General features: G+C 44.0%; 4 protein-coding genes across 8 annotated transcripts; 2 read left to right on the top strand and 2 right to left on the bottom strand.

Annotated features, from left to right (window-relative positions):
* Window positions 1–9870: 9870 nt before the first annotated feature.
* On the bottom strand, window positions 9871–10963 carry RPS19 (ribosomal protein S19). The gene is given in 3 exon segments (XM_038130981.1): window positions 9871–10195; window positions 10197–10273; window positions 10931–10963. Coding segments are annotated over 3 exon segments (435 nt in total).
* A 6987-nt stretch (window positions 10964–17950) lies between these two features.
* Window positions 17951–60189, top strand: MAP6 (microtubule associated protein 6). The gene is made up of 3 exons (XM_038146744.1): window positions 17951–18761; window positions 54041–54254; window positions 56098–60189. Exons 1-3 carry the CDS (start codon window positions 18043–18045, stop codon window positions 56296–56298), a joined length of 1134 nt encoding a protein of 377 aa, XP_038002672.1. The 5' UTR covers window positions 17951–18042; the 3' UTR covers window positions 56299–60189.
* Window positions 60190–103760: 43571 nt separating this feature from the next.
* On the bottom strand, window positions 103761–108980 carry LOC119702840 (somatotropin-like). Its single transcript, XM_038141474.1, has 5 exons — window positions 108915–108980; window positions 107876–108039; window positions 107146–107262; window positions 106617–106778; window positions 103761–104059 (listed from the first exon to the last, which is right to left on the bottom strand). Exons 1-5 carry the CDS (start codon window positions 108922–108924, stop codon window positions 103859–103861), a joined length of 654 nt encoding a protein of 217 aa, XP_037997402.1. The 5' UTR covers window positions 108925–108980; the 3' UTR covers window positions 103761–103858.
* Window positions 108981–176571: 67591 nt separating this feature from the next.
* On the top strand, window positions 176572–279447 carry CYYR1 (cysteine and tyrosine rich 1). Of its 5 annotated transcripts, none has more exons than XM_038153997.1 (4): window positions 176572–177262; window positions 179555–179660; window positions 215511–215668; window positions 279283–279447. In XM_038153997.1, the coding sequence occupies exons 1-4, from the start codon at window positions 177202–177204 to the stop codon at window positions 279357–279359; spliced, it is 402 nt and encodes a 133-aa protein (XP_038009925.1). In that variant the 5' UTR covers window positions 176572–177201; the 3' UTR covers window positions 279360–279447. The 5 variants fall into 5 exon arrangements, 4 of the variants coding, with proteins under 4 accessions (XP_038009925.1, XP_038009909.1, XP_038009899.1 ...); XM_038153981.1 differs by lacking the exon at window positions 279283–279447 and adding an exon at window positions 219628–223090 and having other exon boundaries at window positions 179558–179660; XM_038153971.1 differs by lacking the exon at window positions 279283–279447 and adding an exon at window positions 219628–223090.
* Window positions 279448–284039: the final 4592 nt, after the last annotated feature.

Genomic DNA, 284039 nt, shown 5'->3' with positions numbered 1-284039 from the left:
AATAATACTGTGAACAGATTGCACTGAACAATGAGCACTGTGAAAGGTCTGGCCATGTACAAAGGCTTCACTCACATGTCTAAGGGGCATTTCAAATCCCAAGGTCAATGCAGCCAAGAATTACTGACTAAAACTAAAAACAACCTTTGGCAGAAGCAAATCAGAGATGTTAGCTGAAAAATAATCCCTCCCCTTTGTCAGGCCTAGGAGGATGCTGGGCTACAAGGGATCTGTTAGTTTTCCCAAATCACTAGGATTACAAGGCTCTGGTGATACCCCAAGGGATCTCTTCCTAAAGGCAGTGGTTGCTTTAATTGAGCTAAAACTGGTTTAGATTTCATTCAAATCTCTCCCCATCCTTTGTCTTCTACTGCAAATGTCAGGAGCCTAACTGCTTCAAGAAAGCAAAAGAGGTTTTTAATTCTTTCAGCTCTGTTACCTGGAGACAGGATGTTTCGTGATGAGAAACCATCAATGATTTCCAAAATTCTGTGGGGAGATCTGTGGGCCCAGGGCACCTGGTCTTCCTGGACTGTATAACACCAGCATTGTCAGAGAGGTGGATGGTGGGAAAATTCCTTCCCTAAAACAGTTTTCAAGTCCTGGAACATGCTGCCCAGGGCAGTGGTGGAGTCCCCTCCCCTGGAGGGATTTAACACACATGTGGCACTTGGTGGGCTTGGCAGTGCTGGGGTAGTGGTCAGACTTAATGGTCCCAGAGGTCTTTTCCAACTGTAACAATTCTATGACTCTGTGAAAAGTTGTTGCAGGGACATCTCTGGTCCAGTGATGATGTTTCAATGTGTTTTCTATCCAGCATTCTTGTTCTTGCTGGCCACTAGCCATGCCAAAAATTCTTGATTTTCACTAGTTAAAAGAGTCACACCTGTGCCCTGGGAAAACCCAGATATGTGGGAAGCATTTTCTGCGCCCAGAAAATTTCAGCCTAAGCCCTAGAGCAGTTGTATTGCTTAATTCCAAAGCAGTTGTATTGCAGAGCGTGACAGGTCTTTGCTTATTATGACAAGGAAGCCTCATACTCTGGATTTGTGAGCAAGTCAGGTCCTTGGAAGACCTGACCAAGGAGTTAAGCAATGCTCAGCTGGATAATAACTATTTCTGTCCTGCCTTGCTGTGGTTATATCATTTGCTTTTTGTCTTTCTACTTTCTTAAGTAAGGAGAGAAAAAGAAATACTTACAGAGGACTTCGAAAACTTCTGCTTAATTAAGAGAGGAATCACAGATTTCCACTCAGGGGGAACTGAAAGAGACGCATCTCCTTGCTGAGTATAGATAAAATAGAACCTGTGACTCAAAATCTCTGAATCACAGAATAATTTAGGTTGGAAAAGATCTCTGAGGTTGGGGAGTCCTACCATTCCACCGGCACTGCCAAGGCCACCACTAACCCACGTCCCCAAGTGCCACATCCACATGTTTGTTAAAACCCTCAAGTAATGGGGACTATGGGAACCTAGGACATCCCTCTGGGTGCCCTGGATGGCCAGAGCTGCTGGCAGGGGGCTCTGAGACCCTGGCATGCAGCCAAGGACACATGGGGTTTTGATCTTAGCCCGTGGAGCAAATTACCAACTCTCTATGAAGAATTACAAGCCACACACAAGTTTAGGTATTATAGTAGAAGTAGTCACGAAGTGAAAGGAAGGATTTTTGAGTGCTGTACAGGGGGGTTTTAAGCCTTGTACGCAGGGGTCCAAGTTTTGTACATGGGGGTCAGGGGTTCAAAGATGGAGGGATTTGGGTGTGCCCTGTCCTCCTTCTTTCTCCTTCCTAACCTCCATGTCTTTGGTGATGTTGGCACTCACAGATCGGTTTAGAGTAGAAAGTCACTATTCAATACAGATGATAGGCATTGGGGAAAAAGTATAAACACGTAACACATTATGATATAAAAGATGGCACCAGCCCCCTGGGAGGGCAGTGTGCCTTTGTCTGACCTGCTGAACGGGCCACAGCAGTTCAGGAGAAGAATCTTTTAGATAACCAACAATAAACTACCTTGGGACCGGACAACAGAAGATTACTGAGTCTTTCTTCGAAGGCACAGGTTGGAGGAGAGACTTTTCCATCTTTCGGGGTCACCCCAATCCGGGGATGAAACCCAACAGGGACTCTACCACAGCCCTGGGCAGCCTGTTCCAGGGCTTGACAACCTTTTTGGGAAAGAATTTTTTCCTAATTTCCAATTTAAAAATGCCCTGGCACAACTTGAGGCCTTTTCCTCTGATCCTGTCTCTTGTTCCCTGTGAGAAGACTGACCCTCTCCTGGCTCCACTCTCCTGTCCGGAAGTTATATAGAATAAGAAGGTGTCCACCCCCCCCCCCCCCCCCCCCAGCCTCCTCCTTCCTGTTTTAGAGAAGAGCAGAGCTGTGTCTCTGAACTCGCTAACCATTCAGACATGCCCAAACACTGAGCTCTGATCTCTGGATCTTATATCCTGAAACCTTAATCAGTCTTATTTGCACATGTTTGGTCCATGACAAAGTTCCAACTACATTCCCCTTGGCTTTTCCCTTTTCAGTTACATACAGTCATTTGTTCAATCTCCTATGGCTTGCATTTAGTTGGGGAAAATTAAGCTCCTTTAATCTCTCTATAAGTTGTCTTCTGTGATACCTCTGTGGTATTATAGTGGCCATTGTTACTCAGTGGAGCAATGTCCCTCTCAGAGTATGAAGAGGAACCTGTAAGCCCAGAGTCATGGAACTGTGAGTTTTTCAAGTCACCAGGCTTGCCAGTCAGCATGGTAAGTCATGCCCTCGTGACTTGCACATGGACACTGACCAGGATCCAGGATCAGGGCTGGGAAAGCCTAACACAGAGGATCTGCAGGAAGAAATGCAAGGAACAATGCAGTGGCTCATACAGGATGCCCAGATACTGCATAGTTGCCAGGAGGAGATGGCCATGAAGTGGATCAGTGGAGTTCCTTGTTGAAGCCCCATCACATATAGACCCTAGGGAACTTAGTGCTCCAGCAGAAGAGCTATAAGCACTCTTCAGATCACTGCTCCTCTCTTCCAATCATATATAATCCCCTTTTATTTACCCTAAAGCCTCTCAGTCATTCATATGTACTCCTGGAGCTAATTTACCCTCCAGTGGCCAAAATTATCAGAAGGAAACTGAATGTACCATCTTGGTAGTTGCACAGTGGGTTCTTTAAGTCCCATTCCTTTCTGACCCATCACTCCTTCAGTAATAAGTGTTCCTCCCTTAGGAGGCTCTCCTCCTTTCTACCTCCGCAAACTTAGGTGATACCATTTCACCAAGCTTTGTCTTTGTCCCTCTCCAGCTCTGAGTGAGGGCATGGGTGAGAGAGAAGCTGACTTCTGCCTGGTGGGTTTTTGAGTTTGGGGTTTTTTAAATGCAAATTCTTGCAAATTTTACTCCCCCTTCTACCTGTGACAAAATCACTTCTTATTCTGGCTGTGTTATGCCAGTGATTTTCATTAAAGAATTTGATGTCCTTTAGAGCACTTGATCTATTGGTCAAATTTTCTTTTTATGCATTTCAGTTATTCTCTTTATGCAGCACTCTGATACGAATTTGCTTTGGCTCCTGTCCCATTTGGCTTCAAAACACTCTCACAACATACATGACTTATAAGCACATTTGGCAAGGAAAACAAGAACACCCCAGGCTGAACCTTGTGAACCCACCAGGCAGAAGCTGTGCATGATTATGAAATGATTTAAGATGTGAGAGGCCACTAAAAGTCCCCTTTAAATTGTCACCTGCAGTGTTGTCATATTCTCTTGTTCCTGGTGACAGATGTTAGGGATGGGAGGGATTGGTGCCAGGACATCTCCTGCAAAGCAGAGGGAGTGCCTGGAACAGCCAGAGTAAATAGAGCTTTCCTGCATCTCCCTGGGGTAGTGTGGAGCTGAACGCTCTACACAGAGGGAGCTACAAGTGTGGTCTGGCTCTGGCTTTGGAGATGGAGTCTCACCTACCTTTAGCCCAGGGCACCTCCATTCCTGTCATGGAGGAAAAAGGCTCCTAAGAAGATGTGGGGCTCCTACCTGATTTTTTTCTTCATTTTCACTTCATTCCAGCTTTTGTCAGTGATCTCCTGGAGCAATGGGATGAGCTGCCATCCCCTTCCTCTGACTCTTGTCAGTGATTAACAAGAGTTAGGTGCCTGCCTAGTGATGTAGGGTGTGTTTTCCCTAAATAAACCCACGGTCCACTCCTATAAGGTCTTGCCCTGAGCTTTGCCATGCTGTTCTCACAATGCCATAGCATTGTTTCCTAAAAGAATTGGTGGATGTGTGTGTACAGGCTGTGGGGGAGAATGTGTACAGACAGCATGTGATGTGATGTCAGCTGGTGGTCTGAGAAAAGAAGCCAGTAGTCCACCTTTGTCATCAGATCCTGCAGGGATGGAAACATCTGCTCACATCGTCATTGCCAGTCATCTTGCTCTTCATGCCATCACAAAATGCAGGAGAAACTATCAAAAATGTCCCTGGATGGTCTCCAATAGCTTAAGGTTGACCAAAAGGTGCCCTGGCTTCATGTGAGGATGCCAGGAGAAGAAGGTTTATCAGGCACCTTATAAATCAGCTTCCAAAACATCCTGGTTATCATTGCACCAGTGGTGCTTGACAAGGAACCACTGCTTGGGGCTCTACCCAAAGTCAGTGGTGATTTTGGGGGTTGCAAAATACTGGTCTTGCTCTGGTTTGTACCACACCATGGTTTCTTTAGCATAATCATACACTCACAGACTGGTTTGGGTTGACAGAGACCTTAAAGATCCATCCCCTGCCACAGGCAAGGACACCTTCCACTACACTAGGTTGCTCCAAGCCATGTCCAATACATCCAGCGATGGATTAGTCACAGCTTCTGTTGGGAATCTGTGCCAGTGCCTCACCACCCTCAGAGGGAGGAATTTCTTCCTATCTTTTTGGTAGGATTGTGCCCCAGACTGATGCACTCTGATGCTGTATGACACCTGTGTCCTTGGCCACCCCATGTCCTGCAATGCGGCATCACACTTGGCCACACCCTTTTCTCAGAGGAGGCTGGAGAAGGATTTCCTCCTTCCTGCCATGGTGGCTGGCATTTAAAACCAGATTTTAAAAAATTATTTTATTCTCATCCTCTCTCAGAGATGTTTGCAGCCAGCACATCAATTCCGCTAATTAGAGCTAATGGATTTTACTTGATGATGCTTTTCCATAGTCGATTCCTGAACAGGAATTGTATTCGGTTGCAAATGCAAGATGTGGCTGGGGGTGTGTATTCTATTGCCATCTGTTAGACCGGGGGCAGTTCTTCTGTTAACTGGGCCACCTCTTAAAACTAGGTGGGGCAGTGTTCTTTATTTCTTCCACAACCAGTCCTCCTTCTGGGAGATATCTTCTGGTAATGGGCCATTGAGTGTCACTGCATGACTGATAAAAATTACTGCATCCCATTGTGAGATGCTCTGCCCAGGGGGAGGAGCCAAGCATTCCTAACTGGATATTATTAGAGACTTGGAACACCACAGGCAGCCTTTTCCCGCTGCATTTCCAGAGAAGCAGCTGTCTTTTCTGCTGGATTCCCAGAGGAAGACCAGGCCCATCTACACCACCACTGGACCTTCAGAGGAAAATTACACCCTTCTACAGCATCACTGCTCCAACAGAACCACATCTGCCACTCCAGGAGGACTGCAGCCACCATTTCAACTGGACTGCTGCCAACACCCTGACCAACAGGGTGTCAGGTTGTATTCTGACTCTATCAGTGTTGTTTTGTATTACTGTTGTTTATTTTTTTTTCCTAATAAAGAACTGTTTTTCCTGCTGCCATATCTTTGCCTGAGAGCCCCTTAACTTCAAAATTATAATAATTCAGAGGGAGGGGTTTACATTTTCCATTTCAAGAGAGGCTCCTGCCTTCCTTAGCAGACACCTGTCTTTTCAAACCTAGACAAGAATGAGCAGCCATGCTTCAAGATATAGATATAGATACATAGATATATAACCATATAGTTCTCTGAGATGTTAGGTAATTTCTTTTAGTTCTGCAGCTTCTAACACAGGTTATGTCTGCATGGTATCTGCAGAGCAGCAAAGTCTCCTGATTCTGCAAAACCTCACAAGGCAGTTTGTCCATGGTTTTGTTATAAATAAAGATGATTAACGCATGACTGAGTGTTTCCATGGGGCATGAGCCCAGGCTGGCCGCACATGAGGGACTCTCAAAAAGAGGCTCAAAAGCCCTTCGTGCACATGCCAATCCCCAGGCACCAAGTAGGTGCAAGATGCTGTACAAATACCTGTGTGATGGCACTGCTGAATGCAGATTTAGGACATGGATTAGCTCCAGAGTGGGAGCTGTTGCAATGGATTTGTACAGGTTTGCACCCTCCAGAACACACTAATATCTCAGAGTCACAGAAACACAGAATGGTCTGAGCTGAAAGTAACATCAAAGATCATGTTACTCCACTCCCCTGCGATGGGAGGGGACCCCTTCCAGCAGACCAGGTTGCTCCAAGCCTCATCCAACCTGGCCTTGAATACTTCTAGGCATGGGGCAGTAACAGCTTCTCTGGAAAACCTGTGCCAGGGCCTCACCACCCTGACAGCCAAGAATTTCTCCCTGATACCCCTTCTAACCCTGCCCTCTGGCAGTGGGAAGCCATTCCCCTTTGTCCTGTCCCTCCAGGCCCTTGCTCAAGTCCCTCTCCCACTCTTGGAGCCTCTTCAGGGACCGGCAGGGCCTCTAAGGTCTCCTCAGAGTCTTAATGGTCCCCCTGTTATTCAGGAGGAGGTAGTCAGAGCACTGCTGAACCACTTGGATGTTCATAAATCTATGGAACCAGATGGGATCCATCCCAGGGTGATGAGGGAGCTGGCAGATGAGCTTGCAAACCATCACCACTCTACAACATTTATCAACAGTCCTGGCTCACTTGTGAGGTTTCCAGATGACTGAAAGCTGGCCAATATGATGCCTATTCGTAAAAAATGTGGGAAGGAGGATCCTAGTAATTCTAGGCCAGTTAGCCTGACCTCAGTGCCTGGTAAGGTTATGGAACAGTTTGTACTGAGTGTCATCACGCAGCACATACAGGACGGCCCAGGTATCAGACCCAGCCAGCATGGGTTTAGGACTGTGTTTGACCAATCTGGTCTCTTCTTGTGACCCACCTGGTGGATGCAGGAAAGGCTAAAGGCTATGGGTGTTGTCTATTTGGACTTCAGCAAGGCCTTTGACACTGTCTCCCACAGCACACTCCTGGAAAAGCTGGCAGCCCATGGCTTGGACAGGAGCACTCTGTGCTGGGTTAGGAACTGGCTGGATGGCCAGGCCCAGAGAGTGGTGGTGAGTGGTGCTGCATCCATCTGGGGGCCAGTCACCAGTGGTGTCCCTCAGGGGTCTGTGCAGGCCTGTTCTGTTCAATATCTTTATTGATGTCATGGATGAGGGTGTTGAGCCTTTCATTAGTAAATTCGCAGATGACATTAAGCTGGGAGCATGTGCTGATCTGCTGGAAGGTAGGAGGGCTCTGCAAAGAGACCTGGATCGGTTGGATGGATGGGCAGAGTCCAATAAGGTGAAGTTTATTAAGTCCAAGTGCCGAGTCCTGCATTTTGACCACAATAACCACTTGCAATGTGACAGGCTGGGGACAGTGTGGCTAGACAGTGCCCAGGTGGAAAAGGACCTGGGGTTACTGGTTGACAGCTGACTGAACATGAGCCAGCAATGTGCCCTGGTGGCCAAGAAGGCCAATGGCATCCTGGCCTGTGTCAGGAACAGTGTGGCCAGCAGGAGCAGGGAGGTCACTCTTCCCCTGTACTCAGCACTGGTGAGGCCACACCTTGAGTGCTGTGTCCAGTTCTGGGCCCCTCAGTTTGGGAAGGACGTTGAGACGCTTGAGTGCATCCAGAGGAGGCAACAAGGCTGGTGAGGGGCTTGGGACACAAGCCCTGTGAGGAACGACTAAGGGAGCTGGGGTTGTTTAGCCTGGAGAAAAGGAGACTCAGAGGTGACCTTAGCACTCTCTACAACTTCCTGAAGGGAGGTTGTAGCCAGGTGGGGGATTGGTCTCTCTCTCCAGGCAACAACTGACAGAACTAGAGGACACAGTCCTAAGCTGTGCCAATGGAGATACAGGTTGGATATTAGGAACAAGTTTTTTACAGAAAGAGTGATAAAGTACTGGAATGGTCTGCCCAGGGAGGTGGTGGAGTCACCATCCCTGTGACTATGTCACGGTCACCATAGGGTGGTGGAGTCACCATCCCTATGTGTTTAAAAAAAGACTGAATGTGGCACTCAGTGCCATGGTTTAGTTGAGGTGTTAGGGCATGGGTTGGACTTGATAATCTTGAAGGTCTCTTCCAGCCTCATGATTCTGTGATTCTCTGGTCCAGTCGGAACACCCCCAGCTCTCTCAGCCTGTCTCCAGAACAGACGGGCTTCAGCCCTGTGATCATTTTAGTGACCTCCTCTGGACTCATTCCAATAGGTCCACATCCTTCTTCCCACAAAACTTCCCTGTTACATTAAGAACAACTCATTTCACTAACTGCTCTCAGTGCAACAAGTCCTGAAACAGCAACACAGATGCACTTCTGTATGGTGAACACCCCAGTCATTTAAAAATGAGGCAAATTCTTGTGAAGCATATGAAGGACCATTATCAGTTTTAATTTCTTGAGGGACACCTAATGAGGAAAATGCTTGTGAAAAATGCTGACCAACATGCCTAGCTGTTTCTGCTGTATGTACAGAAACAAAAACTGCATTTGAAAATGTGTCAATAGAGACATGGATATCTTTAAGCTTCCCAAAAGAAGGGTACTTTATGACATCTGTTTGCCATTTCTGCAAACTTTCCAACCCTCTAGGGTTGGGGACTCCTGTAGGAGGGATAGGTTGGACAAGCTGGCCGTCAGTGCAAGCTCTTACTATGGCTTGTGCTTGCTCTAGGGAAATGTGAAAATCTCATCTGAATGCCTGTGCGTTTTGGTGAAAAAAGGCATGACTCAGTTTAGCTCGTTCAACAATGTTAGGCAAGGTAGCTGCAGGATGCATCAAAGTGGAATCTTCAATATCTCCTGCAGTTCCCTCATCACGCTGCTGATGCCAGTGCATTCCCTTCTGCCATAAATCCTGGGAGACCAGAGTGAGCTCTAATGTGAGCAACAAAATAAGGATTAGTTCTGTGTAACAAAATTTGATAAAGACAGGTGAGCCAAAGACACAACTTGTCGTTGCTAACATCTTTTAAAACAGACCCTTCAATTCTCTTAACAATGTTAGCAACATATGCTGAATCAGTGACTAGGTTAAAAGGTTTTAAAAAGAGCTGAAATGCTCTTACAACTGCTGCCAATTCAACAATCTGAGAAGAACCTTCGACTTTTTGAACATCTTGATCCCAGGATTTAGTATTTTTATTTTGCCATGTAACTACTGAATTGTCTGTTTGTCCCAACCCATCAGTGAAAAGAGTAGCTGCATCTAAAGGTTCTTCACTGATAAGGGGTTTCTTTTTGTAGCATAATTTAGCTTTGATCAATTTGTGTGCTGGATAATGAATGGAGCACGCACCTCGAAAATCTAACAAGGCATACAGCAAATCTTCTGATTTTTGCATTGCCCAATCAAAATAGGATTTAATCATAGGTAAATAGATGATTGCAAATTTGTGACCTGCTATAGAAAGAAGCCTTGCCCTGCCTTTGATTATAATTTGGGAAATCATGTCTAAGGATGTGAAGATTGTCTTTAGTGACTTGTAAGCAAGAAAAACACATTCACTTAACAACAAAGGATCATTTTGAGAGAAGTCCCACTGAAAAATTAGGCCATACAGTTGCAGCATTTCTCCTAAAACTGCAAGGAAAAAAGGTTTATTTGGAACATAGCAATGTGTTTGTCTCTTTTGCAGAGCATCGGTAATTTTCTGTAAAGCCTTGCTAGCTTCAAGAGTAGATCTGGAGGATGATTTTTTGGCTCCCTGTGGTTCTTGGTGGTGGTGGCAACTTGCTTGGCGATGAGATGCAGATCCCGCTGCCCCTGCGGAGTCAACTTCTGGCCCTCGTCCTGGTCCTTCTCGACTGCCTTGGGCTCCTCGATCGCCTGCAGCACCTGGCGGGTCACGGTGCCCGAGCCGCGGCTGAAGTGGCTGGGCCGGACCCCGCGGTGCTGCCTTGGCCATGGAGCCCACGCCGGCCCCGCCGCACAGGTACACGTGCCGGGCTGTGGAGGCTGCCCTTGTGTAAAACCTGTTCTTTAATTTCGTGAGGCGGGGATGGGATCCCCCGCTCTGAGACTGCCGGGCTGCTGGAAATCTGATCCCTGCGGGGATTCTTCCGAACCAGGAAGCAACGCCGGGGAATTACCAGGGCTGGACATTTCTTTTTGGGTTGGAAGCTATCCTCTAAGGCACGGGGAAGTCCCTGGGGTCATTTTGAAACAAATCTGTTTGTTTTGCGGGGTTTATGAGTCTTGGATTTAAAGGACCAACTTCATCTTCTGAGGTAGAACAGTTTTCCGGTTGGTTTACCTCTGCTGCTGCAGCCGCGGTTGCTGTTTCCTTCTCTCCCTTCCCCCGTCCCCGCGGCAGCAGCGGCTGGGAGAGGCGGCGCGGCTGGAAACGGCGGGGAGGGTTCGGGTGGAATGGGAGGGGGAAAAGTATGCAGCGGCGGGGATTTCGCCGCAAAGATTTCTACAAGCGTGAGGCAAGCGAGGACTAAATCTGCTGCTGCTTTGTCGCGGCGAGAAATAGCATTGCATAATTTGACCAAATCTCAGTGCACGCTAGAAGATTTTTAAGTTCTTTTTTTTTGGTAATTTACTTGGACTGGATTTAATCAAAGATTTTAAATGCTGATACACATCTCTCTGAGTGACAGACCTATTCTGCCCCATTATTCCCGGTGCTCACCTGCTGTCCAGCTCTGCAGCAGGTGCTGCACATTGAGGCTCCGATCCAAGTACTGTCCAGCAGCAACTCCTGTCCGGGCCCCGGTCACCTTCCTTCCAGGTGCCTAATCCTTGTGGCCGCTTCTTTCTGAGCTCACCGGGAGGTCTCTTACTGCCAATAAGTCCGAATTTGCCAACTAAAACGTGGGCGCCATTAGTAAGAGCCTGAATTAAGATGCAGGACTCCAGGTGGCTCTTCAAAATGCAGTTTATTACATCCAAGATGTTACAGCAGTCCAGGGTGGTGGGTGACAGAGCTTGTGCCTACAGCTGTCAGCTCCAGCTGCAGACAAGCCTGAAAACCCTTTAGTTTTGGTTACAATGCATTATATACTTTTCTTTGCTGAGCATCTTAACACAGAAGAGCCAGTCTATACCTTTACTTTTACCTATAGCCTATCATAACTACTATAATTACCATATTCATGTTACTGTTCTCCAGTCACTAAAAGTTACTATGTTACAGTTTAAGCTAGAAGTTATTTTTCAATTTTATTGCAGTGTAAAATTCTGAGACCTTTTTTCTACTTGCAACACCGGCAGTCTTGTTTATCTGTGCTATCTTTCTGCTTGGTAAAAACATCTTTTTGTTTGAGGTGGGTTTATCCTTTGCTCTAAGTCATAAAAACCCTTTCTAACATACCTTTTGTCTTGTTAGTTATCCAGTAAGACTGGCTCAGCAATTCTTTCCTTCTATATCAAAACTTGCTTTCATTTCTATTCCTTCTTCAGATTCTACATTCAAAAATCTTTCTGCCAAGCATACACATCTATGAGACTTTCTTGTCAAACCTACATCCTTCACAACATACTTTGAAAGGTTTTCTGCAAGAAAGTCCACAAACATGTGCAGAGCCTCTGTGGGCAGCAGTTCTCAGAGCAAGACTGGGTTCACACTATCAAAAATCACTATAGCAGCTTTAAAATAAATGAAATTATTGAGACTATTTAAAAATAAACACTGTCTTGAACTTCCCCAGTCAAAAAGTTTGATTCCATTGCAATACTTTGATTGCACATCTTCCTTGCAGACCCTGGGTCACCATGATAAGGTCATTCTTTTCCTAATTTTCCTTGTTCCTGTTTCCATATATATATTAATTTTTTTGTATTACCATAGTCCATTCAATGTGTGAGAAACGATTGCTCACTTCTAAAAATTTCAAAGGTTTATTAAACCTTGACAAATTACAACAAACTACTGAATAAAGAAAAATTACAGCGAGCCAGGACTGCATGACCAACTGCCATGTGCTCCTCTACAAAATGGCTGATCCGCCTTTTATGCCCTGGGGGTTGTGTTAAGCAACCCTGCCCCACCCTAAAGTCTACCAGTTAACTTCTTCTTCGCTGTCCACTGGTCTTGCAACTTGATTGGAGGTCAGGTGTTGTCATGCCATGCCCCCCTAGCAACAAGCCTTCCCCATTCCCAACTGCCCCATGCAAGGGGCTGGGTACATGCCTTCCCTCCACATGTCTTGGACAACCCAGGCTGTCTGGTGGCAACAATACCAGGGGGGAAGGGGACTATGGGGAGGACAGAGGACATCTGAACAACAAACCACAATAACATAACTATACATCAGTAAAGTTTCTCTTAACATACACACAATATTAATTGCATAATTGTGAGAGCCAATCATCCCATTACTCATCTGTAACAAATGCGAAAGCTGTTTGCCATTAACCTGTAGCGTGCATGGAAACACAGAGCTGGGGTCTGACAACAGCAGTTTTCATGATCATTCTGTCATTGGAGCCTCTGCAGCCCCCCAGCAGCTGCTTGAAAACTACCAAGGAGTGCTGGCTGAGAGTAGCTAAACATGATCCTGGGTGTGTCCAGATGGGCAAGAGGACAAGGGCACTTCACCTGAGTCAGCAATGGTGTCCAAAAGTACCAGGGCAGTGACTATCCCACTGTGCTGAGCCCTGCTGAGGCACATCCAGTCCTGGGGCAGTTACTCTTACTTACAGAGCCCCTTACTTACTTACAGAGCCCCTTACTCTGACAAGGACATTGAGGAGTTGGACCATGTAGAGAAGGGAATGGAGCTGGGGAAGGGTCTGGAACATGAGGGGTGGCTAAGGGATATGGGGGGTTCAACCTAGAGAAAAAAAGGCTCCTTTTTGCCTTTCAGCCTGAAGAAAAAGGGGAACCTTCTCACTGTCTTCAACTCCTGGGGCATGACTTCCCCCCTACCACAGTAGAGCTTATCTGCTCTATCCATCAGATGGTGTGATAGCTACAGACATTCTCCCCCGCCCCGTCCTTCCCCTGCATGAATTGATGAGCTAACTCAGGGGCCAGCTTGCCTAGCTAGTAAGTTATTTCTCTCTGTCGGGTTGAATTCCCAATAAACAACTGGCCTCGAGAGCAAGATGTGGGGAGATAAGCTGGAATTCCTGACTGAGAAAGACACTTCACTTTGCAAACTATAAAAGCTACACAAACTTTCACAGAGGCAGAAGCGTCCTACACACACCTTGGAAATGTGTAGGACTTCTCCCCAGAGTTTAGATGCAAATTCTGTGGATACTTTCCCAAAAACTGCGTGAAAGAATTCTATGTGTACTCCCTCATCAATTTGGTGGTAAATGACATTGAATCCTAATCTATACTATTTCTTAGCTAGCTGTAATATAGGTACCTTTTTATTGTGCACTGTATTTTATCTACTAGGAGTTGTTTTTGTTTTTCCAGTGTCGTAAGTAGTCTGTTCAAAGTCTTATGTCTGTTAATTTTGTGTCTCTTCAATAAATAATTCATTTTGTAATAGACATAATCAGCCATTATTAAGGACTTGCAAACAAGAGCAATCTGGGTGCAGGCCACCCCAAACAAAGCAGTGCCAGAAATCTGAGTCAAAGGCAGGATTTACTTAAGCTCATCTCCATTCATAGTAACTCCTTGGAGGGAGGTGGAGCCAGGTGGAGGTTGGGCTCTGCTCCCAGGTAAGGAGCAACAGGACAAGAGGGAATGGTCTCAAGTTGCACAAGGAGAGGTTTAGATATTCTTAATGGACAGGATTGTCAAGCCGTGGCAAAGACTGCACAAGGCAGTGGTGAAGTCCCTATCTCTGGAGGGATTTAAAAGCCATGTAGACGTGGCATTTGGGACATGTTACATGTTATAGATACATATTATAATGTTGGCTTTTCACAAATATTAAAATGGATTTTATAAGTGTTCTGTTGAAGTACCTTTGTCATAAAGATACAGTTTTTATTTCTGTTGTTAATTAAGCTTAGATATAGTAGTGAAATAGCTATGCTTGTGTTAAAATGCCTGACTGGATGGGATAACATCCAGTGAACATAGGATGAGGACACCAGCTACAGATATGTCAACTCTTAGCACTCACCATCTGAAGACAGTGCGGACCAAGGCCCAAAACTGGAGAGGATGATAAAAATGGACCAAAAACACAACCAAGGAATATGCATGCTCTAAAAAGGTGGACCCAAGGAGGTGCCATATAAAAATATGTAAAAATATATAAAAATAGTTTGGGAAAAAGTTTGTTATGCATAAGGATCTATGAATATGCAACAGGCTGATGTAAGGGAAAAGGTATTTAAGGGGTATCTCCAAAGATAACAGTGTGGTTTTGGTTGAGTGTCAAGATGTACCCAGCCATAATAACCTACGGTCCTTGTCTCCTGTTGTCCTTTATTAAACTTTAAAAATTTTCTCAGGAGAGTGAACGTGTTTTTCACAGACATGTTTAGTGATGGCCTTGGCAGTGCTGATGGAATGGTTTGACTCAGTGATCTTAGAGGACTTTTCCAACCTTAATGATGCTGTGATTCTGTTCCAAAGCTCAGCCTAGGCAGAGATGAGCACATCTATCCTGGATGTACAGGATTACACCGCACACTTACAAAGGTGATACACAGTGCATTGATGCCCCAGAGCACAATGGCTTGGGTCCCAACTTGGGAAATACTGAGGAGCTTCCTAAACCTTTAGTTGCAGTCCTCACTTTTAATTGCACTGGCTGTAATAGCAGGAGTGATATAGTTCTGGAAGACAAAGTAATGTCTGTGTAAGGACACCTCCAGTTGATATTTATTTATTCTCTTCCCAAAGGCGGCTCTTTGAGCCATCCATCCCCAGCACTGAGTGCTCCAATACCATCCATAAAATGAGTTTCCACAATTTGCCTACAGGTAAGAATGAAATTAAGCCATTTCAGGCAAAGACAAGTGAAGAAAAAAACCAAACCCAAGCCCAAAATCAAGGCCTAAGAATCAATAAGGGAATACAAAGCATTATAGTAGAGAAACAATCCCCACAGGGATAATCCTGCTTTTCACTGCACTCCCAGCAGCTGCAGTCACTGATGAGTGGGAATTGATTTTTCTCTTTGTAATTCAGCATTTGGGTGTGTGGATTTCACTGGTTTTATTTGAGTTCTGCTCCCAGTGGAAATGCTGGCAGTGCCGCAAGGCTGACAAAGGGTGGAGGGCTTCAAGTGTGGATGTGATTTGGGTGCAAATGGACTTCATTGGCACCAGGGAATAAAGACAAAGATGCAGAGAAGAATGGAGGGGTTGAGGGCATGATGGAGGAACACTGGGAGAATGGGATGGAGGGATGAAGGGATGGAGATAGAGAGGAATGGAGGGATGAATGGAAAGACAGAGGTATGGAGTAATAGAATGATGGAGGAATGAAGTGATGGAGAAACAGAGGGAGGAATGGAGTGAGGGAGGGGTGGAGGGACTGATGGCAGGATGGAGAAACAGAGGAATGGCAGAAGGGTTGGGGGGCTGGCATGATGGATGGGGTGAAGGTGGAGGCAAAGCTAGAAAGGAGGGTGGGATTTGGGGCTGTGAATCCACGCTGGGAATCAGATTTCAGAAGAAGCTGTCAGCAGTAGATGGCTGGGGGGTGTTTTGGTTTGGGTTTGCAACTGCAAAAGAGGCAAAAGGAAATAATAAAATATGTGTGGGTGTGGGTGTGGGTGTGTGTCTGCACATACATGTGCACACAGATGGGCAGCTCCCATATGTGTACACATGTGAGCAAGTATCTGCATGAGTGCATGCACATGAGAGCACACACATGTTGTGTCTATATCTGTCTGCTCATGGGTGCATCTGTTCACGTGTTCACATGTTCACATGCATGTGTACAGCATGGGCACATTTGTGAGACTGGACATGTGTGTGTGTCTGTGTGTATGTGCACATGTGCATACGTGCGCATGCATGTGCACATAGGAATGTGCTTGTGCATACAAATGTGCATATGCAGCATGTGCACATGTGAGTGGACAGATGTCTAGCTCTGTGTGTGTTCATATGTGTGTGCATGTTCATATTTATGTGTGTGTGCATGTATGTGCTTGCACATGTGAATGCAGGTGTGCATACCATTGTGCATGTATGAGCACGGGGGTGCATTTTCAGTTGTTCATGTGCATGTTTGTGCACATGTGAACAGGGGTGAGTGTAGGGAAGGGAAATATAGGTTGGATATTAGGTAAAAGGTTTTCAGGGAAAGAGTGATAAAGTTCTGGAATGGCCGCCTGGGGATGTGGTAGGGTCACCATCCCTGGATATGTTTAAAAAAAGATTGGATATGGCACTCAATACCATGGTTTAGTTAAGGTGTTAGGGCATGGGTTGGACTTGATGATCCTGAAGGTCTCTTCCAACCTAGTAATTCTGTGAATTCGGTGAATTCTGTGCATGTGTACAGGTTTCAGTGTACGTGCATGTGTTTGGATGTGCTTGCATGTGTGTACAGTCATGTGTGTGTACACATGTGTGCACATCTGTGTGTACAAATGTCAGTGTGTACTGCTTATACACTTACATGAGAACCTGCATGTGTGAATGTGATTTGTGTGGTTTTGGATGTCCATGTGACTGTGTGCAAATGTGTTTGTATGTGAGTTGACATGTGTGTGCATATGCATGTATGCCTGTGCAGGTGTGTGCACACAAGAGTGTCTTGCATGTGTGTTTGTATTCCTGTGCATGAGTGTGTGCAGGTGTGAGTGACCATGCATGCATGTGCATGAACACATGGGCGCCTTGCACATAGGTGTGCAGATATGTGACCAAGCATTCGTGTGTCTGCACACATGCATGGGCATTTCTTGCATATTTGTGCTCTGGTGTGTGTCCTTGCAGTTACATGCACAATACATGGGCATGTCTCCACATGTGTGTGCAGCCGTGTGTGACTGGGCAGATGTGTGCACACACATGCATCTCTTATGTATGTGTGCAGGTGTGTGTGACCACATGTGCATGTGCTTGCACACATGGGTGCCTTGCACATTGGTGTGGAGGTGTGTGATCAGTCGTTCAGGTGTGTCCACACGTGTGTATGTGACTTGTCCATATGTGTACAGGTGTGTGATGATGCAGGTGTGCACACACAGAGGAGTGTTTGTTGGGTTTGCCTGTTTGGCGTGTGTGTGCAGGTGTGTGATTGTGCAGGTGTATCTGTCCAGGTGTGTATGAAGTATGCAGGTCTGTGCACACATGGGCCACATAGGTGTGTCTCCTCATGTGTGTGCAGGTGTGCAGCTGTGGAGGTCTGTGGAAGTGCAGCTGTGTGCACACACACACGGGCTTTTTAAAATGTGTATGTGCAGGTTTCTGTGACCCTGCATGCAAGCAAGTGTGCACGAGTGCCTTGTACATGTGTGTGCAGGCCTGTGACCAAGCATGTGTGTGCACACATGTATGGGTGTGTTTCACATGTGTTTGCAGGTGTGTGTGGCTGTGCATGTCTATGCACACACATAGCCAAGTCTCACACGTGTGTGAGCTGTGTGGCTGTGCAAGCGTGTAGCCGTGCAAGTATGGGCACGCACACAGCCGTTCTCACATGTGTGTGAGCTGTGCGGCTGTGCAGCTGTGGGCACACCCGCAGCCACGTATCACACCGCGTGCAGGTGCGTGGATGTGCGGGTGTGTCGCGCGTGTGCGAGCCTCGCCCGTGTGCGTGCAAGCCCCGCCCGCTCTCCCCGCCCCCGGTGCGGGGCGGAGCGCGGAGCTCGGGGCGGAGAGCGGTGCGGGGCTCGGAGCGGTCGCTCCCGGCGCGGGGCCGCCATGGCGTGGCCCTGCATCACCCGTGCCTGCTGCATCGCCCGTTTCTGGAACCAGCTGGACAAGGCGGACATCGCCGTCCCGCTCGTTTTCACCAAATACTCGGAGGCCACCGAGCATCCCGCCGCGCCCCCGCCGCGCCCCGCGGCGCCCATCGAGACCCAGCCGGGCGGCGAGGCGGCTGCGGGGGCCGGAGGAGGTGAGCCGGCTCCCGGTCCCGCCCGGCCCGGCCCGGCCCCGCACGCCTCTCCCCCGGCCGACTCGGTCATGCGGCACGACTACAAGCCTTGGAAGGTGCAGCGGCCGGAGCCGAGCTGCAAGCCCAAGAGCGAGTACCAGCCCTCGGACACTCCCTTTGAGAAGGAGACGCAGTACCAGAAGGATTTCCGTGCCTGGCCTATCCCCAAGCGGGGCGACCATCCCTGGATCCCCAAACCGGGACCTTCCCCCGTCCTGGCCCTGGACCGCGCTCCCCCGGAGAAACCGGCTCAGGAGAAGCGGCGGAAGGTGCACCTCGCTCCCGAGAAGAAGGAGGAACGCCCCGAGGTGGAGGATGAGCATCTCAAAACAGTGCGGCCCGGGGATGGGAGAGAGAAGGGTCGGAAGAAGGCGGAGGAGGCGGGCGGGCAGCCGGTGGAGCCGAGCAGAGGCCGGGCGGCTGCCGATGCTGTCAACAGGCAGATCAAAGAGGAGGTGGCGGCGGGGGTCAGCTCGTCGTACAGGTGAGAAGGCATATCCTCGCCCCCCCCCCCCCCCCCAATCCATCTAGATCCCCAACCTGCCGGCTCCTCGTCAGCTCTTATCCAGTCCCCCTGTGTGCTTCCCTGGAGGAGCATCCCACCCTGCTGTGAGGCTGTGAAACATTCCGGGGGGGGAGCTTGCCGATTTCCTGCCCGGGGGGTGTCCTTAAATTCCCCATCTCTCTGGGAATCGATGATGGGGCAGTAGGTATTGTGCAGGTAGTGAATACATGGACACTTTTTGTTGGTGGTTTGTTGGGTTTGGCAGCAGGTTTGAGTGTCTTTGTGTTCCCTCCCTCCAGTCCATTCCAAAATTAAAAGACGCCCACCACCTTGGATTTCCGTAGGGGTAATGTTTGGGGTCACCTCCATGGAATGTGCAAGTCACCTCTGGCCCTTTCCAAGCACATCCTTTCCAAGCACATCCTTTCCGGGCTGTCAGGCTGCAGCCGACCCAAAGGACCGGCAACCTGACCATATCATCAGGGGCCCATGCACGGATGGGGTGCCCCACACGCAGGAGCGCCCTGGGAAGCATCTCGGGCTGGCCCACGCTCAAGACAAAGCATCCCGGGGATGCGCCAGGATGAGGGACATCCATCCTAGGCCGCTTGGGTGGGGCAGCCTTCAGATGCTGCCATGTTTTAATGCAGCGTAGCAGGGAATGACACATCCTTCTGTCCCCCCCACCACCTCCCCAGCCTACTAGAAATTGATGCCCTTATTTCACTTCAGCAGTAGACCTTGTTTGGGATTCGGAGTGTGAAACTCCTTGCAGTGAGCTGCTGTTGTTGTTTCTCTCCGGGTCAAGGCGTTCGATGTGTTGGGAATGCAAAAACAAGTGATGGGGTGGTTGCCCTGCATATACGTTTGCAAGGAGGGTTTGCTGCAGTTGTGTTTTCCAGCACTTTCTTTGGAAGAGCCCACCTCTGCCGAGACCAGGGTGGAAGTGGCATAGAGCAAAGCTGTGGTGACAAAAGGTGTGATTGCAGCCGTTTTGCTTTTCCCTATAGCTGTGTGAATGCTGAGGTGTTTATGCCTCTGAATGATTTATTTTTCTTCTTGGGGAGATTAGAGGTGACACCTGGCCATCAAACAGGTAATACATTCATGCAGATTTAAGGTGAAGCTGGGACTTGACTCCTCTGTCCCACTGAGCAAAGCTGACAGTCATCTGCTTTCGCCCCTCCCTAAATGGGAAACAGTTCAAGCAGTGAGATCTTGATTTTTGCTGTCGTTTGGCATCAGTTCTTCACTGTCACTGGGTAATGCTGGAGGCTCAGGTGCGTCCAGGTGTGATAGTGGTGCTTGGCTGAGACACAAGAAAGTGGCCAGGGATTTTTGGGGGCTCTGTTTTGCAGGGTTGGAGAGTTTTGGGAAAGGAGTCTCTGGGAGTGACACAGCCCTTAAATCTGCTGTGAATTGAGACTCAGCTTTTTGTCTGCTCACCTTGTAAGGTCGGGGCTCGTGCTGGAGATAGCAGGGCTAAAGCAGAAAGCTCTCCTGGAACTGGACAGCTGATTTGTTGCTTCTCTTCCACTGCTACAAAGGATAATTTGACTTATTTGCATATTTAAATGCAGATTGCTCACCTTCCTATCCCTCCAGTCTGCTCCAGCAAATTCCTAAGGCACTGGGCTAGGATTCCTCCCCAAGGAAAGGGGTTAGATCAGCAGGGATGTTAAAACTAAGAAGATCTAGAAGGATTCAGCTTTCTTTGTGTTGCTTGTTGGCTTTCACAATACTTTTAGTCTCTTTCCACTTGGGAAAGTGTTCTCCCACTTCCATATTTTTCTTCCTTGCTGCATATTGCACAAGTGTTTGCTTTGACGCGCAGCCATAGAACATAAGTGCCTCTTCATTAATGCATAAGTGATATTTTGGCTAACTGTTCTCATTTTCTGTTCAAATTAGGCATCTTCTAAGTGTTGTTTATTGTTTGGGTTCTTATAAAAAACCAAATTCTCCAAATCCTAATTACTACCAAGAACCTGGCTGCTGACACGCTGGGTGGATATTGTATATCTCCAAGGATGGAGACTCACAGCCTATTGGGGCAGCTTTATGGGCCACCTAGCAGCCACAAATCGCCTCCTAATGACCTCTTGCTAGAGAGGAGCAAGGATGGCTCACATGGGACTTTTCTTCCTTGTGCATGGATGAATTCTCCCCATCAGCAGAGAGTGGGGGTGAGATTTCCTTACAGTCCTCTGTCACTGCTGCAACTCAGTGTTTTCAAGGCTGGGAAACAATTCCTTGGTGAAAGCAAAGAGCAGAGCAGCAGTAGTTTTTAAGCTCGCTCTTTCCCACTGGGCTTTATTTCCATATGAGGAATACCTGAGAGCATTGGATAGTCAGCGACTAGCCCAAGGTCATGGGGGAAGTCCATGCTAAAGGGAAGAATTCTCTTTTTTAACCTCTTTGTACCTAGACAGATGACTATCACAGAGACCATGTGCCTGTGACCTCCTCCCAGGTCCACACAGAGGTACAGAGCAGAGGTGGTGCCTGGTGGTGATGTCCATGGAAGATGGAGGTTCCTCCGAGCCAGAGGGATGAGAGATTTGTTTATTATTAGCATTTGAGCCAGAAGCCTTCAGTGAGGCCAGAGTGGCAGGACTGTGGATGTCTGCCAGAGACTGCCTGTGCCCAGGGATCCTACAGAATAAATAGTATTTATTTATTGTATATATTTATATTATTCATAGTATTTACATTATTTATATTTTTGTATTTATATATTCATTAACTATAATTCATTAACTATTCAGTTATATATGGGATTTATTTATGTACTTATTCCCACTGCTCTCACTGGGTGTGCAATGGTCAAGCGAGGTTCCAGCACTGAGGGGATTCTTGCCTCAGTTTCCCTCCCCAGCACATGAGCTGCCCAAGTTTATAGGAAGCCAAGGCAGGTTACATCTCCTTCACTCCCCCCCACCCCTTCTCTTTGGTCCTGCTTCTCAGGGTGGCCTGTGGACCCTGAATTACCAAGGACCAGGAAATCCTTCCATCAGGTCAGTGACAAGCCCCATGGAAAGCCACTGGTGGTGGATGAAGCTGTTTCTTGTTCAATTCTGTGAGAGCTTGATCTGTATTAGATGAGGGGATTTTTCCTCCTGAACTTCTGGATGGGTTGGGCAGAGTATTTCTCCCTGGTGCACCAAAGGATGGAGTGGGCTGGACTTGACTCTGAGGGTTTGGGATCAGAGAGAACAGGCAACAAAATGTGCTCCCAGTGGCACTTGCTGGTGGATGTGAAACAATTAAAAGCACATTTGGCAAAAATAAAAGAAGGAATGAATGAATGTTTTCCATTTTTTATCTGGAATTTATGGGAAAATGACAGAATTAGGTGTTTCTTGGGTGTTTTTTCCCCTTCTTCTTTGTCTTGCACTCTGCTTCTTTTGTTACCTTTATTCCCTGAAGAAAAAAACTGAAAGGAACCATTTACCCCCTCTGTAAGGTATCAAAATGAGTAGTAAGAAAATTAATTTCCCCCTGAGAAGTAATATTGTGAAACCAGATTTAATTTTTTTTTACCAAACCAATTATTTTTCCCTCCCACCAACCTCCTTTCCTAGCAGAGGAAACAAGACAATAAAGGCTTCAATGGAAAATTTTGGACTGCCTCTAGTATTAATGAATTGCCTGTTGCTAATGCTCTGTCATTCATCTGAAACCCTGGAGGTACTAAAGATGTGGAGCAAATGAGAATTTGTAGTAGCTATAGAGATGAATGAGTCAGCACTGGAGACTTGCTGCCTGGTTTTCAGAGATACAGCAGAGATAATTTAGGGAGGGATGTCCACACAGGAAGGCTGGACCAAGATACAAAAGGGCAGGAAATTCATACTCCTCCTTGTTCTGAAGACAGGCTGGGAGAGCTGTTCAGACTGGACAAGAGAAGGTTCTGGGGAGACCTTAGAGCCCCTGCCAGCGCCTAAAGGGGCTCCGAGATCCAGAGAGGGACTTTGAGCAAGGGTCTGGAGGGGCAGAACATGGGGGAATGGCAACCCACTGTCAGAGGCCAGGGTTAGAAGGGATATCAGGGAGAAGTTCTTGGCTGTGAGGGTGCTGTGGCCCTGGCACAGGTTTTCCAGAGAAGCTGTGGTTGCCTCATCCTTGGAAGAGTCCAAGAACAGGTTGGACGAGGCTTGGAGCAACCTGGTCTGCTGGAAGGTGTCCCTGCCAGTGGCAGGGAAGTGGAACACGATAAGCTTTAAGGTCTCTTCCAACCCAAGCCATTCTGTGTTTCTGTGGTTTTATCTAAACTATTCTTGAAAATCTCCAATGGAGGACATCTATCTTGGTGAAAATGCTAATAACACTGCTAATGCTGTAAGATGGGAGATTCTCCATTGCCTTCTGAAATGTCTGATCAGATCCATAGCTATGTCTGTACTAGTAAATTAAAGAGTCCCCAGGACATGTTCCTGGTGTGGAAACATCATGTACACTCCAGTTCCTAGAACTGTCTCTAGCCCTCTTCTCACATTGAGTTTGGTAGTACACACTCCCAAGCCAAGACCTTTTTCTACAATCAGTTTGGATGCAACTATCTTGGTTTTAGAGGTTAAAGAGGTTAAATAGCATGAGTGAGGGCTCTCCCAGACTCCACTGCTGGAGAACGTTCCCGGGCAGATACCATTCTCCAAATCCTTGTTGTTTCAGCTATGAGAGTGTTTATTAAAGTAACCGTGTAGGCAGATGGATCCAGTTTTGTCAGGTGGAAGGGAAGGGGCAGAATGTTTTCTTCCATCCAGAAAAGGCTGTTCAGAGAGGTGTATGGTAGCTCTGGCAAAGGCTGAGCTCTGTCTCGGGTGTCACTTGATACATATGTTTAGTAGCAGGAGGAGACACAATGTCTGCTGATACCACAGGGACGGTTGTATGAGTAACTAATGACTAATGGTCCTAGTGTTTATTAAGACGTGGAGCATGGATGATACAGGCTTTGTTGGTTTTGCATGGCCTGGTTTTTGGTAGTGCAGGGTGGCCACAGAGGTGGCTTCTGTGAGAAGCTGCTGGAAGCTTCCATCATATCTGGCAGAGCCAAGCACTGATGGCTCTGAAGATGGACATGCTGCTGGCCAAGCCTGGGCCAATTGGAGATGTTGGTAATGCCTTTGTGATAACCTATTTAAGAAGAAAATCCAAACAAAGTGGGTACAGTTTTTTTTGTAGCCAGAGAAAAGGAGGAGGTGAGAACATGTGAGGGAAATGGCATGGAGACACCAAGGTCAGTAGAAAAGGAGGGGGAGGAGGTGCTCCAGGTGTCAGAACCAAGATTCCTCTGCAGGCCATGGTGATGTCCATGGTGAAGCAGCTGTTCCCCTGCAGCCCATGGGGATCCACGAGCAATGCAGAGATCTACCCGCAGCCCGTGGGGGAGGTGCCCACATTGGGGTGACTGGATGCCTGGAGGAGGCTGTGATCCACTGAGAGACCTGGTGAAGAGAGGGGCCCCCTGCTCCCAGGCTGGAGCAGCCTGTCCTTGGAAGACTGCACACTGTGGAAGAGTGGCCTATGCTGCAGCAGTTTTAGGAGGAATGTTTGCCCATGGTAGATGCTCACATTGCAGCAGTTTGGGGAGGACTGGTGCTCATGAGATTGGAACCATGCTGGAGAAGTTCACAGAAAACTGTCTCTGTGGGAAGGGACCCCATGACATAGCAGGGGAAGGACTTCTCTCCCTGAGCAGTGGAAGAAAATCTCGGGTGATGAACTGACCAAAACCCTCACCCCCTGTCTCCCTGAGCTGTTGGTGGGAAGGGGGAAGGAGTTGGAGTAAAAGGTGTTTTAAGGGCTCATTTTACTTATCATTATCCTTCTCTGACTTTGTTAGTAATAAATTAATTTTGTACTTCTAAGTTGAGCCTGTTTTGCCCTTGGAGTGTTTTCTCTGAGTCCTTATCTTAACTCATGAACCCTTCATTTAATTTTTTTTCTCTTTTCTGCCCAGTTGTAGTAAGTGAGGTTGAGTGAGTGAGCATGTGTAGTGGTTGCCTGCCATTTGGCCAGTGTCAAACCACAACATGCAGAGAGCTATTCTACCACACTCTTGATCTCCTCTGGATGTAGTCCCATCAGCTGAGAAAGACCAGGGGTGTCTCCAAGCTGGGGACACTTGCAAGTAGGTAGCTCCGAGTTGGAGTATGTGGCAATGTATTCTCTGCTGTCAGTTCAAGGTGGACAACATCCAGCCCCAAAAGCCAACAGGGAGCTGCTCAGCAATGTAGGTGAAACTGAATTTTGCTGCTTTGACTGTGTGCAAACTGGAGCTGGTCTGTGCATGCCTTAGGACATGGTAGAGCAGGAGGAAGAGATGGAGGTGGCATTTAGGTGATGGAGTCAACATGCTTGAGCAACAATTCCTCTGCTGTTGCTCAGCTGGGTCACCTCAAGGAGACCTTTAGGCACATGGAGCTGGATGGGACCCTCTAAACCTTGAAGTCAAATTATCTGGTTTGTTATTTAGCCTTTATGAGTAGCATCCAAGTAGCATCCATTTCTGTCTCAGAAATGCAGAATTTTTTAGTTGCATTATGCCAGCAGGAAGTCTGTGCTGAGTCTCTGATGATCAGTCTCTGATGATTTGTAACTCATTACAAATCATTACTGGTTACAGTCTGGTCCAATGGACAGGTTGTAGTTTGCTGTTCTATTTGCTTTATTTCTCTCTTATATTTCTTCTGTTTTATTGCCATACTTAGTGACTTTCCGCTGTCCAAATGTCACTGCTCAGTGTCTCCAAGTACAGTATCCACATCGTTTGGCTCTGTAGCTAGGATGTAAAAATTTTTACTTCCTGGTACCAACCTTGTCTCTCTAGCCCTTCCTAGATGAAATCTCTTTTTCTTAAACAGAGATGGAAACTATTGCCCTTTGGAGATGAGGTCCCCATTCCTACTGAAGACTCATGAGTCATGTTTGTGGGCATCACGGATTCATTATGAATTATGAATTAATTATGAAATTACTCATTTACTCTTTGATAACAAGGATATCCATACTGTTCTCCTTCTTCTCCTTCTTAGGCAGTTACATCCTGTAGCAAAAAATTCTGGTGATTTGTACCAAGCCTAGAATTAACTACTAATTTTCATTCCATTTTGAACATGGCAGTCAGGGTCAATCCCCTCCTTCCTCAGTGATTTCCCAGTTCTCCTACACATTGGTGCTCCCAATTACATTGTGTCATTAGGAGGTGTCATCAATGTTGCCCTAGTTTTTTAGTGCCAAAGTCAATCTCAAAAATGTTAAACACTGCTAACCTTCTCCCAGGCAGTAGCTCAGCCTTCCAACATTCATCACTGTCATTTCCCTTGCCTAGTTTCCTATTCTGCTGATGTTCATGTTCACTGGCTTAATTAATAATTTCTTACATGGCCCTGGATAAAATGCTTTGCTGAAACCAAATAGATTTTCACATTTCTTTTGTCTGTTAAATGAGTTATTGTATCAAAAGACTTGTCACACACATCTCTCCTCCTCCCCTTCCACACACTTCTGTGTCTGGTGAGACCACCAGCTTCTTTGGGATGCAGGAGCTGATGCTGTAGGGCAGATCCCACTTTTACTTGGTGGCTTCAAGCCACCACTGTAACACAAAGTAAATAAAGAGGAGAGAGATCAACTAATTTAGATTACCCATCTTTTCTTTTTTCAAATAAATCACTAAGACATATAATGTTATAAATGTCTCCCCTTGCATTTAGAGCATGGCCTTTCCTTTTCTTGTCTCCTACCAGCTAAACAAGCTTTCTAAGTACTTCTGCACTCAATCTTGCATCAATCTCACTCCTTTTTGCTCTGAGCTGAATGTATTTATACATACATATATGTGGGTGTGTGTGTGTGTGTATATATTCATATGGTGTCTTTGGCTAAGCCTTGCTCCACTGGGGCAAGAGCAGGGATGCTCTTTTGCTATCATGGTCAGCACCAGCCAGGAGGGAAAGGGCCATTTTAGGAAAGTTTTATAGAATGGAACTTTTATTTCTCTTGATGTATAACTCAATATTCTAGATATATACATATATATATGGTATATGTGTCTGTATATATATAAAGGACATTGGAAGGAAATAGAATTTTTTGTAAGTATAAATTATTTATTTCTATATATTAATATATTTTATATACTAATATTTTATATATTCTGTTTATATCTATGTATACCTATTTCTATATGTTATTAAAATACTATACACACAAATTGAGCTGTTCACCAAGTTCCTCCTTTAGCCTGCAACTCATTTCTTCTCCCTGCATCCAGCATTGCTGGTGTTCTATTGCAAACACATTTTGCTTTCTATTAATAACTGCTTTAATTTGATTAATAGCTCATTATATGGTGTCCTGGATTGCAAGATAAGTGTCTCTTCTATTTCCCATCTCTTAGAGGTGTGGTAGTTATCTTCTGTTAATTGGGCAGTTTCTTTATCTCTTCCACAAGCCAATCCTCCCTTTCGGGAGATATCTGCTGTTAATGGGCCATTGAGTGTCACTGCATGACTGATAAAATTACAGCATCCCATTGTGAGATGCTCCACCCAGGGGGAGGAGCCAAGCATTCCTAACTGGATAGAATCTGAGATTTTGGGACACCAGAGCAGCCCTCTGCACTGGATTCCCAGAGGAGCAGCCCTTTTCCACTGGATTCCCAGAGGAGCAACTTTCTTTTCCACTGGATTCCCAGAGGAAGACCAGGCCCATCTACACCACCACTGGACCTTCAGAGGAAGACTACACCCTTCTACAGGATCACTGCTCCAACAGAACCACATCTGCCACTCCAGGAGGACTGCAGCCACCATTCAATAGGACTCCTACCAACACCTTGACCCACAGGGTGTCAGGTTGTATTCTGATATTCTGACTCTGTCAGTGTTGTTGCCTTTTTTTTTTTTTTTTAATATTTTCTTCCCTAATAAAGAACTGTTATTCCTGTTCCTTTGCCTTTGCCTGAGAGCCCCCTTAATTTCAAAATGATAAGAATTCAGAGGGAGGGGGTTTACATTTTCCATTTCAGGGGAAGTTCCTGCCTTCCTTAGCAGACACCTGTATTTTCAAACCAAGACATATGGCAAACTATTCTTTCAATTAGTAATTTCTTTTTGATCAAAAAGTGCCTCTAACTGAGGGGACCCTGCAGCACTTTGCACACACAGTGGGTATATGGATAGACGGTTGATGCTTTGGTGAGTTGGCTGCAATCTGTGCTGTTAACACTACAAAATAGGAGGGTTTGGTGCTGAGAAGGTGGGGAGACTCTTATTCTTTAAGAAAAAATATGAGTGTTTTAAATGTTAAAAATAAAACTTTACATTTTTAAGAATTACTTTAAAAATATAATTTTTAAAAAATTTTAAACTCCTTTTTTAGTTGTTTAAAGATTTTTGTTTGGGTTTTTTTGTGGTGGGGGTGGGGTTGTTTGGTTTATTTTTTGGGGGGAGCTGTGATTAACCTGGAGAAGAGAATGTTGTGTGGAGACACACAGAATCTTGCAGTGTCTGAACAGGGCCTACAAGGAGCCAGAGGGGCACTGTTCATCAGGAGCAGTAGTGACAAGATAAGTTGGAATGCATTCAAATTGAAGTAGAAGAAATTTAGGTAAGATACTGGTAAGAAATTCCTCCTTGTGAGGGTGGTGAGGCCCTGGCACAGGTTGCCCACAGAAGCTGTGACTGTCCCGTTTCTGGAAGTGTTCAAGGTCAGGTTGGACAGGGCTTGGAGCAACCTGGTCTGGTGGAAGGTGTCTGCCTGTCAGAGGGTCATACCGAGATGATTTTTAAGGTCCCTTTCATTCCAAGACATTCTGGGATTAATTAATTTGATTAGTTAGTATATGGCTTCACTACAGAAGGCCACTGGGTTTTTTAAGACCACCACCTTATGTTTTTTCCCCCTTTCTGAGCAGCAAAGCACCAGCACAGCATCACATATCTTTAACCATTTTAAAACACAAGAAAAAAAGAGCAACAGCCAAGCACCATTAGTCAGGCACCAGCAACCTTGCAAAGTATTCCAGTGAGAAATCTCTGCCTGTTTTCTAATTCAGCATCTGCAAGGTTGGGCAGATGAAGAGAGCTAATTGTGTTTTTGCACTGGATGAATGAGGAAGGGAGAGGTTATCCAGATGAAGAAGGAATTTCTTCAGACCTGATTGCTGAGCTTCAAGCTTCCTCCGAAATTTCACTTTGCCTTTCACCTTGAAGGAAGCTCTTGTGCAGGGAGCTTTGCCTGAAAGGAGTCAGCATCACATGCTGATGGGCTGGAATCACAGGCAGGGATGTGAACCCTGACTGGTCCCATTCCCAGGCTGAGGCAGTAGTGGGGCTGTCGGTTAGGTTATTGGATGAGATTTTAAAGGAAAATCTGCAGATGCCTTCAAGATGCAATTTCACCTCACAGGTGGCTCCTCTCCTTTCTCACATCCATTTTTACTGTGTAGTTCCATGAATGAGCCTCAGCAAGATGTTGAAAGGACCCTGGGTATCTTGCAAACTTTTTTGCAGCCTGAGCCACACTTTTTCCACCAGTGCATCAGAGCAGACTAAACAGTGAAGTTCCTAAAACTAGGGAGGGAATTAGCTGACAAGGTCTAATTATTCCAGTGCGCTGGATTTGTGGACACTAGCATGATGGATTGCAGATCAGGACTTTGACCATGTTTCATGCTCTTGTTATTTGGATATAAATGGATGTGAAGAAAATGTGAGATGAGGAAAGAAAGGTGGGACTGAAGGTTGCCCAAGCAAGATCCTATGAAGATACAAAAGCCCTGGATTGGTTTTGCCATGTCTGTGTGGCAGCCCCTAGCCAGGTATCCCGTGCTTCCAGCTGACAAAGGCATGGGTCTCAGCCAAGCAGCAGAGCTTTGTCACAATGTCAGTCAGTAGCTATGGCAACTCACACGGAAGATTCCCAGAGAGAGATGTGTTGGCAAGCAGCCCAGTGGAGGGAGGACACAGAAACCATGTGTTCCCTTTGGGGAACTGGGATTGGTTTTGGCAGCATCATCATGCAGAGCGCAGGGAAGGTGGCATTGAAAGTTGCAGTGATTGAGCCTCCCTTGGTGGGTAAAAGCTTCTGACAGCACAGTAGCACCGGAACAAAGCTCGGAGCAGGATCACAAAGTCATAGAATGGTTTGGGTAGAAAGGCATCTTTAGGCTCATCCAGTTCCACCTCATGCCGTGGGCAGGGACATCTTGCACTAGACCAAGTTGCTCCGAGCCCTATCCAGCCTGGCCTTGAACACTTCCAGGGATGGGGCAGTCACAACTTGCTTTAAGGGAAGAGTTGATTTCCTGGTGTTACATAGAAATTCTCCCATGGCTCTTGTGTAACCCACAAGGCTGAGAGGGTCTACAGCATATGGCTGGTGTGAATTCTGGGATGACACAGGACAGGTTGTTTCAGCCATTGACTGTCTGTAGCATCTCAAGAAAGCCAGCCAACTTTCTTAGGAGATACAAAGGTCCATTGTTTGATCCTGATCCCAGAGCATGGAATGAATCAAATGTGTTCTTGAGATTCTCCCCAGCCCCATTTCCCAAGATTCTCTTTTATGCTTGTTCTAGGACTACATACCAACATGGCATGCTGATCTCTGTACATAGAGGATTTTCATCTTTTCAAGAGAGATTTCTCTTTTATGACCAGTTGCAATTTTGTCTCCCTGGCTGCTCTGAAAATTGGAAGCACATCCGTTGCCTTAGAGGATGGTTTTCTAGTTGGGTTTCTGCTGGTACCTATAGTCACTGAAGTCTTGGCAGTATTTTTGGTAAGTGTTTGCAAAGCCCAGCTCTTTGAGTTATGTGGTTTGGTAAAGCCCTCAGCTTTCTCTAGAACAAAGATCTTGCAGGGTGATGCAATGTCCAAAGCTGGCAATGTATAGATGCCAGATAGATGTATAGATGCCAGATAGATGCTGGCAGATAGATGTTTCTTGAAATTTAACACACTGTGGTTGTGAGTTGCAGCCAGGTGTATCTGTCCAGCCCTTCCTATCCCAATCTTTGGACTTGCAGTGGGTCTTGATGTCTAGTAGTCCATCAGTGATGACATACATATCATCATCTTTCTCACACCCTCTTGGGCAGTAGGGAAGCTCCAAGGAGTTAGTGCTGGGATCTAGTAACCAGGCTTTGGACTATGTCACACTGATGTTTGATATGGAAATTGGGTGGGAAGTCAAACTGGATGATTGTGTAAAATTGATCTTTTCATGTCAGACTTAGGACATGATGCAAAATAGGAGGAAACAGAGGCTTGCCTTGTAATTATGGCCTGGGAAAAATGAAGATGTGAAGGTGGTGCACTGCTGTATGAGGGGAGCTGTAAGCACTGAAATAGAGGCTGTATTTTGTTTTAAGGTCTTCAAACACCTGCAGATAGTTCCGATTTAACCTGGTCCCCAGTCTGGATTTCAGCAAACACCGCATTCCAGCCTATGGAAGTATTACTGGGTGCTAGAGTCTGGCAGTGTCCAGGTTCAGGGCTATGCCCTTGACATAGAAACTGCATTCATGTGCTATGCAGAAGGGGAAATGAGGGGAATCACCATGACCTGAATTGCTGTGCACACTCCATCCTTCTTTGCTATGTGGAAACATCCTGTGGGAAGCTGCTCTGGTGCTGGAAATGTGTTCAAGCTTCTACAGAAACAAATGATCAAGGATATTCTACTTATGAAATATTATAGGAAATTACTGTATTAAGTTCAGTGTAAGATCTTGTGGAATGAGAAGATACTTATTTATAAAATATATAAAAAACTAGATTTTTCTTCTTTTTCCTTTGATTTCATTCATTTACACTCCCCCTGCAGGTAGAGAGATGTCCATGTTCAGGTGATCTGACAAGGATCACTGGTGGACAGCCTGAGGGACACCAGCTTTCGAGTTCTTATGTCATTCCTTGGGTTTTTCTCAGCTGATGACTACATATTCAGTTTTGCGTGGGTCTTTCATATCACTTAGGGGTTATTTATCTCAGATTCATCCTTGCATAGCCCATCAATAGGACTCTCTGATGCTGAGCACATCCAAGGATGGGGCAGCCACTGCTGCTCTGGGCAACCTGTAGCCAGGAGTATACAAGGAAGAATTTCTTCCCAATATTCCATCTAACCCTGCCCTCTGGCAGTGGGAAGCCACTCTCTCTTGTCCTGTTCCTCCAGACACTTGTCCAAAGAAGCTCTCCAGATCTCTTGGAGCCTCTTTAGGTGTAGGATGCCTTAAATATCCAACAGGCAATTTACATTTGCAGCACTATGTTCCTCCTATAATTCTAACTCGTACTTTGTGTAGTGGTTTTGGTTCACCAATTTCAGATTTCCTCAATTTTGAGATTTTCCCAATTAATGCACTGTTGAGTGTGGTGGGCTTTAGTGCTGGCTAATCACCAGTGCACTCATTTCCTGCTGTGAGACAGGATTAGGAGAAAGGCAAAGCAGGCTCAGAACTTTAAAAGGGTATAAAATAAATTTTATTAAAAGTAACTAAAAGAAAAAAGTAGTAAGGATCAAAATAAACCCTTCAGAACACTTCTCCTCCCCCACAACCTTCTCTTTCCCACTGACAATTTAAAGAAACAAAACCTAAAATTCCAGTCAGTTTACCACCTCTAAAATAATCTTTCTTCACTTCACTTAGGGAGAAAAGTCCCTCTTGTTAATGTTATGGAGACTTCTCCACAAGAGGGAAGAAAACAGTTCTCTCATGGCTCTCAAATTTCTCACAAATAGCAGCTGCCTGGGGAACCCTGCCAGCTTGTTAAGTCCTTCCCTTTTCCACAAGCCTTCCCACAGCTTGTTGATGGGCCATGTTGACTTACAGGGTGTTGTTTTAAAGATGAGCTATTCAAAGGCAAAAGTTCTCATTATCTATTTCTAAAATCATCTTCATCCCTGGGAACAGAGATCTTCTTCTTCTCCTGGAAGCACAGGACTACTCTTCTCTCTCTCTGTTCAAACTTCTCATGGGATCACAGCCATTTCAACATCTGCTTACTTTAACACGGAGGCCTTCACTTGATATCAATTTGGACACTTTCATCTCCCCATACTTCCATGCATTATAGGGAAAAAGAGTCCTTTCTCCATAGCTTACAAGAGAATTTCAGCTCCAAAAATAAGGCATCTCCTCACCCCTCCCATCTGGGACTTAACTTCTTCCTCACTGACCATGATGTCTTCATGTTGTTCCTTTACATGCTTGCATCTTGTTCCTTTCTGTCACTTGAGAGAGTATTGAAGCATTGAAAGGGTTATCTTTGTGTGAAAAATGCCAATCGCTTGTGTTAAAATTTTAGAAGTTTAATTGTAATAAAATAGTTATAAAAATTGGGACAATAAGAATGTGGACAATCAAAGTTAGGACAATAAAAGACAATAAAAACCAAAGAATTACGGACATCCGGGTGCTTTTTGTACTCTGCCACAAAAGCACGCTTCACTAACAAAGGATTAACCCCTAAAAGCAATAGCCTCTTGCATATTCATATATCTCATATATTATTCAAAGATTCTTTTCAAACAAAGGGTGTCTTATGCTTAATTTCTGCTCCCCCCCTCATCTTGTAAATAAATTTCTTGGCTCCTAGAAGTCTGGAAGAAGTCTGGATTGTCCAAATACGGAGACAATAATTCTTCTTTTGGAATTTTGGTGTCTTGTTGCTGTTGCCTTTATGTGAAGAATTTCTTGGTTGTCTCATCCATTCCTTGAGCTAGTTACAAAAAGTATCTGAGATCACATAGTTTCTATTTGATATTATGCTATAGCCTAAAAACTATATTTACCACACTACTTAAAAAGAATAATACAGCACTACTAAAAAAATTACTACAGCATAACTTTCCAACATAACACATATAGTATTCATTTTAATATTTGCAAAGAGCCAATCATATAATATGCATTTTTCACACTTTGTCCCACTTCCCTGAATTGCCTCCCATTCCAAACTATGACACTTTACTACAGGTAAGAGGTTTATAAGGGCAGAATGTGGCATTAGGACCCTACCACTTCAGAGCCTGTCCAGAGTCATATTTCATCCATGTAATCTCGTGCTGAGTCCTTCACTTATGTTTGACTAAATAATTTTTCATGAATTGGCATTCAAAGAGATCTTGACATATTGAAGAAACTGCTTGAAACAAAGAAGTGGCAGTTTAGGAGAGGTAAGGGCAGGGTAGAGGTAGGGATCAGCAGTGGTGCCTAAGCAGAGAAACAATTCTGCAGGGAATTACAAATCACAAGTCAGTAATTGTTACTTCATTTAAAAAAAACAATAAGAACAAAAGCACTCCAAACGAAATACTTGGGGGCAAGTAATGTACTGAGATGCATGGAGAGGATGTAACATCTTTCCACATTAGTCAAGACTTGGGTAGATTTTTTTTTGTTCAGGTTTTGGTTTTGTACTTCAGCAGTCATGGACCAGAGAAGGTTCTGAGGACACCCATTAGAGAGGCCAGGAGTGCAGCAGACATGGTCATTGCAGGAAGCTGGAAAGTATGAAATGGTTTTGGAAGAGAGAAATGGATTTTTATCTTTGCATCTATGAAATGTAATAGTGGGTTAGGATGCTCAAACCTGCTGTTGTCACAGCTAACAGGAGCAAAACTTGGATGTCAAAAGTTAAAAATGTATTAAGTGCATTGCTGGACAAAGTTCAAGGGATATTGTACATCTCTGGAGATGCAAGGAGGATATCTCCACAGTCCCCCTCTCTGAATCTAGAAGAAAGAAAAATCATTATCTCTCATTCTCTGCATTGATTTTTTTGTCTTCAGTGACCTTGGTGCCGCTAGCTTTTCTTTATGCTCCCCAGGGTATAGGCTGGATCAAGCAATTAGAATTTTAATAAAAGCTGCTTGGGTTTATGTGTGGTGACATTTGATTTCTATTATTTTGATGGCTTCTGCTGATCATCAGTCATTGTCCCACTACCCTCTCTCCTCCCTGCCATGCTCTCAGTCTTCCATCCCATGTTGGGGTCCAACTGTTGGAGTCCTACCCCATGTCAGGCCTTTGTATTTTTGCAACCAAGACAAATAACCTGTTAGTGGGCTCAGAGCCTCCTCACACTCATGTTGGCTTGAAATCAAAAGTGTCATTGCTTGACAGCAGAGCTTAATGTGGCACCACTGAACCTACCCTGCCTGACTGGAAAACACTTCATGGTGTTCAGAAAGTGTGTGGATGTGGCACTTGTGGTCATGGGTTAATAGTGGGCCTGGCAGTTCTGGGTTAATGGTTGAACTTGATGATCATAGAAGTATTTTCCAATAGAAATGATTCTATGATTCTGTGGCTCAAGAGCAGGCTTCAGGTAGTTGTTGCAGAGGTCAATGGCAAACCCTATTTAGGGCAGGATCAGGATTTGACCAAACAGGGCCAAGAATGACCCTATTGAATTGCTTTAGCAATGACAGCTTCCAAGCAATCATTTTCCCATACTCCTTTGGGTTGATTTTTTTCTTGGCTAGCATGTTTGGGGTTTCTTTTTGCAATGCAAAATTGAATTATTACTTAATATAAACATTTTATGAACTGCTGTGGGAGGTGAATTATTTATGGGAAGGGAAGGAATGCTTTTTCTGAGCCTTTCTGCTCTGTCAGTTTCAATAAGTATCAATCTAAGAGTGTGCTTAAAGCTTGCATGCTCTGCCTGGGAGACAAGAACTCTGCGTTTTTCCATCATCTCTTCTTTCAATTAAATACCTGCTTAATACATTTGTCCCTAGCATGTTTTAGTTTTTGATAAGTTTGGAGCAACTCCAAAGGAAGAAGTATTTGTAGATTGCCTCATTTTCAAATTAGATAAATAGTTTACCCAGCAGGATACAAATGGCTTGGAGAGGCTGTAAACATCTGCTGTGTGCACAAAAGTGCATTGTAACAACAAATCCTCCTTCTAGTTCTTCACAGAAGACTTATAAAAGTGGTGCTTCTATTTTTTAGTTCTTAAATTTACTGCCTGGGAGTTTTTTTTCTTTAAGAAAGGGATTGCTGTGCACACTTTTGTGTGCTGGCAGCTGGGTTTGGCAGGTAGGTCTGGCATGGGTATTGCATGTGAAGACTGCGCAGTGGAGGAATATTTTTATTCAGTTCTATGTTAATGGTGCCTTTCTTGGGAAGTGGGTTTCTATGATCCAGATGTGTTTTTAAGTCTATTTACACCCACATTACAATGGCACCATCATCTAGTCCAGATGTCTCTGGTCACATGAGCACCAGTGCAGCACTGTCTCTAAGCAAGTCGCCCATTTGCAACCTCCTCCAGATGTTTCAGGCTGGGCCTAGAGGTGCCAAAAGACCCCAGGACATCAAATCCCTGAGCGGTAATACCCCATCAGCTTCGCAAATCATGACAATGCAAGATGCTCCCCAAAATGGGAGAACAGGCTCTGAGTATCTTGAGTGTTTCTGTGGTTTTCTCCCAGCCTGTGCAGCTCTCCAGGCTTTGACTGCTGCACAAAATATTTCTAGAGCATCTTTGCTGGCACAGGCAGCTGTGCACACAGTCAGGATTTTTTTTCTCATGCGTGTGTGAATGGTGTGTCTGCCTGATATTTTTGGTGTGCTCAGCATGATGCTTTTGATGGAGCACAGTGGGGCCCTCTAGACATGAGCACCTTTGATATAAAGATGCAACCCATTTGGTCTGAGCTTTGCTTTCAGAGCTTTACACTCTATGTAAACACTGGAGGAGCCCTTGAAAATAACCAATTAATTATCAAACAACTTTTCCTCCACAACACGCTTTCTCACTGTTTCCCATATAAACCTTTCCTACTGTCATCCCTTTTTTATTACACTGTGACAGCTTTGGTGTGGACAGCGTGGTACCTGCAGAGACCACTAGTTGCTTGGTTCACTCATATCAGTTCTTGTTTTTAAGTAGTTAGGAGGAGATTTCACAATAGAGCCATCTATTCCAGTGTCTTCTGCTGTCTCTTCCTCGTACTCCCCCAAGGCAGCTTTGGTGGTCCCAGTATTTACAGATTTGGTACCATGGGACTAATCAAGTTGTTACAGAGCTGGAGTCAGTGAGTCCTTCCCATTACATTATTGATTTCTAAGTGATCCTGGCAGTTTCCCAAGTTTGGGGTAGAAAAATGCAGAGCATTCTTTCATTTCCTGCAATTCATCTAACTTTTGTGTCTCCCTCTGGTAGGGATAGCTTCTAAAGAAAGATATGTTAACTGAAGTGGAATGAACTGAGTACTACACTGTTAAAACTGATAAACTGTAATGGCCCTTATTCTGCTCCTCATTACACCAACACAGTCCCAGTGACTTGTGCTGGTGCATTGTATGGTTTCCTAAAAAAATGCACGGGCCTCCTAAGTTTTGTGTCTTCCCAAAGAAGCTTTCCCAACTCCTAGTTCTCCCACACTGTTCCCTGAAACTGTTCTGCTTATCCCACTTTAGTCACAGAGTCACAGAAGGGTTTGGGTTGGAAGGGACCTTAAAAGACCACCCAGTTCCACCCCCTGCCATGGACAGGGATACTTTCCACTAGACCAGGTTACTCCAAGCCCCATCCAGCCCAGTCTTGGACACTTCAGGGATGGGGCAGCAACAGCTGCTTTGAGCAGCCTGTGCCAGGGCCTTACCACCCTCACGGGGAGGAATTTCTTCCTAATATCTAATCTAAATCACCCTGCTTTCAGTTTAAACCCCTTCTGCCTTGTCCTAGATTTTCATGGTGCTTTTTAGAATAACCTTCCTCACAGCACCCAGGGCAATTTCAATGGAATAATCCACATTTCCTCTCCAGTAATTCCACAGATGTTTTGCAAACTCTGCACCTTAATGTCTACAGCACAAACCAATTTTATAATTGGATTTTGTAGCCTTTGCAATAACACAGTATGTAAAGGTAAAGATGGGAGGGGAAATCCAACTCAGCCTTTCTCTTATCTCAGTAATCCTTTATCTTAAAATCTTTTCTCAAGTCTCATCTCTCTTCTTTCATCTACTTAGTTCACACCCAGATTGTTATGGTTTTTCCAGTTAAAAAGAATTACAGCCTCTTAATTTCAACTACAGAAACATTCAGTGACAACATTGCACAAGAAGGCATCAACTGACAAGCAGAATTCAGTCAAAGCCAGTGACAGGCTTGTCACTTTTGAATGTTAAAAAATTCTTTAGATTCATTATATATGTAAAATTTTGTAAAGAAATAGGACAACCTCGAATACACACATGTAAGCATGGCAGAGACAGATGATTGGACCAAATGTAGGTTAATCTGCATTCATCCACATCTGTACTGCATTATTCAAGGCTGTGCTGCTGTCATACTACCTATGCTCTGTGTAGCCTTTCTCACTATCCCTGGCATGTGTTACACACTTGGGACATGGCGGGAAGTGGGGAAATGCAGCTCATCAAGCTGCAGAAATGTTTGCTGTGGAATAGTCATCTTGTTGGACCTGGTACCCCAGTGGACAGATTGAAGGGTTTTTTGGAGAGTAGTTCTTGCAAAAAATACCTGCAACAATATTTTATTTCTATGCATTTTATATAGTACCTGTAAATATTTATATAGTATATAAAAATGTTTGTATTTTATTAGTATTATGATTTTTAATTATTATTTTATTGTATAATAAATATAAACAATTACTTGATCTGGGCAAGCTGATCTAGTTGAAAATATCCCTGATCATTTCAGGGAAGGTGGACTATATGATCTTTCCCTTCCAACACAAACTATTCCATGATTCTATGATTTTAAACCTCTGCATAGTGGGACTACCACTAGAAGATATGCCTTGAGGATGGATAAAGCATCATGGATTTGAACTCTCCTTCCATTTCCAAGAATAAGATATTATGCACACAAAGGATATATAAATACAAGAAATTTGGATTATATGTCTGTATTTGACTTTATAAAATGGGATAAAATTGGGTGTCTTTGGACCCTAAACATGTGTGTGTGATTTGCTTTCACAGGAGGTACTTTTGCCTAGGAGGCTCCAAGATGTTAAAACATAAGATCACTTACATGGTACCTGGTTATTACAATAACCCCAGGTTCAGTGATGGAACAGAAAACAAGAGGTTATCTGGGCTACTTGGTCTCTGAGCTGAGCTGCAGGCTTGTCTACTCCATAGGCATCCATTATTGTGAGAGCAGTTGGAGCTGTGACCTCAGATCAGTATCTCCCTCAGCTCTCTGAGGGACCTCAGCTCTCTGAGCTGTGACCTCAGATCAGTGTCTCCCTCAGCTCTGCAGGGTCACTGAAGGTGGATGCAGGGATAATGCCAGGCAACTGCAGAGTTAGCTGATAAATTTACCTTCCACGAGCAGTATGGATAGAAGAAGTAGGTGCTATTCAAAACTCACTTTGCATTGGACTTTCAGCCATGTGTCACTGCTCCAGGTCAGTGCAAGGAAAAACTTAATTACCACAGGGTCAAGGCTCTGGGGAGATCTTGGAACCTCTTCTAGTACTTAAAAGGGCTCCAAGAGAGACAGAGAGGGACATTGGACAAAGAGTGACAGGATGAGGGAGAATTGTTCTACACTGACAGAAGACAGGGTTAGATGGGATATTGGGAAGAAATTCTTGGCTGTGAGGGTGGTGAGGCCCTGGCACAGGTTGCCCTCAGAAGCTGTGGCTGGCCCATGCCTGGAAGTGTTCAAGGTCAGATTAAATGGTGCTTGGAGCAAACTCGTCTAGTTGAAGGTGTCTCTGCCTGTGGCAGGGGGCTGGAACAAGACAGTCTTTAATGTCCCTTCCAATCCAAACCATTCTGCAATTCTGTGATGTGGCGGCGTGGCAGGAGCTGCCAAAGCCACCGCCTTCCTGAGAGTGTCTCCTCGAGAAGGGGATAGCTCAGTGCACCAAGCACACTCAGCACGCGATATTCTTTGAGGGTAGACAGAGAGAAAAGCAGACAGAAGGGGTTCTTTGTATGGTATTCCAGTGGTGTTTATTAAGAGCACACTAAAGGGAACCAGGGACAAAGAACAGAGGGTCCGGAGCTCTATACAGGACAAGGGAGGCAGAGTGTCAGATCTGAGGGCCAATGGATTCAAGGGAACAGGGGCGGTACACAGGCGGGGTTAGAGGGTAGCAACTAACTGGGATTCAGGGGAGGAGCTGCAAGGAATGGGGACCAACAGGGGAAATGGAAGCGGGGAACATTCTAGAACTGGGGAGGGAAAAGGGATGGCATAACTTGGATCATTAACCGTAAGGCACAAGGAACTGTGGGAGAACATCTCTTTGTGTCACCCTAACTTAAAGGGTGTCTCTTCCCAAGGCATCTCTGCATCAGCATCCCTTTCTATGTCTTGGGATGCAATACTGTGATATTCTGGGTATTAACTTTGCCATGGGACTTTGTTTATTGCTTCTTTACTTACTGGTCAAGGTCTTTGTTCCTCAATGTCTCCTCCATGAATGTTCATGGGGATCCCTATCTATAACCTCACTTTTCCTAGCATTTGCCTATTCCCACCTTGGACATGTAAACTATTTGAAACCAGGTGACTAGTTCTTCTGTGAAAGCCCACTGGAATTGCTTTCATATATTAAATGAAACTCAGATTGTGATGTCTCAATTTTGAGGAAAATTTAGGAGAGAACATACTTCTAATGAGTCATCTCCTTTAAAAGAGTTCCAACAATCCCTTTCCACCAATAGGAAATTAATAATAATGGATGAAAGTGAAAAAAACCCAAACCCAACATTTTGTTAACAAAGAGAATGTCCACAAGGCAAGGGGGGAAAACGTAAATAACTGCTAAATATGAAATTATCAGACCTTACCCACACACACACACCGGAACAAAAACCCAAAATGCCAGGGAAAATACCTGCTACAACATGCAGTACAAAATGATGCCAGCTTCTCTCTCAGGATAAAAAACCAAACAAACAGGAGCTTCTCACAGCAGTTTGAGCAACAGATGAAAATCTGGTGACTCTCTGGAGTCAAACTCCTCTCCATAGCAGACAAAGCAGCTGGGCTGCTTTGGTGTGCTATGGAGAAGAGTTTGACTCCAGAGAGTCAAACTCTTGGTGTGCTTTCTCTCCCCGTCTCAGTTTCCCGAAGATCGGGGGCTGGAACGGAGCAACCCATTTCCCGCTGCTGCTGGTCTTGCTTCTCTGGTCTCGGACTAGCAGCTGTTCAGTTCACCTCAAAGGTAGCTAAAAGGTTGCTGCTGCCACTTCTCCAAGGGTAGGGAAGGAAAAAGATTCTTCCCTGAGCCAACAAAACCAAGCTAGCCAAGTAAAACCAAACCACACCAGGTCACAGAATGCCTCTCTAGTAAGGCTTTGAAAAAACTGGCCAAAGAGCCCAAAGCTTCCCCCCCACCCCACCATGTGATCAATTACACTGTCATGCAGACTAGAAATTAAATCTAAGAGAAACACTAAGGAAGAAGGGAAATAATGATTCCCTGCAGGGAGCAGCAAAATACATTAAGTTGGATTATACTGCTGTGACAGTGATGTCCTGACCTTTCTCCAGAAAGACCCATCCTTCTGTACCCATGATTTGGATAATGATTGAAGAAATTCAGACAAAATCTTACTTGTGGTCCAAACCACCACCCATCTCCATCTTTTGCCTCAAGGGCAAACCTCGCAGTTCCCATGCAGTGGACTGCAGTATCACCTATTGGAGAAGGGGCAGAATTTAGGAAACAGGAGCTGGTGATAGGCTCAAGCAGCTTCACAGCAGAGCTCCTCATAAAGTCTGGGAAGAAGGGTTTCCCCAGCAATCCCTGCCCAGCACTATGAGAGTGATTGGACTTAATGAACTCCCCCTAGCAGTGTGAATGCACACTGATGCAGGTTTCCTAGGGAAGCTGTGACTATCCCATTCCTGAAAGTGTTCAAGGCCAAGCTGTGTGGCACTTGGGGTAACCTTGTGTAGTGGAAGGTGTCCCTGCCTATGGCAGTGCGATTGGGGTGATATGAGTTTTAAGGTCCCTTCAACCATTCTATGAATTTGGACCAGAGGTGTTGTCAGCAGTGCTAGTTAGTGAGATGCACTTGTCCTCTATCTCCTTGGGCAGTAGCTCTTCAATTCTTCAACTAACCATCTGCCCTGTCTTTGCTGAAAGTTGATGCCTTTGGCTTCTCTCCTCATCCTGCTGCTGGATCTCCCTCAAGGACTGATAACACTGAGTTTGTAAAATGCAATGGCTTCATTTGACCTTAAAAAGCTTATTTTCCTAGGTGTCCATTAGCACATTTTGCTGCACCAGATTCTCCTCTTACAAGTCACATAATGGATTCACATGGATTCATTCATAGCTTTTGCAGTATGAAGCTCTGATTCAGGAAGTTTTTTATTGTCCATATTTACCTCTATGGAGCAGCTAAGGCCACTATGCATATGCTCAAGTTTTCTGATGGACTGAAATAATGCATTTTTAGTTCATTTGCAATTTGTGTCTTCAGACACTTTAAATGAGGTGCTGAAAACATCTCTCTGCCAAGAATCCCACTAGAACCAAAGGCTCACAAGGCCATCAAATCAGGGTTGTTCAGCCTTGGCACAGGCTGGCCCAGGGCAGTGGTAGAGTCCCCATCCTGGAGGGATTTAACACAGATTTAATAGGGACAGATGGTTATAGCACTTGGAAACACAGGTTAGTGATGGGCTTGGCAGTGCTGGGGGACTGGTTGAACTTGATAATCTTACAGAACTTTTCCATTCTTAAAGATTCAGTGATTCATTGTGCCCTTTTTACATGGGGATGAGCAGAGGCAGGCAGCTGCCAGTTTCTCTGCATCCCACCAGATATTTGAATTACTTCATTGCATTCACCATGAACTGCACTAAAAAATTTTTGCACTTAGAGAAGAATTTCCAATGCTATGTTGTCTTTGCAATTTCTTCCACTTTTCCTAACATGAAGGTTTCTTCTTAAGGGTTTTATTCCTAGGACCCTAATAGATGAGCCTACTTAATTCACATGTCTGTACTTCCGTGCATTTGTGTGTGTTGTCTTGAACAGAAGTCAGCTATGGGATGCTCTTTGGCCCAGCAAACTCTCAATAGAGCACTTTGGCTCTATTATGGATCAAGTGAGAGCGTTAGACAAGCCCTGCCTTAGGTTCAGATGTTTGACAGCAGCTTTACTCAGGTGACCTACAGCTAAATCGCTCTGGCTTGCAAGTTCTTAAGAATGGCCAATCAGGTCTATTATAAAATGAGTTATTTATTGAAAAGACAGAAGCTTAACAGATCAAAGGCCTTAAACGGAGTTACTTACTACACAGGATAAAACAAAAGACTACTACTACTAGATTACATAAAACAGTGCACAATATAAATATATCTATGTTATAGCTAGCAAAGAAGCAGTACGGATTAGGAGTCAATGTAACTTACCACCAGTTGATGATGGGGTACACAAAGTCCGATCACTCAACCCCCAGGGGAGTAACCATCAAAGCTGGCATCCTGACTTCAGGGAGAAGACTCTACACATTCTGAGGAACGTGCAGAAGATTTCTGCTTTGTGAAAATATGGTGTAGCTGTTATAGTTTGTAAAGGGAAGTCAGTCAGAAATTCCAGTTTATCTTCCCACATCTGCTTCCATCTGCTTTACAGCAAGATGTTTACTGTTTACTGTCAGCTGAAAGCATCAATCCTGTGGCACCAAAATACTCAATAAAAGGCAAAACTGTCTTTCACCAAGGCTTATGTGGTGCTTCACTCAGAGCAAGATTCCCTGAGTTATTGCATCAGCTAACAAACAACAGATAAGCTTTCTGGTGGCAGGGGCAGAAGTCCTGCTATGGGCTCTTCTCATGATGTCCTGGTGCCTGCAGCCTATCCAGACCTGCCTGTAGCAACACTTTTCCCAATCCTACAGCACTCTGTCGATAAAGATGCTGTTGCATCAAAGCATCCATGCTGTGAACTGCTTTGTTTGTTTACTGTGTGGCAAATTTTACAGTCATCTGTCCTTATGGAGAACAAGGGGGCTGAGTTGCTGTTCCTAGACCAACCCACTGGAGAACAGACGTACAGGCAATTAAATGGCATATTGGCAGAACTTTGACCTGATCCTGACCCATTTTCCAGGGGTGAACATGACATTTACAGATGGATTATTTCTGCAAGCAAGTTCAGGCTGTGATCACCCAAGGAGCTTTTCCAGCAGGCTGCATGGTCTGTCTTCCTTGGTGACACCAACATTGAGTATCATCTGTACAGGCCTGAGCCTGTATGGAGACAACATGAAAACTACTAAATGGAATGGCCAACATGGTTCTGCTCTGCCAAATGATTTGGTTTCATCCTTTTCAGTACATATTCTTGATCATAACCTCCTTCAGCTAGTGCTAAAGTCACGTTCTTGGAGGCTTGGTGCTTTTCTCCTCTTTTGTGTCAGTGCTGTGCTTGATGGACCCTAACCAGGGATGTTTAGAGATACTGATCCCTCCCCATCCTGCTCACATTCACTCCATTGTCCATTAGCCAAGTTTCAAATTAATTCATTAATAAATTTCACATTGTTTTAGTCTTTGTTCACAACTGGCTTATCCAAACAGACTAGTTCTCTGTACGTGTGTTTGTGTGTGTGCATGTCTTAGAGGTTGATTATTAATGTTTGAGAAAAAAATACTCTTGGCCACCAGGAGCCTCTTGGTACCCTTCACAATCTCACTGAAGCTTTACAGTAAATTATTGTGTTCAAGATAATAGCACAGGGATTAGAGGATAAATCTGTCATTAAGTCTCCATGTAGGAGCTGGAGATGGGCCACTGGATGCAGCAGGCAGTGACAAGGATGTTCTTTTACTTGCAGTGGCAAAATTATATGTTGACAAGACCATTGAAAACAGAAATTGACGTTTTAACTAAAGAAGGCTGGAATTAAATGGCTGAATCACAGAATCAAAGACTGGTTTGGGTTGGAAGTGATATTAAAGATCACCTTGTTACAGCCCCCTGCCATGGGCAGGGACACCTTCAACTAGACCAGGTTGCTCTGAGCCCCATCCAACCTGACTTGAATGCTTTCAGGGATGGGGCAGTCACAGCTTCTGTGGGCAACCTGTGCCAGGGCCTCACCACCATCACAGACAAGAATTTCTTCCCAGTATCCCATGTAACCCTGCCCTCTGTCCATGAGAAGACATTCCCCTTGTCCTGTCACTCCAGTCCCTCATCTTAAGTCCCTCTCCAGCTCACTTGGAGCCTCTTTAGGTACTGGCAGGGTCTCTAAGGTCTCTTGGAGCTTTCTCCAGGTGAAAACCCTCAACTCACCAGCCTATCTCCAGAGCAGAGGGATTCTAGCCCTCACAGCATCTCTGTTGCCTCCTCCGAACTCATTCCAACAGCTCCAGTGTTTTGGGGACATGCAGGGGACATGTTGTGTTGCAGTAAAATGTCAGGCAAAGCAAGAAGTCACTTAGGCCCAGAATTTTAGGTTTATTTCTCCGCGAGGCAAGAGCACATTGCACTGTTTACTATTGCATGAGGGACCTCAGCATGGGGCAGAATTCTTTTGGGGCTGGAAATGGGTTAGGAGGCAGGTTTTGGCTCTTGCAGAGCAGTAACCATTGATCAGACTTGTCTTTAAAATCAGTTGTGTTTGCAGGAGAACGCACCTGCTTATGCTGAGTCCAAATGTATTTCTTTTTGTTCACATTAGAAAAGAGAACAGCTTTAGGATCAAAACACAAGCCTGCTCCTCATCCAAGCAATCCTTTCTGATCAGAATTTGCTTGGAACCCATTTAGGCCAGTATCTTTGGCCAATCACAGCTGAACCAGACAACCAGAGGGGGGTTGGAGGAGATTCCATGGTATCATGGAATAACTCCTGCTTTGGCTTATGGCTTTTCAGGAGCGGTTAAATGCTGAAGACAACTCTGAATACTCTTGATATCCATCTAAACAACCATGACTTAATTAAATCTCATTATATACTGAAGTTCAGTGTCCTCCTCTGGCATTGAGTTCAACCAGCCATTATTATGGATTTTGGGTTTCCCACTACTTTCATTTCACCAAATACCTCTTTTCTGGTTTTAAGAGCAGGAGAATACTTAAGAGTAAGTGACACTGTATTCCAGAAAGGTAAAATAATTTTAAAATCTCAGACATATTTTCTGCTTAGTTTGGCTCAAATGTGTCTTTTTTTGCTGCTGTTTTGGTTAGAGAAACATTAAAGAGAAACCTGATGTTCTGAAATACTCCTTGTGAAGCACTTTGCTTCGTAAGAGGATTCATAGTTTTTGGTGTTATCCTGAGTAGAATAAGGGGGGGAAATGGGATGGGAAAGAATTAAAGAAACTGAAAAAGAAAATTAAAGTTTCATTTTAGAATTAATTAAATGTTTCAGGTCTAACATTTTGTAAAGCTTTCTCTTTTTTTTTTTTTTCAGTGAAAAATCTGAATACTTTTCTTTTTTCACCAAGATGTACTTTTCCAGATTAAGCTAGAAATATCCCTCTTGTGCAGGACTCCAGCATGAGGTCCCCCATCTCCTTTTTCTGCATTATTCATTATTTTGTATGTGTACATCAAGAATAGGGAATTGGCCTGGCTCAGTGCCAGCAGAGCTGCTGTCAGCAGAATACACTGAACACCCTGTGCTGTAGCTGAGCAAATGTAGCCTCTCTTTTAAGTCCTTCAAAGAAGGTGGAAGCTTGAAGTGGTTAAACCTTGCCCTGTTCTGTCCTTGACAAGCATCTCAAGAGACAACTGGGAGCTCATTTTAACCCCAGTGTGCCCTGACTGCGCTGAAAGAGGGTGTTCAGGTCACCTTCATCTTGCTACCAACTTCAGCAATCCTCAGTCAAAGGGAAAATGCAATTAAAACAACCAGAGTGGACAAAGAGTCATCCAAGAAGAGTGTGGTGTTCACTGATACATGTGGAGACCTGGCTAGGCTTTAATGGATATGGATCAGGCCACCACCTCCCCAGGCTACTGTCATCTGATAAGATCTACTGCCTATGCATTTGTAAGGCATCTGCCCTGTCCTGTACAGCCTTATGTTCTCATCAGGTCTGTAGATACATAAACTCTCTTTAACCTCACTGGCAAATTTTTCTGTTGAACATGGCTCGCAAAAGGTCACCTGATACCTGATATACTGTTTTTACTTGAGTTTTATTTCAGGTCAGCACTGGGTTCCCTATTGATTCTAATTATTCTTTGTAAGGCTGGGACCAGAACAAGGCAGAAAACTAGGAGACATGTAATTGGCTGCTATTTCAGTTCAACCCTCCATTTCACACAAAAAGAGCTGTTCTTAAAATCTTCCTCAGCAAAATTAAGAGCATTGAAAATCTCTTTGATAAAGAATTTGAGAGCTGGACTAAGCTGTGCCTGTTGGTTACATCCAGACTGGAGCTGGTCCACAGCTCATACTTGCTACTTGAGCAAAGGTTTAAGTGAGCTGTGAGACCGACCTCTTTTAGGATGGGTTCTAGCACATTCCTTGAATAGTTTAAGAGCTAATTTGGTGTGCAGAATTCTTCAAAGGTCCAGATACCACTATGACCTGCTGTTCTGAAAATAAGGGGAAAGCCACATTTTCAGGGCTTATTTCAGATTGCAGAAGGAATTTGTAACTTTTTGGGTACCTTCCCCACAAATTTGCCTTGGAATGTTGAATAATAATGAGGGAAATTTCAGAATGACAGGATCTTTCTCCAAACCAACATAAGTTTTAGTGCTACAGGAGCAACCAATATGGTACCTTAGAATACAGATATTTTTTATTGTACTCAGCATATTTTTTTAATTACCTCTTAAAGCTACTAATTTTCCTCTCACTTCTTCACTGAATATAAGAGGTATTTAAATGAATAACACAACATCTCTGAGTGACATAAAGATCCTGGAGAATCAGGCCAGAATCACAGAATGGTTTGGATTTGAAAGGACCTTAAAGACCATCCAGTTCCAACTCCCTGCCATGGGCAGGGACACCTTCCACTAGACCAGGTTGCTCCAAGTCCTGTCCAACCTGACCTTGAAGACTTCCAGCAACAGGGCATTGCACAGGAAGTACAGTACAACTGCCTTAAGAGAGTGTAGCTGTGCTATGCACTGTGTGGACAACACAAGGTCATGGTGACATTGAACAGTATCAGACAGACCTCTGATTGAGAGTCATCAGACTTGGAAGGGGGTTTTAGGTTACTTTCCTGAGCCATCCCCTTTACCCCTACAAACAATAGCGATGCAGACCCCAAGCAGGGCACCTGCCTCCTCTTTCATACTTTGCATTAGGAGATTCCCTGTGCCTGACACTCAAACGTGGTGATCCAGGTTGCAAAGTTGCTAACACGCTCTTGGCTGCAATTCTGGTCTGTTGTAACTAATGCTTTTCCAAGCAATTGTTGAGTTGGATTCAGGAGCTGGTATATTCCAAGGGCACTTCCCAACAGACTCTTTTCCCTCACTCATCTGTGGTAGAGATGGAGAGACTTAGAAATTAGTTCTCATTAACCATGCTGAGTTTCTGGGCACTGTGTAATCAGCAGAGTGTGCCTATTCTAGTGTCTTGGTTTGAAAAGATAGGTGTCTGCTTAAGGAAGGTCGGAGCATTCCCTGAAATGGAAAATGTAAACCCCCTCCCTCAGAGTTATTATAATTTTGAAATTAAAAGGCTCTTAGGCAAAGATATGGGAGCAGGAATAACAGTTCTTTACTAGGAAACTAAAAATACAAATGTAACAATACAAACAAAAAAACCCTACTGTCAGAAAACAACCTGACACCCTGTGGGTCAGGGTGCTGGTAGCAGTCCAATTGAATGGTGGCTGCAGTCCTCCTGGAGTGGCAGATGTGGTTCTGTTGGAGCAGTGATGCTGTAGAAGGGTGTAGTTTTCCTCTGAAGGTCTGGTGGTGGTGTAGATGGGCCTGGTCTTCCTCTGGGAATCCAGTGGAAAAGACAGCTGCTCCTCTGGGAATCCAGTGGGAAAAGTCTGCTCTGGTGTCCCAAAATCTCAGATTCTATCCAGTTAGGAATGCTTGGCTCCTCCCCCTGGGTGGAGCATCTCACAATGGGATGATGTAATTTTTATCAGTCATGCAGTGACACTCAATGGCCCATTAGCAGAAGATGTTTCCCAGAGGGAAGGTTGGTTTGTGGAAGAGATAAAGAAAAACTGCCCAATTAACAGAAGATAACTGCCCCACCTCTAACAGATGGCATATAGAATACACCCTTATCTTACAATCCAGAACAGCTTGTAACACTTTATTTAGAGTTTATATGTACCTAAATATCAAAATAGGCTTTGAGACCAGCCTGTTGCACCAGCTGTAGCTGTAATAAATGGTCAGAGATTCGCTCCTCCTTCCACTGTCTCTGCATGCTCTGGATGTCAGATATGGAGAACTGGACACATTGAGTTTTTCAGTGGTCTAGTCAGAACTGCCCCTACTCATGGCAGGGCAGCTGGAATGGCATGAACTTAAAAGTCCCTTTCAAATCAAACCAGTCAGATTCTGTGTATGTGCTAACAGTGGGGAATGGCTGGTCCATCCCAGATGTGGTAGAGCTCCATACAAACGTGGCCCATGCTCTCTCACATACTTGAAGGAACCAGCTGTAGTGTAATAGCTGGTAATGTTTAAAAAATTGCCTGAAAAGGACTTAGATGTGGATTTAGATTTAGAATATAAACACAGAATCACAGAATGGTTTGGGTTTTAAGGGACCTTTAAAGGTGATTTTATTCCAACCCCCCTGCCATGGGCAGGGACAACTTCCAGTAGACCAGGTTGCTCCAAGCCCCATCCAACCTGGTCTCGAATTCTTCCAGGGATGGGGCAGTCACAGCTTCTCTGAGCAACCAGTTATTTCTAAATGTGCACTGAATACATGTGACACACTGGTATTTAGAATTTCTTTGTCAATGAAGCATGGTATTTCTAGATCAGTAGCCTTCTATCCTCGATTTCTAAAGGTTGTGGCTGAGCTATTCCAGAGCTGGTAAACACAGTGCATCAATGTGCTCACACCTAAGAACGGCTCATTTATTATCTGCCTGCAAAGGCTCATCTGGGGAGACATAAAGTAGTCAATGGTGAAGTCCAATCACCAAGAACAGTGGAGCTGAGTACTCACAGAATTGTCACATCTGCATTCAGACCAGCAAAGCAAGGATGGAGACAAGCAGTCTCATTTTTCACAGTCAGACCAAACTGATTGTTGCATTAAGAGCCCAGCTCTGTTGCAGAAATGCGTTCCCTGACAGCCCACGGGGAGTAAAAGGCTTTTCTATGCCTTTTCTGCAGACATCACAGGGGTTTGGGGGGAAAAGCCTGTCACTTCCTGCATGTTTATGTTTGCATAATATATCTGTTAATGAAGTTGCTAGGCACTATGGTAACAAATACAGTCACACAGCTTCAGAGCTCACTTTTATATAAACCAGCATTCTACAAGCAGAAGAATTAATAAATCCTGGTTTGTGTTCCATCTTTAAAATCCACTCCCTACATCCACAGTACAACAGCCTTCATCCTTTGTCTCTGATTCTGCAGACGCAACCTATGCTTGGTCTTGCTGATTGACCTGGTGATCCATGGGGGCTGGTTGTTCAGCTGTCCTGAGAATGAGTGGGAAACATGAACTTTACCTCTTTCCCTCAGCTGCAGAACACCATTTGGATATTCCCCATGTGCCCACTAACTGATCTTGAGGAAAGCTATTGTGATTTTCACCTTTGAGATTTCTGCTTCTGCCACAAATAGAATAGAAAATAGCGAATGGGTTTTGAAGTCGCTACTGTGACAAACGACACTCACTTTTAAAATTTCAAAGGTTTATTAAACCTCAACAAAATATAACAAAACAGTGAATAAGGAAAAATTACAGCACTGGGAGTATGGAACTAAACCACCATGTGCTCGCCCACAAAATGGCTGCTCCACCTTTTATACTTCTGGTGTTGCATCAGGTAACCCCAGCCCCTCCCAAAGTCCATCAGTCAGCTCTTCTTCGCTGTCCATTGGTGGAGACTCCTTTCTAGCAATTTGATTGAAGGTCAGGTGTTGCTGCGCCCCTCCTGGTAACAAGCCTGCCCTCCCCACAAATGCCCTGACTACCAAGGCCATCCCATGACAACAGTAAAATGGGAGGGGAAAGAGGACTATGGGAGAACATATCACAATAATGTAACTATACATCAATAAAACTTCTTAACATATGCATAATATTAATCTCTTAATTGTGAGAGCCAACCATTGCATTACTCATCTATAACACTAGGAAAGAAATCTGAGAGACACATAGATATGGGCAGAGAGAATTAGTTCACCATTTTATTTATTTCCACATATTGAAAATATATAGTCTGCTTTGGAACAAAAGTAGATCCTAGGAAGAAACCTCTTCTAAGGAGTTTAAGATGAACTTTGAGTTTGTCATTCTGGCTTGATTTGAGGCAATTTAAAGGAGAATGCTCTGGAATGAGTTGTCTCGCTTTATAGGTTCTAACAATCCAGTAAGAAACATAGATGAGTAGATAACTGAAAAAGTAACAGTTTACTAACAAGCAGCAACTGGCAAAAATAACAAATAGATTAAAAATTTCTAAATCTCATGGACTGCCCCCCGAACAAAAAGACACCCGAAAATGCCAGCCACACACACACACACACACACACACACACACACGTATCTACATACCTCCACCAAGATGGTGCTCTGCAGTCGAGCGTGTTATTAGAAGGACAAAGGGAAAGGTGGTGTCAGTCTTCCTCCCCCTGCTCTGCCTCCATGACAACTACAGCTGCGACTGGTATTCTCTGGGTCAAGGCACTAGAACTCGAGGAAGGACTTTGCCTTCCTTGCAGCAAGAGACGACAGGCAAGGCAAGGTGGCCAGGCTGGGTTTTCTGTCCTCAGCCTGGACAACAGATGACCTTTTGCAGCCCTAGCATCCCTGCCTGAGCATCCTCTGGTGACATGAACATGTTCATACTTAAGCTTTCCTGATCCTCTGAACTAAATACATCTGCTTATCTTCATAAAAGTAAAACCAAATATCTTCATTCCCATTTGACAAATTTGGTTGAAGCTGATTAAGATGTTCAAAAGTATTACGGGAAGGGATTGACTGGCAGCCCCCTTACAGAGAGTTTATTTCCCTAGTGTTGGGGGTTAGGTTTTCTTTTTTTTTTTTTCTTCAGGGAATTTTCCTCCATTTGTTGTCATAGAGATGGTGAATGGACCTCGATTTAGAAGACAAAAGATGTAGCCAGGGCCTTGGCATATCATTGGAGTGGCTCTGGGGGAGGGGGAAAAGCAGTGTGGTGGCTGGCAGTTTCTTTAGCTGGAAGTGTTTCAGTCTCTGCCGGTTGTGGGTTTTGGTGCTGGAATTCTCCTGCCCAGGGGGACTCTCTGCTACAGCTGAGCCTTCTTTGCCATTGCTTCTTGCCTTTGGTGGGCCACTGCTCTCAGGAGCGACTATTAGACTGGGCCTTTTCAGTACCCGCCGTTGCTGGGAGAAAGACCCTCACCATCTGCCTGGGTGCCTCAGGGGAAAAACCAGGCTCCCATTTCTTCTCTCTTGGGAGAGAGCCCCGGGAGAGAGCACCTCGCAGCCGCTTACTGGAGCGTCGGTGTCTGGGACATGTGAGAGCCAGGGGACAACAGAAACACCCCCCCACCCTCCCCCGCCTCGTTCCTCCCAGGGCCACCATCACCCCTGGGGCGGCTCAGCGCTGCCCCTGCCTCACACTGAGCCAGCAGCGCCCCCTGCAGCCGTGGCGGAGTCACTGCAGCCTCTCTGCCTCCACAGCAGCCATCAGCGCCCCTGCTGGCTGCAATCGCAACTACACCCAAGGGCGAGTGCTGGACGGGCAGGAAAAGGCTATTATTGGGAATTTTTTTCCGGTTTGTTGTTGTTGCTGTTGTCATTGATCTTTGTCTGCCTTGTTTTATATTTTTATATATATAAAGATATGAATGTGTGTATATATATATATATATATATATTTTAGTGAAGAGCTGTTACTCCTTTTCCCTTATTTTTGCCTGAGAGCCCTATAATTTTGAAGTTATAATAGTAAGGAGGGGATCATATTTTCCATTCCAGGAAGGTTCCCGCCTTCCTTGGTAGACACTTGTCTTTTAAACCAGCACACCTAGTAGTACAGGCTGAAAGTGAGTAATACAACCCAGAAGTTGTTAAGTGGTACAGGCAGGAGGTGCAGGGTCTGTAACTTAAAAGGTTTAATACCTTGAAAGTCCTGAAATTAAGACAAGAGCTTGGAGCAACCTGGTCTCTTGGAAGGTGTCTCTGCCCATGGAGGGGGGTTGGAATGAGATGAGGTCCTGGCCAACTCAAACCATTCTGCAGTTCTGTGATTTTCAAGGAAAGTTTACCTCTTTGCAAAGGGCTCATACCAGCACTGGTAGGATAGATCCTGGCTTGCACTGGAGTTTTAATGATCTAAACACTGTCTTGGTCTATCTCTGAGCACAACCTTCCAAGTTAGCAATCCCTTTAGGGTTTCTCCTTCCCCATTCTCAGGTGAATGATGAGTTTTACAGAGAAATTGAAATGTTTTGCTTCAAACATTTGAATGGAATGTTGTTGATGTTGTATTGGGAAGAACTACAAAACGGAAGAGAAGGAGGCTGTGGATGGGAAGCAGAATGTGTCCAGAAGACATTGATCCACACTTTTAACTGTGTTTGGGTTTTTTTCTACTAGAAGTTTCAGTTCTGTCTAAAAGAAATGAAAGATAGTGTTATTTTTTTTTCCCTGTAATTCAGGAATCTACTATCAGTTAATAAAGGGAAGCCGTAGCTCAAAATATAGCTGATAAACTGTATTCCCTGCTCTGCTTGAGTTTACATCTTACTTGGTATTGTGTTAATTAATTATCTGTTAATAGTACCAATAGTACCAATTAATAGTACCAATTATTTATCTGTTAGTATGGAATTAACAAAACTTTTCTGTCTAATAGGTGCAATGTAGGTGGGATCATACCAATTTCTACTTACAGGCATGGCTAAGGGGTGTCCAGGACTGACTGATTTTAATAGACTACATTTCATTTGAATTTCTCATAATGTGTCAAGAGGTTTTGGATGAGGTAAAGAATTGATGTGAGACAGTTTCTATGTAAATCTGATTGGATGGAGGCAAAATTCTTTTCATACAGACTTGGTTGATCAATCCAGGACTCCATTCCCATGTTATCATTGCTCTCCTGTTGATTTAATTCCTGAACCCTTTTCCTTTTTGATCTGTAGAAATGAGTTCAGACCCTGGATAGATGTCAAGCCTGTGAAAGCAATAAAAGCAAAGCCCCAGTACAAGCCACCAGAGGAGAAAATGACCCATGAAACCAGTTACAGTGCTCAGTTCAAGGGGGAAACCAGTAAGCCTTCTCCAGCTGATAACAAATACCTGGAACGCAGAAGGATACGGACTCTCTACTGTGAACCCTACAAAGAACCTCCAAAGGTGAGAAACACGGCAGAAGGGACCTAGGGCCATCGCTGCTCCTGGTGAGACATGTCCAACACAGTAAGGCTGGGCTGAACACTGCTTGCTGTCACTCCCCTTATGTGGTATCCTCATTCCAACCAGGAGGTGCACCTTGGAGATGGTGGTGAATAAAAAGCTAAACATGTCCCAGCCATGTGTGCTACCAACCCAGAAAGCTGTGAGGGTCCTGGGTTGATCCCACAGCATGGACAGGGAGGTCAGGGAGGGGATTCTGCCCCACTGTTCCATTCTGCGCTTCTGCTCTGTGAGATCCCCACCTGCACTGCTGCCTCCAGCTCTGGAGTCCTCAGCATTGGAAGGACATGGATCTGTTGGACTGAGTCCAGAAGAGGCCATGGTGATGCTCCAAGAGATGGAGCACCTCTGTTATGGAGACAGGCTGGGAGAGCTGAGGATGTTTAGCCTGCAGAAGAGAAGGCTCTGGTGAGACTTCAGAGTCCCTCTCAGTGCCTAACAGGACTCCAGGAGAGCTGGAGACGGACTTTGCAGGAGGGTTGGAGGGACAGGACAATGGAGAATGGCTTCACACTGCTAGAGGGCAGGGTTAGAAGGGATATTGGAAAGAAATTCTTGGCTGTGAGGGTGGTAAGGCCCTGTGCCTGCCCCATGCCTGGAAGTGTCCAGTGCCAGGTTTGAAGGAGCTTGGAGCAACCAGGTGTAGTAGAAGGTGTCCCGGCCTATGCAGGGGGTAGGGAATGAGATGTTCTTTAAGGACTCTTCCAACCCAAACTCTTCTATAATTCTATGGGCTTTAGGACAGCTTGAGGCACTTTGGAGACAATAGTGCCCCACGCCAGGTGAGGGTAGGGCTGAGATGAAGAGGTTTTTCTGTTGTCATTTCCTATGTGATTAGCCATGCAGTTTTTTCTTCCTCCCTCCAAAACTTTAGGAGCCCCACATTACATTTTATGCTGGGAGCCAGACATCTGCTGTGAATTCAGAGCATTACACAGATTTTGACAGTATGCACTTCTGGCTTTGATCAGATCAAGAACATGTGTTCGAGAAGGGCCTGAGCTGAAATGTTTTCCAGCGTTGTTTTCTAGGACCAGCAGAGGATCTGCATATTAAAGGAGTCAGTCTGTGAAGTTTTAAACGGAGGACCATAAGTTGTTCCCTAAGTTGATGAGTGCTTAGATCTGTGAGGACTGAGAGGGATTGCAGGGCGAGTGTGTAGGAGATTAAGACTTTTGTTCTCCCTTAATTTTTGTAACAGTCCTTCGTATTTTGGGGGTGTAGAATCAAGACATTTTGGAATTTTCTCATATGTCAATTAGTGTTCTGCACCTCAGGTATCCCAAGGTAATTTCCCTCCATTTTGGGAATCTGTTAAGGACAAACAAACAGAGGAGTCCTCTCCTGTGAGAAAGATGGAGACTTATAGCAGTCTCTTTGTCCTGAGCATAATTTCTCCGCTTCCAGTCCAGAGAGAGACAATCCTCTGTGGGTTTGCAAAACCCCTCCTGAAGTCAGAGAAAGATGCAGAAATTGATAAAATGACTGATTATATTCCCTCTCCTATTCACCCTGCTCTATCCTGATCTGGATACAATGGGCTCTGCGGGCTCCAGGGGCACTGACTTCAGGGCATTCTGAAAGGAACTGGCCATTTGCAGCTCAGCATAAGCTCAGCTGGTCCCCTGCCTTTGTGGCAGGGCTGAGATGAGCAGATAAATAACATTTGTGCTGTTTCAAATCTGAATCCTGTTTTCTGCTTGTCCTTGTGTCTCTCCTTCTCTCTTTCTCTCTCTCTTTCTCCATCTCTATGTTGTTGTTTTGCCTGTTGCCCTCTATGCAGGTGGAAAAGCCTAGCATAAAGCCTTCCAAACCAAAAAAGACCACAACAAGCCATAAACCCCTGAAAAAGGCCAAAGACAAGCAGATTGCATCTGGCCGGGCTGCCAAGAAAAAGAGCGCCGAGACCTCCAACACTGCAAAGCCAGAAGATAAGGAGAAAAGTAAAGAGATGAACAATAAACTGGCTGAGGCAAAAGAGTAAATGTCACTGCACTTTCTTTCTCATTTTTTCCTTTTCTTTCTTTCTTCCTTCCTTTTTTCTTTTTTTTCCATTTGACTAAATAAAGGCCACAAAATTAATTAGAGGCTTCTAATCTGCTTTTTGTTCTGATTGTATTAGAAGCTTTTCTGTTTTATTTCCAAGGAGGATTAGGAAATCCTTGTTTCTGAGGTCAGGTTGTTCTGCTTTGCCTGCACAACATGGCTCTGCACAGAGTGAGGGATGTGTGAATGTATAAGCAGGGTCCTAAGAGATGAAGGTGATGGATCAACAGTGATTACATCCAACAGCTTGTCCCTTTCCTTGGGCTTGGTTCTCCAGTGCTTTGACAGCATGGAAGTGCCCATTGAGCCAAGGAGGGGCTGTGCTCTCATCCCATGAGGCCCTTTTGGGTTGGCCATTGTTGTGTCGTCTCCCACTGTTGTCAACAGGTAAAGGGGTTTGGAGGCAGAGAGGATCAGGTTCATTCAGGGTGCCATGGATATGCTGTAAATACACAAAAATCAATGGTGTGGCCAAGAACAATTTCCCCTTTTGACACTGATGGGAATTCTGCTCCAAGAAGCAACAAGAAAGGAGATCCCATGGAAGTAAAGGGCCAAATCCCCCCCAAGGGTAGCTGGGAGTACATCTAGCTGCATCAAGGCAACTTCACTCATCAATACCACTTGAAGTCCTTGATTTAAAAAAAAAAATGGCGAGGGAAGGTGCAGTGAGCAGTGAAGACTTTCCAATCACATGGCAGGTTAGACAGGTTGTTCTTCCCTATTGTTTCCCCTAAGTTACGGATCTTATTAATTATTCCTGATTTGTTTTGAATCTTGATCTGCTTTCTTCACTTCTGGGATACCAATAGGCAGAGCTAGGTTTCAAAAAGTGGTTTAGTTTGCAGGCGTGACCTTCCAAGGGGTAGAAAGAAATGTGTCACCAAGGTTGGCTAGAGCTGTCAGCCCCCGTTGTGTCTATTCTTCCAACTGTTTATGTTCATGTTGGCTCATGAGCATCTCAAGAGGGCCATAAAAAAGTTTCTGGGATCCCTAGCCTCCCTCCAGACAAGATCTCAAGGTTTCAGTCATATTTACTGTGTTCTTACGCTAGGAAATCCCCAGGACCCGTTTGGAAGCCCTGAACACAGCAGGACCATTTGTCAGCGAGTATGATCTGGCCCAACAGAATGGCATTGCATGCCACAGAATCTGGGTCACTCGATCAGTGGGAGAGTTGTGGTCCCAATCCAAATTTATGTGCCTAACTTCTGGATTGGGTCCTAAATACATAAGGATTATTTTTTATCCCACCAAACTGAGCTATTAGACTCTCTCATAGCAGAGTGGCTGAAAGTTAAGATGCAGGGTTCTCGTTCCTTATTTTTCCAGCTCCCAATTTTCTCTTCTAATATGAAGTCCAGCTTGAAACTTCCAGTGGACAATTGGGAAGCATGAAGACAGAGATGGGAAGTAGAGTGGGGAGGTGGTGTGTTGCTGTAGAAGTGGTGGAATAAGGAAAGTCTTATTTCTAGGGGTATTTTAGAGATGTGAAGCTATCTAGAAGAAAAATGGATGAGTTAGGAGGTTGAGGAATCCCTTTTTAGGGGTTTCATCCCATTAGAATTAGTCTTTTGGAAACATAAATGAGTGGTGGGCTACAAGGTTTAGTGAACGTTTCCAATGAGGAGGAAAGCTCTGTGATATACAGATAGTGATATTTGCTGGCCTTAGTAATGAATAAATGCCAAGTTCAGTGTATCATGTGATGTGTCCTGTTTGCCTTGCGCTAACAGCCTAAACCTTTGAGTATCAGTAAATGTAGTGTTCTGAATTCAGTGGTGTAATTTCAAGCTTAGCTGTATTAGAACTGTGTGCTATGAGCTAATCAGGTTGTGTATGTGGAAAATATATATTCATATATACAAATATATATATATATATTTAAACCTCTGCTGTTAAGGAGGAAACCAGGGAAAATCCTCCAGGAAGTAAAACTGTGGAAATCTTTGTGAATGTAGTGCTTTTTTTTTTTTTTATGTGCATGCCTCATGGAGATGCTGACCTGTCCATATTGATCATTGCTTTTCTGAGAGCTCAGAAGCCCCTGCAGCACTGCTCAGCTCTGTGTCCAGAGCAGCTTGGCACAAGGCTTGTGTTGAGCTCGCCAGGAGGCATGCTGCTCACAGCTCTTCCAACCTGTCACATAAGGGACAGCTGGCCAGAGAAGAGCAGCTCCCAAGACTTGATGTGATTCCTTGGCTTTTAAGATGCTTCATGTATCTTCACACTCCTCAGTCATGTCCTTTCTTACAGGATGTAGCATAAGCTGTGAAGATGATATGTCACAGCAGGCAGAACAACACATCAGGAAGATACTAGACAGTTCAAATAACTCAACACACCAATCTTACGTAAGGACAGACCATGCAAAACAATTCTTCCTATTATTTTTCCCCCCTAAGTTTCACATTTAAAGATACACCACCCTTGTCACAGTTTCACCTGGAATTCAATGAGAATTTAGCCCTTGACTTCAAGGTGAACTGAATTTTGACCAAGGAACATCACTAAGATGCTAAGACCACCTAATCCAAGCATCTCCATGGCTCTGGATGAACTGCTGATTATCCAACTTGGGATGGTTTCTTCTTAATGAAGAGCATCTGTCCCAGTGTTTGAAACATACACAGTGAGTGGTCAAAATATAGCTTTCTGTTTCCATAATACATGAAGTCTTTTGGTGGCAGAGGGCTTGGAACTAGAAGGTCCCTTCCAACTCAAGCCATTCCATGAGCTCACTACAAAGCTAGATATGAAGTGTTAGCCAGTGGTTTTAATTTCCTCTATATTTCCTCTATAAAGGTCCTTGAAGGAACTTTTCAAGGACCATTGAGCTGCCGATTTTTGACACCTGTCTATGGGTGGGATGAATGGTCCTTGAAAGGTTTTCTTTGCAGAAAGAGCCTGGAAGACTGGTAAGGCCTGCTTACCTTCCTCTCACATCAACAAAATAGGAATAGAAATCCTGGCTTGTGTTCCATATGCACCACATCTGCAGCATGCATCCAAGCACCCAGACATCCAAGCACCATGGACTGGCACTGCACTGAATACCAGGAACTACAGCAGAGGCAAGCCTCAGGGTGAAATCCTGCATTGCTGTACCTTCCACAGACTCTATGCCCATCCAACCCACTCAGGTTTATCAGAAAGGAGACCAAATCTCTGCCATTTCTAATTCACTTTGGGCTCTGAACTTGTCAATCCCACTGGGAAACAGTGCTCTGCTGTTCTGTGTTTCCAGCTACCACAATGCTGATTCTGTTCCACTGCTGATTTGTAATTATGTTTTACTTTTCTTGTAAAAAGAAAAAAAGAAATGTTTTGCTTTTTACCCTGTGATAGTTTGTGTGCTATTGCTTGCTTTCACATTTTCACTGTATTGTACTGTTACTCCTTTCTGCAAAATGGTGCTAATTGCTGACTGAGCTCCTGTTTTCTCACTGCTTTGCACACCAATCACTTGCTTCTTCATTTGCAGTGCAGCTGGTGCCAAAACCTGGTGCCCATGCATTCCACAAACTCTTGCCTCTTGGAGGCAGATAGGAAGTGTCTAATTAATATTTTGTGGCCTGGGTTTGGTTGCATATCACAAATTGTCTCTTGTAAACATGTTAAGCACACCTCCTTGTGGTGCTTTTTCATTGTTGATATTCTGATGAAAGTCTCACACACACACAACACACACACACACACACACACACACACACACACACACACACACACACACATTAATGTACCGCCAATTGATTGTGATGTGCTTGTGATCTTTGCTTGCTCAAAGGGTTCTTTTTCCAATGATAAATAAATGCTGAAGACAAATACCTCCTCCTTGATCTTGTTTTCTCAATCAAAAGCACAGTTAAGTGAAAGAAATGTCTGACCAACCAAAATGAGGCTTGTGTTGCTTAGAGTTGCCACTTTCCTGCCTGCTGTAGGGACAGCTGGCCTGGCACAGTCTAACTCCCTTTAGGTGGCTGCTAATCTCAGACCAGTCTGGCATGAGCTGTAAGTGTTTGCAAATGCAAAGATGGACAGTGAAGTCGTGTGGGTGGCGCAAGTTTTCTTTTGCTTTCTATATAAAATATCTTTGACTAGAGAGTCTGTGCAGTGCCTTGCTCATGTCCACCTTGTCCTGCCTCAGGGAACAGAGACCAAATCCCATTGAGAGCTGGAGGGAAGGTAGATTATGTGTATTTACCAATGTTAATTACACTCTTTTCAACTGCCTACATCTTTTTCTCCCTAAACCAAACCTGGAAAATTTGGTCTACTGGAAGGTGTCTCTTCCCATGGTAGGGGGTTTGGAACTAGATGGTCATTATGGTCCCTTCCAATCCAAACTATTCTATGATTCCTTGATTTTGAAACCTCTCCTCCACCTCCTTCTCCTCTCTGTTGACATCCATGGGCCACCAAACCTTTTCTACCTTCCTGTTGCTAAGGGTGCTATTTCGCATCCCTGCCTTGTTTACAAATCACTTTCTGAATTTATTCCATTTGTGACCACATGCTAGTAACAGTGCTGCTTTCTGATGTCCTCTGTATCACCCTGCCTTCCCTTCTCTCTTCCCCACCAGTTTCATCCATTCATGAATCACACCTATCTATAGGATTTTTGGAGTGTTCCAGCTGGGCTGTAGGTTGCAGGATTTACCATTTCACTCTGTACAGCTGGTAGTGGAGAAAATGCTCATTTCTAAAGGATTGGTTATTATTGGGGCTTATCTGTGACAATCCATGATGGGCAACAAAGTGCTTCTCCCATGACACAAAGGCACAGGGTCTTTTCCATGCTGCAGTCTTCATAGGTAATCCTTCTCCTCCCTGCAGCTGCCCAAAATGAATTCTGGAAAACACCATCACTGTCCTGTTGATCTCCAAACTCACTCAGCCTTGCAAAGCCCAAATGCAGAAAGGGGCACAGGATGCATTTCAAGGGAACAATAGGACCCAACCCTGGTCTTTAACCATGATTACCTGAACTCACTGGTACTGATTGACTCCTTAATCTTCACCAAATCACTAGAGACTGGCACTGCCCACCCCTTTCCAAGGGCTGTGCTGGACAGCTTCACTGAAAATGAAATGCTTTGTCATACAAGAGCATTCAGTGTGGAGATGTTGAGGTGCCGGCTGGAGGAGAAATAATCTTATTTGTCAGTGTTAGTGTCTTGGTGAAGTGAAAAATAAACTGAATTTTGAAAGTCGAGTCTCCCTCTCAAATACTTAATAACAGAGTGTTTTAGAGGTCTTTTCCAACCTCAATAATTCTGTGATCTGAGAGTGATCAGAGGCTTTGCAGAGGTGTTGCTTTGACTGCCATGACCAGTCTCATGAGGAGTTTCCTCCCTGCTTCCAATTTTACTGAGCTGCTTTTAACTACATGGCGTCCACTCATCTAGGATTCTTGTGCATGAGTGGATGAAGTTTTTCCTTGACACTCTCCATCGTTCTGTGCCAGCCTGGGCACAGAACTGAGCTCCCTTTGAAAACCTCTGTTACCATTTTTACATCTATGACTGGTAAAAGGATGTTTCATCAGCTGACATATCAGCCATTATACAAATGCAGCCTCTTGTGTCATGATATTCTTTCGATTTAGGGTTTATTTAGAGATGTGCTAGTGCAGGAGAGAAAGAGACTTTTTAAGAAGATGCTTCTGACATAACTTGTACCTCCCAACATCCAAGGAATAAGAATCAACAGTGACATCAAGAAGATCAAGAAGAGGAGCCATACAGGAAGGAGAAATTCCCTAGTATAAACATGATGATACGGATGTGCTCAGCTCTAAGAACAGTATCTTTTTCAGATTTGGAAAATATTGTGGTGTTCAGACACGGGCTTCTGCTCTGCCTTGTTCCAACAGTGTCATGGTAAGTTTGATTCATTTGGGGAATTGGCACCTGACTTCCATTTGCCCTTATTCACCTGAGCTTTCTGGGTCGGGGGCAATTCCACTAATGCCACTGAGTCTACTTCCAAGCTCAGGGGTGTGTGATAAGGGGTTACACAGCTCTGAGTACTTCAGGACTGGTAGTCTGTCACGAACTCTGAATTGCTTGTAAAGATTCTTAATTTCTGTTGCAGGGTGCCTTGGGAACAACTCCCTAATCCTGACTGTCATGGTGGAGAACATGTGAGGCAAGAATAAAACAAAATTCTACTAGTGTATTGAAGGCATCTTTATGCTTTCTAAAATGCCAGCTTGCCCTTCACGGGAAGGAAGTCTACTCCATGGAAGCCAATGACAAGGACCAGCCACCAGAAAAATTATGGATGGTAGTGGCAGATCTTAGTGATATGTGAGAGCCCTGACTGCTTTCGATGTGTTTCAATGTGAGAGATGGGAAGGGGAAAGCATTTCTGAACCTTCCTTGTTGTCCTCTGCCCACCCCAGCCTAGCCTGTGGCATGCAACAACCCCAAGTCCCCAAACAGAGCTGGAGAAACTGGTGTGTCCTCTCTAGCTCTGAAAGAGGTCTGGAGAACTGGGTCACAGCACAGAGTGAGAGGCACCCTGCATGGCACATGGTGGAGGGAATCTTGCCACATGATGGGTGGCAGATGGGTCTGTTCTTGTCAGTTAACAACACCTATAAGCACTCAATGGTTCCAGTACCAGATGGTCAAGGCAGGGAACCCCCCAGTGTACCCTGAATTTAATGAAACAGATAGTGCTTTGGAGCTGCAGGACAGTGAATGTCTTTGCCCTGCTTGCCCCTGCTCTCTTGCCTCTCCCCAAGGTTCATTGTTGATCAGAGATCTCTCCCCGTTGGCTCCTTCCCTTGCAGTCTGCAATGCCCTCACCTCTCCATCTTGACCCCATTTGCCCGCCACACCACCATTCCTTCTTGCCTTCAGAAGAATTTTCCCTCCATCCTCTCTGCCAGTTTTTCTGTGTCTGTCCCACAGCTGCTTCTCCAATCCTTTGCTTTCTCCCACCTCTCTCCCTCCAATACCTTTCCCCTCCACATCACCCCAGATACCCAGATCCACCAAGGACCTTCTCCTTCCCATCCTCCCTCAGATACTGTCTCATGTCCTGTCTCTCTTGGACTGTAAGCCTTTTTATTTGCCTGTACTGTGTGATATCACTCACTGCTTGAATAAATGATACGTCATCTACCAACTGCCCCTTCTCTCTCTCTCCTTTCTTGGTGTGACTTCACTAGATGTGTCTGCAAGTGCCTTGTGTGTCTGTCCTGGTGGCCAGTCAAGTAGTCGGTCTTGCTTCTGCAGATCTGTCTGCTTTTAGGATGACACTGCTCATGCTTTTGTCCTCTGGTACTTTTGTTTCTTTTCTTTTACAGCCACAGGGACAAGCTTTGTTGTCAGTGTAGGAGCCTGGCACTTTCAGAGCTGCAGGATCTTCTGTCCCTTGACATTCTGGTGGACCTGATAAAGAGGTTGGCCTTTCTCCAGCTTCCTGCAGAGATGTCCTGTGCTGCCAGGTGGCTCAACAAAGGCAGCAGCCGAGGAGAATGAAGGAGAAATCTTGTAGCCCAGAGGAGAAGCAGCTGATGGTAAAGGAACAACATTCCCCTGTAACAGGAAGCAGTGGGCAGAGATGTGTCAATGAAAATCATTGCAGATATATCTCTTAGGGGAATCAGCAAAAGCTGGCTTAGCATGTTTCAGAGATGGATGCCCAGGAGGCTTCTTGTGGTTGAGAAGGTGCCCTGGACATCTGCTTCCTTCATCCCAGGCGAGGACTAGACCTGTCCACGGTCCCTTCTACCTGTGAGTACATCAAGGACCCAGTTGTCACTCAGTCTCAGATGGCTCCTTGATGCTTCCTTGTCTTAATTTATTGCCTCAAAGAGCTAGTTTGGTTGGTGCTGGCTGGAGCTATTAGTGTACATGGAGATGGTGCTTCTTCCCAGGTGCTCCTTATAAACATGGAAAGTTGCAGGAGCAGCTCGGTTCCTCTACCCCTACAGTGACCCTCACTGCCTGTAGTGTGACACCAGCCTGCCAGAAAGCAAAGGAGCCTCCTGGTCATGCTGAGTGAGCTCAGAGCATGGTCACAAGCCTGGTTTCATGGGCCATCTGCAGGAGTTAGGTCTGAGGACCTAAAGAGAGGCAAAACTGAAGCAGTTTGGTGGACATGGATGGGAGAGGGATCAAGCAGTGCTCAGTCCCCTGGGCTTCTTTCAGTGCCTGTTCCTGTCCTGTCCTGCCTGCAAGAGCAGACAGAAGAGATGAAATGTGTGGGGACCTCATATACCCAGTGAGAAGCCTGGCAATGCCATCTATGACAAGCAAGACTTGCAGCTGGGTTGTGCCTGACATCTCCGGGCTGAAGGAATTTTGGTGTAGGTGCTGGAAAGAAGCATTGGGAAAGAGGATCGATCCCTTGATGTAGGTGATATCCTGCATCCTTTCCTATGTGCCACCATGACTTACTTCCACCTTCCTTTCTTCCACAGTGGTGCGTCCTCCTCCTCCAAGCTGTAGATTCCACCAGTAAAAAAGCACTGAAAAAAATCTCAGCTGCAGTTTTAGGGTCTGAGTAGTATTTAGGACATGATTCGTCCATGCTGCTCAGGTCCTCATCTCACTTGAAGGTATGCAGAAGTCTTCTAACATCTACATTTCTGCTAGCAGAGCTCTGTGAGAACTTGCCTATCTGCTGCTTTGGTTTGAACTCTGAAGGGCTGAGTTCCTTGTTGTACATCCCAAACCTATATCAGGTCAGATTTCACAACCAGGCACTTTCTTCTTCAGACCTTGCTGGCCCCAAACAGGTGCATGTTTCCAGGTCTCACACCTTTGCAAGGACAGCAACGCCTCTGCTTGCAGAGTTATAGAACAAGGCTAAAATTCTGCACTTCCCTGATACAATTCACAGTGTTATATCTACTGCTTGATGTGCCTTTTCCAAAAAATGCAACTGAGACCAATTATAAAGTACCATGTTAAGACCATTTTTCAGTACAAAAAAAGTTTGTATTTCTGTTGCTGTTTTGTAAAGACAACAACCTTCAGTGCACAAAGGGCAACACAGCATTCAGAAGACAGAAGTGACTTGTACTAACCTACTCATAATCTAACTGGGAATTGCATTTGCCCAGAAATTAATGAGTTTCTATCTTTTGAGGAACATGAACCTGCCAGTGCCCTCCTGGAAAAGGGCACTAACCAAAAGGTGGTTCCTCCACAGACAAGAGCTGTCTCCTCACCTGAATTCTCTGGGAAAGAAAGGACAGACTTCTCATGGGTTTTTTTTCTTTAAAACGTTCCTTCAGCACCAAAGTCCTGTGCCTGAGGCTGTTTGCTGTTTTTGAGCCTCTGATTCAGGTAGAGGATTCCGGCTGCTTCTAGCTCTCTCAAAGGCAACTTTTACTTTTCTGTGGGCCTATACAGATTCGTAACAGCTCCCAAATAGCTAAACTGCTTTAAATTATAGTAATTTTGCAGAAGACAATACAAGTCATTGGCTCATTTTGATATGAGGCCACCAAAACATCAAGATGTGAATTCATAGAGGAACAGGGATGAGATGTGAGCAGGTCCTCCACATATCTGAGGAACAGGATTATATTGCTGGAGCTGTGAGAGGCCAGTTTAGATCCCAAGTCACAAAATCCCAGCTCCCTGTGGTTATACCAGGACCAACAAAGAGGAGATAGCTCTATGTGGGCTCATGGTGGCCCATGAACACCCCTAGTTATTTCCAGACACCTTGTGCTGACTCTGGAAAACAAACCCCTGCTGAATTTCATACTCTTTCTGCACCTCTCTCAGACATAACGAGGAGAAATCTGTCACCTCCAATTCATCTCTTCTATATTTCTCACCTTCTCACATGACAATTTGCCATCAGCAGCCCTCATGAGGGCAAAGATCTTCAAACTCTTTCCTTGCTTGGCTTAGGAGTAATTTATAAATGTTACTGCATGTGTGTTGGGGATTGTTGTGGTTCAGGATCAGGCTTTCCTTTCAACTCTCCTATTTGCACACTGCCAGCTCACTCTTCCCAAGGCTGGTACCTAGAGCTAGACCTTGCTGTGCAGCCCTGCAGGGAACAGCCATGGGTGTTCTCTGCTGTGCATGCTCCGTTGTTTCTGAATACCAGCTCTGGGGGGAAATAATGTAATTACCTACCACTCACACTCCCTCCAGTTTAAAACAGGTTTGGATGGACAATGACACAATTGTCTATATTCATTCAAACATAGGGGAAGCCAGGGGGTGAGATGGGACACAGTCTCTTTCTCCTCCTCAGGCCTGAAATCCATGGCTGAAGGATGCACATGGGAATACTGAACAGTCATGGGAAAAGAGCCAGTAGATTAAAAGGAAGAATACACACTGCAGCCAGCAGCTTTCTGACTGTCTCAACAGGGAGGGACCACCCTAGTGCTGCTGAGATGGAGGAATTTCCCTGGTGATTCTAGCAAGGGCTCAGGAAAATGTTGGTGGATTGAAAACAGTTCATGTTGTTTCATGGAGAGATGATTTTTTACTTTCAAAGCTCTCCTCTGAAAAGCAGGGTAGCAGCAAGAGCAGGGTTGGATACCAAGGAAGAGGTGGGATGGCTCTGGTGTTGACCCACCTGGATCGGGTTGAACCTGGATCATCATGTACACACTGGCACAGGAAAACCTGAGATCATGCCCCATGGTTCCTGCATCCTCCCTCACTAAATGAGATGTGAAGATGTGCTTCAGTATCTGCGGCAGTTACTGATGGCCTTCCAACTGCAAGTGCAGGTGCCATTGGGCACCATTTCCACTGGCAAGGATGTGCAGGCATCTCCAGCCTTCTCCAGAGACCAGGCAATGGGTCCTGTCCAAGCAGATGCCTGTGCATCAGCAGTAAGGACCCGGTCTACCCTGACAGTGGGGCATCTTTCCAAAGAGAAGCTGCTCTGCATTTTCCTTTGATTTATGGTGGTGGGCTCACCTCATTCCCATAGGAACTACTGTGCTGAAAGAACTCAGCAGATTTCCTACCAACCTTTGCCAACAGCTTCTGGCAGCAAATGTCTCTTTGCAGTAAGCAAAAAGGGCAAGGTGAGGGTGAGTATTTGAGAGAGAGGTATCCTGCCAGAGCTCTTCACATGGTCCTGCCCCATGAGCCTCTCACACAGAAATGGTTTTTCTCATGTCTGGGTTGGGTTGATTTCATAGACCAAGAAAATGGTAACCAGCCACTCCACGGTGTCAACCCCTCCTTCCCTCCTCTAACCTGGAACCATTCCCTGAACAAAAATGATGCAAGACTGGGGGATGAATGGGGATCTCTACAGTCCCTTGATGCAACCACCATGTAAAGCTGCCCATTTTAAATCTTAGCAGGTTTCTCATGCATCATCAACTGCTTTCTGCCTTTCTGCATCCTCACAGACCCATTCCCATCCATCCATATCTCTCCTCATCCCCAGAGATCCTCCTCCTCTTTCCTAATGAAGACTGATTCCCTTGCCCCCTACAGGTCTTTCCTTTCCCATCCCTCCCTCTGTGCTTTCTCAAGACCCAGTCTTCCTTCCAACACATGCCCAGAGCTTCTACTGGCAGCATCTACCCTAACTCCAGGGTGCCTTTGTTCTTTTGTGCTGCCATCCAAGACTATCCAGGTACAAAGATGACCCTGCCAGTCATCCAGTACCTTGGTGCCACCATCACCTACTGGTGTCTTCTGGGGGTATTAAAGAGAAAAGGGGTGCTCTCAAATTGGAGCTAGTACATGTTATCTGGGCTTACTTTCCTTTGGTTGTTTTAACAGGTTCCAGGTGCTTCCTGAGTGGCACAAGAGCTAGGCTCCACTGTGAGAGGGCTTTTACCACCCGTCATGAGGGAAACAAACTGCTTCTTTTGTGAGACAATTTTACAGCAAGGTGTTTGTTCGATGCATGTTATAATCAATTGGCAAGTATTTTTTGTAGCTGATGGTGGACATGATCCTGGTCACAGTTATACCAAGGGCTGGTCAAAAAGTCTAGCCCAAGCCCTCACATGTTTTGTGGACATCCATGAGTTTTGGACCAGTTCCTTGCAGGGAGCAGAACCACTTACCAGCCAGCCTGAGGACCTACCAAATGTGTGGTTGCTTGGGGAACACTCTGCAGAGCCATTGGTCATGGGGCAAATTCCACTTCAGAAGTAGCATTTTGTTTTCATGGGTCAGCTGATTGCTCTGATAGCTTTGCAATGATGCTCTTTCTTCTGCTTCCAGGACCCCTGAAAAAAACACTGGTGCTACAGAGCAAGAACCAAGTACCTTAGTGAAGGATGAATTCACATGAAGTCAGGAGCCTTCGTCCGAACATCAGCTGGAGCAAATGTATAGTTCGCATGAAATGTGTATTGTCTGGCTGGCATAAAATAAAGCTGATTATGAGAGCTGAATGACAACTTCTGTTGTCTGTCAAGCACTTTGAAGTTATTGTGTGATGCAGTTAGCATGTCTGTGCCTTGATTTATGTATAGTAAAGTTACAGAAAAAAATGGGTCCAATTCTCCCTTTATTCATAGATGGGAAGCAACACTTATTTTAAAGGTCTCTCTATTTTATGTGGGCAACAGAGAGATAGATTCATATCCATAGCTTGTGGAAGGATCAAACTGGATTTCAGAGATTATGCCAGAAAGAATCCTAGCTGATAGAAACAACAACTCTCTTCATAGGCCCTTGGAAGATTTAATGCATTATAAATTCTTAACCACTGTCAGGAACTTGTGTTTGGATATTGCGAGGTGAGACACACCTTGTGCAACATCTGGCAGATCCCTTTGTCACTGTGCTATAGTCACGAATATTTCAGACCTTCTTCTGAGGCTGTTAATATTCAACTGATTGCCAATTCGGGTATCACTTAAAGCAAATAATAGAATTATTTGCATTGGAAGGGACCTTATTAGATCATCCAGTTCCACTGCCCTGCCATGGGGAAGGACATATTCCACTAGACCAGGTTGCTCCAAGCCCCATCCGACATGGCCTTTAACACTTCCAGGAATGAGGCATATTTGGAAGGATGAAAGTTTGACAAGAAAGTCTCACAGATGTGTATGCTTGGCAGAAAGATTTTTGAATGTAGAACCTGAGAATGAAATAGAGATGGAAGCAAGTTTTGATATAGAAGGAAAGAATTGCTGAGCCAGTCTTACTGGATAACTAAGGCAAAGGGTATCTAGTTAGAAGGGGGTTTTATGACTTAGAGCAAAGGATAAACCCACTTCAAACAAGATGTTTTTACCAAGCAGAAAGATAGCACAGACAAACAAGACTGCCAGTGTTGCAAGTAGAAAAAAAGGTCTCAGAATTTTACACTGCAATAAAACTGAAAAATAACTTCTAGCTTAAACTGTAACATAGTAACTTTTAGTGACTGGATAATATGGTAATTCAGTAACATGAATATGGTAATTATAGTAGTTATGATAGGCTATAGGTAAAAGTAAAGGCATAGATTGGCTCTTTTGTATTAAGATGCTCAGCAAAGAAAAGTATATAATACATTTGTAACCAAAACTAAAGGGTTTTCAGGCTTGCCTGCAGCTGGAGCTGACAGCTGTAGGCACAGGCTCTGTTACCCACGACTCTGGACTGCTGTCACATCTTGGATGTAATAAACAGCATTTTGAAGAGACACCTGGAGTCCCGCATTCCTCATTACGGCTCTTACAGAGGCAGACACAGCTTCTCTGGGCAACCTGTGCCAGGGTCTTGCCACTCTCACAGGGAGGAACTTCTTCCTGATATCCAACCTAAATTTCCCTTCTTTTAGTCTGAACCCTTGTCCTGTCACTAGATTTCCTGATGCAGAGTTCCTCTCTGTCTTCCTTTTGGCTCCTTCAGATACTGGAAGATGTTCTGAGGTATCCAGGTGATGCCTTAAGTTTTAGCTTTCATATTTTTTTGATTCTGTGCATCATATTAAGTGTTGGTAAGCTCTCTTCACAGAGTAGGGAGTCAAAACAATTCCTTTTCTAGTTTGGAACCAAGGACAACCATTACAAGTTTCAGGCCCAAGAGCATAAAAAATGGTAGTCTGAAGAGAGAAAACAAGAAGGATGTGACCTCATAATCTGAAGCTGTAATTGGACAATTAACCCAAATATGCAAATGGATCAGAACTTATAAAAGTGAGAGACCTCATGACCAGTTGTCCATTTCTGTGACCATTTTGGGTTCATCTTGGGTGTAGCCCTGGCTGGGCTCTTGCATTGCCCAAGGTGTATCCATTAAGGCCTTTTAATAAATACCTACTTCAATTCTGTCTAGCCTCTGCTGTAGGTCAGCCTTCTCAAGGAATCAAGGCAACCTTCTTCTTTCCAGGCTGAACAGCACCAACTTTTTCAGCCTGTATTCTTCAGGGAGGTATTCTAGAGTCCTTATCAAATGCTGGACAAGACATCAAGCTGGCAAATTAGTATTTCTTCTCAGCTTATTTTCTAAAAAATGTTTTGCTGAAAAAAGTGTGAGGTTGTTCACAATTGGAAATGTAGGAAAAATTTGGTCAACTCATGGTTGTTCTGTATGTTCATATTTTCTGGGTGAGGTTCTGTATGTTCATAAGATTGGACTTGGGTGATCTTGGAGGTCTTTTCCAACCTTTACGATCCCTATAAGATCCTTATTGCATCTCCATGATGGGAGATGCAATCAAGTTCTACAGCCTGTCCTGTACAGATGGCATGGAGTCCCCAAACTGCAATTCCAGCAAGGCAGTGGCTCAGCACACTGCAATAAATATTTCTAAGTTTAGACATAAGGGTCCTAATGCTTAGAGCTGAGATTAGGTTTACTTTCCTAAAGTGGTAACTTTAGGCAAAAAGCTGCTCTTCCTTCACAAATTAGTTATGCAAAGCAGGTACTTGACTGGAGGTGGGGAGAACTCCATGGAGCATGGCAGCTCCCTCCATAACCCTCCAAATCCAGAGGGTTTGGTTTGCTGGGTCTAGTTCATAAGAAAATTGCATTGGGGTTGGAGAAGTCATTCATGTATTTCAAAGTGAAAATGCAAGACCATGATATACCTCCTCCACCTCCTCCTTGTCCTCATCCTCGTTCTCTTCCTCCTCCTCTTTTTCCTGCTCCTCCTCCTCCTCCTAATGTTCACATTGCAGGGAGTTCTCTCTGGTAGCAGGAAGGTTGGAAAGAACCTCCTTGTTAAAGGGATAAAATACAGAGGAATAATTGTCACAACTGTGTTTCTACAACCTGTTGTAGATCAAGTGAGAGCCTTTAGACCAGCTCTGCCTTAGGTTCAGATTTTTAGCGGCAGCTTTACTCAGACAACCTGGACCTAAAAAGCTCTGGCTTGCAGGTTGTCAGGAATGACCAATCAGGTCTATTATAAAATGAGTTACTGAATGAATAGACAGGAGATTAACAGACAAAAGGCCTTAAACAGAGTTACTACACCGGTTAAAACAAAGAACTACTAAAAGATTTCCATAAAACCGTGCACAACAAAAATGTGCCTATATTATAGCTAGCAAAGAAATAGAATAGATAAGGAGTCAATGTAATTGACACCAATTAATGATGAGTCAATCACACACAGAGTCCTTTCACTCAACCTATGGAAGAGTAACCACAAAGTGTGCTTCTGACTTCAGGGAAAAGCCCCACACATTTCCAGGAAATGTGCAGAAGACTTCTGCTTTATGAAAGTTTTGTGTAGCTTTTACAACTTGTAAAGTGAAGTGTCTGTCAGTCAGAAATTCAAGCTTATCTTCCTTCAATCTCACTCTCAGGGCAAGATGTTTATTGTCAGCTGGGAATGCCACCTCAATGGCACAAGAAATACCTCACTACCAGACAGATGTCCACCTTGAGTTATCTCACCAAATAGCAAATTCATGTGAGGGGGAAGATGCCCTGAGATATCCCACCAGCTGATAGGCAGAACAAATAAGCTGTCCTGTGAAGAGCTACTCTGACAAGAGTAACTAATAGTAATTAATTAAATATTCACTACAAAGAGATGGAGATTACATGCCAGTGAATATTTGCACTGACTGTGCGCCTCACTCAGCAGCTCAAGGATGCTTGTTACATATGATTCAGTAATTAAATGTTCTTGTATAAAATTACCATGATTCCACAATTATTAGAGAGGAGACCAGTCCAAAGGTCGAGTGCCAGATGTTGGTTGACTGCAGGAGGTTTTGCTCTAGTTCCCTGGAGCTGTTGGTGTCCAGCTAGCCAAAGATCTTATCTATACACAATTATGGGTAGTAACCCAGATATCCACAGTGGAAAACTTGAGAAAAAGAGGCTTGTTCTTCCATCAGTATGTGATTTTTGGGAGTGGCTTGGAGAGGCACAAAATCCAACCTAAACACGCACCAGAAGACAGACATTTTGTCTGCCTCTTTCATTCCCTGAAGGTGACAGCAGGAACAAGTGGCCACCAGCTTTCATTTCACCGGTGGGAAATGTAGGGAAATGTGTTTGAAGTAAGAATGTGAAATTTCCCAGAGGTAGGTTTTGAAGAAGAGGAGTTGATTTAAATGCTGACCTAAATCAAGGCAGAAGAAAACATTTGTGTAACATTTGTGTAAATAGTGACATATTTTTCCACCAGACCTGGTACAATATTTCAGACAAACAAAAAAAAATTGAAATTCTTATTTAATTTCATATAGTACTGCAGTGTACTGACTTACCATAGAATCATAGAATGGTTTGGATTGGAAGGGATCTTATAGACCATCTCATTCCACCCCCCTGCAATGAACAAGGACATATTCCACTAGACCAGGTTGCTCTAAGCCCTGTCCAACTTGGCCTTGAACACTTTCAGGCATAGGGTATCCACAGCTTCTCTGGGCAACCTGTGCCAGGGTTTCACTACTCTCACAGCCAAGAATTTCTTCCCAATGTTCCTTCTAACCCTGCCCTCTGGCAGTGGGAAGCCATTCTCCTTTGTCCTGTCCCTCCAGTCCTTTGTCCAAAGTCCCTCTGTGGCTCTCTCAGTCCCTTTAGGGACTGACAGGGGCTCTAAGGTCTCCCCAGAGCCTTCTCTTGTCCAGTCTGAATACTGAGTTCTCTCAGCCTGTCTCCATAACAGAAGTGCTCTGTTCCTTGGAGCATTTCCATGGCCTCCTCTGGACTTGCTCCAGTAGCTCCATGTCATTCTAATGTTGGACAGCAGAGCTGCAGGTAGCACTGCAGGTGGGGAGCTCTTTAACAGGACAGAGTCTCTCCCCTCCTCAGATGCCCACACTGGGGGTATGCAGACCAGCATCACTTCCTTATCACCTTAAAATTTTAAGTTTGCCACAAGCTGGAATATTTACAGTTTATTAAGAAAAAATAATAATTTCTCCATTTCTAGTATTTCTCTCCCCTCCCTCCTCGTGTCAGCTGCTATCCTCAGACACTTGCTTCCTTCCACTTTTTGTTCCATTATGTTTTCTTTCCCTACTTGTTATGTTCTCCTCAGGTTCCTCCTACTCTCAAATATAATCAAGTTGCTAACTGCACTGCCCACCCCATGCATTATAGATGATTTCCTGCCTTGGTTTTCATTTTGGATTGCAAAGTCATTGCAGCTGGGAGTTTCCCTAATTTTGTGACCTGCTCATCTTGATCTTATCCTGAGGTATTACTGCAATACATGTGGTAGTAGAAATTATCCTCCCATGAGCAAGCTTAACTCAATGCTGCTGAATTTTGCATGCCTGCTTATATCTGTGGTGTATGTCGCATGTTCTTCCAGCCCTGGCTGTGGTTTGTGTCAGCAGTGGTGTAAATGTGTAAGGCTGAGGCAAAGGAGGAAATCCCCCAAGCAAAAAAAGCCAAGGCTGAAATAAGAGCAACACAGGAGACCAGAAATTAGAGCAATGAAAGAAAAAGAGTGTTTAAAACTCAGATATTAATGTAATGGAGGCAGATGGAAGCAAGGGGGCAAAGTTTTCTATTCCTCCATCCAGGAGCTGGGTAAGAATACTGGTCCAGCGAGTACATATCCCCTAGAGAAGAGGAGCAGCAGTACTGAAAAACAAAGAAGAAAGTGCTTGGGAGAGTGTTTCAGACTGGATTTCACCCTTTGTAGGCTCCAGGCCTGACAGCTTTGAGGACATTTGCTGATTTTTCAGGGAATAGCATTGCCCAGGGATAAGGAGATGTGTAAAGTTCACACTGGAGATGCTTTAGTCACCAGCAGCACTGGCACCATGAGCAGGGATTAATGCTGCAAAGTTCCTTATTTATGGGCTGGTTCTTTTTAATGAAGCAGTGACTGAAATTGGTCAGTGGCTAAGGAGAGCTCCAGACAGATCCATTGAAGACCAGGGCAGAAGTGAGGGAGGATTCACTTAGGCTTTGAGGCCAACAGCATCTGTGGTGTAAAGTGACCAAAACTGTTGGGATTGTTCAATCTCTCCTTCTGATTTATGGATTATGTCCTTGTTGGGTTCTGCTGTAAGGGAAACCATGGGGTGTTCATTTTAACAGACTTCTCAGATGAAATCAAGCACAAACCAGCCAAGTATTACATGTGAGAACTGTTTATTGACAAAGACGGGTATGCGTCCCGACCAGAGAAGGACAGGAAGTCAAGCAGAGACGGGAAAAGAGAGACACAGAGAGAGAAAGGAGGACAGGGACAGAACGTTACCATCAGGATTCTGGGATGCACCGTCGGCGTTCGATCGGCAGCTGGCGTCTGTGCCTTCCCCGTTCGTACAGCACTCGAGAGAGCCGCGGCTCCGAAGGGCGGCAGACAGCGGCTCTCCCGGATGGACGGGCGGCGGGAGAGCCGCTGAGTCGCCGCTCGGGCTGAGCGGCGGGCAGGACAAGCCGCAGCATCGCAGTGGCGGTCAGAACCCTCGACAGCGTCGCGACAGGCTGCGGCGGGGTCGTGGCGGCGATCAGAACCATGAACAGCGCCGCAGCGGGACAGCGGGCAGCGGCGGGAGCGGCTGCGGCGGGAGCAGGCTGGAGGAGCAGCGGGATGCTCCCGGCGGGGCGGGCAGGTTCCGGGCGCGGCTGCTGCCGGCCGCAGTGTGCGGCTGCTGCGGGGAAGCAGCGGAGCGACGGTGGACGGAACAGGCGCCGACAGGCGAGACAGGCGGGGAAGAAGCGGGACAGCAAGGAGAAGGCGAGCAGAGCTCAAACGAGCCAAACCCCCCCACTGAGAACTTAGATGGCGGAAACTAATTAAGGCGCAGTTAACAGCTTTTGTGTGCTAAGGCTCCTCCTATAGTCCGGTCCTTTGAGGACGACCATTGGCTAGTCAGTGAAATTTTTGCTGGACAGCAGGGTTTTGCCTGCAGGGGAGTGGCTTGCAGCTCAGTGGTGGAAGTTTTCTCTACCCTGATGGCTGTCAGGCGAAGTCACCCCAGAGACAGAGCTTCCACATTGTAAAGGGCTGCCTGCATAGCGACTGTAATGTTGGCAGTCTCCACCCCGATCACACGTGTTAGACATCTTCTACACGTGCCACGTTTTAGGCCATAGCCCATGCAGTAATTTTCTACCTGATGTCAGAAAATGGGTTTATAACTTAAAATCCGTAAAATGTCGAGGCATGGATAATTAAATTGTTTCCTCACGGTCCTGATAAGGTGTAAATACCCATAACTACATTGACTTCTTCCTGATTTACTCGAGTCAAAGTCTGTCCAAATGGTGATTTACAGGAATTGACAGACAAATGGATTGTCTGCAAAAGCACTTTTATTTTAGTTGTTGGGAGAGCAGGGGTCCACACCCCACAAAGTGCTTCTTTAACACTTAAAATTTTCAGTGGGTTTATATAAAAATTTTATCAAAAATACCATACATCCTTACACGTCTAAGGCTTGTATTCGATAAGCAAGCTATTAAAAACACCTTGCATCAGATTCCTATACTTAAGTTAGCATGCTGTCCATGCACAATCTACATAGCCTAAAGCAGCTAGTCTTCCTTATTGCTTCCTTGCACACGGGTGATTCCCTACTTGCCTGTTAGCTACTCTGGTGTACTAAGTCTAAAACTTGTCAAGTCACATTCAAGTCAAGCTAGGTCTCCCAGGCTTTCTTATGCTAACTTAGGCTAAGCAGTTATGTATACTTGTGCTAAGTACTTACTTACTTATGCTAATTTATTCTGCTTGTTTATGTAAAAGAAATTCCTTATTTTGAAAGGGTTGAGGCATTGTGCCTAGGCATTCTTGGGCAAGAATAAGATACACTATAACCAATATAGAAGCTAGATGAAACTTGGCAAGAAATAGGGAACAAAACTTGAAAAAAAAAAAGGAGGGCAAAGCTTGCTAAAACCAGTGAGGAAATCACTGAAACAGCTCACAAGAGACGCACATGCCTAGAGGAGAAGGGTGAAAAGGGCACGGCAAGGAAGACATTCAGCCTTCATTAAAGAACCACCAAGGAAGATGTGGAGCCTTCCTCAGTGCGACCACCAGGGTGCCCTACATCTGCGCTTTATGTATGCTAATGAAATGAGGAGTTCTAAGAAATAGTTTGCCTAACCACACCTTTTCAAAGGAAAACAATGAATATGCATGAATTATAATCATTTATTGTAATTTGCTGTGTACTGGTGTGTGTGTATTAGGGGGACCCATCCCCCGCGTGCCCAGCATGCTGAATAAAGCAAATATCTGCTTCTTGGACTTTGTCTCAGAAATGTCTCTTGGACCAGTTTGGGGCGATTCAATTTCAAGGCACAAAATATCCAATAGCCTTTTTAATGCCATGAATATCATGTTGAGTTTGGTTGGTTCCCTCCCCCCACTAGTGATTCCTAGATGACTTATGGTCCCTTGTTTCCTCAAGACTCTTATAAATCCTAATCTGTATTATTTAACCCCCATTCACTCCCCTTTCCTCCACTGACTTTTATCTTTTGTTCCTTTACCTTGATGTGTTTATTTTCTGTTCTGTCATTCCACTCACTTCATTTCCCCTTCTACCCTTATGCATCTTTCATAATTTACCCCACTTTGCTCTGGCAAGGGGCAGGTTTTCCTACTGGTGGAATCAATTTTTGTGGCATATCTAGGTTACTGTCAGTACTTGTTTCCTGTGTAAAATGTCTTTCATTTTGTATGAATCTGCTTTAATATTTTATTCCACATCAAAGAAGTATAATGAAATCATCATCCTGAAATGGCTTTTCCATGTTGGGGTAAAGGAGCAGAGATGGGCTGGAAGGTATTATTCCCAGATAGTATTTTGGTGCTAAATAGGCACAAAATTCAGGGGAAGGAGAAGGCTGAGAAGATGCTCATGTTTGGGGTCTGGATTAGAAGAGAAAGGAATGGATCCACCTTTACTGTGCCTTATAGTGGAGAACATCAAAAGCCTAAGAACAAAATTATCCCTATCCCAGGCAAAAGCAGGTCAGACGTGAACCACTGAAATACTTTCACTGATGACCTTTGCCTCAGAGCTAAGCAGCACAGAGATGAACTACTTTAAAGAGAAAGACCCAAAATATCTTTGTCATAAAATCTTATTCACACATCTCAGGATTCCAAAACCATTCAGGATTCCATTACCTTTCCTGAGCTGCATATTTCCCCAAGCTGGTCCAAAATGGATCACAAGATGTAAATGAGGCTTATGACCCTCATTCATAGTGATGGGAGACTGCTGTAGTCCTGGTGATCTAGGGATACCTGTGAGGCAAGGTTGGAGTTGTTTTATCTTTTATTGGAAGAGTGTATTTGATCTGGCTGAGATGGAGTTCATTTCTCCACAGCAGCCTTCACAGTGCTGTGTTTTGCATTGGTAGATAAAAAGGTGTTAATAACACAAAAATGTTTTGGCTACTTCTGAGCAGTGCTATCTCTCTAACATTCCCCTTCCCCATTAAGGGCCTGGGAGTGGGCAAGATCCTGGAAGGGGGCAGAACAAGGCCAGCTGATCCAAATTAACCAAAGGGATATTCCACACCGTATGCTATTAGCTCAGATATAAATGCTAAGCAAGGGAGGAAGAACAGTAGGCATTCATTATCCTACAATGTTTGCCTTCCAGAGCAACTGCTATGCGTGCTAAAGTCCTTCTTCTGGGAAAGTCACTGACCATTGGAAGTAGAGATTAAACTTTCTTCCCCTTTGCTTATGCATGCAAAAAATTTGCTTTCTTCTTGCTTTAGTAAACTGCCTTATCTCAACCTACTAGTTGTCTTTTTGTCTTATTTTCCCTCTCCTGTCCCGCTGGGAAGGCGAGTGTTAGAGCGGCTTGCTGAGCACCTGGCATCCAGCCAAAGTCAACCCACTACAAAGAGGAACAAGGGTTTGAGAGGGCATTTTCTGAGGATCAGAACTGCTGCACCAAACTGAATTGAGAATGTTGGTCCAGACCCTTCCAGTGTCCTTGGAAGGGTTGATTAAGTAGTCAAATGCACATATGCATATTTTAATAGGCACAACCTATTAAAAGGCTCAAGCAAAATACTCCTAATTTTCAGGATAGTGAGGCCCGGGCCCAGGCTGCCCACAGAAGCTGTGGTTGCCCCATTCCTGGAAGTGTTCAAGACCAGGTATGATGGGGCTTGGAGCGCCTTGGTCTAGTGAAAGGCATCCCTGCTCATGGCAGGGGTAGGAAGAGGATGATTAAGGTCTCTGCCAACCCAAAGAATTATGTGATTCTATGGTTCTATAATTGTACGCATGAGTAAAGGCAATCAGGAGCTGAAAGCATCACCAGAGCCATATTTTATTCAGATTCTTCTAGGTTTAACACAAATGCCTCTATTGAACTTCACTGGGAATTAGAGTGACTTGGGACATCCTGAAAGGACGTCTGGTCCAGCCTCAGCCTAGAAGGAGGTGGAAAGAGAGGCAGATTTCCCAGCAGGCTCAGGTAGCGACCAAGCAGTGACCTGGGAGACTGGCAGCAGAAGAGAAGGGCAGAAGGTCTGAAATTGCAAGGAGGGATTTATCCAAGTACACAAGTCCACACCACCCATGATGTTCACTCCAGCTTTCTTCACAGCCGAAGGAGAGAAACAAGCACTTCCAGGAAACAACACAACTCATCCTAAGAGAAATGGTAAAAATAGCCTGCATGAATCATGTCCCAGAGAACTGAGCCAGAGATGATAATCTCAAATATTTAAATTTATATTTAGATGTTTGATGTCCAGGGAATTGAATTCCCTAGTGTTGGCATCCTGTGGCCCAGAGAAGCATACACAAAAGTCTGAAAGCATCTTATATGAAGTATGCATTGCATGAGGGATTGCACAAAAAATGGAGGATAAAGCCTTGCTACAATAGCAAAATGTGAATTCTTTGCATCTAAATTTAATACATACACACACCAACCCCAAACAATGACAGGGCTCCATCTGTTTACACAACATTACATCACCTACTCTGATCCTGTAAAACAAGACACTTCTTTTTTCCTGTTTACAAATGGAAAACCAAATCACAAAGAATTTAATTACTTCTATGCATTTGTATAGTATAACTATGAGACACTCCCAGCCTTAGAAATGAGTGAGTATTGGACTTCCTGCTCAAGTTTAGGTACATACAAATTATGCATAATTACTTCAGCAACATTTGCATTTGTCTTAATTTCTGTAACATTGTGTACATGATATGCTGGATTTCCCAGTAAAAAGTGCAAGGAAATGGTTAAACCAAAGGTGTACTACAAGGACATATGGGAAGAACTTGATGATCCTTATCTATCCACCCTCCCCACAGTGCTCACCACTTCTTCCAAACAGACTTTGGAGTCAGAACCTTAGAAAACTTCATAAGTCAAGGAATCAAGGAATCACAGAGATTGTCCAATTCCATCCCCTGCCATGGGCAGGGACATCTTTCACTAAACCAGGTTTCTCCAAGTCCTGTCCAACCTGGCCTTGAACACTACCAGGTATGTGGGAAGCCACAGCTTCTCTGGGAAGCCTGTGCCAGGGCCTCGCTGCCCTCGTAGGGAAGAATTTCCTCTTAATATCCAATGTAACCCTGCCCTCTAGCCTTGGGAAGCCATTCTCCCTTGTCTTGTCACTCCAAGCCCTTGTAAACAGTCCCCTCTATCTTTCCTGGACTCCTTTCAGGTAGTGGAAGGCAACAACTAGGTCATCCCTAAGCCTTCTCCAGACTGAACAATCCCAACTCTCTCTGCCCTTCCTCACAGCAGAGGTGCTCCATCTCTCTGATCAGCTTGGTGGCTTCCTCTAGATTCACCCCAACAGGTCAATGTCTTTCCTGTGTATACCTTTATGGATCTGTAAATAGGTGCTTTTGCTTCAATTAGGGTAGTAATTTCTTCTCAGGATAAGCTATTTTGGTAGTGTTCCTTCCAGACTGTTTTCCCCCCAAAATATCACACATCAAGCATTAAGGACTTTCACCTCCAGCATAACAAAAACCCAGTTCTTCACTGCTGGATTTCTAAGTCTGAAATCTCTTGTGCCCATTACTTGAAAGAAAAATTTGAGGCCAGATTTCCAGTGGGGGAAAATAACAAACCCACTGCTTGTTTATACACGAATTTCCTTATACTTGGCATAAGTAGATGAAGTTTGGATTAAAAGAGTGGAGGAAGAAGACATTTGTTCATATTCCTCTGAATTTCAGTGGAGGCCTGCTTTTCTATGCTTGAAGATCCCATTTGTACACTTCAGATGTTGAAGTCACTTTGTGTTATCCATGGCAGAAGGAATCTCAACAGCTTTCTTATGCAGTGAGACCGTTTCAGATGTGCATACAATGTGAGCAAAGTCATTGGAGAAAAAAATCTTTACAAGCACTTTTGTGCTGTCAGTCAATGTCCAGCCTTGTAGATTCAATTATATCTGCATGTAGACAGTTGTTACTGGCTTGGCCCATGGTTAAGTTGGTGTCTGCATTACTGAATTTGAACCCTGATGTTCTACCTTTCTGCAGACTGTGCCCTCTACAGATTTCTGCTGTAGGACAACCTGGCTGGGAGTGTGGACTTATGTTCCTTCTTAAGAACAGACTGCGTTTGATTATTGAGGACCATGAAATTAAGAAAGGTTCAATGGAGTGAAGTAAACTTCAGATGTTCTTTGAATCTAAGTTCTCACTGTTATTCTGTTTGGGGATGGGTTTTTTCTGTTTTTCCTTGTTACTTGTGGAATTTTTCCCCATCGAGTTTCTAAGAAGCACTGATGGCTGAGTGCTTGAGATGGTGGGGAGGGGAAACTCCTTTGGTTCTTGGGAGTTTTCTCAGAGGCCGGGGGTGGGGAGGGGGGGGGAAAGGGGGGCTGGCAGAGATACCAGGAGAATGGGGGGCAGCAGGTAAAAAGAGACGGGGTTGGGGACAGCCTCTCTCCCGCTGCTGTGCTTCAGAGGAGGATGGTCGGACCTGCTGCTTGAGGAAAGGAATTCACTGCCAGCGGGGAGCCTTTTTTCTGCTGCTGGGCCCTGCATCTCCCTGCCCTGCCAGAACATCAGAACATCCCGCAGGTTCTAGCTATGCCCAATGGGGATGGTTGCAGTCCATAATTCCATGCAAACAGGTATCACCATTGAGCTGATGGGACTGCCTGTGACAGTGGTGTCTCAGACCAACCATTTAGCACAGAATGAAAAACTCAGGTCTTGGTTTCCCCAGCGAAACTGAATTAATATCAGTTTAATTCCTCAGCTAACCTTTCTGGGCTAGTAGCAGCAAAGGTCCTTCATCCTGCCCAATATGTAGTATGAGGTGTGTCTGTCTTTGGTTTGTGTGACAGGTGTTAGTTTTAAGAACAGTTTAATAAGGAGGAAATGTGTGTGCAACTGTGCTTGTGGTTCAGCTTTCTAGTCATGCAGAAATAAGAATAGGCTAGTGGGTTTGCTGAAAGAGGAAGATCCTGCAATCCCCTCCTCATGGCAATGCATAGTCAGATGATTACTCTCTGGACAGGCTCTGTGGCCAAGGCTTTTCCACTCTTCCCAGTTACGTTCTGAACAGGACTCAGAGTTAATCCTTCTCGTCTAGCAGGGCATCTCATCTTGATCTAATATCCCAGGAGATGGGCAAATCACCCCTTACCTCATAAAGCTCTTCTCCCTTGACACTTAAATATGCATTGCTTTATTTTGTCTGATAATAAACAGCCCCACTGAATCTTCATGCACTTCTCTTGATGGCAATGGTTTCCTCTTTCGAAGGATTTCACAAGCCCTTTTTCCCCAGATGATGAGACTTACTGCCTTCTCTTGGTGACCCCCAAAGCCTATTCAGAGCCCTTCTTCCAAGAAACAGGCCACAACCTTCTGCTTTTTCCCAGAGTCGAAGATCTTTTTGGTTTTATTTACATGCATTTTGGCTGTATAGCCCCCAGGGGACCCATGTGACTCATTATAGTTTTTGTGGTCTCTGTTTTATGTGCATTGTATCAGGAAAAATTTTATATTTCTTTTCAGATCACTGAGGAAAACATTGAAGAGCATCAAGCCTGGTAGCAGCTTCTGTGGATCTCTATTCCAAAGTTCCACGAGCAATTAGAGAGTTCAAGTCATGCAGCTGGTATCTGGTAATGGAAACCTGTTGGTCTCTTGTGTCATTGATCAACATTCCTCTTCCTGATGGCATAGAAATATCTTGTCCTTGTCATGCAGGTGAAATACAGCATCCAACATGACTTTCTGAGAGTTTGACTAATTATTTGTGACAACTCCAACCTGTTCCTAGAATTCCTCCATTTCTCTTGCAGCACTTCTCTGCTATCTTCTCCCCAGTCATCATGGGGTTTTTTTTGCAACATCCAGCTTCTCTTCCTCCATTTTCTCTTCTCTTTTGCCACTATACATAATACAAGTATAGGATTTCCTTTTTGCCCTTGAATTCTAGTATTTCTAATTGTGGATACCAGAAAAGGTTTTAATAGTAGGCATACCTCTCTGTGCTGCAAACCAAAATATTTCTGAATTTCATTGGCTCTTTCTGAAAAGCTTCTAGATATCATCCACATTTTCTTAGCCCGAATTTTCCCTCTTGGTTTGTCTTATCTCTGTTGTTTCTCTGTGCAGAAAAAGATGTCTTGAACAGCTCATTGCTAAGCCAGAGAGGAAAAAAAGCAAATTATTTTAATTCAGAAGGATGAATGTTGTATTATTAATGGGCTTAAAAACATATGAGCTGCAATCCTTAACTCTGAGTTCTTCAATCATCTGGTTAGATGTGCTTTGGATTTCATTTTACTGCTTGTGTGAAGCAAGCTAAGAGTGCATCTGTGCAGAAGAAAGCTCCTTTTTGGAAGAGCTCATCGGTTTCTGAGCTGCTTTCAGTAGGGGGATCTGGACAGCACATGGGGATGCAGGTGCTTCAAAAACACCACATGACTTAATGCAGGCTGATCTCTTTGGATAAATTATCCTGACACATTTTAATCATGATGAGCAAACACAGAATGAGGGGGTACCAGCTGGTGTCCTTTCCAATGTGTTCAAGGAGCTCTGTAAACAGTGCACTTGGAAGTGAACCTTTGCCTCAGGCAATATTTTAAACAGACAATGGCCCTACTCATGCCACAAACAATATATCTATTTCAAAATGTGAAATGGTTATTATAACACTCTAAATCACAAGAAATGTTCCTTTGGAGGGTTTTTGTCCCTCTTCTTTCTCTGTGGAGAAAGGCAATTTTGTAGCGAAGATTTATTTTTTGCAAAGATCTGGATTAGAAACAGAGAGGAGGGAAGGCTGGCAAAAAATAAAGTGGAAATGGAGAAGGACCTGGGGGTACTAGTGTACAAAAACTGGACATAGCCCAGCTGTGTGCACTGGCACCCTGAAACCCCTCGTGCTGGGCTGATGCCACAGCATGGGCACCAGGGAAGGGAGGATTCTGTCTGTCTGTGGTGAGACCCCACATGTAGTGCTGCCTCCAGCTCAGGGGTCCAGCATCAGAAGGATGAGGAGCTGTGAGTCCAGAGAAGGCCACAAAGGTACTCTGAGGGCTGGAGCACCTCTGCTCTGGAGACAGGCTGGGAGAGCTGGGGGTATTCAGCCTGGAGAAGAGAAGGCTCCAGGGAGATCTTAGAGCCTCTTCCAGTGCATGTAGGGGCTCCAAAAGAGCTGGAAAGTGACTGTTGACAAGGGCCTGAACAAAGGAAACCCCAAGCTTTTTTACATTCACATCTAAGTGTGAAAGTCTGGGGTCATGGGCTCCTGTTGTATCTCTAGACTGTCCAGTTATCCTGTGCCTTTTGTTTCCCAGGTTCCTGTCCCAGAGCCCAACCTGCAGCTCACACTGCAGCTGCACACCAAGCTACCTACACTGAATGTGTTCCTCAAGAGCCCTCACTTTGTTTTAATTGAGCACCGCTGCTAATATTCTAAAAGGGAAAACGAGAAATTTCAGTACATTTAACCACTGTCCTTCCATACAACTTTATTTCAATTACCAAACATAACACAATTAAGGCTAACAAGATTGCCTTATGAGAGTGGAAATTATTATCAATATAAAATCTGATAGAAATCTCAGAAGTCAGTTACTGATCAACTGCTTGCTCATACTGCTTGTTAAAATACTGCATCTAGCATTCATCTTCATCCAGCTGGGTGCCTCCTAAAGAATCTCTATCCCCAAAGATTACACTGCTAATCAATTATATTTGCTGTCAAATGACACCTCTGGCTGATTCAATTGACTGTGGAGCTCCATATCTAGGTGCAATTTCCTCTAGCAGGGATTTTACTATTCCTCCTGTGTCAGCCCTTCTTGCTGGAAAGGCTTCTGCCCAGCCTGACAGCTATATACTATCACTGGAAAATGCTTGCACTCAGCATAGGAGGCATGTCCCAGAGTCCATTTGCAGTCTCTCAAAAGGGAGGTAGGTCCATGGTTGCCATCCTACCTCTGAGCTCAGTCTCATACTTGAGAACTTCTGGCAAGTTGGGAAGCAGTTTGTGATTCTTTTTGTGGCAACATAAATTCCTGGAGCTATCCATAAGTTTTAATTTGGTTAGCTATTGCCTCTGTCCCTCCAGGGGTTTGACTGTGAAACAGTCTAGCCACAATGAGTGACTAAGTATTTCTTTGGCAGAGTTGGCTTTCCCTCTTTCACTTCCAAAAAGAAAATTGAAGTTAATATAAATAACATTATTTTTTAAAGTAAAAACATGAACAAGAGTGTCGGAACCCGGGACATCTCTCTAGGTGCCCTGGATGGCCTGAGCTGCTGGCAGGGGGCTCTGAGACCCTGGCATGCAGCCAAAGACACGTGGGGTTTTGATCTTAGCCCATGGAGCAAATTACCAACTCTGTAGGAAGAATGACAAGCCACACACACAAGTTTAGGCATTGTAGTAGAAGTAGTCACGAAGTGAAAGGAAGGATTTTTGAGTGCTGTACAGGGGGGTTTTAAGCTTTGTACGCAGGGGTCCAAGTTTTGTACATGGGGGTCAGGGGTTCAAAGATGGAGGGATTTGGGTGTGCCCTGTCCTCTTTCTTTCTCCTTCCTAACCTCCATGTCTTTGGTGATGTTGGCACTCACAGATTGGATTAGTGTAGAAAGTCACTATTCAATATAGATAGTAGGCATTGGGGAAAAAGTATAAACATGTAGTACGTAATATATGATATAAAAGATGGCACCAGCCCCCTGGGAGGGCAGTGTGCCTTTGTGTGACCTGCTGAACGGGCCACAGCAGTTCAGGGAGAAGAATCTTTTAGATAACCAACAATAAACAACCTTGAGAGCGGACAACAGAGGACTACCGAGTCTTTCTTTGAAGGCACGGGTTGGAGCAGAGACTTTTCCATCTTTCGGGGTCACTCCAATCTGGGGCACGAGACCCCACAACTGGTGCCCAACGTGCGGCATGAGACCCCGGCAACTGGCATCTGCTGGGGGGGCTGGAAACCCGACATCTGGCATCCCTTGGGTCGGCCAGCTGGAGCAAAGAGACAAAACCACAAGATGACCTCCAACCCCAATCCGGGAATAAGGCACACTCCGAAGCTCCAGAGATAGGGAGCAGAGAGCCCGAGACAAAACATCCTGACCTTCACCAAGACAAATCGTCTTGAGAGCAGCCTGGAGAGGAGGAAAACCAGAAACGCGCGACTGGGATTCCCCGCCTGAAAACTGCTGGACAGGGACCAGGACCATCTCCGGACCGACCTCCTGCTGATTCAGCTTTTGGTGAGACAAGTCAAAATTAAGAACATGGGGGAAGCTTATTCCCAGGAACAACTCAGGGAGATTAATGGACACCTTTATCATTTAGCAACAGGGAAAGAAAAAAAGGCCTTGAAACTTTTGGCTTCAGAGAGAGTAATGCTGTAGGCAATTTCGCGGAGTGCCGCGGGGGCTACCTGTCATCAGCAGGCAGCAGAAATGATTCCCACCAGTCAGGGGGGAGGGATGCCTTCTTGCCATCCGCAAGAGAGGGAATCGTCTAGCCATCCGCAGACGAGGTTTACTCTTATGAAATTAGGAGGAACAGAAATGACTCTCACCAAAAAGGTGGGGGGGGAATCGTTATCACCTTCAGGACCTACAGGGTCATCAGACACACCTCTTCCAGTCGTGGGAAAGCATGGCTTGGAGGACTGGGATTTCACCTTCTTTGTGGCTTGTTCCCCAGAACTGCAGAGACCAATGCGAAGTGTCACCACAGAGGTGACGGCAGGATGGGGGGCAGAGAGAATCTTAGGACCTGAGAAGGAGCTGCCTCTCGGCGGCTGGCACAGAACCCATGCTGAAGTGGTGCTGGTCAGCCAGCAGCCCGGGGGGCCCGCACAGGCGGCCATTGGGGTTGCGGAGGCTGGCAGGGGGGCCACAGAGGCAGTGGGGGCAGGTGCAGCAGCAGCAGCTGCGGTGGCGGCGAGCGCATGTGTGGTGCCGGCGGCAGCGGCGGCGGTGGGAAGCACGGACGCGGCAGTTGCACATTCCGAGGGTCCTGTGACATGCACCATGACAAGAGCCCGCGCGGCCACGGAGACGGCCACCCGAGAGATACAGGGATGAAGGAACCCGTGGGTTTCGGGCTGTAAATCCCCCCGGCTAGCTTAGGATTTACGCCCGCATGGATCCTACATGGACGAAGTAAAGGACGAGAAGCGCTCTTTCTCCACGTGGTTCTGATGTCCTGTTTATTAGCTGGAAGGGGACATCTGCATCGTAGGGTTTCCAGGTGAAGAAGAGAGCGAAAACTCCAAACTCAAGGGACATTTATACCCGCGGAATGGGAGGCGGAGACGGAAAGCCACACCAGTGGGGAGGGGCGAAGGGAGGGGCTTCAAGGGACAAACCACCTTATCCGAGGGATACACCATCTGAGGAAAGGGGGGAAGCATTTGTATAACACAACACCCAGTGCAGTATCCAAATAACAATCTAGTGCATCACAACACCTTACCCTTTTCTGTTAAAAAAGAAAAAAACAACAAAAACAACAGAATTGACCTAATTATAGAGGTCTACTACCCCGAGAGTCCTCAATTTTTGAACAGTCCAGCAGGATGACAACTTGGAAAGGGTTCATCGCGAGGATAGGTGGGAGGTAGTTTCTCTTCTTCTACAAAGGAAAAAAATACATTTATTTTTCAAGAGTGTCCTTAAGTTCATGGGTCTACCAGAATGCAGCCAGTTCTTTTAGGAAATTTCTTTCTCTTTCCGGCGGCGTCTTCTCTTTGAGGTGACAGCTGCTTGTTTCTCCTCGGTGTCTGCTGGAGCTGGATTTTTAGGAATGAAAGGTTTTACCCACTTTTGGGGTATCCATCGGGGGCCTGAGGGGGTGGACACACATGCGTAACCACGCCCCCAGGTGACGAGCTCATAAGGACCCTTGACTTCCCAGGTTTCTGGGTCCTTAATGAGAACTGGTGGACGCTGTGAAAACTTAAACTGTTATTATTGAAATGACGTACTACTGGAGGATTCATGTTTTCAAATGAACAGTTTAAGAAGTTGATTGTAAAAAGTGCTTTGCAGAGTTTTTGTTGTGGAGTCATCCACACTGCAGAACTGCCCTGCCGAGCCAGGACTTACTTGAGCGTATGGTGGGCACGCTCGATCACAGCTTGACCTGTGGGGGAGTGGGGAATGCCTGTCTTATGCTCCACTCCCCACTGCTGGACAAACTCCAGGAACTCCTTGGAGGCATACGCTGGGCCATTGTCAGTTTTGATCTCCCTGGGGATCCCCAATACTGAAAAGGCTTGCACCAAATGTTGTTTGGCATGCGCAGCCCTTTCCCCTATGTGGGCAGAGGCATAAACCACACCTGAGTATGTGTCTATGCTGACATGTACATATTTCATGCGACCAAAACTGGGAATGTGTGTGATATCAGTCTGCCACACTTCACAGCTCCCACGGCCTCGGGGGTTAACCCCCACACCCAGTGATGGGACTGCCTGAAGCTGGCAATTGGGACAGGTGGCCACAATGGCTCGAGCCTGACTCCATGTTAATTGGAATTGGCGGATTAGACCTGGAACGTTTTGATGATATTGCTGGTGACTTAGCTTTGCCTGTTGAAAGATGTCCGGAAGGCATGCCATTCCTGCTGGAGCTGCAAGGGAATCTGCTTTGCTATTACCTTCTGCGATCTCACCTGGCAGATCGGTGTGTGACCTCACGTGCATCACAAAGAACGGATGCTCCTGCTGAGAAATCAAATAAATTAGTTTTGAGAGCAATCTGAAGAGCTGTTCATTCTCAATGTCTTTGAGAACTGCCTGCTCAGCCCTGGACACTACTCCCGCCACATATGCTGAGTCGGTAACCAAATTAATTGGCTCCGAGAACTTCTCAAAGGCTCTCACAACTGCAGCCAGTTCAGCGATCTGGGGCGACCCTTCCACAAACTCAACATCAGCTTCCCAATGCTGGGTCTGTGGATTTCTCCAAGTCATCACCGACTTGTGGGAGGCCCCGGACACATCCGTGAACACTGTAAGCGCCTTGACAGGCCTGCGACTCCTTATCTCAGGAGCTATGAGGTGGAATTCCTCGTTGAACAGCTTGTGTGACGGGGCATGGACAGATACCTGTCCACTGTAGCTGTCCAGAGACAACTGGAGACTGGCATTGCTCTGGAGCAGGTTCTCGAGCATCTCCTTGGTGAACCTCTCAGGAGAGTTCCTTCCCTCCTTAGAAAGTTTAACTGGAAGGTGAATACACTGAAAGTCACAACCGGCCAGCTCACGCAACCTTACCCTGGCCTTCCGGATCAGCTGAGCTATCAGCTCCTGTGGCTGTGTGATGGTTTTGGATCGCTGAAGGGAGAGAAAAACCCACTCTATGATTAGAAGCGAATCACTCTGCCCCTCAGACCACTGGAATATTAACCCATGTATGTGTGGTAACTTCCCTAAAACAATGAATTTGAAAGGCAGCTCGGGCCGATAACAATGAGCCTGCCTCTCAGCCAAAGCTTTCTGCACCTTTTGGAGAGCGGTTTTTGCCTCTGGGGTCAGTTCCCTGGGAGAAGCTAGGTCTCTCTCCCCTTTCAGTAAATTGAGAAGGGGAGCTAGGTCCTCATTGGTGAGGCCTAGCCAAGGCCTGACCCAGTTCAAAGACCCACACAGGGAATGGAGATCTGCTAGGGTTTTGGGATCATTCATGATTTCCAATTTCTGCGGAACAACAGTCCGCGCAGTGATGTCCAGGCCCAGGTACTTCCAAGGTGGCATCCTCTGAACCTTGCTTTCCTGCAGCTGGAATCCAGCAGAGGTTAAAACATTAACCACTAGGTCAAGTGTGTCTTGGAGTATTATGTCATCAGGGGCACACACAAGCACATCATCCATGTAGCGTAGGATGATTGCCTTCCTTTTTTGAGCGCGCACTGGGGACAGCAATGAAGCCACATACCACTGGCAGATGGAAGGAGAGCATTTCATGCCTTGAGGCAATACTTTCCGGTGGTAGCGCTTCATTGGGGCTTCTCGATTGATGGTAGGAACCGAGAAGGCAAACCGTGGTGCATCTTCCGGGTGTAGGGGAATATGGAAAAAACAGTCCTTTATGTCTATGACAACCAATTTCCAATTTTGGGGGAGCATGGTTGGGGAGGGCATCCCTGGTTGTAGAGACCCCATGTCTTCAATAACCTTGATTATTTCTCTTAGATCATGGAGGAGCCGCCACTTATCCTTCCCCGGCTTTTTTATTACGAATACCGAGGAATTCCATGGGCTAGTTGTCTCTTCAATGCGTCCTTTAGCCAATTGTTCTTTCACAAGCTCCTCGAGCGCCTTCAGCTTTTCCTTACTGAGCGGCCACTGATGTACCCAGACTGGATTATTATCCAGCCATGTTAACTTGTGGGCAGGGTGCTCCACAGTGGCCGCCTCTAAAAATCCTGGGGGCTTTTAGGGATGACTAATTTGACCCCCCATTGCGACATGGTGTCTCTACCCCACAAGGGAGCTTTATAGTCAGTGACAAACGGGCGGACACTGGCCAATCTTCCGTCCGGTCCCTCAATTTGCAAGATGCTTTTTGATATTTTTGCCAATGTGACTCCTCCTACACCTTGGATTCTACCAGCCACGGGCTGCAAATCCCAATGTGACGGCCACAACCTTTCAGGTATGATTGTCACATCTGCCCCTGTGTCTAGCAGCCCTTCCACGTGGAGATGTTCTTCTCCACGCATCAGGTTGCATCCCATAATGGGTTTGTCCTCACCAACCACTTCCGCCCAGTATACACCTGGGGCCTTGTCATCTACTGATATTTCTGCAGGAACAGGAATGGCCTGGGCAATGATTTGCCCCTTGGCCAAATGGAAGGGTGACTGTGTACAGCGCGCTAGAAGAATGAGATTGGGTATGTCCCCCTTGATGGTCATGGGAGCCACCTCAATCTCCATGGGTGTGTGTGCTGTGTCCCCAATAACAAAGTACTCACTGTCCAGTCTCGGGTGATCTTTTGTCAAGCCCGGCAAGCCCTCTGGCAGGTCCACTCCAATGACCGTCCACTGGGTAGACCTAAAAACAAAAGCTTTGGTGGTTACAAGCTTGAAACACTTGTGAGGCTGACAGATTTTATCCTGTACACTGTTATTTAGTTTCCCCGCATCCCGCTTCCCTGTCTCCCCCTTTTCTGCTTTGGGGGAGGTTTTCCTCTCAGGGAAGCCTGCTGCATTTATGTCGTAGCACGGGGCAGGGGTGCCGCGCTAGTGTCCTGGTTTTTTGGAGTAAATGGTGTCTTTTGTTGCTGGTTTTGTGGGCAATTTTGGGCAAAGTGTCCAGGTTTTTTGCATATGAAGCAGATGATGTGTTGAAGCTGCTCTGGTGACATCTGTGTCCTCATGACTTCTGGAGAAACAGGTGCCACAGTCTCTGGGATTGCAGGCTTTGACCACGGCTCTCGTGCAGCAAACAGTTCCGCTTTCCTGGCACATGCTTCAATCATCTCTGCCAGTGTAGGTGGAGGGTTGAGAGGCAGTCCTAGGAGCACCCTGCTGCAGACCTCATTGGCATTCCTCTGTGCCAGCTCTTTCACCATCTCTACTTGTGTCTTGGGGTCCTGAACTTGTCTTTCAACCTGAGCACGAAGTTGGTCAACAAACTGCAAGAAACTTTCTGAAGGAGACTTTTTAATGTCAAGAAAACTACCTTTAGATTCAACGGTTGGTAACTGGTTAAAAGCTTTACCTGCAGCCTTTGAAATCTTACCTAGAATGGATTTTGACAACACCCGAGCTTGATCCTCGGGCTTAGACCAATCCCCCTCGCCACACAGATGTTCAAAGGTGAGGGGATTATTTTCTAAATCTTTGGCATCTTGTGGGTTTTGTTTAAGTTCCTCCAAGAGATCCCTTAAAGATCTCTTCCAGGAGCCTTCCCATAGATCAAACTCTGACTGGGTAAGCAAGCACCGGAAAAGATCTAGGAGATCGGTAGGGACAAATTCAAGGGATGTTAATGTAGCCTTCATCATGCTTTTAAAGATTTCACTATGTCTCCCAAATTCTAATTGGGTTTTACATAGTTCACGTTTTGTCTGGTATGAGAAGGGTTGGTAGGTCCTAGGACTAGCCCTACCACCATTGTATTGGACCGGAGCTACTAAGGGAATCACTTCTTCCCGGGTTTGAATGCCAGGTTTTTTTGTTTCGGCTACACCCTCATGGGGACCAGATGAGGGAGTAACTCTCCCCCCAGCTGCACCGCCCTGGGAAGCAGGCAGGGGTTGACCCCCCACCCCACTCCCTTGGGGACTGGTAGAGGGTACCCCCCCTACCCCTGCCCCACCCACCCCGGCGCCCTGGTAACCGGAAGGAGGGACGTGCCCTCCCCCTGCCCCACCCCCGTGGGGGCCAGGCAGGGCCCCACCCCCCCAGCCCCCGGCCCCACCCCCCCATCCCTCGGCCCCACTGTCTGGGGACCCGGGCAAGGGGGCGTGGGAAACAGGAACAGGGAGGGGGGCGGGGTAACCGTGGGAACCAGAGGCGGGGTTACAGTGTGACATCATGAGGGGCGGGGGCATGGAGGGAGGGGGAGGAGCGTCTGAGGGAAGAAAGGGGTTGTGAGACCGGAAGGGGTTGGGGGAGGGGACAGGTGGGCGAAAGGGATTGTGGGAAGAGGAAGGACAGACTGAAGGCTCAAACACGTGGATGCCGCCATGTTAGGCTTTGACCACGCGGTCGGCAGTATCTGGGATGCCAACGATGTGGTCGTAGCCATTTTGGGGATGGGGGGGGTCAGCCTGCGATATTGGGGTAACAGGAATCAGGTTGGAGGGGTGCGGGGAAGGTGCTCTGTCAGCCTGCGCACAGCTAGCAGAGCCAGGGTACTGAGGGGAGCGAGGGACGCCAGGGGAACAGTGGCAGTGCCAGGTACCCTGTGTTTGCCGGCATGCCTCGCTCGACTCTCTCAGTTCGGGGGCAGAGGGTTTGGGAGGAAGGGTAGGGGAAGCTGCGGGAGGGGAGATTTGCTCGGGCTGTCCTTTCAAATCCCTCTTTAGGATTTCTTTCCGAATTAAGAGGAACACAGGAAAAAACTTAGACACAGTTGTATCACCCTGTTCTGCTTTTACAGTTAACAAGGCTCCTATTTTGTCCCAGGCAGAGATGGAGTCGGTATTTTGCTGGGAAAGTTGAGGGACATGAAAAGAAATCCAGCGAACAAACCGTTTTAAAACTGCTTTTGAAACTTTAACGTTTCTACTACTTAGGGTATCTAAAACTAGGGAATAAATGCCTCTCTGTGTTGCAGAAAGCTTAGCACCCATTTTGATGTTAACTGGCTTTTGCAACACTGTAATCCACCTTCTAAAAAGCAAGCGCTAACAAGAATTGAAAGCACTGAGTCCACAGCCAATCCGAGAAAGAATCCGGGCAGCCTCCCCCCCCCGTTCTCTCCGGGGGAGAGACGAAACTGCTTGCGTGCGAACCGTGCGGGTTTAAAGCCGCGGGCGGCAGCTGCCGGCCGCCCCGCGCCACGTGGCTGCCACGCGGGAGCTCGGAGCCGCCCGCGCCGCTCGCCGGGTCCCCCCGCTGTCTGAGCGTGCTTGCTCACAGCAGAAACACGAGCCGCAGCTACCCTGCCACCGCCCGCGCCGCTGCCGCGCTGAAACCCGCCCGCGCCGCTTCTGGGAACCGCGAAACTAACCCGCCGCTTCTCAGAGCCGCGCACCACGGGGACCCGACCGATGGAAGCACGCAGCTCCCAGGACAACGCACGGACCCTGCCGCAGTGCCGGAGCCGCTCTGCCCGCGAGGAGAGACCCACGGGACACTCACAAACCCCGACTATCGGGGCCGGACCCTTCCCTGCACCGGGAGCTCACCCCCACACTCTGAGGGCTCCCCCGGGGTCCCCCTACAATGCAAGGGGATATACTCACCCCTCCTGGGGACAGTGGATGGCTGGAACAGCTAAAAAGAAGTCTTCGTCGGAAATCGGCTTGTCGTGGGTTGCGACAGGGTCCCGATTTCACCCTCTGACGTCCTTGCCAACAAAAACGTGACGAAGAAAGGCAGAGGAAGGTGAAAGTCCAAAAAGCTAATATAATCCACGCGTGTGAATTACCAGCTCCTGCGTGTCGTCTCTGACCGAAGTGGGAGTCGAAAACACGTTGGGCGCCACCTGAAGGAACGCGTGGGTTTCGGGCTGTAAATCCCCCCGGCTAGCTTAGGATTTACGCCCGCACGGATCCTACATGGACGAAGTAAAGGACGAGAAGCGCTCTTTCTCCACGTGGTTCTGATGTCCTGTTTATTAGCTGGAAGGGGACATCTGCATCGTAGGGTTTCCAGGTGAAGAAGAGAGCGAAAACTCCAAACTCAAGGGACATTTATACCCGCGGAATGGGAGGTGGAGACGGAAAGCCACACCAGTGGGGAGGGGCGAAGGGAGGGGCTTCAAGGGACAAACCACCTTATCCGAGGGATACACCATCTGAGGAAAGGGGGGAAGCATTTGTATAACACAACACCCAGTGCAGTATCCAAATAACAATCTAGTGCATCACAACACAGGGAGACCGCTCCCACACTGCAGCGGTGGTGCTGGCAAGGCAGCCTACTGAGACAGGGCACAGAACCGCGGCAGATGCTTGTCCAGGAGCGGCAGCGCCAGTGTGCGTGCACGTGTTGGTGAAGCGAAACCCGGAGGCCAAGTTGGGAAAGGGCATGACATGAAACGGGCACAGACGGGACGGGAATCGCGCACTCGGGTTGTGGACATTGGCATGGGGCCAGGGGAGGCAGATCCCAGTGGGCAGCAAAGCAGGACAGACACGGCAGACCCCGAGTGGGATCCGGGCAGCGTGGGTGTCAGGCACAGGCAGAGAGGGGCTGTGGTCAGGGTGGAGATGTCCTTCAAGGCACCACTCTGTCAAAGCTGCTAGGCAACCACAGCAGCCAGCACATCGTAGCAATCCAGGCGGGCTTTTGGGGAAAAACAGGTCTGGAAACTTTTCCAAGGGCAGGATGAGAAACTTCTGAGAATTTTCACAATGTTTTATCCAGTTTTTCAACAGGGTCAATTCCAGAAAAAATGCAGCAGATGTTATGTGGGGCAATTAAATTCTTCCACAGGCAGGTTCCACAGAAGTGATGGCAACAGCATTTGCCAGAGGACCATGATTCAGATGCAGAAGACATGGACAATGCTACAAGTGCAGAGCTCCATGCTCCAGTTTTATATGAGTTGAATTTCTAAACGGGTCTTTTCATATCAGTCATTTCTTGGGTTTTTATTACTCTTCTACTGTGAAAAATGCTTCCTAGGGAGACAAAACATCATATAAAGAGTCTGTGGGGTCATCAGCTGATTTCCCAATGGTTCAGAGTTTTAGGGATTGTTGGTATTGAGTTTGTAACCTTTGTTACTTTTAATTTTTATAAGTAATAATGATAAATAATGATGGTTGTTGATGTTATATAATGCTTTAAAAAGGTTGTCTCTTCAAATGCTTCCTATTAATAAGTTGATTCTATAATGAGAATTCCAAGATTTTTGTGATAAGAATTATTATTAAGGCATTGTTATAGTATTTACAGCCAGCTTTCATGTCTTTGTGTGATCATCTTTTACCTCTTTCGTGATCATCTGCAAGACACGTGTCTCTTCAGGATCCTGACTTTTGATTTCTTAACTACTCATATGTTCTTGGGTTTTTCTATCCAGATTGCCAGTCTCATGGCTTTCTTCACTCATTATTACAGAAGTACTTCAGCAGAGAGTTCAGTTGTAACATTAAGTTCTTGGTTTTTCGGATTTCAATTAGGTAGTCAGTCTTTCATTCAGCTGAACTTCTTCCACTCTCAGTGTCCAGATCCAGGTTCACAATCCTGACTGTGACCAAATTCAGATCTCTGAAGAAGAGGTTTGTTGTATTTGAAGAATCCCTATCCTGTTATTTCATGGTGTGAATGGTTTCTAATCCTAAGGTTTTTATTCATAACTGTTGTTTTTAAGGAGTCTTGTTTTAGAATGTGTTGAGTGATACCCACCAATTAGTGTTCAAGCTCTGGCCAAGCTTTAGCTCTACTTGGATGGAGTGATTGACAATCAAGCCAGAAGTTTTCTGCATCAAAGAGTACTCAAGTCCTTTTGACTTGGCAATTTGACCATATATGACAGCTGAGCTTGTTTTCAAAGGGCGCTTGGAGAAACATGAATCCGGACATGATTTCTTCAATCTTCTGTTGTTTTAAGGTTCATCAGCTGTCGCAGACTCTGGGATGACAGTCCAATGTTGTAGTGCTAGATAATTGTGTGATTTCAAATGTGTTATTGAAAATCTGTGTTATTTGGTTGATTTCTAATTACTGTTATATTACATTTCTCTATGCAATTTTGCAAAACAGAACAGATCAAGGTTTCACTTTCACATCAAGACCCATTCTTCACCTCTGGGATTTTGAGAGGATCCTCCAGTCCCTGCGGGGACGTGGATTTGTTTGTGTTTTAACAGGTACAAAGTCCAGGTGGATTTCAGTGAAGAATGTGAAGCTCCATCAAGTGCAAGAAAACGCTGAGCACTTGACAAGCAGAGAAGAAGACACACAGGTGTGGACTGCACAGAGATTCCAAACCTTCTGCTTCACCAGTCCACAGAAGATTGCAGACTTTGGGTTTCTGCATGTGTGTGGGAATCAGAGATATTATAGAACTTTTGTTAGATGATAGTTTTACATTTTGATAGGGCTTGTAATTCTTCTGCTCATTCAGCTATGCATTCTTCAGTGCATGTGGCAGGCCATGAATAAGGCTGCCAAAAATGTGTTTTTGGTGCAAAGAGAAGGGGGAGATGTCGGAACCCGGGACATCCCTCTGGGTGCCCTGGATGGCCTGAGCCGCTGGCAGGGGGCTCTGAGACCCTGGCATGCAGCCAAAGACACGTGGGGTTTTGATCTTAGCCCATGGAGCAAATTACCAACTCTGTAGGAAGAATGACAAGCCACACACACAAGTTTAGGCATTGTAGTAGAAGTAGTCACGAAGTGAAAGGAAGGATTTTTGAGTGCTGTACAGGGGGGTTTTAAGCTTTGTACGCAGGGGTCCAAGTTTTGTACATGGGGGTCAGGGGTTCAAAGATGGAGGGATTTGGGTGTGCCCTGTCCTCTTTCTTTCTCCTTCCTAACCTCCATGTCTTTGGTGATGTTGGCACTCACAGATTGGATTAGTGTAGAAAGTCACTATTCAATATAGATAGTAGGTATTGGGGAAAAAGTATAAACATGTAGTACGTAATATATGATATAAAAGATGGCACCAGCCCCCTGGGAGGGCAGTGTGCCTTTGTGTGACCTGCTGAACGGGCCACAGCAGTTCAGGGAGAAGAATCTTTTAGATAACCAACAATAAACAACCTTGAGAGCGGACAACAGAGGACTACCGAGTCTTTCTTTGAAGGCACGGGTTGGAGGAGAGACTTTTCCATCTTTGGGGTCACCCCAATCCGGGGCACGAGACCCCACACAAGAGCACATAGTAGCAACCCAGAGTAAGCAGTTCCTTCAGTGGAAGTTCATTGTCTCCAGAGACATGGACCATCTGTGCATCAATTGCATATTTGACGATTGCAAAAGAAATTTGAAGATGCCTCACTTTCAAGGCTGTTGTTTTTTAATCACCATACCTTAAAACCCTATCTATCATTCATAGCATGCACAGCCTATCAGAAGATTTTAAATATTTTCCCACTTAATCTTTTCAAATACTTAAACAGTTCCTTTATCAATCTTTTCTCTCAGTTAAGTCCTCACTTCGTAATACTCCCAAAAGGAATGGCAGGTCACGGGCTCTTCACCATGCAGACCTGCCATGGATGTGCTCCCTGCATACCTTACAAGAAGCTCCAAACCAACAAAGCTCCCTTGCAAGCCTTATGGGGGACCCCAGCCCCCTCAATAATTTGCAAGAGACCCCAAAGTCCTGCCTGCCTTATGGGGGGATCCAAGGCCCTGCAGGCCCTGGGAGGGCTTCTTTCTGTTTTACAGTGATCAGGCTGAGCACTCATACTCAGCTCACTCCAGCTATTTCACCCACTGCACCAACAGAGAGACCAAAATCACTAGATAAATATAGTAGCAGACATTTGTAATTCAGATGGAATCAGCTCAGGAAATTTTAACATGGATCCTTTGGCTCCTTCATGCTCCAAAGTTACAAGGTGAACTCATGTGGTTCTGGGAGTCAGGTGTTTAGAGAAGAGACTCCAAAGGTAGTGGCCTAGGGTCCCATCTGAGTCAGCAGACTGTTGAGGAAACTTCCATGTTGGACCATCCTGGACCCACTCTGGCAGTCACTCTCACACCACCTGAGCTGGCACCAAGGCCCCTTGGCAGCTCCACCTTCTACACTCACACAGTCAGACTGGGTTTCCTTACTGGCTCAACTCCTGGTTTCCCACAGCACACTCTCAAACATCTGGATCCTTGAAATAATTTAATTGTGCAAGAAAAAAAAATAACAGATTGGTGTGAGAGCCTTCAAAAGCAAGGAGGAATCCCCAGGAGAAGAAACCCTGGATCTATGGGGTCTGTGAGGCCTATGAGGACTCTGATGGATATGGGGGTTGTTCTCACCAAGCACAGGGAAACCCTAACCCTAACAGAATAATTGGATGCAGGGGGATACATTGTCCCTAAGGATGATGAAAAGGCTGAAATAACTAAGGGTGTGTCCCCAGGACATGGTTGTTCACAGCATCCTCCTTATGGTCCAGTGGAGTGACTGGGCTAAGGCATCTTGTCTTTGGGTGGTGATATACCCTCACTGTTGCTGTTTCCCTGAGTTTCTGTGAAGCAAAAGAAAGGAAGTGACAGTCAAGAAAATAGCATCCAAGGAAAGTCCCAGCACTTCTTATATCAGAACAAGAGCTGGAGAACAAGCATGGGTATTGCTGCCATTACATTTACTTTTCCTTCACTTCTTCAACCTCTTTAATGTCTCCTCCCTGGCTCGTCCCATCATTTATCCTGGATGCTTGACCATTATAGCAAGTAATGAACATTATGTTAATTTCAAGCGAAGGAAATACCCTTGAACATTTTGGGTGAGAACCTTGGAAAGCACCATGATTTCCCTATGCTTTGTGGCTGGAAAACATCTGCAGCATCTGGACAGCATGCCTGGGGAGGGAGAGAGACTTAAAACATGAGCCTTTTCTTGTCAGACTCTGCAAAACAAGGGAAGCCAAAAGGTTCTTCTTCCAACCCACCCTATTCTATACAAGTCTGTGGCAGCCGTTCCAGGAGCCATGTTTTCAGAAAGCCCATCCTCCCTTCCCAATTTACCTACTTTTCCCTGCCTCTGGAATGACCAGAATTCTCAGAGCTCTCCTGTTATCATTGCTGCATGGCTGAAGGCAGGAGAGCAAAGCAGAGATGTGCAGTCAGGACAGATGCCACAACAAGCTCCTTCCAAGCAGGCTGAACCCTACTGAGCTGGGGCTGTGGGTGTTGCCACAAGTTCCAGGGTTAGCAAAACTTCACCCAGAATGTTCACAGGCATCCACAGTTGCAGCCAGGGGCTCTTCAACTGGGCATAATGCTACAAGACTTGACTGACAGCTGTCAAATGAGTAATTGGCTTACATGGGTTACAAACACATCAGAATCAGGCAGCTGAAACACATCATTTTGACCAAAATAGAGAGGTGAAGCTCTGGATTCTTCCAGGAGAAAAAGAAAGAAAATCAGGAGGAAAGAGAAACTTCCTCCTTCCATTGCACATTGTCCAGAAGGACACATTGAGCTGTGCCCAGTATCTCTTCTGCCTCTCCTGCAGGTTCCCTGCCCTTGTCCAAGGCCATGTAATTGAAAATGTTCCCTTGCTGAAGACACTGGTCCACGAGAGCAGAGACTCCCTGGTTTTCTTGCCTCTTGCTGAGCAGCTTTGCAAGCAGCCTAGTCTTCAAGATCATCTTTGCACAGGCCAGGTGAAGTTCAGGCAGGCTGCAGTGCTTCATCAGTACTCTTACCATGTGGGCGATGAACATCCAAAGGGTCTGGCAACAGCAAGTGTAGGTCATGATCAACCATGTCTTCAATGACCTCTTCAACGATCTCTTCTGGAACCAGCATGCCATCTGGGCTGTTGGAGCTACCTGCTTTACTAGGAAGCTAGGACTCTTCCTTTTGTTGCTTCCAGTACACACCCAGGAGAGGAATGCTCTTTTTCAGCAGCGTCCTCTCCCATGTTCCTTGCAGTGTTGCAGGTGTTAAGCAACAGGTTAGAGAGAAAATCCAAGTTTCTGTTTATTGCATGCTTAGCATTGGTTTCTTTTGGTTTGGGCTCTTCTCTATTTTGACATTGCCTAACACCTCATAGGAAAAAGGGTTATGTCTAACCTTATCCCTGGTGTCCCTCCGCTTGAGCTTGTGAATCTGAACATACTTCTGTCTGTGAGCTGGGGCTTCTTTTGCATCTCGATGTCTGAAGGCAGCATCATGGCCAGTGGGGTTTAACCCACCATCTATTTCCCAGGGGCTTGGTACTTGCCAGTTCAAACCAGAGTCATGCTGGTTTTGCTGCCTGCCTCTGGTTGTCTTTTCCTTTAGTGCCAGGACCTTGTGCACCCTCTGACTGGCAGGCAGTAGTTGCTGTGAGACAATGCTTCTCACAGTCACGAGGCTTTGAGTATCACACAGCTTGTTCTTGAGCTCAACTGCTAGCAGCTCTGCTATGAAATAGAGTTTCCTTTTACCTATGTCTCTGGTCTAGCCCATGTTCTGAATGCTGTGCAGCATCACCATCAGTTCCTTTATGGTGTTGCTTTCCTGCCTAGACTGGTGCTTAGAGGAATAAGAATTTGCCCTGGAATCTTTCTGGCTGCTGAGGTCACTGTTGTTACTAGTCCATTTCAAGGCAACTGCAAACATTATGGTTCCATGGTCTCTCAAGCAAGGGCTCTTTAGGTCTGACATTCAACACCATGAGTTTCTTGAGGTTTTTTTTGGAGTTTTCCAGACTATACTGCTTCCCTTATTTTTCCCTATGTCTATGCCAGAGAACCTGTGTGAGCTGTAAAACTCCAAGAGAGCAGATCAGTGACTCAGAGTCTCAAGAACCTTTCTGCCAAAACACAGGGTCTGAGGTTTACCCCAAGCAGCAAGCACATGTCTTTAAGGTGGAGGCTTTAAGTCTGAGCCTTCCCAGGTCTCACCGCAGCTGCCTGCACTGGCCTTTGGGCTGTTTGAAAGGCCTCACACAGATGAAGTTCCTCTAGAGACACTGCCCAGGTTTAGTGTCCCCAGGACTGGGAGCTGCCAGGCTGGACTGATGCCATCAAGGTGGCCCAAGGCTGCCTGGCAACCCCCACAAAAGGGGGTCATGCTGCAGCATCTCCTCAGTCTGGAGGGAACAGGCCAGATTTGAGGTGCACATCACTGTGATCAGGGCACCCACCACACTGGGGAGTGCTGGTGCTGCACAGGTTCTCACAGAGGAGCTGGATGGTCCTGCAAGGGGTTTTGATGGTTTCATGTTCCTTTCAGAGGCAGCAGGACAAATCATTGGGCAGTTTGCTAAAGACAGGAGGCTGCTGGAAATATATTTAGGATAACTGAAAACTGTAGATGAGTCGAGGGGCCAGCTGGGAATATAATTGGGATAGTAGAAGATTGCATATTTTAATTAAGATTTTAAAATTAGTTAAGAAGTTAAGTTAGTAATAATAGGTGGCAAGAATCAAGTACCTTAGTTAAAGCTTAACAAATACATTAGGAAAGAGAAGCTAGGAGTGACAGGGATAGATGTAGCAATTGTGAAGGAGCAGAGACCATCGAAATACCTTGCCTTAAGAATAATCAAACAGGTAGGAGAGACTTGGACTCTCCAGCAGATCAAAAAGTCCTGCCAACTGGCCATGGATGAAGAGTTCACCATGAGGAAGACTGCTTTCTTCCTCCCATACACCCACTCCCTCATTTCAAAATCCCACTGACCCAGTTAAGGGAGTACAGTTGCGCAGCCGTAATGGATATTCAGCTGATAATAATACGAAGTGGGCAGGTAATGATAATGTATTATATGTCCTTGGAAACCGCTTGGATATGTAAAACCTTTTCTGTATAAACAGAGAGCAAGAGTCCGTGCATGCATTTGGAAATTATTCCACGTGTCCAGCATGCTGCAATAAATACCCTTCTTTTCAACTTTTACAAGTTGAAGGGTTGTCTGTCCGTGCATCAAAGACTTTGAGATGCTTAAAGAATCTGAATTTATTGGGCAGTACAAATGCTTATGTACTATTTTAAGAAGGCTAGCGATGCTTTGCTACACGGATTTGGTTAATCATCACATAAACAAACTTATACATTTTACAACATCTCTTGCTTGCAGAGCTTGATGTAATTTTTCTTTTCTGGTAAGCCTGTCTGATTTAATCTTGCAATCTTGAAAACTGTCTGTTCTTGCCAAGGCATTTTGTTTACCAAATCTCTTATGCTAACCAGGTCCAAAGTCCATCATCTGTCTTGTGTATCCCAATAGGCAGGTACTCACAAGATGGTGAGATCCCATCCACTGGTGGCTGAGGGCACAGTGGTTAGGCCAGCATAGCAGCAGTCCAGCAGCTGACACCATGGGGAGACCAGGGGTGCTGGAAGGGCTTCCAGGAGTGCCTTGGGCACGGGTCCACTGCCAGTAGCAAGGCCAGAAGGAGCAGAACACACATGGGACATGTGAGCAGGTCTGAACGACTGCCTGTAGTCACCTGGTAACACAGGAGGCAGAGCTAGGGCATTGCTGTGGTGGTGCTCAGGTCACAGTTTGGAGCAGGACTGGGGCTCTGGGGATGGAATGTCCATCACCAAGAGACATTTCATACTTATAGAACCACAGCATGGAATCCTACAATTGTCTGGCTTAAGAAGAATTGTCCAATTCCACCCCCCTGCCTTGGGAAGGAACACCTTCCACCAGACCAGGTTCCTCCAAGCCCCATCCAATCTGGCTGTGAACACTTCCAGAGATGGGGCAAACACAGCTTCTCTGAGTACCTTTGACAGGTCTTCACCACCTTCACACTGAAAAATAAAGATAAAACACAGCAGGACCTTTTCCCAGAACCTTTTCCAAACAAATGTCTCTGGAAAGCCTTCTTTGGGGATATAAGCCTATTCCACTTTCTCTTGCACTTTATTCTTTATTGCACTCTGTTCCTTTAAGCCTTAAATCCAACCATCAGTACCAGCTCCACATGTTTTGGTCCAACTTTATCCCTTTCAACCCAAAACCCACCTCCCCAAATCTATCCTCAGCACCAAATCCATATCCCAGTTCAAAATCTGCACCCCCTAGTTCCAAATCCATTCTCCTCAGACTCAAATCCACACTTCAGCCCTAAATCTACTCCCGAATTCCTCCCCAGCTCCAAATCTTGCCACAGTCCCAAACCTACTCCCCAGTACAAATCTACCCCTAAACCTGCTTCCCCTATCTCCCCAAGCTCCAAATGTGCTTCTTTAATCCCAAATACACATCCTAAGCCCCAAATCCACCCTGTCCCATTGGCCACTCCTCCCTCCCAGCCCCTCACAGTAGCCTGTCCCACCCCAAAAAGCAGACATGTTGGCAGTAGCAGGTTTATTCTCCAGTTTTCTTTCAGAGGAGTAGGGCAGCCATGGTCAGCAAGAGGCTGGAGCAGGAAGGGAGCTGTCACCGGTGTCAAATGGTGCAGTTCCCCTCTCCATAGCGCCGGCACTTCATCACCTTCAGGTAGGTCTCCACTTTGTGCAGGTCCTTCTTGAAGCAAGAGAGCAAGCCATAGTTCTGCAGTAGTGCGTCCTCACTGCGCAGGTGGATGTCAAATTTCTCATAAGTGGCTTTGAGGATCTGGGGACCCCGGGGGCTTCGGTCCTGCAGCTCCTGCAAGAAGATTGCAAAGTGCTGGGGGAGGTGGTGGGGGCCTGGGAATGACGTGGGTCACAATAACCTCACTCAGGGCCCCAGGCTGGGGCAGAGTGGCTGGGAATGGCCCTGAGAGTATTGGTTGCCAGTGGCTGAACATGAGCCCATGTGTGCCCAGGTGGGCAAGAAGCCAATGGCACCTGGCTTGCATTAGCCATGGTGTTTTCAGCGGGACCAGGGCAGTAAGAGCCCCCTGGTCCTGGGCACTGCTGGAGTACCTCCAGTCCTGGGGGCAGTTATGGGTCCCTCCTGACAAGAAAGACATTGAGGTGCTTAAGCATGTCCAGAGAAGGGAACGGAGCTGGGGAAGGGTTTGGAGCACCAGGAGCCACTGAAGTAGCTGGGGAGGTTCAGACTAGAGAAAAGAAGGCTCTGAGTGGACCTTCTCACTCTCTTATAACTCCCTGATGGGAGCATGGAGTCAGGTGGGGGTCAGGCTCTGTTCCCAGGGAACAAGTGACAGGACAACAGGACACAACCGTGCCAGAGGTGTTTCAGGTTGAACATTAGGAAGAATTTCTTTGCAGAAAGGATTGTTAAACTTTTGAAGGGACTGCTCAGGGAGGTGGTGAAGTCACTGTCCCTGGAGGTGTTCAGGGAATGGCTGGACATGGCACTCAGTCCTCTGGTCTGGCTGACAAGGCAGTGATCAGTCTTGGACTTGGTGATCTTGGAGGTCTTTTTGAACCTCAGTGATTCTACTATCTTCCACAGCCCAGTGCGATAGTTCCTAGTGAACTTTAAATGAGGTCAGGGGTTTCTCCCTCCAGTCTTAAAGAGTATTTCAAACATATTTTTGAGTGTGTTTGCAGAAAGAGCAGTGATGCAGGGGTGATGCTACAGTGAGAAGGGAGCAGGGCACAGGGCTGCAGGGAGGGAGGAGTGTGTCTTTGGGGTCTTAAAATAAAGAGTAAATTGCAGGGTTTCTCTGTACCTCCTCCAGTCAAGGAGACAGAACCAGGCAAATAATTCTCTCTTTTCTCCCCCTTTGCCAGAAAACAAAGCTCTAACCCAGACTCTAGCCATGTACATCTGAAGCTGAGAGCTGCATTCCTCCTGCCCTGCTGTGGTCACCAGCTGCCACAAACAGGAAAGTTTTGCTTAAGGAAAAGGAGCCATAAATGGGTGAAATATGATTGTTTGGCTGGTTTCTGTGTACCATTTCCTAATGCCCAAGCACATACCAAACAGGGACCAAAATCATAGAATCGTGAAACCACAAACTGGTTTGGGTTGGAAGGGACCTTAAAGACCATCTCATTTGAAACCTCCCTGCCATGGGCCAGGACACCTTCCGCTAGACCAGGTTGCTCCAAGCCCCATTTAACCTGGTCTTGAACACTTTTAGGGATAGGCAGCCACAGCTTCTCTGGGCAACCTGTGCTGTGGCCTCACCACCCTCACAGTAAAGAATTTCTCACCCACACAAAAATCTGGATGTGTTACTGATACCTATCCCTACTTTCTTCTGCTGAAGTGACAGGACAGAACTCTCTGTTTACTTTCAGAGTAATTTTAATGCTGGAAGATGTAAACAATATTCCAGACTCATTTCTCACAGCTGCAGGTCTCAGAGCTCTAGCTACAGTGTGAGCCTGCCAGATAAACTTAATTACAGAAAACACATAACTGAAAAGGTGTCCTCGCAGATAATACAAAATTTCATTTAAACCAACAAAGCAAAAAGGAAATTATAAGGGGGACTTAAAGCAAAGGTAGAGAGTGACTTTTTACATGGACAGATAGAGACAGGACAAGGGGGAATGGTTCTCACTAAAAGAGGAGAGATTTAGATTAGGTATTAGGAAGAAATTCTTCCCTATGAGGATGGTGAGGCTCTAAAACAGCTTGTCCAGAGAACCTGTGGCTATCCCATCCCTGGAAGTGTTCAAAGCCAAGTTGGACAGGGCTTGGAGCAATCTGGTCTAGTGCAAGGTGTCCCTGCCCATAGTGTGGGGTTGGAACGAGATAAGCTTTAAGGTGCCTTCCAACCCAGACCATTCTGTGAATCTGTGATTAGTTCTTCCTTGAAGAGGATCACCCCAGAGCTTTCAGCTCTATGGATGCTGTATTGATGTATGAGGGAAACACCAGAGTGCAGATTTCCATCTGCACACAGATGTTTTTATAAAATGTTGTGAATCATCACAAAATTTGCCACATTTCAAAGTATTTTGCATGGAGATGTAGCAAACATTATTTTGCTGTTAGTACAACTGAATATTTTTTTTGTTGCTGGGTTTGGGAAGACTTAGTGTGTGAATTGTTCTGATTCCTGAGCAGTCGCGCTTTGCAATGGGTGTTAACATCTGTTCTGTGTTTTCTTATCCTCCCTAGTGATGAAACCCAATGTGCAGATCAGGATCTCATTATCTAAAGGTAAACAAAGTCCTAAGGATGCCACTGGTCATCAGAGTGGAAGGTGGTGAGATTTCTCAAGGATCTGTGAGAGCTGAGTGCCCTCTGTCTCAGAGATCTCTGCAATTCTATAGTCATGCTACATGCTGCAACTTACCCTCATCAGAGCTTGGATCCCTTCTTCCAGGTCCTTTAGTTTTTCATACACTCTGTCTGAGGTGCCAAAAACCAGATTGTTTGTGAACATCTTGCTTAAGTACTGTACAGGGGTCAGCCAGGACTGGATGAGAACCAGGGAAAACTGAAGAAGCTCCATGTCCTGAAATTAGGACAAGAAAGGGTCAAAGCTGTGCAGGGATAGCATGTTCTGCTCCCTCTGGAACACTTGGAGATGTGCCACCACTCCTAGAGCTTCAGCAGACACAAAGTTTTCTGGCTGAAGAGCACCCACCCAGAACTGTGTCCTGTGCAGACAATAGTTTTTCCTCATGCTTGGGGTGGGAATGTGATTTACAGTGTAGCCCAGAAAAGTATTTCTTTCTTTATGCAGGGTTCAAGTAATCAAAAAGGGAGGAGAGGGATGAAGCACTCAAGTGTTCACATATGAAAACACTCTGTTCCTGCAGTGAAGCACAGCTGGGCTCTTCAGGCAGGTCTGTGCTTGCCCTGAGGGTGGAAAAACTTACTGATTTCTGCTGGGCATCATCCTTCTTCATGGGAGCAGGGATGGTTTCCGAGTAACAAAATGTTACCTGGGAATTCTTGTTTGTGTGTCTTTGGTCCTCTGGAATGTAGGTGCGTTCCTATGGAGACATCCCAAATACACACAGATCTATTGCCCATGTTCTGGAGAAGATCTCAGACACTTCCCAAGCTGTTATGAATGGTTACTCTTTGCAAGAAATAAATGACAAGGTGCCTTTGGACAGGGTTGGCAGGTAGGAATATTGTGTTGGCACAAGAGCTACTGGGCCTAAAGGTCTTCCTAAGCCAAGGTGTTGAGGTGAACAGAAACCACATTTAAACTAGGTTCTCCCAAGGAGTAAATGACCCCAAAGGACAGCTCATGCCAGCTCCTGTCAGCAGAAGAAACTAGATAGTTTTGAGCACTCAGACTCTCCCAGGGCCAGAGGTGACCAACACAGTAAAGTCTTGTCACATATCTGTGCCATGTCCCAGCTGATCCTGTGCAGCCATAGTCCTGAGAAGGGGGAATGAGCAGGATCACAGTAGGGGGGCAGAGGGCTAAGAGGAGGAAACAGGGTCCAGTCTGATGGGATATAACCTGTGTTATCCTGTTTACACCCTCTCTCCTCATCAAAAGAGGACAAAGGAGACACCAATAAGGTGTCTGTTACACAGTCCTGAAGCCATCAAACTAAAGCGGAGGAGATGACCAGAGGCCACACCACTTACAAACTCCTTGTATGTCTCGGCAGCCAGGAGGTGAAGGTGCTGTGCCCTCAGCACAGCGTTGGCAAACAGGCTGGAAAGGGGCATGGTCGGGAAGGCGGCAGCTTGCTGTGACCACTGCAGTCCCAGAGTGATCATGGCAATGGTGAGAGGAGAGAACCATGACCCTGCAGGAAAGCACAGCAGAAGGTGTTAGCCATCCTCAGGAAACTGGATTGAGGAGGGAGTGGCACCAGGGAATTAATTCCCAGTCTCTTCTGTCAATGCTGTCTGAAGGCTCATCTTCCTTGGTGCCTCTTGGCACCAAGAGTAAGCTTAACCTTCTCCAAAATTCTTTGAAACCCTTTCACCAAGACCTGCCCCCACCAAGAGCTTGTGCTTCTCCTAGTGTTACCAGCAGTGTATTCCTGAGTGAAGTCATGGTTGCTCCATGAAAACTAGTATGTGTCCCAATGTTTTTCCCTGATACACTCATGGCTTTCCTTTTCTCATGAGTCCTTGCCCATGGGAAAAGAGCATGGTTCACTCTGGTTACATGAGCAAGCAGGGGATGATGAGTGCCAGGTGAAGGCCTGGGAGCACCTCACTGTAGCCATGGTTTATGCTGTACTGCTGATGGCTGTCTGCCTCACTGGGGTGAGAGATGGTGACATTAACTGTGCTCAGACTGCCTCTCTGGGATATGACTGCAGAATTTGGTGATCTTTGTCAACCTTAAGTACTTTCAGCCTTTGACATCTGACTCACACTAGTGTCTGTCTGCTGCAAAGACCACAAACTTAATCTTGGACAAATACCTCTTGGAGGAGAAATGCCCTGGAGCCTGTAGGACTTGGCCTATTTAGACTAAAGATTAATTCATGAATTAAAGTCACATTGCAGGGAAAGGTATTCTTTTTCATTGGTTTATAAATTGCCATACTTTAAGTTAGGACTGTCACAGAGTGTGTGTATCCCACCACATTCCACCCCATCATCATCTCCTCTCACCCTACACACATGGCAGCACTGACAAATCCTTTAAAACTGTAATAAAAAGTACCTGGAGCCATTTCTGCCTGGTGAGTTGTTCAGGTGTTGCTTGACAGTGAATATTTCCTCCTTTCATCTGTCAAGGGGAACTGTTGAGCCACTCTTTATATAGCAGGGAATCTGTTTAAAATGGATCTGTGTGTCTATGATCACAACAAGTGTGCATCTTCTCCGTGCATAAATGCACAGGTGTTCACAGTGGTGTTGCCTCATTGCAGTAATTTATACACAAATGTACAAGTTGGGAAGGTTGTTTGCCTCAGGATAAAATCAGTACTCAATGATTTTGCCATGTCCTGCTGTTTATCGCAAATGGAAATTTTCTGGTCATTGGAATACCCATCCCAAGTCACATCAATGCTTTTATATGGTGGAACTTGCTTTGTCCCCCTGCTTTTTCCTGTCTGGCTCTGCAGCCTTGGCTCACAGTTCACAGGCCTGACTGACCATTTTGGGAGATTTCTGACTTAAAGCAAATGGCAAGTTGTGCCAGGGGAGGTTCAAGTTGGATATGAGGGAAAATTACTTCCTCAAAAGTGTTGTACAGCCCTGGCAAAGGCTGTCATGGGCAGTGGTGGAGTCCCCATTCCTAGAGAGATTCAGAAGCTTTGTTGATGTGGCACTTGGTAACATAGGTTAGTGGTGGGCTTGCCAGTGTTGGGGGAACAGTATGACTCGATGATCTCAGGGGCTTTTCTAACCTAAATAATTCTGTGATCCTTTGTTTTCCCCTTTATTGTTAGTGGGGATAGAGCTGGATGGATGTTGTCAGATTAATCCTATTTCTTTCAATTTCAACAAAAATATCAAATATTCAGCAAATAGCATTGCTGCGCTGGTTTGCTGTAGGTGTGACAAAGAGCTGTCATGTCTAGGTGCTTATCTGGGTTCCAGCCTACCCACTGCAAATCCAACTGCCAGAGCTCTGGGAGTTTCTCTCATTCTCAGTCTGTGAGAAGACCTGGTTATGAACATCTTCCTGCTCCTAAATAGACTAAGCAGAGGGTTGCTGTGGAAAGGAGGTAGAAGAGATAGGGAAGAAAAGGGGGGAAAGAGAATCACAGAATAGTTTGGGTTGGAAAAGACCTTAAAGCTCATCTCATTCCAAGCCCTTGCCATGGCACAGCCCTCCACTAGACCATGTTGCTCCAAGCCCAGTCCAGCCTGGTCCCTCAGCGCACCTACACTTTCTTTTGAGCAAAATGAAACAGAAGCTCACATGGGCAACTAGAGGGGGGGGGGTCTTAAAGACCTTTTAGTCCTCATAAGGCACTGATTACCCCAAACCACACTGATTTGAACTTTTGTTGGGAGTTCAGGGTCGATTTCTTTCTGGTCAAGTGGTGATTTGTCTTCTCCAGACCCTGTGTTTGCCATGCCTCCCACTGTGGGTCCAGTTTCCAAGAGGCAGCATCATCCCTGGTGCAGCTGGAGCATAGGGTGGAGAGATGGTTAATAAACATGCTGTGGAGAGCATGGCCTGTTCTGAAAAGCCCCTGGGGTGGAGATGTGGTGGTGTCACAAGGTAAATGTCAGTCCTTGGACAAGTGGGAATGGCTATCAGGTATCCTGTCACCCAAAAGCCAGCAACATCTGGTTGTGTTTTTCTACTCCAGATTATGTTTAAATATATCAATATTTGTCAGAGATGAGCAGAGCAGCAGCACCTCAGCACAACCCACGCACTGCTGCCTGTGAATGATGATCATGTACCACTGCAGCACCTTGCACCCATGTTCTGCTGCCTCTTGCTTTCACTGGCTGGCTCTCTAGTGAAATTTTGTTAGTGAAATATTGGTGCTAAGTCAACATTTTTTATGTTGTAGCCAAGCATGGAGATGCTGGGATGATCAGCCTGTGCAATTCCCCTGAGCCTTGGGTTGTCCCCAATAATTTCTGGGCATTAAATGAGAAAGAAGCATTGAGGGGAAGGCGATGTGACTGAAGTGTTGGGCTGGGCACACCACTGGCAAAACTATAGTTGCATAAGCTCTTAAATCTCAACTTAGCATTTTTCTAGATTTCAGACACAGCAACCCAAAGCAGTATCTCTTAAAATCATGTGTCATTTCCAAGTTCCTTTTCCTTTTCAAAAGAGAGAAAAATCCCACTTCTCTTCAGCATGTTCATACATCCACCCACCTTACCCTGAGCATCACCTACTCCAACAAGTTTCACTAAAGAAGTGAAGCAATTCTCCTTGCAGGTTTATGTGCTTCCTGATTCCTAGAAACCCCCCATCTTGGAGTAGCTGTGTGGAGACCTTCTCAGCCTGGCCTTACTTTCCTACCCCAACCTTCCTTAATTGGACCTTCCCAGGTAAGCACAGTTGGTAAGTCCTGACCAAGGAGCCACTGCCAGCCTACAGCCTAGGCTCTGTACATTGGAGGGCAATGACATGACTGACAGAGGATTGAAGTGGCAGTTGATACCTCTTCTAGCTCACTGCTCGGAAGGTAAATTCCTTCTGGAATTTATGGATTTTTTTTACCGGAGGTAGGATTGAACAATTTCATGGAACCCATTTGGAAAGATTTTAGAAACATAAATTCATAGAATGACCAGGATTGAAGGGAACCTTAAAAATTATCTTGTTACAACTCTTTCCACTAGACCAGGTGGCTCCAAGCCCCATCCATTTTAGCCTGGAACACTTCCAAGCTTCTCTGCCAGGAAACCTCTGCCAGGGCCTCACCACCCTCACAGCAAAGAATTTCTTCCCAATATGTCATCTAACTCAGCCCTCTGTGAGTGTAAAACTATTCCCCCTTTTTCTGTCACTACACTACCTTGTAAATAGTCTCTCTCCATCTTTCTGATAGTCTCTTTTAGGCTAAAGTGGTCCAGGACTGCAACTCAGTCTGTGCAAGCCACCCTTGTTCAAGCAGCCCTGATTCCAGTTTCCAACATGTGGAAATGTATTTTATGATTATTTTTTCTTAAAACCCTCCTGTTTTCTGCATCCATAAATGTTGGTTGTTGTTGTGGTGCGCGTTCGGGTCCATTTGTATTGTTCCCCCCATTTGTATTACTTTTCCCCAGTTTATGATATTCCCCCCGGTTTGTAACCCCAAGTTTATGTTGATGGTTCAGCCCTGGTTTCCCCCTCTCCCTGAGTTGGTTCCCTCCAGTTCTGGGCAAGCTGCCAAGCCCTTGTCCCCTCCCCGGTTACCTTGACAACTTCCCTACTGGTTACATTTTCCCCTCCTCCCAGGCCCTGTCCATCTCCCGAAACCACACCCAATCTTCCAGAAAGTTCTCCCTTTCCCTGAGGGTGATTGGACAGGATCCCCGGGCCCCTCCCCAGTCTGTGTTGCATTGGTTTTAGTCCATGTCAGTCTAATGTCACCCCACTCTTTAGTTCTCCCTCATTGGTTGATGGAATGTATCGATGTCTGTGTCCACCCCCTTTATATACCACTGTTTTTCACTCCTCTTGGTCTTCCCTCGTGGATTCCCCTAGAGGTCGTCCTACAATAAACCCTCTGGACTGCATCCTCGTGTGGAGACCCTCTTTTCTACCGCTTCTTCTATTCTCGCCGCTCCCCGCGTGGCTGCTTGTGCTCCTGCCGAAGGCGCTGCCCTGACGCCCCGGTGCATTGGGGTAGTGCCCCCCGCTGCAGGCTGCTGTTTGGTGCTCCCAGCTAGCCGGTGCAGCCTCCTCCCCACTACCGGTGGAGTAGAGGGCGATCGACACAGCAGCGCGGCAGCTTGGCGCCCAACGTGGGGCCCGAGAAGATCACCGGACCCCGCGGCAAGAGTCAACAGCCCCATTGGGAGTTTCGTCTCCCCTCCGTGGACTGTCGGTTGCTCCTTGGACGTTAAGCTACCCCGCTCCGTGAGCAGACCCCGTTCTAGGGGTGGCGCTCCGGACGGGGATCGGATCAACAACTTCGCCACCCAGAAGCTGATCCGGGAGGAAGCCGCGGACCTCGAGGTTTTTCCCCATTCCCCCGCTGGTCAGGGGTGAGTAGCTGCAGCTCCCCACCTTCGTTAGCTTTCCCCCGCCCGATCTCCCGGTTTCGTCCGGTCGAGTCGGAGGTTTCGCCCTGGGCTCGGTGGGATCGGGGCTGGCGGTTGGGGATTTTAGTTCACGTTATTTTCTGTTTCACTTCGAGGTTTCGTTTTCGTGGGGCAGAGATGGGTGTTAGACTCTCTGTCCCCCAGAAAAGAGTTTATTTCCAAGTTGTGGATACCCTTGGGGGGAGGGAAGTTAAAATTGTTAAACGGGAGTTAAAAGATTTAATTTTATGGTTGTTCACTCAATTTCCTGAGATCTCCCCTGATTTAGTCAATGACATAAGATTTTGGAATTCGGTTGGCGAAAAATTAACACAATTGGAAGCTAAGGGGGGATCCAAAAATAAAAAATTAGTGTATTGGAGTTTCCAAATTATGACCGCATTAAGAGAAAAGCAGAAATTGAGGGAACAACCACCCCCCAGTTCGTGTTCTCCCTGCCCCCGAGTCCCAGACCCCCGTTCCACCCCTTCTCTCCCTAAAAATAAAGGGATCCTGAGGGGAGCAGCTCGCGAGGGCACCGCGCCGGTCTCCCACCATCTCCCGGGCTCTCCTCAGGGCTCCCTGACCCCCCGCCTCCGGAGTCCTGGCCAGACTTCGGAGGGCTCTTTCCGATCCCCGGAACCCTTTACCCCCAAGTCCCCAGTTATCAGACCCAAAGTCAGTTTTGCAGTTCCTGAGGGTGGCAGCCCCCAGACCTATCCTCAAAATGGCTCCCGTGGAGCCCAAAATGGTGGCACCCTCATGGTTTTTCCCGCCACCAACCCTTCTTCTCCCCACAACCCCTTTCTTTCTCCCGCCAATCCTTGCCCCACCTCTTCTCATTTTCCTAACCCCGCCCCAAATTATGTTAATCCTTCTCCCAACCCCCCACCCTCTTACACGCCCCTTTCTCCTCCCCTTTCCCAAGCCCCGCCCTTTGTGCACGCCCCTCGGGCGGAGCCAGCTCCACCCTCTCCACCCCAAAGCTCCGCCCCGGTTCCCACACCTGGCCCCTCCCCCTGGCCCTCTGGTTCCCACGCCCCGCCTTCCGGTTCCCACGCTCTGGTTTCCGGGGGTGTGGACCGGGGGGATTCAAAGACTGGAGTGCCGCCCCTAATAACTGCGGCCCCAGTCTCCTATCTGAAGGAAGGTGAAGGACCCACCCGGGCGCAATGGACCCCATTCCCCCACTCCACCATAAAAGAGTTGTGCAAGGCTCAGAGGGAGTTTTCCCGGGAGAGTGAGTACTTCCGGGGGCTCCTTCGGGCCTCTTTATTAGAGACTACAGTTGTACCCGCGGATTTGCGGATGCTTTTTTCATGCCTCCTTAACCCCACTGAGTTTCTAGTTTGGGAGGAAGCATGGAAAAAGGGTATAAGGGATATTCTCCCGGACTTGTGGGAGAATACCCAGACTGCCACAACTCCAAGTGGTGAAGCGGTTTGTACCGACCTACTGGTCGGTCTTGGGAATTGGGCCGACGGGGCGACCCAAGCCAGGGTTACCCCCCGTCAGGCGCTCCGGGAGAGCGCCAAGGTGGCCGAACGGGCCTTCTTGGCGCTCAGGCCAACGACACCGGTCCTCACTTTCTCAAAGATTTACCAAGGGCCAGAAGAACCATTTATTGTTTTTGTTGAGCGCCTCCGCAGGGCCATTGATCAGCAGGTCCAGGCGGAGAGCGCCCGGCTGGAGATCCTCACTGAGGTAGCGAATGCAAATGCCAACAATGCCTGCAAGGCCGCCATCCTCAGTCTCCCGCTCGATCCACCTCCGACCATCCAAAAGATGATCGAGGTCTGCCAGCGGAAGGTACCATCGATCGCCAGGGAGGACCCCGGAGCAAGACCACCAACGCGCCGGGTGTCCTTCGCGGAAACGGCAGACCTCGAGGGAGACGTGATGGCGGCACAACGAACTCCAGCGCCAGCAAGAAGACCGAGCCAGGGACAGTGCCATTTGTGTGGCGACCCGAGCCACTGGATGCCCGACTGCCCCCTGCGAAACCAGTTCCATGAGTTTCGGAGGAGGCAGGCGGCATCCATGGCAGGGAACGATGCACAGCAAAAAAACTAGTTGTCAAGCGCAACCCCTCCTTGCGCGAAGACAAAAATAAGGCGGGAAATAACATCTTATGCGAGGGGAATTTAGGGAGGGGACCCCAAACCCGCACCTTGACTGATATAAATTCACCGGATTTGACAGTTTCACCGATGGAGACGCTTCCGATTTTGACCACATCTTCCTGTTTTCCACCCTACAGGTTGCGACTGGCCGAGTCCATTAACATCCGAGACTCACAGTGCAGGCTCGCGATGGTCGCGCTTCAGGCACCAGGTACTTGGTTTCGAGTCGGATGTAGGTGTGTTGTAGTGGGAGACACAAAGTTCACACCCCCGGAAATCACCATCATTCCGGGAATGCTGCCAGCGAACACAGAGAGGTTTGCCATTGGAATCATTTGTATCCACCCACCTGTGTTCTTGCCGAAGGGCCAGATCATCGCCCAAGCAATTCCAGTTACCCTCTCTGAGTTCTGGCAGTGTGAGCAGGAGGCACACAATAACACCTCGCCTCCCACCCTAGACGTGTGCTGGTCACAGACGCTAGGGCGTGGGAAGCCTCGGCTCACCTGCCAACTCACAAACAAAGGACAATCCACCAGGGTAAATGGAATGTTGGACACAGGGGCAGACGTGACGATCATTCCCGAAAGGGAATGGCCGTCACAATGGGAATTGCAAAGCGCTGCTGGACAAGTCCAGGGCATTGGGGGTGTCCAATTGGCAAAGCAATCGAAGAGCGTGGTTCAAATTATGGGGCCGGATGGGCAATTGGCTTCTATTCGCCCATTCGTTTTAGACTACGCGGAACCCCTGTGGGGGAGAGATGTTTTGGCCCAGTGGGGGGCCACAATTGACTTACCAAAGGCCCCTCAGCTTTTTCAGTAGCGGCCACTGAAGAGCGCCCTACCCAAAAATTGACTTGGAAATCAAATTCGCCTATCTGGGTAGAGCAGTGGCCGCTGAATAAACAAAAATTACAGGCGCTCACGGAGCTCGTGGAAGAGCAGTTAAAAAAGGGTAACATCGTGGAGTCCACGTCACCGTGGAACTCCCCTGTCTTTGTCATCAAGAAACCGAACAAAGACAAATGGCGGCTCCTCCACGACCTCCGCCAAATTAACAATATTATTGAAGATATGGGCTCTCTCCAACCAGGGATGCCGTCCCCAACCATGCTCCCCCAAAATTGGAATTTGGCCGTGTTAGATATAAAGGATTGCTTTTTCCAAATTCCCCTGCACCCGGACGACGCTCCTCGCTTTGCCTTCTCGGTTCCCACCATCAACCGAGAAGCCCCAAGGAAGAGGTACCACTGGCGAGTCCTGCCGCAAGGCATGAAGAACTCCCCCGTGATTTGCCAGCGGTATGTCTCTTCCTTGCTGTCCCCTGTCCGCGAGGCAGCAAGAAAGGCTATCATATTACATTACATCGACGACATATTAGTTTGTGCTCCTGACGACAACATACTTACCCATGCTCTTGCCCTGACAATCGATGCATTGACTTCTGCAGGGTTCGAGCTTCAGGAAGGAAAGATTCAGAGGATGCCACCTTGGAAATACCTTGGCCTGGAAATCACCAAGCGGACCATTGTTCCGCAAAAATTGGCCATCAATACCAAAGTGTCCACTTTAGTGGATGTCCACCAGCTGTGTGGGGCTTTAAATTGGGTAAGACCTTGGCTGGGTATTCCTACGGAAGACCTAGCCCCCCTTTTCAATCTTTTGAAAGGGGGAGAGGAGCTCAGTTCTCCCAGGACCCTTACCCAGGAGGCCGCCACAGCCTTGGAAAAGGTACAAAAGACCATCGCACAGAGACAGGCACACCGTTATAATGCAGACCTGCCTTTCAACTTTATCATTCTGGGAACCCTGCCACACCTCCATGGGTTGATCTTTCAGTGGGATCTATCAGCGAAAACATCCAAGGACCAAGGCTCGAGGGACCCCCTCTTGATTATAGAGTGGGTGTTCCTCAGCCACCACAGGTCCAAAAGAATGACAAGGCCACAAGAGTTGGTGGCGGAGTTGATCCGGAAGGCCCGCTTCCGGATCCGGGAATTGGCAGGTGTCGATTTCACATGCATACATATTCCAATTCAACTTAATTCGGGCCATTTGACAAAGGCCATGCTGGAACACCTCCTCATGGAGAATGAGGCTCTCCAATTTGCTCTAGACTCTTACACCGGTCAAATTTCGATTCATAGACCGGCCCACAAATTATTCAATCAGGATGTTCAATTTAAATTGTCTCTAAAAAAGATTCAGAGCCGGAAGCCTTTAAAGGCACTGACCATTTTTACTGACGCATCCGGAGCATCCCACAAGTCAGTGGCGACTTGGAGGGATCCTCAAACTCAGCAATGGGAGACCGATGTTGTTACAGTTGAGGGATCACCTCAAATTGCTGAGTTGGCCGCAGTCGTCAGGGTCTTTGAGAGGTTCTCCGAGCCTTTCAATTTGGTCACTGATTCGGCTTATGTTGCCGGTGTTGTGTCTAGGGCGGAGAGCGCAGTCCTGCAGGAGGTTCCAAACATGGCTCTCTTTCAATTGCTCTCGAGATTAATAGATCTGGTCTCCCGTCGAGAGCAACCATATTATGTTATGCATGTGAGGTCACACACCGACCTCCCGGGGTTCATCGCGGAGGGCAATCGGCGTGCCGATGCCCTAGCCGCCCCTGTTGAGATGGCCCCACTTCCCGACGCCTTTCAGCAGGCAAAGCTCAGCCACCAACGGTTCCATCAGAATGCGCCCGGCCTGGTCCGTCAATTCCATCTGACGAGGGACCAGGCGAAGGCGATTGTGGCCACATGCCCACAGTGCCAGGCCTTTCAACTTCCCGCCATCAGCGCCGGCGCCAACCCAAGGGGGCTTCACAGTTGTGAAGTGTGGCAGATGGATGTAACCCACATCCCTTGTTTCGGCAGATTTAAATATGTGCATGTCTCTGTGGACACCTTTTCTGGGGCCATCTACGCTTCTGCCCACACAGGGGAGAGGGCAGCAGATGTCAAAAAGCATCTGTTGCATGCCTTCTCCGTGTTGGGCATCCCTAAAGAAATTAAGACGGACAACGGGCCAGGGTACACCTCCAGGGAGTTCCGAAGCTTCCTGCAGGAGTGGGGAGTGAGCCATAAGACCGGCATCCCTTACTCCCCGACAGGGCAGGCCGTGGTTGAGCGGGCCCACCAGAGCCTCAAACGCACCTTAGAACATCAAAAAGGGGCAGTGAAGGTGGAATCCCCTCAGATCCGACTCGCCAGGGCCTTATTTACCATCAATTTCCTAAATTGCAGTTTCGAGTGCCTGAACCCGCCCATCGCGAGGCACTTTAACACCAGCCGCGCAACCCAGTTTAAAGAAAAGCCACCAGTCTTAATTAAGGACCCGGAGACGTGGAGGACTGAAGGGCCCTTTGACCTGGTGACCTGGGGTCGTGGGTACGCTTGCGTATCCACCCCCGCCGGGCTCAAGTGGGTCCCTTCGAAGTGGGTCAAGCCATTCCTCCCCGGGAAGATGTGCAAGCCAAACGCCTCACCGCAGGTCACCCAATCTGCCTTGAGGCGGAAACGGAAAATAGTCTCCACTGCCGGTGCCCCCCAGGCTGAACCATCCCCACCTGAACCCTCAGTTCTAACCTATTTTCTTCGCTTGTTTCAGTTGGACCCCTATTCCTAAGTTTGACTACGCTACTTTGCCTCGTCCACCCATCCAGCACCTGGATCATCCCTCAGCCCAAGGCCAACGTGTGGCGGACCCTGGCACAAGCAATAGGACAAGATCACATCTGTCTTTCCACCGCCTCAGCAGCAGACCCTCTGTCGACCTGCCTCGTGGGAATCCCTTTCAGGGCTGGAGAATTTCCTTCCCCCCTTTTCCCTATCCTAGAACCATTTATTTCACAAGTTGGCCCCCTCAGATTCTGGAATAGCCCTAAGCCCAAAGAGGTTTGGAGAGAACTGCTGGCAGTTCTCAACCAAACCAATGAAGAACCAGCTGAATTTGAGTTGCTCGGCTCCGCACAAGCTTCATTATGTTTTCAGTTCTCCCCCCACCCTGGGTCCAGCTCCTATATGGAGGTAAAACAAAATAACCAACAATATAAAGCCTCCAATTGGTGCCGAAACGACATTGACATCAGCTCCTCATCTACACTCTACGGCCGTCCAAGGATGCTGCCCAGGGGCGTCTTTTTAATTTGCGGAGACTGAGCTTGGGCAGGCATTCCCTCTCGTTTGTCCGGAGGGCCCTGTACTTTTGGGCGGTTGACGCTGCTTTCCCCCAACCACACCCAAATTATGAATTGGAAAGAGAAAAGTGTCACACAAAATTCTAATCGTACTAAGAGAAACACCCAACAAATTGACCCGGATTGTGACTCGGAAATTGTTCATTGGTCCAAGCCAAAAAATATTGCGGTATCGGTATTTTTGCCGTGGGTGGCCGCAGCAAAGGCACTCGGGGAATTGGGTAACCTGGAGTGCTGGGTGGCTAAGCAAGCAAATTTAACCTCAACTGCCCTAGCGGACCTCCTCGCAGACGAGGAAACAACGAGGCAGGCGACCCTCCAAAACAGAGCAGCAATCGATTTTCTGTTGCTGCTCCATCACCATCACTGTGAGGAGTTCGAGGGTCTGTGCTGTATGAATCTGTCATCAAGAGCGGAGGATGCCAGGTCCGCCATACGTAGAATGACAGAAGACGTGGCCAACTTAAAACAACAAACTGAGGGCTGGTTGGAGAGACTGTTTTCCAGGTGGGGAATCTCTGGATGGGTGGGTTCTGTGTTGAAGACTGTCATTCTCATAATTTTTATCATTTTATGTATTGCTTTAAGTTTTTCCATAATATATAAGTTGCTCCTCCGTCTCCTGCCCACCACAACGCCACAAGTCAACTATGTCGCCACTCCCCCCTCCTCGGGTCCAGATGTCCAGATGTCGCCTTACGAGGAGATGAGCCCTGCCGCCGCATCCTCGGACCCACAGTGGTTCTCGGTTCCGGAGACCATCGCCGGCACTGAGAATTCTACACAAGGAACTTTATATCTGGACTCCTCAAATTTAGAAACTGGACTCTAAGGGTCACTTTATTTCGTTTTACAAAACAAAAAAGGGGGAGATGTTGTGGTGTGCGTTCGGGTCCATTTGTATTGTTCCCCCCATTTGTATTACTTTTCCCCAGTTTATGATATTCCCCCCGGTTTGTAACCCCAAGTTTATGTTGATGGTTCAGCCCTGGTTTCCCCCTCTCCCTGAGTTGGTTCCCTCTAGTTCTGGGCAAGCTGCCAAGCCCTTGTCCCCTCCCCGGTTACCTTGACAACTTCCCTACTGGTTACATTTTCCCCTCCTCCCGGGCCCTGTCCATCTCCTGAAACCACACCCAATCTTCCAGAAAGTTCTCCCTTTCCCTGAGGGTGATTGGACAGGATCCCCGGGCCCCTCCCCAGTCTGTGTTGCATTGGTTTTAGTCCATGTCAGTCTAATGTCACCCCACTCTTTAGTTCTCCCTCATTGGTTGATGGAATGTATCGATGTCTGTGTCCACCCCCTTTATATACCACTGTTTTTCACTCCTCTTGGTCTTCCCTCGTGGATTCCCCTAGAGGTCGTCCTACAATAAACCCTCTGGACTGCATCCTCGTGTGGAGACCCTCTTTTCTACCGCTTCTTCTATTCTCGCCGCTCCCCGCGTGGCTGCTTGTGCTCCTGCCGAAGGCGCTGCCCTGACGCCCCGGCGCATTGGGGTAGTGCCCTCCGCTGCAGGCTGCTGTTTGGTGCTCCCAGCTAGCCGGTGCAGCCTCCTCCCCACTACCGGGGGAGTAGAGGGCGATCGACACAGCAGCGCGGCAGGTTGTAGTTTTTAGCCCGCTTCCTTACTAAACCAATTAAAAGATGCTGTTTTTCTGCTTTACCAGTCAGCCTGGAGGTCTACTGCTCATGCTCATTTGCCACATGGACCATTACCGCTCTCCCCTGCTTCTGCAATTGTTTTTCCATAATAATTACCCATAAGAAAAATCATATAGAGAGAGGTGTGCAAAAGCAGTCAGTAAGACTGCTATCTATGAAGTGCAATTTCCATGTGACTGGCTTGGGGCTGCAGCACAAGAACCAGATAAAGGGATTTCAGATCCCAGGAATAATCCACAGCCATGTCCTGGGGAATGTCACAGTCACTGCCCATGCCTCAGTTTCTCCATTAGTAAAATGATGGTCCTGACACTCACTAGCCACACAGCTGGAAAGCAGGTAATGACTGCAGAGACACAGGTAAATTAAAAATAAATCTCATCTCTTCTGCTGAAAACAAAGGAAAGTCAGTCAATTTTGCCCCTTTCCAGTGATTTTTAATAAGTCTTTTAAATTGAAATGCAGCAACCGCAAATTGTCTAGGAACAGGCAGCAGCAGGGAATAAAAACAGACTCTGGGAAGAGTAATTCATTCCCATTTATTTAGTCTCTCTCTTCACCAATGGATCTGACATCATCATGTGTCTCCCAGCATGAGCTGCCACTCAGGAACCATCAGCCTTAACCTTCCTGGGCTGAATTCTTGGTCAGGGCCTCTCCAAATGAATGCACTGTCCTAGGGGATGCCAGTGGGGTGGAGAGGGAAGGTGCTGAGGTCAAATCCCAGCTATAGCAGGGCCACAGTCCCATGGAGATTCCCAAAACAGCTTCTGCTGAAAGGTTTTTTGTAGGGTGTAGAGAGGAGCCATCCCAAGGTGTACAGTATGAGGAGGACTGGAGCACCGCTACTCTGGGGATAGACTGCAGAAGAGAAGGCTCTGGGGACAACTTAGAGGCCCTTCCAGTCCCTAAAGGGGCTCCAAGAGACCTGGCGAAGCACTTTGCACAAAGGCATGGAGTGACAAGACAAGGGGGAATGGAGTCACACTGACAGAAGGCAGGGTTAGATGCGATACTGGGAAGAAATTCCCATCTGTCATGGTGGTGAGGCCCTGGCACAGATTTTCCAGACAACCTGTGGCTGCCCCATCTCTGGAAGTGTTCCACGCCAAACTGGATGGGGCTTGAAGTAATCTCCAATAGTGAAAGGTGTCCCTGCCCATGACAGGGGCCTGGAAGATGATGTCTTTTAAGGTCCTTTCCAACCCAAACCATTCGGTGATTTTATGGCTTAGGGTGTTCAGCACAAGATGTCACAGATCTGCTGATTGCTGGGTGTTCAGTTTTGGCTTGATCTTGGTGGCTTCCATTCCAAAAAAGGCACTTTCTACTCCAGTGTTGCTACTGGGGGTGGTCAGCAAATACAGAGACTGCCGGCATGGTTCAACTGCAATTTTGAAAGTCTGCGAAAGGGCTAACTCAGTTTGTAATTTAATTTTAGGAAAGTCATCTTACTGCCTGCCTCAGTTACCCCATGTATGAAAAGGGGTTTTGAAGAGGAGTCACTTTCAGAAACATTCCTTACTGCTTCAGCTCCCAGCTGGCAGAGTTAGGAAAAACCCTTTTCCTAGGATGCTCAAGAGGTGAATTGGACCAGCCCTGAGATGGAAAAGATGTTGTGTGACCACATACCTGACTTCTGTGCATTTCTCAACCCATTTACAACAACAAGTTCAGAGGTAGTCATATATTACCCATTTATTAAAATGTACATTTTTGGGGAAAATCCAACCAAAGTCAAAGATTTGGTCCTTCAAACTGTGTTCTGGGTAGACTGCTTCTTAGGGCATTAGGGTTGTGACTCCTTTCCTTTTTGTTGTTATGATTTACGAATGCATATTCATGGTCTAATATCTGCTTGGTTTTGTGTTCTGATTTTCTTCTTGCTTCCCTGCATCACTGTTTTCAATCTGACTCCATCTCATCAGACAAATTAAATCTGAAATGCTGGCAAATGTTTTCAAGTGAATGAAAAATTTGATTTATTTGGTGTTTCTGCTGCCTCAAGAAAGGCCATATATTCTCCTGATATTATGGGGAAATTGCTTTGAATTTATGAGAAAGCCAAGCCCAAATTATGGTTATTGAATAATTCCATTAGCAAGACTCTGAAGCTATGAGATTTTTCTTCTTTACTTAGGGAGAAGCTTGAATGAAAACCCTGGGCTGTTTAGAACTTGACATACTCAACATTTGGCCCTTCCTGACTCCTCAGAGTTCTCATGCACCCAGCCAGATCCTGTGTAGGAAGAACTCTTGGTTACTCCTCTCTTAAGGCATTGTTTATTTATTACATTTAAATCCTTAGCCAGAGATTTCCAGGACCTTTAATTGTCTTTATTTTTGCTGTGGGTTTCAACCCAATGTTTAACCCATTCCCCAGGAAGAGGCAAGGAAAACATCCTGTTTTACTGCCTTACACTTCAACCACCGTTTCCTGAGCTGCTTTCTTCTCTCTTCCTTGCACATCAATATTTCAATGTGCAGATCTAATTTCAGTACTAAAATCTTGCAACTACAACCACTAATCTCCACAGGGAAAAGCTATTGGAATTTGCACAACACTGGCAAATTTCTGGGGCAAACCCACAAGATTTACATCAGATATTGGATCTCACAGTAGGGAAACCTGGCTGCTAAATTCTTCTAAGATGCCATCTTTGAGGGAACCATGGAATCACAGAATGGTTTGGGTGAGAAGGGACATTACAGTTCATCTCATTCCAATCCCTGCCATGGACAGGAGCACCTTCCATTAGACCAGGTTGCTCCAGGCACTGACCAACCTGGTCTTGAATACTTCCAGAGATGGGACATGTGCCATGGACATGTCCTACTCCCACCATGAATCCCAAATGCATGGCTCATTTCCTCTGGACATGACAACTAAATTGCCTGGGGACTTCATGCCACCTACTTCTCTCGCCTATTGATCCCTCTTTTAAGTCCCAGCTGTGACACTCAGGCTGGGTGGAAGAAGATGCTTCATTCAAAATGTTCTGTAAAGGCATTAGAGATTTCCCAGATGCTTTTCAATCTTAAGAGCATCCAAGCAATTTGGAGATATATTGCACTTAGTATCTGCTGTTTGGCAATCAATGAAATAGTCTGGATGAATTTGGGGAGAATAGGCAGAATATCTCCCCTTGGTGGAAATACGCTTATTGCTCTAGAAAAGCACAATTATACAGTGATGACTATAAAAAAATTAATTAAATAGGGATAATTGGTACAATTCTACATTAGCTGTCAGATACTGATGATAGTCAGGACCAGCCATTGATGATGTCTCCAGACTTCAGAAATGTATTAATACACAACACACGTGGTTTCTGTTCTATGAAACACTTAATGGTTTTATAGCTCACTAGTGGTCTATTGACCACAGGTTAACACTGGATCAGTGCAGCAGAGCCTGTGCTTTACCACATGAGACACTTCTGCTCACATCTGCTTATTTCTAGGGTAATTTCATTGATGATGTGTCAGAACAGGGTCATTAAGCCATCCAAATGCTATTAAGCACAGCTGACATCTTTACAATGCTTTTTGCAAGTTGATCACTCACAGCTTTAATGACTGAAATGGTCATTGCTTTTATAGTCAGGATTTCCTCTCCCTTTGAGGGACAGTCTGAGTTGCTTCTACCACCACAAGAGAAGGCAGAAGGGAAGCACTGACCCAGCAGAGGCTTAGGGAAAACCAAGAATCTAATACCTAAATTTTTCCAGAAGAAATATATTGATTACATGACAAAGCAGGGTAGGATTTTCCCAAAAGTGAACTTGGCCCTTGGGGCAACCCCAAGTTGGGAGCTGCTGGTGACTTGTTTGTGCATCCAACATCTTGTAAATGTCAGACAGTGAGCAAATGGAAAGGGGATGCCGACACCCAGTGGCTGGAAAGTCAGGGTGAAACTGGGTTGTGCTGTCTAAACATTTCTCCAAAGAGCCTGTATTTACAAGATTTGTCTTTTTACAGTGACAGCCATGAATAACCCTGTTCATTCAGAGTGGAAATTCATGTAACAAGCCCTCTGGTTTGGTTGTGGACCACATGGCCTTTCCATCCCCATCCCCTAATACAAATCTATTCAGATTGTATCAGCTGCTTAAGCATTTGGTCATTTCTGCTGACATAACTGTCTAATTGTCCTCATTTATCATGGCTCTTCTGGATGGGATTGCATTGCAAATTTATAATTCAGTGCATCTGTCAGAGGCTGGGGGGAGATGAGTGTCGGATGGGGAATGGACAGACGTTTTCTCATCCCTCAACCCATAACTGGATGCAAAATGAAGTCGTAATTCATTCCCATTACAGCTTCTCAGCTCCATCTAAGCTGGGAGTCTAGGCAGGCAAAAGATCTAGAAAGATCTGGCTTCTAGTAAAACCTGCCATTCCTCATCAGACAAATTACTTTGTTGGATATAACAATTTAGGTTTCATCTTAAATTAGATATGTTTTTCTAAAGGTATTTTATATAGGGTTTTTAATAACATTTTAGGTGGGGTCTTTTAAATCCCATTTCTTAACTGTGCCATGCTTTATTTTTATCACCTCACAACTTACCTCAGTGAACATTGTCTTTCCATCCCATTTCTTTCATATAATTTCCCACAGAGTTAGTTTCAATGTTTCCCTGGAAATCATGTTTCCCTGGAAATGTTTCCCTGGAAATCATCCCTGCAGGAACACTGTCTGCAGGTAAAGGCACATGCAAGTGAATCATAGAATGGTTTGGGTTGGAAGGGACCTTAAAGACCACCCAGTCCAGACCCATCAGCCTGGATTACCTTGTGATTCCCTGAGAGTGCTGGTCTCTCAGGGTCCCTGCCCAGGAGGGGCTGGATTTTAATCTGGAATTTAGTCCATCCGCATCAGCTCCTTCTAGTGTTTTAGGGAAAATAATAATTTATGTTGCTCTTAGACCAACTAGTGGCATGAGAAACCAAAGCTTCTCTCACTTTTAGTTTCATTTTGCTATCAGAGAGCACTAGCAAACTATCCCCATGTCCTTTACTTGTCCAGAATAAATACATGAGCAACAAAAACTGTCATAAAGAAAGTAAAAGCAAGTGACCTTGAAAACATGCCATCAACAGTCTCTTTTCCCTTGTGTCATTTCTCAGCTTACTCCTGGCTACCAAACATGCTCACAAACATCTCTTCCTCAGTGGGTTTCCCTCTGTAGATGCTTCAGGATTCCCAGGTGTATTTGAGACCAATTCCATTTATCTTCCCCATCATAGTAAAACTGAGAGCAATCTGTACCTGGGATGGGGCTTAAACATTGATGAACCTGTGGGTTAAATAACTACTGGAGGTCATGGCTTGTTCCCTATTTGCTATCTAAACTCATGTTCACACATGAGATACTTGTGGTTGAACCTGGGTACAATTCAAACAGCCTGTGCAAGCTCCAAGATTCATTTAAAAAAAAAAAGAGTAATGCAGTAATTTGGTGGCTGAAAAGACCTTTGTAGAGATGGTCCCAAAATTGCAGTCATGCCCATCATGTGAGGTGGAGGCCGTATGCACTCCCATGCATCCTTGAACCTCTTGGCAACTGTGTGGCTGCATCTTTCCCTCCTCTGCAGAAAAAAACAGCAGAGAGACAGCTTGGTTTCTGCCCAATGTTCTTGATTTCTGCAGGGAATGCTATGGCAAAGGTCTGGGATCCGAACTGGAAAAGTTCTGGAGATTCTTGGTGAAGCAGAGCTGCTGCTGAAGGATGGGAATACCTTCTCAGCTGTGTCAGCACTTGAAGACACCTACCCCAGCCACCCCTATGGGCTCTTTCCTCTCCTTTCTTGTCCCTCTGGTTTGATAGTCACAGAGAAAGGAGCCTTTTAATCTCTATGTCTCACCCTGCCCATTCCCAAAACTAGACTCCAAGTTTTCCTAGGCCATGCTGATGTTCTGCGCCATAACCAGGATGTGTAACAGACCTTCACATGTAGGGTACGTCCTAACTACCACCCCCTGCCATAATTTTTTTCCTCATTCTGTATTTATTACTCCAGAAAATTTTCTATTTAATTTATATGGAGAAGTTAGGGAGATGGAAGGAAATAGATATCAACTCCATAAATAAAGGGATAAAAGACACAGGCACCATGAAGGAAGTGATAATCTGGACAGGAGAGGAGGCAATGCCCTAAGGGGAAACTTATTACAAGGAAAACCAAAGGAGAGCTAGCCAAGGTTAGGAGAAGGACTGTGGAAAGGGTTGTAATGAGATGATCCTGAAGTTCCCCTTCCAACCCAAACCATTCTGAGATTTTGTGAAGAAAAAATAAGTTTTTTGCATTGCAGGAGCTGGCCTGGTTTTGATGTGGTACATGAAGTCCTAGATATTCCATATTGTCATTGCTGGCCAGATGAGTACCACAGAACAAATGATCCACAAAATTATGGCTTTAGCTGGAGGGTGAGCTGTGCTGTGACATCACTGAGGGATGCCTACTGGGTGGGCACAAGATTCACTACAATTATTGTGAAAAGAGAAAGTATTTCCTTAAAGGAATAAAAAGATACCACCTTATTCAGAAAGAGTTAAAAGGTTCTGCTGCTTAAGAAATTTAAATCCCTTCACAGTTGTACAGTTGTCAAAAGTAAAAAAAAAAAAAAAAAAAAAGGATGAAGGCACTCCCTCAGCTGCCTCTCACGTGAATATCTCCTGGATGTGGCCTGTGGGGTTGGGGGTTCCACAGCTGGGCCTGTTTGCATAAGAAAGGATGGGTTCACTGCCCCTCCCAGCAAAGGGGTCTGTGGGCTACTGCTTCCCCCACCCCAAAGCAAGGCAGAGATAATTCTTAGCATGGCTGCTGTGTTTGGCTCACATTCTTTTCCTTGCTTACTTGTTTGTTTCTTCCCAGGCATGAGGTGATTGAAGAATGGGTTTCTCTTTATCTAATCTCAGAAGTTTAACTTACAGTCCAAAGTTTTTTGAGGAGGTTTCTGTGGTTTTAGCTTCTTTATACAGTTTTTGCTATAATGAGCAAAACTTTCTATCAACATTTGAGGCATAGACTATTTCAGTCTCTCACAGCAACTACTACTGCCCTGTATCCAAAATCCCTGCATAGCCCTTGCCCTCACTTACTCCTCACCCCAGTGAGATTCAGCTCACTTGCAACCCCACATCACCCTACCCCTTCAACCAATGTAGAAACCCTATTTTGGATCATATATTTGCACCAGGAATCTCATTTTGTGTGCAAGAATCCAATTCAAACAAATCCTCTCCCAAAGCCTCAAAAATCATAGAAGTGAAACAAATAACAAAAAAGCTCCAGTTTTCTCCTGATTCACAGCCTGCTCTGTAGCAAACCCTACAGATAGAAACAGGTATCTGAAGAAAAGTTACCCTCCCATTCCCTCCCCTCCAGCCCCTTTATCTCTGGTTTGTCCATGGTTAGGAAAACAGAATTCCATGGGCTACAGACCACGAGAGATCTCATGTGATGTGCTCAGCTGTGCTGATGGAGATGGAGATGGATGAGGGTGGATGAGAGGAGAGCTTGAGAGCACTTGCCATGAGCAGATGGCAAGGGGGGGGTGAGGATAGGGGAGAAAGGTCTTTCAGGGAAGTAAATCTAGCTCAGGAAAATGTTTCTTTTCCTCTCTGGCCTAGCTGATTGAATTTAGGTGAAGTGCAATTGGTCTCTCATATGTTAATGCTGTGCTTTTGAAAGGACAGGAGACAGGAGTCAGTCAGTTGAGGTGTAATTGAGGGATGACTGATGGAAAGACCTAATGCAGGTGCTTTTGCTGCATTGCAGTGAAATAATACATGGATGAAGAAACTCCCATCTTTCCTGGTGGCTAGGGTAGGATTTTGAGGACACCCATCTGCACCTCTAGGGATGCAGCTATAGAGGCTGAGGAGAAGCAGGCTGGCACAGCACCAATCAGGATGGGCTGCGACAGCACAGCATGTTCCCCTTGGCATTCTCTGGTAAAACACCTTCCTGAAAATTTGGATCCTGTATTTAGTCCAGAAATCACCTCTTGGCTGCAAGAAACCAACATCTGCTTGCTTTCCTTGCCAGTTCCCCCACATCCTGCCAGGGCATCTTGGTTAGTGAAAGGAAAGACTTGGGCATCACCATTGAAGTACTGAGGGGTTGCAAGGCTCCTGAGATTTTATATGGATGGGAGGTCCATCAGTGCCCAAGATTTGCAGCTTTGGGTCCTTGTGAGGCAGATATCTGCCAGAGTTGGCCCATAGCTGGTCGAACATGGTCTGAGCCAGCTCACAAGAGAAACAAAACATGGTACCTCAGAGGGGAAGGATTCCTGTTGCATTTTTTCATTCAAGGACAAGGACATGCTTTTGTCCAAACCCAGTTGTGTCATTTACTCATTGTCCAGAGTTTGCTCTGTCATTAGCTTTAAGAGAGGACCAGGCAAAAAATGTCCTGTTGTGGAGGAGGCTGGTAACTCAGAGACAACAGGCACAAGGACAAGGTGTGCAGCCTGTGAAAATATCCTCATTAATCATCATTACAAAATCCAGGTAGTCATGGGGTGTGAGGTTTCATGCCCCGGATTGGGGTGACCCCGAAAGATGGAAAAGTCTCTGCTCCAACCCGTGCCTTCGAAGAAAGACTCAGTAGTCTTCTGTTGTCCGGTCTCAAGGTTGTTTATTGTTGGTTATCTAAAAGATTCTTCTCCCTGAACTGCTGTGGCCCGTTCAGCAGGTCACACAAAGGCACACTGCCCTCCCAGGGGGCTGGTGCCATCTTTTATATCATATATTACGTACCACATGTTTATACTTTTTCCCCAATGCCTACTATCTATATTGAATAGTGACTTTCTACTCTAAACCAATCTGTGAGTGCCAACATCACCAAAGACATGGAGGTTAGGAAGGAGAAAGAAGGAGGACAGGGCACACCCAAATCCCTCCATTTTAGAACTCTTGACCCCCATGTACAAAACTTGGATCCCTGCGTACAAGGCTTAAAACCCCCCTGTACAGCACTCAAAAATCCTTCCTTTCACTTTGTGACTACTTCTACTACAATGCCTAAACTTGTGTGTGTGGCTTGTAATTCTTCCTACAGAGTTGGTAATTTGCTCCATGGGCTAAGATCAAAACCCCACGTGTGTCTTTGGCTGCATGCCAGGGTCTCAGAGCCCCCTGCCAGCGGCTCTGGCCATCCAGGGCACCCAGAGGGATGTCCTGGGATCCCACAATGGGGACCATTGCATATGACAGAATAAGAGAAGGAAGGGGAGGGAAGGCAGAAAGTCAAGGAGGATTCTTGCTTCAAGGCTTCCAAACATCCTCAGGCTGGCCTAGTGCTTTTCTAGTAATACTTGGGGAGTTTGAGGTAATACATGCACTGATCTTCCTGGTTCATCTTCCTGTTTCATTTTTCCTTTTTCTGATCACTGTTTCCAGGAAGATGTGCTCAGGGCAGCCTCTCTGTTTGAGCGATGGCACTGGAAGATCCTCATTCTGTTATGGAGCACTTATGAGCTTTCCTTGAAAGCCAAATGGTCAAAGAAATAGAGAAGTGTTCCAACTTTTTTTTTTTTTTTTCCCCAGGAGAGGGAGAAAAAGAGAAATTGTATATGTATTTGAGTATTTCCAACTATCTGCTTCTTACCAGGGACAGTAGTCCAATGCACACCCAGCTGCTCAGCATGCACTGCTTGACCTACCTGCTCAGGGTCCTGGTTCAGCTGTTTCCATGACAAGAAACAGTGAGATGTAATTAGAGGCTTTTCCTTCCCAACTCAGTGGGATGCTGATGAAAACAGATGCAGGTGCCATGTCCTGAGATACCTCCCTGCCTCCCTTTCTGTCCTGTGACCTGTCCCACCTCAACTGTTAGGGGATTCATTATCATGAAACCTCTGTTGTAAACAAACTTGAGGCTTTTTTCAAGAAAGAGGCTCTGTTGAGCTATAGATCCTCTTCTCTGTGAGATGCCTACAAGCTGCTGTGACATTCTCTTTTTTGAAGGTGAGGACCCATCTGTAATGAGGTTGAGAGTTTTGACCAAAGTAAGATTTGTAGAGGAGCTCGATGATGAGCTTCAGTGCTTCTCCTAGGGGACCAAAAGCCACCCTTCCTCCCCTCCATGTACCCATTGTGTTCACTGCTATGTATCTTTAGACAGATGTAACCAGAGGTGAACTTGATTTGGTTTTGGGAAGGAATCTGGACCCATGTTCAATATTTGGGCTGTAATCAAACACCGGGTTTGACCCCTCTTTTTTCCCATAGTACATCCATGCTCTCATTGCATCCATCTGCTACAAAGCAAGGACATAAGTCTGCTTCAAACTTTTCTGCTCAAGGTGCTAAAATGCTATACAGAGAATTCTGTACTGAGAATTCTGTACAGACAGCACAGGGCACCCATAAAGGGTTTTTACATTCACATGTAGACCATTTTCCACCACCCACTAATCTGGATTAAAACAGACTCCAGTGTCTTGGCCCCGCTACTGGTTCTACTTTGGGAAAGCCACCTCTGACCTAAGTTTGTTTAAAACAAACCTCATCTGGGATTAAAAAAAAAAAAAAAAAAAAAAAAGCCCCAAACGCACTCTTTTCCCCAGCAGCCATTTCCAGACTTTTGCTGCCATTACTGTGAGTTTCATCGAATCACAGAATGGTTTGGGTTGGAAGGGACTTTTAAAGATCCCCCAGTTCCAGCCCCCCTGCAATGAGCAGGTTCATCTTTAACTAGTTCAGATTGCTCAGAGCCCCAACCAACTTGACCTGGAATGTTTCCAGGGATGGGACAGCCACAGCTTCTCTGGGCAAACTGTGCCAGTGCCTCAGCACCTTCAGAATGAAAAGGTTTCTTCCTCATATCTAGTCTGAATGTGTCCTTTTACAGTTTAAAACCATTGACACTTGTTCTATTACTGCAGGTCCAATAAAATCTCTGTCTCCATTTCTTACAAGCCTTCTTATTCCCATGCTCCATGCTGTACAAACCCAGACTGCTGGACCACTGCCTGCATTTGCAATTTTAAGGATACCTATAGCAGTAGGGAAAAGAGGACAGCACTCTTTCAAGAAATTCTATTGTAAAGCACCGCAAGAATAGACTGAAATACAGCCTGGATAAAGCTACAGAGTCCAGGACTGGTGGTTTTAAGATGACACCCAATGGTGTGGAGCAAGACTGCAACTAAGGTGTTCTGGCCACCAGGCCTGGAATAACCTTAAGTGTGCAAACTGTTCTTAAAAGATATCAGATTTAACTGGAACATCAAAATAATTTTTTTAAGTGAATGCAGGTGTAATTTCAGCCTATGGTTGGTCTGGAACTGCCTATCCCTTCCATCTTCAGATATGTTCATGGTGGTTTTGTAGTGATTATTTTATTTTATTGTCAGCAGAACATTTAAAAGACCTAGGCAGGGACAATGGTCCTCATACTGTCCAATGGGGATAGATGGTCACCCTCTAGTATAAAATAGGGATTCCTGCTCCAGAAAGGCTATAAGCAAGGAGAGAACAAAATTGTGCATGATTTAGAAAAAAATGTAGTGGAAAAGAATGGACCATTAAAAAACATCAAGAGGGACAATATTTGGGCAACACTCGTCTAGTAGAAGGCGTCCCTGCCCATGGTAGGGAGGTAGAACAAGGTCTTTAAGGTCCCTTTTGACCAAAATCACTTAATCACTCTATAAATACTTCCATCAGGAGCAGCTGCAATATATGAGCCCAGGGAGATTTTTACATGCATGGGAACATCAGCATTCAAAGCTGATTTTCCAGATCAGGGAACAAACTGGACTGAGGCACAGGGGGACCCAAGCAGAGGTTACACCTATAAGGTTACACTTTTGAGTCTTTCTAGGGCTTTCATGGGGTGCTCTTAGTGGCCATCTGGATTCCACAGCCCCCTGCCTGCTGCACAAACATATCATGGACCAAGTAGAGGTTGTCAGCATTTGTGTGGCATATTGAGATGCTTAGATAAATGGATCTTGGAGCTCCTTAGGATTTTTGAGAACTACAGAAAATGTTTTCATTCTGAGGCTATGTGCCTCAGTTTCCTATCTGAGTTGTATTGTGACAAGCTGAAGTAGAATTCTTTTCCCCACATTTTCTTTCTCACAGAGAAATTCCTGACCTCCTCCAAGTCAGAGATGGGACCAATCTTTGAGCTGAGCAGCCAGATTTCACCTGTATCCCCAGGAAGCTATTTGTGTGCTCCCACTCCAGCCAGGCAGGCAATTTCCAATGATGCAGATTTTTACCTTAGAAAACCCCCAGGTCTATTCGACAAAAGGGGAAGTTTAGCATTCAAGTCCACTTTGACAAAGGGAAAGGAATGGAAGGCAAGGCAAGGTTGTGGGAGGCAAGGAAAGCAAGTCAAATGAGAATAAAAAGAGTAAGAAAGTACAGGTGGGAGATAAGTGAGCAAGGCAATGCAAGGCAAAGGAGCGGTAGGAGAGGTGAGGGAAGGATGCCTCAGTTTCAGTAAGGCAATTCAAAGTTGGGGCCAGCAGGTCAAAGGAGGAGCAAGCAAGGCAAGGCAGGGCCAGGCAAAAAGAGGTCGGGAAGTCAAGGTGGGGTCAGGTGAGGAAGCCAACTGGGGGAATGTTAGGCAGTGCAAGGCAAGGAAAAGTGTAAGTATGCAAGGTAAGGGGATGTGCTAGATAAGCAAGGCAGTGAGTGTCCTAAGAGGAAGAGGCAATGCACAGTGAGGCGAGGAAAGAAAGTGGTAGACAAGCCATGGTGGGGGATGCGTGAGCAAGTCAATGCAAAGCAATGGAATACAATGAAAAGCACAGGAAAGACACTGAGGGTTTAGTAAGGGAATGCAGGCTTGGGATAAACAAATCTAGACAAACCTAAGGAGATGCAGGCAAGACGAGGCAAGGCCAGGCAAGAAAGGGCTAGGAAGGTCAAGGTGGTGGAAGGTTTCTTGAAAGATTGAATTTGGCATGTGTTTTCCACTCCTCAGAGGTGGTCTTCTGAAATTCTGGCAGTGCCCTTACTTTGGACAAGGTAAGTATTCTCCATGCTCTGTCCTGGTATGCAGCTGATATAGGCCCGGGTGCAGGGAGAACCGGTAACAAGTGTTCTGTCATATTTGTATGGGATCAGTCCCTGGAGGCTGACTGTTTAGGAGGAGGGTATGCCATTTCTTTTGAGAAGGGCTTTGAGAAGTTCCTCTCTTCGATGGATGCACTTGGATGGGTTCGGTTAAAGTTGTAGATGCCAAGAGCTTTTTCAGTTGACATATTTGTGAGCTTTGTTTTTTGCCCGATATGTTCAAGTTTGTAACTGACCCTCTGAGAGTGAAAAGATTCATTAGCACAAAGGAGTTTGTGTTGCCATTTGAGCATGGTGCAAATATGAGTCTGCACTTGGAAGGAGAAGATCAGCAAAATCTTTTTGTCCTGACAAAGTTGATTGGAGAGCAGTGATATTTTCAACTTGGATCTCCACTTGGTGTGGATTAGAGCTAGGTGAGGTGCATGTCCTTTCTTTAATTTTTTTCTTTTCAAGTTGACAGCATCATCATGGGGTTGTTTTTATAAGCGCTCATGGTGCCCAGGAAAAAGCCAACCATTTTTCTGTCCCATTGGTGTGGGAGCAGTTAGGGTAAGATCTCTGTTGTGGATCTTGGCTCTTTGAGACTGAAAGAATGTGACTGCGTATAGTGCTGGGAAGGAAGACGAATCATTTTATTGTTGGCTGTGCAGCTGCTAGGCTGCAAAAAAAGGGAATTCTAGCTCAGCTCATTTTCGTCTGGGACTTTTTTCTGTGGGACCAGCTGCTGAACATTTCTCCTTTTGTGACTGGACTCTCTGAGACTGAAAGCGCATGAGGGTGCTTAGAGTTGAGCGCACAGGCCTGCGTGCGCTGAACTTTAGCAGAGGCAAGAGGAAAGTGAAGGCCAGAGCTTACTTTTTCGCTCTAGGCACTTTGGTATGGGAGCTGGATGTAGTAAGTTTTGAAGCTGGGCTCTACAAGAGTGAAGGAAAGTGATAGGACATGTAGCTGAGCAGGAAAGTGCATAACTCCAGGGGCTGTGTTGCTTTTCACAGAAGACTAGGTAAATGTGGAGTCAGCAACAGCTTGATGTGCAGGCCCCTTTTATGGCCAATACTGACACTTGATCGAGTAGGTCTAGGTTCAGGAGCACCGCACGATTGAAAGAAAAATGGGATCCTACATTCCGTTTGAAAGAAAAGCTAATAGTCCAAGTTCACATAATGCTGCTATCCTTCGAAGTGACTGTGAAACCTGGTCTAGTGTTTCCAGATGAAAATTGTGGAAATGGAATCAGGGAGGGAGCAAAAACTTAATGGCACATGCAGCTGAAATCAAGAAGCATAATACACGTGTGTTGTGCAGTTCAAAGCGGCATAAGAAAAGTGAGAGCCAGCACTGCCTCTTTTCTTCTAGGAGGTTTTCTTTAAGGCAGCAGATCCTGAAGGTCTCTGGGCAAGTGAGAGTCAACACACCCTCACAAAAAACTTCCCCTTTCCATTTGTAAGCCTTAATTAGCACAACAATCCAAGCACCAGAAGAATTCCCATGCAGGAAAAAAAGAGTTGCTGGATGACCCCATCTCCTTGCAGCTTTTCAGCTACACATCTCAGTGTCAGTCTACACTCATTCCTTTTCAGTTCTTAGTGCGTGTCGTTCAAAGCCCAGCTATGGAATTGAAAAAGTCCAGCTAAAAGTTCATTCACAGTGTCAGCTGAGAATGCTCTTGCTGGTGCGCCATGGAACTCGCAGCTGATGAACTCCTTCACACAGGCCAGGGATATGCACTTTTGTACAACATCAGTGTTGCAGAGTCCAAGTGGCTCTATCTGTGCAGAGAAGCAAGTGTCAAATCAGAAGGCATTCCTAAACTATCCACTTCTCTTAGCAACCGTTAAACTGCATCTACCACACCACAGTTCTGTATTTTCCTTCTCACATATATGTGCCCTCACAGGTCTCATTCTCACAGCTCCCTTGCAAGCGTCCAGCAGCTACTTCCTTAAAAACAGCTCTAGAAGAAAAAGCCAGCACTGGTCTGCACTTTTCCCTTGCCACATGTCACTCACACCAAACCCACTTCTGTGCTATATACTTTCCTTCTCAGCCTCCTCTGCCTTATTTTTTCAATCTTGGCATCTAAAACTAAATGTACATGTTTCCAAACAGGGCTCAGATAGGAAGATGTAGCTGCCTCGGACTTTTGTCCTTACGTTAGCTAACTTTAATTTGGCAAGCAACCGCGTGGCAGCCTTGCTTCTCTTGTAGCTTGTACCCTGCACACACAGGCACGGTGCTCTGTGGCTTCAATCTTTGACTTATGGGAAGAGGAGCGCTTTCATTCTCCTAGAGTGCAAAATGCCCACCCCTTCTCACACAGAACACTATGCCAGCACAGCAGCTGTCCAGCACACTGCTTCTGTGAAAACATGCCCATACCATGCAGTTTCCTTCTCAGCTCTATCACTTTTGTAATGTTACTCAAACCAAAGAAGTTATCGGTGACTGGACAGGAAGATTGCTTGGAGGTTGCCACTTACTCACAGAAAAGTATATTTGCACCCCATTCAAATGGCAGTCCCCTTTCATTCACAGCCTCCAATCACAGTGCTTTCTGCACAGTCCTTCTCAGTTCAAAGTACCACCGCACACACTACAGCCTCGCAAGGACTAAAGATCCCAAAAGATGTCACAGTGCATGCATGCAGCATCCATGCAGAGAAGCAGCAAACCTGAGTGCCATTGCCTGGCTTCCATACTGTGCAGATCACAGAAAACTGAAGCAGCAGAGCACCGGGCTTGTGTACACAGTGTATTGAATTGCAAACCTCCAGCAAAAGTGTGTCAAGAATCAGAGTCAGCAGAGAATACGCTTGCTGCTTGGAAAAGTAACACAGTGCTGTTATACTTCACCCCAAAACGTGAAGATAAACACTTTCTTCCACCTTCACTTTGCAAACTCCTTGCAGCTGGAGATCACCAAGAATGCATCAAAACAGAAGGTGTTCTTGAAGTGCCCCTTCTCCAAGCAGCCTTGAAACTGCTCACAACACACTGGGGTGCTGTACTCTCCTCAAATAGAGAAGTGCAGTCCTGTTTCTCACTCTCACAACTCTCTTGGCAACTTTCAGCAGTTGCTCCCACAGAAAAAAAGCTGTAGAAGTAAAAGCCAGTGCTGGGCTGCGCCTTCCCTCTTCTGCAAGTAATCCACATCAAACACACTGGTACATCTGTTGTAGGGTTCTCTGCATCTCAGAGCCTAAAGGGAAGCGCATTCATTTCCACTGAGAGGACTAGGTAGAAGCACCAGAGAGTTGGCCATGAACTTCCTCCATACAAATGCTAAGGTGAATTTGGCAGGCAGGCAAGGGGCATGCACGCTCCTCTAGCAATCTGAATGCTGTGCACACAAGCCCAGTGCTTTCTGGCTTCGTTCATCGCCTCTTGGAAGCTGCTGTGTTTTCATTCTCCCAGAGGCAACTCATGGTCTACTTCTCGCACGGAACACTGTGTTGGCTGCGAAGTGCTGCAGTGCGCTGCTTCAGCCAAAAGATGCCTGGACCATGCAAATGTTCTCAGCACTGCGTATCCCCACAATCTGCCCTCTTGGCATCTAAATCTAGACAAAAAGCATTTTGACTACGTCTCGCACAGAGAAAATGTGCCATGACAACACATTTGCCTGGAGCTTTGCCCTGAAACTTGTGGAAACTTGTATTTGCACCACATTCAAGGGGCAGTCCTCTTTCCTATACAACCTGCAAAGCACTCTAAGATCGTGGTGCTCTCTGCACAGTCCTCAGTTCAAAGTGTCAGTGTGGACATTACAGCCTCGCAAAGATGAAACATCCCAGGAAATGTCACAGTACAGGCATGCAGCACAGACAGTGAAAAGCACCAAAACTGAATGCCTTCACTGAGCTTCAGTTCTGTGCAGATCACAGAAGATGAAAAATGAAAGGGCACACCAGTGGGATTTTGTGTGCAGTGCACTAATTGCAAAAATCCAGCAACAGCTTGTTCGCAGAGTCAGGTGAGAATATGCTTGTAGCTGTGGGACTTCATCACAAAACGTCGGGATAAGCACTTTCTTACACCTTTACTGATGCAAAGGCTATGCAGCTATAGATAACTGAAAAGCACACGTCAATACAGAAGGTGTTCTCATGTCCCCTTCTTGTCACCCAGCTTGTGGTGCTGTTGAAAGTCTTGGATAGAGAACGACTAATCCAGCTTCTCTTCTGTGCTTCTTTCTCTTCTGGCTTCTTTCGCAATGCAAGAGCTATATGGATAGTTGAGCTTTGAGCTGAGGAAAAACCATGCACAGCATGCAGTGGTTGTTTGCAGTATACGCACTGAAAAGCAGCAAAGCTGAATGCCACCGCTGCACTTCTGTCTGGATCACTAAAAGCAAAGAATGAAGCGGCAGAGCACAGGGCTTGTGTGAGCAGCGTACCGAACTGCAGAAGTCCAGCAACAGCTCATTCACAATTAGAGTCAGCTGAGAATACTCTTGCAGCTGTGGGATCTCATGACAAAATGTGAAGATAAGCATTTTCTTACACCCTCAGTGCTGCAGACTTCTGCAGAACACAAGGTATCCCTAAAGTCGTCCTTCTCCAAGGAGCTTTGAAACAGCACACAACGTGGTGCCTCTATGATATGATTGATGCTCAGCTGAGGCATTCAGCTTTGCCACTTTTCAGCGTCTGTGTTACACTCATGCACTGTGACATCTCTCTGGATCTTTCGTCCTTGGGAGGCTGTAATGTGCACACTGGTACTTTGAGCTGAGAAGGAACAGGCAGAGAGCACCATGATCTGACAGCAGTTTGCAGGTTGTGTAGGAAAGAGGACTGCTCCTTGATTGTGGAGAAATTAAAAGATGCAGGGGCAAGCTCTGGGCAAGTCTGTTGTCCTGGCACAGTTTCTCCTTGTGAGATGTAGTCAAAAAAGCTTTTCTTTAAGACAACAAGAGATGCAGAATATGGGGCTAAGGAGCGCTGAGAAGGTAAGTGCCGGACCCGAGCGTCTTTTGGCAGAACCAGTGCGCTGGAGCCCTTCACTGCTGGCACAGTGCTCATAGCAAGAAGTAGACGCCTATTCACCTCTGGGATAATAAAAATGCTACCGATTACAAGAGGTGAAGAATAAAGCTGCAGATCACAAGGCTGGTGGGTGCAGCGTACGGCTGTAAAAGGAGCGTGGCTGTCACGGGCCTGATGCTTTGTGAAGGCTGACCTAGAACAGAAGCTAGATGGAGTAAAAGAATAAAGCAGGTATTTATTAAAAGGCCTCAGTGGATACAGCTTAGGCAGTACAAGAGCCCAGGCCAGGCAGGGCTACATCCAAGATGAACCTAAAATGGTCACAAAAATGGATGAGCGGTCACAAGGTCTTCACTTCTATAAGTTCTGGTCCATTAGCATATTGGAGTTAATTGTCCAATTATAGCTTTAGGTTATGAAGTCCCATCCTTCTTGTTTTTCCTCTCTTCATTCCATTGTTGTTTATGCTCTTTGGCCTGAGATTTGGATTGTATATCCTTGGTCTCCAGCTAGAGAAAGAATTGTTTTGTCTACCTACACTATGAAGAGAGCTTACTATCCCCTAATACGAAGCTCAGAACTACACACTAAAGCAGTACAGAATCTGAAAAATATAAAAGCTAAACCCAAGGCATCAGGCCTACCATCCAAATTCACCGTGGCAGTTGTAAGGATTAAAATTCAGCAAGAGCTACTTGTGCTGCTACCTATGCCTCTTCCAATCCCTCTGTGGAAACAACTGTGCCTACCTTTAGGTTTCGAGATCCAGAGAACACAATGGTAGATGCAGCGGAGAAGGGAAGGACAGGTGAGTTTGGTGTGGTTTACGTGGGGCATGCGGAAGGTGCAGCCCTGCACTGGCTTTTACTTCTAGAGCCTTTTTCTATTAGAGTAGCTGCTGGACACTTGTTGTGGTGTGTTATTTAATTTGTTCTAATTAAGTTGGTATTTCCCAGTTTTTCCCCCAGTTAGGTCATGGTTCAGCCTGGGGTTTTCCTGCCTTCCCCACTGATTGACTTCCCACCCCCTTCTCTCTAGGTTGTCAATCATATTCCTCCACCCCTGTTGCTATTGTTCTCCACTGATTTATTTTAGTTAACCCCTCCCAGAGTCCCTGTCCATCACCCGGTAGCCCCACCCCCCTTTCCAGAATGTTCCCCCTTCTCTACCAGGTGATTGGATCAGGGGCCAAAGCCCCTCCCCATTCGATTGTCTATTCGCTGACCGGGATATCAGTTATACCCGTACCACCCCTCAAGTTCTCTACCATTGGTCGTGTAATGTATCCACCCCTATGTTCCACCCCCTATATAAGTTACTGTTCCTTTCAACCTGGGTCCTTTGTTCAGCTGGCCTCCCTGGAAGAATAAACTTCTCTGGAGTGCACCCCCGACTTTGGACCATTCTTTTCTTGCCTTGCTTCCCTCTCTGCATCTCCGAGACTCCTGCAGAGACGCTGCCTGGGAGCCAATGGTGATTCACTGAAAGATGCACTGGGTAGTGCCCCCCTTGCCAGTTGAGCTGCGTGTCGGCTCTAATCCTGGCGCAGGTCTCCTCCCAGGAGCTGGGAGTTCGAGAGGTTTTGGACGCAGCGCGGCAGACACTTGCAACAAAGACATGAGAGTGAAAAAATGTGATGGCAGGTCTATCTAAGGAAGAAGATACAGAGCATCGTGCTCAATTTAAAAGCTGTTAAAAATAGGACGTACTTCAAGAGGTCTTCCCTCATGACACTTCCATCTGTGTGACCTCTAGCTGCATGGACATGGTTATAATGAAAGTGTGTGAAAATATTTGCACTGCTAATGTCAGGTTGCACAGGGAAGAGGGTAGATCAGTAAATGCCTTCTGTCCTGGCACATCTGTCAGTCAGAACTGCAGCTGGAAACGCTTTGCTGTAACGACAGACTCCGCCACTTTAGGAGAATGCTGATGCTATATCTATAGTTGAGAAGGAATGTGTGAATCACTAGTGTGTTTCGTTTAGTTCACAGACTGCAAAGAAACTATTATGGCCAGCACTGCCTTTTTTTTGTAGAATTTTTCTATGCAAACAGCTGCTGGGCATTTTGAAAGGGTTTGGGATCTGCAGGAGTTAAGAGTGCAAGATGGCACATAGACCCTGAGGGAAAGTGCATATCTCCAGGGAGCTGGATGCAGTTCAGTGCATGCAAGTTACATGTTCAACAGCTGATGGCACAGAAAAGGTTCTAAAAGGAAGAGGCTGTGCTGCAATTGCCTTTCCTTTTGCAGCCTATAAATTAAATTACTCCTCTTCCTCTCCACTACATGCAGGATCACATTCTGTCAGTGCCCAAGGGCCAGGATCCATATGGGAGCTCTTGCCCGCACTGCTCCCACTTGAATGGCGCTGGGCCAGAAAAGCACTTGTCTTTTTCCTGGGCACTGTCAGCACTCATCAAAATAACCACACTATGGCGCTGTCGACTCACAAAACAAGGACACGCACAGAGCCCAGCTTGAAACCACCCCAGGACACGCCAAGTAAGAAACGTCCCTGCTCTCAAATCAGCTGTGTCAGGACAAGAAGATTTCACTGATCTTCCTCTTCCAAGTGCATACTTTCCTTTGCACCACACTCAAAGGGCAACACCAACTCTTCTGTCCTAAACTTTTTTCACTCTCCTGGAGTCCGGTAACAAAGTTGAAAACATCTGCCAAAAACAGAGCTTGCAAAACTATTGGTGGAGAAAGCTCTTTGCTGCCTACAATTTCAACTGCACCCATCAAACTACAAAGACGCAGCCTGCCATTGCAACTTTCCTTCTCAGCTCTGGGCACCATCGTAAGCCTTCAGTCTCACTGAGTCAGGATCCAAATAGAATGGCACCAGAGACTGCTCACACACTAAAGCTACAAGGACAAAAACTTGGCCTCTGCATTCCCACTGAGAGTTCAACAGCTCTAATCCAGAGAACTGCCTATTGGGAAAAGTCTTTAAATTCATGTTCACCACCCAAAGTGCCCTCCAAACTTGCTTTCTTTGCCAAAGAGCGGAACTAGAAGCCCATCTCAAAAGAAATGGCATTCCCTTCTCTAAAATCCAAAACATCCAGGGCCTGATCCTATACAAAGGTGTCACAACACTGGTATTGGGCATTACCTGCCCAGGGCACTGCACACGAAGACCCAGCGTAGCTGCTTACCTTGTCCAAAAGAAGTGTGCTGGCAGAATTTCAAGAAGGCTACCTCTGAGAAGTGGAAAACACATAAAATACCAAATGGATCCTTTCAAGAGGGTGACCGCCTTCCAAAGAAGGATATTGACTCCATGATTGTAAAAATTGAGTCAGTGCTTCCAAACCAATGCCAGGACAGAAAGTTGCTGCTGCCCTTGAGCTGCATGACACAGCTTATCTGCACCTCCAGCACTGGGGCTAAGTTCTTTCCTTTCCATGAGAAAGCATTGCTGTTCTTGCTCAGTGAGTTAGCAAGCGGAAGTTGCATACCACGTCCAGTACTGACTCTGTCCAACAATGGCTCCTACACAGAAGGGGCCAGGACAGAAATGTCTTGCTTGGCTCTAGCTCCCCATGGTACCTTAACACCTGCCCTACCAACATTGCCACTTTATCTTTTGTGGGGGCTGGAGAACCTTTTGTAGGGGCAAAGAGAAAGCCTCCTGCACTCCCCTGGAGGGCCAACCCCTGAGCTACAACCCTTTCAGTTAGGAAGAGCAAGAAAATTGCCTCAGAGACGTTTGTGACTGTATGTTGATTTCTTCTTCCCCATTGGCCCTTCCCCTTTGCTCTGCCCCTGCAACCTCATCCTATTCACTCCCGTGTTTTTCCCCGCCCCCTGCCTTTCCCATATAAACCCCTGTTTTCCCTGCCTCCTTGGAGCTGATGTCTTTGGCCTCTTTCTTAGAGTGCCCTGCTCATAATAAAGGCTTTATTCTCTGTGGAATGCCATACAATGCTCTCATATCTTCCCTCTGCATTGTCTGGAAGTATTGAACAGCTAGCTGGTGTGAGCAAAGGATGTGCCTGTGCCCTGAGCCGTCCTTCTCAGGACACTTCTTCAGGAAGATTGTGGCACCCTTACCACCGCTCCATCCACCGCGGCAATCTTTTACTTCCCAAGGAAAGGCACTCCGAGCCATTTGGCCATACTTTGCCTTCAGTACTGTACCTAATTTTCCTAGCCTACCCTTGCTTTGTTTGCCTTGCTTATGTCTGCCTTGCCTAGCCGTACAAACTGTTTCCTTTCTTTTCTTTGCCTTGTTTCCTTGCAGGTAAGGCAATGCAAAGCATGTATAGGCAATTGTAGCTAAGTCAAGGAACTGGTTGGCAAGACTGGAGTTGTGAGGGGAAAGCAAATGGTGTGGTAGGCGAGAGAAGGCCCAGAAGTTAGAGGTGTGAGAAACGACTGCTCACTTTAAAAATATTAAAGGGTTTATTCAACCTTAACAAAAATTACAACTAAAAGACTAAATAAGGAGGCCTTGGAGCCTCCCTCATGGCTGCCTACCACATGGCTCATCTTCAAGATGGATGCTAACTTTGCTTTTATTTCTGCTATTAGCAAAAACTGAGACACAGTAGTAGTGGTAGCTGATATAGTTCTGAGTGAACTGTCTGTTTGGTCGGGATAACATCCAGTGAACATGTAATGAGGACCTTGCTATTGATGCGCCAACTATCAGTATCTGCCGTCTGAAGAAAGTATGGTACAAGGCCCAGTCGTGGAAGCGATAAAGAGAAGGAGCCAAAACCACAGCCAAGAAACACACATGCTCCAAAAAGGCAGACCCAAGGAGGGGCCTTGTAAAATAGTTCCTGAAATATGTAAACTAGTTTATGGAAAAATATGGATAGGCATATCTCCCTGTGGGAGACCTGTGGAGAGAGGGTCAGCAGCCTGTCCTTGAAGGACTGTACCCTGTGGAAGAGTGACCCACACTGCAGCAGTTTTGGAAGGGCTGTTGCCTATGGGATGGACTCATGTAGCAGCAGGTGGCAGAGAGGTATGGTTTGTGAGATTGACTCACATTGGAGATGTCAGTGGAGAACCCCATGAATCCATAGGTGATGAACTGACCATAAACCGCTATTCTCTGTCTCCTTGCACTGCCAGGGTAGGGGGTAGAGTTGGAAGGAGGGAGGGGTGGGGGCAAGGTGTTTCTAAGGGTTTAATTTTACTTCTCATTATCCTACTCTGATTTTGTTAAAAAATTCATAAGTTTGTCTGTGACAGTGTTTGATGAATGATCTCTCCTGGTCCTTACCTCCACCCATGAACTCATTGTTATATTTTCTCTCCTCTGTCCAGTTGCGGATTGGAGTGAGTGAGTGACTTTCATGGGTGCCTGAGATTGGGCCAGTATCAACCCACAAAAGCCAGGTTAAACCACATGGACTCTACAGGCATAAACCACTCACTCCATGCTTATGGCTGACACTAAGGGAAGTGCTGGTCTTCATTTCCTGGTTATTGGCCTCCTGAGAAGCAGCTAATGCTGACTCATAGGAATTCTAGTGCCCCATCAAACACTGAGTATTCTCCAGTGAATACTGCAACCTTTGCTTCCACCCTCAGCAACAAGTTTTTCCTTTTTCCTGTCCTCCCAAACCTTCTTCAGTTTTAGTCCCAGACTCCTTCCATGTCAATGTTTCCTCTCCCTCAGCTCTAGCCTCGTTCTCTGTGGGTCATTAGGGTGTGTTGTTGGGACCAGAGAGGGAATCACTGAGAGCACAGAACAAACACTTGTGCAGTCTCCAAGCTGCAGTCAGGGGTGTCATGCTGAAGGAACTACCCTAGGGCATAATCCACAGCAGATGGAATGAACAGAGGTTACTAGCTGCCAGATACTCTGATGAGCAATATGAACACAAGTTTCCAAATACACATATTTTGGCTAAACTTGGGTAAGACTTTGCAGGGCACAACGTGCAGTATATGAATCCTTCTGAACCTCTGCACTTGTAGCTCCAAAAATGCTAGAACTCTCACATGCAGTATCCTATAGGAAAATTTTAGTTTAAACCAGGCAATATCTTTGCTCTGAATTTCTTTAGAAATTTAGAGTGATTCTAAATTATCAAGTGTGGGGTACAAGTGGACAGCACAGTGTGTTTCAGCCCAGGAGGTTTAAATATGCCAATATTGTGGTGCATAATTACCTTATACTTAAAAATATACCTATCTCAAACACCTGGGCTACTGAATTCAAGTGCTTTACTTCATTACAGATTTCATCTACAGAGTCATTATGCAGATAAAAAGCATTAATGCTTAGGAAGCCGATCTACTTATTTGGTGTTCCTTGGGGTGGAATCCATCAGTTTCGTTGTCTGAGAGTTCAGTATTGAATCTCTTAGCCAAGGAACAAATGAGGAGACAGGCATTCATCCTCTAGAAACACCTTAAGTCTCCGCAGCCAGCATCTCTGTCGTGGGGATCAAGTCATCCTTGAGTGGTGTCTCTATCTAACTGACTACAGCAGGAACTTTAGCAGTGGCTGTGGTTAGAATCTAATGTGATGACTATCTGAAGTGAGGAAAGATAAATCTTGACAGAAGTAGCTTTGTATTAACACATCTGAGTTGAAACCATCACTACAATACATTCTTGCTTTTCATCTAAGCTTGTAACACTTGGAATCTCAGTCTCATAACTAAGTGCAATAAACCCCAAAATGGATCCTAAGAAGAGGGTGAGGAAGGCAGACTTTCTTTACCAGAAAGCACCCTGGTACATCTTGTTCAATGATTAAACCAAGCCAAGATCTGTATCACTCCTGCTGGCTTGGTAGGGGAAGGTGAAGGGAGGGTGAAGGGGCCATTTTTCACTCTTCCACTAAAGAAGCTTTTTTGCTTTACCAATAAGGACTGTTACAGCTTTAACCTAATATAGGGTCAAAGCAGATTACCTCTCCTTAGGACAGTGACAAAGAATGAAATTTAGGACTTCCACCCTTACACCTAGAAGATACCACCCTTACCAGACAGTTGTCACTGAGGAAAAGTGTTGGTCTCTAGGACTTCACAAGCAATTGGGATGCTAAGATGAAAAATATTCAGTACATTGGCACATATTCTGGATGAACTACAATATCCTCAAGAGAGTAATTTCTTTTAATTGTTGGGCTTGATTTATTTTTGAAGTTCAAGCCATTATGAAAGAACATTGAGTTCAGAATACTTATGTCTGCAGGAGAGTATATGGGTCATGTTTAAGAGAAGCTCAGTCTCAACCATGACCAAAAAATCAAGCAGTCTCAAACATAATGAAGGGAATATCATCTTACGCCAAGTCTTTTGGACAGATTAATTTTTTTTTTAATATGTAGTGGTTTTTTTTAGTATTTGAACACTCCCAACGATGTGAGGGGTATTACTTGACTTATGGTTTTTTTCATTCAGATTTCAAAAGAGTTTGAGCCCTAAGAGTAATACTTCTATTAAGGTTTGTGTTAGACCCTTCAAAAAATTCACATTTACCTCTTGTATTGTAATAAGCAGTGACTCAGTTAACATTTAGCAGAGCAATTCCTTCCTTTGTATTTATTATCATTTGAGAATTACAGGCTATCAGCCATTGACTGCTCATGTGTGAAAGGCGGAATGTCTTGCTGATGTTAAGTGACAGATAGGATCTTCAAATAGTAGAACATTACGTCAGCATTACTGAGGTTCAGCTGAGTGCTCTGAGCACTTTAACATTGCAGCTAGAATCAAGGGCACACAGTTTTCACTGGAGCAACATCAGTTATGGCTATTCATCTTTCCTAGAGATTTAAATGTTTTAAACCATTTAATAAATTCTAGAATCACAGAATCATTTAAGTTGGAAAAGACTCCAAGACCATCATGTTTCACTGATCACCACCTTGTTGAGTATTATGGTTTGACACTGGCAGAATGCCAGGCACCCATGAAAACTACTCATTTTCCTCTGCTACAGCTGAACAGAGGAGGGGAAAAAAACACAAAGGGCTCATGAGTTGAGATAAGGATTAGGAGAAAACATACTAAAGGCAAAACCTGGCTTAAACGTAAAGGTTTAAAGTAAATTTATTATCAGAGTCATAAGAGGATAACAAGGAATAAAATAAGTCTTTAAAACACCTTCACCCCTCCAGCCCCTCCCTCCCCACCAACAGCTCAGGGAGACAGGGCATAGAGTTTTGGTCAGCTTTTCACTTGAAATCTTTCTTCAGTTCTCTTAGGGAGTGGAGCCTCTTTTTCTAGGCCATAGGGTCCTTCCCACAGGAGACAGTTCTCTGTGAACTCTCCAGTGGGGGTTTTTATTTTCACAAAGAGCAGTCCCATCTGACCTACTGTAACATGAGTCTTCCCAGAACTGTTTCGCATGCGTCATTAGCTCATGGGGTGTAGTCTTTTAAGAATAAGCTGTTCTAGTTTGGAAGCAAGGGTCCTCCTCTATCTCTGGAAGCAAGAGCCTTCTCTCTCTGTTCAGGTGTCCCATGAGATTACAGCTTTTTAGTATCCAGCCGCTCCAGCATGAGCACCATTTCCGACAGGCTGCAAGTGGATTTCTGCATCACCCCATGCCCTTCATGACTCATAGGGAGACAGTTTATTGTATTATAGCCCCCACCACAGCTTATAGAAGAATCTCAGCTCCGATGTTTGGAGCACCTCCTCCCCCTCCTTCTTTTCACTGACCTTGGTGTTGCCATGTTGTTTTTCTCCACATGTCCTCACTTCTTCCTCTTTCTCCAACGAAGAGGGGAAAAAACTATTCCTAAGTACCATTGCCAACAAATTCCATCAGTTCAAAGATTTCTGCAGGACTTTGCAGTGCTGAGAAGTTGATATCTTTCAGGCTCCATGTTGGGGAATTGCTCGCCATGCCCCTCTCTGCTGTCCATGTGGCCCTCGCTGCCACCATATGGGCAGGGCCAGCTGCTGTGGTGCCGAAAAGGAAAAGCCGCTGCTGCCATCCCTGCACTTCTGCCCACAGTACTTCTGCCCAGAGCTGGCTAAAAGTGGCCAAGCAAAGTCCACCACTGGCAGTGCTGAGATGGTGGCAGCCACAGCGCCTCCCCACCCTTAGGAAGAACTGGCCACGGTTTTGATTTCGTAAATATATTCCAGAAGCGTTACCAACTTTCCTAATTGGCTTAGCAGCATGTCTGCTCTTAGAGCCAACCAGGCTCTTGGCTTAGCCAGGCATGGAGGAAGCTTCTAGCAGCTTTTCACAAAAGATCACTTCTGCTGTGTCTGGCTTCTTCCCTCCTCACCGAAAACCAAGCCATGCAAAACCAACACATCAACTAAACTGTAGTATTTAGTACACATCCAATAATTTCTTTTAAATGATGCTTTACATTTTTTATCAAATGCACTGAAAACACGCGTATAAATAATATTGATAAAAATAGTTCCAGTTAAATAGAAATATTGGGTCATGCAACTCTGGTTTTCATAACTATATTTTGTACAATACACAGAAGCCTTTTTCACCTTTAAAGAAATGTTTCCTGATGGTTTGGATCAGAAGATCCAGTATTGTCATTCTGAGATTTTTGTTTTGAAGGCCATAAGCTGTGGTCAGTGTTTTGGGTATATTCTTTGTTGCGCCTTGTAGATATTTTGGATAGAAAGCCAGTATAGATTATGTCCTTGCTGCAGTAGCAATACTAAATAGGGCAGAGGGTCTGGCTGATGTACTGGGGCTGTAGACTATCCACCACTCCCCCAGGGCAGTGAGAATTTCTAAAGGAATATAATATTGGCTATGCTCTAGGAGTTTTACAGAGAGAAAAATCCTCATAGCTCTAATGATTTTTCTCCTGGAGCTCTGAGGAAAATGTTGTAAAGAAGAAGGGCTGCTGTCTTTTCCAACAATCTTCCATACATTCAAGAGGATAATTTAAGTTCTTGTCTGAGAATGAAAGAAATAATAGTAGTAATTAGTTCTTTTATTCTGTCTGTGCATCACTGATTGAGTTTGGGTAGGTTATATTTTATTTATTTTTTTCTTTAACTATGACATCGTAAGGTGTTCCCAATTCCCAGATTCTGCTTCACTTTATTTTGTAGGTCAGACTGGTTCATCTTCTCTCTAGACTGGTTCATCTTCTCTCTGTTGTATTATTGCAGACCATATCTGAATGGATTTTTTTTTTCATTTTGAGCATTATTACACTTACATTAAACTGTATGAACAGAACACTTTATTTTATCATTATTTTACCAGTTTGCAAGGAAATACACAATTTTGAAGACAAGTGGTGCGACTCACAGTCGCACCAGTGTAAGAGAAGAATTACCATGTCCTACATTCACAGCATTGTTTACAGTAATATTGCAGCTAGTTTCCAGTAAGTTAAGTCAGGTTCTGGAAGCAGGCAACCACGATAGTATAGAGGTTCAAAGAGTTTCAGTTTGGCTGTTTTTCTTGAAAAATAGCTAATATGTCTCAACTTTGTGCTGAATCTTACAGACAATTCCTTTGACATCTGAACTCCTTGCCGGACTTCTGCATCTCAGAATCAGACACAGTAAACCTGTGTTTCCTTATAGCTTTAAGAATTTGGTTCTAATCTGTAAAAGCAAGAAAAGGTTGACATATTAATACAAGATAAAGAATATATTAAGAAAGCACTTAGTTAACGTCTTTTTATACAAATTGGCACAGGGATTTTTGTGGTTTGATTGGGGTTTTTTTTGCTTCTCACTTGAATTTTAGAAGTGGTGGGGTAAGAAACTGTGGATTTTTATAGTTTTGCCTTAAAAGAAGAATTACAGAGGAAACTGCTGAAAATAATTAATCCAGAACTCTATGGATTTCATACAGAGTTTCAGAACTGAAAACCAATAGGAGAGAATCCAGACAAGATTATTTAATAGAATGAATTCAAAATAGCATTCTTTTCTCTCTGAATTACAGCTCTAAACCTCAGGATATTAATAGGAAATACATAACAATCTTTAACATTTAAAAATGGATTATGAATTTTTATATCCAGTAAACTGTAAGGCTTCACATTTTAATCTGATTTGCATTTTGGTGAAAGCCTGGAATCTTTTGCAATTTGCCAGATAACGAGGGATTTAGAACAGTCAGTATGCAAGTAATCTTTTGGACCTTTCATCTCCCTTCTTATGACAATTAATGCTTTTATTATACTCCTATTTTTATTCCATCAGGGGATTTGATCATAAAAATGTCTAGTCATTCTTTTCTTGTTCTCAAGCACTCAAAGAGCATTAATCAAAACTATTCAGAAGTTCTTAATCTGCAGCAGTGACAAGCACTATACTGGTAAAGAGTCAGTGGACATCAGCAGATTCCCTATGACAGCACATGGCAGGGTGTTCTGGCAGGACTGATGTTTGAGTGGTTCTAATTCTGTGAAATATAGCATTCTAGAGATGGATAAAAATGGAAACAGATTCTGAACTTTCAATCCAACACATGAAAAAATAATAGGGCCAGTAATTTTCTGTGGAAATTTCTTTAGCCCCAATATTGTGGATGATGATTACTCTCCCCACCTCATTTGGCCAGCTACCAATGCAGACACATGTTACTGCACTTATGGACAGATAACCAGAACAAGTGATTTTTGAACAAAACACCTATCAGGACCTTAGAGTGCTTTTTGCTCCAAATGAATGTTTCAAGGGAGATAGGGAAACAATTCCATTTTAGAGAGTGTGTTGAGAAGACAAGGTTGAAAGTTAAAAATCATTGGTTCTGTTTCTATATATGTTACTGATTTTGCTTATTATCTCAGTCATGTAATATATTTATGTGGTGCTTTTTTTCCCCCTTTTTTTTTGTATGCTTCCTTGAGATTAAAGCATAACACAGAAAACTACTGTAAGGTTAAAATACTTTTGAGATGCCTCGTGCTGAAAAACTTTTAGCTACTGTTAAGGCCCATTGGCCTATTCCTGCTTCATTTCTGAGAAGCTATAAGATTCCCATCTGCATTTTAGTTCTAACGATCTGTTGTTATGGTGGAGATGCAAATTAATAACAACAATTTTTGAATCTGTAGGGACGTATTTACCATTTTGTAGATGCCTTTTCCGTCTCTGAGCCATTAATGTGAAGAAGGAGAAGTATTTACACTGTTTTCAACCCGTGGACCATATACTACTGTCCACATGCTCAGATTCAAACACAAACAATCCTCTCTGGCCTCATCAGGAGGAATTATTTGGATTCAAAATACTAGACTAGTATTTGATTTCCACCAGCACAGCCCATTGGGCAGCTTCTATCATCTGCATTTCAATAGTTAATCCTCCTCTATGTTTACTGTGCAAAGCTCTTCCAGAATTATGGTGTGCCCACTGTCTCACCAGCTGTGATGTTTGCACTAAGTTTCGCACGGAAAGGAGCTGTAGAAAAAGCAAGCCAGGGCAGTGATTTCTGTTGTTCACTTGCAATACCCACAAATAAAAGATATTTAGCCTATTTGAAGGCTAAAAAACAAAATGCCTTAAAAGGATTCAAAAAATCCTAATTCAATACTGCAGTTCAGTGTTCAGGACTAGAGCACATCCCACAGGCAGAGAGAATTAGGGCTGTTTTGTCTGGTGAAGAGAAGGTTGCATGGAGACCTCACAACACCTTCCAGTATCTGAAGGGAAGCAGGAGAGGGACTATGGAGACAGGACAATGGGCAATGGCTTCAAACTGAAAGAGGGCAGGTATAAATTAGATATTAGGAAGAAATTCTTCCCTGTGAGGGTGGTGCAGCACTGGCACAGCTTGCCCAGAGAAGTTATGTACACCACAACCTGGTGTTCTAAGGCCAGGTTGGATGGGGCTCTGAGCAACCTGGACAACTAAAAGGTGACCCTGGCCATTCTATGATTCTGTGGTTCTGCTATGGTAGTGTTCAGGATAAAGCGTGTTCTGCATGTTGGCCATTTCCAATACACCATTGGTTCCAGGCGCCATACACTAGCTTGCTACCTGAAAATTCTGTCAGAATAAAGAACATATATATATATTACATATAATAAGTGAACAAATGGTTTTACACATTTGTGGGTAAATGGGTTTACAAGTTTTTGATGAGATTTTTGCGAAGTTTCTTTTAGTTTTCTTGTTTGCTCATGAGGCCGACTGTCCTTGTGTCAGCTGCCTCCAAGGCAGCTTGTGCCTTCACCTCCCTCTTCACAGGTAACAATTTCTTTACGTCAACAATTTAATGTCATTTTCCCTTTCATACCCAAAAATCCCTGCATGCTTCTGGGTTTTCTTCCTTTTCATACAGATCTTCTTCCATCCTTGACAATCCATACTTTTCATAGGGGCATGTTTGTAGGCATAATTTTAATCCTTATTATAGCTATGGGAATTTAGTTAATATCGTCATGCATTTTCCTAGAAACAGTGGGGAATAAATAACTTGTTCCCTAAAGTACATTAGGAAAAGAATGAAAAATTAATAATGTGGAGTGGAAAAGTTGCTATCTATTTTCTTCTGAGAACTACCCCAGAAGATGCAGGGGGTGATGAAGCCTGGCTAGATGAGCTTCCCTTCTAATGGAAAGAAACTACCATGTGAATAAGGGCTCTGTGCTGAGGTCTCAGAACAATAGGAAAGCATAGGTGTTTGTACAGTGGAATGTCTGTCAGGCACTTCCCTCTTCAAAGCAGCATGTTCCATGCCAAGCATACAACAAATAAACAAAAGATGAGTGTGACTCTGCATTAAAATCATGCAATGTTCCCATAATTTCTCTCTTCTATAGGACTGACTTGTGTGAAGATACACAGTGAAGTGTACCAATCTCCACTTTTCATTTACATGTTTACCCTTTGTCTAATTATAAACTTGACTATAAAAATAATAGTTGCTATCCTCACTCAGACACCTACACTTACTGTGGTCTTAAGCCAGCTGAAGTTACCCATTGAAGTTACCATTTTAAGTCAGCTGAAGTTACAGCATTGACAACAAGTTTGCTATTAGGTCTCTGATTACACAGATGCTTCTCATGCCAGTAACAAACCCATTGCAGTATCAGCTTCTAGACAACACCCCACCCATGCAAAGTCTTCCCTCTTCAACCATTCTACACTTGTTTCATTCGTGGAAAGATTAATACATAGAGCAAGAAATTGCTGTGCTATTGAAATGTGCCCTGTCAATACCTTTTCCTTCTCTCCAAGGAACTATAAATTTGTGGGAAAGGCAAAGTTATTCCAAAAAGGGGTTTGCCTCTACGAAGATTAGTATTCTAATAAGAGGCCACTCTTTGCATAATCATTACTGTTCTGCAGGAGATTTTCCTTTCTTTATGTGTCTCTGCCTGTCGTGGTTTGAGAGGAAGTGAGTTTTTGGGAGGTGGTGGTGGTCAAACCAATAGGTGCCCAGATGTGAATATTGGCGCCTGGTTTGGCCATTGAGGATACGGATATGCCTCTGAGAACACAGGGGTTAAAAGCAAGGAACTCCCAGGAGAACTCTCTCTTGGTTCCGGTGGATGGAGCGGTCAGACCTCCCCTGCCCAGCTTCGGGCTGGGCGGGGGAGGAGAAGCCACGAGGCCGGAGGGAGGTAGGCCGGAGCCTTGGGCAAGGAAGGGAGGTGAAGGCCCCTGGCCCCGGCAGGACAAGAGCGAGTTCCCCACAGATTATGGAAGGGTGGAAGGACTCAGTGAGGCATCGGGCAGCCCCCTTTCTCAGGAGGGAGAGATAGAGAGAGAGAGAGAGAGCTGCCAGTGCTACCTTGAAATTTGATAGCACTGGCCTGGACGAGAAGGAGAAGGGGGGGCGGCGAGAAGAGTGCCCGGCAGAGCCAGTGTGGGAGTTCTGAACGAGTAGAGACTGTGATTTTAACCCTTCTGTGGGATGCTGGAAACCTTGCAAATGCTGATCCTCCGGGAGTTGAAGGAGAAGAGAGACAGGGATAAAGTAAGAGGAAATGCGCAAGTGTGGTGCAAGCTGTGAAGGTGAAGAAGGACTGAGAGAAGTTGAGAAGAATTGTAGGTGGGAGGAGATGATGGAGTGGCTTTTGGCTGGACTTTTCTTGTATGGCCATGGACAGAACCTTTCCTGTAATACAGAGACTGCATTTTAGGGGGAGGCGATGGCTTGGTGCCAAAGGAGTGATGTGAGCGGAGACGACAGGTGATGAAGTGATGGTGCTCTCGAGACCCCTCGGCCCCAGGGGGTGAAATATTGGGGGGGACTAGTGTCCCAAAAAGGTGAGAGGCTGTCGTTTTCTCCTGGAACTGGGCGAAGCATCCTTGAAAAGGGAACCCTAAAAGCAGCTCTGGTCCATGTGCAGTGGTGAGAGCACTGGACATGGAAGGAAGAAGTCACGAAGGTGGTTGCTGAGTGACGGGGAAACACAACTGGACTCGGCTGTGTTTCCAGGGGAAGCCTGTGGCGCAAGAGGGACTCCTCTCTCCTTAATGAAATGAGAGGTGATTGTCGGAAGGGTGGAGATGGACTAAGAGTTGATTATTTGAAGGGTGATGGACTGGATAAAGATCTAAGGTTTTCTTTTATGCTGTGGGAAATTGAGTGGGGGGAGAAAAAATGTTTGAGAGGTTTCCATTTTGTTCTGTGTGTTCATTTTACTATAGGTGTAAGATAATAAAGTGTTTTTTTCCTTTGCTCACAAGTGGAGGCCTGCTTTGCTCTGTTTCTGATCGCATCTCACAGGCGATACCAGGGAGAATAGGTTTTCATGGGGGCACTGGCATTGGGCCAGCGCCAAACCATGACACTGCCTTATTGTCAAAAATTTTTACTGAGGAATACTTTTTATTCTTGGTTTTGGTTGGGGTTGCTGTTACATTGCTCTGCATCAGTGGTTCCAGACTCCACTCTGTGCCATTGGAGTCCCTGGGTTGAAAGACAGGGACCTGCACCTATCACCTTCCAGCCTGGGCTGCAGGTATCTCATTAGTCAGGAGCTGGGCTGTGTGAGGATCAGACCAATGAGCTGTCTAGACCCGGAAGTTTTGAACTCCCTATAAAAGTAAGCTCTGAAAATAAAACAGGCTGTTTGTCACAAGACCTCTGGAGTGTGTGTCATCTCTGTCTCCAACCCACACCCTTCACCATAATCCCACTCTGCTCTCACTGCATGTGTGTGTGAGCACACACATCTCACTGATGACATACAAACTTCGGTCTACATGTTCCATAGCTGGGACATTTGGTTTTTCCTTAGACAGGCAGTGTTTGCAGGATCTACCCAGAAAAAGCCTGCTTAAGAAGACACTGAAAACCAGCCAAGTTGGAATTCCCTGAGAGAGTTTGAAGAGGGACTACTGCTTTTTTTCATATTTACTGTTTCAGCTGCTCAGTGGTGAAGAAAAATTTTTGCAAGCCTTCTGTAACTTGGAAATCTGAGACTCTGACCAAAATTTGCTGTAGATATAGAACTTTTATTCAGGAAGTTTACTCTGGGTCTACATTGTCAGGGTTCAGCCTGGGTCATCAGCTCCCTGGGGATGAAGAGTTCTGGCTCTCAGGGCCCATCCCACTACCCCAACCAGGAGCAGAGCATCCTCTTCTGGATTTGAGTTGGATTGGTTTTAAATGACAGAATTGTGACTGTGATACCTAGTGGTTTTTACATGCAGCACGCAAGACTTGGAATAATTTAGAATAATTTAAAATAATTTGAAAAAATTAGTTCAACTAGTCCAAAAGACTGTTGTAACCAACTTATATTAATTGAACAGACATAATTGCAGCAGTTTTAGCTTGTGGATGTGACAGCCTGGTCAGAGAGTGAGAAAACTAGTTAAGTTTTCCCAGGATCAGCTTGTGAGAATTTGGGGAGTTGCAGAGAAACAATGATAGCTTGTTATTATAAACAATCTGTAAGTGGTGTTTTCCTACTCTCTGTTTTCCTGTTTTTCTCAAGGATTGTTTATAAGAAAGGTGTTTTTGTTAATTAGCCAACCAGGTGAAATGTATTGATTGATTGATCAATCTGGTCTGTCTGTATTGGAACAGTGTATAAAGGAGAGATTTTCCAAGTAAAGCTGCTGCTGTGCAAACCAGCCTTCCGGTGAGTCTGTGCTGTTTCTTACTCAACAGCGACACCAGCTTCTTCTAAACTTTCATCAGAAGGAAGAATCTCTTTCTGATCATTGCAGTATGACTCAGTTTTCTGCGTTTCATGTTCTTTGGAATAATTTTAAAGAGGTTTTATTGCCTCTACAAAAAGAATTATGGAGCTTTCTCCATTTTGTTATTCTCATGATTCTCCTTTAACACATCCTGGCACTGCATTTGATATGACAATAGCTTTGTGGCAAAATAACTTAATAGTAGCCGTAAAATCACATTCCATCAGCATTTTATCACACCTCTCCAGGACCATGCTAAAGTTGTAGTGGGCAGACCTCTCAGATGGAAAAAACTGTTTCAGCACTGCTGGCAGGCAATTACTCAAACTGAAAACTTGATTCTCAAGGTTTAGAAACAACTGAAAATGTCTATCAGGTCTCTTCCTCTGTAGAAAGACATCAATGTCCTGCTCATGTCGGCTGGTACTGACATAAGGTCTCTTATGGCTATGCCCCCTGGATATCCATCTTAGTATTAAAGAAAGGTGACAACAGGCTCTCAGACCTATTAGGAACCAGGTGTTACAAATATGGTATCTTCAACAGGTTTTCTGAACTTGTTTTTGACACTGCAAGAGGAGATTTCTCCTGCTTACCAATCTGCCTGACAAGAGAGAAGCACTATTTGTATCTTGCTTGTCCAACTGGGAAACCAAGGCACAGGGAGATTCAGTGAGGTCCCCAAAGCCTACAGAGATGGGGAAAACCAGATAGGATATCAAGATCTGCACCTAAGACCAGTGGGCCAAGCACTCAGAAACAAAGGAACAGCATTTTGTTACTGTAAGGACTGTGGTTACTTCTTCCTAACCCCTTTTTTAACATTTAAAGAAGAGTCAAGAGAAGAATAATATTGGGATGGCTTTTGAATTATGCCAGGGTGCTCAGAAACTGTAATAAAACAAAACAGAAACTTTGTAGTCAAATAGCTAATTTTGATAGGTAAGGGGGTTCGTGTCTGGCTGCTGTGCTGCCACTATGAGGAAAAGTTTTCACATAGCCTAGTCTGTGACCTATACAATACAAAAAGATAACACATTAGAAAGGAAAATAGCATGCTGTCAGAATTGAACTGACTGTTAAATGTAATTTAGATGTTATCAGTGTACAATTTCTGTGATTAGAAGATATAATGGTAGAAGAAAACCTAAAAAAGGCTTCTCTGGGAACATTAGAAATTCAACTCTAGTCCTTCTACACTCTGTGAATGTCTTGGAACAGCCAAAAGTGTATTTAGCAGTATGTGTTTTCACTGGTACTAAGCAGATCAAATAAAATATACTGAAACTCACTTAGCAACATTTTTCTTGCTTGTTACTGCTTTTTCATTATTAGTCTTTTGCATTACCCAGTGGCTTCTCAGAAAAATTTCTCCCTTGAATCTTGGAATTAGACCTGCCTGTGCAACAGGGACTTGACACTGCCTTTTTTTCAGATGCAGCACTCTCTTTCATCCTTAGAACCAGAGTCTGCACAACTGGATATCAGCAATGGGATCAATTAGAGATGTATCTGAAAACCCCTGCAATGAACAGAGTCCTGTTTACCTTAGTGAGAGCATTTACCCAAGCAGGTAGCTGAAGAGCAGAACCTTCTTGGGGCAGACACCTTTCTTAACACAGTATCAAGTCATTTATTCCATGAAGAGTCCCATTTTTCTACTGAAACAATTACTTCATAGAAAAGAAAAAGATCTGATTGCCAAAGAAAACAGCAGTTAATGGGAAATTCAGGGTGAAAAGAACAAACACCAGGAGAAAACTCATCTCATTTTCATTGTAGAAGGTCCTAATTTTAAAATTATAAAATGCAGTGCATAGCTTTGGGACAATGTAAGACCCATAGTGCATTTGTGTCTGTCTGTTACCATTCTTAGATACTGGAAACTGATTTTATCACTATATTTTCTCTCATAATTGTTGTTTCTGCCATGATGAGTTCTGTCTTTTGAAAATATTTTCATGTTGTAAAAGAAATCAAGCAGCATTAGGAAATTTGCACTCTTGCTGGTTTTGAAATACATGGTGTATAAACTTCAGCAGATAATTTCAGAAGTTTCCTTCAGTTATATCAATTTAGGAGTGAGGGCAGAGACAGAAAAACACAAATGGAAGATTGATGGGTTTTGAGAATTAACCCATTAAGACAGAAAAAACTTTACATCTGTGATAATACTGGTCACTTCTTGCTGGGCAGGCAATGGGTCCTTACTGTCATGTATGTTCAAAACCCAAAGTAGTTCAAATACCATATGCAGTCATACACTTCTACTACTTAGAAGTGGATCCTGATAGCTTTTCTTGCATTGAGTGTGCTATTAATTAGAGAATTCCCCCATGGTAGGGGGGTTGGAACAGTATGATTTTAAGGTCCCTTTCAAACAAAGCCATTCTATGATTCTGTGATTGTGTGATCTGACTTTGAAACTATCCCTGCTTGGAGCAGGCGTTACAAAGCAGAGTAACACAGACTCCCCAGGGAGGTGCAAGAGAGAACTCTATTGCACAAACCAGGCCTCTTAAAGCAGTTAGGCCTTTATCAGTTACATTCCATTTAAGCACAACAAATGTAATTCAACCAACCACCATAAATCACAATTTCAATTCATAAGGGTTATATAACTGGTTTTTCTACCTCTAATTCAGCCGAGTCACTTTCCCATAGTCCTTTTCTACTTAGCCGAATTAACACGCCTGAGCCATGATTTAACAAGGCCCTTATTTTGTAAGGTTTCACCTAAGTGCAATATTGAAACCCTCATTGTTTGTTGTAATAGCTCATTTTCTTCTTGCTCGTGCAGTCATGGTTTTATTGGCTCTTCAGTAAATCATCAAGACCAGCAGGATATGAATCCCTAATGATAGACAGGATGGAATGAAAAACCTAAGCGGCCTAATTATATAGGGCAGCCTAAATTTGGTCCAGCCTTGGAGAGCATCTCAAATATAAATAAAGAATTAAAAGAACTGCAGGAGAATCTTTGCCCTGAAAAGCCAACATCTCTTTCTTCATAGAATAACTCTTAAATATGCAGCTTTATTTTTTTTCCAAAACTTGAACATTGTGAATGCAACATGTGCTTTTGTTGATAATCTCCAAACAACACCACATTTATTTCTCTGGTATCACGTAAAGGAAATTTTCTGGGTCACATATTTGCATGTTGGCTGACTACTAAGCTATCACCTAAATAATTAAAAAGATATTTTGATGTAATTTGTGACAAATTATTACAAGCAAGAGTAGTGTTGGCAGGGAGCTACCATTTTGTAATTCATCACATTTCTGGATTTTCTCTTGCTTTGTCTGCATCTTTCTGCAAGTAGCTGCTATTGTGTTGTTACTGATGACTGATGCATTTTTCACGTATGCTCTGGTCTTGTTGTTTGTTTGCAGCAACAACCATTTCATTTCTGTATTTTCTTCATTGTTTCAGAGGGCAGGAGCCTACAGATTTATATGCTTTTATCTGTTACACAAAGCAGATACATTCACTAGAAAAAAGGTCAGCAGAAAATACTATCTTGTAACTCTTATGTAGGTAAAAGGAGCTAAATTATTCTTTCATTATAGCAGTATTCAAGGATGAGTAGTCTCCATGGCAACCTTATTGACATATGGCATTCATAAAGCTCCAAGTATCCCATAAAACTGGTTTACCTTTTCAATATACTGACAGACAGGGAAAAAGACATTTAAAGGTGTGCTTCAGTAAACATCAATACATAGCAGTGTCCATAAATAACCAAACAAATCTGTGGACTAATTACTAGGGTCTTTTAAATCAGACTTTGCATGTGTGAAACTTTTATTCATGGCAATGCTGTTTAGGACCCACATGAGGAATCCAAGGTCAGCATGTCCTTGCATGAGAAATTGGCTTGGATAACCTTGGATTATCATTGTACTGGAAGAATAAGTATTGTTGGGCCATTGTTGGGCCCTGTCAAACCCTATAGCAGGGAAGATATCTGCTGGGACAGGGAACTTGCCAGAGGTGAGCCAGAGCAGAAAACAAAAGATATCCAATTCCTCTCTCCAGTTTCTTCCAGCAGCATTTGAGTTCTTCTTTTCATACTGTCTTCTGTTCATACTGTAGGCCTCATATCAGTGTGGGGAAAACGGACAGGAGCTGCACTGAACTCCAGATTCATGAGCTCACAGCCAAATCTGACACTGGAAAATATCACAATTATTTGTGGAGGCAGGTCATGCCTCATAAATCTGCATGAGTCCTCTGAAGTGAATTGAGTGGACTGAGCACAGAGACAGGCATCACAGGCTTATGGTCTACTTTATCTTGAGAAGGCTTTCAGCACAATTTCCTCCTTCCCAAGCAGAAAGATTTTCAAGAGCCTCACTTACTAGAGACTAAAAGAAGAAAGTCTTCTTATGGATTAATACTTCACTATAAGGCAGGAAACAAAAAACTAGGAACAAATGACATTTTTGCAAAAAGGAAGAGGTTGCAGAAATTGGTGCCAGGACCTATGCAGTCAAACCTATCCCGGAATGTTCTAAAAATGCGTAGAGAGTGCATAGTCAATGTACAGATAATGCTAAATGTTTCAGGAGAATTGTCAAAATAAATTGAAATTTCTTTTCAAATTTTCAAAATAAATTTTCAAAAGAAAAGAAAAATCTCAAGTGCAGCATGCTGCAGAAGTTCTTAGAAGAATGACGGGTGAATAAAATGGCATGTGAAACTCACTGTGAGGTGATGCACAGGAGGAAAAACAACGCTTGCTTTGCATATAGAACGATGGTCTCTGAATTAGAAATTACTGTTCAGAAAAGAGATCTCAGAATTGTATCAAATAGTTCTGTGAAATGTCAGCTTACAGCTTGGCAGTGGTCAAAAAAAGCTAATAGAACAGAGAACAAAAGCAGAACCATTGCTAGGCTTCTGTATAGACTGAGATGATAGCTGCATCCTCAGCAGGATGCATACCCTTCATCCCCCCAGCTCAAGAGAATACAGTACCATTACTAAAGGTGCAGCACAGATGGTTAAGGTGTGGGGCTTCTGTACAAAAGAGAGTAAGCTGAGTAGAAGCCTTTGAGAAGCCTGTAAGATAAATTATCTTAATGGTATCTATAAATCCACAATAATGCATAGGTAAAAAAGGATAATTATTCACTGCTTCCCAGTATAAGGACAAAGGGATACCAGATAAATTATAAAAGCAACAGGCTAAAGGAAACAGAAGGAGTCACCTTCTTGTGCAATTTCTAGCTTCGATGTGAAATCCCTTACTGCTGGAGAATGTGTGTACCAGAAACTTTAGCAGGGGTTCAAAAAGAAATTCAGATGCATTCTGAAAAGAGTCCTTTTGGGTTATGAATAAAATAACTGTAACATTCAGATTGAAGAAACTTTGCAGTGTGATTTTTTTCTCTTCCATAGCCTATGCAGTGCAGCCCTTTATAGTCACCAGCAGACACATGGTACTAAAACAGACATCCCCCCCGACCTGCACCTTAATGCATTCTTATGTTAAACCATTAGAACTGAGCTAGTAAACATTTAGTAAGTATTCCTCTGGAAAACAAGGACCTATGCTTCCTATAACAGACACTTAAGCCATCTCAGTTCTGTGTATGCTCGCTCTTAAAAGGTATCAGCCTTCCCCTAAAAAGTCTTGATCCTTGAACCACAAATGTAGCCTATTCCCTTCCTGACTGTTGAAGGGTATTCCTGAGCTCTTGGTGCAATTCTTGATCAAAACAACAGAAGAACTCCTTTCATTTGCAAATTCTCAACAGGTCAGATGTTAGTGGAGAAGCCAGTCCTCTATCCATTGCTTCTAACCATCTACTGTCAGTGTTGTACATGCCATTCCATAGCAAACTTTTTGGAAAAAACAGTCAAAAGTCAACTGCAAATATACTCCTTGTATTGTCCAAATGTATCTCAAGACACGGCACAATCTAGATTTAGACCAGATGAAGGATTAAAAAAATCTTAAAAAACTTTATTGTATGCTTTCCTGATGATGATAATGGAGAGTAATTCTACTTGTTCTGAGCTTCTCTGTGGAAACTCACACTCTTGGTCACACAGTGATCAAATGACAGGTGTCCAAAGGTGAGCTCTTCAATAAGGAAATGCATTGAACACATAGCGGGGATAGGCAAGCTGCATTCTGCAGTTATGGATTGCTACAAGGATAATTTCTTTTTCTCTCTTCCCATCCAGTTCCTGTAATGGAATGAGCATGATAAAGTGCAGAAAACATTTATTATTTCTCTGAAAGGATCCTTCAAGAAAGATGGAGAGGTACTATTTATCAGGGGATATAGTAACAGGACAAGGGGGAGTGACTTCAAACCGAAAGAAAGGAGATTTAGGTAAGATAAAAGGAAGAAATTATTTCCTATCAAGGTGGTAAAAAACAGGGGGCCCACAACCTGTGGGCACAGGTTGCCCACAGAAGCTGTGGGTGCCCCATACTTACAAGTGTTCAAGGCCAGGTTGGATGTGGCTTGGAGCAATCTGGTCTAGTGGACCAGGAAGGGTCCCATGGTAAGGGGGTTGGAACAGTATGATTTTAAGGTCCCTTTCAAACAAAGCCATTCTATGATTCTGTGATTGTGTGATCTGACTTTGAAACTATCCCTGCTTGGAGCAGGCGTTACAAAGCAGAGTAACACAGACTCCCCAGGGAGGTGCAAGAGAGAACTCTATTGCACAAACCAGGCCTCTTAAAGCAGTTAGGCCTTTATCAGTTACATTCCATTTAAGCACTGTGGATATTCTCAGTTCAGCCGAAGAAAGAACAGAGATAATTTCTCCCAGGCCGACCCTGGGAAACTCAGAGAAAAGAATTAAAACAATTACTATATCTCTTTCTGCACATGTTGTTTATAGATATGACTTTCCAGAGTGTGCTCTTCTTAGTTCACCAATCAAGTGTCCGCTTAGCGAGTCAGGTTATAAAAGATGCGCTACTTTCTAATAAACCCCTTCTGTTCACCTTCTGAAGACTGGAGCCTTTGTTCCTGTCCCTGACTAACAGTGACAAAGCACAACAAATGTAATTCAACCAACCACCATAAACCACAGTGTGAACACATAATGATTACATAACTTGTTTTTCTACCTTTAATTCAGCTGAGTCACTTTCCCACAGTCCTTTTCTACTTAGCCAAATTAACAGGCCTAAACCATGGATTTACAAGGGTAACAAGGCCCTTTTTTTGTAAAGTTTTACTTATACGCAACTAGCAGGGTTTTGAATTGGACTTAGAGTACTTGGTTGTCCTGGGATGCAAAGGAGTGCTGGGCATTTCTTTAACATATTCAAAGAGAAGTGGGTGCCCCTGCTCACGTTCACATGCTGAACATGTTGCTGTGGAGACGCCTATGGAAGGACTGTCCCCTCAAGGTCTCTCTTGATGTCTACAAAGCTCCACAGAACATAAAGCTGGCACATCTTCTGGTTCTCTGCAGCACAATTTGTCCTGCAGGGAGGAAAATACTGTATGGCTGATAGCATTTTAAAAGTGTAAGGGGAGTTTCCTACTCAGGTGTGGATATTCATTGCTGGAGCACTATTTGGAGAGAGACAAAAAGCATTTCTTTAACATATTATTTTCTGTGAAATTATTTTCATGTAGTTACTCTGCTATGTAACAATACCTTATTTTGCCCTTTTTCTGGTATCATGTTTCTTTTATTTATTACTCTTTCATGTTTGGGTAGAAACCAACAATACGTACCTTTTATTCAGACAGAAGACTAGGAAGTCTCCATGCAAACTTAATAGAGCAAAATTATTCTCACCACAGCTATTAGTATATCAGCTAAATATGTAACTAAAAGCATATTATATTTAGCAGACCAGAATTACAATACAGAAGTTACTCTAGTCTGCCTGGTGAATAGGCAATTATACCTTTTATTAAAATTTTTATTTAGCATTGAAAAGAGTCATTCAAGTTTATTAAATTTGCTGCAGATAGTACTCTTTTTTATCTTTGTACATAACAACATTTCATTTATTCAGCTGAATTAAATGTATAGTTTAAGTTGTTAGTGGGGTGTGCATAAAGAAATATATGTTATCCATCATAGCATATAAGTCTTAATCATAAAAAAATTTGCATCTAGGACATATCACTTACCTTCTGCCTGTTGTTGCCACTCTTGGAACTGCTTCAAGCTTCCCAAACCCCTACCATGAAACCTGAATCGTCATTTTGACACTGATAAGAATCTGCCACAAAAATAATTTGCCTTAATGGGAATGATATATAAGTATATGGTGTTTGCATCCTGACTAATGACAAGATAAATCTACAATAGCAGTACTACTCATACAGCTCATAGTAGTTGGATGTGAAAGCCTTACGCTATAGAAAAAAAAATGCCAGCTTTTCCATTTTTCCATTTGCTATTGGGGCCATTTTATGGAATCTTTTATGAATGAAATTCATTCTTATTCAGCAAATACTTGCACATGTTTTCTTCCTTTGAAGTGAACCAATAACTGACGCAGCCTGCCCAGAGAAGCTGTGGCTGTCCCATTCCTTGAAGTGTTCAAGACCAGGCTGGACAAGTCTTGGAGAAACCTGGTCTAGTGGAGGGTGTCCCTGCCCATGGCCAGGGGGGTGGAACAAGATGATCTTTAAGATTCCTTCCAACCCAAACCGTTCTGGATTCTGTGATTAAGCATGGGTTTAAGAGCTCTGTTTAAGCATGTTCTCAGCATATATCAATTTTGAAAACATCAAAACTAATAAGTGATTTCTTCTGAATAATTTCTAGAGATTTCTAAAATGTTTTAATTATAGTTTTGTGTGCTATGCATGCAATTTAAAAATCCTTTAAAATGCAACTTAAATAGTGTCATTTTCCAAAAAATATCCAGGACCACCATGTAAATCGATTGGTCCCAGAGCAGTGATCCGCAAAAGTACAGTCTATTAAAAGTTCTTACTTTTAGGTTTTGATCCAGAAATTCTTCTATTCACAAGCTTAACTTTGCCACACAACTATTCCCATACTAGATGATGTGATGAGACTATTCACAGAAGTACAAAAAAGGAGTTTTTCATATTTTTAGTTTTGTACAGAAGAGTAAGCCCAAACTGACAAATGCCCAATTCATCATATCCCAGATACCTGTAAATTGCTTACAACAAGTAGTCAAGTCATTTACTGTCAAAAGGAGGAAAAGTAGTTATTTCTGACAAACAAGTAAAATGCTTTAATATTGACCTCTCTCAGCATAACCCAACAGCATTTGTTACAGGTTTTTTTAAAGGCTTTTGTGTAGCACACAATTTAGACAAGAAGCATTTTTGAAACTAGGAGGATGATGGTGGTGATCTTTTTTGTAGAATTTGAAGAAGAACTGAGCAAGAAACCCCAGCCTTATAGAAGGCAACAAAAGAGCAGCTCTTGTGAGAAACAGACCTTTTAAATACGAGCATATTAAAATCCGTAAAATTATCTCAGTTCTGGAAAATGTAAATGATGCTTGTTGGCAACTGGGTTTAAATGCAAAGAAAAACCTAAATATAAAATACATATATTGGTGCCTCGGTGATGAGAAGAAAACACACTGATATAGTGTTATAGTATTGGACTCAGCAGGTGCTGTTTTTGTCTCCATCTCCTCCATTCCCAGGTTAGCCCACTTTCATTTAATCTTGTTACAGATAAACATCATCCTCAAACCCTCTTCTCATTGGTCTGTAGGGCCTCTTGCTAATTTTGTAACACACAAACCTCACAATCTCAAGCATTCCATGCACGTGATTGTTTTCAATCACAATAAGCCACATGGTCACACTCACACAGTGGTGTTTCCACCAAGAAATGAGATTCCACAGCATCCTTCATAAAGCACACAATTTAGCAGGGCCCTTAGGGTTAACATTTTCTTGTTCTAATCTTGGTCAGGACACCAGGTGTTTGGCACTATTCCCACAATACTGATTCTTCTTCTTCCTCCAAATAACAAACAGTCTTGGATACATTCAGCTATGTTCCAGCCTTCAGATGTGGATGCTACCATGAACTGTGCCTTCATGCATAGTGAAGCATAATAGTAAAGACTTCTTATATCCTGGTATAATAATGGGGAAAAAATCAAGGAAAGTTTAAAGAGTTTTTTTTTTCCCACATTCCCTGGTGGGAACTGATTAAGACTTTTCATCAGTGAATTTTGGTTATAATTTTTTTAACATAGCATGATTTTATCAGCAATGTTTGTATTACAAAAAAAAAATCTTTTACCTTCATTGACAAAGCAAAAATATTTAACATTTAGATTTACTACTTTTTCACTTCTTATACCTGTAGAATTCAAACATTACCTTAAGCATAGATTATATAAATTCCCTTCTATTGCAGCTTCTGTTGACGATATTCAATGTAACTCACAAAACAACAGTGAACTGAGCTCTGTGGGGGTAGCTGTAATTGTCCAGTTTAATTTATGGTTTTAATAAACAAGAAATACAAAGGGTAGGAAGCTCACAAAGACAATCCTTGCCACTTCTAAAAATAACTCCCACTTCCTTCTTTCAGCCCACTGTTTCAGTTATTCTTTTTGTTTCTCATTATGGCTTCCAGAAATTAATTGGGATTTGATCATGTGATTCAATACCTTCTCAGTTTATGAGTTTGCATTTATATTTTCATGCAGTTTGCCTCTACAAGCTTTGTGCATAAACATGATGAATCAGATTCTTATTTGCTGCAGACTACTGTAACTGCTCAAATTCCAGTGGCTCGAAAGCAGAGTGTAACAGCAAAGGGCTCTGGTCACAAGTTCCAAACATAAATGGCATGTTTCAAATATCATCTGTTAATTTAGTGTTTGTTTTTAGTCTGAATGCTAGAGCAGGATCTATCTAATCTTCAACAACACAGATTTTTTTTACTGTGTGGGTTTTTTTTTTTTTGGTTTCTGGTCTTTTTGTTTGTTTGTTTTTTCTTTTTTTCCTCATTATCCCAAGAGCCATCATTTTCTGTAAGAATATCTCTGTCAAGCAGGAGTCAGAATATTGCTGTTTCCTGAAGGAATCACTCCTTGACTGCTTGTCATACAGACACAGATAATATATATGTATTGATAATATTGCCTTTAGGAAGGAAAAACAGTATTATTATTGTGAGTTATGGTTATGAACTCACATAACCATATGTGAGTTTTATATATATATATATATATATATATATATATATATGCCAACTTGTTTTTTAATGTTTTAGTAAAACTGGTTGTGGCTAACTGGTGTCAATCAACTAGGCTGGAAAAGTCTTTTGAGATCATTCAATTCAACATATGACCTAAGACCACCTTGCCAACTGGACCATGCACATCCTGTTTTTTCTTAAACACCTCCCTAGGCAGCCCATTCCAATGCCAAATCACTCCTTCTGTGAAGAACTTCTTCCTAATGTCTAGCCTAAACCTGGTGCAGCTTAAGACTGTGTCCTGTCACTGGTTGCTTGGGAGAAGAGACAAACCCCCACCTGGCTACAACCTCCTTTCAGGTAGCTGTAGAGAGTGATAAGGTCACCTCTGAGCCTCCTTTTCTCCAGGCTAAACAACCCCAGCTCCCTCAGCTGTTCTTCATAAGGCCTGTGTTCCAGGCCCTTGTGTTCCAGCCTTGTTGCCCTTTTCTGGACATGCTCAAGTGTCTCAACGTCCTTCCTAAATTGAGGGGCCCAGAACTGGACACAGCACTCAAGGTGTGGCCTCACCAGTGCTGAGTACAGGAGAAGAATGACTTCCCTGCTCCTGCTGGCCACACTGTTCCTGACACAGGCCGGGATGCCATTGGCCTTCTTGGTCACCTGGGCACACTGCTGGCTCATGTTCAGTCAGCTGTCAACCAGTACCCCCAGGTCCCTTTCTGCCTGGGCACTGTCCAGCCACACTGTCCCCAGCCTGTAGTGCTGCAGAGGGTCCTTGTGGCCAAAGTGCAGGACCTGGCACCTGGACTTGTTAAACTTCATGTTGTTAGACTTGGCTTATCTATCCAGCCTGTCCAGGTCCCTCTACAGAGTCTTCCTACCCTCCAGAAGATCGACACATGCTCTCATCTTGGTGTCTTCTGCAAATTGACTATGATGGACTCAATCTCTTCGTCCAGATCATCAGTGAAGATACTAAATAGGACTGGCCCCAGCACTGACCCTGGGGGATACACGACTGACTGGCTGGATGCAGCTGGATGCAGCACCGCTCACCACCACTCTCTGGGTCCAGCTATCCAGCCAGTTCTTAACCCAGCAAAGAGTGCTCCTCTCCAAGCCGTGGGCCGCAGCTTTTCCAGGAGTGCGCTGTGGGAAACAGTGTCAAATGTTTTGCTTAAGTCCAGGTAGACAACATTCACAGCCTTCTCCGCATCTACCAGATGGGTCACCTGGTCACAATAGGAAAGCAGGTTGGTCAGGCATGATCTGCTCCTCCTAAACCCATGCTGGCTGGGTCTGATCCCCCAGACATCCTGCAGGTGCTGTGGGATGGCACTCAATGTGACCTGCTCCATAATCTTGCTGGGCACCAAGATCAGGCTGACAGGCCTGGATCCTCCTTGTGGCCCTTCTTGTGGATGGGTGTAACATTGGCCAGTTTCCAGCCATCTGGGACCGCCTCAGCCAGGACTGAAGGTAAATGATGAAAAGCAGCTTTGCAAACTCATCTGCCAGCTCCCTCCTTGCCCTAGGATGGATCCCATCTGGTCCCATAGATTTGTGAGGATCCAAGTGGCTCAGCAGGTCTCTGACTGCTTCCTCCTGGACTACAGGGGAAACCATTCTGCTCCCTGACACCATCTCCCACAAGAGGACAGTTGTCCTGAGGGTAACCTATCTTTTTGTTGAAAATTAAGGAAAAGAAGGTGTAAAGTAATTCTGCCTTTTCCTCATCTTCAGTTACAAAATTCCCTCCCACATCTAATAGAGAATGGAGGTTGTCCTTGCCCTTCCTTTTGCCATTAACGTATTTATAAAAATATTTTTACTGTACTTCACAGAAGTGGCCAGATTGAGTTCTAACTGGGGTTTTGCCTCTAATTTTTTTTCCCTACATGACCCAACAACTCCCTTAAACATTTCTTGAGATACCTGACCTTCCTTCCAAAGGTGATACACCCTCAATTTTTTTCCTTAGGCCCTTCAAAAGCTCCTTGCCCATCTAGGCTGGTCATTTTTTCGTTGGCTCATCTTTCAGTACATAGGGACAGTCTGTTCCTGTGCCATCAAGATTTATGTTTTAGAGCATGTTCATCCTTCCTGGACTCCTTTGTTTTTAAGGGCTGCTTCCCAATATACTCTCCGAATAAGTCTCTTGAATAGGCCAAAGTCTGCTGTCTGGAAGTCCAGTGTGGAAGTTTTATTTATGTCCCTCCTTGTTTCACCAAATATTGAAAAGTCTATAATTTCATGGTCACTATGCCCCAGACAGCTTTCAATCACCACATCTCCCACCAGCCCATCTCTGTTTGCAAACAGCAGTTCTAGCATAGTCCCTCCCCAGGCAGGCTCGCTCACCAAGAAGTTGTCCTCCATACACTCTAAGAGTCTACTAGACTGCCTCTTCTCTGCTGTGGTGAGTTCCTAGCAGATATCTGGCAGGTTAAAGTTACCTATAAGAACAAGGGCTGGTGATGTTGAAACATCCTCCAGCTGTTTACAGAATAAATCATCCACCTCTTCATCCTGGTTAGGTGATCTATAGCAGACTCCAACCAGGATGTCAGCCTTGTTGGCCTTCCCCCTGATTCTTAGCCATAGGCACTTGCCTTATCATCATTACTCTCAATTTCCATGGCATCGAGCGCTTCCCTATATACAGAGCCACCCCTCCACCTCTTCTCCCTCTCACGTCTTTTCTGAAGAGCTTATAGATATCCACTGCAGCGCTCCAGTTATGTGAGTCATACCACCACATTTCCGTGATGGCGACTACATCACAGATTTCTTTCTGTACCATGGCTTCCAGCTCCTCTTGTTTGTTACCCATGCTGCGTGCATTAATGTACATGCACTTCAACTCGGCTGTTGATTTCACCCCTGACTCTCGCTTAACCACCCTTGGGCTTGTTTCTGGAGAGCCTAGTTGCATCCTCTTCCCCCTCAGAACCTGTAGCAGCACACGTCTGACCGCTGGTGATCTCTGACCCGTCTAGCAGCGGAACGGACGGAGACGGGCTGGAAACAACACCCTGAGGGATCTGCGGGGTGCACGGGGAAATTCTCTGGTCCCAGGAGTTCAACGATGGTGTGGTCGCATGGCATAGGCAACAGGGGAAGGACAGGTACAGCTGAAGTGCTAAAACTGAAGATTTTATTAAATAAATAAGAGGACACAAACGAGAGTGCAAAACAAAACATAAAAAGGCTGCTTCAGAAGACCTCCAAAGTCATGGATGCCAAGACTTTGAAGGCCTCTGTTGTATGAATGTATCAGATCACAGTGAATCAACCTACAAAAGCATTGCAAGCTTGAGAGTTAATCACTTGTACATAAACAAAGGATGGCTGCATGGTCTTTTCAAGGGTTGGGACATCACTGGATGGCTTGGATCTTTGTTGAAGACTGGATTGCTAATTTTGTTAGTGATTGCAATTATTGCTTTGTGTCTCCCCTGCCTGCTTGGATTTTTGCAAAGGGCCCTGCAAAAATCCTTGACAGCTGTGTTTGTAACTCAAATACAAAAAAGGGGAAGTGTGGATGGGCTTAGCAGCTGGTCTGTGGGCCAAACAACTGAGTTAGCAGAAGAGGAAATTGATAAAATATGAGTTTATCCATAGCAAGGAAGAAAACAAGACTGTTCACATGGAAATCAATAAAACAGATATATAAGGGATATGTGCAGTTAGAGGATACGTGCCTTAGTGAGCAGGGTATGTGCCTAAATAATTTGTTGTAAACTCTTGCCAATTAATTATTGACATTAATTGCTTTGTACCAATAAAATAAAATGAGCTATTGCTTCGTCCAATTAATATAATGAGCTGTTTTGATGTAACTAATGACTTAAGATCACACTTTGTTAAGGGTATGAAACTTGAGAACCCCTTGTAATAAAGAAGTTATTGCTGCCTCTGCACATGTGTGTGTGCATGCCCTGTGTCCATCCCAACAGCGACACAAACCATAAAAAGGCTGCTTCAGAAGACTCCAAAGTGGGGCTGACACATACATACATAGTCTCTCATGGAATGTTCTAGAAACCTTCTGACCAATCACAGGCTGTTACACCACCCTGATCTGCATGACTATTCCCAGTTGGTCCCCGAGTCCTTTTCTTCTTGCCATAAGCTGCTTAGATGTCATCGGTTGTGGCTTCTTATCCCTTGAGACTTGATGTTGGTTGCCTGCTGTGTGGCCAATTCATAGCCCGTCCCCTCCAGGACAAGCTCCCTCAAGAACCTAATGAAAAGCCCTCTCAATCAGCCCTGCTAATTCATAGGCAAGAATTCTTTTGTCCTTGATAGACAGATGGAGTCCACCTGCAGGCCAGGTGCCACAAAAGTTGCCCCATGATCAAAGAACCCAAAATTCTGCTGACAGCACCAGCCCTTACACCACTTATTGATAATGTGAGTTCTGCTTCTTTCATCATTTGTCCCTGTCACTGAAGGGACCAAGCAGAACACCACCTGTGCTCCTGCCCCATCAACCAATCGACCCAGAGCCCTGAAGTCCCTTTTAATTGCTCTGGTGCTCTTTTTTCCAGTCTCATCACTGCCAACCTGGAGTATCAGCAGTGGGTAATAATCAGAGGGCTCAATCAGCCCAGGAAGTCTCTCAGTGATATCCTGTACCCAGACCCCAGGGAGGCAGCAGACCTCACTGTGAGATGGGTCCAGTCGACACATGGGGCCCTTCGTTCCCCTCAGAAGGGAGTCACCCACTATGATTGCCCTGCTTTTCTTTTTAATGCTACAGGTACTGATCCGTCTGACAGACCAAGTGTAATTGGGAGGCTCTCCAGCTGAATTATTTTCTTCAATGTTATCTAGATCATCTGGATCTAGGGCCTCATACCTATTCTGAAGTGGCACCTGGGTAGGTGATGGGGGTCATGAGGAATTTTTATTAACTCCCCGCATAGTGTGGGAAGAGATGGAATGAAGTTGAGCTGTGGGCTATGGGATGTGCTTGCAGAAACTCATGGCAGCACAGAGATGCTCGTTTCCACCTGACCTTGGGGGGAGGAGGTGTCCCACTGCACCCACTCCTACAGGAGAGGAGCCTGCTGGAAGCTGACAGACGAGTGAACAGCACGTAATCACCCCGCAGAAGGACATTTAGAAAGCATGTTGCTGATGTAGCAACATGGGATAGGTAATGTAGAGAGAATTACCATGTAAGGAAATACTGCGCCCTTGAAAAGTGTATAAAACCTGTTTGTTTCTTTGAATAAACGATTCAGATTCCCTGCTGGTCTGAGCCCATGTCACAGTCTCTCACAGAGTAGGGACCCATTTTCACTCCCCTTCATCTACTAGGTCTCCTCCTTCTGCCTGATGGTAGGAGACATAGGAGTCCTCTGATGCCTGGTGGGCTTCTCTCAGGGATGGAAGGGTGAAACTGCACCAGTATTTTCCTTTCTATCAGAGTAACTCATACAAGACTTCATTTTCTTCATGGTGGAAAAGGCCTATTCTTTATTCACGTAACTTGTTTTTATACAGTTTTACAGACCTCGTGTGTGACTCCACTTGGTTAGTAGCTTTCTTGCCAATTACTTTATTGGTTAGTAAAAGGTATTTTACTTGTCCATCAAATCTCTCTACTCTTAACTTGTTGACATATTTTCTTCACTGGCTCTCATGGGATAGATTTAATGTTTATGCAGGTGCTAGGTGTTTTTCACCCAGGAATAGACTGTTGTGTTAACAAACTGTTCATACCATGATTGCTTTCACATGGGAACTTGTAAAGTGCTAGCTTGACAAGGCTAGCCATCCATTTAACAGAGCAGGCCTGATTTTATGAGGCTTTTCTTTTATAAATTTTCTACTTTACTGCAACACCTTTCACTTTCCTGAATACTCCTTAGTCTTTCTATTTCCTCCTTAAGCTCGGGCACCAGACAGACCATTCACCTGTTTGCACCTCACAAAGGCGTCATTTGTACCATCCCCTGGTACTACTGACAGGCTCAAACACTCCCTACAGGAAGGAGTCTGGACAGATGCATTCTTCTTGGAGGGTTCTGTTTGAGTTGGTACACTTTTTCTAGCTACAGCTTTTGGAGACCATGTTGAAAAAAACCCCAAAACCAAACGGAAAAACAAACAAAACCCCAACACAAAATAAAAACCCCAATAGCAGGAGGAACCCTGCCTCCTTGCCCTGCCTGTGCAAACTATTGTGCCATGGCCCTGTTTGCCTGCTCTGGGTCACCACGTTCCCTACAGCCTTCTTTAAAATCACCTCTGATGGCCAGAGGAAGCCCCTCCCAGCATCTGAATGGTTAATGACAGGGAATTGTGATTATTATAGTTTGATTTCTTTCTCTTCTCTATCTCACCAACTTCTCATTTACCATTGCTGTCCCTTATATCAATTTATGTAAGAATCTGAGGCCTAGACATAGCTGAAAAGAATTTTGAAAAGCAAGTCACTGAGTCTAGCTAATAGGGGTTGGGTTCTTTATTGTGTGAGTTTAACAAATTAATTTTATCAAATATCACTCTCCTGTTTCAATACATGGAAATAGGATACTGAAGGGAATGACCAGGGCTCATTAGGATATCTGTTGGACTAGTGACATTCCACCACTGTTTCCATGAATAGCGTGTTGAACTGCCATTCTTTTGGATCAGCCAAGTCTATAGACTCCTAGGCTTTAAAAGGAAAAAAATAAACTTTCTCTGATGCAGTGGTTCCTCTTAAGTCATGCAATGCTGAGATTGGGAGCCACATATATTTTGTTGAGGATTAAAAGGATGTTATACAAAAGATGGCCTTTCAAAAAACAGCAAATAACTATCTTTGCCTAGGCAAATATGTAAGAACATAGCACTACAAATGACTACGTGTTTTAACCCTTATAACTACAGACCAGGGACTAAAGAATTAGCAGAATAAGTATTTTCTCCCTCCTAAATATAGAAAAACTATTTCCTCCTTCCTAAATGCTGTTATGGAGTTTTATAAGGGGTCTCGTTGCGGCTAGAACCTTAGCTCCAATCTCTTAATGTTCTTTGCTATGAATTAGTCTTCCTTCAAAACCTTATTCTGAGAAAAAGAAATGGTTTTTGGTCCCAGAAGGACCTCAGCCCAGCAGAACCAGATGACACTGCCCTGACATTGTTCTCCTTCCTACAGAAGTGTACCATGATGCTGGGAACAGTGGAGAGGGGAAGAGTAGGAGACAAGCATATCTTCTTCCAGTAGATTTCTTCATTTTCAGAGCAGACTGTAGAACTGGAATGACAGACAGGCCCACGGCTACACTTCATCTTCTGGGTGTCCTTACCTGGACAGGGAGTAAGAGCAGCCTCTGATAACCTGTCTCTTACTGCTGCTCACCTGTGGGAGTTGGTTAAAGGCTGATAACCCAATGTCAGAGGACAAATTTTGTGATTATCCCTCCCCCCTCCTTCTCTCTTCAAAGAAAAATCCACAGAAGGAAGAAAGTAAGACCTTGGATTGAAAGCTTCTTGTGGATTGTTTTCAACATTAAGATGTATTTCTCTTTGTCAGCTGGACCTTTCAGCCTTTTGTCCAAGGGACAGTACTTGGAAAGTAATAATTAGGATTGAGGAGTGTTAGAAAGGTTCAATTAACTTGTCCCCTGTGGACAGAAAAAAAAGAACTACAGAATGTCAATTAAGTTGTTAAGTGCAAATTAGTATGGAATTCAAGCATGCTGGCTTAAAATTCTGGGTCAATTTTACTCATATTTTTGGGAAATACTGAAATGTGACTTGCCAAGACATATGGGAAGGGGAGGAGATTGCAAGGGAAGGAATCAACAACAAAACCTGGAGAACAAAAATACGAACAAAAGGCTTGTCTAGAGACAGGCTTGCATGGTGATCAAACATGATTAAAATTAAAAGGCTGGAGATGTCAGAATTTCTCGGAGTTGTCTCCAGATCTTAGTCTCCTTTATCTGCTATTTTCTGTTCCTTTACTACCAATACTATCTATTGGCAAAACTGTATTTTTTCAACCCTTTTTTCAGACACAGATGTGGCCTGTGACCGGATTAAGACACAGGAAGCAGACGCAAATCCAGTGAAATTAAGTTACCTACCTGGTCTCAGCTTTACTCTGAGCAGCTACATATAACTGAAATTCCCTTTGTTATAAATAAGAAGCTTGACTAGGCCAATAGTCAAGCAGCAATCAATTTATTAATTAAGGTGGTAAAGTATGAGCAAAACAGCGCTGGGTACAGTGGGGGAAGTTTTCCCTCCAGCTGCACACCGATGGTTGGGGTGTACAGATATTTATAGGGGTACACATAAGCTTTTTTCAGCAATTTCTATTCCCAATTTTCATGTCACAATTCTATACACTATTGTGAGTTAGTTTTTCTCAGGATGTACCCCAGAAAGGAGTATTCCCAGATGGTGGGGTCCGACTTCCAAAAGAAGAAAGAGGTCTTCCAGCTGGTGTGGTCCAGACTCCAGATGTGGGCCCACCTTTTAATTGCAAAGACTATAAATCTCGTAACAGTAATGTCCAGCTTCCCTTGGTCAAAACTATCAATCCTTGGGTTGATGTTCATCTTCCTTTCTCAAGCTGCTTTTTACTGTTTTGCTAAGGTGTTGAGATAAGCATATTTCCTTTACATATATTCTAAACTTATATTTTCAAAGCTCCTTACTACAAGCAATATTCTAAAATTATACTTCAAAAGGTTATTATTGCAAAGCTGTTTAATGCTTAGCTACGTGCAGAAAGTTCCTGTCCAGCAGCAACATCCTTAAAGCTTTAATTCAGATGCTATAAAAGTTAATTGCAAACAAAGGATAAGTTCAAAGGCCTTCTTCCATGCTTTACTCCCTCAGTTATTTTTTAGGATTCATCCTTTAATTGTCCCATGATCAGTTTCTACACATATCACAATCACAAGCACACATGCTGCCTGTATGTATCTGACATGAAACACAGCTTTGTATCTCACACCTCTTAGAGGTTTCATTTGGGCTGTTGTATAGACTGAGGTACACACCACAGGGTAGTTAAAAACATCTACAGTTGCTTTTTCTTTGTTAACAGACAGGTTATGGCATACATTTGGGGAAAAAAAAAACAGTTGTGTGTTGATAAAAAATAAAACCACCAGCTTTCAAGTGATTTGGTGAGGTGGTTTGGGTTTTGTTGTTGTCATCGTAGAATAGGTGAATCCAGAAAAAAGTAATTCATTGTATGTTTCTGTGTAAGCCTTCCCCTCAGAGCAGCCAACAGCAGGAAACCTTTTATGAGCGAAAAAACCTGTGGATGCTTTTCATTTTTTGTGTTCATATTTCAGCCTTCCAAAGCACATTCTTCGACCTGCAGCTCTTCAAGCAAAGTCAGAGCTAAGTCTTCTGCTTTGTGAGACCACAAAGCAAATATTTTGGCCTCTGGGCCCCATCTGTGGAAATTTTTACACGGGGTGAGTTATGAGCATTTAAATAGTTATCAAAAATCATTCCTGAAGAACATTTAAGAGCATTGTTCTGGCCTGGTCACGGAACATATTCATTGCTGGGCATACGGACGAGCCCGTCTGAGGTCTGGGAACACGCCGCGGCCCCACGGCAGCCGAGTGCTCCCACCCGGGCTGGCAGCACGTCCCACCAGCACGAACCCAGCCGGGCACCGCCGCTCGCCTGCGTTTACAAACAGGCCATGCCTCTGACCTCAGTTTACAAACAACCACAGTTTCAATCCCACTTTAAAGACAATCTCGACTTTAAGCAGGGCAGGAGCCCCCTCGAAGACCGCATGACCAAGGCGTCGCAAACAACACCGGCGCTGCCGTTCACACCCCTCCGGACTACCCCGGGGCTGCCGAGCAGGACAGAGGCGGCGGGAATCGAGCAAAAGAAAAGACCGGAATAAGACACAGGCCGCCGCCACTCCAGGAGCTGCGGGCCCCGATCGGGGGCGGTCGCACGGGACACCGGGCCCCGCCCGGCTCCCGCCTGCCCTCCTCCCCACTCTGGCCCGCCCCGCTATGAGGCGGACGGTGGCTCCGTGCTGCAGCCGGCATGGAGCGACTGGGGTGACGCGGCCGGATGGAGAGGTACCCCGCCTGGGGGGTATTGTTTGCACCTTCCCTGCTCCTCTTTCTGGCAGGTCAGCGGGACCGGCGTGGGGCGGGGGACGGGTGCGAAGCTGCGGGCAGCGGGTGTGAGCGGAGCTGGCGGTTTAGGGCAGATGTGGAAGCTTTTCCTCGTCGGTGATTGAATGGGCATACGGAGTTGGAAGGGGCTCCCCGGGGTGTCCCAGCAGAGCGCTCCCGGGCAGGGTGTGGTGTGCGGGAGCCCCTCTCTGGCTGCAGGGAGAGTAAACCTCGAGAAGACAGGACTGAGAGAGGACCTCATTCACGTGTATAAATATCTGAAGGAGGTGTGCCAAGAGGATGGAGCAGAGGCTCGGTAGTATTGAGCAGTGGAGCGGGGGCGGGGGTCAGCGTGCAGAAGTTGATGCACAGGAAGTTACACCTGATCATGAGGAAGAATTTTACTATGAGGATGTCCACACATCTGGAACAGATGGCCCAGAGTGGTTGTGGAGTCTCCCTGAATAGAGATACTCAGGAACCGTCTGGATGCAATCCCGTGCCACATGTGCTCCAGGATGATTCAGCTTGAGCAGTCAGGTTGGACCAGATGATCACTGTGGTCCCTTCCCACCTGACCCATTCTCTGATTCTGTGATTCTGTGAGCCCACCCGCAGAGGATACATCTGTGATGTGCAGGGTGAAGGCACCTTGGTGCTATCCCGCCAGGGCAGAGCCTGGAGGTGTCCTGGCATGGCACAGCTGGAGCCATGAGTACCTATGCCAAAAAAGAGGTGACATTGCGAAAGCCTGGAGCTGCTGGTACAGGGGTGTGCTAAAGCCTTGGTATGGGGTGTCCTGTGTGGCAGTTGTCCTGCATTGCTGCTTCCTATAGAAGTGCTTGTACTACCCATGCCTGCTGTTCTCCTTCTGGAGATGGGTGTCCTGCTGGCTGCCCTGATTCACTTGTTGGTGGGGCTGGTTGGCAGAATGATGGGTGGATTGTTCTGTTTTTCTCATGTGTTTCTTTAATCCAGGGGTCATCTCACAGGGTTAGGGCGTGTCTGCCTGGGCTGACCCACGTGCTGTGTTGCACAGCCCTCTCCAGCCCTCGCTTGGTGCTCATTTTCAAGCGGAGACCAAGTGTGAGCAGGTTCAGAGAGCTGACCTGCTAAAATCCTGTGAGCAGTCAGGCTGAGAGTTGGGTCAGCAGCATGAGTCAGTGAGCAAAGGAGTCTCAGTGCAAGGTGGGAACATTCACCTCCTTGGGGCAGGAATGGGAGCGTGGCAGAAGCTGAGATGAAGTAGGGTTGCCTGAATCCCAGCACACCAACCAAAAGGGTCAGCACAGATGAAAGGCAGTAATGGCAGTGGGAGAATTAGAACCTCTCAGGTGAGTTGCAGCCTGGGAAAGAGGAGCTACAGTGCATTGGGAATGCAGAAGCATGGTTTGCCATCTTTGATTTCAAGTGTCTGCCTCTGCAGAATGTGATCAAATAGGTCACCAAGGGTGATGGTGTATGGGACACAGAGTCTCTCTGAATTTATCCAGGCTGCAGCTGAAACCTTGACATTGGGGACGATGATCTCCAAAAATGTTTTTACAGTGCAGTGGCAGTACGGCGTTATCTTCGTGGGGGAACCTGACTTAGAGCTTTGAAAACACTAAATGTCACGACAGCACACGAGGTAGATACTGTTAAAATAGCTTTTCATAGGAATAAAAAGATATATATGCTCTTCCGTGTTTCTTAATTGTAAAGAGCTCTCTTATTGTTGTTTCACAGATTGCTTTGTCCAGCAGAGCATTGTGGCTGGGAGTACTTGTGCCTCAAGTGCCCTCAGCAGGGCAGAGAGGGCACTGCTGGCCCTGTGCCTGGCACTGCCATGCCACACTGGCCATGGTGTTGGAGCACAGTGAGGGGAGCTGCTGCCAGATGGCAAGGGATAAGGGAGCCCCAGGCTGGGACTGGGCAGGGACTGCGAGGAATAGCCTGTTCTCAGACAACTTCCTTCTCTCCTGCCACCCTCCAGATCAACAAGACAGGCAGCCCAGACTCTGGTTTCTTCTGGACTCCTTGCTGGGATGGAAAAAGTTGGCCTATGGTGTCTTGACATTGTTCTTTTTCACTTTAAAGGATTAAGTATAAGGAGGAACTGATATGGCCATCTACAGAATACCCATGTGGAAAACACCGAAGTCTGAAATGCAGAATGAGTGGGAATGGGCTGCCATTAGGATTAGAGTCAGATCACACCTCAAGGGCAGTGCTGTGACTGTATGAAACTGTTAGACTGCATTTTCTTCAAAGCTGTGCTGTACAAGATTTTGATGTTTGACATCATGAGTGTTATTTTTATTCAGCAGAAGATTGTTTGGCTCAGTGTGATAATGACTGCAAGGCTTACTGCTGTGATGGGACTACTCCCTACTGCTGTTCATATTATGCCTACATTGGGAATGTCTTTTCGTGAGTATATTTGCACTTAAAAAAAAAAGGTGTGCTGTGTTTATGAAGTCAGTGTAAATTTGCTGTGGCAAAACAATGTTTTGGCAATAAACTGAGGCAGGGTTTGGGTTTTTTGGTTTCAGTTTGGTTTCTTTCCTTGCTGGTAACAATCTTTGGTATTCCTTTGAGGTCTCGTGTTACATGAATTTTTGAAACATACCAGAAAGCTTGCTAAAATTGTGGGTTCTGTCCTTAGTTTGTGTACAATAATATAATTTCTGGAGCTAAGTTTTAGAGATAGTGAAAACTTCATTTCAAGCTTGAGCTGAAAAGATCTGTGTATAGAAATCTTGTGTGTTTTGTTGAAACGGTTTCTCACACTGAGTCGATAGTGATTGAATAGTAATTCAAATTACTTGGATTTTAAATTCATATTGCTTTGAGAACTTTTTTTTTTCATTTTCACTTCTATTTACTTGTTTGTTTTTGTTAAATAGTGTTTTGGCTGTTGCTGGAATTTATTGAACAGATTCTAGGTGAGAATAATGTGACCCTTTAACAGTGTTCTATGAATAGCATGTTTCACAGTGCTTTAAAAAACAGGGCAGATGAAATGAAGTGTTTACAAATATTTTCTGTCTAGGGAGAAATACAAGAATAAACTGTTGATTAAAAAACATAGGCTCTAGTGCAGCTGTTTGTCTTTGCATCGATGAGGAAGAAGGGAAGCTTGCCTGCTAATGGACCTGACTCTGGCCTTAACTAAAGTCACAATTCACAAGTTGTACATTCATGTGCAAGGGCAAACCTAAATGAAGCATAAAATGTGGTTCTTCGTGATAGGGCATCTTGTTTTCTGTTGCATCAATTACACTAGTAATTTCCTTAGCCTTTAGCATACAGTCTGTGACTTATTTTTGGTTTATGAGAAATGGCTACTCACTTTTAATAATTTTAGAAAGGCTTATTAAACCTTATCAAAAAATACAACAGAAGACTGAATAGAGAAAATGTTATGGCGCTGGGAGCAAAGGATTTTCTCCACCATGTGCTCATCCACACAATGGAGGTTTTGCCTTTTAACCCTTTAACCCCTCCCAAGGTTCTGTCCATTGACTCCCTCTTCACTATCCAGTGGTGGAGTTTCCTTCCTCAAATCCTGATTGGAGGTCAGATGTTGCCATAGTGACAAGCTGACCCTCTCAGATGTCCCAACCCCAGCTGTCTCTTGATAACAACATGAGGAGGTTAAACTTAACTATAAGTCTATAAAACTTTTCTTAACCTATATACATGATATTTGTCTGTTAATTGTGAGAGTCAATCATTGCATTACTCATCTGTCACAGGTTTATATTCTTGACTAAATCAGAGAAGATAAAAATGACATGGCATATGGACTGCCTGATACTTGGGGAAGACTGAGTGGGAAGGTGGTAGTGGCTTTTTTTTAGAAAGACTCCTCTGATGCATGTTTTGTTTCAGCCATGGTACCTGGGGAATATTCCAGTGTTCCCATCAGTATAATTTATAGCACTTTGAAGGAGTAGGCAGAGTGATGGTATTTTAATACAGAATTGATCCACAGTTTTTGAAACAGATCACATGCTTCCTGGGCTTAAGTAAATAAAATTATGGTAGAACACAAGAATCCTTCATTCATCTGGAAATGACAAAGCATGTGTTTAAGCTGGATGTTGTAGAATGACAAGTGATTTTTTTTCCTGATTACCGAGTGAATGTTTGCTTTGATTTGTTTTTCTACTTTTTCATTTCAAAATTGTTTTTCCATTTACAAGCATCAAAGGAGTTTCTGAATACCTTGTTCCAGATCATGTGTGGTTAGGAATGATGGACACGAGAGCATAGGACATCACATAATAATTATGAAGGAGGCTTCCTGTAGAAAAAGTGGATTTAATCTCTCACTTTGGTGACTGCATAGCTAGCATTTGTCTAGCCTAATGTCAGGGCTGTGCTTTGTGAAGGCATTGACCAGGGGGTTCTTTAGAATGACTCTTGAAAGGCTGAAACCATGCCTTCAGCACCAAGTTGACACCTTGTCTTTGGTGTGTTTCTTTTACAAATATAAATAGGTATTGAATTAGAGCTGAGTGTGAGTGGCTCTGACACATTTGGAAGGATTTGTGTATGTCTGGGTGGATTTGAACACTAGAGGAGGCTCTTGCAAGTGGTGTTTGCCACAGCTCATCTTGAAGAAGGCATTTGATCCTTCTCATTTTTTATGGTTAAATACTCCAATGCATAGGCTTGAAAATCAGTCAGCAGTTGTTATACTCCTTTGACCTGAAATTTTGCATGATTAAGTCAGAGGTTTTCTTTTTTTTCCTAAAAGCAGGTCAGGACATGTCTTCTTTAAACATGTAATCTCATTTCGAAAACTTCAAACATTAATGAGTTGACCATCTGTCTTGGTAAACTGTTCTATGGTTCATTTACTAACACCACTGGGAAATTTTACAGGGGAGTGAAGGTTGAAATTCCTGCTGTCAGCTCTTAACTTATGTGCAAGTTTGAAATGTGGCCTTAAATAGTCATATGACAGCTCTCAACCATATTGCTGAGCTGGGCGAACTCTGTCAGCCTCCCATGTAAGATTTACTTTGTTTTGTTTTGCCCAGCTCAGGGATCAAATCTTTGGCCTTCTTTTGAACTCAGTCTCATGTATTCACTTCCTTCTTTAAGTGTGGCTGGCAGGGCTGCACACAGGGTTTGACAGAATCCTTGCTGGGACTATTTTACCTGTATCTCTCTTTGCATACCTGTTTTGAAGCTGCTATCTCTGATGATCACAGAAGACGTAAATGAATTCAGCAATTTGTTCCCTCTCTAAATCTGTAAGTCATGGCCTTCACAGCATGTCTGCTGCTTTGAGCCTGCAAACTGTTATTTGCTCAGGCTAGTACCTTGGATTTAGTTGCATTGCAAAAGATTTTATTGTGGCTTTAGCTATGCTCCATAAGAATAACCTTCCCTTTTCACTATGGGCACTATATTGGTCTTTTTTGAATTATAAGGAAGAAGTTTCATGTTGCCTTACTCTCAAATAACAAGCTGATAAAATTGTGTTAGAATTTGGAAATGGTCACTAGTGTCCTTTCTGCTTGTGTCTTTCTGTTGACAACTCTGTATTGAAATCTTTAAAAGAACTGAATTTAATCCAAGTCACTCTGTGTCTTGTTCTTTTAATATCCTTGATGTCTTTCAACATAAAAATTTTTGATCCTGCTTTCTGCACCAAACAATGGACATGATCTGCATGGTTGCTTCCATAGGTGCCTTTTTACTGCATGAAACACGATATGGTGTTGTCTTGTCTCTGCTTCTTTAGAAGTTCCTTATGTTTCCTTATTTGCTTACCACTAGTTTCCATGCTCTCTCTATTCTTTATAAATCTGCATGTCTTTTTAGTGTTTCTGCTCTTTATCTTCTTTGGGATGGTTTTCAGTTTGCTTTTTCACAAGCATAACTCTCTCTTAGTTTTAGAAAATCCTTTTGGCATGCAATAGGTACCTTTTAAACAATTCTCTGTTTTGTTTCCTGCCTCTCACTCTTCTCCTTTTCTTTTTAGGCCCATGTGCCAGCAGTTGTACAGACTATAAACACCAGGCAATAATGTATATACTGATAGTGAAACAAAATCGTGATCATCAATACTTAGGTTGTACCTTTTAAGTGATCAGTTGACTCTTTTCACTCATTAAAACAAGTTTCAACATTGAGATATTACATGTAGGGTTTTAGAATTTTCTATTTTAAGAAATCATCATCATTTTAGAATACCAAGGATGTTTTTTAAGTTAGAAGATATTTTCAGCAAACATCCTTCAGGCTGTGTGCATCTGTGTCGAAGTTCCTCTACTCCCCCAGCAATGGGGAGGAGGCGGCACCGGCTAGCTGGGAGCACAACAGCAGCTAGCAGCGGGGGGCACTACCCCAATGCGCCGGGGCGTCAGGGCAGCGCCTTCGACAGGAGGATGCAGCGGAGCGGGGAGCGGCAAAGAGTGGAAGAAGCTGTGAGAAAAGACGGTCTCCACACGTGAATGCAGTCCAGAGGTTTTATTGTCCCTGGGGGAGTTCACGAGGGAAGACCAGGAGGCGCGAAGAACACCAGTATATAAAGGGGGTGGACACAGACATTGATACGTTACACCAACCAATGGGAGAGAACTAAAGAGTGGGGTGACATTAGACTGACACAGACTAAAACCAATGAGACATGGACTGGGGAGGGGCCCGGGGTTCCTGTCCAATCACCCTTAGGGAAAGGGAGAAGTTTCTGGAAGAATGGGTGGGATTTCGGGAGATGGACAGGGCCCGGGAAGAGGGGAAAATGTAACCAGTGGGGTAGTTGTCAAGGGAACTGGGGTGGGGACAAGGGCTTGGCAGCTTGCCCAGAACTGGAGGGAACCAACTCAGGGAGAGGGGGAAACCAGGGCTGAACCATCAACATAGGTTTGGGATTACAAACCGGGGAGAATATCATAAACTGGGGAGAAGTAATACAAATGGGGGGAACAATACAAATGGAACTGAACGCACACCACAACAGTGAAACAAAATCGTGATCATCAATACTTAGGTTGTACCTTTTAAGTGATCAGTTGACTCTTTTCACTCATTAAAACAAGTTTCAACATTGAGATATTACATGTAGGGTTTTAGAATTTTCTATTTTAAGAAATCATCATCATTTTAGAATACCAAGGATGTTTTTTAAGTTAGAAGATATTTTCAGCAAACATCCTTCAGGCTGTGTGCATCTCTGATAAGGGTGTTTTAATTTCTATGTATGAAGAACAGATGCATATTTATCAGCTCACTCTAGTTTCTGGGGTTTCAGGGCCTCTATGAGTAAGACCAACTCTATTTGGACTACAGGTATAATCTGTAAGCAAACAAAGTCTGTGATTGAGTCACCTGTAATCTCATGAGCATCTCTAATGTAAAATAATACATTCCTTCTCCTCTCCCCCTTCATGATACCCTTTCAGAGCAAGTTGTTACAGTATTAGTGTTGCAGCTATATTTCCCTTCCCATGAGTTTGCAATAGCTACAGCCTGTCAGTATTTCCTGATACATATGCGTTTCCTCCTGTTTGTTTGTTTGGCATCTTGTGCTTAGTAGTTAGCTCTTCTAAACTTTTTTTTTCCTTGGGAAGATTACAGATTTATATTTGGACTTGTGCAACATTACAGGGCTGTGTCTGGGGGATGAAGGAAAAGGCACAGGGATGCTTGAGTGCTCAGGCTGTTTCTCCTGGCCATCTTTCCACTCCCTACTAGAAACACAAGCTTGGAGACATCCTTCCTGGCCTTTGGCATCATCCCAGCACTTGAAGTCAAGAAATTCAAGCTGTTCTTCTTCTCAGAAGCTAGTTTCTAAGTTATTGAATGGCTTCTGTCTGACCTTTTATTGGTTTTTCTGTGCTGCTGCATTTTGCTACTAGGCTGAGGACTAAGGTGACTTAGCTGCATGTTTCCTCTGTGACGGGTACTCCAGGTTTGCCCACAACAGAGTTACTGCATTCTGCCTTTGTTCTCTCAGAGATGTTGGAAACATCTGGTTATTACTTCCAGCCTCAGATCCCAGAGCTCCTCAGAGATGGGTGTCAGGACAAAAGGGGTTTCTTCTGCAGGACCCAGTTTTGAGTGTGTTTTTGACAGTGCTTTTTGTATTTGCTTTCAAGAGGCTTTAAATTGTCTGGCCCTTATGTTTATCCTAGTGGATTTTCTGAGGGCTAATTTCCAGCTGATTTTTTTCCACCACATTGTGCCTTGTGTTTGTCTTGGCACACAGGTAGCTTTTGAGCCACAACTAGCTCTTTGGGCAGGGAAGTCAGTAGTAGGATGTCAGATGCCTTCTCGCTGGTCCTAAAATCACAAGCCAGACCCAGGGTGATAAAAAGGAGTTACCTGTGTAAGGATTCTTAGGTGCACAATTCGCCAGATGGGAAATGCCGAAGATGCACACACAGCATAATGCATATACAATTTTTATAGGTTTTGCAAATTAGCATATCTAACAAGAATCACTAATTAGAATTATAATTGGTGAGGTAATTCCCCCAGTTAATTTCTTTCTCAAATCCTCCCTTCTCTACATAGAGAATTAACTGTGTTTATATGTCTGGAAGAGGTAGTCTCAGCCTTGGTTGCCAGGAAGAACCAAGATAGGATAGGAGCCTTGGACCCCAGCTTGAAGTCTTTTGGAATGTGTTTTGGCTTTCTGCCTATTGGGTAGGGTAAGGTGAAGTACTGGAGCTAGGCTATGAATACAATATTAGAGCTACAAATATATGTGTAAAGAATGCACAGAATGTTTAAAAGAAACAAGGCAAAAATCAGTTCAGCATCAGCATGCTTTCGGGGGTGGTTCTGGGTGCTGCCTTTGCTCTTCCACAATACTTCATGGCCAGCAGCTCTGAGCTGGTGTGAAAGAATCCCAAATTTTAGATAAATAATGGAGTAAAGAGGACGAATAGTCTACCTGTTCTTTCAAACAAATACTGCTGGGCCAGCTGAATGTTCAGTGGCAATGAGAGGACTTATATACGGATTTGGCCCACCAGATTTAAGAAAATCTGTTGATAAAATATTCAGCCCATGTGATTGGTCGGTATTTCCCCGGGTAAGTCTTTGAGGGCAGTAAACTGGGGCATAAGCAGAAGAAAGCTGCCATGCTACATTACAAAGTTTCTTCATAAACTTTATCTTCAGAAATGTCTTACTCTAAGGCAGCTTTTATTTAGAAAAACAACACAAAAGGAAACAAAACATCTGATTGCAAGAACTTCAAAAATATCTTGAAGAAAAAGTAAAAAAATACTTGAGAGAACTGTAATCTCATTACATATAGTGAGATGGTGGTTTGTGAGAGGGTAGGGGGAAAAATCTTACTAGTGACACTAAGGATGCAACAGCCTTTTTAATTACCCTTGAATTAAGATGTGTTATCTGCATGAACCTAATGTATGTTGGAGGAGGTGAGTTTTTTGGTGGGTTTTGGGCCGTTTTTTTTTTTTTACGTCTAGAGGATGTACAATGCAGCCAGGAAGGAAGGCAGACAGAGAGAATGGGAGGAAAAGAGGCAGAGAACACATTTAGCATAAAACTTTTGTGCATATCTTGGCCTGCAAAACTGAGGAAAAAGGTGTGTGTAGCGTGTCTTGAGTGTGGCATTTGACATGGAGTATTTTATGTCCAATAGTACTTTGAGAAAAGCAGCTGACTGCTATTCCTGACAGGAACAATATTCCTTAAGCTGATTAATTTGATATGGCAATATTGAGAGTGGGTATGGAGGAGGAGTGCCCCAAAGGATACAATTGACATTTTAAGAGTTAGGAATATAGACATGTAGCCTCTGGAGTTCATAGTGAATAAAAGAAATTCAGGAAGCTTGGTATTCACTGAAGATTTCAAATAATTAAAATTCAACACTTTTAGGCATCCCACAGTAAATATGTATAGCAGCAAATGGGTTGAGGATAGTTCTGTGTCTGCATGACAGTTGTATGGGGCTCTGCTTAAAATAAAATTGCTTTTCTCTTCCTTAATGGTAATGTTCAAAATTTCCCATGATTAAAGCACTTTGGGACAGTATGTAAAACTACAATTTACCTGGCAGTTCACATTTCATGCCTCTGGCTCTGGGACTTTGATTACCATGCCAGAGGTCTGCCGAAGGCCCAATTCAGTAATTATTTTTTCCATTTGGCTTGACTTCTGATTAGAAGAGTCTTCCTGAATGAGCACGTGGAACAAAGCCTGGATGGCTGTAAATGTGTCATTGGAAAGGCTGAAACTCTGATAGGCAAAATAGGCTTGACTAGGAGAAAATTTATTCAATTTATTGCCAACTAGATATAGAGTCGGAGGGTGAGTAACAAAGACTAAAACTTTCCCCTTCCCTCCCCTCCTCCCTCAGGCTTTATCCCAGGCTCAATTTCACTCCTCCATCCCCAGCTCCTCTTCTTCCCCACTCTGAGTGGCACAGGGAGAGGGGAATGTGGGTATAGTCAGTCCATCACAGCCCATCTGTGCTGCTGCTCACACTTTTCCTTGGTTCAGTCTGTGCTGGGTTGCAGTGTGGTTATCTCCTTGGTACAGTGCTGTAGGAGTTGGAGAAATTGTCTTCTCTGACTTACCATAGTTTTACATGGACAAAATACAGTAAGTGTCATTTGAATGCTATGGAGAGATTGTTTTGAGACTCTCTAAGGGAGATCCTTGGCTGGTGTTGGGTCTTCTGCCCACCCAGGGACGCCAGATGTTGGGTTTCTAGCCCCCGGATTGTGGTGACCCCAAAAGATGGAAAAGTCCCTCCTCCAACCCGTGCCTTCGAAGAAAGACTCAGTAGTCTTCTGTTGTCCGGTCTCAAGGTTGTTTATTGTTGGTTATCTAAAAGATTCTTCTCCCTGAACTGCTGTGGCCCGCTCAGCAGCTCAGACAAAGGCACACTGCCCTCCCAGGGGGCTGGTGCTATCTTTTATATCATATATTACGTACTACATGTTTATACCTTTTCCCCAATACTTACTATCTATATTGAATGGTGACTTTCTACTCTAGACTAATCTGTGAGTGCCAACATCATCAAAGACATGGAGGCTAGGAAGGAGAAAGAAAGAGGACAGGGCACACCCAAATCCCTCCATCTTAGATCTCCTTACCCCCATGTATAAAACTTGGACCCCTGCGTACAAGGCTTAAAACCCCCCTGTACAGCACTCAAAAATCCTTCTTTTCACTTCGTGATTACCTCTACTATGCTATCTAAACTTTTGTGTGTGGCTTGTAATTCTTCATACAGAGTTAGTAACTTGCTCCATGGGCTAAGATCAAAACCCCAAGAGTGTCTTTGGCTGCATGCCAGGGTCTCAGATGCTTTTGACCCGGGTCTGGAACATCCAAGAATGTCTGTGGGACATTCTGAGTTCCGACTTCTCCCCCTTCTCTTTGCACTAAAAGCACGTCTTTGGCAGCCTTATTCATGGCCTGCCACACACACTGAAGAATGCATGGCTGAATGAGCAGAAGAATTACAAGCCTTATCAAAATGTAAAAGCTATCATCTAACAAATTTTCTACAATATCACTGATTCCCACACCCATGCAGAAACCCAAAGTCTGCAATCATCTGTGGACTGGCGAAGCACAGTGGTTGGAATCTCTGTGCAGTCCACATCTGTGTGTCTTCTTCTCCGCTTGTCTTGCTCAGCGTTTTCTTGCACTTGATACACTTTTCTTCACTGAAATCCACCTGGACTTTGTGCCTGTTAAAACACAAACAAATCCACGTCCCCGCAGGGACTGGAGTATCGTCTCAAAATCCTAGAGATGAAGAATGGGTCTTGATGTGAAAATGAAACCTTGATCTGTTCTGTTTTGCAAAATTGCATAGAGAAATGTAATATAACAGTAATTAGAAATCAACCAAATAACACAGATTTTCAATAACACATTTGAAATCACACAATTATCTAGCACTACAACATTGGACTGTCATCCCAGAGTCTGCGACAGCTGATGAACCTTAAAACAACCGAAGATTGAAGAAATCATTTCCGGATTCATGTTTCTCCAAGCTTCCTTTGAAAACCAGCTCAGCTGTCATATATGGTCAAATTGCCAAGTCAAAAGGACTTGAATACTCTTTGATGCAGAAAACTTCTGGCTTGATTGTCAATCACTCCATCCAAGTAGAGCTAAAGCTTGGCCACAGCCCGAACTCTAATTGGTGAGTATCACTCAACAGATTCTAAAACAAGACTCTTAAAAACAATAGTTATGATTAAGAAACCTTAGGATTAGAAACTATTCACACCATGAAATAACATGATAGGGATTCTTCAAATACAACAAACTTCTTCTTTAGAGATCTGAATTTGGTCACAGTCAGGATTGTGACCCTGGATCTGGACACTGAGAATGGAAGAAGTGCAGATGAATGAAAGACTGACTACCTAATACAAAATTAAAACCGAAAAAACCAAGAACTTAATGTTACAACTGAATTCTTTGCTGAAGTACTTCTGTAATAATGAGTGAAGAAAGCCATGAGACTGGCAATCTGGACAAAAAAAAAAAACCCCAAAAACATGAGTAGTTAAGAAATCAAAAGTCAGGATCCTGAAGAGACATGTGTCTTGCAGATGATCACAAAAGAGATAAAAGATGATCACACAAAGACATGAAAGCCGGCTGTAAATACTACAACAATACCTTAATAATTCTTAACACAAGATAATCTTTTTAAAGCACTCATGTAACGTCAACAACCATCATTATTTATCATTATTACTTATAGAAATTAAAAATAACAAAGGTTACAAACAATACCAACAATCCCTAAAACTCTGAACCATTGGGAAATCAGCTGATGACCCCACAGACTATTTACATGATGTTTTGTCTCCCTAGGAAGCATTTTTCACAGTAGAAAAGCAATAAAAACCCAAGAAATGACTGATATGAAAATACTCGTTTAGAAATTCAACTCATATAAAACTTTGTTTGACTGGAACATAGAGCTCTGCACTTGTAGCATTGTCCATGTCTTCTGCATCTGAATCATGGTCCTCTGGCAAATGCTGTTGCCATCACTTCTGTGGAACCTGCCTGTGGAAGAACTGAACCAATTGCCCAAAATAACATTTGCTGCATTTTTTCTGGAGTTGACCCTGTTGAAAAACTGGATAAAGCACTGTGAATATTCTCAGAAGTTTCTCATCCTGCCCTTGGAAAAGTTTCCAGACCTGCTTTTCCCCAAAAGCCTGCCTGGAGTTCTGGCTGCTGTGGTTGCCTAGCAACTGTGATAGATTGCTGCCTTGAAGGACATCTCCGCCCTGACCTTGCCCCGTCTCTGCCTGTGCTTGACACCCACGCTGCCCGGATCCCACTCGGGGTCCGCCGTGCCTGCCCTGCCTTGCTGTCCACTGGGATTTGCCTCCCCTGGCTCTGTGCCAACATCCACAACTCGAACGTGCGATTCTCGTCCCGTCTGTGCCCGTTTCGCGTCTGCAACATGCGAGGTGCCCCTCCCCGACCAGGTAGGGTTTCGCTCCACCGACACGCGCGCGCGCACTGGCACTACCGCTCCTGGACGAGCATCTCCCACAGTTCTCTGCTCTGTCTCAGTCGGCTGCTCTGCCAGCGCCGCCGCTGCAGTGTGGGAGCAGTCCGCCTCTGCCTGCCGGGCGGCCATCTCCGCGGCCGCACGGGCTCTCAGCATGGAGCGCGTGACGGCACCCTCGGAACGCGCAACCGCCGTGTCCGTGCTTCCCGCCGCCGCTGCCTCTCCTGCTGCCAGCACTGCACATGCGCGCACCGCCGCCGCCGCCGCCACCGTGGCTGCAGCTGCCGCTGCCGCACCTGCCCCCGCTGCCTCTGTGGCCCCCCCACCAGCCTCCGCAACCCCCATGGCTGCCTGTGCAGGCCCCCCGGGCTGCCGGCTGACCGGTGCCCCTTCGGCATGGGTTCTGTGCCAGCCGCCGAAAAGCAGCTCCTTCTCCGGTCCTGCAATTCTCTCTGCCCCCCATCCTGCCATCGCCTCTGTGGTGACACTTCGCATTAGTCTCTGCGATTCTGGGGAACAAGCCACAAAGAAGGCAAAATCCCAGTCCTCCAAGCCGCGTTTTCCCACGACTGGAAGAGGTGTGCCTGAGCACCCTGTAGGTCCTGAAGGTGATAACGATTCCCCTCCGACCTTTTTGGTGAGAGTCATTTCTGTTCCTCCTAATTTCATAAGAGTAAACTGTCATGGTTTGGCGCTGGCCCAATGCCAGTGCCCCCATGAAAACATATTTTCCCTGGTGTCTGCTGTGAGATGCGATCAGAAACAGAGCAAAGCAGGCCTCCACTTGTAAAATAAGAGGAAAAAAACTTTATTATTATAGAACTATGTTAAAATGAACACAGAGAGAGCAAGATGGAAACCTTTCAAACATTTCTCCTCCCCCCACTCAATTTCCCACAGCATGAAACAAAACCTTAGATCTTTACCAGTCCATCACCCTTCAAATAATCAATTCAGTCCATCTCCACTCTTCCGACAATCACCTCTCATTTCATCAAGGAGAGAAGAGTCCCTCTTGCACCACAGGCAATTTCCCCTGGAAACACAGCCGAATTCAGTTGTGTTTCCCCGTCACTCAGCAACCACCGTCGTTACTTCTTCCTTCCATGTTCAGTGCTCTCACCACTGCACATGGACCAGAGCTGCTTTTAGGGTTCCCTTTTCAAGGATGCTTCGCCCAGTTCCAGGAGAAAACGACAGCCTCTCACCTTTTTGGGACACTAGTCCCCCCCAATATTTCACCCCCTGGGGCCGAGGGGTCTCGAGAGCACCATCACCTCATCACCTGTCGTCTCCGCTCACATCACTCCTTTGGCACCAAGCCATCGCCTCCCCCTAAAATGCAGTCTCTGTATTACAGGAAAGGTTCTGTCCATGGCCATACAAGAAAAGTCCAGCCAAAAGCCACTCCATCATCTCCTCCCATCTAGAATTCTTCTCAACTTCTCTCAGTCCTTCGTCACCTTCACAGCTCGCATCACGCTTACACATTTCCTCTTATTTTATCCCTGTCTCTCTTCTCCTTCAACTCCTGGAGGATCAGCATTTGCAAGGTTTCCATCATCCCACAGAAGGGTTAAAATCACAGTCTCTACTTGTCCCGAACTCCCACGCTGGCTCTGCCGGGCACTCTTCTTGCCCCCCCTCTTCTCCTTCTCGGCCAGGCCAGTGCTATCAAATTTCAAGGTAGCACTGGCAGCTCTCTCTCTCTCTCTCCCTCCTGAGGAAGGGGGGCTGCCCGATGCCTCTCAGAGTTCTTCCACCCTTCCATAATCTGTGGGGAACTCGCTCTTGTCCTGCCGGGGCCAGGGGCCTTCACCTCCCTTCCTTGCCCAAGGCTCCGGCCTACCTCCCTCCGGCCTCGTGGCTTCTCCTCCCCCGCCCAGCCCGAAGCTGGGCAGGGGAGGTCTGACCGCTCCATCCACCGGAACCAAGAGAGAGTTCTCCTGGGAGTTCCTTGCTTTTAACCCCTGTGTTCTCAGAGGCGTATCCATATCCTCAATGGCCAAACCAGGTGCCAATATTCACATCTGAGCACCTATTGGTTTGACCACCACCACCTCCCAAAAACTCACTTCCTCTCAAACCACAACATAAACCCCGTCTGCGGATGGCTAGACGATTCCCTCTCTTGCAGATGGCAAGAAGACATCCCTCCCCCCGACTGGTGGGAGTCATTTCTGCTGCCTGCTGATGACAGGTAGCCCCCACGGCACTCCGCGAAATTGCCTACAGCATTACTCTCTCTGGAGCCAAAAGTTTCAAGGCCTTGTTTTTTTCCCTGTTGCTAAATGATAAAGGTGTCCATTAATCTCCCTGAGTTGTTCCTGGGAATATGCTTCCCCCATGTTCTTAATTTCAGCCGTTCTCACCAAAAGCTGAATCAGCGCGAGGTCGGTCTGGAGATGGTCCTGGTCCCTGTCCAGCAGTTTTCAGGCGAGGAAATCCAGCCACGCGTTTCTGGTTTCCCTCCTCTCCGGGCTGCTCTCGAGGTGATTTGTCTTGGTGAAGGTCACGATGTTTTGTCTCGGACTCCCTGCTCCTTCTCCCTGGAGCTTCGGAGTGTGCCTTATTCCCAGATTGGGGTTGGAGGTCGTCTGATGGTTTTATCTCTTTGCTTCAGTCGTGCCCACCCAGGGACACCAGATGTCGGGTCTTCTGCCCACCCAGGGACGCCAGATGTTGGATTTCTAGCCCCCGGATTGTGGTGACCCCAAAAGATGGAAAAGTCCCTCCTCCAACCCGTGCCTTCGAAGAAAGACTCAGTAGTCTTCTGTTGTCCGTTCTCAAGGTTGTTTATTGTTGGTTATCTAAAAGATTCTTCTCCCTGAACTGCTGTGGCCCGCTCAGCAGCTCAGACAAAGGCACTCTGCCCTCCCAGGGGGCTGGTGCTATCTTTTATATCATATATTACGTACTACATGTTTATACCTTTTCCCCAATACTTACTATCTATATTGAATGGTGACTTTCTACTCTAGACTAATCTGTGAGTGCCAACATCATCAAAGACATGGAGGCTAGGAAGGAGAAAGAAAGAGGACAGGGCACACCCAAATCCCTCCATCTTAGAACCCCTGACCCCCATGTACAAAACTTGGACCCCTGCGTACAAGGCTTAAAACCCCCCTGTACAGCACTCAAAAATCCTTCTTTTCACTTCGTGATTACCTCTACTATGCTATCTAAACTTTTGTGTGTGGCTTGTAATTCTTCATACAGAGTTAGTAACTTGCTCCATGGGCTAAGATCAAAACCCCAAGAGTGTCTTTGGCTGCATGCCAGGGTCTCAGATGCTTTTGACCCGGGTCTGGAACATCCAAGAATGTCTGTGAGACATTCTGAGTTCCGACAGGCTGGTAAATATCTGGGTTAATAATTGTCAACTTTCATAGACTTAGATTCTCTCAAGCCAGCTGGGGATCCAGAACAACTTTTTGTCCTCTGGGAAGAAAGAAGAAGCTGTTTTCTGTATTGTGAATGTTGTCACACATGTGTGGTGTTGATTAATTAAAACAATGTGAAGCTCTTTAGAAATCTGAGAAAGAGATAATCTCTTTCTCTGCCCATGTCCACTGAGGCTGAGCAGAAGCACGGTGCAGAATTCCAGTCAAAGGCAATCCAAAAGGCAGTCTTGTTGTTCCTCTGTGGAATTCCAGCACAGCTATAAGGCTAGGAAAAGCAGATTATGTGATCATGACTTCTGTGTTGGGTATGAATTTAAACTCAGACTTAACTGCTTGCCAGTAGTCTGAGCTGTCACAGCTCGAGCAGGATTTACATTTTGATTTTGTTGAGTGTGATTCTATAAGGAACTAAATATACTAAATGATACAGCTCTCTGTGCAATTAATAAATGCAGAAAAGGCAAAATTAAAACATGCCTGTTCCCTTTGACAGTTAAATAGGAACAAAGGAACTCTACTTTAAATCTATGAGCTTTCTGCTAAGATGCCCATTACTAATGAAAACCTTTTCATCTGAAATCTCCTGAACCTTGTTTTTGAAGGGAGAAAAATAGGAAAAAGAACTTCATTAAATTGCTCTTTTGAAATGGAAGGATTTCATTTATCTATTTCTCTGCATCTCAAAAGTTGTTGTTTACAACAGGGTCTTTCTTCATACAACATGTAATCTGGTAATGAGTTTAGCATAACCTTCAGTTTCTAAACAGATGTTTGTTGTTTGAAATTAAGGGCTTAGAAAACTTGAAGGCATGTATGTTATTTTATCCACATGAGTTCTCTGATCAGAAAAAGAGAAGTAGTATATCTCTTTAATTATCTATGTGATAAAGGAGGGTAGAAATAGAATGCGAAAAAAAGGATTATTAAATAACTCCTAAGCAAAACCCAGCTATAGAAACATTGCAATAATTAAGTAACTAGAAGATCACATACTTCATTACTCACAAGCTGGCAAGTCCTAAGAAAAGTGCAAGAGCCTTTTTATGATAGGAAATACATCCATTAAATTGCTCCATTAATCCATCTACACCAGTCATTGTATTCTCTTCCTCTATGGGTTTTGTATCAACTTTACCTTCTATTCAGTGCTGTAGACAAGAGGGTGCCATTGGAAACAGGTAAAAATGCCTTTCCATGACTGCTAAATCATGGGTTTTTTGTTCAGACAGACAAACGTAGCTGAAGTATGTAATAGCAAAACTGAAAAAAAAGCCACTCAGAGTGTAGGCTGTCCATTGGATCCAATTGTCCAAGAAGTCTAGTTTCTTCATTATACACAGTAATGTTTTGCTTTCCTCTGTTCTTTTGAAGTCCTAATTTGTTTCTAGTGTTTCTAGTGGTACTTTGCTCTTGTACAATGATTATAATTCCTCATATATGCAAGTGACTTATTTGCTAATTAATACAGCTGACACTTTACTCAGCTGGTGTTCCTACTCTCCATCAGTCTTTTTTCAGGCTGTGCCTGGATGTGTCTTTGTCATGTGGCCAAAATATAGTGGCTTTCCATAATGGGATCTCATTCTGTGGTGGGACTATGTGTGTGCCAGGTGATAAAACCGTGGCATTCATAATACTCTTGTGTCAGGTGTCTGGAACTGACTCCTATCATCCTCACATTGCTGTCCTATTCCTAAAGTGTGCCTGTCCCAAATTTCCAGTCTGTTTGGAATGTTCACTGTTGTCCTAGGGTGACTTTATGATGCTCGCATCCCAATTTGTCTGCCCAGAAATAAATTTTGCACTTTTGTCTGTTTAGCCCAGAAATAAGTTTTGCATGGTTCCGAGAGCCAAGGGGGAAAGAGAAGAAGTGCAGTTAGTTATCAGAAACTGCACTTGCTCCCCTACATCCTTTGCCTGGACTGTGTTGTCTGCAGCACAGACAGCTAGAGAGAGGTCTCCTTTTTTTAGTTAGTTTTTAGCTAGCTGAGGCAGAGAAGTTCCCTACACTGTGGTTTTTCTTTTTCTTGGAACTGTTTAAACTTGCTTTGCACTGAACACCCATGTAAGAGATGGTCCAAAGTTTCCCTCACTTGCCTCATGACTGTTGTCAAGGATGGAGATTGAAGCACCCCCCAAGGACTGAGACTGAGACCCTTAAAATTATAACATGGGGGCGCTGGGCTGGCTGAAGTGCGATGTTTGCCAAGTGTTGCCTGCAGATGTGTTTGCTGGACCAAGACTGGTTTCCCATAGAAACCAGTCCTGAAAAAATGGTTCCTGCTCACTGCTGAGACTGGTTTGTCCTATTTCAGAGCTGGACTGTCTGTACTTGTTCTCAATGGACTTATTCTCCAGTGTCCTGTACCTGTTCCCCTCCCAGCAGAGGACTATAAAAGACCCCTGAGTTAACCAAAGACTTTGAGATTCTCCCTGATGTGATAGGACAGATCTATTGGCTGGACCATGAGGATTTCATCTCTCCTTTGGTAGCTATATTACCCCCCCTCTTTGTCTCTCTCTCTCTCTCTAGCCTTTATCTCCTTTCTAATCCTTCTATCACATTTGCTGTGGGCACTCAATAAAAGGTGCATTTGTTTTGATTAATACTGAAATCCCCTCTGTGTTGTTTTTGCACTCTGAGATCAATTAACGAACCATCACGACCCCTGTGGTGTTACATTTTAGTTAAATGGTATGCTCTGTCTCACCCCTCAGAAATGTACAGTTTATTCCAAGCTGTGATCCTCCCCTGCAGTATCATGTATCTGTAATCCCATTGGCTCAAGTCTTATTCTGCGCCCACTTTGAATCTCCCTCTTAAGCTGTGTGAGGAAGATGAGATTTTCTCTAGGCCCCTTTTCTCCCTAGGCTCTCCCTCTCTCCCCTTCCCCCCCTTCCCCCTCAGAAACCATGCTGCTCCCTGGGGTGGGACCCCCAATAAACCCTCATCAAATTAACACCCTCAGAAGCGGTGTGGAGTCTCCTTGTCTGCCTGCTGCTACCAGAGAACATACAGCTTAGGAGGCCCCTGGGGACTCCCCAGCCCCCCCCCCCAAATGAACTGCATCATACCCCCACTCGTACGAGCGGATGGTGACCTTACAATCCAGAAGAGCACTCAGCCTGCCCAGCTCACACCTGTGGCCCGCTGGGCTGGGCCTGGGCTGTGGCATTTCCAGCGCTGGAGGGACTGATAAGAGCCTGGGTGAGCTGAGCTTCAGCCCACGAAGGGACTTTCTGAGTTTGTCATCTCTTTTGGAGCGGCAAGAGGTTTTACTGTTTAATGTTGTTCATTTTTTGTGCTTGTGAATGCTTTGCCTGTTAAATAAACAGTTTTTTCCACTTTTCTCCAAGGAAATATTTATCCCGGACCAGCTGGGGGAGGGACCACTTGAATTTACTTTCTAGAGGAAACCCCTTTAGAGGTTTTCCCCCACATTGGCCCTAAACCAGGACAACTGTTCATATAAAGGATGAGAAACAGTGAGGCTATCGCTTGAAAAGTCAGGCACAATCAAGAGGTGGGGCAGCACTGCTCATAAAACTCTGATTGATAGATAGAGACATCAGTGAGCTCATTAGCTTGACTTCAGGATTAGACCTGATTGTGTCATCTAGACTGTTGGTTCCTAAAATCCTGTTGATTCTCGCCTCTCTCCCTGACTCCTTTTTCAGGTTATGTCACATATCAGAGTCAGGTTGTTCTGCTGCTTCTGCCAGGTCCAACATACTACCACTAATTTTTCTTTTTCTGCTTTCCTTGTTCCCCTTAAGTGCTTGTCTCAGTTTAGAGACAAGTTTAGGAGAAAATCACTCTAGAATGAGGTGTTTCCTCTTGTATTGGTTTTGCATGGCCTGGTTTTTGGTAGTGGAATGGCCACAGAGGTGACTTCTGTGAGAAGGTGTTGAATGCTTCTACCATGTCCAGCAGAGGCAAGTCCTGATGGCTCTGAAGATGGACATGCTGCTGGCCAAAACTGGGCCAATTAGAGAGGTTGGTAATGGCTCTGTGATAACATATATAAGCAGAAAATCAAAGCAGAGGTATTGTTCCCTCTGGCCTTGGACCAAAACAGACTGAACAGTTCAGGTAAAAGAAACAAAAAGACCACGGAATGATTGCTGCCATAGTCTCCGAGGCCAGGGAAAGGGAGAAAAGCCCAACTTCTTGCCAAAGGTAACAAAACCCCAAGCAAGCTAAGCAACAAAATAACCACCATCCTCACTGCTCCCTGCCTGGGGAGTGAGGCTTTGAAAAAGCCTGCACGAGTGCCCCAAGGCTTCCTTCTTCCCCTGGACCAAGCTTAAAGCTACAACAACCATTTTTGGGCATAGAGCAGATGGTAAGGGAATAGAAAAGCACCCCAAGACAGTGCTGGAGACCCCATGCCACATTTAAACATGTTCTTAGTGATGAAGTGTTTTGTTGAATCAGGACATTTGCATTCAGCTTGGCTTTTGGGTGTGAATAGACTTTGAAGTTTGAGAAGCACAAGGAGAAATCTTCAGCAGCACAGAGAGGACCAATTAATTCTTTCTTATATTAGCCTCTTTGGTTCATCAGTGTACTTGCTCACAGATTCCCCTTTTTTGCTTTCTTTGCCTTATTGTACCATTTGCCTTTTTGCTTCACATCACTCTATTCTTTCATTTACCACTTGCCTTCCCCAGAGTGGAAAAGCATAATTTTACTTTGTACGTCAGAAAATTTGCTGTACAGTCCAATTCATCTCATTGAGTTGGCAGTTCAGACTGCCTGATCTGTGACACGCTTCTGGTACCACCAAGAATGCCACTCCTATGCCATGAGGCCAGTCTAAGGGTACTATCTCATCTCCATTGGTCCTGATGGGACAAAAATATCTGTACTGGAGTACATATTTGCTTACAACAAGAGTGTTCCTATGTTTTCTATGGGACTAAGTGATTAATGCAGTTGCTCTAAAAAAAAAACTTTAAAAAAAATTTATATTTACAGAAGTTTGGAATGGAGGCTGCTAATCCCTCTTGCAATCTGTGAGCCCAGATGCAACATGTGAGACATGGTCCCCATATGTGGTGTGTCTGGAAGCATTTATTAAAAGTGTACATAGCTTTTATAATATTTTTACTATCAGGCTAGAATAGCATCAGTCTGGATAGCCAATAGTATAAATGTTCTGATGACTGCTAACCAATAATATACACGATCGATTTCCTAAGAGCAACATCAGGTTTTTTTCCGTAAGACGAGCACTTGTATAACAATTTCTTCTGCAAAAATACTATGCTTCTCCTACTTGTTACATTTTAGAAACCTTGTTACATCTCTCCTGCGTTGACTGTGTAGTCCTTTCTTTTCTTACTAGAAGCTCTTTGTTTCCTTTCCCCACACCCAGAGCTTTCCCAGAGCTTCCCAGAGTGACTTAGCACTGACTCAGAGAGACGCGAGTCCTTTTGATGTTTGTGTATTGAATTCAGAGCTTTTGCTTGCGTTGCACTGGTAGGTCAGTGCAACCAGGCTCCCACTATCACAGGCAGCCCATAAATGTGCCAAACTCAATGTTCGCTGTTCTTAGTAGCTCACCCCTGCTGCATCTACTGAAAAGCTATTCCAGAGCCATATTTTTCTGATCATCAAGAATCTTTTCCTTCACAAGCTTTTTCTACAAGTCTGCTAATTCTTGTAATATTTTTTAATTGATCATTTATTTTGATATGAAATTGTGAAATAACTTTTTTCATCCCTTCTCTAAGTGATGGATTGTGGACTGTGTTTGTTTCGGGGAGCTGCTATATGGCAGAGTATACATCCATTGTACATATCACATGTGATTCTTGGGGTGTCCTGTGCAGGGCCAGGAGTTGGACTTGATGATCCTGATGGATCCCTTCCAACTCATCACATTCTGTGATGCTGCGATTCCCATCCACTGTATTAGTTAGCTGTGTACATTTAAGTATATTTCTTGATTCAAAAGTATAGCTCCTGTTTAGTCAGTGGGGTATGTGGTTTGCATATACATAGAAGGAAAAGAATTGCCTGCTTTCCTGAGTAAATATTTCTTTGGGATACTTGACTGTGCTGTTGATCAACCTGTCTGCTCTTTCCAACATTTGCACATTTTTCTGAAGTGACTATAATGGACTGTGATCCTTGGGGGGAAAAACTGGACATCTTGAGCATATGTCTTAATGAAAACGGTATTAATATGTTGTTTAGTGGTTGTGAATGCTTTTGATGTTTTGAACATTTTGCAAGCCATGTAACAGCATTCAGTCACTTCCTTCATGCTGTTGCAAAATGGCATCAAGTTTACATTAGTAACAGGTTGTGACATAACAGCAGGATTTACCTCAAGGGAAATTTCACAAAACGTTATGTCTATAGATCATTCTGTCAAAATAGCTCAGATTGTCACTCCATCTGGTTTTGCTACCAGAGATATTTTCATGGATAGGTCTTCTGGCTGGTGGATCCTATTGTTTCTTCCCATGAGAAACACCAGCTCTGGTAAAGTGCATGGACTTACTAGAGCACATGGGATGGCACAGGACAGGTGAAGGTTGGTTGCACTTTGGTGTTCCTGGTTGTGTTTAACTACTGTCAGATGTGATAATCACAGCATGGAAGAGCTTTCTGCCAGGCTTCCTTGTGCTTCACCAAGGAGGGAGCAAAGCATTTCTGTTTTGCTTTATCTCATTAGCATAAAAGCAAGGTAACGTGTAACATAGAACTGTGAGGAAGGAACCAGGGTGCAGGGGGTGTCTCTTCTGCGCAGCTCCACAGAAATAAGAAGTGTCCCATCTCCTGGGGAAGGGGAGGAAGGGACTGGATCCTCTGTTACCCCACTGTGTGGGGTTTCTCTATCCTCCACCTGGACCATGCAGGTAGATGAGCCAGGATGTCATGTATTTGCAAGGGAAGTTATTGCTGACTCATCAGTAACTGGCTCTTCCCCAGGCCGCAGTGATCAGCTGAGGTGGAGGAGGTCAAGCCTAGCTCAACATTACTTAGTGTGTGTGTGCGTGTCCTTACTGTGTAGTGACTTCTGCATCCTCAGCATAGCTGCATTCAGATAAAGCAACTTTCATCATTTTATGGAACCTGTAAGAGCCACAGCATGATTCTGTAACTATAGTTTAATTTTCAGGGTTTTTTAGTTTTCTGACTCATAGTCCTCTTCTCCAGAAACATAAAATGATTCATATAACCAAGCACTTAACACCTTCTCCATTTGTAAATGGCATTTCATGCATGCTTAATGAGGATATTCCAAACCACTAAAACCATAATTTGCTTATGCTTCATAATAAGGTTTGAATCCTGCAAAGACTTATGTTAATACTTTCAAGTTCATTGTAGGTTTTTGCAAATGGTGGTATAGAATCAGAATGTTCCTTGGCTTAGTCTCAGTGGGTCTTTGTGCCCCTTATAAGCTCTGACACAGCATCTGGGAAGAAAGAATGGGGAAGAAAAACGGAATTGGTGCTGTAAATCTGACAGAAAGAAAAGAATGCAGAAGAGGCTCTTTTATTGCTTTCACAGGGGTAAGATTTAAGTATTAAAGTATATTAGAAAAAGAAAAGATGAAAAACATTTTTTCATATAATCAGCTTTAGAATTTCTAAAATTAAACTCTCAGTGTCATATTATTTTCATATGAAGATATGAAGGAAAAATCCCTTTGCTGGGTAATTCAAAGCTCAGATAGTTTTATTTAGACTCAAAATATACGTTTCTAGCTAGCACTGCAGTTTTAAAATGTTCTTGCATGGTTGCTCAAGCAATGCACATATTTTATAATTTTAAAATGGAATAAAATAATTTCTGATGTTAGGTTTTTAGTGTCCTAATTCAGACTTTTTCTGCCAGATCATCCAAGAACCACTCCAGATTATTCAATGTAAAAAAAAACCCCTAAATATTTTTCATTTGTCTAACACATAGAATTCTAAAAGCAGTAAAATCTTGTAATCTGAGTTGAAATTTAATAAATGCGTTCAATTAATGCATTTTTGAGGAAAAGTTTATATTCTCAGAATCAGATTTATGAAAAGGTCAAAAGGCATTTTTTTCTGGTCCTTAATGTAGTGTTATTTGTTTGTATTCAGATATTTTTTACTTTGTTTTATTCAATGTTATTTTCACTTTATTGTTGTGAAAAGGATTTTTGGTTACAATTTTTCTCTCCTTTGTTGCATTAAATGGCAAAATCCTCTCCTCTGTCTTTCCTCATTCTTCAGTAATGTTAAAAAAAAAAAGGAAGAAAAGTCAATAAGCTTCTGCTTCAGGAGTGATTTATCACTCATTAATGTCAATGAAAGAGTCCAACTGAAACAATGCTAAGGTTAGGAAAGGACCATGAATTCCAGTTCCTGCAAAGCTCAATGCATGCCATGTGTGTTTAGCTTTGTAGAATTGGAAATAGCTTGGCACCTTGCAGTCAAAGCTGTTTTCCATGTGCAGGTGTTGCCACCAGGGAACTGGAAAGAGCCCTGACACTACTTCAGCAAGTGGGTCCCTATGGTCCCTCCCTCACCATGCTGGTCTCCACACAACATTCCATTAAAATGAACAGGAGCATTGCTGGTCTTTCCAGAGGGTGCAAGATGAGCTAAAGCCTCCAATTTGTTTATACTCCTTGAATGCTTTTCCAGTGAGGGCAGTGCAGAAGCCTCACAGAGGCTATAAGGCCAGCCTCAGGTTTTTATAAAAAATTACAAACGGGACGGGATTGCTGTGGAACGCACCTCAAGCTATTTATTTTCCAGCATCAGTCTCATTACATGGTTAGGACAATGGGAAGATGCCAGCAGCTCATGTCCTCGGCAGCAGCCAAAGAACTCAATGTTACAACTTACTTGAAAAGTTTTTAATCAATCATACAAAGCAAAAGCATACTGACAGTAGATTTATCCAACTACTAAAAGCACACATACCTCCAGTTAAAACAATGCTTGCTTATTTCGAATACAATACCTGCTTGTAAGCCTTAAAATACAATTTTACCTCTGATTTTAAGGATTCCCACAGCCTACACCCAAGATGGACGACAGTCACGAGATTTTCAGGCAGATATAAGTTTGGTCTGTTTTCATATCAGGGGTTAATTGTCCAGTTACAGCTTCGGGTCATTAAGTCACATCCCTCCAGTTGACTCTCCCCAATTTACTTTTGTTTATACTTTTCAAGCCTGAGGCTGTGATGATAACCTTGGTTCTCAGGCCTGGAAGGATTGTTTTGTCTCACCAAACTATGATGAGAGCTGACTAACTGTGACATCTACAGCCGGTCCGCAGCTGCCCAGACAAATAATCCATAACAGACACCAACTCGACCAGCCTAGCCCAGTAAAGAATAGAAGTAAACAAGTCCCTGGATATGATAATGATAGGATGGATTCAAACTCAAACAGGGGACCTCAGCCAATCCCATTGAATCCTGAACGCAGACGTGTCATTGGCCAGTGAGCTGGGCAGTGCTAAGACTCCAACCAATCAGATGTTTAAGCGCAGGAAGTTTGAAGCCCCAATGAAAGGGGGCGCCCGAAGATAAACCTCAGCTGTTGCTGCATGAACTCGGTGTGTGCTTGTCGCGTGCCTGTCTCCAAAACTGTGACAACTAACACTCTGTGTGAAGTTCAGAGTTAGACACTAATGCAGTACAGCATCTGAAAAATATAAAAGGTAAAAACTTAAGTGCTGCGCTGTGTCCTTCTGCTCCTGACCGGAGGAGCAGGATTAACGGCGGCTAGCTCCGACAAAGCCAGCACTGGGGGGCACTCTCCAGAAACTCTGTGGTATCCATAGCATGCCTAGCTGAAAAGGCTGAGGCAGCAGCAGCAAGGAAATGAAGAGAGCAACTCAGTCCGGGGGCACAGTCCAGGGTTTATTAACTCCAGGGGAGCCAACCAGGCGAAGCACCGAAACAAGGATTGCAGGGGTTTATAAAGGGGGAGGAGAACTGGGGCGGAGCTAACACAGGATCCAATGGGAAAGCGGGGGGGGGGGGGGGTGGGAATATGAAAGATTGACGTCAGGACAAACCAATACGTTCAACTAGGAGGAGGGACCCTGGCCCCTGACCCAATCACTCAATGGCAAAGGTGGAAACTTCCAGAAGGAAGGGAGGGCCCATTGAGAGATGGATAGAGGTCCGGGGAGGGATTAAAGGAATGACTCGGCAGAAATGCATGGTAACTGGGGAGGATAAATGAGGATTGACAGGTCCTGGGTGGGAAGGGAAAACCAGGGCAGAACCATGTAACCAGGGGTGTACAGAAGCATACCAACTTGAACAATAGAACCAAAAACCACACCACAACACTTAAGGCGTCACTGTGCTTTTGAGCCCCCTGGCCTCTGCTCTGCTAACACAGGCCCTTCTGTGAAATGCCTGGAGGATGCCCTGTCTGGGGGTTAGGTCCCAGCTCTAAACAGCCAAATAAGGTCTAAATTTTTTCACTCTGCCCCCTAAATGAAATGGAGAGGAGAGTAGTGCTGCCTTTTTTTTTTTCTTTTTTTTAGTGTTATTTTTCAGAAACTGCAATAAATAGGTATGATTATCATGTTAGGAGCTGTAGGGTTTTCTGCAAACTACCATTCAATTCTATTTCATTGGCTAAGGAACCAATGAAACAAAGATGTTCCAGGTGAAGGAAATATGGCAGCAGAGGATGGTTAACTCTCAGCACTGCCAGTGAAACAAACCTAGAAATGAAACAACACACTTTCAAGATAATATCAGAAGAGGAGGTGATATGAAGGTTGGTCTTTACTAGAGGCCTGCAGAGGCAGATATGGAAAGTTTCCACAAAATGCCCACCCCCAAAATGGAGTGAATACAGTTTTGTAAGTTTAGCAAATTAGCATAATTGACAAAAAATCACCAATTAGAGACATAAGTGCTGATGCAATTTCCCCCAGTTCAACCTTCTCCGAATCCTCCCCCCTCAGATGGAAACTAAATTTTGTTCATGAAAATGTGTCTTGAAGATCTGGTTTTCAGCCTTAGTTCCCAGAAAGAACCAAGATAGAATATGGGGCCTTTTACCCCCTGGGGCTTGGAGCTCTGAAATATGTTTTGTCTTTCTGTCTAGGGAAAAGGTAGATAAAATTACTGGGAAAACTAGCCACGGACACAACAATAGGCTACAGATCTACAAATACATGTGTAAAGAATACAGAGAATATATAAAAGGAAAAGGCAAAAGTTATGTGGCATCACCTGCACCAACAGCTCATGCCGCAATGCTTGCAGTAATGGCTGGATGGCAAAAGGCTGTCAAGGAAATGGTTTTATGTTGAGAAAAGGAAATACAAGAAGGACCAGTCTTTGTTATGCAAAACTTTGCAACTGAAGTTGATTGGAATGGTTAGAGAGCTGTGAAACAATGAAGACAAGATAGCTTGCTTGTTGAAACAGCAAGATAATAAAGGGCATCTCTGAAGATGCCCTGGAGCATGGGAGAGTTCTCATTGGTTTCCATATCTAGCATTTACTTGTATAGCCCATTGACTTGGAAATCTTGAGGAATTGCTACTTTTTATTACAGCAATTGCAGTTCTTCCTTTTTAAAAAATTAGTTAATTTGTGCATCACTTGCATCCTGCCTTGGTGAAAGTGTTAAAAGCCTCATCTCTTGACCCTTTCCCATAATGTCTGCACAGTTGTCTCACTGTCTCACTGTGTCTTTATGCAGAATGTCCCCTGGCACATCAAAATCACGTCATGTGTGGCTGTTTTGGGGATTTGTTACAGGCATAAGGCAAGCAGCAGATATGCCAAAAGGTGCTGAGCTATCATTCTTTCTGGCAATTGTGACTTTATAGGTTTGGCTTCAGGCTGGGCAAAAATACCATCTAAGATACACTCCTGGGTGAAATAATGCAGGTTTGACTGTCAATAGGTCAGCGATTTCAGGATCTAACTAAGATAAGGTAAGATGTCCAGAAGTCAGAATAGTAACTTAGGCTGCTCCAGCAAGAGCTCCCCAGAAGGGGAGCTGCTGGATTCACCTGCATTGAGCTCATGGAGTTTGTAGAAGATACTATAATTAAAATCAGTGTTAGAAAGAATTAAGAATTACTAGAAATACCATTACCCTGTGATTCTCCTAGGTGTCTATACTCAGTAACCCAGCTGCCAAAAGTGATCTGTAACTGGGATCTAATAACTTTTTGGAAGCCTACTTTGTCATCCTGACTTCTCTTGTGCTTTGATTCTTAGAGGAGTGAAAGTTGAGCAGTAATTTCAGACTGTCCTGTTGCCATTGATTCAGAGAGTATTTTATATGGAAGGGTCAGCCAGCAATTCTAACTGCAATCATAAAAAATAAAAATCCCAAAATTAAAGGAAATAGTTGAGCCATACTTTCAAATTTTTATATAGTTGAGCCATATTTTTCTATTTAGGTAAACATCATGTTGGACCTTGAATTTATGAACACAACAAGGAATGTTTTGGAAAGTGAGAATTGTGTTATGGCTTCTATTTTCTTTGCAGGGAAGCATGTAAAGCACATTTAAGAGCAAGGGGAGGTCATGACTGCAGGAAACAGGATGTCTGAGAGGGAAAGGTGGGGCAACAAGTGCTGCTGCAACAAGTAGACAGAGGAGAGCATGAGGGTGAAAAGTGTTAACTGGAAATCTTGCAATATCCTAATCAGAATTCTTTCACATAAAAGGTAAAAAAGGGAAGTTTTCTTCTTCATTACCTTTGAATTTCTGCCTTTTTTAATCTCTTGCTTTAGCTCAAATTTTTGGCTTGTTTTTTTTCCCCATTCCAGCAATATTCTGAAATTTTTGAAGTGCCAAGACAGATAGATTCTGTGTTTCAAAGACAGCATCGGAATGTGTGCACATGTTGGTCTGATAAAAATGCTGGACAGGGTGGGCTGATTAAAATGTATTTGCTTAACCATGTTCAGTGAAGAACATTGCTGTATAGTAAGTGTTGTGCCTGCTGTACTGCATCATGCTCTTCCCAAGTATGTCCCATGCATCATTCTCTCTATCCATAAAATTATTTCTGGGCCAGGCCTGCATTGAGTTGTAAGCAGGGTGGAAGCAATGGCATCCCTCCCTCTAACCCTGCTGTCTGGGGGTGCAGGAAGATCTCGGGCAGGGGAAGCAGCTTGGGAGCCTAGAGGAAGTTTCTACTCCCTTTACTGTGGCAGCTACCATGGCTTTTCCAGAGCCGCTTATTTGCAGCGCTGCTGGCAAGCAGCACATCTGGCAGTGTGTTGGAGAGAAGAGCATATGCTTTGACATAAAGCAAGTAAGCATAAAATGTCTACATATATTGCAAAAGGCAAATTTTCTGAAAAATCTGTCTGATGATGGCCCAAACCAGAACAAGCTGTAAATACATATCCTTTTGGTTTACAGATTATCTGATTTTTCTGTTTATTTTTGCAAGTGTGCCACAGTTACACTTCAGTCACTCAGCAGCCTTTTAACAAGCTGTAGAAGTTGCTCAGGTCTGGCAGTACTGGTAGGCAGTATGTCTTTTAACCCTTTGTAAGATTATGTAGCTTATGGAGCAATCTCAGGGTGGTGATCTGTCCACATGAAGCTGGAGGAGAAAGGTGAGGAACTGAGGTGATTGCCCATTATCTTTTCATTGTACAGCTCCTGCTGAGGGTATTTTGGTGCTTGAGTCCAGCAAATATAGCATGGTACAGAAGGAATGGCATGGAGGAAAATATCTGGAAAGAATTAAACATTAACAACACACTTTAAATATAAGAAGGAGTGAAAGAAGGGAAACAGTGTTCAAGTACACTCTATACCCAGTTTTAACATAGGCATACAGGATTTGTTTACGGAAGCAGACAATCATCGCCTTCCACCCTGCAGTAAAAAGTGTATTTAAAAGAAGTACTAGATGGAATTTTGTGTAAATACACCTTGCAAATCCTCAAAGTCAGACCTGGTCCATTTGTGGTGCCTCTCTGTAAATTAATTTTTTAATTTAAAAGAAGAAGTAGCTGGCTTGACTACTTAAATGATTTCCAAGTTGGATGTTTTTTCAGTCTATGTTACCCTGGTGTATCCCTTTTTCCAGGGCTGTAAAACTCTGCTGAGAAGGCTGCTGGCTCAGCCATGGAGAACCCCAGCTGATTCAGTCTCTCCTCCACCAGCTTTTGCTATGAGGTTTTCAAGGTACCCCAGCCAAAATACACTGGACAGCGAAACCAGTCTCTTAGAGGATCACTACTCACTGTGTGGTTTTGTCCCTATGAAAATAAAGGGAGTGGGGAGGGGCAGATGCCCCAGAACAGATCTGTCTGCTCTGGTGGAGGTCAGAGAAAATGGCATGTGATGCTGCTGCAGTTCTGTTATTAGTCCAAGTAACCAAGGGGTTTGCCAACCAAATTGGATAAATAGTCCAACACTGCCTCCCTCTGAATGACATTGAGTCGGATTAAGGAGTCCAAAGAGTATTTTTTTCCAAACGAGAATATCTGGATCAAAGTACCAAAGATCATTGATTTTTTTTTTTCTGTTTTATTTTATCTTAGAGAGTGAGTTTTAAAAAATGACTTATCAGCTTTGTCACAGTTAGACACTGGCACAATGGCTCTTTTCAAATGCCTTGACGGGTGAGAAATTAAAGGGCATTTATTAATATTAGCAGTAGCTTTTCAAAGTGTATTGCATGCACTGTTACTAATATTATTCTAGAGATGCAGTGTCAACACATCATAAATACAGAGAGTTGGCAATAAATTGGAGAACTAATAAAGTACTGGAATTAGTAAAGATGATGAGATGGGAGAGATCAGCTGAGCAAAGTCTGAGAATGGCACATCTTTCTTGCAGTAGCATGGTAATGAATATTGTGAATACAGAGTGGGAATACTGATCCTCACATGTTTTTAACAACATGCCATACTTGATCAAATTGTCTTAAAATTGCTAACGTTAGCAATTACAGGATGAAAATACCTTTATGCCAATATAAATGCATCTCTGGTGCAGAGCACTGTCCCTTCTACAATGAGAGTTTCTAAATTGATATGGTATTATGAAGTGAGCTGGGCTTTGGCAAAACTGGTGGCTCAAGCTCACCTGTGCTTTAGCCTGTGTCCTGCAGCAGAGGACAGGAGTTCAGGCACTGAGGCAGAAAATTCAGGGCCCATACATACTATGTGGTACATCCAGGTGGAAACAGCCCAAGCTCCCAGAGGACTTGGTGGGCTCTGGACTGGCATTACTCTCAGAAATGAGACTTGGTACTATGGTAAATAGTGCCAAAAAGCCTTAGTTCCTGACTGTTTAACAGCAAGAAAAAACAAATCTAATACCATGCTCTCAGAAAACAACAAAAGAGGTTGAGAAAAAATGCAGTGAGGAGGGGCCAGGGCTTCAAGGCATGAAGCAGTCCTGGTAGGCAGAAAAGCCAAGAAGGACCAGGTTTCTGCAGGGTAAGAGTTGGCTGGCAGGTCTGATTCTCAATGTCTGTAAAATCACATGCAGTGCAGAAGGAAGGGGTAGCTGGTAAGTTGTGGGGTCTCACCATGGAAAAGTCTCTCCTCCAACCTGTGCCTTCAAAGAAAGACTCAGTAGTCTTCTGTTGCCTGTTCTTAAGGTTGTTTATTGTTGGTTATCTAAAAGATTCTTTTCCTGAACTGCTGTGGCCCGTTCAGCAGGTCAGACAAAGGCACACTGCTCTCCCAGGGGGCTGGTGCCATCTTTTATATCATATATTACGTACTATATGTTTATACTTTTCCCCCAATGCCTACTATCTATATTGAATAGTGACTTTCTACACTAATCCAATCTGTGAGTGCCAACATCACCAAAGACATGGAGGTTAGGAAGGAGAAAGAAGGAGGACAGGGCACACCCAAATCCCTCCATCTTAGAACCCCTGACCCCCATGTACAAAACTTGGACCCCTGCGTACAAGGGTTAAAACTCCCCTGTACAGCACTCAAAAATCCTTCCTTTCACTTTGTGATTATCTCTACTATGCTATCTAAACTTGCATGTGTGGCTTGTAATTCTTCATACAGAGTTAGTAACTTGCTCTACGGGCTAAGATCAAAACCCCACGTGTGTCTTTGGCTGCATGCCAGGGTCTCAGAGCCCCCTGCCAGCGGCTCTGACTATCCAGGGCACCCAGAGAGATGTCCTGGGTTCCCACAGTAGGTGAGGAGCTGAGGGCTAGGATCCCCAGAGAAAACTGTTGGGTATTCAGTTAAGAATAGTCACAGAGGGGACAGTTTGTAAGACACATAATGGTTTTAAACTGACAGAAGGCAGGTTTAGATTATAGGTTAGGGAAAAATTCTTTACTGAGAGGGTGGCAAAGTAATGCAACAAGTTGTCCAGAGAAGTCCCATCCCTGAAGGTGTTCAAGACCAACTTGGATGGGCTTGGAGCTACCTGGTCTAGTAAAAGACATCCCTACCAATGGCAGGGAGGTTGGAAGTAGATGGTCTTTCAGGTCCGTTCCAGCATAAACCATTCTGTGACTATATGACTCTTTTATAGTTAAGCTGGGAAATTCTTTGCCACCTGAGGCTGTGGGTCCTAAAATTTACCTGAGCTTAGGTCGAGGCTGGACAGGTTTGCAGAAAAGAAATCCATCAAGTGATACAGTAAAAAATTAACCAACCTGTCTGGGCCAGAAATGTTAAGCTGAGAATGAGATTTATATTATTTCCAGTGGGATGTTGCTAAAAACAGGAAGAAAGCTTCTTCTTTAAATAGCTGATTTTTATCTTGACAGTGTCTCTTGACATTGCTACAGCTTTAAAATTACTTTTCCCCTCTCAGTCTTTACTTTCCCATGCATTATTTTTCTGTGGCAGTCCACTTCATTGGCTTTGTTTCTGTGAAGGACTTTGTAGGCACACAGTTTGTCGAAATTGTGAGCGGGGCTGCAGCCAAGCCTCATTCCTAATGGGCTACAACTGTGTAGGACAGGTGAACAGTATTAAAGGTCATGAGACATGAGTGCCAAGGTGCACTGACCAATCACCAAAGGGTACAGAGGCCATACAGGTAATGCATGTAAGATGAAGGGTATAAAGGGTTGCACTGAAGACCAATAAAGAGCTGATGCTTGAAGTTTTCTTCACTGTATGTTGTACTTTCCCTGTCAGGACTTTGCATAATGTTTTCCTTACATTTCAGAGTGTTGCCTTTTTAAAAAACTTCCTTGTTGCTCTGTAACTCTGTTATGTAGTTTCCAAGTCTTCTTTTGCAAAGTGTTGCTTTTCTCTTGGGTGCTTTCCCTTGAACAGCTCTGAACCCCACTGTATCCCTCTGTATCTCTGTACAGAAATCTAAAATATCAATGAGAGAAAGAGGGACAAGGCAAGCAGGCTTTAATAATAAGGCATATTTGCTTATAGGATATTTATTTTCAAAAATTCTGTAACAGGGCAAAAAGAAGTCTTAACATTTCAGAAAAAAATACATGTTTATTTTTCTTCATATATGTGAGAATTGGAGTTGTAAAGGATTCTGAAAACCTGACTGAAAGCTCACACAGTCTTGTACATTTGTATGCAAACTCTGAGATAAGGATGTGCTGACTTAAAAAGGCCATGGAATAGAAATGACATTGTTAGAGAGAGATTGAACTAGAAACAAGTTTCAAACAATGGCCTTGCAAAAAGACCAGGTATTTTGGAGAATTAGAACTGTTAAAGATGCATTGTAGCAAGACCTTATGGGGTAAATAATAGGTGATTGGTGTTAGAAGTACTAGCAACATTGTGTGGCAAAAGCTAATCGGCTGAAAATTATTTATAAGGTATTGTAACCAGGGAATAGGATGGCTTCTGGTAGAATGGCGTTGAGTTTTACATCTTATATCTTATCCTTCAATGAGACTGATATTGGAATAAAATCTTTTAAAATGCCGCTCAGTTGCCCTGTTTCTGTAAAACTGGGATTTTCCAACACATAGATTCTAGTCATGGGCTTTCCACAAAAAGAACAAACATTTCTTTTTGTGCTGTGTGCCCAGAAAAGCTGCTACATGACCACTGTCTTGCCAGGATTTGATGCTGAGAAGATGCAGCCTGATAAGTGGAGGCAGTGTGCTCCTGGTTTCACTGGGGCCATTGTGAGGGGCTTTAAGGGCAGGTCTCTGAGTCAGAGTGAGTTTACATTCTGACTCACCATTAGCTAGTGGTATGGAGTTACCTGTATTCTATTACTTACATTTGAAAGAGTAAATCTCCTAAAGTCCTCTCAATCAGTATAGTTCTGCTTAGGTTCAGAGGCCTTTTCCAACAGTGGACTTCAGCTCTTTTTGAGTTTCAGGTGAAGGCAGATGCAGGGGGGCTTTCTACAGCTGTGTCTTGCCAATGAAGAGTGCAACCCATTTCTCAGCACAAATGGAGTATGGAATCTGGCTGAACACTTCTGGAGTAAATGGGATGCCTTTGCCTTTGAAAACAGTGGAAGCAAACTATTTAAACTGTGTTATACAATGAGCTTTATTAATACAGGGATTTTAATTTAACACTGGAAGGTAACCTGTGCCATGTGTTAGATGCTCTTAGGATGAAGGTAGAGTTTTCCTCAGGGTGCAGCTTGGTTGGAAGCACAAGAAACTCTTGTGGTTTCTGGGGTTTGAGCAGATCAGCCAGGGTGTACCAGGGATGCCGGAGCCGGGCAGCAGTGGACCATGAGCAAAGCAATGCAGGACTGGAGGGCAGTGGTCAACAGTGACCCGTTCTGCTGCTGGGAATCCAGCTGGGAGAGGGATTATTTCTGCATAAGGGAGTTCCCTGCAACTCTGATGCAGTGCTCACAGTGCTTCATCCACTAAATGAATGTAGCAAAAGCAGTAGTAAATCACTTGTTTGTAAAAAGGGTACCATAGTTTTTAAATTGTGATTATATTCTCTTCAATCCAGAAGATTCTCTAATAATAGTTTTAAAGCATCTTCTGAATCAAACTATTGTCTCCTATGACAGATTCTCTCAAGGTAGTTATAATGTTGGTCACATCTTCCAAGAGCATCTTTGAAAGGAAAAGACTTCTTTTTTCTTAGATGCCAGTTATGGTGGTCGTGTTTCTCAGTTACTCATGGTGGTTAATACAAAGCACTTGATCTCATCGGCATTTTGAGCTACTGATTTTCCAGCCAGGTGTTTGCTGTCATGAGTTAGGCTTTTGTTAATTAGGTCTTCATATATTCTGCAAAGCATTAACAGATTTTTTTTTTCCCCGCGCACTCTTCATTCATTGCTACAAAACAGCAGAAAACAATTTAGCTCTCTGGCAGTGTATTTATTACAACACCATATGTTCTGTGTTTACTTATGCTGTACAATTAAGTGATTGTACTGTAAATCACGGCCAAATTCCTGAATAGCTGGGGCCTAAAAATAAGCTCTTAAATTCATATTTAGGTTCCCAAATAGAAGGTCTCATTTTCAAGTGTTGAGTCCATCCTGACTCTTGCTGAGTTTTTTGAAGCAAGCAGACTATCAGCATTTTGAAAAACAGACCTGCTATGTTTTCCCATGCTTCTGTGGGGAATCTAAACTGTGGTTTAGACTTGTCTTTGTCGGAATCCAGGACATCTCTCTGGGTGCCCTGGATAGTCAGAGCCGCTGGCAGGGGGCTCTGAGACCCTGGCATGCAGCCAAAGACACACGTGGGGTTTTGATCTTAGCCCGTAGAGCAAGTTACTAACTCTGTATGAAGAATTACAAGCCACACATGCAAGTTTAGATAGCATAGTAGAGATAATCACAAAGTGAAAGGAAGGATTTTTGAGTGCTGTACAGGGGAGTTTTAACCCTTGTACGCAGGGGTCCAAGTTTTGTACATGGGGGTCAGGGGTTCTAAGATGGAGGGATTTGGGTGTGCCCTGTCCTCCTTCTTTCTCCTTCCTAACCTCCATGTCTTTGGTGATGTTGGCACTCACAGATTGGATTAGTGTAGAAAGTCACTATTCAATATAGATAGTAGGCATTGGGGGAAAAGTATAAACATATAGTACGTAATATATGATATAAAAGATGGCACCAGCCCCCTGGGAGAGCAGTGTGCCTTTGTCTGACCTGCTGAACGGGCCACAGCAGTTCAGGAAAAGAATCTTTTAGATAACCAACAATAAACAACCTTAAGAACAGGCAACAGAAGACTACTGAGTCTTTCTTTGAAGGCACAGGTTGGAGGAGAGACTTTTCCATCTTTTGGGGTCACCACAATCCGGGGGCTAGAAACCCCACATCTGGCGTCCCTGGGTGGGCAGGAGACCCGACATCTAGCGTCCCTGGGTGAGCAGGAAACCCAACAGTCTTAATATTTGTGGTATTGCAGTGCCTGTTGTATTCTCTGCATTGCAATAATTCCTAGTGAGGCTTATTTATGCTGACAAACTTTCTATTTGGATTGATTATAATACTGAGTAGAAAGGTTGCAATTTGAAGTCTGCTGAAAGATGAAGAGATGCACAGAGTAAGAATATTTCTGTCAAATCATAGGGCTTTTTTCATGAAAGGGTAGGCTATAAATACCATCTTTCATATAACATGCTTAACTGCCTGTAGCTGACAACTAACCTGAGTGAAGTAGGGTTCATCAAAAAGGCTGATTTTGCTCTCAGTGTTATTGGAAGCTCTTCAGTGTCTCTTAGTGAGGTTTTTTTTTGAGGTTTTTCAAGGTTTTTCTCCAAATGTGTGAGTGCAATAAGGCTTTCTTTCTTTTCTCTATATTAAAATTTCAAGGAAATTCTCATTCATTATTTCAGGACCTGAGTTAAATTTTTTCCTCTGGATCACTTTAAAAGAAATTGTTTAAGCCTCAAATATGTGTGCTGGCTGAAGAAGCAGATGTGTGAAAGGGTGGTGTTGGTTTGCTTTATGCTGCTTATCCTTGAGAAGAGGATGCTGTCCTTAATCTGTAGGCTCAGAAGCACAGCAGAAGGACTTTTTGACCTAGAATAAAACAATCACAATATTCTGTGGAAGTATATCATGCACATGGATGCTTCTGAAATACAGTGCTGGAGATAACTTAGGCTTTCTTTTCAAAATAAAGTCATACCAATGCCTTTCAGAAAAAAATCTTATGAGGGGAAAAGGAAGGAATTATTCCTCATAATGTTTAAAAGTAGATAAATTTAGATGGCCCTAGAATGAGAGGATTTTAATATATCATAAATCAGCAGAGTGATCTGGCACAATTGCAAAGGTAACTTTGAAAGAATTTCTCATTTTCTTTTCAGATGTCTTTTTTTTTTGTATTTATGTGCCTTGATGGATCAAAATTTGAGGTATTTTCAGTAAATATTATGCATTTCTTCTCACATAGAGGCTGCTCTTGAGAAAATATTTTTTTGTAAACATTACTTGTCTGAGTCTGACTGCGTGTTTCCATTCCCGTTGCAGAGGCACAGCGATAGCTGGAATTGTTTTCGGCATCGTATTTATAATGGGAGTGATTGCTGGGATTGCCATCTGTATCTGCATGTGCATGAAAAGCAACCGTGAGACTCGAGTAGGGGTCATCCGAACAACACACATCAACACCATCAACACATACCCAGGTAAGGAAGCAAAGTGACAGCCCTGCAAGAGTGCCTGTGGTCCTGGTAGGAGTGTTATCCTTGGATAGTTACAGCTCCACAGTCATGATCTGATTATTAAAATTCTTAGAAATGCCTCTGCCCAGGTTAAGATGCAAACAAGACCATATTGCAGTGACAATAGTATGGGTTTTGTCTGATGTGAGAGAGAGAGAAATAGAAAATAGGTGGGGGGACAGAAAGGTAGGTGGCAGAGACAGAATAAAGAAAATATCACCACTCTGTGGATCCCAACGATGTTCCCGTGATCCTCTCCACCTGGTCTTCTTGGTGGTGATGGTCCCCTGAAAAGTGTAGAATACGACAGGTTAATGTGGCTCAGGCTGGGTAGGAAAACCCAGGCACATCCCTGGGGCAGGGGGGAGTCTGCTATTGTCCCTTACAATGGACTCTCAGTTCGTTGCATCATGCGCAGTCCTGTGGTGCAAGGCTTCAGGAATGACTCTGGGGGGCATGTTGGGGGGGGGGGGGGGGTGGGGGGTGGTTCCTTGATGGATTATGACACTCCCTCAGCTGCCTCTCACATGAATGTCCCATGGATTTCACCTGTGGGGTTGGGGGTTCCTCAGCTTAGCCAGTTTGTGTAAGGGAAGATGGGCGTTCACTGCCTCTGACCAGAGGTTACACCCAAATCCTCCTGCCCCTCCTCATTTTGGTGGGGACGAAACCTGGCTTCTGTGGGCTGTGGTCTCCCCGACACCAAACTCAGCTGGGGAAGAATCTCTGCTGGGTTTGGCTTTCTTGTGGATACATTCCCTCAGCCTTGTTTGTTTTTCCCTAGGCCTGAGATGATTGAACAATAGCATTTTATCTAGGTGGTTTAACTTACAGTCTGAAGTGTCAGTCAGGTATTTTCAGGGAGGCTTCTTTGGTTACAGCTTCTTTATACAGTTTTTGTTCTAATGGACAAAACTCTTTGATATCAATGTTTGAGGCATGAACTATTTCAGTCTCTGACACAAAGTAAATGGGGAATGTGATTACAGCAGGAGGCTCTTCTCAGTCTGTAGGAGAACAGCACAGCTCCTGCTGAGAAAGGCAGGACAGCTCAGTATGCAGTGTCTGGCAGCACAGCTCTGTCTGGGAGGGTTTATTCAGCTGCTAAGTGGGCTAAGGGGATCTGGCCAGGTGACACACTTCACAGATGAGTGGCTCATGGTGCCTGCAGGAGTGTGTCAAGTCCTTGCTCAGGGCATTGCTGCATTTTATAGGATAAACTGTCTCCCTGTGCCAGAGGCTTTCTGGCAATAGATTAGTTGTTCTTCTTTAGTGTTCTGCTTTTTGTATTTGTTCTTGTTCATGTGCAGCTGGCTCCTTCATGTTGTCCAATGTAATGGAGGCCAGGCATATCACAGAAGGGGGAAAACCTGGACAATAAGGTCTGTGGGCCATACTGCAAAGGCTTTGAGTGGTGATGTCGAGTCTAATGCAACTTGAGCTGTCTGGTTTTTGCCCAGAGCTCACAAGCACTGCTGGGTGCTGCAGGATCCCAGGTGACTTCTACAAAAGCACATGGGCATCTCTGCAGGGTGTTCTGTACTGCATGTCCCAGGAGGGACTGCTGGCTAGGATGCAGTGCTTAATCTCTGCATCCATCTGGCATCATGCCTGAACTGGAATTTGAAACACAAATTTGGACAATGGTTATAAAATGCCTTGGGTTGGGGTGGACCTTAGAGATCACCTAGTTGTACCCATCCCCCCCCCCCCCCCCCATCCCAGTCCCAGGTGGGGATGTGGTGCTGAGGTACCTGTTTGTGTCTTAGTCAAAGTTAGCTGAGTGTTGGACATGCTCAGTGCAGGCTTCTCTGTGAGTTAAAAATGTTTTGATGTAATTTTTTAGGTGCAGGCAGCAGCAGGAAGGCACAGGGTCTAAGCCAGAGGTGTCACAGGGTCTGTGGCATCCCAGGGGACAGTAGGGACCCCTTGTGCCTTCTGGGCAGTGCAGTTGTGTCTGAAGTGAGTGTGAGCTGGTGCATACATGGCTGTGTATGAGCCAGCTTGGTGTAGTCACCCACTGCACCAAACTTGTCAACTTGCACCATTGTAGGAGCACCAAAGGAGGTGGCACCAAGCCAGCTGGGGTCTGCAAGGCACATTTGCCTTGGTTCCACAGCTACCATATGAAAATGGCCACATTGTTGAAGAGAAAAGCAGACCCTAGATGCAGCATAATGGTGTTTATGCAATTCAGTGACATTGTTAATTACAAATTCAGGAGCAATTGCCTTGGGATAACTTTGGGAGTTCATTGTAATAAAATGCAGAGGTGTTCCATGCATGAAGTCTTGTCATCCCACTCCTAGAGATCCCTACTTTTTATATTCCCTCCTGTTGCAAAGGTTGCAGAGAACCTCAGGTGCATTATATATACTTATCTCAACAAGCTATGCAATACTTTTTATATATTCCTTTATTATACCAGCTCTATGTCTGTTTTCTGCCTTACAGCATTAGGTTCCAGTTAGACCGAAAGCATCTGTAATCATCCTTATAATTTCAACATTTTGTGTCCAGAGATGAGTATGACAGAAAATGGCAATATTCTCAACCAAGAATTGCTGAAGAGCTAGTTCAAAAATGAATACTTGCTGCAAGCTGTAAAAACAAGAGCAAAATGAAAACTCCAGGGCTGTAACCTTTTCCTCGCCAAGTCTGCTCCTGCAATGACACAGCCTTATCTCTCATTCTCTAGGCAGTTTGACTCTACAACTCAAGGCCTCTAGTTCAAGCATCAGTTTGAGCAGTTCTTCCTCTCAACAGCAGCAGTAGGTTTTGGAGGATGGGGAAGCTTGGAAATGTTTTCCGTGCTCCCTGCTGTCATGAACATTTCTGGAATAATGACTGACCTGGTTTGTCTGCGTGGCTTGTGGCCAGCACTGCCCCTGCCATTACCTGCTTTGGACAGGAACAGCAAGTGTGAGGATGCTCTTGCTTCTGCCTCAGCCGCAGCAGCAGCGAAATGTTCAAGAGAGCAGAGCAGCATGCTTTTCATGGCATGGTGGGATTTGAGTCTCTTCCCCGCATCACAAACATCCTAGGTTTCTGTTTCCACTATTAGCTAGTACTGTTTTGTTGCCAGTCTGCCTGAGACATCTGTGGAGGGGACAGGAGAGGATCTGTGGTGACATAAATGGAGACATGAGCAGACTCTGGACCTTAAAATTCGTAGAGAATACTCTATTTGGATGCTGATACAGAGCCTTTAGTTCTTACGTGCTATCATTCTGCAGCATTCACTTATCTTTTTTTGTTAGTGAATGAATCCCTTTTGTTTAAAGTTATTAGAAGTAATTGAGAAAAAGTTTTCAGCTACTTCTGAATATTTTTGTTGCCTCGTAAATGCCTAATCCAGTTTATGGATGCTGGGCTCTCCTCAGATGTCCCCACTGGTGTGAACAAAGCGAAAGCTTTGTTCTTCCTCCACCCAAGCTATGCTAAGATGTCTTGCCCTGGGAAGTGTGATGCTGCTGTCCTCGCCATGGTGTGGTACCTGGAGATCCAGAGGGTGTTTGAGGTGTCTGTGGAGATCAAGAACCCAGACTGCCATCATTTTGACACGACATAAATCCCTGTTGCTGCTGAAGGAGGTGGAAGGGAACAGATCTGATAAACTCAGCCTTTCTCCCCCGAAAATGTTTAGCTCTACCACATTTGCCTGGTATCATCTGCCATACAGGCACTAAACACTAAGCACAGCCTGTTGGTAGGTACACAGCTAAGGAGTGAAGTAAAGGGCAATAAACAATGACTCAGATTGATATAAATTGACTGTATAATGGCAGCCTGAAAAAAAATGAAGGAATTGCCAGGAGGTTTTATATCAGTTGCATGCAAGTCTGGTTACCAGCAAGAAAATACTTGAAGGCTGCATTCGAAAAAGTTTTTTAACTCTGTGTTCTTTTTTTCTCCCATTTCAGTGGCTCCACCACCATACAGTTATGAATATGAAATGGAGTACCCAGCTGACCTACCTCCACAATATACTCCAGCCCCACAGACTGTGATACAGTATCTTCCACCCCCTCCATACCCTGGATATTCAGGGAAATAATTAACATGGCTTCACATGGATATTGACTGCCTCTTGAAAAAGCCAGCGCTGCTGGGACAATGCTATTGGCTCAGGGACAAATAGGATTGGGTTTTGCATCAACACATGTGGCTAGGTGTTGAAATAAACTGGAACAGTTGCCAAGGCTCAGGATGAATGAAAATAGTGTCCACTCTGGACCATCACATTTCATGATTAAACAACACGTGACCAAAGAAACAGTTCCTAAAAGTTGGTATGTGATGATTAGTGCTCAACACCAGTTCTTAGTTTCACCTGCAGCACATGGGAGTGGGGGTTTTCCCACATAGGAATGTGCAAATGGTTCAACAAACTGTTTCAAAAGCACAAGAGGGTGCTGGGGCTTATTCTGAAGGGAAGCACCAATTGTTGTCTTGAGGTAACAGCTATGCCTTTCCTTGAATTGAGGGGAATAAGCAACAAGAAAGACTGAAACTGTTTTCTGTTTCTACTTCCAGCTTATAATACCCAATGATCACTGTGCATAGTGGTCTGATAACCATGTTACAAGGAGAAGTGCTGGTAGAGTTTTCTACTAATTAAAAAATTATGGGTATTATTTTTGGCCGAGTGTGGATTTTTTAAGTGCCTCTTTTTAAGCAGTTTGTGACTACTTTATGAACTGAAATGTTAACATAAGGAGAATTTTTGTATGTGAAATATACTAATTTATAGCTGATCTATTTTTACCTGGACTTAAAACCTGTATACATTGGAAATATGCTGAAATGCCTTTTATATCAGCAAATGATACTTTGAGTTTCATATAAAAATACTGAATCAGCAGAACTCACAAATGGGAGATAAAATGCAAAACAAAATGTCCTAGATTTGACATCAGTTCAATTGCATAAAGCCAGGGTTTTAAAAATTTTATTTACCAGTAATGAGGCTATCCAGCCTTAGCAAAGAGATGAGGATGGAGACTGTGAGCATCTGATTACTTTTGAGTGTGTCTTGGGCAATTTAAAACTGTAGGTCAAAAAGTAATACTTTTTACACTTGTCATGCATGTTGTTCCAACTTACTTATTCTCTACTATATGCAGTCCAGATCTTGGTGATTGAAAATTTTTCATGTACTTATGCAGGTAACTGTAATTCTGCAGCAGCTATTTGACTTCAGAATAGTGTATTCCATTACCTAAGTCATCATCTTTCAGTGTTAAGACTATTATTTTTCTCAGGTTTATATGCAAACCACAAAGAGTGGGCCTTGTCAAGAATTTAAAAGTGCTGAATGCTCTTGGTTTGAGTGGGTGTCTGAGCAGTTTGAGAATGCTACAGCTGTGGCATCAACTGCAGGTTACTCCTGGTTCACAGAGATCAGAATGCATTTAAGTGTTTTCCAGTGTAGCCTTTCTCTTCTTTTCAAGTGTATTGATGTAGTAACAAATAAAAAAAGCAATTTGCAAAAAGGAGATACTGTATCCCAGTGAAATCAACCTCTCATAATCTCTGAAGTCTGGTGGTTTTGGTATTCAGTCCTGATTCAGGGAAGAACTCAAGCAACATTTAACTGAGCATAAAATTTATTCAGAGGCATTCTTGAAACAAGACCTTACTGACTGTTCTTGCTCAGATTTTGCAGTCGTATTTGTCCTTTCCAGGCTGACTAAACTTACCCCCTTGAAACTCCACTTCAAAAGTGCAAATGGCCTCAGTCCCTGCCAGTGTAAGTTCAGGTCTGTGTTGTAGCCATTGGCCACACCGAGTCCCCAAGCTACCAAGGCACTTGTGACCTAGTCAGAGGAAATCTGAGCTGTGTCTCAGGTGTTTGGTTGCTGTTTGGTTACTCCCTGGAGTCTTCTCTAAGAAAGGAGAGTTGCATTCTCATTTCTGTTTTGCTGTTCAGAGGTGACAAGTCCTGAACTGGCTTATCCTTACAATTACTTATGCTCTGGGTATGTCCTGTGACATTTCAGCTGTTACTCTGGCCTCTCAAGAGATCCCAATTGAAATCTTCTCATGAAGAGTAACCCTCTGTGTGTGGTGTTTTGGCAGTCCCTACTCAAAACCATGTGCTGGGGTGTTGATGTGCCTGCCAACATGGTGACCAGCATGCAGAACAGAATAAACATAGCTTTTCCTGCAGAGAACCCTGTTCCTACTGCATCATTCTATGCTAGAACATCAGCACTTTCTAGTTGTGAATAATATTTTGGTGCCAAAAAGTTACCTACAGATAATAAGTATTGTTGCTTTCCCATTTCTGTGTTTCATTTCTTTGTGCTGAACTTGGAGACACACAAATCAATGAGCAGTTTGTATTTGAGTAATTCAATCTTCTGAAAAATACAGAGAAAGAAAACTATCCTATAGATCATAAATCTTCCCTTAGAGAAGTAATTTTTCTACCTGTGACATTTGTCAGAACAAATTAGGAAACAGATTTCTTGCATAAGAAGGAATTTCCAAGACTACAGGTCTTTGACCACAGAGTTTTCTGTTTTTCAGCTTTGTGATTGCATGTTTCCTCTGATGATGTTGCGTAAAGGACATAGTGACCAAAGTACCTACAAGGTTTACATTACTTATTCCAGGGAAAATTACGGAAATGGGAAGTTGAGAATGTAGAAGTGATTGAGAGCTATTTGTTTGTGATTAAAACAGCAGTGGGAATGTTCATTTTTGTATGTTAGTTAATGCTGTGCAGATCCACATATACTAGGGCATACCAGACAGTGGTTTTAATCTCTGAACAACACATCTCTTTTCCTTGCTAAGGGCATAAAACATAAAGGTATTGCCCTTTCAGCAAACCAGACAAAATTAGTAGAGTAGCCTAAAAGATGTGATGATTGCATTGAAAATAAGTAAAAGTGAGAAAAATTGAGAGCTGGATGGAGTCTAAGAAATTTATAAAACTGAAAGAATAGAACAAAAAAAGTTGCTGTGTAACAAATGGAAGCATTTGACAATAGTAAAGTTCTATTACTTGAGTTTAGTTGAAAAAATTGAAGTGTTCCACTGCCAGAAAGGTGATGCAAGAAGGCTGGAGTGGCACTTATATTCACAAGAGCTTGTAGAGGAAAAGGGAGAATGATTTCCAAAGACAGTTAGATTAGATCCTAGAGATCTAATCCTAGAGAATGGTCAGACACTGACACAGGTTGCCCATAGAAGATGTGGATGCCCCATCCCCAGAGGTGTCCAAGGCCAGGTTGGACAGGGCTTTAAGTAACCTGGGCTAGTGGAAGGTGTCTCTGTCAGACAGGCAGAAGGATGGAAGAGGATGATTTCTAAAGTCCCTTCCAACCCAAATCACTCTATGGTACCATGATTCTTTGTGCTCAAAAAACATCTCTGTATGCAAAGTTCTTGCAGTGAACTGCTGGCCAGTGGTCATTTATTCTGTTTCACATTAATAGCTTGCAGATGAATGCATTAGTACAGAGTTTTTAACACTGATTTTTTTCAGTCTCATTGTACTGTAAAGTAAGGAAAAAAAAATAAAACAAACCAAAAAACCAAACCTGAAAATGTAACCTATAGCTGAGAAAGGCCAGAGGATCCTTTGCTTCTCTCATCTGGCAGTGCATGTTAGCAGAAATTTGGTTGGTGAATACATCATTGTCCTGGGCAGTTCCTGGACTTGGACCAAATGCTACTGGTTTTCTTGTGGTCTCAGGTTGCCCTGCCTTTTATTCATGATTTGTAGACTGCACTGGGGAAGCGGAAGGCGAAGGTCTCCGTGTGAGGATTATAGGCCACAATCCCATGAGCCTTTCTCCTTGGTTTCCTAGTTTATCACATTAGATGTCTGCCTGGTTGCAGGATTTCTGTTGCAGGGATTGGAAGCAGCAGGAGTTGCAGGCACTTACGAAAGGCATATGCTGGCACATGCTTAGATGTAGTTGTGTTTTGTGGAGAAAAAAAATCTGTGTGATGTCTTATTTATTCATGTATGAGGGATATTTCAAGCCATGATGCATTTCACAAACTTGATTTAATCTGGAATTTCTTTAACTTTTTTCTCCCCCAGCAAGAGCTACTTCAAAACTAGTTCTCTCTCAAGCAGCCTACTGTTTCTAGGGTATATACCAAACAGCAGGAGATACCTAGTTAAAGAGTGATGACCCATTTGGGAAACTTAACAAATTAGGAAATGGTCAGTTGGAGGAGTTAGAAGGCCAAGGCAAAGCCAGGGGAAGCTAATGTGGTAGGCTGCCATTGCCTAAATTACATATGATGTTTAATGTTATTATGAGCTGTTTTTAATTAATTAAAAATGTAACAATTTGCTTTTTAATGCTGGTAACTTCAAAAGATGTAGTTTTACCATTATAGTACCATAGACTGGATTTTCAGTAGTGCCAAAATGAAAAGATTGGTTTGCTCCATAGAGCACCTGGATCAATATGAACAGTATTCATGATACAGCAGAAATAGAGTATTTCAATTTAAAGCAAATAGTCTCAAGACCATTTATGAAATCACAGTGATTTTTTTGGATGTAAGGGAATAGTTCTTAAAGCACTGATGGCTGTCTATTTGAATAGTAAACATTTGGCATTTCTATATTCACTTTGATCTTGGTGTTATGAAACAGTTTAACACAGAAGACCAAAGGAAGCTAAGCCGCTGAATAAATCTGATTCAAACCAGAAGAGTGCAAAATGATTAAAACAAAAAACCCAAAAAAACCCCAAACACCCCCCCCCCCAAAAAAAAAAACAACCAAAAACCAAATGAGGTTAGATGTTGGTCCCAAAAATACTTGATTTGTTTTATTTAATAGAAAAGAGGCAAAGAGAAAGAAATAGAAAAGATAGAAATAGAAAAGGAGGTGTGGGTGGGTGTGTGGGGGTACAGGGAGAGAGTGACAGGGTAGAAATATATCACCTTTCTGAGGGTCTCAATGATGTCTCATTGCTTCCATCCATCTGATCTTCTTAGTGGTGAGGTTCCCCCGCCGCCAAAAAGTGTAGGATCCCATGCATTATTATACGTTTGGGCCAGGTGGGAATGCCCAGGTGCCTCCGCTGGGGAGGGCAAGTTTGACACTGTCCCTTGCAACACTGTGGGTCTGTTGCATCACTTTGTGGTGCTCTGGTGCAGGGTCTGGGGACCCCTTTGGGGGGGCCTTTCATGGGCCATGACACCCCCTCAGCTGTCCTTCACGTGGATGTGGCTTTTCCTGGAGTGAAGGGGCCCAGAGCTGAGCTGGTCTGCACAGTGGAGGATGGGCAGTCACTGCCTCAGCCCAGAGGTTTTTCACCACACACCCACAAAGCTCTCCTGCCTCCACCCTTTGGTGTGAGGGTCTGTGGAAGCCTGGCAGCAGATAAGCCTGGGGCTGTAGTCTCCATTCCGAAGGTGCTTTTTCTTTTTCCCACAGCCCAGACCTGTGTAACTTTATCTTATCTCCATCAATGTGCAGTCCAGGGCCTTAGGGGGTGGTAGTATTCTCTGCAGCTTTTATACAGTTTTGCTATAATAGGGAAAAGTCCTTCATTGAGATGTTTAAGCCATAAATTAAAACATTTCAGTCTCTGACACCTGGGAATTGTCCAAATGCTTTAGTAACTCTAAAAGGATTTTTTTGGTAATAAAACACAACAGTATTTAACAGCACACAGTAATAGCATCTAACACCCTGAGGCAAAAATGCACAAAAGAATTAATTGAAGTTTAATTTATTTCTTGTGCTTCCCTAAGACATCAATGTTTGGACAAAAAAAGTTGACAAAATAATGACCAGGACTTTCTTATCAAGTGGTTTCTATGATTACACCCAGAAAAGTGGTCATAGATTTTATATTGCAGCAACGTATGAGATCCAAAAAGCAGAGCCCCTGCCCAAGCCTGACTTGTGGTACACCCATTGTAAATCCTGTTCCCACTCTGTTGAGACACTGATGTACAGCAAGCAGAGGACTGAAAAAAGAGATTCGATGGTCCATCACTTCAAAAAGAGGAAAAGAAATGCAGAAAAATAAAATGGTCAACACTTTTTTTGTTCTGTATGAGCTTCATAGGACAGCTCACTGTCACTGTATGAAGGGAACAATAAGCCGAAAGTGTGTTAAAGAGCTGCCACACTGTTAGGAAAATAGCTGAGAGAAGGATCTGGGGAGCTCCAGCTTTGGGACCATGTCACTTAAGGTTCTGGAAGCAATAACTAGAGCAGAAACATTTATCTCTCTGGTCTGCTGTGAAGATTAGACAGTCAATATTTACACAGCTCTGAAAATGGAAAACAATTATTTTTGTTGCCATACTATGCACCATTAGTATTTACGTCCTTAGTGAAGAGTAGAAGAGAGCGGGCTTTGGATGCCATTGCTACCACAATGATGACTAAGAGGGGACTAAAGCAAACAGAAACAAAAGGAAAACCAAAGATAAGCAGTTCTGAAGAAAGTGTCTTTTTTTTGTCGAACTTGCATATGGAGCTGGTTCCTTCATAGAGGTGAGTTGGCCTGCTGCCAGCAAAGGCAGCTGGTTTTGGACAGCTATGGTTGTGGATGATGAACACTGATGAATTCCAGGGACTTTTTGTGGGTGTGATGTGACCTTGCTGTAATTGCTCCTTTGCCAATCTTTAAAGGATATTTAATTTTTTTCTCTGTTAAAGGCCATTGATCAATCCATACAGGATGATCAGCTTTACAGTTCAGCTTTAAAGTGGTAGGTTTTTGATGTGGTTTCCATCACAGGCCTGCTTCCAGTTTTGCTCCGCATTGGGACAGGATGTCTCTCCCCCAGATGGTGACAGGCTTCTGAACAACAAAAGGATGCACTATTGCTGTCCTTCCTTCAGGCCCTGTAATGTTAATTATGGATGCACTTTGCAAACACACAGTAGCACCTCCAATCCCTGAGAGGGAACCTGCAGGAGCTATCAAATCCCAATCACTGGGCCAAAATGTGAGAAATTACTGTGACATCTGCACCCGTATCCGGCATGCCTGTAATGCAAATCATTTTACCACAGTAAGTCAGGATGCAAGTCAGTTTTGGTTGGTTGGGGTCTAAAAATTGCACCCAAAAGACCTCAGGACCCGAGGTTCCAAATGGCACAGACATAATTGAATTCTCTGGAAAGTTGTTTTGTTTGGGTGTATCATGAGATACACCCAAACTCTGAGACAAAGAGTTTCATATCGTGAATTTGCATCATTACAACTATATCTTACGGGTAAGGAATTGTTCATTTGAATCCAATTTTTTTTCTTAATTTTGATCAATGTTAGACCAATTAGTTAGTGGAAATGGAGGATTAACCTCTGCTTTAGATTGTGTTTTGCTTTTCTCTCTCACCACTGCTGCATCTGATTCAGAAGAACAAGTAGTGCTGTCACAGCAACCAGCTGTCCCGGAAGCCCTGCCAAGAAGGGTGGGAGAGCAGAACTCCACATTCCTCATAGCGCTCTCCCCCCCCCCCCCACCCCCCCCACCCCGTGCTGGAGGGAGCAGCTGAAGAATGTATTGCCTCAGAAACAGGGAGGAAGCCAGAGCCTGCTAATTTTCATCTCAATTTGCTACACTGGAACTTTTTGGGATCAACTTTTTCCCCTCACAATCTGCACAGTTCGGGCTGCCCGCACACCGCAAATCCCCAGTCTGTGGCACTTTCCAATGAACTGTTACAAGTTCTCCACCGTGCCCCCGCCCGCGGGGACTCAGTTGGAAAACTCTTATCTCCAAGCTTCAATCTCAGCATGCTTTTTCGCCCCCCCCAGCAGCGAATGAGACAGGCTTCAAGGCTTCTAAATGAACTGTCTGTGTCTCCACAGAAACTCTCCTGAGCTTTCCTGCCTGCACCCTCTCCAACTCTCTGGGCAGAGCCATCTCGGCCCTTCTTGACCCTTGGCTGCCGAATGCCACCTCTGTCTGCCCCCCTGCCCACTCCCCTGCAGGCAGAGCCAAATCCAAAGCCCCTCCATCAGCCATAACCAGCGGCTGGGGAGCTAAAAGTGGGGAAAACCCTGGAAGAGACTTGGAGGAGTAACTTGTAAAAAAGAAGTCCTCAGAACTGCAAAGCAAACTGCTCGTCTGAGTCCGCTCTGAACGGGTGGCTTCCAGGAAGGGGAAACAGTGGTAGGGGTGATCCCCACAACCCCTCAGCCAGGCAGAGTGGATCCAGAGCCTCCCTCAGTAGATTCCACCTGCACAACTTCAGAACAAGATCCAGCCACATCACCGGCAGGAAAAAAGGAGCAGGACACAGGAACAATAGCCCCTGTTTTCCAAAGCTTTTCCAAACTCTCATCTCCTGGATCCATTCAACTACCAACCTCCCCAGAACATGACCGCTGACCCCCTAAATTCTTGGAACGCAAAGAAAATCCCATATGCTTTCCTGACAACTCTGGGGGTGGATGATTCCACAGAGGAAGAGGAGGATGCACCATCACAGCACCAGGGATGCTGGGGACCCCGGATGAAACAGGGGACACTACCAAAGATGGAAGCTGATTTGATTCCCTCTTTTTGGGGGATCAGGGCGTCATTTGCGCTGCCTGGGGAAACGTCGGACATGCCAGGGGAAGAGAAGGAACCCCATGCAAGACCCGAGAGCCCCTCAGAGGAGGACAAAGGCTCAGCACCACCCAGAACTAGAGTCCCAAAACTAGTTACTTTGTTTCACTGTTGGAGAAAGTCTCTGTTGCCATCATTCTGTTTAAAGCTCTCCATTAAAGCTCTGGAGACAGGCAATAGTTTCACCAAAGTCTCTTCCTTTTTTAGAGAGACTAGATTGTAAATTTTCCATTCTATCTGGTCCCAGATATCAAAGGTAAAAGCAGACTGCAAGTCTATATTTTGAGAATTCACTTTTACTCAGATTAATAAATCTTTTAGTTCTTGTTTTGAGATGTCTCAACATCCTTTATCCTGTAAAATTGTCTCAAGCCGACAAAAGACATCCCATTCTGCTTTAGATATATTGTTTCCCATCCCATCTTTAGATATATTGTTACCCAGAAGCCCCTAAAGTTGCTATTTACTACTTATATCAGCTACAGACGAGGAGGGGATAGTCCATTCCTTCTTTTAACAGCCTGGGTCTCCGGCCCTGGAACTGTCCACTGTTTTCTTTTTATTTTTTATATTCCTTTAATCTATAATTCCTCACACATGAGGAGCACCATTTAATACCGGCCATGGGTTTATGTACAAAATCACGAATGAGACAGGACTGCTGTGGAACACACCTCAAGCTGTTTATTTTCCAGCATCATCTCATTACATGGTTAGGACAATGGGAAGATGCCAGCAGCTCATGTCCTCGGCAGCAGCCGCAGAACTCAGTGTTACAACTCACTTTAAAAGTTTTTCGACCAATCACACAAAGCAAAAGCATACTGACAGTAGATTTATCCAACCACTATAAGCACACGTACCTTTGGTTAAAACAATGCTTGCTTATTTCAAATACAATACCTGCTTGTAAGCCTTAAGATACAATGCACAGAGCTCCATTATTAAGCTTAGAACTTCCTAATATCTCACTAGATATACTTTTCTGTAGCTTAGGGAATTATTCTAAACAAGCATTAATACACTGACCATTGTTCTATTTGTCCTTGCTTTCTACATCTCATATAACTTTTCTGCTGGCAAATCTTATGGCTCTAATTGCAGTTCTGCTGTTTCTGAGGCCTGCCATTTGCAGCTTTCCCAAAACCCTCTGATTTTAAGGATTTACACAAGTCAGTGTCACACAAGGCAGTAGTCAGGCTGCCTCTGTAAGCCTCCAGACACGGCCATAGTCCTGGCAGTCCTACCCCTGATCCTGTCTTGGCTATGAGGGCTGGATGGTGATTAGGTAATTTTTTCTCTCACTGGGCCTCGTCTCCTCAGAGGCAACTGATGTTTGTCCAGACAAGCAAGTAACCATTTTGGACCTGTTGGCAATAAAACACGTGTACCTTCTCTCCTAGGTCAATAAATCAGCTGGGCTTCGCCATTGCACACCCAGTTGTGGATCGTTACATTAAACTTCTAGAAATTGGTTCTGCATATGCAAATCTTCAGAGCAGTATCACTCTGCTGGGGATCAAAATCAATGATCCGCTTTCAAAAATTCTAGTGTAAATATTGCATTGTCTAAATGTTCTTGAGGAGCCATATTCCCCCCCTTCTTTGTTTTCTCAACAACATGCACGTCTCTCGCATTGAACATGAGGGCAACATAAGACAATACATGTAGTAAAGTAATAAACTCACACCAAGCAAAAATTAGCAAGGTAATACATGCATTCAGTAGCACATGAGAGAAAGAAAGGATAGTGATTTGGAACAATGTATCATCAATTGCCAAAATATTTTACTGTCACAGAGTCTGCAATAGCTAGCAAGCCCTGTTTCACAGTGAGGACCTGGAGAACCATTCCCAGGTAAGGTTTCCAAGTTTACTTCAAAATGGGGTCCAGCTTTTATAAGCCCAAATTGGCAAGTCAAAGTGACCTGAGTACAGTTTTATTGCAGAAAACACTTGGGTCTTTTGGCATACTTCTAACCAGCCAGGGCCAGGGCTTTGCCAGAGCCAAGGCCTTAAGTGGGAGGGTTTTCCTAACATATCTTACAAACAAGCATCTAGTAATATCATTTGGGAAAGTGTCTTAAAATCATGTGTCTTGCAGACAGCTACGCAATGGTATGTGAAGGTTGGTAAAGCAGCCAGCTTTGCCATTTATCCTTAACTAAGTAGTGAATGATACCATAACTAACTGCAAACAAGCAAAGGAATTCCTATGTATAACCTCATATATCTTATGGATTGTGCCCATTATTAATAGTCAGTGAATTCATGCTATGACAGGAACAACATATTCAGAATCATTATTACAGCAGCAGTACTTGTCCTAAGAAGTCGAGATTATATTTTTTTACACATCAATGCATATATGACATTAAAACAGAATAAAAGCATGAAAGAAAGCAATAAACAGCTTATAATTAATAACAGCCATAATTTGGAATTGTTACTCATTCTTCTATGTTACCTATGGAAGATAAAACAGCAGAGATTGTTATGAATGGTTGTGTTAATTGACCAATGCAGAACATGTATGCCCACAGAATTTTTGATTAAATTAAGGGTCTAATAAACTGCAACTTAACATATTTTTATACAAGTTATTGTCTTTTATTCTTAAACAGTTGCTTATCAATTCTTCATCATAATTATTTCAGTCAGTTCCATTTTATCTCTATAACAAAATAACTGTATTTTGTAATTTAAAGTAGCATATTTCAACAGAACTTAAACTTAATGTCACGTATATTTAACATCACTGAAGCATAACAGAAACTACACCTAACAGAACTTAAAGTTAATATTACTGAAAATGAACAGAAATTAATCTTACCTTTGCTCAAACTTAACAACACTGAAACTTGACAGAAATGAAACTTAAGTTTAACAGAACTTGACAGAACCTAAACTTAACAGAACTTAAATGTAACTGAATCTCAAATTAACAGAGCTTACACCTAACATCACTTAAAATTAACAACACTTAAACTTAACATTACTTAAAGTTTACAGAACTTAAATATAACAGCACTGAAAATTGATACCATTTAAATTTAAGAAAACTAAAGTCAGAGTAGTTGGGAGTGTTCCTTTGAAAGTTTCAGATACAATAGAATTTATTTTGACTCTATTGTTACAAGAAAGCTACTGAAAATTTGTCATGCAACAGTTACACATCAGTGAACAATATGCAAGCAAATAACTGAATTGTAACTGACATAGCAGCAAAATGGATTTGCTTGAGAGATTATAAAGGTGTGGCAACTATGTTGTGATTTTATGTAATTTAGTTTTGAGAATAGCTCATGGTAGGTGCAAATATTATTGAAGTGCTTTGTGACAGCTAACAGCTGATCTGAAAGCATCACAGATACAAGTGACTTTGACGTGGATTTGATCAGCTTGTATCTGTGAGAATCAGCATGCCAATCAGCCTGTCCCCTGGGAACCAACTCACATCTGCAAAAATAGGGACTGGTACCCGTGTGAAATGTCTTCTACGCAGGAGACAACAATGTAAACATCTTTAGAGAAGAAAGTCTTTGGCAAGCACGTACACTAACAACTACTAACCAATGAATTGAGTAGCAACAAGTTACTAACCAATTAAAATTAATTGGTTAAATTAACTATGCTTTCAGGAAACCACATAAATATGAGCTGTGAACAATAAAGTTTGGGCTATTACCACATGAAGAAAAAGGTGTCTTGTCTGTCTCAAACTGCAACAAGTACTTTTCTGGTGTAAGCATAACTTTGCTAGGGTATTTTAAAGTGACGCTTTACTCCGAAAAATGACAACAGTGTATGTCTCAGCAAAATGCACTTCAAGCCTGCTCAGTTTGCAGATGGTAGGACAGCTTTTTGAGATTGCTTATACAATAGATTTGAGCTTGGACTATTAAATGTAATGGGATATAAATATTTAGGGATAAAACATCAAGGACTTAATTATGTAATACTACTATGAGTTTTGCTCGTGTAACTCCATTAGGTCAGTGGGTGTGTAAGACTGACACATTTATATAAACAGCTACAAAGTCATGGTTTCAGCAGCTTTTAAAAGAATGTGTTACTGTTTACTCCATTTGTAGTCCATCACTGTACTTAAATTGTTTTGATATCAAGTCCAATTTTAATTTATGAGTGGTAATGAAGAACAAATACACTTGAATTACTGAACAGCTGTACCCATTTGAAATGCTATCACATGTGTCTTTATGGAAAAATATTACATTTGAGTTATCTTACTAAAGCTGTGTGGTAAAAAGCAAGTAAACTGGTAAAGTTGGCACAATTTTGTCTGTTTTTGCAGTGGAGATTAATGAGTTAATTATATCTAATTTTCGAATAGCTGCTGAACATAAAGCTCAGGGTTTGCCTTCAAGTGAGCAAAGGAATGCCTGATTTATGAGTGGCATAGGTCTTCCTTAGTTAATTGCTCTCTGCAGGTAAATCATACAATGTTTTGGTATTGGGCTTGAAAGTTAGTTGCTGTGGTGTAATAGTTTGTTTCCTTAATATCTACCTGAAATATTTTCAAGGAGGGATCTATCAAATTTTTTAAGGGGCCACATTACAATAAATAATATTCTGAGGGGCAAATCTTTTTCCAGCTATACAAGTTTTTAATTTTTGTGGTAACAGCTAACATCATTATAACTGAGTAAAGAATTGGTATTAATTCAGTCCAATCAGACTTTTAAATCAAAATTTGTGAAAAGGCAGTATACATTTTATATGGCAAGTTTTACTAATCATGCAATCAGCACTTCTTTTGAAAAGTTTAAACCTCACTACACAGTGTTAAAGGAAATAATTATGTAATATTATCTGCAGGCTGAAATATACTACATTCACATAGCTAAACTTATATTTCTCTAATAAGCAGTCCTGTCAAAATCTACAGTTTACAGGAAATACAAATCTAGTTATAACAAAAGCAAAAAAAATTATGTGTGATTCAGTAAAATCTATTATCTAATATGAATAGCGTGCATTCAGAAAGACACTAAGGTTGGGATACATTAAGTATTCCCTAGATGCTCAAAATGAAACAAAGATTTCCAACTATGAAATGGCATGTGAACATACTGATTCAGCAGTTGGTTATTTCTGTCATGTACAAAATGTCACATACTGAAAACTTTATCAGCTATCTTTTGCACAAAAGCTGCTTCTGTAAATTTGAATATAATGCCACTCAGACCTTCATGACCAGCCCCACAGGTAAATAGTTTTCAGAGAGCTTAACAGTACCTGAATTTGCCAAATTTCTTTTACAGAAAGTATACACAGGTTTATAAATCAAAGACAGGGGCATTACTATTATATTAACATTAACTCAATTAACTGGATTCAATCTGTGAAAACTCTATGGCTGATGCTGTCTCCAGGCTCCCTGCCAGGACCCTGGACAGAGCTGTTGCAGCTTCAGGGGAAGTGGGCAGGCTCACAGAGGGCTGAGGAGCCAGGAAGTGGCTGTGCTGCTGGATCTGCCCTGACCCATCAGGCAGCCCTCGGGAAAAGGGTTCTGGTGAGGGTACATAAGGTGCAAACATTTCATTGCTAAATACCTGAGGGGGAGCATCAGAGATTGTACATCCTAAGGGAGTACAATTCTTAGGCTGATAATTGACAGGCATGGCAAATAACATGGGGATATCTTCCCTTTGTAGGGTTTCTTATCTACATTTCTCTAATATTGGAGGTTAATGAGAGTGCAGTGGTAAATCAGGTAAAGGAATCATAGGGTGAGGAGGATAAGTATTAGCTAACACTTGAGCAGTGGTGGGAAATGCAGCAGCAGAATCTTTTACAGGAGATAAAGGAAGATAAAATCAGGCTTTTTTTCTCAGGATTGGTAGGACCAGGATTACAAGGATTGCCAAGCCCCTGGGAGTAATCATCTCCCAATTTAGCAGGCACTTCTCCATAACCATTGCTAACACTCAAAGCAGTCTCCAAATTTAAAATATCTGTGACAGTGTCGTGGTTTAACCAAAGACTGGTTTTCAGCTGGGAAGGAGGGTGGTTCGCTGTGGGGACCTGTCAGAGCCAGTGAACTGGCCAGCTCTGAAAGGCCAACAGGCTAAGTTTGGAGATTGACACCTGGTTAGACCACTTGATAGAGTTAAGCACGCCCCTGTGGAAAAGCACAATTCAAAACAAAAGAAGCCTGGGAAAAGGCTCTCTTGGCTTCCAGCCTTTAAACAGGTTGAGCTGGGCCAGCCTTGTGCAGCCCCCCTGGGCCCAGGCCGGGCCACGCCGGGCGCTGCTGCAGTGCTGGCCCCTTCCTGGGCAGCCGTCAGGGCCCCATTTCCGTGGAGCTGGGCCCCTTCCCAGCAGAGCCTGCCAGTCCGCGCTGGCCGGGGGGATATACCGGTGCTGGGAGGAATCATGCAGCCAGGACCAGTGCTGAAAGTGGCTCCCCACAACCAGTACAGGGGACAGCCCCGAGGCCAGGAGCAGCTGGGGCTGGGAGTGGACTCTGCTGGCCCGGTTCAGGAGAGCCACATAGCCAAGACTGAGCAGCCGGGGCCGCATCATATGGCCACAGCTATCTTGGCATGACTTGCAATGGACTTTGTTTGTTTAGCCGTTTTTAGTGAGCTATGCTGCGGACAGAAAGACAAAAGCAGTGACAGCAGTTTTGTTTCTTTTTTTCAGTGCTCCACATGAAGGGAAATCACAGGGGTGGTGCCAACAGTCAGCATGATTTGCACAGTGCCAGCAGGGACCGCGTGATCAGTAGGGAGAGACACAGCAATTCCTTGATTATAAAGCTTAACAACATCAACCTTTCAACAATACAGAACTCTATAAAAACGGTTTCAATTAAGTTTAATTCAAACTGTTTCAATAAAGCCTGAAAACAAATTAACCTAAGAACACAAATTCTCTCCCAAATCAGAAAAAAAGAGAGAGTGAAGACACATAGAGACAGCAACATAGGACTCTGAGGTCAGTGAAGAAAGAGTCAAATTCTAAATGGAAGGCAATTGAGGAGATGCCTTATTCTTAGGCTGAAATCCTCTTATGAGGCTATAGAGAAGATATACTTGATACATCAGACTCTTCTTTTTTTTTTCCCCTATAAGTCATAGAAATGCATTAGTGTTCTAACACAACTGTAAGCCAAAGCACCACATTGAAGCAAGGAGATGTTACTGTAATCCAATAAGAAACTTGAACAGAGATATTAGGGAGATGAGAAACTTTGCCCCAGAAATAGTAACAGAAAACCTCTGTTCCCAGTGATGGATTAAAAAAACTATTGCTTTTGTGCTAGAACAGCTCATGCTTAAAATAGCACCCTAATAAGTTGACATGGCCCATAAAAGTAGCTGTGAGATAGCTGCAAAGTATTTAGGAGGGACTTTTCACACTGCAAGCAGATTTCTTCCTTTCCTGGGTGGCTGATTTGCTGTGCAAATAAAGCCACGAGAGAACTGTTTCTTGGGGAAAAGTCTTCACAGCATAACAAGAGGGACTCCTCTCCCTAAGAACACTGAAAAAAAACCCTATTCGAGAGGTGATAACCTGACTGAAAGTCCCAAGTTTTGTCTTTGTAATTGTTGGTGGGAAAGGAAAAAAAGGGGGTGGGGGGGAGGAAAAGTGTTTTAAAGGTTTTATTCTGTTTCTTATTATTCTTTTAGTTTCTGTTAATGAACTTTTCTTTATACCCTTTAAAATTTGTGCCTGTTTTGCCCTCCTTCTCCTAATGCTTATCTCACAGCCAGAAAATTAGTAAAAATGTTTTAGTGCACTGGTGCTTAGCCAGCACTAGACCCACTCCATAATTAGTGTGTTGGCCGGGAAATCAAACAATTTGGAAACCAAAAGCTGTACAGACAAGGTACTCACAAACTTGCTCAGCAGGATGCAAAGTTTTTAAAGCAGTATACAGAGTTTTCCATGTAATTAACATAACATCAGTGATTAGTTGCCCTTGTTTTTTCTCTGCCTCCTACTTCTTCCCACACTTTAGTGTTGTTGGAACCATGGACGGTGGGGGGGCGGGGAGGGGGGAGGAAATGCATTGCAACTGTTATTCAACCATACTAATAAAACAGCTAACTTAGCTGTCAGGGTGTTAAATCCCTGTTCTTTGAAAATTCTTTGTAAAATCTCTAAATAATACTTCTGCTCATGGGACATAGCCTGTCCCATCATTCTGCATTCGTGTCTTACCTGCCCAGCAAGTGAAAACAAAAGGTTGGGAATCCTCTTTGTGCACAGCTCTATTTCAACATGGTGGCTGCTGCCAGAGATTCAGTGACCATGTTTGGGTGCCATACTGTAGCAGCTTGGAAAAAAACAGAGACCATTGCTTCTTCCAGCAGGATCCATCTTTATTACAGACGTTCCTGTATTTATATGTTTCTATTATAGGAAAGTTTAAAGAAAGTTTTGGAAAACTTTGGGAAAGTTTTTTTAGTTTTCTCCTCATAGGAGGAAAGACAAAACAGCCATACCACCAAGCACTCATTAGAGCAGATGTTTCTGTCCTTACTGGCCATTCACTCAAACATGCTGCCTCCCAGCATTGTGGGAAGTAAAGGAAAAATATCCACACAGGGTGTTTATGGCTGTAGTCATTCCTCTGGTATGCACCTTTCCCAAGAGAACAGAAAGCTTTAACAAATTCAAGATAAACAGTGACAGGCCTGAGCCATGATTTTATATGGGTAGCAAGGCCCTTGTTTTGTAAGGTTTTACCTACATGTAGCAAGTTCTCCATTACAGGAACTATCTGGGTACCACCTTTCCCCAGTTTATTCAAATTGTCCCATCTTTGTTATATTACAACACAGTTACGAAAGGCTCATCTCATTGCCCTCATTTACATGCTCCTTCGACATCCTCCAGTGCTGCTTGCCAAAGACCTTTTCTGAGAGCGTTGATCACAGGTAGATTATTCCAAGCAGACCCCTGCCTGCTTGCATCACCACCACGTGGAGGCATGGCTCTGCAAATCATCTATACTCTGGTGTTAAACACTGCCTCCTCTGCAGGGCAGGAAGGACAGTTGTTTGCCAGCCATCCCAAGACCACCCTCAGATCAAGTTTGGCTTGTGATGAAACTACTTTCTATCTGTTTCCAGGAATCCAAATGTGCTCAGTATGTTTAAGAAGAAGAAAGGGAAATGGAAAAAAGTCAGCCCACATTTGCTTTCTGGTTTAGCTCAGGTCTGAGTGATGCCTTTTTCACAGTATATGGCCAGCTCTGGAGTTGACAGCATGTCTCCACTTCTTTGGATGTTGATATTTCCCTTCATTATAGAGCATCTTTAAGGGGAGGGGAGGGTGTGTTATGGGCATCTATGCAACTGCAAAGTCCAAACATGGACTGTGACTAGTGATGTGGTGAAGAAAGGGAATGCTGAGAGTCCCAAGGATTGGAATCCTTCAGAAAGGTAATATTGACTCATTGATCAGGAAGCCTGGGAAAAGTCACAACATACACATGGAATTTTATTGATGCTTGTCTTTGAAGCCAGAAGAGTGCATCCTGATGTTCCCATACCTTCCACATCTGTCATGAGTATTTTTAAAAGATCAGGAGCCCAACCTATGTTTCTTCTGTCTCTAGCTGCTGCAGACAGTTTCTTTTGAAGCCTGATCTTCAAAAATGGTAAGCTGGGATGGTGTTCCTTCTGACATGAATTAGGAAAATAAAAGAGGCTGATTGAGAGCTTAGATCTTGGCTTTATGGGAAATGAGAGAAAACAAAGCATCCCGCTATTTGGAGCTCAAGATTCGCTGAAGTTTTAATGCACTTCTCTATCCATGGGTAATAAAGAGTCTTTTTGATCTTGATAGTTCAAACGAGAGTTATGGTGAGAGATATGTTATGATACTGGGTGAGAGTTTTCATAAATTAAATAGGACAATTGTTATTGGTTCTGTCTGCAACTGAACAACAATTCTGGCCTAGGGAGAGCAAAGCATCTATTTTTCCTGCACCCTGTTCAGCATGATTCTCACATAAGATTAGCAAGCATGATGAAGTTGAGTTAAATAAAGTGGAGTCTACAGAATAAAAAAATCTTCAGAAATATGCTTACTCATTTTATATAAATTTGATGAGCTCGTATTTTCAAGCTTTGCAATATAAAAAGGCAATTAAGTCTCCGCCATTTGCTTCTTCAATGCCCCAAGGGCATTAAAATGTCATAAGAAAGGGAAGTGTCATAAGAAAGGCAGGCTGACCATTTGCAGCAGCTCTGACTATCCTTGCTCTCCTGCAGAGTCTGGTGACAGTGTAGGTGGAGCCTGACAGGAATGGACACAGCTCTGAGCATCTGTGTCCAGCTTTAGGAACTGTTAAGGACATCAACATGGTCAGCTCTACAATCTCTAGATTGTAAATTTTTGAGACAGTATAATTAATTTACCTAAATTGTCCATAACTGCGTGCCTACCAAGGAGTTGATAAAGTTTCTTTGACTTCCTGGCTTCTGAAAAAAATTCCCAAAATCTCCCTTCCTGTGTGAATGATACATTGCTATGAGAGACCAATTCCAGTGGCTCTGTGGGCTAAGCATACACTGGACTTAATCTGAAAACTTCCTCACTTCAGGTAATTAGCTCAAATCTATCCTGGGTACAAGGGCTGGAAAATGTCAGCCATGGATTTCTGTTACAGGGAACTTGTCATACTGGGCAGCAAGAGTGACTTGAGTGCTGCTTCTTAAAAATAAGATAATACAATCTAAAAAATAGAAATATTTAATTCATCCTGGGTATGAAAAGGAAACACAACAGGAGGTATTGGAAATTTTCAAGTGCAGATAAATCTTTCTGCATATCTTGGAGATCAGTGTTTAAAAGTAAGAAGTCATAGATAAAGATCTGCAAAAATTTTCAGTCTTCTTTTCCCTATGTATTTCCCAAGTGGCTGTCAGGTGTTGTTTCTTCCTAATGTTGTCAGCTTCTAATGCATGCCACATGATATATGTATGTAAACTGACAGCCAGTTACAGCCATTCCAATGAGTGAAAACCTTATTTTATAACCAGTATGGATGGAAGTCATAACTTGAGGATGTCTCAATTACTTATTGGAAGTATGAATAATTGATACTGAACATAATACCTTTTCACAGTCTCTGTTTATTAGAGACAATACAATCAAAAATAGGATTTTTTTCCCCAATGGTTTCTTTTACAGAAATATACAGATTTAGGAGTCTGTGTAATTCAGGAAGAAAATTACTCAGCGTCTGAGTAAAGACTTGAACTTCGAAATGTAGTCAGACATAACAAAATATTCAGGTCTGCCCACAGTAATATTGAATACAAGGTTGACAGGCAAAAGTCTCTTGCTAGCATTATTCATTGAAGTGTGCTGACAAGACTTCAGGTGAGGTCTGCATGGCAATGTGGAAGTACAATTTCCACACTGGCAGGACAGCAGAGAGGACAGGGCAGTCAGACCCACAGTGGGAGTTCTGAAGATGCTCTGCAGACCCTGCACCATGTTCTGGGACCACTGCCCCTGGCATCCACTAGCATGGAAATAAAATGCCCTCAAGGTGTATTTGGCTCTACTGGCAACTAACCTGTTTCCTATAACCTGTGTAATATTTCTGAGCTTGGCTCTAATCTTGAAATGTAATTTTTTCCTGGTTTGCAGTGTGATACAGAAGCTATCTAAACCTTTTGCCAAGACTATGCCTCCAGAATCAGTTGTTATTATGACTACAGGCCACCAAACCTGCCCTAAGCCCCTTCGTGGGTGGAAGGGTTGTTACCCCGTCACACTGCAGGAGTGTTATCAAGACCAGAAGGAATCTCAGTTGGTTGGAAGGCATCCCCTTTTAAAACCTTGTACTTGATGCTCTAGGTTACACAACAGTCAGTCCACAAGAAGGTTGTCTTGATAGAATGAAATGAAGGGTGAATGCCAGTTGAAAAGGACAGTTCTATTTGGTTTGTTTACCCAGAAATGAACACATGGATTGTGGTTTGGGGAAAAGAAGGGATTCTTTTTCTCCCCTGTATTTTCTGTGAATAAGCTGAATAAACTTTCAAGACCCGAAGGTAAAAATAATTAAATCATGAAATACGGTAAGCCTTTCCACCCGTTTTGGATTTGTGGCCTGATTGAGCTGAGAGTAACTCATCTCCAAGCTTTCATAGTTTTTTCCTGTTATCTTCCTTACCCACTCACAATGTTTTTCTAAGGCAGATTTTGAGGATCTTCCAGAGTTTTCCTGGGAATTTGCAGCAGACCCATTGAGGCACCACTCGAGAGTCAGAGGCAGGAAATTCTGCCACATGTCTGTCTGCACATCCCACAGAACGGATGGGTCTGGGAAAGGGCAGAGTGGTCTTCAGCTCAGAGGAGATTGTCTGCTCCCTGTGGTAAATGAATTTTATCTTTGAAGGCCAGTGCTGTGCCTGCATTTGAAGATTTTCTTCATCTTTGCAGAGCTTTCCAGAAAATTCAGATTTATTGTGTAATACATCTGTTTGGGAAATCTTCAGGCTAAAATAAAGGTTGATGAAAAAAAGGAAGAAAAAATAAGTTATTTTACCCCAGGCTAAGCTAATAACTGGTCCCAGTGCAAAACAAAGTTGAAATAAAAGTCAGAGTTGTTTGTTATGATACTTACAGCAGCTTCTCTTTCCTGAACCACACTTTGCATCAACAGGATTTACTCCCCCACACGATTTTTTTCAGTGGAATAATTAGGCATCTCACAGATTAAAAACATAGGCAAATTCCCATTTTTCACAGAATGAAGACACAGTCTCTTGTAATCAGCCAAGCTGAAGAAAGGAAGAGCTCCTTTTGCCTCTAAATTTGAAGCTGCATTTTCAATTTTTATGCAGTGAATGGGATGGATCCTGATGGCTGCACTGCAGCAACATGGCACAGCACTGAGTGCCTCACACTCTGTGACAGTGTCACTGGCATTTGGTGAGGACCCCGTACACTAGGGACTCAGGGTATGGGGAGATAGTAGGGCCAGTCTGCACTGCTGTCACACACCACAGATGCCCATGCCAGCCACCCTTGATGGACTGCCTCCATCCCTGGTGGCTGGCACCTCTTACCCAGCTTCTTTGTTAAACATTCATAGAAATGTGAGGTTAATGAGACTGAATCAGCAGGCAGTTTGCAAATTATCTCTTTATGTCCATAGTTGATTTTCACACATCAGTTCCCCCTCCATCTCCTCTGTAAGCTGCTGGTTGAGCCAAAGTATGAGTACCTGAGTAAAAGTCCCTTGACCCCAACTCTTCTGATCTGAGTGTAATTTCTCTCCAGAAGGTGAGCAGAGAAGAATGTGAATGCTCTAACAGATGAAATACCAGCAAAAGGTGACTGGATCACTCACAGATACAGTCCTTCATTGTGTCACATCATAGCAAGCACAAGAAAACACTGTAAAAACCCCTTGCAGGTAGAAATATTATACTGTGAGACCTATCCTCATTTGCTGTCACTAGGCTGTCAGCTTATGGGTGCCCAAGCCCAAGTTGTGGCATACTCTCAAAGAAACCTTATCCAACACATCTGCTCTGGAAAAGAACCTTCCTCTTTTGTGAGTCAGGGACAACTGGTGTGTGATTTGGGGGCTACCTATCATGCATCAAGTATCTTCTCTCTGACTTCATGCTTCATCTTGAGCTGAAACATTCCTATTTTATGTTAATAACTGCTTTAATAACAGATATTTTTCATTCTTTCTCCACTCCCCAATATATAAGTAGGGCTTCTATTGGCTTGTGAATGCCTCTTTTAGCTACAATGCAGTGTTCTTCCTGAGTGGAAGTAACTGTATGAGGCTTCAGGACCTTATACTGGAGTTACACCAAAGAAAAGTGGTACTGCCTCACATGCACTGTCTAACATTCATAAAAGCTTCTCAGGAAGTCAAGGAAACTCTACATCAATCTTATGTTACTCTCCAAGGCAAAGCCCTTTCCTCTTTTGGGGACATTGTAGACACAAACCTAAAAAGACCAAGCGGATGGTGCTGCACCTGGGTAAGGGCAGTCCCTTGTATCAATCCAGGCTGGGGGATGAACAGATACAGAGAAACCCTACAAGAAGGACTTGGGGTGCTGGTGGGTAAGAGGCTGGAGATGCCCTGGCTGTGTGCTCTGGGAGCCCAGAAATCCCCTGTGTGAGCCCTGTGGGCAGCAGGGGAGGGGAAGGATTCTGCCCCTCTGCCCCGCTCTGGTGAGACCCCACCTGCTGTTACATGGGGTCGCTGGTCAGAGACAGGGACAACACAAACTCTCAGAGCTCAGTGCAGCAACAACAATGGTTTATTATGGAAGACTCTTTATATAGGGGGTTTGAAACTCCCAGGTTAAAACAGCTGATTGGTTGGAATCTCTCTCCGCTCAGATCTCTGGCCAGTGGTGTGCCTGCATCTAAGCTTGAACAGGGTTGGCTGAGGGTCCCCTGTATAGGTTTGAATCCAACCTATCACACTGTGACAATTCCTCCTTTCATTTTTAATAAAAAATGTAAAATGTTGTCTGTTGTCCTACCTGCAAGGGCTCCTTACAGACAGGGTGGCAGAAGACAGCATGGGTCCAATCTGAATGAGGTTTTCCCCCAATTTGACAAACTTAGCTCCCCTCAGCTAGCGATGTGTCCCATGTTCTACTGGAGTTGTAGCACTCACTTCTTGGAGCTGTTACACGAGATCACAGTACTTCAGGCTACCCTACCACAGGTTAACTACTTATAATTAGAACTTAACACTAAAACTAAGAAACTTTTTAACTTTTAGAAATGCTAGAAAAACCCAATTACCAGAAAACAATTTGTAAACAGAAAAACAATTGCTAAGCAAATAAAGTTCTTAAATGAACTGTCACTTCAATAGTCCTAGATTTCCACGAGGTAGGTGAACAAGTTGTTTCTATCACTGTTCACTGTTCCACACATGGTCCTCCCATGATCATTGAGGAGCTATCAGGGGGATGCTGCTTGTGGTCCTGGGCAGGACATAGGGTAGGATGGACACATCAGGCAGGTACCTAATGTGTTCCATAGTCTGTTGAAACACATGCATATCTGTGCCTCAAAATATGGGTCCTGCTGCAAAACTCTTGAATTTTGCAGTCCCTGGTCTTCTGTGTAAGACCTCCAGGCTGATTCAAACATCATATATTGCACTGGACTATGGAGTATCACATATTGCACTGGAGTATATGGAGTATATTGCTTCATATCACTAGCGGTTATAAATCAAAGGAGAGCTCTGAGGTCCCAGCATAGGAAGGACATAGACCTGTTGAAGCCAGTTCAGAGGAGGCCACCAGGTAGATCAGAGGGATGGAACACTTCTTGTATGAGGAATGGCTGTGAGAATTTGGATTGTTCAGCTTGGAGAAGGCATTGGGGTGACCTGATTGTGGCCTTCCAGTACCTGAAGGGAGCCAACAAGAAAGATGGAGAGACAGTATTTACAAGGGCCTGGGGTGGCAAGGCAAGGGGGAACAGCTTCAAACTGACAAACAGTTCGACAACCGGCTTAGATCAGATATTAGGAACAACCTAGTCTGGTGAAAAGTGTCCCTGTCCATGGCAGGGGGATTGGAACAAGAAGACCTTTACCGTCACTTCCAACCCAGGTAATTCTATGATTCTATGGTTCATTGCCTTAAACATTGTTTAGCTCTTCTAGTGAAAACAGTGAAAAAATAACTAAGAACTCTCACAGAATTTCAGAAACAAAGGACTGTATTTGTGTGCACTAACAGCAATTTGTTGCTGCTTTTTTTTCTGTGTAAGCTCCCCATTCCCTGTGCTGTGAGGAGGTTGGTGAGGGTCAGTGGTACCAGGGCAAAAGGCAAGTACCGGAGTAGGTAGAATTCCTCTGTTCCTCCAGAGAGGTACTTGTCTTATTTGCAGTTCAAATTCACATGGTTATTGGAACTAGATGATCTTTAAGTCCATTCCAGCCCAGGCTATTCTCTGATTCTATGATCTCTTCTTCCAGAGCCAGTTCAGCCTCCAGTGGCTTTGATTTGATATGACAGATGAGATCTTGTCCCCAAACACAAATTAAGGCACCACAAAAAGCATAATATAGGATCTAAACATAATTATAATATAGTTTATATCTATTTTTCTTAATAACAAGAAAGTTCTCTTAACATTTTTCAAGGAGTACGTTAATTCTTATTAGCTGTTATTTTCTAAAGAGGAAATTATGTTGTTACCTCTAGGCAGCAGCTTTTTCTCTGTTGTATGAAACTCTGGAGAAACACCAAGGCTAAACAGAAGTTCCTAGCAGAAGCTCTGTGTTGTAAGTGGGCCCAGGCAAGCCTTGCTCACCACAGGGGAATGGAAGGAGTGCCTTTTGGAGGGCAGGGAACAGACGCTGTACAGCACAGTCTACCTCCCAGGTCTGAATAAAAACCCAGTATGTTTATTTTACTAATTTTTCTAGGAGGAACAGTTAGCTCCATGACTTGAAAAAAAACACTTCTAAAATTCAGAGGATGAAGTGTTTCTCTCATGCTTGACGCTATTCTTGTCACCTAATAATAATGGTGCATTTCAGGATCTCTGCAGAGCCTGGCAAAACAAAGAGTTCTTCACCTAATGAAAAGGAGGGATATTTCTCTGAATGCCACGTAAGCATGAGGTTTTATCACCTCCCTGCATTTTAGAGAGGAAGTTAGTATTTCAGAACGTTCTTCTTCTTCTTTTTTTTTTTTTTTTTAAATTTTGAAATTTTGATTCATTGTAATGTTTCTAGGATAGCAGGTATTCTTAGAAACAAACTGCTAATGAAGCTTTCCTTGACTAGACCCACAAGGACAAAAGTTTTTGGCATGAGAGTTGGCTGGTAGTGTGGTGCTCATCTCCTTAGCCCTGATCCATAATAGCTCTGGGGTCAACATTTCTCTCTGACATTAGAGCTGGGGCTGCCTGCCTGCTTCTACTCCTGATGGTGTCTCTGCTCCCATGTGGCACCCCATCCTCAGAGAGGTCCTTCATTTCTCCCACATGCTCTTACCTGGTGCAGGGCCATTGCTCCAAAACCAGTAATCCTCCTGGTTACCCATCCTACATAGGTCATTGATGCGGTGGTCTTCAGGGCAGTTCAGACTTGGTGAAGGGAAGGAGAGATCTTGACTCCATTTCAGAAGGCTGGTTTATTATATTATGATATACATTACATTAAAAAAGACCACACTATAACTATACTACAAAGAACAGAGAGAAAGATTCATCAGAAGGCGAGACAGGAATAGAAAGGAATGAATAATAAAGTTCTGTGAGTCCCAGAGAGTCCGAGACCTGCTGCCCCCTTGATTGGCCACCAAGTAGAAACATCCCACATTGACCAATCGAGAAAGCACCTGCTGCATTCCACAGTAGCAGATAACAAATTGTTTACACTTGAAGCTGAGGCCCTTCAGCTTCTCAGGAGAAGAAAATCCTAGCAAAGGGATTTTCATAAAATATCATAACTACAGGTCATGTCTCAGTAACATGACCCCTCTGAGGATTTCTGATCCATTCCTTGCTCTCCTCAGCAGACAAGTATTAAGTCAAGGTTGAGGCATTCAAAGGCATGAAGGTGGAGTCACTACTGGGCTGTTGGTGGCTTCACGAGGGGCTTGGGAAGGCACATGCAGACTTACAGGTGTCAGCACTATGGACATGAATTTTCTTGCCACCTCAGAGAAAACAACTTTCTTGAGGCAGCCTGCAGCAAATTCCTCCAGAGCCTAGGGCCTTCACAAACTGTTTCCATTATGGGCAAAATGTTTGTATGTTAAAGAACTGGCTCCTAAAAGGCAGTATTAGCCGAAGAGCAGGCCCAGCTCTGGTAACACTGGCTTGTGCTACCCTGTTGAGGGCTCTATCCTGATCTGCACAGGAAAATGGCAGAATCCACAAAAATTGGTGGAATTGCTCTCACTGAAAGAGGCAGAGCTCTCAACTTGGTCTTTCATCTATGAGCATCCATGGTTATTGCATTGATTTCTTGATTGCAATTTTATTTTACATCAATTATTTGAAATGTATAATTCCCCCAGCAGTAATACACTAAGTCCTTTATTTTCAGCATGCCATTTCTCAGAATTTCAGATCAAATATGCTTTTGCAATAAAAAGTATTAATTACATATGTATTACATGGTGATGTGAAGCCTAATTACTCTGCAGCACAAAGAAGAGATGGAATAGTTAATATCCCCTTGCTCCAGGAAAGGCTGCAGAATAATAAAATGGGAAGTTGAAATAATCGCTCTGCCATCAGTTGTTCTCCCCTGGGCTTGCATATAAAGAGTCATATGGAGAACTGTTAGAGGCAGGCATCACTGAATATTTCCTGCTAATTTTACTGCATGTAAAATAATTTGTTTATTCAGGAGATATGTTCCATCTTCTCTGTGATTCAGAAGAATCTTAATCTCACACGATTGTTTTAATCCTCTCACCTCAGTAATCAATACTGCAGCACAAAATTGGAAACTTTCTCTTTATTGTAAGCAATATATTATGAAGCTATTCTTTTTCCTCAAGAAAATATATGTTACATGTTATTATTAGCTCTCTAAATCTGCTTTTTCTATATTATAATAATAGTGTTGTCTTAGCAGATGGTAATTAAATGTCTAGATTTTGAGGGTTTATTGCAAAAGAAAACTTGGTTAAAATAGGAGCAGGAAGAGTCTTGAGAAGTATAATTAATACAGTTATTTAAACACAGCTTCTTTTGAGTTTCAAAGGTGTCTGTTGATAACCCTATTTGTGAAATACCCAAGGGACTGTGGCTCTAGTTCACTTTGTAGGATGGCCGGTTCTCTTTTTCCTTTTTTCTGTTTTGGTGGTTTTTTTGTGTGTGTTCTATTTGAGTTGGCTTGAGTTTTTGAAACCTGAGTGCCTGAAGCTGTAAACTGTTTCCCCAGAACAAAAATCTGAGTCCCAGAGCCTCAGTTTGAGTTAAGCAGTGCCTGGAGCTACATATGCTCACACCGTTCAGAAGCAGCTGCCCAGGGATCAGTGTTTAACCTATTTACAGGACATGTTCTCAAACCAGAAACCAGAGGTTTTTATCTCATTGTCCTCTGTGTCAAGTGTTTCTCCCTCATCAAGTAGTACTTCCCATTCCCAAATAATTCCCATTCACAGCAGCAGTAATAAAATATGAAAACATGCCCCAAATGCCAATTTAGCTATGCATCAGGGGACACTTTCAAGAAGGTAAAATGGAAAGCAATTTCCTGGTTACACAGTAAAATCAGTGGATGATAAATCTTTCTTTTCCATGGTCCCTTTCTTTCTATTACTATCTCCTTCCCTCAATATTTTATCCTCATTTTCCTCACCAAATATGTGATTGTTAATAGGATAGTTGAATGAATAGGACAATCACCTGGGATGTGATTTGCCCTTGATCATAACTCTCTACAGCTGTGATTTTCAACAACTAATCTTTGCCACCCTTCAGTTCCCTGGCAGGGATGACATTTCTCCATAAGGTTGTGTTTCTTTGTAATATTGTGTGTTGGTTTTCCACGGCCTGGTTTTTGGTAGCAGGGTCCACAGAGGTGGCTTCTGTGAGAAGCTGCTAGAAACTTCCACCATGTCCAGCAGAGCCAATCCCTGCTGGCTCTGATGATGGACATGCCACTGGCAAAGCCTGGGCCAATTAGAGATGTTGGTAACACCTCTGTGATAACATATTTAGGAGGAGAATCAAAACAAAGTGGGGTACAGTTTTTTCCAGCCAGAGAAGAGGAGGTGGTGAGAACATGTGAGGAAACAACATGGAGACACCAAGGCTGGTGGAGAAGGAGACACAGGAAGTGCTCCAGGTGCTGGAGCTGAGATTCCTCTGCAGGATGTGGTGAGAAGTATGGTGAAACTAACTGTCCCCCTGTAATGCAAGAAGTCCACAGGGGATGCAGAGATTTACTCACAGCCTGTGGGGGAGGTGCCCACACCAGAGTGGGTGGATGCTTCTGGAGGCGGCTGTGATCCAGTGGAAGACCCAGTGGAGAGAGGAGGCCCCTGCTTCCAGGCTGGAGCAGCCTGTCCTTGGAGGACTGCACCCTGTGGAAGAGTGACCCAATCCACAGCAGCTTTGGGAGCACTGTTTGCCCATGGGAGGGATTCATGTTGCAGCAGTTTTGGGTGGGCTGCTGCTTATGAGATTGGAACCACGTTAGAGAGGTTCACGAACAACTGTCTCCCGTGAGAAGGGACCACACAGCTTAGCAGGGGAAGGAACCCTCTCCTTGAGCAGTGGAAGATCTTGGGTGATGAACTGACCAAAACCCCCACACCCTGTCTCCCTGCACTGCCGTTGGGATGGAGCGAAGTGTTGGGGGAAGAAAGGTGTTTTTAAGCGCTCATTTTACAGCTCATTATCCTCCTCTGACTTTGAGGTATAAGTTCACTTTGTATTTCTAAGTTGAGCCTGTTTTGCCCTTGGAGTGTTTTCTCCTTGTTTTCTCAACTCATGAAACCTTTGTTTGGTTTTTTTCTGTCCTTTGCATGGCTGTAGTAGGGGAGGGCAAGTGAGCAGTTGTCGTGGGTGCCTGGCATTTGCTCAGTGTCAAAACCACAACATACAGGGGTATTGTAAAACAGAACCTCTTGAAGTCCTTGCGTGGCTCAGGTACAGTTCTGGGGAGGCCCTTAAGTAACCTGAACAGATAAATGAAATGCTGCGCCTCTGTCTTCTAGCCAAAATGCTTTGCCACTCACATCACCGGTACGTACATCACCTGTAACAGCCAGTGAAAAGGGGCTGAGTATTTGTGTTTGTGTTTAAACAATTGCTTTTGACAGAAAAAATTGTCAGTTTTCTCTTGATGCCAAAAGATTTTTCCTTTTTGTATATTTTTCATGTATTCATAGCTCTGTAGACTGTTATTGTATAGTTATATAGTTTCTTACCTAACTTCAGTACGTTGTAGACAAACACATTCCTAGAATCCTATTCCAATCTTGCTTCCTCAGTGAATAAGACCATTTCACTTTCCTATGTATTTAGACATAAACAATATCAGGCCAGAAGCAAGCGGGGGGGCTTAAGTAGAGGGCTGAACCGAGTGTGGGAATTACTTCATTAACTGTACTTCTAACTGGGTTATCAATTATGCTAATTTGCTGAAATTTGGAAAATGTCAGAGCCTGTCATGATCAAATTACTAAAGTTCTTAGAAATGCCTCTGCCCAAATTAAGGTGCAAACAAGACCAAATGACAGTGACAACTATATGGGTTTTATCTGATAGTAAATATGAGAGTAAGGAAGGACGGATGGATAAAATAGATGGCGGGACAGAATAAAAATGTCACCACTCCATGGATCCCATCAATGTTCCATTGTTCCTCTCCAGCTGGTTGTCTTGGTGGTGATGGTCACCCCAGAAAGCATAGAAACTGATGGGCTAATATAGCTCAGGCCAGGTAGGAAAACCCAGGCACGTCCCTGGGGGGCAGAGGGTGGGTAATGGAGTTTGCCATTGTCTCTTACAACAGACTCTGAGTTTGTTGCATCATGTGCAGTTTTTCCCTAGGCCAAGATGATTGAACAATGGTGTTATCTAGGCAGCTTAACTTACAGTCCAAAGTCCCTGTCAGGTATCTTGAGGGAGGCTTCCTTGGTCGTAGCTTCTTTATGCAGTTTTTATTATAATGAGCAAAACTTTACATCAGTGTTTGAGACATGAACTATTTCAGTTTCTGACAGAGGCCTATATCTTGTGTGCACTCTGCCAGAAGTACACCTGGATGACCTTCAATAAATGGTAAGCACTTCTTATCCTTTTAATCTTGTTTAGGTTGTGATTTTAGGGCTGAAAAGGCATCACCTCAAACCTGGCTTACGGATGGTGGAAGGCTTTTGCAGAGGAAATGGTGATCCCCAGCAAAAACTGAGCACTCTGCAAGCCCCCTTAAAGCTCTCTTAAAGCTTTGTCACTTGACCCAAGACACTCCCTCTAGGATGGACATTTCTCAGCCAAAGAAATGTTAGAAGACCAGGAGGGCCTGGGTCTAGACAAGGCTTGCCTAGGCTGGCCTTTCAGAGTAAAATGAAAAATGTGAGTACCGGAGTTGGAAGAGACTCCCCTGGTGAGAAGGTGAGTAGAGCTCATAGCCTAAGGAAACCCATCACCAGCAAGGCTGATTATTGGGTCAGCTCCCCAGACCAGGTGAAGCCCTGTCACAGTGAGATATGCCTTGCTTCACTCTAGATTGATACAGTTGTGTGCCTCTGATAAAACTCTCCTCAGTACTTCTGACATTCAGACGTGCACACACAAGCAGTTGTTCTGTATTTGCAGTATGTTCTGCCTAAACATCAGAGTGGCAACAGCAGGGATTTAATATTTCAGCCAATCCAGGAATAAATTATTGTTCAGGGCAGACATAAGTGGTGTAAACAAAAGATGGTACATCTCTGTCGGTGTTCTGGATGGCAACCAGAGATACCCTTGTTTTGCTTGACCTTAACAATCCTACTCAGGCAATTTTTATCCTCCTTTCTCTAGTTCTGCAGCCTTATTTTAATTTTGTTGTTGTTTTATTTTAATATTGTCTGCAATCTTCCTTTAGAGCCAAAGCATTCTGCAAAAGTCATGCAAGGGCAAGTAATAGTAAAACTGTATTTTGTGACACTCACATACTCATTAGCTGGGGATTGCTTTGTAACTGAGTATTAGCACTGTAAAATTGTTTGCCACATGACTGTGTTGGCTTAAATCACGAAGTCTGAGAACACAAGCAGAAAAAGCAAGGGGAAAGGCCTCTAGATTATTTTTCTGTCTCCATTTGAACCTGTAGGAACTCATTTCTTCATGGTCTGAAGAACAGAAGCAAGGGAAAATATGAGGACTCTGACAGAGGCTAAAGTTCATTTTCCCTCAAGGAATGTAGTCAGCATAAGTCCAGACCTTACTGGTGTCTTATGTGGTGATGAGTTTCTAAATGTAAGAGATTAATTCATGTGGATAATTTGTTCTCAAGACCTTTTTCCATACATCAAAATGTCTTGATCCTGCTTTCAGGATTCACTGAGTTATGTACCGCACTGTACAGGGATTATTGTAGAGGGGAGCAGGATGTGCCTGAGCTCGTGCAGGATTAACACAGATTAGTACACTGAATATACCCCACACTAATGTCAAGGCCTGTCCTGGGATGACTTTATGATGCTGTATCATATCCCCACTGTCTGCCTAGGCTGGATATTGAATTCTGTGCCTTTAAGACTAGATCTGAGAGTTAAGGGGGGTGGGGGGGAAGCAGTGGAAATTTCCTTTTGCTGCTTCTCTTTATATAAGAAGAGATAAGGCTCTTTCGGTACTCCCTGAGTTCTTGGCTCTGCAGAGACAGAGAGAGACGGGGAGTTCTCTGCTTTTTTTTGCTGGTTTTCCTCATTGGCTAAGGCAAAAAAGGTTTTCCCAGGACTCTGGCTTCTTCTTTTGGAACTGTTCAGCTTTTCTTCGGTACAGAACACCAGAGCAATCACTCATGCTCCCCCCTTCCCCCAAAACTGCACACTGGCCCTGGATGCCTGGCTTGAGCCCCAGAGAGACTGAGTGAGACAAAGCCATACCCACAGGATTACTCTCTGAACCACAGAAGGACTCTCGGAATTTGCCATCTCTTCAGAACAGTGAGAGGTTTTATTCTTTAAAATTGTGCATTGCTTTTTTCTCTTGTAAAATAAACAGTATTTTTTTACTTTCTCCAAGGAAATCTTTCTTCAACTGGTTGGGGGAGGGGCTGGCTGGAATCTGCCCTTTTTGGAGAGGAACCTTTTGGATGTTTCCTCCCAAATTTGTCTCAAACCAGGACAAGGCCACAGCCAAAGTGGTTCCAACTGTGAGGATTCAAAAGGAGCATATCTCAGCTGCTTGATGGAGAGGAGAGGTTGGAAGGAGATAATGCTGCAGTGTCCCACACACAGACAGGTCTCTTGGCCATGTAGGTTGGCATAACTTCCATGGGAGGTAATTTCAAAGGAGGATGTTCTTACCAAGAATTCTGAAATGGTGTAAGGTGGGCAGAACTGGTGTAATCATCTGAACTCTTCTGAGTTTTCAAGGATCACTATTTTTCTGTTTCTCTGCTACCAAATTAGGCTCAAAGAGGTGGGAGGCCAGCTTGCAGACTTCTCTTGAACAGTGCATTCCTTTTTATGCAGGTTGTTTCAGGTTCTCCTAACTTTTGGTGAAAGGCTATCTTTTCTTCTCCTTCCTACTGAGATTTTCAAAAGAATTTCCAATACAACTGTACAAACAGAACTGCAATAATTATATCTGGCTTGGTAAAAATAAAGGGTTGTTTTCTGCCTTCCCCAGAAAAAGCGATAAAGCTGATGCCTTCCTGGAAGTTTGCGATCATTATGCATCCATGTATCCTTCACCTCCCATTTGCCCTCAACTGAAAATTGCTGAGATTGGAAAAAAGAATAAATAATTTTTTTTTTAAATGTGCAAGTACCTGAAATGCTTCTGCCACAAGCAACCCCCAGAGAAAAGACTGTGAGAGGAAAATTTTGCATTACAGTGGATTCTATTTAATTGGCATAATTCTTCATACATTTTAAGCAGGGAGTAAATAATTGTTTAATTCTAAGTAAAACATGTCTTATATTGGCATAAATCTTTCTTTCCTGAGGTTCCACAAGCTTGTGTTACTGCTAGTTTTATCTGTTGTCTTCAAAAGAAGACAAAATGTCTTTCCTTGTCCCTGACCTGTGTGGCTCAGCTGATGTCCTCACAGTTAAATTGCTTCCCAGTGCAGGTCTGCCCCATCCTTTCCATGCCGAAGGCTATCTTCCCCATAAAACTAGGAAAGAAGACAACTTCTTCTCTTTTAGATCCTTATTAACCTGAGCATCACTTAATGGTTTAGTTGTATGTTGATGCTGCATGAAGGTTAAACCACTAAAAACTCAGCTGAATGGGACATTGCCTGCCTGCACTGAAGCTGTGTTTGCAACTTTTTAGTGACTGCAGTTTCATGTTTTGGCAACATTAATTAATGCCAGTGCTGCCAATGGAAGTGGCTGTAGTTAATGATGTTTCTCTTGTTTTGGGTTTTTTTTCCTTCTGATTATCAGTCCTGGAAATCTTTATTTTTCTTTACATTAAACAATTTCATGTCTGGACTCTCTGAAATTTCATCAAGATGAACTTTACACTATAATTTGTCAGTCTTCTTGTGAAGAGAATATTGCTTTCCTGGGGACACAGGAGGCTCTTGACCTCTCTATGGAAAGGCAGGCAGACAACAAGTTCACACTAAGCCAGGTTTAAAAGCCAGGTCTCAGGTTTATCTCTGTGGATCCAGACGACACGGACCTGGTTAGAGCAGCTCAGGAACCTTGACTCTGTCAGCCTTCAGTCTCTTGTACAATGCCTGTGGTAGAGCTGATGTACTGTGCAAAATACTTTCCCATAAACCAGAGCTAAACCTGAGCTGCTGTCATCGGAAGAGAAAGACAGTGTTTATGTGACTTCTGTTTTGTGCCATAAATTAAAACAAAATAAGACTCAGATTCTCATAGCCAAAATGACACACAGGATTTGTAGTATTCAGTAGTAAAGAGGACTTTGTTTCCTCATTTTCTCCTGTCTTCTCTGATTCAGGAAATTCCATTTTGTAAGCTAATTTTATTAAGTAGCTTAACTTCTTATAGGCCTGATGGGGAGCAAGCATATATAAGTCCAAACTATACTCAGAGAGACAATTCATTGTGTCGGCTAGAGATCAAAGTGTCTATTTATATTTACCATGCTATATTAAAAATTATTTAATTACAACATGTAATTTTTTTTTTCAACCAGAGATTATTATGTTATAAACAAATTTCTTGGAACCCAGAAGACTAGGATCATGGTAAATGTCTCTCCTTGTCTCAACTTACTTACTAAGGAATGTTGAAAATCTGGGAAGTTATGACACAAAATAGTTCCTTTGGCTGGTCAAGAAAGAGAAATTATATAGGATATCTTTACTAGAGGTTTTCTTTACTACCTTTTTTGAAGAGACATATAAAGAAGGAACGATATTAGAAGAAATCCTGGTGTTCTCTGTCCTCCCTGAAGTTGTTCTCCAAACACAGGTATTTTTGTGTTTTTGCATTATACTGTAAACCTTGTTTTAAACAAACAGCCCAAGGAAGTGAGAACGCTTATGGTCAGCCTTTGCTTTGTACAGTCTCTTTAAAAAAACTGGGCCTCTTTTCTGAAAAAGTTTTCACATTTATAGCAGAAGGCATCAGTCTTAAACATTACATTTCTGTGAATTTTGGGATAAAGTATTATAAAATAACACTGGCTCTTTCTTGGCTGTTTCATGGTGAAATAAAGCATCATATTTCCTAAACACATCCAGCATTTCATTAGTCTAGTAGCCAGCATTTGCCCCCAAATCCCAAATTTCAGTAAGAAAAAGCCAGTACAGCTCCCACCCATGAAAATCTTTTGTTGGCTAGGTTTGTATTCTTGTGCTCACATGTAGCCAGAGCTGGGATTATTAATGTTTAACAGGAGAAGCTATAGAAAGATTAATGAAAAGTCTTCAAACAACCCAAAGGGCTCTTGAGATATAAGCAGTTCTATAAAATATTGAAGACAAATGTGAATCTTTCTTCAAACTAGCCATAGATTTAATTCAAAATTTAATTTTTAAATCTTATTTTGAATTGCTAAAACCGAAGATCATGGACAAAGACTCTCTAACTAGTCAAAGTTAGAAAGTAGTGTGTTTATTGTGCCAGCAGGTGACGGGGGGGGGGGGGGTACCCAAAATGCATGACTGCACCGCACAAAGTTTTTTGCCTTCTATTTATTTCCCAAAATAATACATATGCATAACCTCAGCACCTTCCATCCCCGCTGTGTATTAAAATCAGGTTATTAGACCTTCACGTGTGTGCAATTCTTCTCTTGAATTGGGTTGATGGTCTTCTTCTTGCCCTTTTTGAAGATGGGAGTGATAGTTGCCTTTCTCTGATCATCAGATACCTCTCCTGTTCTGTATAATTTTTCAAATATGATGGAGAGCAGCAGGGCAACAACATCTGCCAGCTAGATCAGCAGCCATGGGTGCATCTCATTAGGACCCATGGTATTTATTCTGCCTAGACAATCTCTAAACCGACTCTGCAATCAGAGGGGAGTCCCTTTCTCTGGCCTGCTCTTACCTGTGAGGTCTGTGGCTCCCAAAAGCCATTCTCAGCAGTGAAGACTGAGGCACAGAAGGCATTCAGTAATACTGCCTTCTCTGTGTTTTCCATTACCAGGACACCCATATAATTTAGCAGTGCCCCTACATTTTCCCTAATCTTCCTTTTGGTGCTGATATACTTGTGGGAGCCCTTCTTCTTGTTGTCCTTGATGTACTTTGCCAGACTTGATTCCAAGGGGGCCTTGGCTTTCCATGTCATATCCCTGCATACTGATCATATATAACAATGTTCTTATAGTCTTCCCACGTGGCCTGTCTCTTTTTCTACAGCCCATAAATTTCTTTCTTGCGTTTGAGATTTACAGCAGCTTCCTGCTCATTCACACAGGTGTCCTATGCTCTTCTCCTGATTTCTTCATTATGGGGATACACTTGAAGGAAATGGTGCTTAAATAATGACCAATTTTGGACTCCCTTCTCTTCTATCCCATGGGATTCCTCTTAGGAGGTCCCTGGAGAGGCTGAAGTTGGTTCTCCAGAAGTTTAGGGTTCTTGTCCTGCTTTCTGCTTTGCTTCCTCCATGCAGGGTCCTGAGCTCCACCATCTCATGGCTGTCCCCAACCCTCATGTCTTCAACCAGTCACTCCTAGTGTTAGTACAAGGTCCAGCAAAATACCTTTCCTTGTTAGCTCCTCCACCACTTGTATCAAAAGGTTTTCTTCAGTAATCTGCAGGAACTCCCTGTGTGAGTGTGTGTGCCAGGACATGCTATCCCTCCAACAAATATCAGAGTGGTTGAAGTCCCCCAGGAGAAATCCGAGTTAAAGTTTTCAATGTATAGGGCAGAAATTGAGCATGGTGTATGTAATGCTTATTTTGATAAACTGTTGAGTCATTAGCGGAGGCTTTGTCTGATTCTAGATGCTGTGTTCAATAATGATGGAATATGTCTAGTTAATGGCTGATTTGCCTTATCTTTTGTTATGTGTAGCACAGTGCTACATTATATGTACTTTACCAAATAATTTTTTTGCATCAAACGTTTACATTTTTCATGAACATACCTTCTAAGAATTTAATGTTGATTTACAGATTTTTTTTGATGGAGAATAAATACCTTTCATCTACCAAGATGTGCTTTTTTCCCTGAATTTCTCTAGCTCCAGCTGTCATAAGAATCAGTTAAACAGGTCTTTTATGACTCATTGCACCAAAAAGGTCACTGGCTTACTACATATCATACAAAAAAACTTGCTTTGTCTTTTGGAGTTTTAAGAGCAGTCACCTCTGACTCCAGAACCAGGCTACGATGACCCAGGGAATGCAATTAAACAGCCTCTCTGTAAGAAAAACATAGTAATGTTTAGCATTCCAGAATGTAATTTAGTTACCTAAAACCTATTTTATGCAACCAAAAATTTGGTTTGTAAACTTTCCGTTCCTATTTACCTATCAAGACTAGACATAAATGGTTTTTAAAATAACATTAAAAAAAATGAGGTCTGCACGTAAGCAGAAAGGCCATGACTTTTTACTTTATTTATTTATTTGGTATTTGTTTTGATGTCAAGTGCTGGGACAAAACTGTTCTCACAATTGGGATGATGCCCCAGTGAAAGTCTAGGTTCTTGGCCTCAGTGGAGCAGTAGTATGTGCTGGCTTCTCCTTTGCTGCAATTGAAAGAGTCGGGTACCCTGGAAAGGATCTGAAAATGATACAGCTCCTCAAACTGTATTCTGTCTGAACGAAATCTTAAACAAAATGAAGATAAAGTCATGACAAAATTTCTGCCTCTTTAGGGCTCAGGAATTTACTTGTGGCTCCATGTCCTCCTCCAGTTAGGATTCCAAGTCCCATACCTGTGTTTAATAGCTGTTTCCTTTATTTCTTTGCAATAATTGATCAGAGATTGTTTTTCTTTTAAAAAATCACTCAAGAAAAAGTTTTTATGTATTCTGTTGCTAGTTTTGACTGCTGAGTATGAGAAGTCCTTGGTGAAGTACTCTGGAATGTCAGTGTTCCTTGTATTCCGTGAGATTAGTATACCGGACATATAGGTACGCATATGCTTTCTCATCATTTTCACAGTTAAAAGAAAATGGTTTATGGCTCCTTGTTCCTATGTTTCCTTTCTAATTAAATCTTTTGGGTGGGAAGGGTGTCTGGCCCAACCATGTGCCCAAAGCAGGATCGGCTCTGGGAGCAGACCAAGCTGCCTCAGGGCTTTCTGGAGGCAGGTGTTAAAAAATCCCTATGGGTGGAAATTTCTTTTTCTTTCTTTTTCGGTGGATGACAGCCATTGCCCTGATGATCAAGGCCATTCTCTTGAAGTAAACTGTCTGAATGGGAACTTTGATATTTCACAAATAGCAAAGGGTAAGACCAGCATCCACCTGTGTCCACGGAGTCTGCAACCACCACTACAATCTCTTAACGCATGCAGATCTACCAATGGTTGTCTAGTGTCTTCTGTGATTGTCTGCTTGGAATTTGGGTTTCAGAAGGTGCACAGAAAGATTTACATCATGGTTGATTTAATGGCAGTAGGCAAAATAACTTCTATTTTTATTTAACTGCGTGTTTTTATGTACAAACACAGCGCATGTCTCCTCTGTAATGTATTCTTTCCTTGTCAATGGCAATCTCCAGTTTTAGCTCCTTGATATTCTCAAAATGTCCTCCAATATTGTACTTAATTTATGTTGTTGGCAAAAATCTTTATCAAAATTAAATGACAAAAGGTTCATTACTGTGGATGAATAATAAATTATAGGATGTTGCCCTCAAATAAGCCAGCTGTAAACACTCTCAGAAGTGAATGTTTCATGTAAACACAAGTGTGATGTTCTAATTTATTTTCTGCTTCTTTCTGTTTGTTATTTCATTGGTGTGTTAAACTGCTTAGCTGGAAAAAATACTTTGTAAATAGCAATTTGTGACATACTTATAAATACTTAATAGTTTAGAAATTGAAGAAGGGAGGTCTGGAATGATGCTATCATCTGTGAAACATGATTTTCCCAGCTTGTCCATTGCTCAAGAATTAGATCACAAGGCTCATAGTCATCTGACTTTTGTGAACCCTGTATATGCAGGACAGGGATGAAAGAGCTGAGAACAGTCTCCTACCTGCCGTGTGTCCTACTATGTAAGTCAGTTGCCAGTGTGCTGAAGGAAGAAGAAAAATTTTTTGGGTCCCCATGTAACACGAGCAGATGGGTCAAGACATAACAAAATTAATGGCTGTATACATCAGAATCTTTGTTCTGCTGAATTGCATACCATGCAGGGTACAGAAACATTATGCTTGGTGCAGCTGTCAGTTTCTTACTAGAGCTTTGATTTTTCACTGCTTAGAAATCATTCACACTTGCAACGAGCATCACACAATGATGAGCCATACAATACCTTCTTTATGTTACATCATTCTAACATCCACAAATCTGCTTGGTTTGGATTTAGGAGAGGGAAGTGAGCCACAAATAGCTACTCAGCTCCTGTCTCTTCCACTTTTTTACCTAATTTTCTCACAACTTAAATTTTCAGATGTTGGGCATGGGTTATTATGATGTAACTCATGCTCGGTTCACGATCACATTACTGAAATAATTCATTAGAGATTATAACCTTTTACAAGCCTTACATGGAGGATGGTTTCTAGTGGACTAGCTTTAGTGCAGTTAGACTCCAAGCAAGCACCTCTGTTTCTCTTTGCTCATGGAGTATACTGGAGAAGCTACCTAATTAGAGCTCATGAAGGATCCTCTGGATGTAGGGTTTGTAAAGCATAAGCAAGCAGATTGTCTCATGGCCAACTTAGAATTAATCTGTTTTCCTATTCATTCAATGGAAAAGAATGAATAAGCTTTTCACATTCTTAAACTCTTTGTTCTGTTCATTTGTTCCTTAGGATAGACTGCTTATGATAGATTTTGCTTTTGTTAGAAAAACAGACACCTCGATGTGGTGTGGTTTGTATGTATGGTTCTTCACCCCTATACAGTTGGTTTGTTCCTAAGTTGTATCCTCCCACCTCCCCTGTCCATCTTACTCTGAACCAGCCTCTTTGTCCAGAATGTTCGCTGTTCCTCCTCCCCACAGATGTCAATCCCTCCTCATACCTTCCTCTTTCTTCAGAAATGTCCCTTTCATTTTGTATCATTCAAGGCCCCATTGGTTTGTTTAAACTGGTCCCCTCCCCTGTAATTCCCTACTGGCTTAAACATTGTATTCCCTGCCTTGTGCTCCTCCCCAGGTTGTTCCCAATTGGTTAAAGTTTTGTACCTTCCCCATTAAACTCCCACATTTATAAACCCCTGCTCACCTGTGTTCTGTGTCTTTGGTCCCTGACCCTTTCCTGGAATAAACTTCTTTGGGAAACCACATGACAGATCCCTCCCTGTTCTTTGCTCCTGATATCCTCAATACTGACACATCTGCTGCTGTCAAGAGCAGCCTTACTGCTGCATTATACAGCAGCCCTGCTCTACTGCCACCTAGACTGATCTAGGTCCGAGGGCAGCCACTCTTGATGTGGTGCGGGAAGGAGTTATTATGGAATTCTCTGGCACCGCGTCAAAACCTAATTTCCCCTCTTAATTTCTCTTCAATTAACCACTCCATTCATGATATGACTCAATTGATTTTAATATATATGGACAGTAATACATTTGCTCCAGTGTGTTTTAAAGTAAAGGACTTTTTACTTACTTTCTCCTATATGAACTTGTTTATTTAGTTTTTTCTTACAAGTCATCAGATGGCAACATTATTATTTTGTAACATAAATACAAGGGCATTCATCTTTTTGGGCTTTAGGATGGTTTGTTTACCACATTCTAATAAACACTGTGATTACCACAAGGCTCAGATCATAGACAGTACAGTATCTTCAGTCTTCTGACTATTTTTTTTCCCACAATAATATTCGGGGGGGGGGGGGAAGTAAATGTGTTTTAATTGTTATTATGTATTTAGAATAAATAGAACTTTTAGGAAGAAAAATTCTTTCCTGTGAGAGTAGTGAGGCCCTGGCAGAAGTTGCCCAAAGGAGCTGTGGCTGCCCCACCACTGGAAGTGTTCAAGGCCAGGTTGAATGGGGCTTGGAGCAACCTGATTTAGTGCGAGGCGTCTCTGTCCACGGCATGGGGCTGGAATTGGATGGTCTGTAAAGTCCCTTCCAACTCAAACCATTCTATGATTCTGTGAAAAATATGCTTTAATCATTAGAGCCCAAAACTGCATTAACATCTTTAGTGAAAACACATTGTCCCCATGCTGAGATTCTCTGTGAAAGCCAACAGGTGTTTGTAGCAGCACATTGTGTGCTGAGGTGCTCCAAGTATTTGTCATGAATGCTATAAAAATAATATTGCTATTAGTAATTGGTAAAGACTTAATGAATTCGTTTTTGTTTTAATACAACTTAGAAATCTACTTTAAAAGACATAGTGGAGGTTTCTTGGAGAAGCTTGCAAACAAACAAAAAAAACCAAAAAAACACAAAAGAGAAAAAACAAAACAAAACAAAAAAACAAACCAAAAAACAACAAGCCCTGAAGCTTCTCTTGCTCTAATTTTGCTGTGGACAGTTTTTCAGTTCCATCTAAGATGATAAAGAGAGAAATGTGGTCTTGGGCTGCTGTCACGTAACAAGCAGAAACTGAAAAAAGCTGCATAAAGCACCATGACCAGCAGATCAAGAGAGGTGATTCCCCCCCATAGTACCCCCCATGAATCTCCATTTACAGTAATGGAACTCTGAGGTCCCAAACACAAGAAATACATGGGCCTGTTTGGAGCAAGTCCAGAGGAGGGCCCATGAAGATGACTGGATGGCTCAAGCATCTCTCTTAGTAATAAAAGCTGTCAGGATTGGGGTTGTTCAGCCTGGAAAAGAAAAGGCTCAGGGGAGACTGTAGAAGCCCTTACAGTGCCTAAAGCGAGTTTGTAAAATATAAAGATGCAGAGAGAGACTTTTTACTAGATTCTGTAGTGAAAGGGTAAGTCAGTTTAAAGCCGTAAAGTCTCCGGGTATGTCTTTCAGTTTTAAACTGAAAGACAGTTGCTTCAAATGAGATAAAAGGAATGGATTTTTTACATTAAAGATGGTAAGAAACTGGAACAGATTGCCCAGAGAGGGTGTGGATTCTTCCTCACTGGAAGTGTTCAAGGACAGGCTGGACAGGACTTTGAGAAACCTGATACAATGACAGGGGCTTGGAACTAGATGATCTTTTAAGGTCTATTCCAACCAAAACCATTTTATGATTCTATGAAGAGTGCAAAATAATGAATTTCAGAAGAAAAGAAATTAAGTACTTTCCTAGAAAAATTACTAGAAATTTTCCTAGAAATTACTTGCCTAGAAAAGAAAGTAATTACTCAGTTGTTTATATAATGCACTAGTATATGAAAATAAGAAAAATGTTGCTGTGGCTTTTGTTCTTACGTACTTTTTAATTCTCAGCTAAGAAGAACTTTTGAAAAACTCCATGCTGGTTAGCACCTGCAATACTTATTTTTCTGCTAAAATTTTTTTTGTGAATTGAAGCCTGCCTTTGTAGAGTAATTTTGTAATTTTGTAGCTGCTGTTTGGGCCTTGTGTGTAACTTTCTATTTACTGTCGGCTCCATTGAAGGCTAAAGCTGCTACATTGTAGCAAAAGCACATGGAGGTTGGGTTTTCAGACTCAGTAAGCCACGTATTTTCCACGAAAAATAATGGAATATTATCTTGTCTAGAAATCTTACGATGTATATTTCATAGACTTACTTGATAAAGCATTCTAGGCATGTAAGACATGCCTAAATTTGAGATGTCTCATAGACAAGAGGTAAGTGCTATTACACAGGAGTGGTGCTAATTTTGGATAGGCAGATATTAATCACTTTATGATTCCTCCTAGAGTGATGTATCCTTAGAGATGCACCCAGAGTGCAGGAAGCAGGGAATGATTAATTTGGAAATATAGTTTTGATAATAACTTTGCTGTTAAATGAAAAGGGCAAGCAAACCACGTGGTCCAGAGTTCTGGTAGAGCTGTTGCTACATTCAGAGGCCTGTGGGCAACAATAAAAGCTCTGGAATAAAACCCTCCATCAGAACTGACTCCTTCCTTCACCATCTTCTTAAAGCTTCTCCATCAGAGGGAACCTGAGAAGCAGACCCTCCAGGGGAGGAAGTTCTATCCCACTGCCACCCGAGCTCTGTCAAGCCTGAACTTGTTCTCACGTGCCCAGCTGCAACATCTGGCCAGCCAATAGTGTCTCTGGGGATGAAACACCACAGTTGCCGCTATTTGGTTCAGATGCAGGGGCCAGACAAGCCAAGGCACGTCCCATCAGCAATACTGGTAAATTCCAGTAAGGAGCAATCTTGGCTTAAGTGCTCCGAGTATCTATCCCATAACTGCCAGCAAACACCAGTAAAACACCCCAGGTCACAACCCCTGTCCCAAAGTTCCCCTCTGCCCTTGCCCCCCAGTAACCTCCAAACAGCTGCTCTTAGGTTTGTGCCCAGGGGCTGACTCATAGGCCATTTGAATCCTTGTATCCCACCTGGACAGGCATCAGATAGGAAACCAGGCAGGACCAGGAAAGCATGTTGTGAGCATGGTAGTGTCCCACAGCCCTGGGGCTTTTGCAACTGAGGGTCTGTCCTGTCCCTCTGTAAAAGCAAAGTTGGGAAGGATTCTTTTTGATAGATTTCTTTGATGAAAATAAAGTCCAAGTGTGGCAATATTAGATATGAGAACGGTTTATTGATAAAGAAAGATAAGTGTTCTACGGAAGGGGGAGAGAAAAAGGAGCAAAGAGAGGAAAAGAGAGACGGAGAGAGGAGCTGAAAACTGGGACAGATTGTTACCACTGTACCCCAGGCGCCCTGTTAGCACCAGCTCAGCAGATGGAGAGTGTCCAGCAAGCTGCCATGAGCCTGCGTGGCTCCCTCTGGGCGCGATTTCCAACCAGAAGAGGGTTGAGTGTCGTTCCTGTTGCCAAAGAACAGGTTTCTGTGCCTACAGGCACTCCTGGAGCAGTTGCAGATTGTCAGGGTCGGGGCACGGTAGCTGCAGCCGCTCGGTCAGGGAAACCGTGGAGCACTAGCTTGCCGTGGTGTCGAGCTGCCTCGGGGAAGCGGTGAAGCAGGGCAGACAGCCAGGGAAGACACAGGACTGCAGGGAGGAAAAGGAAGGGAGGGCGGAGAGGGGGCCAAGCGGACTCTCTGAGCGAGCCCCTGATCCCTCCAAGAAACGCAAAGGAAAAAGGCTGGGGGTGTGGTGCAGTTAGTTGCTTTCATCTGCTAAGGCTCCTGCCATAGCCCAATTTCCCAGGCATTTTTTTCCCAGGCATCTAGAGATCTGCCCCACCAGCAGGGAGAGGGGCCCGCTTGCAGCCTAATTGTCAAAGTTTTCTCTCCCCTGATCAGCTGCTAGGCAAAGTCTCCCCAGGGACAAGGCTCCCAGCATGTGTGCTGCCCCTGTTGTGGTTTTTCACTAAATGTATGTGAAAAATGTTTTTGTGATTCATGTCAATTGGCAATGGAATTAGCAAAAGTTTGTATCTGCTGTGTTGAAAGAATATGTGTTCCCTGGGATAACTACAAAGATTGGTTTTGAAACTTTCTGACCGAATAGCCAAATAAAGCATCGAACAAAAAAATAGAAGAGTATAGTAAAGAGATGAGGTAGCAAAAACAAGTGAAGCTAAGAATAAAATGGAGGAAATAGTGGCGAAGCTAAGGGATATTGCGACAAATCTATTCAATGCTTATGTATAATAAAAAGCTTTATGCACTGGTACCAGACTAAAATTATGTAGCAGACGCCGGTGAAAGTCTTCCTCCAGATGACCACAAGAGGGGGAGGAAGCCAACGACCACTTGAAAAGATTATGAATTTGCTGATCCCAGCTTATTGATATTTGCTGATTTGGACTAACACAAGCACACTGGAAAATGCTTTGTAGGCTTAAAAACAGTATATATACTCTGGTGAATGTGTAGTGATGTGTGTCGTTAGTGGAGTGGTGACTCCCTGACCACCCAGTGCTGCTTGCTTGCTTTCTTTAAAATAAAAGATATAAAAATAAAATTCTGTTTGGCTATCGAAATTTTACATCAATGTATAACATATGTTGAGGCATAAATCAAAATCAGATTGGTCCCTCTCAATGTCCCATATACCATCCAAGCAGGAAAGGACAGCCACCTCTGCTAGAGCCACAGTGTGGGGGCGGCGAGAAGAGCCAGGAAGAAGCCAAGAGCTGCCATATCTGTTCTCTGCTGGGGCAGGACGGCAAGCAGGAGTAATGTGGATCAGGTAGGAGTGCTCTGGAAAGGGATGTTCATAAATTATGACAATGGAGCTGCCCAACAGCCCAAAATCCTGTCTGAATCAGAGTCCTGCAGCGAAAATGTTGAGAGCCTCCTTAAAAGTGTGCAGTTAATGTAAAAGAGGATGACTTGTGCTATACAAGTCCTTATACACACCCTGGACAGGAGATCACTATTTTGCCCAGCAAGAGTCTCAGCCTGGATAAATCAGCCCATTTACACTGGCTGCCACACAGCAGTGTTGGCTTTTGTTTTTTATTTTCGCCAATACTGGGGACACAAACCAAGGCACATGCTGGATTTGCTATCTCCTGATCCTTGAGCTGATCTGTAACCAGAAAACCAGGGCATTTTGTATTTTTGTGCCGTAGTTGAGATGGATACAACATGACACAGCACTCCAAGGTTCATGTGGCAACAGCGAAACTATTTTCCACAACTCCCGTTTATGCAGTTACCAAAAATCACATGCTTGATCCCAGTTGGCTGGTAACTTGTTACCAGCCAGTCCACTGAACAATAGCTGCCTGTGTATGTGCTTGCCACAACCTGGCCAACATCTGTTGCTTGCGGCTAAGTCCCGTTGCCCTTCAGTGCCCTTCTTCCCTTAGATGTTACTTCTTTTCTTTCACAGGTGTAGGATGATCAAGTTAAGGTAAGGGTTGTTTGTGTCTGTGAGGCCTTCAGGCCAGATGTTAAGCTGTCACATTTTTCACATTTTTGGAGGTCCCTCTTGGGCACTCTCTTCAGGAGATGCTGAATATTTTCTAGAGAAGAATATATTTGGTGAAATCCTGGTCTTTTTTTACCCCAAATGAGCTATGTAGCCTGGTCAAATCACAATAGTTTGCTCAGGGCGGGTAGGAGGAGGGAAGGGTAGAAATAGAAAAACGATCTAAATCAACAGATTTAAAGGGAATAGTAGTGTTGCCTTTCCCTCAAGTGCAACAAATTTTCCTCTGAATGATCTAACCTTGTGCTTCTGGGCAATACAGAATCAGTGGTAACACACCTGGATGTCTGGATGTCTAGGGATTCCAACAGAGTCAAGTGGCACATTTTGAATGAAATTAAAGGTACTGTGGAAGACTTTCATTCCCATAAAGAAAATATTTTAAAGTTCTTAAATTTTATCTTCTTTATATGGGCATGCAACTTTTTGCTGCTCCCACTGTCCAACTGAAAATGAAACTAATTTTGCACAGCCAAACAGAAGAAATGTTACTAGAAGGGTCTTCGACATTTTTTTAGTATAAGTTTTGAAATACCTTGGAGATGATCTGTCTGTTCTGGCTATGAAATGTATGTAAAAGGGATAGCAGAAAGAGGTAAGGTTCTTTGAATATGACCTTGTTACATGGATGCCAGTGCTGTGCCTGTCCATGCTGCATGGCAGAGAGCTGGGGTGCACCAAGACATCTCAATGTTTAGAAGAGGCTGGAGTTTGGCCTTGTTTTGCTTGTACATAGACGAATCGGTGCTTCTGAACAGAATCAGCTCACTGTCCATCTATCCTGGCAAATTACTGTGATGCATCTCCCAAGCTCTGGCAACAGGAACTCTATTAAATGTTAATTGGTGACTTAGCCAAAGTCGTGTGTTTAGGGAGTGATCTGGACAAAACTGAAACAGATCTGCTGAAATGGGCACAAAATTTATTTGCAGAACTTTATTGTCCATGAAAATTCAGAAAGATTTTCATGTCCATGTCTATTGAGGTCCAAGATGATTTATAGAGAAAAGTGATCTGAAATGATACAGTCTAGTTTTCTCAAAAGTGTTTGCTGTATTTTGGCTGTTCCTTGATTGAGCTGGGAGAGAAGAAGGACATCACTTTCTTTGTTTCTATTGCTATCTTACAATGAATCTTCCAGCTAAATGGATTTGCAGAACTCATGCAGCTGCTCTGCTCCCTAGAAGCCAATGGAGCCAACAAAATCCTCTGCAGAAAGAAATCAGTACCCTGGAGATCATCATTGATTAGCAATGGTATTGATTTGTGCTCATCAAAGAACACAGCTATCATGCAGACAAACGTTCTGTTCTTTAAAATACTGCTTGTAGGTGTGAAAGATTGCTGAGAATTATTTTGGAAAGCTTGGACAAGCATCTCTAGCTGAAACATAAGCCTGAAGTCTCTAAAATACAAGTTTCCATTGCCTAACAAACAATATTTACTGCATAGGTATGCAAAAGCATGTAACACTTTACCTTTGTTTGTAATGTTGAGTGGAAATGTAACTTTTTCTTCTATGGTTATTAGCCTCAGCTAAACAAAACCAAAGAGTGACTTTTAAACAACCACTTTTATTAGCAAGGAATACCTTGCACAATCATTCCTAAGACAAATAGCATTATACTGGTGAAAGAAGTCATGAGTCATTCAAGGTTTGGTCCTTGACTGGAAATTCTCTTCGAGCAATGGTAGTAATCTTTCTTCTTTCTATAATAGCTCCCTGGGTTTGAATGTGAAACTGTAATATATACCTGTAATAATGCATCGTATGCACATTTATTTGGCAAATTCATATCTGGGGTTCATTTTTCTCTGTTTAGTTTGCACCCCAGAAGAAGAGAGGAAGCAAAGATTACTTAAAGAAGTATTTTGTTATCATGGCTGACAAGCCTGCCTGTTTTCTCTGGCTGTGTGATGAAAGGGAGAGTGGAGGGTGTTGTACACCTTGACTTCAGCAAGGTATACACTTACCTTTGACACCATTTCCAGTATTCTGGTTGTCAAACTGGTGAGATCTGCATTAAGTGGATAATAAGGTGGGTGGAAATTTGGCTGGACCACTGGGCTCAAAGGGTGGCAATCAGCAGTACAAGTTCCAGCTGGCAGTGGATTATTGGTGGCATTCCTCAGGGATGGACACCATGGCCAAGACTGTTAATGGCTTTATTTACAATGTGGACAATTCCACTAGATGCATAGGGCTATTTTCATCTGAGGAGTCACAAAATAGGTATGGTTGAACACAAGCACACATGTGACACTGTGAATATGCGCTCTCTCCTTGCCTGTAAGGAGCACTCACAGTGCTTGACAGGCTGTGGGGATTCAAAATTAAGCAAAAAATATTTTTAATATGTTATTCATACATATTTGTAGCTCTGTAGACTATTATTGTATAGTTATATAGTCCCTAGTGTCGTGGTTTGAGAGGAAGTGAGTTTTTGGGAGGTGGTGGTCAAACCAATAGGTGCCCAGATGTGAATATTGGCACCTGGTTTAGCCACAGAGGATATGGATACACCTCTGAGAACACAGGGGTTAAAAGCAAAGAACTCCCAGGGGAACTCTCTCTCTGGGTTCCAGTGGATGAAGAGGTCAGACTTCCCCTGCCCAGCTGTGGGCTGGGCGGGGGAGGAGAAGCCACGAGGCCGGAGGGAGGTAGGCCGGAGCCTTGGGCAAGGAAGGGAGGTGAAGGCCCCTGGCCCCGGCAGGACAAGAGCGAGTTCCCCACAGATTATGGAAGGGTGGAAGAACTCTGAGGGCAGCCCCCCTTCCTCAGGAGGGGGAGAGAGAGAGAGAGAGTGTGTGCCAATTTGATAGCACTGGCCTGGCCGAGAAGGAGAAGGGGGGGCGGCGAGAAGAGTGCCCAGCAGGGCCAGCGTGGGAGTTCGGGAGGAGTAGAGACTGTGATTTTAACCCTTCTGTGGGATGATGGAAACCTTGCAAATGCTGATCCTCCAGGAGCTGAATGAGAAGAGAAATAGGGACAAAATAGGAGGAAACGGGCAAGTGTGATGCAAGTTGTGCAGGTGAAGAATGACCGAGAGAAGTTGAGAAGAATTCTAGATGGGAGGAGATGATGGAGTGGCTTTTGGCTGGACTTTTCTTGTATGGCCATGGACAGAACCATTTTTCCTGTAATACAGAGACTGCATTTTAGGGGGAGGTGATGGCTTGGTGCCGAAGGAGTGATGTGAGCGGAGACGACAGGTGATGAAGTGATGGTGCTCTCGAGACCCCTCGGCCCCAGGGGGTGAAATTTGGGGGGGACTAGTGTCCCAAAAAGGTGAGAGACTGTCGTTTTTCTCCTGGTACTGGGCGAAGCATCCTTGAAAAGAGAACCCTAAAAGCAGCTCTGGTCCATGTGCAGTGGCGAGAGCACTGGACATGGAAGGAAGAAGTCAGGAAGGTGGTGCTGAGTGGCATGGAAACACAAGTGGACTATGCTGTGTTTCCAGGCGAAGCCTGGAAAGGCGCAAGAGGGACTCCTCTCTCCTTGTTGAAATGAGAGGTGATTGTCGGAAGGGTGGAGATGGACTAAGAGTTGATTATTTGAAGGGTAATGGACTGGGTAAAGATCTAAGGTTTTGTTTCATGATGCGGGAAATTGAGTGGGGGGAGGAGAAATGTTTTGAAAGGTTTCCATTTTGTTCTGTGTGTTCATTTTAAAATAGGTGTAAGATAATAAAGTTTTTTTCTTGTTCACAAGTGGAGGCCTGCTTTGCTCTGTTTCTGAATGCATCTCACAGCAGATACCAGGGAAAATATGTTTTCATGGGTGCATTGGCATTGTGCCAGCGCCAAACCATGACACCTAGATACTCCAGTCTTTTTCTTACTAGACAATACACATTCCTAGGCCCCAATCCTAATATTGCTTCTTCTGGGAACCAAGGATGAGCCGCTTTTCAAGGTACTTTCTCATAAACAAAGTACAGCAAGTAGCAAGAAAGGGGGGCTCCAGAAGAGGTGGAACCAAGGGGGAGATTATGTCTTTACCTGTGCTTCTATTTGGGAATTCTTGTCAATTATTCTAACTTTCTAAACTTATGAAAGTGTCAAAGCCCTATTTCACTGTATCACAGAAGGGGGCATTCTTCCATACTTGCTGCTGGATGCCTCCAATTAAGATCAGCTTTTATATTACTTCCTATATTATCTCAAAAGTGTGTTGTTTTGTTTCTAGATTTTTAAGGCATCAAAACCACACTGACTTCATCTGTTTCATAGCAGGAAGGAACTGGTGTTGGACTGGGCTGGAAAATTGTGGCCTAAGTTGGTAATATTCCTGTTACTACTGATTCCTGATTTACTACTCCTGAGACTGCCTCTTACATGTAAAATCAATCAGTAAACAATGGTATTTTCTCTTTGTGTTGAACAGGTAAGAGCAGAGAGGGTGGATAGCCTTTCCGTCAGTAGGACTCTGCCTTCTCTTTTTCTCTGTTTCTCTACAAACTATCCCAGTTGCAGATCTGCAAATTTTTCTTGGGACGAAAGTGGTATAAATACTGCTGTGGAGGGCATTTATAGGAAAAAACAAAAAAATTGCCCTAGGGTAGACAAACAGTTTAGTATTTGACTGGAGAACAGTTAAAGCAGAGTGACGCAGAGTCCCCAGGCAGATGCAAAGGAAAGCTGCTTTATTGCAAAAACCAGGCCTTTTTAAGCAGTTAGACCTTTATCAGTCAGTTTTAAAACATCAGTATAATCCAACTAACCATGCTGCACACATAATGTGAACACATAATGGTTATATAACTTATTTTTCTACCTTTAATTCAGCTGAGTCACTTTTTCACTGTCCTTCTCTACTTAGCCGAAGTAATAGCCATGATTTTACAAGGACAACAAGGACCTTATAAGGTTTTACCTATATGCAACACATCCCCCTTTCTTTGTTTTTTATGTGAAGGCTTCATATACCCTGATTCCAAAACAGTCTGCCAGTAAAGCCATTATCTTATTAAGACTATTATTTGTCATCTGCTGGACACAAGTTAAGATATATGGAATACAGATGACAATCAATACAAACACATCAAATACAACCATGCCACTGAAAAATAGATCCACAACATAGGACAACAAAAAGGTAGTGTCCAATGTCCCCAGGAAGTGGAAATAAATGGCTATTGTTCCAAAGCTCATATGACTGGGGCTCAGGGGCCATGCTGTTTAGGCAGGAGGGAGTCCATTAGCTGCAAATGCTAACTTTGACATTAATGAATGTTGTTCTGGAAGCATGGAACAGGGAATAACTGAAGATGGTCAGCAAAAACACAACATGATGGTGGGTGCAATGGGACACACGGCCTCTGTTGGCAGGCTGGCTCTGTAAGCCTCCAGACACAGCAATGTTCCTGGCAGTCCTATCCCTACTCCTCCCTTGGCTACAAGGGCTGGATGATGATCATTTAATTTCTCCTCTCACTGGGCCTTGTCTCCTCAGAGACAATCGATGTTTGTCGATACAAGGAAGTAACCACTTTAGACCTGTTGGCAATAAAACACACGCATACCTTCTCCCCTAGGTTAGTAAATCAGCTAGGCCTTGCCATTGCACACCCAATTGTGGATCCTAGCATAAAAACTTTTTGAAATGGGTTCTGTACATGCAAATCCTCAGAGCGGCATCACTCTTCCGGGGATCACATTTGATGAACTGCTTTCAAAAATTCGAGCATAAATATTGCATTATCTAAATTTTCTTGAGGAGACACATTCTCCCTTGTTTTCTGTACAAAATGCATGTCTCTCACTATGAACATGAAGGCAACATTAAAGTAAAACCATACATACAACAAAGCAATACACTCACACTTAACAGAAATAAGCAAGGTAATACATGTAATCAGTAGCATGAGAGAAAGGATAGTGATTTAGAATGATACAAAATCAACTGCCTAAATACTGTACCATTACCCAGAGTCTGCAGTAGCTGGCAAACCCTGTTTCATAGTGAGGATCTGGAGAAGCCTTCCCGGGAAAGGTTTCCAAGTTTACCTCAAAAGGGGGTCCAGCTCATGTAAGCCCAAATTGGCAATTCAAAGTGACCTGATTACATTTTTAGTGCAGAAACATCTGGGTCTGTTGGGATATGTCTGACCAGCTAGGGCCAGGGCATGGCCGGAGCCAAGGCCTTAACTGAAACAGTCTCCCTAACATCTCCTACAAACAAGCCTCTAGGAATAGCTGCTGGGAAAGTTTCTCTAAAATTATACATGTCTTGCAGATAGCTGCACAATGGTATATAAGAAAATTTGTAAAGCAGCTGTTTTTGTCATTTATCTTTAGCTAAGTAGTCAATGATCCCATGAACATACTGCAAATAACCAAAGGAATACATATGTGCAACATCAAATAATATCTTACGGATAATGGATAATGCCTATTATAAAAGTTAGTGAATTCACACTATGACATGAACAACATATTCAGAATCATTAATACAACAGCAGTAACTGTCTTAAGAAGTTGAGGTTATATTTTTCCACACATCCATGCATACATGACAATAAAGCAAAGTAAAACCACGAAAAAGCACTAAAGAGCTTACAATTAATAACAGCCACAATCTGGAATTGTTACTCATTTTTCTGTGATATCTCTGGAAGATAAAACAGTGAAGATTGTTACAAACAGTTATCCAAGTTGACCAGTGCAGACCACATACACCCATAGACCCTTTGATAAAATGAAGGATCAAATAAACCACCATATTCACATATTTTTACACAATCTTATATTCTTAAAGAGTTGCTTTCCTATTCTTATCATAATTGTTTCAATTGGTTCCATCTTATATCTGTAACAAAAGAACTGTATCTTGTAATTTAAATAAGCATTTTTCAAGGAAACTTAACCTCACTCAAACTTAATGGAACTTACATAACAGAAAGTACACCTAACAGAACTTAAAGTTAACATTACTGAAAAGGAATAGAAATTAATCTTAATAGAACTTAAACTTAACAGAACTTAACAGAACTTAAAATAACAGCTTTAACTGAACAACACTTAAACTTAGCTTCACTTAAATTTAACATCACTTAAGCTTGACAGAAATTAAACTTCGCGGAACCTAACATTAACAGAACCTAAACTTAACAGAACTTACATGTAGCAGAACTTCAAATTACAGAATGTAAACCTAACATCAAATTCAGCAACACTTAAACTTAACATAACTGAACCTTAACATCACCTGAATTGTACAGAACTGAAACACAACAGAACTGAAATTTAACATCACTTAAATTTAACAAAATTAAAGTCAGAGTTGAGAGTGTTCCTTTAAAAGTTTCGGATACAACAGAATTTAATGTATTTCGAGTCTATCATTACACCAAAGGTACTGAAAATTTGTCATAGAGCAGTTAAACTTCAATGAACAATAGTAGGCAAACAAGTGATTTGTAACTGAAATAGTAGCAACATGGATTTACTGGAGAGATCATAAAGGTGCAGCAAATATGTTGTGGTTTTATATAATTTAGTTTTGAGAATAGCCCATAGTAAGTGCCAGTATTATTCAAGTACTTTTCTGGTGTAAGCATAACTTTGCCAGGGTATTTTAAAGTGGAGCTCAGAAAAATGGCAACATTGTATATCTTGGCAAATTGCACTTCAAACCCGCTCAGTTCACAGATGGTAAGACAGCTTTTTGAGATTGCCTTTACAATAGATTTGAGCTTCGACTATTAAACGTAATGGGATATAGACATTTAAGGCTAAAACATCAAGAATCTAGTTATATAATACTGCCATGAGTTTTGCACATGCACGGTTAGGTCAGCGGGAGTGTAAGAGTAACACCTTAATATAAACAGCTACAAAATCACAGTTTCGATTATTCTTGTAGAGTGAGCTACTGCTCGCTGCACTTGTGGTCCATCAATGTTGTGATATAAAAATGTTGTGATATAAAGTGCAATTTCAATTTATATGTGGCAAGGGAGAATAACTACGTTTGAATCACTAAATAGCTGTACCTATCTGAAATTCTGTCAGATGTTTATTCATAGTGAAAGAGTCACAGTAAAATTACTTTATCAAAGCTGTGGAGTAAAAAGGCAAGTGAACAGGCAAAGCTAGCATTATTCTGTCTCTTTCTACAGTGGAGTTTTGTGTGCTAATTATATCTAATTCTCAAATAGCTGCTGCAGATAAAGCTCAGGGTATGCCTTCAAGTGAACAAAATAATGCCTGATTTATGACCCAGCTGATTGCTCCCAGTAACTGTTGTGGTCATGCAATGTGATGACACTGGGCTTGAAAGTTAATTGCTTTTCTGTTAATACCCACCTGAAGTATTTCCAAGGAGACATCTCCCGAAGTTTCTAAGGAGGCACTGTGTCTTACAAATATTAACCTTCTTGTTTACAAACTAAAACATTAGCTACATAGTGATAAATGGTACTCTCAGGGTACCGACTGGCAAATTTTCTACCAGGTAAACAAGTTTCTAATTTTCGTAGTAACAGCAAACATCATTATAACTGAACAAAGAATCTGTATTAATTCAGTGAAATCAGACTTCTAAATCAAAATTTCTGAAAAGGCAGAATACATTCCACATGGCAAGTTTTACCAATCATGCAATATATCAGCATTTCTGTTCAAGAATTTAGACCATTTTTGTGCCATGCTACAGGCATACAGGAAGACTCTACATTCACACAGACAGCCTGGAATGTCTCCAATAAACAGTCCTGTCAAAATTCACAGCTCACTGAAAGGACCAGGTTAGTTTTAACAGAGTTCTGGTAATTATGTCACAAATATCACAAGGACAGCCTGTCTGCACTCTGCGATCTGAGTACGCAGCATAACGTGTTAACTGAACGACAAAATCTGCCATACCATTTTCTGCAGATCTCTGATAATAGAATAGTGTAAGATCTCCATGTTTTACTGCATCTTCTGGGCATTCTAACAGCAATGTGCTATAGCACCAGCACTCCGTGTGGCCATAAATCCACTCTAAGCCATGATGTAAGGTTCTGGGTTTGGGATGGTAGGCTGAGCCAGGGTAGATATCAAAGGCTAACCACTCTCAGAGTCTGCCAGTATGCTGCGAGCTGGTGGTTCAGCCAGGGGCCCCAGAGGGGGCCAGGGACCCATGGCATCTGGGGGGGTGACTGTGCTCAAGGGGCCAGCTGAGGCCAAGGGGGCTGCTGCTAGCTGAGCTGCGGGGCAGCCAGCCAGGGAGCTACTGCAGGGGGAGCTGGCAGCCAAGAAGCCTCTTTCGTGGGAGGTACCATGCAGAGAGGCCTGTAGAGCAGTCACAGCAGGAGGGGCCTCCTGCTTCCACAAGGAGCCTTTTGCTCTGGGAAGGAGCCTCTTGCTCCAGGGGTAGCTCTGTAGGGGCTTTGCCAGTGCCCATAACATCGCACGCTAAATTGAGGATCAGTCCATTCACTGGATCTGTTCCATGACCCATTCCCTGGATCTGTGCCCAGGATACTGTGCCCAGTATCTTTTCTAGCACTCCCTGCTGCAGCTGCACGCAGAAGTTTTAACATCAAAGCCTCTCTCACTTAGGAAAGAGTTACAACATTCTTTCACCTGTAATAAAAGTTGCTCCAACAAGGAGAAAGTGCTGCAATAACTTCAAGCTGCATCAACGCTACCAGGACACCTCCCCAGTCCCAGGATACTCACAGTCCCATGGCTCTTCATCTAGGGAACACCATAGACCTAACCTTAGAGGTTTGCCAGCATCTTGCTCTCTGCCGGATTGTGGTTTGCAAAGGAAGTCCCCTGCTGTTGTAGCAGGGTCTGGGTTCTGCTCTCTGCTTGCAGTCTGAGGGTTCCAGGATTTAAGGGCTGCCTAGCTGAGTTTCAGTCCATCTCTTCCTAGCAATCTGGTATCCTGGTGTTCTAGGTCCGTGGGGCTTTGTGGTTGGCCACAGTCCTTCTCCTTGCTGCAATCTTACCTGCCATCGTTCGGGCGACAGATGTTAAAGCAGAGCGACACAGAGTCTCCTGGCAGGTGCAAAGGGGAGCGGCTTTATTGCAAAAACCTGGCCTTTTTAAGCCGTCAGGCCTTTATCAGTTACATAGTTTTAAAACATAACAAACATAATCTAACCACCACACACCACAATGTCTACATATAACTTTAGTTTTTACTTCTAATTCAGCTGAGTCACTTTCCCATAGTCGTTCTTTACTTAGCTGAAGTAGCAGGCCTCAGCCATGATTTTACAAGGGTAGTAAGGCCCTTATTTTGTAAGGTTTTATCTATATGCAACAGAGAAGAAAAACTTTCAGTGTCCAGGAGGAAGGTAGCAGCCAGCTTGTTTTAAATGGTTTGAGGTTTAGAACTTTTTCTTGGTGAATTGTTTTGGGGTGGTTTTATTTTTTTTTTTTTTTGGTTTGGTTTGGTTTGGGGGAGGGGTAGTTTGATTCGGTCTGGTTTGATTGGTTGTTTTTTGTTGTTTTGTTGTTGTTTTGGGGTTTTTTGGTTTTTTGAGGGGTTTGTTTTTCTATGGACCTCTGTACCAACACAGAGGTTTGGTATATTCTGTATATTCTCTATTCTAGTATTGAAGCAATACATGATTTTGAGAGAATAATATTAAAAAATCCTTTGGCATTTTACCTATTGGCTAGTTGTTTCTAGACAGCTATTCCCACCGAGTGTTTTATAAACTACAGATTTAAAGCACTGGAAGTAGTCCACAAGACACTCATCCTCCTATCTTCTGCCTTCAGTGTGCCTGACATGTCATTCCTCTTAATTCTACACTTCCTGACTATGAAGATAGTGAGATCAGGTAGGTTTTTTTCCTCTCAGTTTATTTTCTTTGGGAGTAAAGGGCAGGGAAAATGTTTTGAAGTTAATTTAGTATTAAAAAAGATGGCCAGAATCATGCAGGAGCCTCTTTGTTCAATGAAATGTAAAAAGGCACAAATTTCATTCATTTCCTGCCAGGATTCTTCTACTATGACCTGAAAGGAGAGCCTTACGAGGCCACTTCATTTTATATACAATCTGGGTTTCTCCACCCCACCTTTTCCTTGTCTTTTTCATTCCCATTTATATTCCTGCTATTTATTTTGTATTATTCCTAATTTCTTTCTCGGGACTCCCTCAGGTACCTTTCCTACAGCCACATTTCGGGCTTCATTTCAATTTCCTTCTGATTTCAACTCAGTTCTAATTATTTCCTCTTACTTGTGTACCAAGGATCTAAATTATACGCAAAGAGAAAGCAAACATCTCGTCATATTTTAGAATCACATTGTCCTTGATGGTTACTGCCAGGAAACCACCAATACTTCTCATCATAGATCATAGAATGGTTTGGGTTGGAAGGGACCTTAAAGACCATTAAGTTCGAACCTCCTTACCATGGGCAGGAACATCTTCCATTAGACCAGGTTACCCCAAGCCCCATCCAACCTGGCCTTGAACACTGCCAGGGACAGTCCATCCACAACTTAGCATCCATCTAAAGGGAATTATGTATGGCATACCTGATAACATCTAAGTCCTCTACAAGGCAGTTAAACAATGTATAGTGCTATTAGTGCTATTTCAGAGCAACCATTCTTTCAGTAAACACTACTCACATGGCTATTTCTTTCTCATTTCCTATTTTACCATATATACATTTTTAAAAGAAGCACAGCTTGGGGGGGGGGGGTGTCTTCTTCTCCTTACGACATTATTTATTAGCTCAGGTTGGGTTTTTGTTATTTGAGTAATTTCTTGTGGAAGCAGAAAGTTAATAATCACCTTCAAAAAGAATGCATTTCAGAACCTGATGGAGTAGAATTCATCCCTACCATTCATAAGCCTCCAATAGATTTCACAACTCTACTATAGCCCCTTATAACGCTTAAAAAAACCACAAACCACAAACCACAAGAAAACAAAACCAACCAAACAAACAACAACAAGAGCAACAGAGAGAAAAATAAGAGAAAGACTAAAACCCAGAGATTCTTCTTAATACTGGACTTCTGATGTACTTTGAAGTTAGCAATTCTTTAAGTGGGCCATTCTGGTCCCGGAACATAATAATTATAAAACATTAACATTCTCTAGAAATATTTAGCATTCGCTGACAGGAACAATGCATTTCTAGAATACCCTAAAATATAATTTTCCACTTCAACACTCAACCACAGCAGAGTTTATAGTACAGGTGATGCTGCCTCAAGTAAGTATTTGCCAAATAGACAAAGATCTATGATGAGAATAGATAAAGGGACTTCCACCCAAAACTTCCATTTGACAGGACAGTAACTTACAAGTTTTCAGCTGGATTTTGAGTTGATGCTGAAATGCTCTGCAGGATCATTCCATTCATGCTGCTGATCTGAATACATCCAATAACTTGGTAAGCTATGTAATTTAAAACATTATAATCAAGATAGAGTTCCTTATAAATTTTTTAAAATGTTACATTTGTTTTATTAGCTGTAGGAGCTTGGGAAACATTTTTTTAAACAGTTGTATTTTTACAAGCTTGGGGAATTTACAAGCTTGGGAAAGCAAGGGGATTTAACTGCTTCTCCTTCATTCAGTCTTACTAAGGCCAGCAAAGCTCACTGGTTCATTGCTCAGGGATAGTGCCACGTTCTGCTGTTGGGCACTTTGAGGGATTATTTTAAACTGATGCCTGGGGCGAAATTAGATGCAAATGAGGTCAATGTTATGTCTGTGAACTGTTTATTGATGGAGATAAATAAGTGGCCCTAGTGGAGGCGGACTGAAAAAGAGGTGCGAGTTCAGCACTCAGCTGGCAGCGTGTCTCCTGCATCAACGAGCGGCGGGGCGCTCGAAGAGTCGGAGCACCGGTAGGAGATGTGGCAGGGAAGGTGGCAGAGCAGGGGGCAGAATGGTGGCGGGATCCCTGCAGGCTGCTGTGGGATCACAGTGGCGGCAGGAACGGGGGTAGGCGAGCAGGACAGTGGACAGGGACAGCGCAGCAGGAGCGAAGGCTGGGCGAGAAGGACTTGTGAAAGCAGGCGAGGCAGAACAGGTACTCAGGTTTAGAGGGCACCTGGGACCTCAGGCAAGCAGGGGAGCAGGAGCCAGCAGAGACATCAAGCAGGCAGGCAGAAAAACCCAGCACCTATCTGACCCCATTGCTCCTCCCATGCTTTGCTTGCACGAGAAAAATTATTGAATAATCTGTAGAGTCTTTCTCCAGAAGCAGGAAAGCAGGACTTACTACGCCTCTAGGGGAAGTAGTTTAGAGTCTATTGGTGGAGGGAATCTTCCCTCTGCTAGGCTTTTATATCAGCTTGCCCTCTAGCCCACTAGATCTCTTGTCCATAGGGGTGCACAAGAATGCAAGATGATCCTTCAGTTAGTAAAGGCCTCTGGAAGTGCAGTGAGGTCAGAAAAACCTAAAGGAACCAAAACTGAGCAGGCTTAAAAATACCAAAAAGCAGTATTTCCAGATCTTGCCATGCACTTTGCTAACTTCTGCAGTAGTCAGGCTGTGAGCGTACAAAGTACTAAGGTAAGGCTGTTTGAGGCACACCAGCAGCCTCCCTGTAGTCAGTAAAATTATTCATGTGTTAAATATTGATTACTGTAAATGTTGTGCTGGTTCAGAGCCAACAGATGTTTGCTTGTCACAAAGGGCTGTTCCTTCAAAGAAAGGACCACCTTTAATGGGAGAAGAAAAGGTCTCAGGGAAAATAGGAAGTAGATTTCTACTTCTACTAAATTTAGAAATGTTTTTGATTTCTATTTTGATTTTGATTTGATTTTGATTGATGTTTTTGATGGTGTTGGCTGATACATTTATTTCTTTTAGCAGTGGTGGACTGCCTGGGACTATCTCAGAGATGCCTCGGTCTTCATCTGCGCACTAGAAGCATGAAATTCCATTACTAAGGAGTTGGTGGTATCTAATGACCTTAGAAAACCTGGAGCTGTGTCACCTGAGGCAATGGAGCTGTTTTCCATCCATTCCTGCCATAAATGAAAGCAAAATGTATTAAAGTTTTTCTGAGATTTTCTTGTGGTTTTTTTTCTAGTATAACAATTATATTTAACTCCAAATTTTAAAATTAAAAGCCTGATCTTTTCTGTTCCTATTTCTACTAACAGTCCCTATTCATTTACATAGATATACAGATGGAAAGCTATTTTCAGAAGTGTTCAGCATTGGCTCATGTTCTGTAGAAGTGGGCAGTAAAACTCCTACTGATTTTTACTTGGGAGTAGAACTATGTCAACCCTGAACAGTTTTGAAAAGCACAATTTAAGCATCATTTTAACTAAATGCTACCCAGATACAATCCTGAAGAAATTAATTCCAAACATTTATTTAAAAATGTCACCATATCTTCATTCCATGTTTTCTGCTTCTTTCTCCACGTCTGTTTGCACAAAGACAGAGAATAAGTCAAATACTTCCTATGGATACCACTGCTTAATTCAAGCTGCTGCTGTGGCATTTTTACCTGAAATGCACTGGAAACATACCAGCTTTTCACACCCTTACTGCTATACATAACTCCTTTTTTTTTTTTTTTTTTAATTTTCCTTTTTTCTTTTTTTTGAGAGCAGGAATGTGAAAGAGTTTAGATAATTTGTTTGAGCTTGAGCAGGGTACTATTGTTTGAGCTTGAGCAGGGTACACCCTGCTTGAGCAGGGTGTTATACATCTGACTAAAGCAATATATGATGCAGTTATGCAAGAACAGAAAAATCATCCTTATGATGATGGCAATTCTCATTTATATCTATATATCTACATTCTATGTCAATATCTATATGTACATAGATGTGTATTTTTGTAATTCAAGCACACTGGTTTTTAACATCTTTTTCCTACCAGATGCTGGTGTGAATAGTGAGTTCCATGATAATTTAAGCCTTGGTTGAGCCTACAATCAGCAATAGTTTGAAGCACAGTTTGAGATGACTGCACAAACAAACATCACCAAAGCAGATGTTGGGTGGTTTAAATGGCTTGGAACTGCACCAGAATATATTCAGTATTTCTTGATGTGAACTGGAGATTGTAGAATTGTTGCTTTCAAATCCTGTGTGGCATCTGCTTTTGTTGATCACAATGAGACATAGATCAGCATGGGTTCATGTAAAAAGAGCAATAAATTACTTGCTTTCTTAAATTTGTTTCATAAGGTCAGCGATGGTTCAGTCAGTTTTGAATCTCACCAGTGGCGCTGCAATGCTAGTAGTTTGCTTCCAGCATCTCACATGATTAATGGGAATCCAGGTTGTTTTTCTCATCTAGATATATAGTGACATCAATAACTACCTTAACAGAACTACGTAGCTATAAAATACACCACAGTGAGTGTATCATGTTATATATATTTATGTAAGTGTATATGATATATATATTTAGTATTGTTAGGTATAGAAATAATTTCTGGGTATAGATATGATACTTAAGTGCCAGGAGGAGGGGGAAGGAATAGTTACTTTACAGTGTGACTGTAACAGCTGTACTACATTTGGTAAAAAAAGCATAAGAAGTCAAACAGAACAACTTTGGTATTGCACCTACTAATGTTGAATTTATCTGATTAATTTCCTTCAGTTTTTTTTCATTTGAGACTTTAGCGGCTGAACACCAGTAATTATATCTGTCTATTGTTTTTAATATATTTAGGTTTATAGCCATAGTTTAGTGGGCATAATGTACAGCTATTATGTTAGAAATATTTGTACATTAGAGATGCTGCTCATTTTTCATTAGTTCTCTGAGCCATAAGAATGTCACTGTTCCATTTTTCCCCAAAAACTGAATTTGTATGAGTTTTCTTGAATTTGCTGTGTTCCAGTCTCTGAGAACATGAGAGATATATTTGTGACCTCAGTTGTGCTATATAACCTTCTGACAACTTTCAAAAATGTGGTGGTTTGGGTTTTTTTCAAATTTGAAAAAAAAATTAGAGACTCAATTTGGGGCAATGAATGCATACGCAAAATATATCAGGTGGTATACTTGAAATAACCTTGGTGATTTCAGAGTCTGTTGGCTTTAAATGAAATGAAGTCAACTTCAAACAAATTGCTTTTCAAAATAGAACTTTGCGAGATTTAATTGGATGTTGGCTTTTACAGCTCGATCTGGCTTGCTCTGTGATCTTGTAGTGCAGTAGCTCACAATAAACTGCACCTAGAGCCAGGGAGGTCTATCTGGTTTGTACAGCAATAGGCTTGCATAAGCAGGTGTGAGAATATGTTCCCTTGACAGCACCATGTTGATATTTTGAAAAAAGTGGATGATTCTTGAAATGTCTGACACGACACTCATCCTTATTAACTCTGCATAATTTTGTGCTAATATAAAAGCAGCTGCACTGTTGAGGTCTACAGTGGTGGTAGACAAAACCTTCCCTGAGAGTGTCTTGTGCCAACAGGTAGGAGCCACAAGAGCAGCAGCGCACACACACACGCAGCAGCTTGGCAGTGAAGGCACAGGAGGGTCCAGGCATGGAGTTCCAACCTGCATTATTCCAGGTGACGCTGAAGGAGTCCAGGAGCCAAAGACAAAGACAAAGGAGGGTTTAAGGCATAAATACAGGGAAAGAGGGGGCGGAGAAGAGCATCAGGGATCCACTGGTCTGAGGGCTCAGGGGTGGTACACAGGGACGGGACCAATAGCTAATGCCAGGGTGGATGGGCAGGGTTACACAAAACAATGGCAAGACAGGGAAAGGAAAACTCACTAGAATGTGAACATATAAGGATAAAAGGGGTAAGGAAGGCCAATGGGGAAGACAGAGCTGGGACAAACTAAGATGCTGTTGCAGAGCACCAGGGAGGAAGCTTCTTTCCTCACCCTGAGCCATAAGGAATGCCCAGAGCTTAACTTGCATCTCTCCAGGGCATCACCATCCCCCTCTCCCCAGTAGGCTCACAGGCCTCCACACTGTATCACTTATAATACTTCATTAGTAGCTTGTTAAAAATGCAAAATATAATGTCAGCATCTCTGTTACGATGAGTATGTTGACATTCACACTGCTGGGTGCCTGAAGGAACACATCTCGAGTTGCACAGGTGCTGGGTGCTGGTGTCCCAGCTTGCAGCCCTCCTGCCCTGTTGGCCACTGAGGCTGAACATAGAATGTGTACAAGCCCTTTGCACTCTGTAAGAGCAGGTTATGACACGGGATCCGATGACAGGACCCTGACCTTAGCTTACTAGTAGAGCCTTTTTTGGTGGAACCAAGCTTGTGCCTACCATTTGTCTCACAAATCCTGCCAAGTGATAAGTAAATTTCACCTATTTTTCTGCTTTCTCCTGTTTTTGTGTCTCTGCTATAAGTCAGAAAACAGTATGTCCAATTATTTTCTTTGTAAAAGAATGAGGCAGATGTATGCCAAATCAACTTGAACAAATATTTTAAAACCCTTATGCTGAGAGAGATTGCAGGGTTATTACAAAACACAGAGGCTCTAAGGATGGCACTGTTTTTGTATACAGAACAGGCTGTGGTTCTTCATTGCGGCTTCCCTTCCCCCTTTTTTCCACCCAAAACCACCCATTACAAAGCTCCTGCAGTCACTGATTTATATGCTTGTGATCAAACTTTCCTGCTTCTAATACTGTGAGTATTTTATAAAAGATGGTTGTGATTTCTAGATGTCTGTTCCTGTGCTGTTGTGAAGCTTCTTTATTATGCTCCTGGCCTCATCAATGGTTTTAGCCTTACTATGAGACTCTACAGAAATTATTCTCTTAGAAGAGTTTATTTACATTTTGATGATTGCCTAATCTGCATCTATGTGCTATTCTTTGGGGTAACAGTCTATGATAGCAAAATCCTGATTGCTACCCTACAGCCCATTTTTGAGGGCCCCATGAGATTATATGAGTCCTTGTCCAAGAGCGATATCAACTGTCTCACCAAGTGATCTGATCTGTACTTTCTAATGTGTGCATATAAGATCAGGCACATTATTTTGAGCTCATTCTTTGAGAACCAGCTTAAAGATGAGTAAATGCCTCATGTTCCATATTTGCATGTGAATTTCTGAGTACACTGAGTCAGCTCAGCTGGCAAATGTTAATGATGGCTGCAGGGAGGGTCCACAGAAGGACTCAGCAAATCATGCAATATTCTTAGGCTTCCTTCTCCTCCTCTACCTTCTGCCTTCTCACATTTTGTTTTGCCTTGTTTTGCAATATAAATTTGATTCAGGTTGATAACCATGGGAGGCATTTGCAATCTCTATAGCATGTTGAAATATAGAAAGCCAACAAGAAGCAGTACTTTTAATTGAGAAAAAGTATGTTTCTTTTATTTTCAGGTCTACCACTTGGCTTGAACTATAGATCTTCAGGAAAAAAACCTACCAGAATTTTGCAATAGAAATGAAGGGAGATTTATTTTTCTTTCCACTTTTTTTCCCCTTTAATAACAACCTCACATATACAAACACTGCACAGGCTGCCCCATGACACTCTTTCAGTCTCCTAATGTGACTTTACAAACAGCATGCTAAGAGAGTTACAGATGCACACTTTAGCCTCTGCCTCCTGCTCCTCCCACCTCAACTGCTGCTGCAGCTCAGCACTGGGAATGCA

Source organism: Motacilla alba, chromosome 1 (assembly GCF_015832195.1).
Source record: "Motacilla alba alba isolate MOTALB_02 chromosome 1, Motacilla_alba_V1.0_pri, whole genome shotgun sequence".
Taxonomy (NCBI): Eukaryota; Metazoa; Chordata; class Aves; order Passeriformes; family Motacillidae; genus Motacilla; species Motacilla alba.
The sequence above is the reverse complement of the archived record's forward strand: the minus strand, read 5'-3'. Positions and strand labels throughout refer to the sequence as shown.

Excerpts from the sequence above, each read along its gene's own strand:
- CYYR1 (XM_038153971.1), top strand. The coding sequence starts at position 177,202 with ATGGAGAGGTACCCCGCCTGGGGGGTATTGTTTGCACCTTCCCTGCTC. Across the intron at positions 177,263-179,554 it reads CCTGCTCCTCTTTCTGGCAG|CAGAAGATTGTTTGGCTCAG; the intron begins GTCAGCGGGACC and ends ATTTTTATTCAG. Across the intron at positions 215,669-219,627 it reads CACCATCAACACATACCCAG|TGGCTCCACCACCATACAGT; the intron begins GTAAGGAAGCAA and ends CTCCCATTTCAG.
- MAP6 (XM_038146744.1), top strand. The coding sequence starts at position 18,043 with ATGGCGTGGCCCTGCATCACCCGTGCCTGCTGCATCGCCCGTTTCTGG. Across the intron at positions 18,762-54,040 it reads GGGGTCAGCTCGTCGTACAG|AAATGAGTTCAGACCCTGGA; the intron begins GTGAGAAGGCAT and ends TTTGATCTGTAG. Across the intron at positions 54,255-56,097 it reads CCTACAAAGAACCTCCAAAG|GTGGAAAAGCCTAGCATAAA; the intron begins GTGAGAAACACG and ends CCCTCTATGCAG.
- LOC119702840 (XM_038141474.1), bottom strand. Across the intron at positions 106,779-107,145 it reads ATGATGCCCAGCAGAAATCA|GACATGGAGCTTCTTCAGTT; the intron begins GTAAGTTTTTCC and ends TCCTAATTTCAG. Across the intron at positions 104,060-106,616 it reads GGATCCAAGCTCTGATGAGG|GAGCTGCAGGACCGAAGCCC; the intron begins GTAAGTTGCAGC and ends ATCTTCTTGCAG.